A 288,358-nucleotide genomic window follows, 5' to 3' on the forward strand; every position below is an offset into this window, starting at 1 on the left:
AGAGTATGGGACAGAACATGTCAGCAGTAGTCTTGTGCTGGGAGTCTGTGCACAGGCAGATGCCCAAAGCCCCAACAAGGCCATGGCTTTGTGTCTTTGAGTGAGCTCAGCCAGACCTAGCCAAGCTTAAGAGGCGAGTAAGAATGTGGAGGCAGTGTCAGAAGAAATCCTTTCAAAGTGTGGGGCTTGGGTAGAGGGATTGGCAGAGAGTAGGAAAGAAAGGTAGACTGGTGAAATCTGGCACACTGTGTCCCCCACTATCCCTGAAGAGGAATCCATCCAAGTGGTCTCCCAAGGCAGCTAAAGGAGAAGGCCAGGGTTGCCTGGCTTCCTCACTTGGGCATACCATGGCTCTGTCAGTGAGCCAGTTAAGAAGGCAGGTACTTTAACTCTACAGAACCTTCAGGAAGAAATGTTTCTCTTGTATAAACTCAGGTGCTAACTGAACAATGGAACGAGAACCTCTCTTATGAATAGTTTCCAACGATGAGCTATCTGAGGCCATTGCATGCCTAGGAATAACATAACGGGGTGGGGTGGGGTGGGAATACAGGACAGACCACTGGTAAGTGAAAACAAATGACTAACCTGTCCCTCTTCAGTCCCATTAAAGAAGCTAATATCCCTTGAGGCCGTTTTAAATTTTTGGCAAAGCCAGATCCCTAGACTTCGAGCTTGTAGAACCCTGTTCTTCCATGTTGTTCAGAAGTCATACTTACCACGGAATGCTTGGGGGACAGCAGAGCATAACCTGCAGTAATATGTGCAAAAAGTTGGATATTGGACCAGTGATGTTACTAACTAGAAAATGCCTGAACTCTGTGTGTTTGTTGTGGAAATAAAAACTTCTGGGGATGGATCAAACATATCTGGAAGTTACTTGAAACTGGTCAGTAGCTAAATGGAATGTGACTTAGATATTCTAGCCAATACGTGTTGTACTCCAAGGTTATTTTTGTATTTTCAAGGGTGCTTCTGGGGACCTACCCGTGAGATGTAGAAACTATACTAAGAGCCAGAAGATATTCTCTGTGAACCTAGAGAGTAGAAATGATCAACCCTGCTATCTGCATGACTGCTTATTCTTAATGTTCTCGTATGCCCTGACATTTTTACTGGTTTTGGTGAAATTGAAATGTGGCCTAGAACTGACCTCCAGATGATGAACACAAGGATTTCCTGTAGAAAGTCCTGCTTCATAGCATTTGTTGGTTACCATGATATATATGTTTCCAGTGTGTGATGTCCCTGAATGTAGGATTGGAAAGAGATAATTTACAGTTGATTCTTGTGAATCAGCATATGCCAGCCAGCATGAGGGCATATAAAATGAATTCAATTTGGGTAGTTCAGATGGAGAATTAAGCAAGATTTCTTTTTTGTGAGAAACTTTGAGAAATGTTGTTTGTAAATACAAATGTTACTTGTAAAATGCTATATTTTTATGATTATTTTATCAAGCAGATAGATTACCTGTATATCTCACCAGATGTTCTAAACGCTTAGGTTTCCTTAGTGTTTGCCTAGGTAGAGACTAGGGCTCCTTTCCCCTTAGATGTGGGTGCTAAATTAGTGCTGCCCAGAGGCTCAGTGAGACCTACACACTGTGAAGCCAACTGCAGGAATTCTGGGCTGAGGATCAAGAAAAAACAGGGAGTCTTCTGTCTGTTGGAGAGGTGACACTGAAATTTAGGTTTATGCTTTGGCATGATAATATATAAACTTTTCTGATATTAATGTTACAAAGATAGTTGACTTTTTTCTCTCTACCTCTCAAACAAATAGTTTTTCTAAAAAACTGGAAAAAATGGAAGTACACTTTCTTATCAGTGCAAGGCAAGGGAACTTATTAGGATAGAAGAGAACTGGAAATGTCCATAGAATTTTATGTGCATTTAAAAATAATATGTATTTATTTGAGGGAGGGAGAGAGAAAGAGAGGGAATGAAAGAGAACTCCCAACTTCTGGTTCATTCCCCAGATGCCTTCAAGGGCTGGGCCAGGCAGGTGGGAACCGGGAACTGAACCCAAGTCATCCATGTGGGTGGCAAGAACCCAATTTCCTTGAGCCATCTCCTGCTGACTCCCAGGGACTGCATCAGCAGGAGGCTGAAGTCTGGAGCCCTAGCTGGGACTACCAGCAAGGCACTCTGCTGTGGGCATCTTAATCATTAGGCTAAAACCTACTCTCTCCATGGACATTTTGTTAAGAAAGGCTTGCATCTGTTCTGTGGTGATTTGTGTCATGTATTTTTGCTATCATCTTGCTAACTCCTGGTCAGAGTGTTTTAGCCCTATTTTTAGCTCTATACTGTTGTCTCTTAAAGTATTCAACGATAAAAAGAACCAGTGCTCTTGGAGAGGATAGATGATTTCATGTCTGAGGGTGGGGGGCAGGGCAAGACAATCATTAGAATTTGAATTCTAGATGCTGAAAGAAAACAAAGCTGCTTGAGAACACAAGGGAGTCATGAATACTAATATGAAAGAGATATGACAGACTTGTGCAAAACCACACTGCCTATAGGAAGTGATAGACTTAGAAAGTCCATATATATATTGATTCCTCTAAATTACGTGAGATCTGTTTTTGAGTGTTATGTCACCAATAGTTTGAAAATTCAGGTGATTATTCTTTCTATAAAGACCTCAGAGGGGGTATTGCAAGAGCCTTTCACAACTCCAAAGGTTTCTGCAAAATGTGGTTTATTTGTTGGAAAAGGAAGCCAGAACATTGGAGCAAATCAGTATTTCTGGTGACACTGGGGGTGGCTTATCTGAGAGTTGATTCTCTTCTCCCAGTAGCAAAGGACCAACTTTCCTGCATCATTCCAGAGGTACTCACAGTGTATGTTGTCCCGAAGCTGTGCTGACTTTATCACCCACCAGCACACATTTCACATAATATCATTTTTTTTTTTTTTTTGCTGGCTATTTATCTGGCAGTGATTCACTCTCTGCAGGGGTTCTGTATCCTTATTCTATACTATTTTGTGATTGTGGGAACCTCAGTGGGTAAAGCAGAACCAGCTTTTAAACCCCAGCAGTAGGGCTTGCTGTAACTTACCACAAAGGGAAACTCGACAGAAGTCAGAAAATGTTCAGTGGATGAAAACCTAAAGCGTGGGCAAGACCAGACACAACATGCACAGGCAAAGGGAAAGTATCTGAGATAGTTAAAAGAGGAGGGAAATAAGGGGTAGAATGTGCCACAGAACATGACTTTTAAGCATGAATCCCCTCTTTAGGAGATTTTAAAGTGAAGGAGGAATAGAAAGCAAGAGAAGAAATGGGACGTGAATGATAAAGTGAAAGTCTGGCCTTTGATAAAGGTTTGAGGAAAAGCATGTTCATACCCAAACCTCACAAAGTACAAGGATCAAGTGAAAAAGCAGGTCAGTAGAACACCAGTCAACAGTTAGTGTCTGAAAGAACTAAATGGATAAGACAAGTGAAGTGGCTGGCATTCTGCCCCATTGGTTCTTGCAGCAAAATCTGCTCTTTGCAAGATCCATATATTAAAGACATACTGTAGATTTATTTTTCTTTGAAGGGCAGAGCTAAAGAGAGGAGGAGGAGAGAGAGGGAGACAGAAAGAAGAGGAGGAGGAGAGAAGAGAGAAAATGAGAGAGAGAGATCCAGATCTTCCATCTGCTCCTTTACCTGCTCCCAATGGCTGTAGCTGAGCTGATCCAAAGCCAGCAGTGTCTGTGGGGTCTCCCAAGTGGCTAAGGAGGCCTAAGCCTTGGACCCTCCACCACTGCCTTCCCAGGCCATAAACAGCGAGCTGAATCAGAAGTGGAGCAGCCAGGACTCGAACTGGTGCCCATATGGGATGGCAGCATCTAAGGCAGAGGCTTAGCGTGTTATACCAACCTGCCAGCCCTGAAAAGGCAAGCTTTAATGGCAATCCGTGGATAATGCTAGTTTGTCCATATCACTGTGAACACGTAGAAAAATCTTGAAGGTATTTTGAGAAGTTCAAATTCCTCCCTTCACAGATTGGGCTTTGAAGTCATGTAAATGTAATTTCCGTAGTCATTGAAAAAACAGTCTGTAATCAAAATAACACTCCGCCCGCGTACAGTTCATTTGGATCTGCTGGTTACTCTTCAGCTTCTTTTGATTTACTTCCTTAGACTTAAAGGATTTTATTTTGTAAATGTTGACACCACCCTGCTCTTCACCCTTGAACTGTTTGTAGTCCAACCATGCTTTCCTTCTTGGGCCAAGGCAGTGGCTGCTTTCTGGTGCTGAGGGTCTGGGTCACCTGCTAGGACTTTTGCTCTTCTAACTAAAATTCTCATCCTTAAATGTCTGCATCTCAAGATACAAGCACATGGCAGCTGTCATTTTTTTTCTCATCACGTGGTCATTCTGACTATATTCACTTGTATACCATAAAACATTTTTGCTGTAATTATTCATCAGCATGAGTTTTATGCAGAAGGTATCCCATGATTTCTCATAAGAGCAGGTGAAATTCTAGAGTCAGAGGTGTCCCTGTGCACAGACATTGTCTAAGACAGGAAAGGCTATAAAATGACTCCTTGTAGTCCCAGACCTGTAGAGCAAGCATAGATATTAGAAGAAGGCCATTGTTCCTTCCTGCCTTGGTGTTCCTATGATTGGAATAAGGACCAGCTGATTCTCTCCTTGTGATTAGGAACATTATAGATGTTGACTGAGGAATCTAGATATTCATGCTGATCCACAAAAATAGAGCAAATACAAGTCACTATGTTTTGTATAATTAGAATAAAAGCAAGATCTTTCTCATCTTTTTTAATGTTCATCATCTATTAATGTATTCTAGTCTACTGTCAGACTTGAATAAAAATTTCTTTTTTAAAGTTTTTTATGTACTTGAAATACAGAGTTAGGTATAGACAGAGACAGAGTGAGGACTTCCTTCTCCTTGTTCATTCTCCAAATGGCTGCAACAGCTGGAGCTGGGCTGGTCCAAAGCCAGGAGCTTCCTCTCGCTCTTCCCATGTGGGTTCGTTCAAGGGCTCGGGGACCTGGGTCATCTTACACTGCTTTCTCAGGTGCATCAGCAAGGAGCTGGATGTGAAATCCACAAGGAGCTGGATGTGAAGTGAAGTAGCCAGGATTCAAAACTGTGCCTATATGGGATGCCAGTGCCACAAGAAGTAGCTTTACCTGCCATGCCACACCGGCAGCCCCTTGAATAGATTTCTTGACTTGACTTTTATTAATGAAATGTGTCAAAATAATGATCAGAATTTCACATGAAGAAGTAATACATAATGTTTGAAAAACCAATGAGGACTTTGTTACTGTATAATTTCCAAAATATGTAAGTGAAGAAAGTGAGATCCAGAGAAACTGGATGGCTATGGGGTTGTAGAGTCAAGAGCAAGTTGTGATTTATATTTAGAGCAATTTCTGTTCATTTGTAAAGGGGAGTGGTAAACCTGAAAAGTGCGGATCCTTTTTGTGTCTTAAGATAAACCCAACCCTTTTTATGTGACCACATAATCGGGCTTCCACTCAAGGAGTTCTGGGAAGAGTCACCTGCAGTTCCTTAAGTGATGGGTACCTGCATCAGTTATCTCTTCTTTCTCCTGTGTATCATAAAAAAGAAATACACAAGGGAAACTACCATTTTAGAAAAATCAGACAGACATCAAAATATTAAAGCGGTCAAAAACAAACTCAGAAGCTGGTTGGGGAATGTGAGAAGGAAGGTGTTTCCTTGGCTGTGGGTTTCAAAGATGAACTTCTGTAGATAAAGGCACACTTTGGGCGATAACATACATCTCTAGTGCACGTTGCATCCTGAAGGATCTGTGAGAACAGGGTTTAGCTGGAGTAGAGAGTGTCAGGGTGTGGGAGAAGGAAGGCAGTGATAATACTTGGCAAATTGTCTCAGAAAAAATGTCCTTTCCCCACTCCCTTAAAGCCCACTGAGCAAACAAATAGAAATGCTCATTCCTGGTAAGAAGACAGGAAGATCCAACTAAATTGATGCCAAGAGAAACAAAAAGTAGCTAATCTGGCATCATTGGAAGACTATAAAAGTCAACCAAACTTACTAAATGAAAAAGAGAAACTTGCAATACAACAGGTGACCCTATTAACATTCTATCCTGAGTTTAAAAAATTCTGAAAGGAAGCTTACCAAGTAGGAATGCAGTGACCCAATGGAGGATATAACATGATGGAAATTTTCAACAAGAAACAAAAGAAAATGAAGAGCAGTAACTCAGGATGTAGTTACCTGTAACACCCTCTTTGATGCTCACGAATCTTCTAGTTAGTAAATTATGAAAAAATGGATAAGAGTTCTGACCATAGGCACAACTCCCTTAGGTATCCACAAGGAAGCAAGGACAAGTTATAAATACACCAAATCCACATCTTTCCCAAACAGCTTTTGAAGAAGAAATAAATGCAGAAAGGAGGTGGAACCACCACCTACCAAGCTAAAAGCTGGAGGACACATATCCTTAGTATTAGTGACAGAACAAAAGCCATTTGTATGCAGTTAATCAGTGGAAGAAGGATGTTCAGATTAGATAACAAAGTAACTAGTAGGACAGAAACGTGTGAAACAGAGCCTCAGCTAGCTTGAAAATTAGGGATTGGTGCTGTGATGTAGTGGGATGAGCTGGGTTTGAGTCCAGGCTGTTTCACTTCCTAACCAGCTCCCTGCTAATGCATCTGGGAGAACAGCAGAGGATGGCTCAAGTGCTTGGACCCCTGCACTCATGTGGAAGACCTGGAACAAGCTTTTGGCTCCTGATTTCGGACACTCCCAACTGCAGCTAGTATTGTGGCCATGTGGAGAAGTGAACCAGAGATGAAAGATTTTCTCCCTCTCTTATCCCCTACTTCTAAAGGCAAAGCTTCATGTACAAAATGAAAAATTAGAATTACCTAAATGAATAAAAGTGATGATAAACCCACAGCCACATTGTGGAAAATTACTCATTGTTGTACATATGATACATTGCTAATGAAGAGCGATACAAGTCTGTTTGTCACACACACATTGACACACGTTTCCTATTGGTAAAAAAGTTACCAAAATGCCAATGATGATTATGTCAGAAAAGTAGAATGATTGGTGTTTTCTTGTTTTCTGTATTTACTGAAGTTTTTTTCAATGTGAAATTACTTAAATAAACATTAAAACAGTTAAAATTACTCGGACGAAGGAGACCACAGGTTGAAGGCTGAATGTGATATTCCTTATTACTTGTCAGGGCAGAAGCATATTACAAGCACTTATCAAATTGAAGAAAAACACCAAGATAAATGACATTGTACTTGCCAGCTGGAATTCATTGCCAGTTGGCAGCTTGTTGGATTACGAAGAGAATGTGTTCAGTCAGCAGTATTTATCAAACTTACGCCAAGACTTCTCTGGAGCAGCAGTTGAAAACCAGTACTGGGCCCTGCGGTGTGGCCTAGCGGCTAAAGTCCTCGCCTTGAACGCGCCGGGATCCCATATGGGCACCGGTTCTAATCCCGGCAGCTCCACTTCCCATCCAGCTCCCTGCTTGTGGCCTGGGAAAGCAGTGGAGGACGGCCCAAAGCTTTGGGATCCTGCTCCCGTGTGGGAGACCCGGAAGAAGTTACTGGATCCTAGCTTTGAATCGGCATAGCATCGGCCGTTGTCCTCACTTGGGAAGTGAATCATTGGAAGGAAGATCTTCCTCTCTGTCCTCTCCTCCTCTCTGTATATCTGACTTGCCAATAAATAAATCTTTTTTTAAAAAAAAAAGAAAAGAAAACCAGCACTGTGGTAGACTGAGAAAGGGACTCATTAAAAGCAAAGGAACCTTGGGGCTGGCATTGTGGCATAGCAGGTTAAGTTTCTTCCTGCAATGCCAGCATCCCATATGGGTACTGGTTAGAGTTCTAGGAGCTTCACTCCCAATTCAGCTCCCTGCTAATGCACCTGGGAAGGCAGCAGAGGATGACCAAAGAGCTTGGGCCCCTGGACCCCTGTACCCCTGTGGTAGACCTGGAAGCAGTTCCTGGAGGCTGGTTTCAGCCTTGCCCATCCTAGCCATTTGCAGCCAGTTGAGGAATGAGACAGGATTCTTTCTCTGATCTCCTCTCTCCATAACTCTGCCTTTCGAATAGATTGTATTTCAATATATAAAGGAACCTAAAAGCACCTATCCTGAAGTATAAATTCTGGTCACTTATTCTCATTCATAAACAAATTTGTTCTGAGATTGGACAGTTTTAGCCACAGTAAGTGCTGTGTTTCACTATGGACAATATCTGCACTTACTAGCATATTAGAAGCTCTAGAGAGTCTGCTCTTACTGTTTTAAGATTTATTTTGTTTGAAAAGGCTAAGGAAAGATTCTCCATCTGCTGGTTCACTGCTCAAATGTCCTCTCAAGGCTGGACCTGACTGAACCAGGAGCCTGGGACTCCAGGGCTCCCACATGCGTGGCAGAGGGCTAAGCACATGGGCCATCTTCTGCTGCTTTACCAGGTGCGGTAGCAGGGAGCTGGTTCAGAAGGGAAGCAGCCATCTGTGGCCACACCACCCTGGACGCACCTGATCTCATCTGAAGTGGAGCAGCCAAGGCTTGAATGGCCACTCAGATGTACAATGCCAGTAGCATAAGCAGCAGTTTAACCTGCTCTGTCATCAATCCAGTGCTCAGATTTTACCTTTCTAAGCAAACAGGTTTCTGTAGTGTTTCACAAATTGATTTGACTGAAGAATCCTTTTTTACAAATAACTCCTCTTAATATCTAACGGAACGCATGTTGGGATATGTTGTCTCATTTCTTCCAAAGACCTGACTAGGAAAGATACAAAGCGTTGCTGAAAAAAGAAAGATCACTATTTACTTAATGTCCAACTTTTTAAATGTGGTAAACACTTCTTTATAATGTCTAAGGTAATTCTGTAAAAACAAATTGTAAATTCTCCAGGAAGCACAGGTCATTTTTCAGCTATTTTTTTTTCAAGATATTAACGTGATTTTGAAGACAGTAAAAATATATTGACCCTGGCTTATGAGTATAATCTTTTAGATAAATGTATTCTTACAAACAAAAAAACTTTTAGGAAGGAGCAGTGAGGAAATATGTAAGAATCCCCAAATACAGTTAGATTTATTTCCAGCTTGTAAAAAAAAAATCACAGAAGCATAATATTTTATAGATGAAGAGTTTTGCGAGAAACTACTCAAAGCCAGACTTCATCAGGAGGGAAACACTGTATTGTGCTTCTGGTCTTTGGGACATGCGATGTTTCCACACCCAAGGGAGGATATTCAGTCTTCTGTGTGTACGACTTACATCATTCTTTCCAAGTGTAGTCAGAGGAATAGCTGTCCAGGGTACTGAAATCTTAGCTGGCTAGCTATAGTCTATACTCCCAAGCTTGTTTGACAGTCTCTGCAGATTATATGCCAACATTATGCTACTGAACTATTTCCCATGGGCTACAGACTTTGTGCTATTTCTCATCAGTGGCAGACAATTCCCTAGGTGGTGCCAAAATTCGGTAGTTTTAGAACAAACAAGCCGAGTGGTTGATCTCAGCACCATTGCTTTCACCAGTGAGGTGGTGTGTGCTTAGCTCCTCTGGGACTCAGTGTCCTCATCTGTATAATAAGAAATAGCACCTGCTGAAAAGGATGGTTTAAAGATCTAGAAGTAATGAAAACGAAATATTTAGTGCAGGTACTGAGATTTGGTAGGTGTGCAACCAATGGTAACCAGGTGGTAAGAATGACTAATTACACATTCATGTACTTATAACCAAGTGCTTACAAAGCGCCTGCTCTGTGGAAGGGCTTTTGAGAGTGGAGATACCTGAGATATACCTTTTGACATCCAGGTAGTTTCATTTTTAGAAAAGATTTATTTATTTTTGTTGGAAAGTCAGACATACAGAGAGGAGGAGAGACAGAGAGGAAGATCTTCCATCCCTTGATTCACTCCCCAAGTGACCACAGTGGCTGGAGCTGAGTTGATCCAAAGCCAGGATCCAGGAGCCTCCTCCAGATCTTCCATGTGAGCACAGGGTCTTTGGGCTGTCCTTCACTGCTTTCCCGGGCCACAAGCAGGGAGCTGGATGGGAAATGGGGGCACCAGGATACAAACTAGCACTCACATGGGATCCTGTGTGTGCAAGGTGAGGACCCCAGACACTAGGCTACCATCCCAGGCCAAGGCAGTTTTATTTTTAGTTGGGAAATGTAATTGAACTGTTTCACCCAGACTACTGAGGTCCAAATTGTCTGTTTCTTAGTGGTGGATTTAAGTCAGTGTTCATTCAATGAGGAAAGTCGTTCGTTCTTAACAGAAATCTCACCTCTAAGACTGGGGTTTCCTATGTACTACTCTAGTCTGCTGAATAAAATCAGCCAGAAGAGAGTCATCGAATAGCAACTTTTGAGTTTAAAACCACTTATAGGCTCTGCAGTCAGAGAAATACCTGGAGATAGCATATTGCTGGGTGAAGGCAGAAAATGGCTCAGAGTAATTCTGAAATTGTACTAGAAAAGGTACAATACAAGAAGCCAGTTTCTATTTGGGAGTCAGGTTATGAATCTGTGTTTTTCCTTCAGTATGTTTGCTCCATATTTCCAGAATTGCTATGGGGAATCTAATCAAAGGTGACAGTAAAAGTGAAATGTGTTAGGAGTGTAGTTGATCTTTGAATACATTTCAAGATTTTATATGATCCTTATACTCTAATTTTAAAAATCCGTGATCACGGATCTCCACCTTCTTGTGCTGTTTAAAATCAGGATGAATCGACAGTTAATTCCTGAAAGCAGACTGAGGCTGTGAGGAGGACTGCCTTCTCATCACTGGCTGGATAACAGCAGGTGCCAAATAGGTTTTTAATTTTCATGTTTATGTTTAAGGGAACTAAAATGTCTGAGTTAGGATTCTCCAGAGGATAGAAATGGCAGCAACAAGATATACTGTGTATAATTTTTATTAAAGGAATATGTTCATATGATCTTGAACTTTGAGAAGTCTGAAGAGCTATAGCTGACAAGCTGTGATCCCAGGAGAGCCATGATGTGGTTCCACCTAAGTCTGCAGGCCCAGGGACCAGAAGGCCTCCCCTCTAGTCTAGGAGCTGGCAGGCTTGAAGTCCTCAACAAATTACTATTTTCATACAAGTCCAAAGACAGCAAATGTCCCAGCTCAGGACAGGCAGGTGGGAGGATGTTCCTCTTCTTTTTAGGATCTACAGCCTTTTTATTCTATTTAAGACACTTCAGCTTCTGTAGGAGGTCCACCCACATAAGAGGGGAGGGTAAAACCTGCTTCACTCGATGAACACACACAGAAGTTAGTCTCATCTAGTCTGACCACACAGAAATATCCAGCACGACATGGAACCAAATGTCTGACCCACTTAAACTGGCACATAGAATGAGCTGTTACATCAAGGGAGATTTGTTTCTGCTTGGGCTGACTGATTTTTCAGAAGTGAGAATGTGATGGTTTTCTAGTGTCTGTAGACTGGGATGGAAGTGGTTTAGTGGCCAAGACAAATATTGACTCATAAACAATGATGAGGGTTTAAAAATAGCCTTTCTTAGTTCCAAATAAACAAGGAATTTCATTTTCCAAAGGATTTGCTATCTGGAAGAAACAACCATTAGAGGGAGCTCTAGTTACAGTTTAAGAACACTTAACCTCTGTTCAGATAATGTCAACTAGGAACTCCAAGTTCCATAGTTTAGTAGAGACAGAGAATATATATGTATTTAAAAACAGGAAAAAAATCCCTAAATATCCCTTCATATCATGATTTTATGTATCTGACCTGAGCCTAGACTTGTAGAACATACAAGCCAATGAAAACAGACAAAGCTGGCAGAAGGAGAATGACCTGTGTTTCAGCCACTCCACGGAACATTGGTGCACCCTCAGTTCAGTTGCCTCCTCTCTCCCCAAGTCCATTCTTGTGTTGTGCACTGAAGAGGATGGAATTTTGTGTCTATCACATTGATGTCTGAGGACATTTCCTAGGGAACTGGAGAATTCTAAGAGGAATTACAGATTTTGTTTTTAAAATAAGGTGTTTCCAAGAGACAACCATCTTTAAAATAATTCTCAAGAATCATCTTGGGATTCTTATATTCTCAAAAAGTGATGCTCTTTAAAGGACCATCTTTATTTTTTTAAAAAAAGGTTTATTTATTTCCATTGGAAAGGCAGATGTACAGAGAGGAGGAGAGACAGAGAGAAAGATCTTCCATCAGATGATTCACTCCCCAAGTGACCGCAACAGCCAGTACTATGTCAATCCGAAGCCAGGAGTCAGGAACTTCTTTCTGGGTCTCCCATGCAGGTGCAGGGCCCCAATGCTCTGAGCCGTCCTCCACTGCTTTCCCAGGCCACAAGCAGGGAGCTGGATGGGAAGTGGAGCTGGCAGGATTAGAACCGGTGGCCATATGGGATCCCAGCACATCCAAGGCGAGGACCTTTAGCTACTGCACTATCACGACAGACCCTAAAGGACCATCTTTTAAAAATGATTTGTTTATTTATTTGGAAGGCAGAATTAAAGAGAAAGAGGAGGAGAGATGCAGGAAGATATCTTCTGTCTGCTGGCTCACTCCCCAAATGACCACACTGGCCGGGATCACGCCAGACCAAAGCCAAGAGCCTGGAATTTCTCCAGGGTTTTCCATGTTTTCCATATTTGGTCCATCCTCTGCTGTTTTCCCATGTGCATTATCAGGGAGCTGTACCAGAAGCTGAGTAGCTTGGACTCAAACCGGTGCTCATTTGGGATGCTGCACTACAGATGGTGGCTTTACCCACTATGCCATAGCGCAAGCCCTGAAAGGACTATTCCCAAAACATGCTCAGTTGTGTGATTGATACACTGAAATTTGACTTGTGCCCTGAGGTTTCAGAGCTATGTTGGCATTTGTGTTGGCAATTATGTTGGTACCCAGTGATCCCTGTCTTGAAGTGACAGCATTGAACTTTTCATGAGTCTCGAAATCTTCTGGCTGACGTTAGTTGGTGCTGTCAAAATGACAACAGTTGACTTAAAATTACCATTGTGCTTGTATTATAAAGATCAAATTTTCTCTTCAGTGGGAATAAAGTGAGATTGAAAGTGCTGTCTTGGACTAATGCTTTAGAGTCAGGTCATTTTGCAAAGTGCGATTCTGATTTGACATAATGAAAATTAATGCAGAAGAGGAATGTCTTTGCTACTTTCATTTCTCGGGCTCATGAATAGAAAACGGAGCAATGATACCCAACCAGTATATCCATGCAAATAAGAGTGGCTTGACAAGAGAGGGCCTGGATATACCACTTGCATTGAGGAGTTCGGCATGCTTGGGAAAGAGAAAAGAAGTAGGAGAATTAGCACACAAGTTTGAGTCAAAAGACCTGGAGCACAGCAAGCAGAAATAGCGTCATGGAAACCAGGACTTGCAGGCAGATCCTCCAACTCTGAAGAACTCAGTAGCATTGGCTGTAAAGGCTTGAATACTTCTTCATTGTCTTGGACCACACAATTCCATTGATTGGTTCATGACAATAATGGGTCATTGTTAAACAAAAATGTAAAAAACAAAAAACACAACAGCAACAGCAAAAACCCGAAAAAACTTAACAGTGACTCAACTGTGCTCAGAAATAAAATAGGCCATCAACTCATCAAGCCCAAACCATATTTGTATGTCTTTCTATTATTAAGTCAACATCAGTGTTTAAGCTTGAATAGTAACAGTTCTGCCCATTACACTTGTTCATTTGAATCAAAGCAGTCATGGAGTTTTGCTTCTGAATTATTATCCTGAAAATGCATCCTAAAGGCTCGGGGCTGGGCTGTATTATATATCAGGTCTGTACACTCACCCCTGGCCTCTTGGGGTTCACTGACACTCTGTTTTGTGTGACCTCTGCGAGTCAATGCTCCCTGGTGTCAGTCCTCTTCCTGCTCCCCTGTAGTCCTAACACCTGCCAGATAGGCGGAAACAGTGGGGTCAGCAGGAAGGTTCTGCCAGGTGGCACATCCATTCACAGATCACTGAGAATCGACAGTGCCATACCAACTCTGCACTCTGGTGGTTCGTGCCAACAAACATGATCCCTAGATGAGGGCCAGATAGATGAAGCTCTGCAGAGCTCCTTGTGCTGGCTGGCTTTAACTCAACAGTCTTGAGTCCCAGAAAGATGTTCAGAGGACGATATGCTGAGAAGGGTTAAGCCAGTGTTGGACATGGAGAAGAGCTTGGCACCCTCATTCTCATAATTGAAAAGCAAAGGACAAGAGTGAGGAGTCATAGTTTACTGAGATTTCCCATGGGAGTACAGATTTCATTTTTAGAAGCAGAGGGGTTCAGCCTTCTTTTCCCTGCCTTATTCCCCACTCTTAGTCTCTGAGACAACTTCTCATTAAAGTTTTTCCACATTGTACAAAATGGAGCCTATTGTGCATCTACTAGATTCTAGATCTGCTGGCCTTCAGGTCTGAGGGCTACCTGGACTTATCTTGGGTGGAACCTGTAGGATGTCAATATTGTTGCGGTTCACTGAACCAGAAATGAGTTCATTGCCAGCTCAGTGCATGCTCAGTCCTGTCCCATAGCCTTTGTCTCTCTAGACAAAATGTGCCCATTTAGCTCTAGAGGGCAGACTGGACTGTGAAATCTGCCCTGTTCCTGCACTGCCTGTCTGGGACCTGCCCCTCTTTCTCTGCTCCTGGTCAAGTCAAACAGAGGAGCAGGACGGGCAGTTCTTTGTCTGGGTTCACCTCCTGAGCTCTTGATGAATGCTCTTCCCGCCTTGTTGCTGATGGAGTTCCAGCTGCCTGTGGAGTTCAGACCACAGCTCACTGTATGCCGCTGGGGAGTCGGTCCCTGCAGCACCACGCCGTTGTGTCCACTGCTTTCCTGTGTCTGTAAGTCTCCAGGGAGCCCGTCTGCTGTTGTTCTGTCCTCTCCTATTTCCTGGAATGTGCCTCTCTGCTTCACACTGGCTAATGTTTCTGTCTGTTTTTACATATCCTTACCCTATTCCGCCATCATGATTCTCCAAAATTATTTTTCTAATTATTTACTTTCACTTTATTTGAGTGAAGTGAGAGAAACAGGCATCTTTTGATTGCTGGTTCAGTCCTCAAATACCTGCTACCTATAGCAGGGATGGGCAAGCCAAAAGTCAGGAGACAAGAACTCAATCCAGTACTCCTACTTGGTTGGCAGGATTCCCAAGGGCTTGAGTCATCTCCTGCTGTCTCCCTGTGTGCACTGTAGCAGGAAGTTAGGTTAGAAGTTGAGTAGCCGGAATTTGAACAAGGATTTCCATGTACAACGCAGACATCCCAAATGGTGCCTTAACAGCTGTGCCAAAACCCATTCCAAGGATTTTTTGTTCACAGCAGTAGAAGGAAAATTAACTGCTCTGACAATACAGTAATAGAAACTGAGGAATTGCCCTGACCGCTTTGGGAGTAGATTTAGGGTGTCTAGGACAAGAAGTGCTGAGACCAAGAACATCTTGGCTTGCAGGAGGCTGGCGTGTGTTAGGCCAGGGAGAAAGACATCTCCCTGGTGGTGGTGGTAATGGGGGAATTTGAGGGAAAAGTGAAAAAATGTCAGTGTGTTTTTGGTATTTCCTGTTACCTGTTTTAAAATCATGCTTCATTTTCCCCAGCTAACCACTAAAAGTTTGCCATGCCCAATATTGTGATACTTTCATTTTGGCAAATGAAGGAAAAGAGGCTATTCCAAAGCAAAGAAGGTGGGAAGGCTGGGCACAGGTAAAAGCACTGGAATTTGATGCAGCAGGCTCTTGTGATAGGAGGAAGCCGAAAGGAGGGCTCCTCCTTGCTCTGACTCTTGACCCACCACAATCGCAGAAGCTTCAGTAACATGGTACAGACCTGTTATATGCCAGGTTAATGATGCTCTAGAGGATAGGGAGGGGAGACTTGGAAGGCAATGACTGTTTTCTTGTTTGGTCCTTACAGGCAAAACACCTAGATGCCTGGAAGGAATGAGGTGAGTTGTGAGTTAAGGATGGGAGTGCCATGGGCAAGAATAGCCAGCTTCTTGTCGCAGGGAGAGCTGGATTCCAGTCAGATGCTGGGAATGAGGGAGAGAGCACATATCCCCAGTACCCTCCCCAACACAGCCAGCACAACACACAGGAAAAGCTACGTCTGGAAAAAACACTGTTGGGCCTGGGATCAACTCTCACATTCTGTTTGCTAACAGTGACTAACTCCAGTGTGTAAAACACTGGGCTTTTATATAAGCACAACATAAACCTGCCATCATTTTATAACCTCTCAATGCATTTTACATAATGCAAGTCAACTCAAACAGCTGTGACCTCACCAGGTCGAGCATCTTATTCTTTGGGAGTTTCTGGGATCCAACTGGAAGCCCTATATGAGATGACTCAATGCTTTCTAAAAAAGTTTTATTTTTATCTCAAAAGCAGAGTTACAGAGAGAAGGTGAAACAGATCTTCCATCTGCCCTTCCACTCACCAAATGACCACAATAGCTAGATTTGAGCTGACCTGAAGCCAGAGGTCAGGAGCTTTTCCAGGTTTTCCACATGGGTGCAGGAATTGACCACAGGGCCTCTTCTGCCCCTTGTGCTGTGCCCCACAGGTCAGCGTGATCAGATGCCTGGAGCTCTTGTCTTCCTGCAAGAAAGAATTCAGCCGTGAGACAGAGAGGTAAGCATGCACATATTTAATGGAGAGAAACAATGAAGAGGAAATGCATGATGGATGAGGTGTATGTCTCAGTAAAGAAGTGAGAGTCCAAATGCCATTGCTGTTTTGTGTGTTGATTTTCTAACCTGCAACTTTGCCAGACTCTCTTGTGAGTTCCAGTAGTTCTTACAGAAATCCTTTGGTTCCCAAATGCCTTTTGCAAACAGGGATATTTCAGCTTTCTCCTGCACTGGTTTGTATCCCTTTGATTTTTTTTTTTTTCATCTAATGGTTCTGGCTAAAACTTCTGGTAGCATATTGTGTGTGAAAGTTTTGAAAACGGGAATTCTTGTCTGATTCTGTACCTTAGTGGAAACACTTCTGGTTTTCCCCCGTGAACGTGGTGCCGGTGTGGGTTTGTCATATATCAAGGCTTGTACTTTTGTATTCCTCCTTGTGCAAGTAAGAAACTGGTGGGTTTCAGGAACTTGTCTGGGATAATGTAGTTATCGACGTAGATAATGCAGTTAGGGACAAAGAAAATTTGAACCCAAAGATTCAAGACTCAGGAGTTGTCTAAGATTTGTACTCTGAGTTTATTTGCTTAAGACATTGCGTTTGAAGGTGCCGTCCCACCATCACCAAATTGTGTGTTTTAAGGGAAGTATCAAAGAAGGGCATTCCAAGTCCCTCCTGCATTTTGATGCCCGTGAGATTACCCGGCTTGGCAGATGGGGACGCAGTATTGGGGGTTTCAAATGCCAGCATGGTCCAGGACACAGTTTCTGCCTGTAGTTGTCCACTGTGCCCTGTTCAGTTAGTGTGGCCTGGTGTAAGGAGGAAGCCGGGACAGGTGCCTCACAGGCACAGCACAATTAATCCCCAGCAATGGGGGCTCTGGTGGGGAAGGAAGGTTGTGTGGAACTCCTGGCTGGACTGGCCTGCCTCAGGTCATCAGCTGCAGTTCCTTATCAAGAACTGTGTTCTTGTGCACACTGCAAGGTAATATAAAAACAACAATAAAACAGCTGTCTTCCCTATCCCTGTGCTCGAAGAACAATCAAGTCACGCACCACAGGGTAGGGGTCTTCCTGATCCAAGTTCAGCTGGCCTTGCCTGCTCTTTTGGGTTTCCTTCAGATTTCCCGCACTGGTTTGATGTTTGATTGTTGGTTTGCTTTGGCCAAGTCTAGCTCAAGGCAGGAGAACCTCTGAGGTTTTCAGGAACCAGCAGCAGGACTCTTTCTGCTAAAATATTAGAGCATGCTACTGAAATAGCTTTTATTTCCAGGAGCAATGATTGTACAGAATTTCATTGCTCAATCAACCACACTCAACTAGTACTTATCTGAATCCTGGTATTAACTAGAAAGAAATGAAAGACAGGGCATCTCAGGAAAATTAAAATGAGGGTTTGATTCATGTTGCTGGAATTTGGGTACATTGTATTCCAGCTGAACAGTTTGCACTGAGAGACCAGCAAAGGTGGAAGCTGCAATCAAAAGTTTCAGTGTTGTGAAATGGATGCAAAGGAAAAGGTTAAGAGGAAGATTCAAAGCTAGCCAGAAGAGGAGAGAAATAGTTGCTCTGAGGCTTGACTGAACTCATCAGAGACCATACCCACACAAGCAAATGTTCTGATTGACCAACGATATATAATCCCCACCCCTTACACCTGGTAGGTTGGATCCCACCCTCCATCATCAGCTGGGAGCAGGAACATGGGATAGATATTGTGTGCACTGGCAACTTTGTTCCCAGCAGCAAATGCTATTGTCTGTCCCCAAGAAGGACATTCTCCCAGGTCTGTGATGAGAGGTGCATATTTGGTTCACCTTCATTCTGTTGTTGCACTAAAAACAGGACAAGGTGAGAATTCTGGGGACAAGGTGTTGATGACCTGGAATCGGCAAGATCCAGCTCAACGAGCAGTCAGAGTCCAGGTATTCTTTTACTCTCACCCAAGGAGAGAGCATCTGAAAGACAGCAGAAAGCATAGAATTCAAAGACTTCTCAGGATGAGCTTCCTATTCCCCTTCCCTAACCCATTGCCAATGTTCTGTGGCCCAGGTAATGGATCTGTGCCTATTGTTCTGCTTAATACAGTTCTGCAGTTCTCCTAGTGACAGGATGAATCTTTCACATACTCAGGTGTTTTCCATATCTGGCCTCTGCTTATCTCTGCAGCCTGAACTATCCCCTTACCTTACCCTGCATTTCTCCCCCTCACCATACTGGACTGGAGTTTTACTCATGCTATCCCCTAACTCTAACTTGCACTGCTCATTCCATTCATCTCCTATCCTCAGTCTTGAATGGGGCGCTGCCTCTACTCTCAAGACATTTGTAGGCTCAGAGAAGCAAAGCTCTGTGTGAGAGGGGTAGGAACTGCATGTCACTCTTCCTTATTCATTTTGGGTCAGTGTCTTAGGCTTAATTGCTCCCAGATCCATTTGAAAAATGAAAATAGACTTGGCTTCTTGCATGATGGCAAATCCAGTTAAAAATTGGGCAAAGGGGACCAGTACATTGGCTCAACTGGCTCATCTTCCATCTCCAAACACAGCATCCTACATGGGTGCACAGTGCTTATCATAATCTGTTTAGAGGTCAAAGGAAACCTTAGACACAGAAAAAACTACCAAAATTTAGATCTCCTATTGCGACTTCTTTGTTAGAAATACCATTTGCAAGAATGATCTCATAAAGCAGGGTGCCTCACTTTTCAGCAGTGTGAAAAAACATTTTCTCCTGGATCTTACTAAGATTTATTTGCCATTTGGTATAAAGATCTGTGGATATCAAGGCCAAATGCTGGAATCCCATTGATTTGTACCAAGAAAGAAGAGAAAAAGAGCTTAGAAGCTTAAAATTGATCCTCTGCAAAGAAGGTAGACTAGGGTTATTAAAAATATCTGTGAGTTATGAAATATTTTCCATCTATAATATTAGACTGATGCCTCTAGGCTAGATGCTATTTTATCTTGGTCATTTCTGGGTATTTTTCTATTCCTCTCTAGAATGGATAATAGTTACTGCTAATAGTTACTGATTTGGTTCAACCACTTTCTTACTGTATGCTGCTCTGTGGGAGATGAAAAGTGCTAGGAAGTCTAATGGGGAAATGGATTTAGCATCAGCCAGACCTGACTTTAAATTATGACTCAGTCATTGGGTACATTATGTAACATCTTCTGTGAGATGTTACAGGATTTTTAGAAATAGTGGTGTTTTTTTGGGTAGCGGGCTTCACTTTTCACTTGGCAAAATGCTTACATGTGCACACACACACACACGTACAGTGTCTGTGACTGTGTGAGCCCGTTTTCTGTACCAAAGAATGGATCTGGGACAGCAGCTTTGCCACTGCCAGAACGTGCCATCTTTTGCAGACCTGGCCCAATTCCAGGCTTAAGCCACATGCCAAAACTTCTTTCTGGGCCATATTTGGCCTACAGGTCTATTTTACTTAATCTGTTCAGAACTGTTTTAGAAACCGGTTATGCCAAGCTGTAAAATGTGCCTGGTTCCACTAGGATGGAGTTTCTAGCTGGAAAAATTAGAAGGAAATAGTAAAATCGGACTACTAGTTCTGTGGATTTGTGCAGTGTGGGTTAATTTCAGCCTGTTCTTCTTACTGAGTTTATCTGCCAACCATTTTACTTTGTGACTTTGAGTCAGACCGTTGGAGGGGGTTGCCCTGTGTCGGGGAAGCTGTCATTCCCAAATAGTTATTTCCCCAGCTGCACTTGAGAAGCTGGAATGGCGGTGAGCCTCTGCGTTTGTGCTGTGTGACGCTGTGGGGGTGTGGTTATAGTGCAGGCCCGTCAAGGTGGGTTCATTGCCAGCCAGGCTGTAGCAGAGACAATATTTTGGGCATCAGGCTGAGAGGGAAGGCTCCCTTGGACTCAACTTCAGAGAGTCCTATGTTCTCTCCAAAAAAGAAAAAAGAAAGGCCAAGGTCATAATGCAGGGAAGCTTTTTTTTTTTTTTTTTTTTACAGGTTATAAGGTGCTATTTTTAAAAAAATTCTTTATTTTTATTGGGAAGGCAGATATAACTGATGTTTCTCTTGGACATCAGTGCTCTAGAAGGTGGGAGAATATTCCTCTCCTGGTTGAGTCACCTCTCAGTCTCTGTTACGCCCACCTGTGATGTGCTCAGAATCCACAAGGGTCCACCCTTCTCTCTGTCAAGTCCCTGGGACTTTCCTAACCTGAGCACCCCTCCCGCTCTCCTTCCATCTGTCATCACAGGGCATTCTCTGCAAAGTGACCGTGCCTTCCCCCTCTTTCTTGGAAAGGGGCTGCCAGATCCATAATCTGCTTCACGGGAGACTTGACTGAGATATGTCAAAAATCTTCACATGAATTCTTGTTGATATGTTATGGTTGTACTTTGAAGAATTTTTTTTTTAAGATTTTATTTTTTTATTGGAAAGTCAGATATACAGAGAGGAGGAGAGACAGAGAGGAAGATCTTCCGTCCAATGATTCACTCCGCAAGTGAGCACAGTGGCCGATCCGAAGCCAGGATCCAAGAACCTCTTCCGGGTATCCCACACGGGTGCAGGCTCCCAAAGCTTTTGGGCTGTCCTGCACTGCTTTACCAGGCCACAAGCAGGGAGCTGGATGGGAAGTGGAGCTGCTGGGATTAGAACCGGCGCCCATATGGGAATCCAGCACGTTCAATGTGAGGACTTTAGTCACTAGGCCACACCGCAGGGCCCGAAGAATGGTTTTTTTTGTTTTTTTTTTTTTTTAATTGTGGTGTTGTCTCTGCCTCTTGACTTGAGTCTACCTAAGATCCCATCCTACCCATGCATGCAAAAGAGCTCCATGTGGAGTCCATTGAGTACTTTTCAGTGCGTTTAATGTATCCTATCATGGATTCTCATAGAGGTAGAAATTTTGTGAAATTAATTTTATAGCTCCAAATTATAAATACTCACAAGGACTCAGTAAGGGTTAAGGACAGAATTGGACCACAATTCTTTCCTCTCTTTTCCAGCCCCAGTTCTTCATAGAAAATGAGAAAATAAATGGAAAATGTATTATGCTGTCATATAAAGGCTCTGATCAGTTTCTCTTCAATCCAGTTTCCATAATGTTGCTAGGGGAACCCTTTGAAAACACAGACTTGCTGGTGTTTATTCCAGAAGCAAACCAAGAATACCTCCAATGGTCCCCAGATTTAGTACCAGTTCTGTTAATACGCACACTTGAACATCAATATGTCCTTCCAGCCTCATTCCTCTCCTTCCCAGCCCGTGATCTTCCCTTCCCCTCTACCGCTGGTACTTGTACAAATGCCACAGCTCAGAGCTTCCTGGGTCTTTCTGTTACTCTCTTCCATTTCTTTCCATCACCTTTACATCCCCCAGGCATGTCATCTCCAGACTGACCCGTTTTGCCCAGAGCAAATGCCATCGTTACTGGGAGCTTTCTCCAACTTTCTGTGACAGAATGCATATTTCCTTTGGATTTTCAGAATCCTTGTAATGGTGTGCTACATGATTATGACTATTATCATATTAAGACAACTCTTGCAGGTCATTCTTTAGACTGCAGACTTTTTGAGGAATGACCCGTCATCTCTTTCTGTGTGTGCTGATGCCTGGTGGATGATCCCATCCCTTCTCATCTACATGTTTCTCAAATCTGCCTGTTGAGCCTGTCTTTATCCCCCAAGTACAGACTCACCTGTCAAAGACTTCAGCCTCCTTGTGGTCAAACTTGAGCTCACCACCTGCCCACCCCTACCTCCTCTCCATCTCTGTTTGGCATCACTGTCAACCCAGTTGCTCAATCCAGAGCGTGAGAACTATTCTAGACTGCAGCCTCTCTTTAACCAACAATACCCTCCTTCATCTAGTCATTTATATCTGTTCACTTCCACTTCCAGAGTATCAGTGCAGCCTGTGCACTTTATTCCTATTGCTGTCCCCTCAGGACATCGTCACCTCTTTCTTGTACTGAAGATTCATGTCCTTTGGCATCACTTTATCTTCAGACTTTCCTGTTGCACCTGAAAAAGTAACTTGAATGTGGCAAGCTCTCAGTGAATGTCTGTTGAGTGAATAATCAACGCCTGTACGTAGATGAATTTAGGTCTGGCTCAGGCATTTTCGGAAGAACCTCATCTGAATATGCCAGCTCTCTTCTTGATCAAAGGACTCATAAAATGACATTAAGGCAATATACTAAAATGAATTACATTTTGGATAGGATTGTTAACATAGGTAACCTCCAGGAGCTTTCTAGCATTTATGGAATCCCAAGTTCCACTATGAGAGATGAGATCCATTTGGGCAGCTGAATATATTTCTGTGCAGATTTAGAAAGGCCAATTGATTTTTCCCAAGGTTACTGATGCAGAAGGAGCAGAGGCGGAGCTCAGACAAAGGATACAGACTTCGTATAATGTACTCAGTGCTTTCTTCTGTGTCCTCGTGCTCAGTGAAACAGGTATGACTCCAGCAGGAAGTTTACTCCTTGGAGTGTAGCCCTGGCAAGGGAATACCGCCAGTCTCCTAACTTCTGAATTCCTGCTGACATCTCATTCTCAAAGTCAGGGAAAACCTGGGGTAAGAGTGGATGAAAGAAAGCCTGAACTTGAAGGCTTGTTGCTCTTTCTCGTCTTTCTGATATCGGGCACCATAAGCTGCCTGCCTCAGCTTGTTGCTGAAGATGTTAGGGAGTGAAGTTGTCTTCTTTGCACCATTCTTTGTGTTTTGGAAGCCAAAACTGCTAGAAATGCAGAAACACAGTTGAAGAGATTTACTTGATCAGGGCAGGAATTGCAGAATTCTGAGTAATCATAGGAAGTGAGATGGAGAGTTGCTGTAGTCAGCTCAGAAGCCAGGAGATGGGCCCAGAACGGGAGAGAAGCACATCCCAGATGGCCCGGCAGGTGGCTTGGGCTCTGCAGGCAGCCCACAGCTTCCCTGGCTGACCCAGTGGGCTGGTGCTGACGGGGGCAGGAAGACTTTACTCGTGCGGTGCCTTCATTCATTTTCTGCTGTTGAAATGGAGTAACTGAGATTATTGACTAAAAAAAAAAAAAAAACACCAGAGATTATTTCTCACAGTTCTGGAAGTTGCCAAGTCCAGGAATGGGGGATGTTCTTGTTGTATCATAACATGTTCTGTATGATTTTGTCTGTGTCTCATACATGCTCTCTGGCCATAACAGTGACATCACACAGCCAGAGAGCATATATGAGCACAGACAATATCAGATGGAACCCATCCATTTATCAGCATAAACTAATCCATGATAACTAACTTGCTGTCTCAATAATAGCCTTACTGCATTCATGGAGTGTAAGGTATGCCTTCATGAACCAATCACCTGCCGAAGGTCCCACCTCTTAATATTGTTGCAGTGACGGTTAAATTATACCATGAGTTTTGGTGACTATTCAAGCCACAGGACATGGTTTTCGGCTGAGTCTTGCTGAGTTTGTGTGCAGGATTTTGTTCTCCTGCAGCACGGGCCCTTGCAGCTTGGCACCACAGTGTAGCTAAGCAGATAAGACATGGAGGTAAATAACAAGATGCAAAATGCAAAGGCATAGAGGTCACAGAAGGGACTTTTGATAAGGTCCCAGGGTGTTCAGACATGAGGAAACCTGGATTGGCTCCGTGCGGCAGGAGGGACGTTGTGATGTGTTAGCTTACGTATTTAGGTTAGGTTTGGTGTTGTATCACCACAGGGGAAGTTCAGACAGGAATGCTGAAAGAGTCAGGTCATTACTAACAGCTGAAACGAGGAGTTTGGTGTGCCTTGCAGGGTCCACAGGAAGGGGGAGGTGTGTGTCAGCTAACAGGTGGGAAATAAGAAAGAGAGGAGGAGGACTTTTGGACTGAAGGCTTTTGATTTGTTTCTAAGATGTATTTTATTTCTATTTGAAAGGCAGAGTTACAGAGAGAAAGAGAGAGAGATGAGAGAGCAATCAGTCTTCTGTCCCCTCATTTGCTTTCAAATGCCTGCAATGGCTGGAGCTGAGCTGACCTGAAGCCAGGAGCCAGAGCTTCTTCTGGGTCTCCCATGTGGGTGCAGGGGCCAAAAAATTTGAGCCACCTTTCGCTGCTTTCCCAGATCGTAAGAAGAGAGCTGGGTCTGATGTGGAGCAACCAGGCCCAATGTGATGGCTCAGTTGTCTAATCTGCCACCTGCAATTGCCAGTATCCTGTATGAGTGCTAGTTTGTGTTCCAGCTGCTCAACTTCCCATTCAGCTTTCTGTTTATGTCCTGCAAAAGCATCAGAGGATGGCTTAAATCCTTGGGCTCCTGTACCCATGAGGGTGCAGCTCTTTCCTCTAGCTTTGGACTGAGTCGACTTTGGAGGCTGTGGCCATTTGGGAATGACCTAGTGGATGGAAGATCTCTTCTGCTGTCTCTCATTTTCTCTCTAAATCTGCCTTTCAAGTACAAATAAATGTTAAAAAAAAATACATGATGAAAAAAACCTACAGAACTGAAGCTGGAAATGAACAAATCCACAGTCAGCAACATCAACACTCCTCTTTAACTGTTCCATAAAAGCAGTGTACAAAAATTCAGAGGATACAGAAGAGCTGAGCAATACTATCAACACACTAAATCCAACTCACGTTTATGGAGCGTTCTACCCCACAGCTGCAGAACGCACGTTCTGTAGGAGTGCGTTGGAGCGATTAGTAGGACAGATCGTATACTGAGTCAAACTACACTTTAGAATATTGAAGAGGATTGAAAAAAGGTGCAAAGTGGGCCCTCTTTTTAATAATAGAATTATAGCAGAAACCAATAATAGATAATAGGAAGAAACGTCACCAGCGTATGTATAAATCATGGATAGAAGGGATATTGGAACATATTTGAAAGTGAATGGAAAGGAAATACAGCATGTCAAAATTTGGGGATAGTAAGAGAGACAAAACTTAGAGGAAAATTTATAGCATGAAACATAGCACTAGGAAATTAAAAAAAAAAAAAAGGTTCCAAATCAACAATCTAAGATTCTAGCTTAAGAAACTAGAAAAAAAGCAAAATGAAGTCAAAACAAGATGAAGGAAGAAATGAGAACTCAAAAGCCAAAAATCAATAAAATTTAAAACTGCAAAATAGTAGAGAAAAGTCAATGAAATAAAAAGGTGAAAACGCTAATAAAATTGATGAGCCTCTAGTAAACTTAGATCAGGCCCTATCAAAGCTTCTACAGCCATGTCCATGATTATAAAGGAATATTATGAAGAAATTATGTGCCTAATTATTCGACAGTTTGGATAAGAACAAATACCTCTATCCAAAATCACAAATAATCAAAATTTATCCGAAAGAAAGAAGCAGTTCCCAACTCATTGTATCAGACCCAGAATTATTCCCATATCCACAGCAGAAAAAGCAGTATGACAACAATGACAAAGTACAGTGCATGAGAGTGAGGCCGTTGGTTCTTGAAAGTGGATCAACACATTTAATGGAGTCTAAATACCAATTCTAGGATTTCTACAGAGGAAACCAAGTTGATTCTAAAGCTTAGGCAGAAAGGCAAAGGAACTCAAACAGATGAACTAATTTTACCAGTAAAGTTGAAGGAATTGTGCTGCTGTCTTGTAGAGCTGCTTTGCTAGAAAGCCACAGTTACCAAAACTGCGTATTGACAAAGCAATCGACAGAGATCAATAAGGCAGAGTAGAAAGCCTAGAAATATACCCACACAGATTTGGCCAATTGATTTTTTGACAAAAGTGCAAAGACAGATCAAAGGAATCATGTTAATCTTTTCAACAAACAGCACTGGAAAGATTGCACATCCACATGCGCAATAATGAGCCTTGGCGTAAACCCTCACACTTATTAGAAAAGAGCCTAAATATAACAGAATCCTAACTGTGAGATAGTATGGCCATTTGGGAAGGTAGACAGGTAGGTGGAGCACCCCACCCCTCTATGGCTTTGCCTTTTAAGTAAAAACAACAACAAAAACATTTTTTTATGACCTGGGGCTAAGCAAAAAAAAAAAAAAAAACTTTGACATATTACTGAAAGCATGACCCACTGAAACATGGATAAATCAGACCTCGTTGATCTAAAGCAAGTGTTAACTGTGAAAGACATGGAACAAAAATAAGATACTTGAAAGGATGTGGTGTCTTCGTATCACTCCTATCTTTCCAGTGTGAGTAAAAAGTTATATGGTAACTTTGGAAAATAAATTTGAAATGCCATAACTTTAAATATTTCTTTATCATATGACCCAACAATTTCATGCCTAGGTATTTGCTCAGAAGAAATGGAAATATGTCACGCTAAGACGGCTTGGGCAAAAAAAAGCTCATAGCAATTTTGCTTATAATAAAATCTTAAATATATATTATATATCATACATTATACATAATTCATATAATTATAAATTAACAAGTAATATAAATTATATATAATGAATTAGTAATAAAATAATATAACATATATATATTTATCACATTCACATTCAATAGTGTTGGTTATGGAATTCTAAGTTGACAATTTTTTCTTAAAATTTTTAGAAAGATTTATTTTATTTTTATTGAAAAGTCAGATATACAGAGAGGATGAGAGACAGAGATGAAGATCTTCTGTCCTGATTAACTCCTCATGTGGCTGTAATAGCCAGAGTTGAGCCAATCCGAAGCAGGAGCCCGGAACCTCCTCCGAGTCTCCCATGTGGATGCAGGGTCCCAAAGCTTTGGGCCATCCTTGACTGCTTTCCCAGGCCACAAGCAGGGAGCTGGACGAGAAGCAGGGCTGCCGGGGTCTGGGGTACGAACCGACGCCCATATGCAAGACAAGGACTTCAGCCACTAGGCTACCGCGCCGGGCGCTTTTCTAAAAATTTTTTTTTTCTTTAAGCAGGAACGTCATCTGGTACTCCTATGAGATGCTCCACAGGTAGAGGGTTAACCCACTACACCATGGCACCAGCCCTGCTGTTTTTTACTTATTGTTTTTCCCCACAACACAAAAGACATCTGAGGTATTTGAGCAAGTCTGCTAGAGGTTCCATTTGGAATTTTATAATCCTGTGCCCAAGAAATAGCGGCAGAGGAGGAAGGAGCTGGGTGTAGAGGAGAGACACTGCCAGGATCGTTGTGTGTTGGTGTGTGGGTGGGCAGGTGTAGTTGACAGTGGGATATTCCTAAGGATTTCTGTCTTCACATGAGCACGTCTGTGAGTGAGTCACGTTACAGACAGTGGCGCCTGTACCGCCTGCAGCGAGGTGTCCTCGTAGCGTAAGAAAGATGCTCACGTTAAAGAGGAAGTAAGCGCGCGTATACGTCACTGGGATGACCTTGGCTAGCGCCCTGGCTATAGCCACCTGCTTTTATTCTCCTTCCATTAAATGCTGAGTGGGTTGTGGCCTCTAGCCCAGCTGGCACGACTGCTGCTTGCAGAGAATGTTGCAGTGAGGGAGAGAGGCGCACTCGCTCCTGTGAACACTGGTCAAATAGATCTTGGCTGAGATCCCTGCCCGTTACAGGATTTCTGCCTTGGGTGCCCAAGGCATTCTTTGACCAAGGTCTGTTTTGTACTGACAGTACGTTCTGCCTCTAGCAGAAGCAGGAAAAAAAAAAATGAAACCAGGCTCAACAGGCCTCACAGATAACCATGTGCTTGCCTCTGGTACATGTGCCAGGGAAGCACCAAATTCATATCCAGCTTGAACATGTTCACTAGCTTGGAAAACTTGATTAGAAATGTAGAGATAGTTAGCCACAGATAGGTCTCCCAGCACCCATGATGATGAGTTTCTGGCTTCTAGAGGGAACCCTGAGGTCCCAGGCCTGGGGAGAGATCCCGCATGAACATACTTGAGTTCAATTACAGGCTTCGCTTTGTCTCTGTGTTCCTATTTTTGCAGACCTGGGATGCAACAGTAATGGCTCAGGTGCAGTCACTTGCTCATACCATCCATACGGAAAACCTATATTGTGTCCCTGGCCAGGGTTTCGGCCTTCGTCCAGCTGCAGCCGTTGTAGTCATTTGCAGAGTGAACTAGCAAATGGGAGCTTTCTCTCTTCCTCCCTTGCAAATCAATAAGTAAAAATAATAATAAAAGAATCCTTGCATGACTTTCTACCTATGTGACATGAATAAATTTGTTAGTCTGTTCCAACTGGTTTTGGGTGGAGCTCACATGGCCTGTCAGAGAAGGTGGGCATCTTCTGAGTTAAGCAATCACGTGTACTACCTTTGTTTATATTGGCCTGGTTAAAATTGATTCATTTAAGAACTTACGATACTATTTTGAACAGTATCATCATTTTATCTCATGGTGAAACCAAGAGGGCTGGACCTGACTGCGAGACAATGGCATGCCTTGACCACGCCTCAAGCTCACAGTGCCCAGTATAATCCTGTCTGGATGTTGACACTTTGTAGTGCTCTGTTGAGTTGTGTGAGCCTTGGGGACATGTGGTTTGTGTTTTTAGAAGTTGCGAGCACACTGGGAATCAAGGATGACCTTTATGCTGTCATCCTGCTGCATCCTTCCTTTGTCTTAGCATTGCTGGTCTTTGGTTTTGTTTAGCCAGGCTTTTTGTTTTCAGAATTATGCTGGGCTTGTTGAAATCCAAAAAGTTGCAGTGTTTGACCACAAAGAACAGGGACAACTGAGAGAGCGAGCGTGTGAGAGGTCCGGGGGTGGAGGGGTTGTGGGAAGCAGGGAGAAGCCATTTCACTTACATAATGTCATCTAACTTAACAGATAGCATCTTTAGGTCACAGCAGGAGCATTTTGTAAAGGATTTGTGGCGTAAGGAGGCCTGGGCAGGTGTGATGGACTCCTTGGAGATTTGGAAAGTTTCTATGTACCGTTGCTTCCCATTCTACCAGGCGGAGCTATTGGCACAAGGCAGTCTGATAGCTTTAGCAAGAATCGCTTGAGTTTGCTAAATGCTCTCAGTTCTCGATCAGGCTTAATCCTCCGCTTGTTTATTCCAAGCTTTTCCTGCAGTTTGCTTGCCTTGGAGCTAATCAAGCCTTAATTGGCAACGGAAATGCTACGTCTTGCCTGAGTCACAGGATGCTAACAAACCGGGATAGATTAGTGTTCAGCTTGCCGGGAGCTCAGGCTTCTCCTGCTAATGAGGCCAGTGCAGGCTAGAACGCTGCAGCTGATTTGAAGAAATGATCCCTGTCACGGCCTGTGGTCCACAGGGTAAGGATACTTGCTCTTGTATTTGTGGTAGCATCAAGCTCCTAAGTGTCTGTTTGAAATTCTTCATCACATCTTTAAAAAAAAATCGTGCCTGGAAGTAATCATGGTCATAACAAATACATCCCATGTCATGTCATGCAGAATATAAAGAAACATTCAAGAATACAAGTCCACAGATTCATCCTGCTTGTACTCTAGGATGTTAATAAGATGTGACAGGTAGAGTAGATTCAGTTTGTTCCTAAGCCCCCAGACTCATTTTAAAGCACGTTTTGCTCCAGTGATGGTAAACCTTTTGGCTTCGTAAGGGATTACAGGATGAGCTGAACTTCATTTGTCTTCCGTGCATGCTGCCCCAGATTGGCCAGAGATGAAGAAAGAGGAGAAGGCTATGACAACTATGTGGAAGAGACTGGTGGTACTCTAACATCCATTTACTTGCTGCTAAGGAGAGGAAATCTTTCAGCTGAGCATCTGCTTTTCCTCCTCATCTTTGCTTTGTCTTGCTATGTTTGTGATTAGATCCTGGCTGATGAGATACAAAATGTCCTGCGGTGGCATCCTGGAATCTTCTTCGGGAGGATTCTAGCATGTGCACTGGCAGTTTTTCTTCATCTTCAATCCTGATGGTACACTTGCACAAATAGGCATACGCTCTGTGTACCACCTGCCAATGCAGCATGGAGCCTGTCTCTCTACCCCTTGAACTTGGTCTTGGCATGCCTTGTGTTCTGGGGACATGGGACATGAGCAGGACTTAAAGATTGGTCTAGCCCTTTTTTGCTACATGTGCTCTGAAAGTGGAGGAAAACTTGAGTTACTCTTCTTGGAGGTGGGAGGCCACAAAGAAAGATTCCAGCCATGCCAGCCTGGTCTAAGATGTGTGGGTCCATTGCAGACCACTTAGCACAGTCAAGCTGGCCCAAGCAACAAAAACTGCCTGGTTAAATTTTTTGAAAATATCAGCAGGAAAATATAAATCATATTGCCTCAATCAGATTAGATGCTGCAAAAGAGAAAGATTGTGAATGGAAAATAAGATGGTAGATAATATTAAGCCTGAAACAGAGAAAACAGGTGTAAAACACAGAAGAGGGAGTAAGGCTCATTGGAGATATGAGAGAAGTTTCAGTGGGAGTCTCAGAAAACATGACAGAAGCAGAATTTGAAAAGATGTGACTGAGAATTTGTGAAAACTGATGACTAATCGTTCACAGATCCAAGTAGTTCTATGATTGCCAACACAATGGTACAAAGAAAACAGTGTATTGGATGGGTGGGTGAGCTGTGGTTTGGGTATTGCATGCTTCCCAGAGGCCCAGGTGTTGGCAATGGGGTGCCCAGGGTGGAGATGTTAGAGACGTCGGAGTCTTTGGTGGTGAGGTGGGTGTCTGGAGACATCCTTAGGTCATTGGCAGTGAGGTGTTTGCCTATGGAAGGTAGTTCTTGTGTGACTTCCGGAGCCCTCAGAGGATGGTTGTTATTAAGGGCTGAATGTGACTCACCCCTTCTCCCCCTGTCTCCCATCTGGTCCTTTCTCTGCATGTGCTCTGTCCAGCCACCACCATGGGGCCTTTGTCAAAGTTGGCTTCCTGTCATTTGCTTATTCAACCTCCCAAACTGAGTGACACAGACCTGTGCTTGTTACAAAATTAGTTGCCTCAGGCCTGTCTGTAGTGTAGCAAAACTGACTAAATACAGACTGCTAGAAGGGAATACTGTACCCTGGGTGGGGTCTGCAAGATCAGCTGTTACTCGAAAGCTCCAGAGACAGACACGCCCAACAAGGTGCTGGTTGACTTGCTTCTGGGTCTGGCTCGCTTTCTGATGGCCACCTTCTGTCTGTGTCCTCATGTGTTGGGGAACAGAGGAGATGGAGGAAGCAGATGAGCAGAGAGCAAGCTGTCTGGTCTCTTTTAATGAGAACTGATCCCATCATGGCCTGATTTATCTCCATTACTTCCCAAAGGACCCATCAGCCAATCTCATCATATGGGCGTTTCAAAATGCCAGTTTGGAGGGCAGGATATACAAATTACAGAGCCCACATCACAGAGCAAACTTGTTGAAAACCAAATGAAAACAGAACATCTTAAAATCAGCCAGAAAAGAAAGACACAGTGCATTCCAAAGAAGTGCAGTGAGGCTGATACCAGGCCTGTCAACAGCATCAGATGTACAAGAACACAGTGGCATGTTTCCTTAGTGTTCTAATGGAATACCTGTCCATGCAGAATTATATACTCGGTGATGATATTCTTCAAAAATATAGGTAGGGGCCCAGTATGGAAGCCTAGCAGCTAAAGTCCTCACCTTGTTTATACAGAGAAGAGGGAGAGAGAGAGGAAGATCTTCTGTTCCTTGATTCTCTCTCCCAAGTGTCTGCAATGGCAGGAGCTGCACTGAACCAAAGCCAGGAGCCAGAAGCTTCCTCTGGGTCTCCTGTGTGGGTGCAGGGACCCAAGGCTTTGGCCTGTGCTTGACTGCTTACTCAGGTCCCAAGCAAGGAGTTGAATAGGAAGCAGGGCTGCTGGGATTAGAACTGGCATCCATATGGGATCCCGGTGTATTCAAGGCGAGAGCTTTAGCTGCTCGGCCACTACACGGGGCTCAATAAAATAAATCTTAGAAAGTAGGTGTGGGCATTTGGCTTAGTAATTAAGATGTTAGTTGGGATCATCTGCATCCCATAGCGGAGCGCATGGATTTGGATCCCAAGTCTAGCTCCCAGTTCTAACTTCCTGCTGCACTCTCCTGGGAGCTGCCAGTGGATGGCAGCTCAAGGCATTCAGTCCCTGGTACCCATGTGGTTCCCAGCGTTTGGACCAAGCCCTGGCCCAGTCTTGGCCATCACAAGCATTTGGAAGATAAGCCAGTGTATGGGAGATCTCTGTCTCTGTGTCTGAAATGAAAACTTTTTTTTTTTTGTCAAACCAAATGTAGAAAACTTGTTGCTCACAAGCTCACAGTACAATTAGTCATAAATAGAGGCTTGGTGGCAGGAAGAAAATGATCCCAGAAGGAAACGCCAAAATACAATGAGATGAAAATCATCAGAAAGGGGAAATAAGTATGCTCGCCTGACTGAATCTCAACTGTGCAAAAGCAAATAGTGTGGTGAGAACAGGAACATCTTTGGAATTAAAAATGCACAGAAACAATACACAACAGTTGTACGTGGAGTTCAACTGCTGTCATTGTCTACCATTGTTGGCGAAATAGGAAAAGCAATTACTTGAGAAGTAAGTCCAGAATGAACATTGAAGTCCCCAGCACATCGTTAAGGTCATAAAAATGAAAATTTGTAACTAATAAGCTAAAGGAAGGAAAAGGAAGATAAAAAGATTTACTCACACAGAAGGCACGAAGTAATGAAATTTGGAAGTAGTTCATTTTTTAAAGAACTGGTATGATTTATAGATTTATTTCATATTTAAAGGCAAAAACATCAAGTGACTTATATAAAAGAATCAGACTCGGTAAAAATAAGAAACCAACTGTATGTTGTTTACAAGAGATTCACTTCATTTAAGGACACAGAAATATTGGAAGGAAAAAGATGGGGACAGGAGTGGGTAGAGATACACCATGCAAATACCAACCACCAAAGCCCAGATGGTTCCACTGCTAAGTTCTCCTAAACTTCACAGGAAGAAATAGCATTGATATTTCACAGATATTTCTTCCCTGAGAATAGAAAAAGAAAAAAAAAAGAAGCAATACTTCACCTTCTAACCATTGATTAAGGCAGCTTGATGCTGATACAAAAATCTGTCCCGGGCCCAGCACGGTGGCGCAAGTGGTTAAAGGTCCTCGCCTTGCACGCCCGGGATCCCATATGGGCGCCGGTTCTAATCCCGGCAGCCCCGCTTCCCTTCCAGCTCCCTGCCTGTGGCCCGGGAAAGCAGTCGAGGACAGCCCAAAGCTTTGGGACCCTGCACCCGAGTGGGAGACCCAGAGGAGGCTCCTGGCTTCGGATCGGCATAGTATCGGTCCCGTTGTGCTCACTTGGGGAGTGAATCATCGGACGGAAGATCTTCCTCTCTGTCTCTCCTCTCTGTATATCCGCCTTTCCAATAAAAAAAATAATAAAAAATAAAATCTTTAAAAAAAAAATCTGTCCCCAAGAGAGGAAAGTTGGAGGCTACTATCTCAAAAATCCTATACCAAACTGATAACCCAGATCCTCTAAGATAGATGAAATAATAATTATAAACGGAATACCTTCCAGAAAAACTCACCACTTATTTAAAATTCAAAAACACAAACAATTGAACACTAGCAGTATAAACAAAAATAGATTATCTTAACTGGAAGAAAGTGCTTGTCTATCTCCTTTCCAATCCAGTGTGCATCTGCCCCATTCCTGAGTGGGAAGTGTGTTATTACCCTAAACATGGATGACTTCAGGAAGTTTGCATTCAGCACTGATATTAAAATTGTAGACCTTCTCCTTAAAAATGTCACCAGCCTGCTGCCTGGACCACGGATGATCATTATCTTTGCCAACATCAGCAGTGAGTGGATATGTACGTTTGAAGATCATGCTACAGCCAGACAGCCTCATGACTGACTTAATGAGAAGCTCCACAACTACCAACCAACTCTGACCCACCGAGGCAGAGGAAGTGTACTGCTGGGTAGCTTACTGGAACCACATGCTAAGAAGTGTGGTGTGTGTTTGCTTTTGAATCGGCCAGATCTGGGTTTAAATGGGATCTTGCTCCTCATCTGCGTGAAGAAGGACAAGCTAGTTTAACCTCTGAGCTTACGTTTCTATAACTTTCGGATGAGGAATATTTGTATCTAAGTTTGTATCTTAAGTGCTTTGTGTAGCTACTGAAGCACGGCAGGTGCCATGTACACCTGACCAGAGGTTGGCACTCTGATCTAAGAGGTATCACTGATGGTGGGTAGGATGAGGGTGGTAAGAGTGCATTTGAAAAAAAATGAATCAGAACTGGAGGAGAAAGTGTAGGAATACTGTGTAAAACTTCATAAAAATGTACAAGTATTACATGGTAATCAAAAACATTTTAAAATTCCCATACTGTGGTCTACAGTCAGCTGGGGAGAACCCTCCTTGGGGTGGAGCTAGCGAATGGGGGACTGACTTGCTGCATCCCTCTTTGTGCTCAGAACACCTGCCCATTGACTAGTGCCCCCTTTGGGAGTCATACAGAGAAAGAGGCTCCTCCAGGACCCTTACAGCCTCACAGGGTGCTCCACACCCCACTCCCCCGCCAGAGCTCCTGGTCTGGAGAGAGGACAAGGGTGGCAGCTCTGCAAGCCCCTGGGACAGAGGACAGGGGAAAGCAAAGGAAGACATGCAGTGGTGGCCCGATCCTGTGCTGTCCTTCCCTTGCTGGGATAGAGAGTAAGAAATCCTGGGAGGAGAGAGCCTCTTTCTCAGTCTGTGAGAATCTACAGAAGGATTTTGGGGGCAGGGCGGTGGGAGTGTGTTCTCAGCAGGTGGGCTGCCCTAGGTTCCTTCTCCCTTCCCCAGGGGAGCCAGTCCATGAGTCCCATGGGCTGCTTCCAGATCTGGTGCACCTGTGTCAGTTGGGGTCGATTTTCTGTTTATGAAGACATCACAGCTTGTGATCATTTCTCTCTGGAGACCCACCAGAGAGCTTTGAGGTTCCTGGCCAAGGAGCAGGGACCAGGGAAACCCCAGCTGGCAAAGCAGAGCAGCATCTCAGACTTGTTTCAAGTTAGCACACAGGGTTCAGGCTTGTGCATAAATCTCTCTTTTATGACCCATTTATTTTGGATTCACGTGTTCTTCTGTCTGCTCCTGATTCTTCATTGCTTGCTCAAATGTTTTCTCAGCTCAGATCCTGCAGCGCTGAGAAGTCCATCTCCTATCTGAAGATCCCAACATTTGGCTTACTTAAAAATCAGAGGATGGCTCCATCATGCAATGTCAGTAGAGATGAAAAATATGCAACATGTAGCCATTGATAGTTTAAAACAATTCATAGAACAATGTAAATTTTTAGACTTTGAAAGTATTTTTCCCTAAGGTTACTATTAAATATCTCTGTATGTGGGAAATTATTCAATTCAACAAAAATGAAGACCCAATTTCCTTCTAGGTTCTGTTCTTAGGGCTAAGAAGAGAGTGGGGAGCGAGTTAGATGACTTTCCTCATCTAAAGGATCTTACAGTGTAGAGGGGAAGGTAGAAAATAAATGATGGCCATGCCCACCTATCTGTTTCTCTCTTTCTGCCTGTAGTTATAAATACAGGTGAGCATTTCATATATACATGCAGTCACACATGTGCAAACACATGCACATGTTTGCATACACAGAGTGATGTAGATATTTAATATAGAGGGATAAAATTCTAGATTGGTCCCAGGTAATAGGCACTTGTCCCATGTAGCTATTTCAATCTACATTTGAATTCCTTAAATTGTTTTTTGGCACTCAATTCCTCAGTCGTTAGCCATTTCAGTTGCTCGATAGCCATATGTGTTTGGGGTTACCACGCTGGACTGTAGATGTGAAATGTTACTGTCATCACAAAATTCTATTGAACAGCAATACATAGCACTGTCTTAGCTGTCTGAATGGCTCATTTTGTGTTCATCTCATTTTGAGCCTCTCTGTATTAGGGTCCTCACACACATATGCACACACATATGGGTTCTTCAGAAAGCTCATGGAGAATGGAACTTAAAAATTAAGTTCATGTTGGTATAAAAAGCTTCAAATTTCATATGTAGTTTTTTTATACTATGCATTTTCATGACACTTTTGAAAATCTCCTGTGTATGCAAAGATTTTTTTTTTTTTTAAAGATTTATTTTTATTATTTTTTATTGGAAAGGCGGATATACAGAGAGGAGAGACAGAGAGGAAGATCTTCCATCCGATGATTCACTCCCCAAGTGAGCGCAACGGGCCGATGCTATGCCGATCCGAAGCCAGGAGCCTCCTCCAGGTCTCCCACGCGGGTGCAGGCCCCCAAAGCTTTGGGCTGTCCTCGACTGCTTTCCCGGGCCACAGGCAGGGAGCTGGAAGGGAAGCGGGGCTGCCGGGATTAGAACTGGCGCCCATATGGGATCCTGGGCGTGCTAGGCGAGGACTTAACCACTTGCGCCACCGCGCCGGGCCCGTATGCAAAGATTTATAGGAAGAATAGGCTCACTGACATGACTTTGGAGGCTGACATGTCCCAGGATCCCAGAGTGAGCTAGCAAGCTAGAGACACAGGAGAGTTAAGAGTAGGTGTTCTTCCAGTCTGGGTCTGAAGACCTGAGGTGCAGGAGAACCTGTGGCGTGGTTCTACTCCTGACCTGGCAGGCTGGAGGGCCAGCAAGGGCTAATATTTTAGTTTGAAAGCAGAAAAAAAAGCCAACCAGCTTTGCCCTGCTTATGGGATGTCAGGCAGGAAGAGTTTATTGTCATTCAGGAGAGACCAACCTCCTTATCCGTTTCAGGCCTTTAACAGATTGCAAGAGTTCTGTTCCCAGTAAGAGGGGTGATCGGCCTTGGTTGTTCTACTCTCCAGATGTTGAGCCCATCCAAAAAGATGCTCACAGGAACACCCAGAAGTTTTGAGCAAGTATCTGGATATTGCCTAGCCTGATCAACTTGTCACATGAACTCAATTATTGCACCAACTTTGATTCATACTAACAGTGACTGTGCCATTCTGTTTCCATGTCTCCCCACACAGAACAAGTCTGTCTAGTAAAAAAATCTCACCTCTGATTTCATCCCCAAGGTGGTAAATTCTGAAGTCAGAAGGAAGAGCTAGCTTCAGCTTGGATCTAAGGAAATCTTAAGAGCATTTTCTTAGGACAATATGGAATTGGATGATCTAAAAAGAGTTTCAATTTATGACAACAGGGTACAGAATAAAATCCCAGCCCTGGTGTTTGCTAGTTTCAGCTCATGGAGCAAATAACTTAATATCTCTGATTCTTAGTTTACTCATTGGTCCAACAGGATGGCAACGTTTCCCCCATTGTTGTTCAGAAAAAAATACAGAAGAGTTTTAGAAAGGTGTGGGCCATTCCAACTCCTCTGTAATGTGATGCTGAAATGGGGCGCATCTCAAGGTAAGCCGGCAGAGTGTGTGAGGCATCCTCTCTGCGTCTTGATTTAACCCCAGTGCACCTGTTGCACGATAGACACTACAAAATATTGAATGACAAATATGTACCTGAATTTTGGGCTCAACTAATTATCTGCATTTACAAAGCAGTTACACACTGCACCTCCCTGTATCTAACACAATGCTGTGTTCACATGTGAAGCTTCTCTGGGAAGATAAACCATTTCTTGACATTTACATGGAATGTTTCTGACTGGATGTGTGGATTTTTTTTTTTTTCTACTTCAAGCAGTTCTCTCTTAGCTGAGTGTCTTATCATTGAACTCAATTTTGACACTAGCTGAAGGCAGCCTCAGATCCCATGAATTAAGGGCTGGTTTCTCATGAGTGTCCCCTTTTCAGATGCCAGTCATGGCTGAACTTGCAGTACTTCTGACCAACCAGCTGTAAATTGAGGAATTTCCAAGACTCTATCCTCAGGCTCAATAAAATGATAAGAGTGGCTCACAGAACTCAGGGAAGCATTGCACTCTCATTTACTGGTTGGTGTGAAGGTGCAACTTGGGAGCAGCTGATGGTAGAGCTGCTTAGAGCAGGGTATGGGACATGGGGTGTAGAGTCCTCCTGCCTTTGCTGGATGGCCCCATCGCCACATAGTCAGCAAGCTTGTTATTCGGGAGCTTTCCAAAAGTTTTGTCTCCAGGCTTCCTCACCTCTTCCCAGATGCAGTATGTGGGACTGAAAGTTACAACCCCTTTGGGACACAGCATGATGGCTAAATTCCAAGTTGCTGTCTGGGTATTAACTTGGGTATGATCCAAAGGGGCTTCTTGTGGATAATAGGGGGCACCTCATTCATTCAGGAAACTCTGAGTGTTTTAGGGAAAACTTGTGTGTCAGGAATCTGGGACAAACACCAAGTATGTGACATATCACAACACAGCTTTAGTGAACTGCTTTTTTTTTTTTTATGGATTATCCAAATTTGTAGAACAAAGAAGAGCATATTCGTTAGCTGTGGAAATCTACAAAATTGACTATTTCATAAACACGAAACTATGAGATACTGCTTTTGTGTGTGTGTCATTCTTCTTAGTGAGTAAAAGATTAAAATCACATCAAATAGGCTTTTGTTATTTTCACCCCATCCAGTCCCAATTTCAGGTTAGTAAATCACGTATTATTGCAATCATTGCATGTCATTTGGGTACAGAGAGTACTTCAATTTAACTAAAACAAAAATGACACATCGGTCTCATTTACTCCGTCCGGTATCCCCTGTTAAGTGGTTTCTGACTTTCTGTTTTTCAGCTTTGTGTGACCTTTCTGTGTAACAAACTGTTCATCAGCCAATTTCAGGGAATTTTGTTGGTGACAGTGAAAGCTGTGACTCTGTGAAGAGTCGTTCCCATTATATTCACAAGAGGAGAAAACACTGAGTCACCAGCGCTTTATGATTCACTGGCTCGGCAGGACGGGGTTGGTTGGGCCTTGACAAATGATAACTGTGACACAGCAGCCCTGGTTGAACAGGGGGGCAGGTCAACCAACAGCACCAGGGAAAGAGGCTCTGTTGATTAGGGAGACAATGGGACTTAACACAGAACTGCCTGGGAAAACAGCAGGACTTTTACCAGGATGGCAGAAGTCTGAGGAGTTGAGTGAATGAACGGGGTTGTACAGAGATGGTGAAAGCATGGATGAGTCAGAAGTGGGCTTGTTTGTGAACTCTGGAAATCAAAGTGGCTGTACCTTTGGTATCGTAACAACTGTCCCTTCCTGCAAGGGGTTCCTAGTAAGAAAGGCAACATTGATTCCTAAGAGAATGTAAGGCAAGAAATGCGACTGAGTCCAAACAACTAGAAGGGAAAGGAAATACCTGGTAATTACTTCCTGTGTGAGGTACTGCATGTCGTTCTCCTCTTTAACATTCCTGGGAATTGAGTCATAATGAAAGATTTTAAACAATACACAGAGAATGCAAGTCACAAGAAATTATGCATGAATTAAAATTTTTATTGTGGCAAATGAACAGATCTAATAATTTCATTTGTTTACAGACTTTTAGAAACATCCTGTGAGTGTTGGGTGGGAAGGGACAGAATAAAATCACTGTTTAATGATTGTTCCTGGGAGATCTCCCTGCACCTGTCCAAACGGGAGCCCTGTTTTGAATCAGAAAACAGTTCTTGTTATTTCCCACATGCAGCTAGAGGGAGTACAAATGGACTGTTTTCCTGGAGCAAAATTCAGCAATATTGCCCAGATTTTTCCTTTGCTGTCTGCAGAATGTGGCTGTGCGTAAAATACAGAAAGGATCTCTTTCATGATGCTATTGGTAATTTAGAAAAAAAAAATAAATGGTCGTTGCAAATTAGAATAAAAAAATTTAGAGGAGTAATTGTCCAAGCACTGTATTAAATATAATGAAATACTAATTTTTTTTTTAAAGAATTCGTTATTTTGAGAGGCAGTGTTACAGAGAGAGCGGGTGTGGGTGGGAGTGTGGATAGGGATCTTCCATCTGCTGGTTCCAAATGCAGAGGCCCGAGCACTTGGGCCATCTTCTGCTGCTTGACTAGGTGCATTAGCAGGGAGCTGGATTGGAAGCAGAGCAGCCAGAAATTGATCTGGCACTCATATAGGATAAGGTTGATGCCAACTTGATTTTATAAATTTCATTAATTACTTGATTTGGGGGACTAGCAACCTGGAGAGCAATCTTGTTATTTATGAAATTTAGTAAGATTAATCTTGAGTATGATCACTATGGGTTAATTTTCAATATTTAAAGGTCAAATTTCTTTTGCATTTAAAAATGTTTTTCTAAACAAATTTATTTAATTTTTTTATGTTATTTACATAGTTGAGAAGGATGTATTCCTGTGTGGACCACTGATTAGTGTGGGAGAACTGAGGCATAGGGGAAAGTGGGTGGGACAAATGGTTCCAGTTTTTTTTTCTTTTTTCCTTCTGTATCTGGTAAAAGGGAGGAGAGAAGGGGAGCGGGCCATTCCCAGCAGCCTAACCACATCAACCGGGATGTCATTTGATGATGCTTTAGAGACCCCACTGTGGGGAATAGTGTCCTGAGGATGTTGCTTGAATGGTTTTGATAGTTCTGAGGTGTTGGTCAAGTCTGCCTTAGTGAATCCCCAGGCCCAGACACTTGCTACAGAACTTGAGCAGGAGAGTGATCCAGCTTGCTCTGTTTCCATCCTCTGATGAGGCACTCAAGTCTTCTGCTGGCCTAAAGGAGCTGGCTTTCATGCCCCCCATGTGCATCTGCGTATACTGTCAACTGTGCCCACATGAACAACTGAGGAGGCTCAATCCTGATACATGCACTCTAAGATCAGACCATATATCTTGTGATTGTTCCCTGTGGCTGGAATTTGAGTCTAGGGATCTAGTTGGGGAGTTGCCCAAGAAACCTTGCCTGGGGTGATCTCAGACTTGATTCTTGTATGTAACACATGTATTCCAATAGGTGCTGCAGCCCGCCTGGCTTGCTCCCAGCCCTGGATCTCACAGGTGCCTGCAGGTATGGTGGCCTTGCTTGGCATGGTCTACGCTCAGTCCCTGACCTTTGCATGTGCCTCTGGTTGCTCTGGCCTAGCCCTGCCAGCCCTGGCTCCTGCAAGTGTCAGGAGGTGACTTCTGTGGTCAGCCTGGTCATTGGTTTGATTTGATGACCTGTATGTTTATGAAGGATGAATGGAGAAACATTCTAATTTCGATGGCTGCCATCACCCCACAAAACCATGGAAGCTCCATTCATTTGACTTTTGAGGACATGAGAATTTTTCAGAGAAGCCCAAGTACTTATCAGGTCCAGAATAGGGTTTGTCCAGCAGAAAACTGGGCATGTAGAATATTAGATTTAGGAGCACATTTTTTTTACATCTCTTCTTCCTTCCTGGGTCAGCCCTGAAAGACAGTGGAACCTCACCAGGAAGTGTTGGGAAGACCCCCCTCATCCCCGCAAACGGCTCTTTATAAAGGCTGGCTCTTCAGAATCACTCTTTGTAGTTCAGTGCCAGATTTGCTAACCACCCCCTGCCCCGAGCGCCAGTTCCTCCTCCCTCTTACCTCTTAATTGACTTCCCCAGCTTCTGTCTGTAATAACAAATCTCAGATCCTCTTCTGTGTGTCTGGCTTGATGCTCTTCATGCAAAAATCATCACACTTCTCTAATCTTGGGGCTTTTCACTATTAAATATAACGCTTTCACCGTTCCCTTCCTGCCAAGATGCTTTCAAAGCCATGCTCTTCTCATCAGAGCTAAGCGGGCCAGGCATTTCCAGTTGTTTTATTTTTCACCATGTAACACTCAGGCCAACAGAGGTGATGTGATTCCTTCAATATCTTTGAGAAATCTAGGTTTCTCCTTTAGGTTTTTTTCATTCTTAATTATCTGTTGCCCACTAGATGTCCCTCAATCTATAATAATGTGGATTAAATTAACTCCCACTGCCTTTTCCATCAATGACAATAGCAAGGTGCTTGTGGCTGTTAGGGATTGTAGTTGTTTAATTATGGGGTTGGTTCCTTTGTATCATCTGCTGGAGTAGATCCCGACCCTGTCCAGGCTCTGAAGATGTGTGTGCGCTGTGACCTAGTGAAGAGAAATTCCTGACGCATTTGGATCACCAGATCATATGAGAAGGGGTGCCAATCTTGCCACTCCAAGCATGATGAAATCTCTCCAGAATTCACTGGTTGACATAGTCTACCTTAGAGTCTCCATTTGCCCAGATATTAACTTCCAACACTTGGCTGGGGTAGTTGATCAATTTGTTCTGTCCTCTGTTATGGTACCTGGTATCCTCTGTAGGTTCCAATGTACTGCCATACCTTCCATGTGCATCTGGATATGCTGTCCTCTGTTCTGTCTAAGCCACAGAGAAGGCCCAGCTCTGACACATGCACTCCATTGTCAGGCCGTGGAACCTCCAATTTTCTGCATGGTTGGGGTTCTAAGACCAGCGATTCAGTTGGGGGAATCACAAAAGAAACATCATCTGAGTGATCCCAGACCTGATTCTTGTGTGCTTGCCACTACAGGGACCAGCACAGTCCATCGCCCCAATGAGCCTATGCTCAAGTGCACTGATTCTAAGAAAGTCCCTTTTAGTCTTCACACCTGGGCACACAGAGCTGTGTAATTTTCTTTTTTTTTTTTGAAAATATTTGTTTATTTTACTTGAAAGAGTTACAGAGAGACAAAAGGAGAGGCAGAAAGAGATTTTCCATCTGGTGGCTCACTTGCCAAATGACCACAATGACCAGAGCTGGGTCAGTCTGAAGCCAGGAGCTTCTTTTATGTCTCCCACATGGATACAGGAGCCCAAGGATTTAGAGCTGCTTTCCCAGGCCATTAGCAAGGAACTAGACAGGAAATGTAGGATACAGGATTTAAACCAGTTCTATGGGATGCTACAGGCAGAGGATTAGCCTGCTACACATTGCACTGCCCCCAGCTGTATAGTTTTCTGTGCTTATGCCTTCCCCAGCACTTGTCCTGCCTCTTGCAGGGAAATCCTGCAGTGAGCTGTCTTACTCCAGTCGATTTGCCTGAGAGTGACAGTAAATTGTGATCCAGTGAAAAGAACATTGATTGATCAGTAGATAATTAGGTGAGTTAATGAAAAGCTATTCATGTAAGACAAATTGAGCTTCAGCTAGTAGACTCAGAGCTAGGCTGGTGGCCAACATTTTTGCCTTTGTTGATAGTGATGTTTGACCAGATAGAAGGCACCTGACCAATGTGAATACTTGGGATTGAAAACAAAACATCTTATTTTTCATCTCAGAACTCTGTGTCTTCAGAGCAGGATGATTCCTGGGGAGGCTCAATCTGGCAGCTCCTTAAATCCCATTTTTTAAATAGATGGCAGTAATGCGCCTTATTTATTTTTAGCTTAGACTATTCTCTGGCAAAATCAACTGCTTATGATAAAAAGGATGGAGCTGTCTTTGTTTTCCCTTTCTCCGCTCCTGTCTGAACAGTAAACGCTGTGATTTTTCAGTTTCTCTCTTTAATCTCACTGCCCATCATCCACATACATGCCAGCTCCCTAAACTGATTACTTGATGACAACTGTCCACTTTGGACCAGTCTCTCTTCATCACTCGCGAGAAAGGTCCCATGGTCTCTTAACCTAATCTTTGAAATAGTCTTCCTAAAGCTTGACCACTTCTTTGCCTCACCCACTCCATTCTCTACATCTTGAACAAAATCTATCTCAAATCAGAAATGCCATGTGGTGCCACTCATACTCTAGGCTCCTTGGCACCTGAAGAATGAAGATTAGAGGCTGGTTTTGTGATGCAGTAGACCAAGCTGTTGCTTACAACATCAGTGTGAGCATAGCATAAAAGAGTGCCAATTCAATTCCTGGACAGCCCGCTTCTGATCCAGCTGTCTACTAATGTGTCTGGGAAGGCAGAGTAGGTGGCCTATGTATTTTGGCCTTGCCAACTGCATGGGAGATCTTGTTGCAGTTCCTGACTCTTGGCTTCCATCTGGACCAAACCTGGCTTTTGTGGCCACTTAGGGAATCAATCGGCAGATGAAAAGTTCCTCTGTCTCTCCCTCTCTTTCTCTGTGCCTTACAAATAAATACATAAATAAACCTTAAAACAGAATAAACATCAAATGAAAATGTATAACAACCAACAATGCTACAGTTAGGACCAGCCTTTTCTCCAGTTGAATCTTCGTTTGCTGGCATGAACCAGGGCAGGTCTCTAACCGCAATGCCCTCTCCTCGTCTCTAGGAGTTTGCTCAGATGCTGCCTCCACTGGGGATATTCTTCTCTGACTTCTTACTGATGCTCTTCCAAGCCACTGAGGTGCCGCTTCATGCAGAACCATTCCGTCAGAGAAGGCACCACCAGACACTGTAATTGATTATTCTTGGGTGCTTTCATCCTAAGACTGTAAAAGTGTTAGGGGCAAGTGCACAGGACAGGTCAAATACATGTATGTTTAAGGGAGGCGTGGAAATTCAGTAGTTGTTACTTTTAATCCTAGAAGGCTGCATTATCTGGACTCCCCAGTTGAGGACAATAAGAAAATTTGAATAAAGGGAAAAAAATCTTGCAGTGACAGGACTAACAATGACTGGACCAACATCTGGGGAACACTATAATTCCAGAAAGGAGCCCAACTCATTTTATGAGGTTGATAGATACCAAAATCTGATGCAGGCACTGTAAGAAAACTCAGAGAACTTCCTATTTGAATCCAGATGCAAACACCTTTTGTTTAGCATATCAGCAAACTAAATTCAACACTATTTAAAGTGGTAGTATTCATTGACCAATTTGTTTTATTCCAGGAATGCATGACTAACTTAATGTCAGAAAATGCAACAATGAAATCCTCCACACTAATAAATGAAAGCGGAAGTCATATGACCATTATAATAGATATGGGGGCATTTTAATAAAATTTAGCATTCATCCTTATAAAGCACTTTGACAATCAAAAAGACAAATTCCCAAATCCGACAAAATATATCTATAGGGCACTTTCAGAAAAATAAAAATCCCTTTGAAAATCAAATAATAAAAAGTTTCTCACTGAAATGAGAAGCAATGTGTACTAGTCTATTTTTCATGATCATAATGAAATAACTAAGGTATGATAATTTAATGAAGAGGTTTATGTAGCTCATTATTGAGGAGGCTGTTACCCAAACAGCGTAGCACTGGTTCTGACAAGGCTGCGTGCAGGAGGACATGTGGGAGGAAGTCCCACTGGGAAGCACGGAGGCAGACAGGTCCTGGGGTGTGGCTTGGGCCTTGACATCTTCTGGGAGACCCAGGGACCCTTCCAAGGGCAGTGTCCCTAGTGACTTAAGGACCTTCCCCTCTCTAATTTTTTCATTAAGCTCCACATCCCTACTCCAACAGCCCTGCTCCCAACACCAGAACCTTTGGACACACCACACCAGCTCATAGCTGGAGACAAGGATGCCCACTGTCATTGCTCTTACTCAATCCTAGTTTCCAGGCCTTCATCAACAGGCCAAGGAAAGCTATGTTAATGGAAAGTGGTCAACAAAAACTGGTTTCATTCATGGTTAGCATAACTTACAAAAGAATGTCTAAGACACTAAGGATACAAATCCATGTCAGTTTTCTGTTGCTGTTTAACACCTTGTCATATACTTTAATGCTTCAAGGCCCTGACCTGTGCTTACTATGTTCTAATGTCCTTGGGTTACAAGCACAGCTGGGCCTCCTGTCAGGGCTGTCTGCCTCCAAGGACCTTCTGGTTTCCTCCGGGCTTTCTTCCATGCTTATGTAACAGAATCAATTTCTTTGCTGCTGGGGAAGCAAATGGCTGATTGCTTCTCCTTTGAGGCAAACAAGAGACTTTAAAATCCTCCCCTGTTCAGACCTATCCAGGATTATCTTCTGTTGTGATTAATTTAAGGTTAATTAATTAGGGACATATGCAAAATCCCTTCACAATAACACAAGGATAAGTATTTGACTGAATGACTTAGGGATGATTTCAACCCATACAATCCGACAGAGGAAAAACCCATCAGTTTGATGCAGATTATTGAATGAGCATTAGTAAGCAAAAGCCAGCTGCGTATCTGTTTCAGAAACCACTCATCATGATACAGAACATAAAGGCATACTCATCAGTCTATCAAAAAGTGAACAAAACATCTATGCAGAAAACAACATATATTGTTGACATAAATGAAGAGCTAAATACATGGGCTGGGAGATTCAAATATTGTAAAATTCTCTTTTCTTAAACTTAGTCTGTCAGTGTAATGCAAGCTAATAAAAACTATAATTTTTGTTAAGCAGCAAGATGATTCTAAAATTCATAATGGAAATATGAAATAAACAGGGTCATCTGAAAAAAGAAATAAGTTGGAAAATGTAAGGGAGTGAAATGAAAAGATTAATTGCACATTAATATTCATCTTATATATGCTTAGTTAATGTTATAAGTGCTAATTTTTAGAGCGATTCCAACTTTTCTTTATTTCCTAAATGAAAGAAATGTCAATTTTCAATTTTGCTCAGAGAAGCTTTCTCTAAGCTTGTCCTAGTCCCACATACCTGGAAAGGCAACGTAGGAAAGGAACTCAGATCAGGTGTCTGGTTCTACTCTCCTGGAGGGTGTGCTGTTTGTTCCTGGTCTCCCCTGCTCTGACCCAGGGCCTTGCGGAGCTGCTGCCCTTGTTCCCACAGGAGTCCCTGCCCTCTGGCTTGGTGGTGGTGGGGGGGGGGGTGGCGGGGGAGAACCCTGTGAGGCTGTGAGGTCCTGGAGCAGCCTCTTTGTGTCATCCCAGAGGGGGCACTAGTGGGCAGGTGTTCCAAACACACAGAGGGAGGCAGTAAGTCAGCTCCGCCCACCCTTTCCACACCCCAACTCTCCTCCCCTACTCCTCCACCCCTCACCCCAGGGCGGGCTCTCTCCAGTTGTCTGCTTACCACAGGGGGCATCTCTGGGCTGTGTCTTAGCCACAGGAACTGTGCAGGTGGCAGCTAAGGATCTGGTTTCCCATGCATACCCCCAGGAGAGCTCCACCTGCCCTCCCCAGCCAGCTGAGTGGGAAAGAGGTGTCAGGAGGCTGAAGAGAAGGGAAGCACAGCTCCAGTGCTTCCTTCAAGGCTCAAGCAGACACAGTGCGCTGCACCTGAATAGGGCTTGAGAGGAGCAGGGCCGGAGCTTCTTCATCTGCCCACAGAGCCTGCAGGGTGTTGCTGGTAAATGGGAGGAAAAATCAATATGACAGAGTGCCAGTGTGAAGGTGGCTGCTGGGCAGTCTTGGAAAGGACCTTCCAAGGAGGACATGTGAGGTTTTAGTGAACAAAATGAAGAATTTCGGGTGGGGGGAGGTTTTGTCTTCCCTAGTTTTGCTACTAGTTCATACTTCCAACAGTGGATTGGGGTTCATTTTTCTTCATATTTATCCTTTTTTGGTGTTTGGGTGATGGGCATTGTGACTGGGATCAGGTGAAGCCTCGTTGTGGTTTTTATTTGCATTTCCCTGATGACTGATCCTAAGCGTTTTTCCCTGTGTCTGAACCATTTCTAATTCATCCTTTGAAAAATGCCTATTCATATCTTTTGTGCATGTGTTAACTGGTTGGTTTGCTTTGTTGCTCTTGAATTCTTGAACTCTGTATAGATCCTGAGTATTAATCCTTTGTCAGTTGCCTAGTTTGCAAATATTTTCTGCCTTTCTGTCAATTGTTTCTTCATGTTGTTGATGGTTTCCTTTGCAGTGCAGAAGCTTCTTAGTTTGGGATAATTCCATTAGGCTATTTTTGTCTTTATTGGTTGTGATTCTAGGGTCTTTTCCAAGAAATCTGCCATTTCCAACGGTTTCAGGTTGTAGATTTGGAGTCTTGATCCATTTTGAGTTGGTCTTTGCATAAGGTGCATCACAGTGGATACAACTGGAAACCTTTGTGCTTGGTGCAGTCAGTCGGTCGTGAGCAGCATAGTTGCTCTGCTTTGCAGCAGTTAATACAGAACGCAGAAATGTGTAGCGTGCGAGGCTCACTTTGCGGATGTGATCCTTGCTTTCCGCCCTTGTTTACACTCCAGTGCAACTGTGATCTTCCTACATTTTACTTGTTGAACATTATGATTGGTAGCGAATTAAGCCTGTGAATATGGAGTAGATTAAAATTATGTCTATTAAAACTGATGAAGAGAGGGGAAGGCAGTGGGGTGAAGGGAGTAAGGGTAGTGTGACTGTCTCATCAGGATTGTGGAATGCGTAAAATCTGTTTCCTATATCAATAAAGATAGTAATGAATATAAAAACATATTCTCAAGATACATAAATAAGTATTCACAGTCATGAAAGAGAAGTACACAAATCCATCATTGTAACGGTAGCATTTTAGATATGATTCTAAATGACTGGTAGAATAGATACAGGGTGGATATAGAATATTGTACTGAATTTGTTTAATATTTAAATTTTTCATCTACTTGCAAGAATGAAGAGGGAGAGAAATAAGTATCTTCCCTTTCCTGATTTGCTTCCCAAATGCTGACGATATCTGGGGCTGGGCCATGCTGAAATCGAGTGCCCAAGCCTGCGTCCTTGTCTGTCAGATAGGTGGCAGGGGCCCAGCGCTTGAGCCATCAGCTGGTGCCTACTGGGATGCTCTAGTAGGAATCTGGATCAGCAAAGGAATGACTTCAGCTTGAACCAGCACTCTGATGTGAAATGCAGGCATCCCAAGCAACAACTCAACTCACTGTGCTCACTCCTGTATATAGAATACTTTAACAACAGGATTAATAAACTTGATCTGACTCACAGAGGATAGTATACAAACAATAGAAGCACATTTATTAGATTTAAGTGACAAAGGCATTTATGAAAATCATAGGCCATACCATAAAATAAGCTTTCAAAGTTTTAAAGGATTCAAGTCATATGAAATGCAGTTAACTAGAAATCTGTAACGTTAATAACAACCCCAGAAAATTCTCATCTGCTTATTCATTAGGAAAGTATGAACAGTCCATGAGTCAAAGAGGAAATGGCAGTGGAAAAGTTTAAAAGGCATAATTTAAAGCAAGTATTATGAGAATACCAAATCAATAATTGAAGTCTTCAGCTAGAATGAAACCTGAATAAAAGTTTATAGCATTAAATGAATATACAAGTATTCTAAGAATTGCAGTGAACTTATTATAAAATAAGAAAGGCTGATAAAGAACTTAGGAGAGACAAAAATCTTAAACAAATCAGAAAGGAAACATGATAAAGATAAGAGAAATTAAGAAATAAAATAGAAGAAAACTCATGATATAGGAAATCTAACTCAATATAGGAAATCTTTAAGATAAAAAATTATTTTGAGGCGATAATAAATGTTAGGAATAAAAGAGGAAAATTATCATGGACATTAAGTGAAAATCAAGAACAACTTTATTTTTATTTATTTTTAAAACATTATTTGAGGGCACTGCACAGTGGCCTAATGGCTAAAGTTTTCACTTTGCACGTGCCGGGATCCCATATGGGTACCGGTTCTAATCCCAGTGGTCCTGCTTCCCATCCAGCTCCCTGCTTGTGCTCTGGGAAAGCAGTTGAGGATGGCCCAAAGCCTTGGAACTGTATACCTGCATGGGAGATCTGGAGGAAACTTCTGGTTCCTGGCTTCAGATTGGCGCAGCACTGGGCATGGCAGCCACTTAGTGAATCATTGGACGAAAGATCTTCCTCTCTGCCTCTCCTCCTCTCAGTATATCTGACATTCCAATAAAAATAAAACATCTTTTAAAAATTATTTGAAAGGCAGACAGGAATGATAGAAGCTCTTTTATCCCCTGGTTCATTCTCCAGGTGGCCATAGTGGCTGAACTAAGCTGATTTGAAGCTGGGAGCCAAGGATTCTTCCAGGTCTTGCCAATGAGTGCAGGGACCTATGAACTTGGGCCATTCTCTACTGCTTTTCCAGGCCACAAGCAGGGAGTTGGATGTGAAGTGGAGCAACCAGGACGTGAACAGGTACCCATATGGATGCTGATGCCACAGGTTGGTGGATTAGCTTACTGTGCCATGTGCCAGCTCCTCAACTTTATTAAAGAAAAAAGATTTTGGGTTTGGCACTGCAGCCTTGTGGCTAAAGTCTTTACCTTGTACCCTCCGAGATCCCATATGGGCACCGGTTTATACCCCGTCTGCCCCACTTCCCTTCCTGCTTGTGAGAAGGCAGTAGAGAATGGCCCAAGGCCTTGGGATCCTGCCCCCACAAGGGAGATCTGGACGAAGCTTCTCTGGATCCTGGCTTTGGATCAGCTCATGTCCAGCTGTTGTGGCCACTTGGGGAGTGAACCTTCTTCCTGTAAATCTGACTTTCCAATAAAAATAAAAGATCTTTCAAAAACAAGGTTTTATTTTATTTATTTGAAAGTTCATTACAAAGAAAAAGAGAGAGAAATCCTTCATCTACTGGTTCACTCTAAATGGTTACAGTGACTAAGGCATGGCCAGGGGATGGCAGGGAGTCCTGAATACCATCCAAGGTCCTTTTGTGGGTGGTAGGCACCTGAGTATACTGGACAAGTGCACAGCCTTTCCAAATGCATTAGCAGGAAGCTGTTCTGGAAGCAGAGCACATGGGCTTGAACTGGCACACATATGAGATGCTGGCATTGCAGGTGGAAGCTAAGGCCGTTGTACCACAGCACCAGCCCCTTAAAGACAACTTAATACCAATAAATTTAAGTATATATGTGGAATCAACCAATTCCCAGGGGAAAATCAACAAGAAAACTGATCCAAAGAGAAATAGAAATTCTGAATAGATTCACGTATGATAGAAACAAATATCCAAGTAAAAATCTTTTCAAAAAGAATATCTAAATGGTCCACTGGTATATTCTACTAAATTTCTTTTAAAATTTTTATTTATTTTTATTGAGAGAAAGAGATAGAAAAATAGCTACTGTCCATTGGTTCACTCTCCAAATAGGCACAGTGACTGGAGCTGGACTGATCCAAAGCCAGGAACTTCTAGATTTCCCACGTGGGTGCAAAGTCCCAAGTACAGGGACCATTCCCCACTGCTTTCACAGGCCTATTAGCAGTGAGCTAGATTGGAAGTGGAGCAGCCAGGACTCCAGCTGGCACACACATGGAATTCTGGCTTTCCAGATGGCAGCTTTACCCACTGTGCCCCTATTCTACTGAATTCCTTCCTTTCCTTATTTTTTTTTTTAAATTTCAGTATACTTTAATGATGGCTGAAAGCAAGGCTTAAAGGAAAAATAGGGAACAAAATAGAAACCTTCACAGACAAAGTGCCACCTAAAGTAGGGTGCTAGACCAGGGCTGTGGAGCGGGAAAGGGACCTCTTCAACAGGAGCACCAGCAAATGCAAATATTTGGAGAGCAGAAACATGAACAAGTGGGGCGATGAGAAGCATTCAGTACTGCTGTGGTGTGGGGTGAATGGGCATTTGTTAGGTGACGTGACAGGAAGATGGATGGCGTGAGATCATTGTGTTTTATATGTAATTATGCTGTGTAGTCATAGGATTGTCTGCAGTGCAATGACATGAGTTATATTTGAAAACAAGTGGTATAGATTTGATCTATTGAATTTTGAAATGTCTTCTAGAATGCAAGAAAAGAGAAAGTTTTTATTTCTTTCCGATTTAATTTTTGTTTGAGATGTAGAGTTACAGCTATGAGAGAAAAATCTTCCTTCTGTTGGTTCACTCCTCAAATGGCTGTAATAGCCCAGGCTGGACCAGGCTGAAGCCAGGAGCCAGGAGCTTCTTTCATGTCTCCCACATGGGTTTAAGGCTCTTGGGCAATTCTCCAGTGCTCTCCCAGTGCATTCATAGGAAGGTGGATCAGAAGTAGATGTGGGATGCTGGCATCACCGGCCCCAGAGAAAATGCTTTCTAATTCATTTTATAATGCCAATATAACCAGAGCGCAACACCTGACATTTATTAACAGAAAAAATAAAAATCTCACAAAAGAAAACATTAGCAAAATTTAACACAGAATCAAGCAATATGAGTATAGAACAATTAATCAAAGCATTAACAAAGTCAGCAAACCAAATTGAGCAGTATATGGAAAGCAGATTAGAATGTGTAAGCATAGTATTTATTCAGGAGTTTAAGGTGTTGTGTGCTCAGGCACTGTGGTTACAGCAGGTGACATCATTGCTTGGGACACCCCCATTCATGGAAAAGAGCACTTGGCTTCTCTCGTGTGTTTTTAATAGACCTAGAATATGATACAGCTAATTTGGATAATGTCATCAAAATAGTAAAAGTCCTTTGGTGCATTTCTTTTTAAATTTTATTTATTTATTTTTAATTAAAAAGTCAGATATACAGAGATGATTCACCCCCAAGTGGCTGCAATGGCTGGAGCTACACCAATCTGAAGCCAGGAGCCTGAAGCCTCTCAGGTCTCTGACGAGGGTGCAGAGTCCCAAGGCTTTGTGCCATTATCCACTGCTTTCCCAGGCCACAAGCAGGGAGCTGGATGGGAAGTAGGGCCACAGGGATTAGAACTGGTACCCATATGGGATCCTGGCGTACAAGGTGAGGGCTTTAGCCACTGGGCTACTGCACCAGGCCCCCTTAGGTTCATTTATGAAGAAAGATACATACCACATGGCTGTTAATTGTAGTTAAAATTATGAATTTTCAAAAATTGAAAAATTCAAATTATGACTTTTTAAAAGAATTACTTATTTTTATTGTAAAAGCATAATAACAAAGAGGGTACTTACATGCACTGTTTTATACCCCAAGTGGCTGCAGTGGCCAGAGCTGGGCTGACCCAAAGCCAGGAGCCTCCTCTGGGCTCTTTCTTTGGGTGCAGCTGCCCAAGCACTTGGGTCCTCTTTTGCTGCTTTTCCAGGTACATTAGCAAGGACCTGGATTCGAAGTGGATGCCAACATGTAGATAGAGGCTTAGCCTACTATGCCATGATGCTGGTTCCTCAAATTATAGCTTTCCCTGCCAATCTCAAATATGGAATACATAAAGGCATTTAGTATCATTAATCATTAGGGAAATGCAGATGAAAACCTAAATGAAGCACAGTTAAACATATATTAGAGTGATTAAATTTTTAAAAATTGAGAGCACCAAATGGTGCTGAATGCAAAATGGTACAATCACTATGGAAACAGATTTAAGCTTATTGTAAAGTCAAGCATACATGTTTCACATGACCCCTGAGACATGCAAATATGTTCACAGAACCACCTGCATATGCATGATTAGAGCAGCTTTATTTGTGAGCTCCTGGACTGAAATCAACCCACATGCCCTTGAGCTGTTGTTGAATGGATACACATGCTGGTGCACCCATACACACACATTGGAATGCTATTCAGAAATAAAAGGAAACACACACACATACACCAGTGGTTTCCAGCTGCAGGAGTATGGGGAAGAGCACAAGAAAATGTTTTAATATTAAAATTACTCTATGTATTAATGGTAGTGATGGCTACATTTGTCATGTACTTGTCTAAACTCCTAAAGCTGTGGACTATTAAAGAGGTTCAAGTTTTCTATATATAAATCTTATCTTAATAAAAAAGCTTAAACATTAAGTTTTAAAACCTGATGAACATCCTAAATTAATATGAAGTATCTTTGCTCTCTCTTATAGAAATGTATTTATTTTTATTGAAAAGGCAGATTTACAGAGAGTAGGAGAGAGATAAAGATCTTTCATGTGAGCATTCACTCCCCAAATGGCTGCAAGAGCTGGAGCTGATCTGAAGCCAGGAGCTTCTTCTGGGTCTCTCACATAGGTGCAAGGTCCCAAGGTTTGCCTTACAAAACTGGCAAACATTCTAATTTAATATGAAGTACTTTACAAAATGTTCAAGGCTATAGAAGCATAAAACCTGCTTGTGATACATGAAATAATCAAGTCTTATATTACGTACTGGACATATTGATAGTGTGAACACAACTGTTATATTTAAATCCTCAGAGATTAAGGAAAAAAGAAAGAAGAAAAACGTCCTGAGTAGGCACGTAAGATTGGGAGCATGCATATTTTGGTTTTATTCTTCTTTTCAAATTACAACTCATAAGTGGATATAATTTTTATGAGGATGTTGACATATATATCATATTATGAAGAAGAATATATAGGGATCAGAATACTTTCCAAATGTAAAAGCAAAAAAGTAATTTCCTAATGTAAAAGAAACAAATGTAAAACAAAAAGAACTTGTTCAGAATATAAGTGCATTGCTTTATTTAAGGCATTCATTTTGCAAATCTGTCATTGGTCTTTGTGGCTTAAGTTTCCCTGAAGAATGACAGAAATATGTTTGACATTTTTGCTCCTCATCTTGATGCAAAATAAACAGTTCAGTAAGGGTGATGGAGCAGGTGAGTTTGTGAGAACGAGAGTGTTCATTTTTCACTTCTAGACTTCCATTCACATTTTCCATCAAAAGCTATCTGCCTTTCACTTTTCTCCTCCCAGGGAACAGAGTACGGCTCGCTTATTACTAAGCAACAGCTCAGTATGAGCCACCCTCTCTCCCTGAGCAAATCTTGGGCAGTCTGTAATAACTAGCTCCCTCAGCTCAGCTGTCTCCATAGCACCAGCCAGCTGGCCCCTTCCTTGTTTTCACAGAGCCCGAGACAACATCTGGGTGTTCCAATTCCCGCATCTAATATCACAGAAGCCCACGGTGTACCTGCAGTGCCTAGGGGATGGGATGAAGAGATGGTTTGAACCAAACAAGAAACCAGAATAACAGAAGGATTTTTTTCTTAACGACTCATTTGTTTTTTGCCAGTATATATTCTGGAACCCAGAGGACCAGACCCCCTAAAACTATTCTAGCATTAATAAACTGTCAGAAAGTACTAAGGTGATAGACTCAGGTCACCTTAAGTTGAATCCTACTTCTGCCTATAATTAATGCTACCAAAGTGGTTTTTTTTTTTTTAATTTTTTTATTCCCAACATTCTGAGCAAAGGCTCAGCTTCAGAAGTTATGAGGATTAAATGGAGTAAGAAAAAATGTCCTGAAATAGTAACAAGCACTTAATAGAATGTAGCAAGGGAAACTGTGAGGCACCCTACCCTATTCCACCAACAGAACAGGTTGTGTGTGTGTGTGGTGTGTAAGAGAAAGAGAAAGAGAATGAGAACATATGAATATACCACAAGAAGTCATTAGAAAGAGTTGTTTGAGATGGTGTAATTATATGTAATTAGAGGTAGAAACTGAAACACAAACTGTAAGAAGGATGCTTGTAGATTCCAGGGGTAAAAGTTATGAAGAAAGAAAAGTAGTTGACTCATTTTTAATGGGTCAGCTGGAACTAATTATAGAGTCATGGTATATTCTAGTTGAAACTTGTTTTCAAATTGATTGTGTACTGTTTTCTCATTTTCGAGGGGGAGGGGAAAACAACAACCTTAAAACTAAATCAAATCGGGCCCGCCGGCGTGGCCTAGCGGCTAAGGTCCTCAGCTTGAATGCGCCGGGATCCCATATGGGCGCTGGTTCTAATCCCGGCAGCTCCACTTCCCATCCAGCTCCCTGCTTGTGGCCTGGGAAAGCAGTTGAGGACGGCCCAAAGCCTTGGGACCCTGTACCAGTGTGGGATACCTGGAAGAAGTTCCTGGCTCCTGGCTTCGGATTGACATAGTACTGGCTGTTGCGCTCACTTGGGGAGTGAATCATTGGATGGAAGATCTTCCTCTCTGTCTCTCCTCCTACCTGTATATCTGACTTTCCAATAAATAAATAAATCTTAAAAAAAAAACTAAATCAAATCAAACAAAAACTTAAGTCCAGGGAAGGAAAGGATTTTGTCAACAGCATGTAAGTAGAACTGAAGTCGGGACATTTCCAATTCCCCATTTCTGGAAGTCAAGCTCTCCCTGACCAACTCTTGTTCAGAAAATGCTTGTGTCAGTAGACCTTGTGCTAGGTGGGCATTGGGCAAAGCAAAGTGTGGATCCTTCTCCCAGTGCTTAGAGCAGCAAAATGGAGAGGTTATCCTAGGAGATGGCATACCCACAACGCCAACCCATGAAGCACACACACACTCGTGTCACATACACAGGTACACAAGGATGTTTGCACAACTGGCTGCAGTCTGTCCCTGTTCATCGTACATGGCTCTGTGAAAGAGGCGTCTGGTTTGCTCAGGACAAAGAATCTGGATCTTCAGGAGATCTGTAGTGATGATGCTTGGTGGAAACTAAAGACATTTTGTGAGGGTTAGCAAGGACCCAGAAGGTTTCATCTGGACACTTGAGTCTAGGAATTCGTTTGCAATCCCTTCTTCACTTTCCAATTTTTGATTAAGTTGTCCTAACATCTGAAGTCATCACCAGTGTGGAACAACAGCTAAGGCAGTGCACATGTTCAAGGATTCACAATTTCAAGTTCCCAGTTAGATACCCAGGACTCTATGAGCTTTTTCTCAGGACTTTGAGTCCTCAAAGAACACATCTTGGTGCCTGGCACCAATTTTTAAAAACTTGTTGTCCATGTAAAGAGAACAGGTTTCAGTGGTACAAATTTAAGATGACGTCTGTGCTCCCCTCGTTCCCACTGAATTGGAGACACTGGCTGTGTGTGTCACATTGGGTGTTAGATGTCTTGATTCTAAAAGGATGGAATTCAGAAGGAGTAGTTACCTTTACCCTGAGATTCTGGACTTTGAGCTTTGTGGTTACAATGGAGATGTTGTTATACTTGCAGATGGGACACAAGGATGTTTTCTCTGACAGGAGAACCAAGATATTTGATAGAGTGCTAGACTGGTGGTGGTGAATCCTAAGGCTTCACTAAAACCCTCTCATTTTTCTCCAGACCACAGAGTGAAACTACATTTCCCAGATTCCCTTGCAGTTGGATAAGGTCACATGACTAATTCTGACCAATAGAGGATGAGCAGAAGATCCATGTGTCAGAGCTGACTGGGGAGGGATCTAAGGATCTGCAAGGGGGTGGGGTTACACTGGAGAAAGAACCTAGATTAGGACTATCTAAATCCCTGAAGTACACAAATAAGAAATAATGCATTGCATTTTACTACCAAGATTGGGTTATCTATCCTACCTACCATCATTCTGTTAAGATGCATGTGTTTCTATATTATAAACCTGATACGTTGCAGAAATATAGTACTGAGATGTTATTGCCATGCTTAGATTGAAACAGAGAATGCAAAGCTGGAACTCTAATCCAGCCACTCAATGCAGAACCAGATTTCTAAGTTCTAAGAGGAGGGCACACACTTAGAAGCTGCTGCTTTTGAATGACTCCCCCATAGCATGTTGGGTTTGGTTCATCAGCTCTCTGGATTTTGAGACCTAGGTAGGGATTAAGGATTGAAAACCTCCCCTTCCCTTACTGTCTCTTTGAGTAGTACAGGGAAGTGCTAATGATGCCAGTCAACTCACATTGTGCCCAGGAGAGGAGAAAATTCTGGGTTGTAGAACTGAGTTCAGTTCTGAAGCCTGTGAGAGTCTGGAAAAGAGATGCCCTTGTTTGTAGTGTTAGGATGCCTTCCCACCACACAGCCTTTGGATATTAGATTTGCCATCTGTACCATGTTGGTCGCCAAGGTTACAATACTGTCCATGGACAGAAAATCAAATAGCTGCTTGAAACTTGCAGGTAAAGGTGCTAGTTGGCACAACATGTGCCCCTTCCAGTATACAAAAGCAAAAGGATAGCTGTAGGAAAAGTAAGTGCTTTAGATTCACCTTTTGAGGACAAGTTGGGAAAATAATCTAGGTAGAAGCTTCACAAATCAACTGAATGATAAGTGAGCTCCTTGATAAGATAGCAGAAAATATTCTCCCTTTTCAGCTCAAGTATCACCCACCCAGCTTTAAAAATGGATCAGATCCACTTGTCTGAAGAATAGGAAACTGCGAGAGTAATGAGGCATTGGAAGAAATATATTCCTCAGCTCTTATGGGTGATTTCATTAATAGTGTGGCCTCCTGTTGTGTTGGGAGTCAGACAGATTCAAGGACAATGGAGTGAGGTTTTTGTTGGCTGGAATCTGCATCCACATTTGATAAGACAGAGTGCCCCACCAGTTGGACCGAGAGGTAAGACACTTCATAAACCTCTCAAAGAAAGGGGACAAGAACTACCAATGAAGCTGCACTTATTGATGTTTGTTCTTGTGCTTTTGATGGGAGTTGATGGCCGGAATAGCATTGCTACAGTACTGCTTCCCACATTGCCAGAATCTAGGCTTCTAATTCTTCTTAGCAATTTCCAAAAATATCCTTCAAGAATTTTGACAAGGGCCCAGCATGATAGTGTAGCGGCTAAAGTCCTCACCTTGAATGCGCCGGGATCCCATATGGGTACTGGTTCTAATCCCAGCAGCCCCAATTCCCATCCAGCTCCCTGCCTGTGGCCTGGGAAAGCAGTCAAGGATGTCCCAAAACCTTGGGACCCTGCACCTGTGTGGGAGACCCGGAAGAAGCTCCTGGCTCCTGGCTTCAGATTGGCTCAACTCTGGCTGTTGCAGCCACTTGGAGAGTGAACCAGTGGACAGAAGATCTTCCTCTCTATCTCTCCTCCTCTCTGTATATCTGACTTTCCAATAAAAATAAATAATTCTTTAAAAAATTTTTGGGCAAAATAAAGATATTTCCAAATAAAAGAAAGCTACAAAAATTTGCCACCCACAAGGATATTTTTGGTGCATATAAACGTCTTAAAATTTTATGTTAACACAGTTTTTTCCCATCTCCATTCAGCATTTTAAAGTTGTTTTTTCCCCCCAAGTAGCCTCTATAGTTTTAAAAGAGAAGTATGTAATGGTTCAAATCACTCTCCTCTCTCATAGTCTAGCATTTTCCTTTAGTTTCTCTCCAGAATTTTCCTTTATCTCTGATTTCCTTTATCTGTAATTTCCTTGGCATGCTTTTCTTTTTAATTTATCCTGCTTAGAATTTCTTTGAGATTCTTGAATCTTGACATTGATGTCTTCCATCCAATTTGGGACATTTTAGCCACCGTGGGCAGATTCACCTGTTGGGAAGCTACTTCTTTATCTTAAAGATAGACTTTTTAAAATCTGGTGGGTCGGAAGCCAATGACTGGCACTGCCCCCTGGGGTAAACCATCTGTGTGGCATGAGTAAGGTTGATTTCCCTGGCCCTGAGTCCAGAGGGGCCAGGAGGACCAGTTAGGACTCTGAATGGGTGGTGACAGGCATGTTTGTCAGCAGACACAAAGGATGTGCTTCAAGATGAAGGAGATTGCCCTGGGTTTGGGGGTTCTCGTAGAACCTGAGGACATTCACATGTTTCCCCTTCCTGACTTGGGGTACACAGTGGCCTTGAGAGCTTGCAGGGGTCCTGGACACATGCTAGTGGGTGGCTCTGATGGCAGAAACATTAAGCTCACCTCTTTTCCTCAGAAGCCTTTAGTAGAACAGATAGAGTATCAACACTTGGTATCTAGCCCCATCTCAATCGCACCCCTGGCACTCTTTCTCTCTTTCTATTGACTTTATGAGCCAAGCCCAACTAACTATGAGAAGTTATCAGACTGTGAGTTTAGACACAAAAATCTCTGTGAGTAGAGGATCTTGACTGCCTGAAGTAAAAAAAGAAATAACAATATAAATGCTAATGACTGATCAGGTATTAAGTTATCACACCATACTACATAAGTTCAATGATCATGTCAATAAAAAATACAAAGGAATCAAAAAGAAACAGCATTCACACCCAACAGATGAGCTAACTATTTCAAAATGAGAACACCTGGTTTCCCCTTACTGATTTCCCCTTTCAGTGCTTACTGAAAATGCAACAAACCAAGCAAGTTCCTAGTATTTAATTGGACTACCTGTCACAGAGTCATAGCTTTTCCTCTGCACATTAATCACATCGATAGAAAAAAAAAATCACTGGTGTGTGACTCTGAGTCCTCCAGTGTGATTCAACAATAATGAATGTTAGTAAGCAGGATCAGGTTAATTTTCTGCTTTGGAAAAATTGGGAAGTTTGACCCGGATTCCACATTGAATTGTGTGAATTTTTTTAATCCACTCTATATTCACAGATTTAATTAACCATGGATTGTGATATTCATCAAATAAACAGTAGGAAGATCCAGTTCCATAGGAGTATAAACAAGGGCTAAAAATGACAGTCATATCTCAAAATGAGCACTTCATGCCCACATATTTTTGTATTCTGTATTAACTGCCATGTATCTTAGGAAAACTATGATCTTTGTCTTTTTGAGTCTGGCTTATTTCACTAATCTTGATGGTTTCCAGTTGCATCTTCTTTGATGAAAAAAAAAGAGGATTTTACTTTTTCTTTTTAAATAGCTGAGCAGTATTCCACAGTGTATATAAGCCACAGATTCTTTATCTGATCATCAATTGATGGACATCTGAATTGATTCCACATCTTAGCTATTGTGAATTGAGCTTCAGTAAACATGCCTGTTCAGGCAACTCTCTCATATGCTGACTTCATTTCGTTTGGGTGATTTTCCAGAGGGAGCATGGCGAGTTGTGCAGTAGGTCTATTTTCAGAACTCTGCAGAATCTGCATACTGTCTTCTGCAAAGATTGCGTTAGTTTAAATTCCCACCAGCAGTGGATAAGGACACCTTTACCCCCCACATCCTCACCAGTGTTCATCAGGTTTTTGATTTTGGGATGAGAGCCGTGCCTAACAGAGGTGAAGTGTAATTTCACTGTGGTATTTATTTGCTTCTCCCTGATGACTAGTGATTCCAAGCATGTTTTCCCGAGTCTGTTGATAATTTGTAATACATCCTTTAAAAATTACCTGTTTATGTCTTTCACTTATTTCTTGCATTGCTTTATTTTGTTGTTCATGAGTTTCTTGAGCTCTTTATAGATCCTGGGTATTAATCTTTTTTCAGTTGTATGTTTTGTAAATAATTTCATTTTTAAATTTTTTTTATAATGATTACATGGTTGATCAGGGTGAGAAGGAATCAAGGTTTAGGGAAAACTGGGTGAACTCATTGTTTCCAATTTTGCTATTTCTTCTTGTTTTTCTAGGGGCAAGGGGAGAGACAAAGGGGGAAGCCACACATGACTTTCCAAACATCCCAGTGCCCAGGGATGAAGAACTGCCACCTTATATCAACCCAGAGTCTCAATGTGAACATATTCTAAGGGTTCTGTCCAAGTGACTTAGATAATTCTGGAATGCTGTCGATTTCACCGATCCAAGGATAATGTCAGCCTCCCAATGTCCATTGGCTGATATAGTAAGCCTCAAGTCTCCATTCACTGAGATTTTTTGCTGTCATCATTTGACTGGGGTTGTTGTCCAGTTTGTTCTGTTCTGCTTCTACTATGATACCAAATCAGGTGCCATATTCTCCTTTTACAACAGGGCCTGTGTCCACTGCTCTGCCTTTTTCACTAAGTAGAATGTGTTCTTGCAGGTGAGCCCCAGCGGATCTCCTTCCTCAGGGCTCATGGACCCAATACCCACCTAGAAGGCAGGCTCAGGACCTGGGCCGAACAACTCAAGTCCCACCAGTTACCCCGTCTCTGAGGCTCACAAACCTAACCCCCACCATGCAGGTGGGCCCTAGGACCTGAGTCAAGCTACCAGAGCCCTGTCAGATCCCCCAACCTGGGGACTCAGGAACATGGCCCCCAACTGGGCCCAGGCTGGCATGACTGGCCTCATCTCAGCATCCATAATCTTACTGCATAGCCTGGCCAGGTCTAGCCTGCCCCCTATTAATGGTCCCTGTTGATACCTCTAAATTGCTAGAGACACTGGAGTAAAACTGACATACATTTGAGAGAAAAAAAATTATAGCTCCAGCCAGAGAAGCCATGAGGGGCCTAAGAGTTTCCCCGCTTGGCACCAGGAGAGGGGACACAGGGCTGGGAAAGAGCTGAGAAGATGAGGGAGACATCGCAACCTATTTTGGCTTCTTTCTCTTCCCAGCTATTCAGAGTAACTTCTACCAGCCAGGCACGGTTGTAGCATTTTCCTCCAACCCTCATAGCAAATCTGTTGGGGCAAAATGATTCTTGTGCAACTGGGTCAGAGATGAGACAACCTTCCCCAGTTCACACAGCTGGAGCCAAATAGGGTGAGATCTGAACTGAACCTGGTCTTGCACTGCTGACCTTAAGTGGGCCACCTGCATGGGCCTGTCCCTGGTGCACAGCTGCTTGGGCTCCTCTCCAGCCCTCAGGGAAGACTCAGTGCAGCGTGAGGCTCTCAGCCTGCCGCCCAGCTCTCCCGCTCCAGCTCAGTCTTTTTAAGAACCTCAAATCTTGCTGCCTTCCAGCAGCTCTTTTGGACCACCCCTAATCATGCTGGGACCTAAACGCACCATCACCGTTGGACTGCTGCATGCCATTGTGTGCTGATTTCCTACATGTAGCTTCCTCGCTAGTGGAGAGACAGATCTGCTTTCGCTCCTTACTGTCATCCTGATGTTGAGACAGTGCCTGGCATAGAGCAACCCTTGGCACGTATTTGCTGGATGAATGCAGGAATGGTTTGAGTGTGAGAATCAGCCATGGGGATTGTTGCTGCAGACCCTTTTGCAGATTAGCTGAGTGCAGTGTGCTTCAAGACTGTAGCTGTGTGTCTCTGTCGTACAGAAATGGAGGCTACAGAAGCATCAGGGTGCGATTTTGATTAAATGCTTTTTAGAAAGTGGAATATATTGTTAGTTTTTCTTCCTACTTATCCTAGTCTGAGGACTGTGTGATATTGATGATGAATCTTTTGAAGACAGAAAAATGAATCATTCCTTATTAAAATTGAATTGCTAATGTGAAATACGGACAGTTTTAGTATTGAACATAGTTCTTGGGAAGTAAGGCCGTTTATAGGAAAGCTGCGTACTCTTTATACAGTCTCCTTCTCCAGCAGTGACTCAGTTCCAGAAAAGTAAGACATTTGTGTTCTAAAAAGCCCATACTCCCTGCTAACCAAATCACCTGTAAACATCTTAAGTTTCAATATTTAAAAGAATATGTTGGAAACGTATTCATCTGATAAAGGAATTGTGTCTAGAACATACAAAGAAAATGCAGCTCAGTAATAAAACAAACAAATAACCCACTTAAAAAATGAGCAACTATTTGAGCCTCTCAGGGTGCACATTAGCAGGAATGCTGGATGGGAAGTAAAGGAACCAGGACTCCAACCTGCACTTTGATATAAGAGGTTGGCATGGTATACTGAGTACAGCCCAGAGCCTTGGGACCCTGCACCTGCGTGGGAGACCCAGAGGAGGTTCCACGCTCCTGACTTCAGATCGGCACAGCTCTGGCTGTTGCAGCAGCTTGGGGACCCTGCTCTCCGTATATCCGACTTTTCAATAAAAACAAATTTTAAAATCTAAAAAAAAAAAAAAAGTTTATGCAGTCCGAATCCCCTAGCTTGAGCCTCCTGACTTCCCTGACTTCCCGTGCTCATCTCAGAGCCTCGGTGACAGGAACAGAGCATTCAGGAGGCTCGTCATATACCTTCACTGGAGCAGGAGGGCCTGGTGAGTCACCTGTCTGCTCCCTCCCCCTCGTTGCCGCCAAAGCTCGGTGGGTTCTTCCCCCAGCTTAGTATAGAAATAAAAAGCCAGGAATCGGTTGCAGACAGAGAAGTTTTATGTGTGAAATGACCAGGTGAACGTGGAGAGAGGGAAAGAGAAAGCAACTCACGGGAGGGCTCTAGGAGATGGGGTGTCTCTTGAAAGGAGAGACATCAAAGGTTTCTCGAAAAGTTCTTGGGATTTTAAAGGTTCCCTGATCCCTTCTTCTCTGTGCGGGAACCTGCAGGGAAGACGTGTCCCACTGATGATCTCTCAAGCAGTTAGGAAATGGCTGGGCAGTTCTTGTAACACCTGCTCAAAGATGTGGTTTTGACTGTCTCTTGATTTTGGTTAAATTTTGTTGGAATTTAAGTTATATGGCTACTGGATCTAAAGACCATCAGTGTTCCTGCATTAAAGAGAGATGAGATCCATGGAATGTCATTTTCTAGAATCCAGGTTTATTCTGCTATAAAACACCTCCCCATCCTCAGCTGTCAACGCTGTCCAGAAAGCAAATCTGCCTTCTGCCAGGACATCATTGGGCTGCCTTGGGCGGGAGAGCCGATCTGCTGGTGGATTCTACCATTCAAACTCTAAATGAGTCCTCATAATTTTTTTCAGATTCTCACCTGCACAGACATAGCCTACCTCCCTTAGAGGTAACTCACACCTTTAATTTTTATATTTTGTGGCTTCTGTGGTCATGACTCACTTGTTTCTTATTGCATTTAGCATTTCTGAAACCATGGTTAAGCTTTATCTAGTTAGCTAAGTCATTTACCAGGCAGCTGTTTCACTTTCAACCTTTCGAAATCCATGAAAATTTGTATAATCTCCAGTTTAGACTAATCTCTCATTCTCCTTGTCCTTATGGATTGATGACCTTCTTATTCTTTAATTCTCACTTTAGTGAGGTTTGTAAAAGGTAGATAAAAATGCTTGGATTCAGCCACCCGGTAGTATTTCTGGTTCAGCCTTTCCAGCATTTTGTCAACGTATTAGTTGACCTTTCTCTGCAGACTTCTTGCTCACGTTTGCAATGATTCTTCAGAGAGCCTGAGGTGGATTACAGAAAAATATGATTTTAATTATTCCTACTGTCAATCAGAAAACCAGAGAAGTTTCTGTATGTGGAGAGGTCCACTAATTCCTACCGTCATCCTTCCAGGTCTACCCCAGCATCTTTCCTGATTTTTCAGAAAAGAAAATGCGAGATGGATATTGTCCTATTTGCCAACGCTAGGAATGAAACTTTTAATTGCTTCTCCCCAAATCCATCAAGGTGTGGGCTTCCGCCATTGTGCATTTTCTTATTTTCAAAGCTAACCTGTGAAAGACTGCCTTTGTTAATTTGTGTTGTGAGCCTTGTTGACCTTGTCCTTGGAATTTAGAGAGCTTGTTCAGAAATAGTAATGTCCTGTTCCTTCTTGGTGGTCATCAGAAACCACAAAGGAATTGAAAATTGTCCCCTGCTGGCTATGTGTGAATCCAAAACCCTGGCTGTAATTATGCTTCCAACATGGCTAATTTCTAGTTCTGGACTGTGAGCCAACAGATGGCCAATAGGGGGCACAAGAAAATTTCAGGAGAGATTTTTGGCTAAAGCTTAGAGGAGAATGATTTCTCTTAGCTGTGAAATGAACCAAAAAGTTCTTTGAGGAAGATTGTATGGAGAAAATTTCATCTTTAGATGTATGAATCAAAAGAGATTTTCAACAAAATTAAAATATTTTTTGTACTCCAGGTACCATTAGCAGAAATTTAAGTTTATTATCCATTTTTTAAACTATCCATATGCCCATCCTTTAATTATTTTAAAGGACAATTATGTTTGGGAACATAAGTTAAAGATTTTCATTGTTTCTCCAGTAAGTAATTCAAATCTCTCTTTCATGAACTAACATTAATGATGATTATATCAAATTTGAGTTTCTCTTTTCCCATGTGAGGCTCTGTTTACTTCCTAAAATGTAGCAAAGAAACTATCAGGCAAGCAAAAAAATATATATATGTGTGTGTGTGTGTGTGTATGTAAAATCACACCCATTCATCAATTCTACTCCGTTGTTGTGAATCAAAATTGTATCAAAGAAATGGAGTGATCTGGACATGGCTGTACCTTGATGTACCTTGATGTCATATTGACAGTTTCTCGTTACATGTTTTTCCAGATCAAGGAGTCTTAGTATATGACAAATGGCCAGGAAGTCCTCTGATAAGAAGGGTTGTACCAGGTTGGATCCCAAGCCAGTGCTCACCTTGGTGTAGTTTTTTGATGGGAAATATGGGCACCTACCATTCCTGATCAGTGTTTCTTACTAAGTCTACCATTGAAAAAAAAAGTTCACTTATTTTCTTAAATTTAAGTAGATACACAGGCTTCAGCCAGCATGCCTAGAATACTCAAAAATGACCTGAGGGAACAGTCATGGGCAGATGTTGAATGGGAAGAGTGTTACCGGTGGAGTAGGCGCAGTTGTTAAAGCTGAGGGCCTGTTTCCAGAAGACTAGTATGGTATGAAGTCAAAACAATAGATGTCCTCTATGGACATGCTCCTTTTATAGGATGGAATTAATTCCAGCTTGGGGATGCAGGGTTATTTTAGTTATGAGCTGTATGGGGGAAAGACTTTGGCTTTTTCTTCCCTGACTCAACAAAAACTGCTAAAAAACTTTTGAGACTGGATACTGTTTAAAACAATATAAAGAAATTTTTTGGAATCATCCCAGGTAGTGCATAATATAAGAAGCAAAAAATCATCAAATATTCCTGATTCCAGCAAGTCACAAGATGAATCTTATTTCACACAAATGAAACTCAGCATAACTATCAGTGAAAGCCATACTTCTCCTGATCCCCACCCCCCAAAAAATCTCATTTCCAATATCCTCAAGCTCTCATCTTTGACATAATAAAGGCTAATGGCAACAGAATACGAGCTTGTTAATTGTTGTTAATCTATATGAAGAAAGATTATCTATATAGAAACACAGTTTAAAAGTATCTGATTTTAGCACCTTTAAATTATCAGCAATAAACAGCAGATCCTGCATCTGGCAGGGGAAACATTTTCAAGTATGAAGTTGAATTTAATTCCTGCAGACGGCACAAGCCCTAAATATAAAACTTTGAGGGAGGTTGATTTTCCTTAAAGGAATTGGCTTTTACTTTGTTTTTATGAAAAGATTCCATCCTTTAATTAACAAGATGAGGAGGAATTTTAAAACATTTAAATTTCACATTCTAAGTTAAGATGATTTAATTTATATTTCCAAAGATGAGAAATAGATTTTACTTCTTGAAGAATGTTGTATAATACTAACTCATAAAAAAAAATTAGTGATGCTTGCTAATACCTTTAGACAAAAAGCTCTGTGAATTTGCTCGTATCTGTGTTCCTTGGTGTGACTGCCACCCAGGTCAAGATGTAGAATAGATCTGGGATGACAGAAGACCATGTGTCCCTATTTACTCAACTACTACCGCTCCTCAGAGGGCCCATGGTGACCATGCTTCCAACTTTCTTGACTGATTTTCAAAAAAATGGAGTATGGTGTTTTATCCATTTGGCTGCTTTTGCTCAGTGTTGTTTCTCTGAGACTTGTGTTGGTTCATGCAGCAGTGGTTCATTTGCTGCAATTTAGAAACATGTCACAGTTTAAAGATGTATCTGTGGTCTTTTGGCACAAGTATGCATCACTTCTCTGTCCTGTCCCTAGATGTGGAATCGCTCCTTCACTGGGTAAGCAGGAGTTTAATTCTGCTAGGTGACACTACCCAGTTATCCAGCACGATTCACCAATAACTCTGCAGCAAGAGATGAGAATTCCAGTTGCTCTACCTTTTCTGAAAGCTCTTAGTTACAGTCAGTGTCATTAATTTTATTCACTCTGGTAATTCTGAGAACATCTGGCTCCTGGTTTTGCTTTGAATTTCTCTGAATTCCACTGATGTTATGCTTATTCTCACATGCTTGATATTATTAGTGAAATGGAAGAAGTCACTACACTGACATTAAAAATATGTTATTGTTCCTTGCCTGTGACTGGAGTTTAAAGAAATAGTATGAGGAAGCAGAATAAAAATTGTCTTTGATAATCATGAGGCTCTTGAAATAAAGGAAGACACGGTATCCCAGAGGAAATGTGTCCTTAGCCTATACTACATAGAATTCCAGAGAAGGAATCCCAGGAAGCAACCCAGGAACACTCTTACCTTTTACTTCTTTTTTTTTTTTTTTGACAAATGCTAAATTGTGTGCAGTAGAGTAAGACTCCACAAGTTCTGGAAGAAAAGACAAATTCCTTGAGATGGGCTTGTTGTGAAGCTGATACAGGGAGTTTGTGACCCAGGGAAGCTTTTCGTTCTGACCAGCTTGAACAAAGCAACCTCACTGTGATTATTGTTCTATGGATATCAGCAAATTTTGCATTTTAAATGTATGTGTTTTGTTAATTATTTGAGGGCCCTTCAAAGAAGTTCTAAAAAAAACTATGCCTGGGTTTAAACATTTATTTTTTAATTTAAAAAAAGATTTATGATACAGTTCCATAGGCTCAGGGGTTTCCCTCCCCCTTTTCAACCTCCCTCTCCTACCTCACCGATTTTCCATATATTATTACAATAGCACAGCCTTTCAACAACATTCACAAGTCCATCATTCTGCTATTTAAGTGTATCCTGATAGGTTTGTATAGATACAGCTTTGATAGATTGTAGGTATAGATGATGGTAGGAAGTCCAGCCTCTTCCTTTTACTGTCAACATATATTTAAGTTTCATAGGGAGTCCATCTTTTTTTTCCAGAATAGAGATGCATGTTGCAGTGTGTCTTCACTTCTCACTATGCTAGTTTACATTATACAGTTCCTCTAGATGAGTATTTGTATGTACATATTTACATCTATATACATACGCATATACATACGTAAAATACAAACACTCTCGCTCTCTGTCTCTCTCTCTGCCTCTGTCTCTCTCTGTGTATCAGCAAGATCTGGATTTGAGATGACTTGGAGAAGTGTCTTTGGGTTGAGTTTGACCTGGACTGTTAGTCCCCTTCTACAGTCCAGCTAATGACAATGTTGATACCGTGATTCAATTCCAACTTCCACATTGGTTTGAATCTATTAGAGGAAGGAGATGTGACTAAACAAATAATGGATTGCATTAGCGTGGTGCTGCTGTTGCAGTAGCATTCTTCATGGGAGTAAATAAATGAGTTGCTATATTCCCATCAGGAGAAAGGATCTTTCTATAAATAAGATTGAAAGGAAAGAAGAAAAAAAAACAGTTGAAATTTCTGCCATATTACAAAACTAAGTAGAGATTTGCCCTTCATCTAAAATTTTGATCTGACATTAAAAACCATTGCACCTTTAAACCAACAAGTTCAAAAAAAGGTTAAGCAATCTTTTAAGCTTTGAATGTCAAAGCCACTTGATAGTATGTTATTAAATTTTAATATGTGGAATATTTTTTGTCATCTGATTCCTAAATTATCTCAGACTGTTTTAAAAGGAAAGCACTATTAATATAGCATTTAAATAGCATTAATATAGCATTAATATATTAATTAAATTAATATAGCATTTAAATGGTTAAATCATTTATTAGCTGTGCCTGACAGGACGCAACAGCAAGAATATATAAGGAACATAAACAAATCAATAATGAGAAAACAAACAATTCAATTAAAATGGGCAGCACATATAAACAGTCATTTCTCAAAAGAAGACATGAAAGTGACCAACCTGTTCATGAAGAATTACTCAGCATTAGTAATCATCTGGGGAAATGTAAATCAAATTTACAGCAGTGTATCACTTCACACTAGTTAGAATGGTTGTTATCAGAAAACAGATTATTGCAAGTGCTGGAAAGGGTATGGAGAAGATGGGACCCTTGCACATTGTTGGTGGAAGTGCAAAGTACCACAGCTATGGTGGCAAACAGTGTGGAGATTCCTCAGAAAACTAAAAAATGGAGCTGCCAATTGCTCCAGCAGCCTGTTACTGGATATGTGCCCAAGGGAAATGAAAGCCCTGTGTGGAAGTGGCACTGCACTTCCATGTTTATCACAGCACTGTTCACACTAGCCAAGAAAATTGGCACAACCTAAGGGCCCATCCATTGATGAGAAGATAAAGAAGACAAGGCATGAAGACACAGTTTAAAAGAAAGGATGAAAGGTTGCCATTTTCAACATGGGTGGAACTTAAGATCACTATGTAAGTGAGATCAGCTGAGCACAAAAAGCCAGGCATCACAGGAACTCACAGATGGAGCGTAAAAGAAAAATATCATCTCAAAGAATTTATAGTATCGTGGTGGTTACAGGAAGCTGGGGGAGACAATAGGAACAGAAAAGATGATTGATGCAACTAAGTTAAAATTAGGTAGGAGAAAGAAGTTTTGGGGCTCTATAGCATGGTAGTCATAGATAAGGTTACCATGCTGTGTATTTCTCTAGTTATACAGTAAGATGGAAGATAAGTGTGTTTCCACTACATAGAAACATTAAGTCTGCGATACAAATTACTGCCATGAGGAAAGACTAGAGGCTGGGTTCTCATGGAAAACGAACACAGAAGCATCAACACACTGGTTACACCACACATTAAAAAATAAAAGGCTTTGAGAATCTTGAATCATCAGATACATCTGAGACGATTTCATTCTTTTTATGGTTGTGTAGAATTCCATAGTGCATATATGCCACCTTTTCTTTATCTAGTCATCATTTGATGGACATCTGGGTTGATTCCATATCTTAAGTGTTATGACTTGAGCTGCTATAAACACAAGGAAAAACATAACTTTTATATACTGATTTCATTTCGTGGAGGTAAATTCGCAGGAGAGGGATGGCTGGATTATTTGTTAGATCTATTTTTAGATTTCAGAAGAATCTCCATATTGTCCTCCATTGTGGTTGCAGTACTCTACATTCCACCATCGTTGTATTAGGGTAACATTTTTCCACATCCTCATCAGCACTGGTTATTTTTCGCTTTCTGGATAATGGGTATTCCCACTGTGGTCAGCTGAAACCTCCCTATGGTTTTTATTTGCTTTTCCCTGATGACTAGGGATCCTGAACAGGGGTTTTTCCCCCCAAGTGCCTGTTGACAGTATGTATTTCATCTTTTGAAAATTACCTGTTTATGTCCTTTGCCCATATCTTAACTGGATTGTTTTATTGATGTTGAGTTTCTTGAACTTAGTATGCATCCTGGATATTATTCTTTCACCAGATGCATAGTTTGCAAATATTTTGTCCCACTCTGTCAGTTGCGTCTTTACTTTGTTGAATGTTTCCTTATTGTAGAAGCTTCCTAGTCTGATGCAATCCCATTTGTTAGTTTTTGCTTTTATTCTCTTCCAGGAAATCCTTGCCTATGTCAATGTCTTGGCGTGTCCCTTATGTTTCTCTCTATTAATCTGATGGTATCCGGTCATAGACTTAAATCCTTGATCCACTGTGAGTTGGTTTTTATAGAAGGTGTAAAGTAGGGATGTGTTTCATACTTCTGCATGAGGAGATCCAACTTTCCCAGCACCATTTGTTGAAGAAACTGTCCTTTCTCCAGGGGCTGAGTTCAGCTTGTTTGTTAAAGGTTGGTTGGTTATAGATGTGTGCATTAGTTTATAGGATTTCTATTGTGTTCCATTGGCCTATATGTCTGTTTTGTTCCAGTTTCAGGCTGTTTTGGTTATAACTGCCCCGTAGTGTATGTTGAAATGTGGTATTGTGGTGCCTCTGGCTTTGTCTTTGCTTTATCTACTCAGGGTCTCTTATGTTTTCACAGGAGTTTAAACATGGTATTTTCTAGATCTCAGCAGGTATTTTGATTGGAATCATGCTGAATCTGTAAATTGTTCTGAGTACTATAGAGATTTTGATGATATTGAGTCTCCTAAGCCATGAGTGTGGATAATTCTTTTACTGTGGCTTCTATTTCTCCAATGCTTATAATTTATGTTGTAGAGTTCTTTCATTCTACAGTTAAATTTGCCAAGATATTTAACTTTTTTAGAGTTGTTTTAAATGGGATTGATGCTACAAGTTCTTTCTCAGTCATAACATTGTATATACAAAGGCTATTAATTTTTCTGTGTTGATCTTACATCCAATAACTTTGCCAAAGTTTCTAGTGCAGTCTACAGGTCTCTAAGTGGAATATATGTAGAATCATGTCATCTGTAAACAGGGGGACAACTTGAATTCTTCCTCTTGCAATGTACCCCTTTGATTCTTTTTTCTTGCCTAATGGTTATGGTTAAAAATAAAATTTCTAGAACTACTTTGAATATCATTGGTGAAAGTGGGCATCCTTGTTTGGTTCTGAAACAGTGGAAATCCTTCCTCTATTTCCCCATGAGATATGATACTGGCTACAGATTTATCATATATTGCCTTGGTTGTGTTGAGCAATGTTCCTTCTATACCATCTCCATAAGCATGTACAGCTGTGGGTCCTGCTTTGGTCGCTCACTGCGTGTGGTAAACAGCTTTTCTGTATCTAGCAGGGAACAATACTCCCTGTTACATAAGAGACCTGTACATGTACATGAGAAACCTGGTAGAGAAGGTGAGATTTAGGTAAATACCTGAAGATGGTTTGGTACTAAGTCTGGAAGATCGCACTTAGCAAAACTTAATGCCTTATAGTCATTTGCGATCTTGGTATCTTTTCCCACTGGATTATAACTTCTACACAGGCATGGATCAAACATTTAAACAACTTTTCATATGTGGAAGAAATTGTTTATGCACTGGGAACTTATTAAACACTAAGTAAATGTGAAACGGATTGCCACTATTCTTTACAACCTCAACTGAAGTGAACCCTTTCAGCTCAAGCCCCTTCCAAATGTGACTGTAATCGTCTTTTAAAAATAATAGCATACTAATGAAAATCACACACACACGACTAGAATGCCAGTGAAATTACTGTAGCCAAGAAGAATGAGGCACAGGTTTGGAATGTGAAGATAGAATGTGGAGTGTTGGAGACTCCAGCAGCTTTACCACCTGTTCCCTCCAACATTATTCCCATGGGCTGTGACCATGGATGATCAGCTAGCTTAGCATAAAGATACTTTTGAAAAACTTTCAAGTTCTGTTTTACTTTTCTGTACTTTCCTTACCTTTCACAAGCAATGTTCATGTAATAGAAACTGTTCAATAATTTTTAAGTAGTGTTTAGCTGTGTGCTTTGGCTCAGGGGTAGCAGTCTGCACAGGGAGTCCAGGAAGGTGTGACGCAGAGTGCCTGCTCAGCTACTCATCTGTTCTCTTCTGTTTCCTGCTGGAAATAGTATCTCAAGGTTAAATAAGGCTGAAGCACCCAGTGTGTCCCTGCTCTGGTAGCACTGCCATACAGTTGTATCCTCCACTTTTTATTTTCAGTTGCTAGAAAATTGATGTGTCTATCCTCACTGTGACAATGATAAGAAAATTAATAATGCTGACCATTTTTGCTCCTAAACTAGAAGTTTATTTAATTAACTGGTTTCCAGGAACACCGAAAAACTATTTTGATGTCCTGTGACATCCGTAATATGGACAGCAATATCTAATAGCCTCAGAAGCCAAAAGCTAAATGAGACTCCATTTGAGATCAGCCCAGACCACAATGACGGCACTGTAATTTTGATCTAAAGACTAATTTGGCTTGATATGTAGTTGCGAGTGTGGCGGGGGTGGGGGAGCGGGGTTGATGACTCAGCATTTGAAACCAAAGCAGTTCCAGGAAAAATGAGAATAAGATAATCCTAGCCAATGTGCTCTGAACAGATTTTTTTCTTCTTTAATTTTTAAGAAGATTTGTTTATTTTTTATTGGAAAGTCAGATTTACAGAAAGAAGGACAGACAGAAAGAAAGGTCTTCCTTCTGTTGGTTCACTCCCCAAGTAGCTACAATGGCCATAGCTGAATTGATCTGAAGCCAGGAGCCAGGAGCTTCTTCTAGGTCTCCCACATGGGCGCAGGGTCCTAAGGCTTTGGGCTGTCCTCTACTGCTGTCCCAAGCCACAAGCAGGGAGCTGGATGGGAAGTGAAGCCACCATCAGTGCCCATATGGGCTCCTGGTGCATGCAAGGTGAGGACTTTAGCCACTAGGCTATTATATCTTTCTTCCTTTCTTCATTTAAAGAACATCAATGAAATGATGGGTATTTCCAGATTCCAAGGAATCTCCCTGGCCACTAAAGAACAAAGGGAGGGCCCGGTGTGATAACCTAGTGGCTGCATCCTTGCGTTGTTTCTGCTGGTATCCCATATAGGCACTGGTTCATATCCCAGCTCTCTGCTTCCTATCCAGCTCCCTGCTAGTGGCCTGGGAAAGCAATCAAGGATGGCCCAAAGCCTTGGGACCCTGCACACACATAGGAGACCCAGAAGAAGTTTCTGGCTTCTAGCTTTGGATTGGCTCAGCTGCAGCTGTTGCAGCCACTTGGGGAATAAATCAGGAAATGGAGGATCTTTCTGTGTCTCCTCTCTGTATATCTCTCTGTTTATGTCCAATAAAAAATAAAATGTATATGGAAAAAAAAAGAACAAACGGAAAAGGAAATGGATTAAGCCTTCTTTAGGAAATCAGGAGAAGATTGCTGTGTGTGGGATCCTGTGTGCGAGGCGCACCAGATCAGAAGCTTGCATTATCATGAAATTGATAAGGAGAGCAACCATGCTGAGATTGCCTTGGACACATGGGAAAAGATTGTGACGTAAAGGCATCCTGGCTCAGGGAGACCCCCAGTAAGTAGTCTGGTAGCATTTTTAATCTCTGAGCAAATCTGTGTCTGATCCGAGTCCCACTTCAGCAGAATGTGTTTCACAAGCTTTCGTCACCCACAGACTCCAAGGGGTTCTGCTCAAATATACGGATAATGTTTACTATTTGGATGATGGGCTATTTTCTGTTATTTAGGCTGTGCTTGTCCACTGCTCCTAATAATTTTTGAAATATTAGCAAAGAGGAAGGTTGTTCCTGCAGTGTTCTGTGAAAATCATTAACCATCATCTCTGTATTCACTTCTACTTTAGAGTAATATCCAATTTATCTATTTTTTGAAAAAGGTTTGTATGTTTTATTTATTGGAAAGGTAGATCTAAAGAGCTGGTTCACTCCCCAAATGGCCACACTGGTTGGAGCTGAGCTGATCTGAAGCCAGGAGCTTCTCCTGGGTCTCCAACATGAGCGCAGGGTCCCAAGGCTTTAGGCAATCTTCTATGGATTTTCCAGCTCACAAACAGGGAGCTGGATGGGATGCAGAGCATCCAGGACATGAATCAGCACCCATATGGGTTGCCAGCGCTTGAAGGTTTAGGATTACACATTTGACCCATCACACCAGTCCCCATTTTATCTACTTTTTAATGTCACACAGTTCTGCCTACATCCAGGTCCTTGGATCACTCCTTTTTTCTCCCTAGAAGGCAAGCTCAGTTCCCTTAGTAGAGTCCCAGAGGTAGCCGTTGTTAAGTGAAATAAGCTGAGTTATGTCACTTCCAATAAGTAACAGTTAGGATCATTGAGGATTGCATTTGGTGTTCATTCTTGGGGAAAGAAAGCCATCTGTTGGGCTGACGTCAGTACTAGGATTGCCTATCCCAGATTTTCCTCAGGAGACAATAGAGCCATTCCCAGTTCCTGAGAATGATGCTCACGGCTTCCAGCTCTTCCCTTCCCTGCAGTATTGCTTTTGGCCACTAGGACCTTCTTCTGAAACTACCTACAAAGTGAAGTCCCTGGGAGTTATGTCCCTTTCCTGGCCACCAATGGAGTACTGTGTGGTTACGCTGCTTTAGCTGGGGACACTGGAGAAGACTGAGCAAGAGGACACAGGAAGTAGCAAAGTGACTGTTTCTTCCATGGAGGCCACCTTCCATAGCTGATATAGAATGTCTCGCCTGTGATCAGTCTGCTACCACCATGAGTGAAGTATGACGTGGACAGCCTTGGCCACCTCCACAGTGCACCTTGTGGAGCAGGAGACAGGATCCAGGAGCTGGAAATTAGACAGCCAAGGTCAAGAAGGATGCCACTGTTCTATCCAATTAGACAGGCAATGAGGAGATCATGAGACTATTGCAAAGTCTAGATAAAGTTAGAGGTAAAAGCGTATGATTCTGAACAGATGCATTTTCATGACATCTTCTTGTTCCTAAACATGCTTGATTAGGGAAAAGAAAGGGATTGAAGAAATTAGCAGTAGACTCTATTAGAGGAGTCACAACTGTGGGACTCCTGGTGTTTTGTATCAGAGAGTCCCTTTCTGTGGGATATTTCCTGCATTATGTAGAATATTTAGCAACATTCCTGGCCTCTACTTACCCTTCTTTACCCCACCGCTGCCATTATGACACTCAAAAGTGTCTCCACCTCCCATGGAGAATCACTGTAGTGCTTCATCTTAGAACCCCACAGCACTGGAGATCAGCCTGTGATAACCACTCTCCCATGTCTGAGGATGGAGAATGCCTGAACACAAACAAGTGAAGACAAAAGCAAAGTCAGCCTGAGCCTTGGTCAGAATCTGGCATGTGACCATTTGGTGGGATCGCTTGTGCCTGCGTTCTCACTGTGGTAGGAGTGGCTCCAGATAGGGCTGGTGAAAAAAGAAATGTGGACAAAATTCTGGGGAGCAAAAGTAAAGTAGCTACCATCACTCTCTTGGGGCCGATGCAGATAGAGGCGGGGCCACATCCTTAGATCACCCACTTGACCGTGGAAGGGCAGGGGTGCAGCTGCCACCTCTCTGGACAGTCGTGCTTAGGTAGAACGGGATGTACTCACTGATCAGATTTCCCTGCAGGTGTGACTTGCTGCCAGAGCAGTACTGTGGGATTTGTGCTCTGAATTCCTGACTCCCACTCCCTTCCCCAGTTTACTTCTCTAACTCCCTCTAAATTAAACCCAACCCCTTATTTCAGGACACTCACAGGAGCTGAGTAACTGAACTTTGATAAGATGACTCCATGTCTTAGCCTTCCTAAGTCACTGTTGTCTGAGCCACTGTTAGTCACAGTCATCCTGAAGGAGGACACTTGGGACATGAATCATCAGTCAGCTCAGAGACTGGAAGAAACAGAACAGAGTCAACTTCCTTCCTAATTTAATAGATACTAACACATTTATCTCTGCTCCAAGAGCATGCCAGTTTCACAAGCTCAGTTTGTTTTGCCTGCACTAGAGGCCTGTGGACCAGAAGAAAGCATTTCTAACAAGGCCCCAGATGAGCGGCTGTTGCTTGTCTGAGAGCCTCATCTTCAAGAACCATGGATTTGGAACAATTTTGAAGATGGTGTGACTATTATTCCCATTTTACATGTGAGTACATTGAGGCTTGATGATCCAGCTGGAACTTGCTCTCAAGTCTCATGTCCTTCAAATCCATTTACTTCATCTTGTAATTTGTGCTAATCATGCCTGACTTTACCAAATGTTCCCTGAGAAGCAGCTACAGCTGGTCTCCAGCATGGTGTGAAAGTCTGCCTGGTGGGCTGTGTGAAGTCAATTCCAAAACTCTTGCCTAACTGGCAAGAAGTAAGATGCCTTCATGATTACAGAGCTCATTTAGCTTCATTAATCAAGACAACATTAATTGCTCCAATCTTCTTAATGAAAGACCACTGATGCAGACAAAAACACTTCATCCAAGACAACTTTGAGTGCTTCCCGCCAGGGCCGGTGCTCAGAGTGAAAGCTCTTGCAGAATGGATGCTGCTTTCTCTGCTGGCTGCCTCAGTAGCCAGGATGGCCCAGGGAAGGCAAAAATCCCTCTTCCAGGAGATGCCTGGGACTGGGCAGGTGTCGTGGTGGAGGAGGACTTTGGCCTTTGTAGAGTCCAGGGCGATGATGATCTCTCAGGTTTGATGGAAGTTCTTTGTGGGAAGATCAAAAGTTAAAGCATAACATCATTATATGCAATTTTAACTTGACCTGTCCATTTTAAAAAATTGACAAAGAAGTGAAGCCTAGAGGGCATCATTAACAAATAAATTACAAGTTTAAAGTTCTCCAGCATTTAAAAAAAAAAAAACTGGAGTGGACATGAATTTGGAGACCTCAAATATCCAAATGGTTGCACATTCAGCTTCAGTTAATTTTTCATTTCATTTCCAAGATAAACTGAGAGTCTCATGATTCTTAAAGGGAGGCCAGACTTCTCTTTACCTCCTCTCCTTATCACCTCTCTCTGCAGTCTCCCCCCCCCCCCCCCCCGCCTGCTGTTGTCATATAGAAGGAAGGCAGGTATGGAGCATGGAGCTGACACAAAACAGGGCAGCATTAGTTCCAGGGTGAGCCACATTCCTCCCAGCTTCTCTCTGTGCTCAAGCATCTTTAATGGATACCCAAACTACCATCAAGCCCAGGGCCAACTTAGGAAACTGTAATGGCCCATCTCCAAAAGCACCATCTGAAGTAGATTGCCATGATAACAACGCTAAGAGGGCCCTAGTTTCCTATGAGAGCCAGGAAAGCAAGCAGGATGAGGAGAGAAGCCAGGCAGAGGGGAAGTTCAGCTGAAGTCCCAAGTCCAACTTCCACCTGACCTTGTGGAAAGCTCTGGAGCATGAGTCACCTCACAGAGTTGCTCCTTCCTTGAAGTAGGGGGATCTGGCTTCTGCACCTTGCACCAGCCAGGACTGACTGTAGATCATTGATGGATAGAAGCAAGGTGTCGGAGGCGCTTCCAAGAGCTGTGCAGTCCTTCCATCACTTGGCTAATGCCTGCCATTACAGGACCTTGGCAACTCATGTGACTAGGCAGTAAGTAAGTGTAACTGGGAAATAGTTAATGTTTTCCTTCTGGGGTCTTTTCCCAGGGCTGCCCAAATGCTTTTGTTGGCTTTTGCTTTCCTCGTTTTCTCTGCCTCTTCTGACTCCTTAGGAATCAACAGATTTATTGTAGGTGTCTCCATATTGAGACCCAGAGTTCCACGACAGTTGGGACTGTGGCCAGAGAGCACATGAAAAATCCATCTGAGAATGCTACTGTTATGATCGTAGCGTCCCTGTCTCCTCTTCGCTCACACCTGTCTGCCCATTCTCCTGTGCGCTACTGTCAGTGAAAAAAGACAGCAATCACAATCCTAAATGTCTGATCTCTAAGGTTTGGGAAGTGATTCCATGCTGTTGTACAGATATGAAATAAAGACAGATGGTTCTCTTCAAATTGTTGGAAATGCACAGAAGGTTTAGTTATTCTTGAACTCTTTTGGGTCCAAAGAAGACCCACTTCACAACTCTTTAAAGCACAAGTCAACACCCTGCACAGAAATAAGCAAGAGTACATGATCAGTCTCTGCGGTATGAACTGGTACATTCAGAGACAGAATACTGCCTGGTTGAAGTTGTTATAAGGAATAAAAGAATAATTTGGGAATAAAAGTTCAACTCACAAAGGTGGTAACTCATAAGTCAGTGACATTGCTGTGATCTTCATGAATTGGATTTGTAAAGTGTGTTCCAAAAGAACATCCTTCAGATAGCCTAAAACTCCTTTACGTTAAATAGCCATGCTAAGTTATGTTTGTAATGCAAAATTCACAAGCAACAATAAAAAAAATACCACCTGCACAAAATGATGCAACTATTGTTTTAAAGTGAGGGTTGCATAAAGGTGGCAGATTGAATGTATGGCTTTGCCTCAGATTCCTAAAGATATATGATTGATGAAACTGGGTGATGTGCCTGATTCTAGCACCATTTTCATAATCCGGCAGGTAGTTTGCCTGGGCCAAATTAAACATCTCCTTGACCTTTCTCCAGACAGTTACCATAGCATCCTCCAGAGTACTGCACCAGAAAGAAAACTGTCTGCATCCAAGTTGAGACCAAGGCTTCTTTGATTGGTCCATATCCCTTACGTTCTTTCTGGTTGTAGGCGATGGATATATGGCATGAAGTGAAGTTTGGGAATATTTATAGAGAGAATTCCTAAAGGATATAATGGGGGTGAGGAATTCTAAACAAGCCATGGAATTAATGTCAGCAGTGTGACCAAAGATGGTTATTCTAGAGTCTGCTCCAGAACTAGAAATGAAAGAAAAAGCCCACCGAGCCTGGTCATGTCTCTGGCTTAGGCCAATGGCAGGGTGGCATTTTCCTGGGAATGTGGAAAAGATTGAGTCAGGGACTGTGTTCTTGGTAGAAGTTGACAACTGAAACCTTAACAGTTTAATGAAACACGATTCATGTGGCTGATTCTGCCTCCAGCTTTTTATGATGAGTTCACTTCTGTGTGTTACTACTTCATGTTTTCCAAGAAAGACCTTCCTTCCATATCCTTAGGACATAAGAATTTCACTAATTTACATGCTTTTCACTTATTTTAAAATAGGTTCCTATAGGTGTTGTTTTCCATGTGAGAAAAATCAAAACCATCTGGTGGCCACATCTTTTTTTTCTTTTTTCAGTCTAATTTTAAGTTCTTTTCTCAACTTCTATTTTAAACTTAAGCTATAGTTTACATACAATAAAGCTCACAAATATTAAATGGACAGTTTGAATTTTTAATAAAAGATTTCTTTCTTTTTATTGCAAAGTCAGATTGACAGGGAGAAGGAGAGTCAAAGATCTTCCATCTGCTGGTTCACTCCCCAGTGGCTGCAATAGCTGGAGCTGTGCTGGTCTCAAATCATGAGCCAGAAGCTTCTTCCAGGTCTTCCACATGGGTGCAGGATCCCAAGGCTTTGGGCCGTATTCTGCTGCTTTCCCAGGCCACCGTCAGGGAGCTGGAAGGGAAGTGGAGCAGCTGGGACACGAACCAGCACACATATGGGATCCTGGCACATGCAAGTTGAGGATTTAGCTACTAGGCTATTGTTTGATGAGTTTTGACATGTGTTTGCATGCTCATCGACTCAGCAAGCTCGCTCGTGCCTCTCCCATTCTTGCTTTGTAATATTAAATGAAAAGCAGGTCAGACACAAGACTGAGGCTCGTCCTTGTTTCTCTCCATTCCTTTTCATAAGCTGAGTGTTACTTCTCTGCGTGAGAACTCTTGTCCCGTTCAGGATAAGTATTCCTTGAACAGACAAACTAGGCAAAGAAGTGTTGTGTCCGAGGAAGTAACTTCCTGTGCTACAACGGAGGTGGGTGTCAACGCCAGGGATTTAATACTTGTGGCCATCAAAAGTCATTAAAGATGATGAAATGTTAAGTTTTGACACAGTACCTGAGAAATTTGCCACAACCAAAAATGTAATTGCAGTAATTTTTATTTTTTAATTTTATAGTATCTTTTAATATTTTTATTCTTAATATAAAAATCCTCTCGTTACTGGGGCTGAAATGCCATTTGTTTAGTGGAGAGAGGCATAAACATTCTACTTAGAGTTGAATGAACAGGTTGCTGTACATTTTTGAAATCTTTGTTTTATTATATTTTAATTTTTAATCAATTTTAACAGGTTTCATGTGATTTACAGATACAATTGTAAGAGCATAATATTTCCTTCCTTCCTCCCACCGTTCTTCTTTCTCCCTTTCTTTCCTTTTAAAATTTTTTGAGATAACATTTTAAGTTTACATTACAGTAAAAAAGGCTTAATACTTCGCCAAATAATTAAAAAGAAAACCACTAGTGTGAGCCTAGATAAATGGCTATAAACAATAATTGAGTAGAAAATGACCAATTTACCCTTTTACAGCACATTTTTAAATAATCATAGAACATTAAAACTCCTCCATTTTCCAGATTATTTCTGTGATTTGTGCCATCTTAAATAAGTTTGCTTATATGTAAAATGAAGTATTGACACATGTGCACCTTCCTGGGAATAGGTTTAAAATACAGTTTTTCTAACTGCTGAACGTTTTTTTAAAAGGAGGAAGCCATGCAATACCTTCAGTTACAGTGATTTTGGTGATAATGTCAACTCTTCAATACATTAAATTATAAAGATTTTGAAGACAGTATGCATCTCAGCTGAGAAGCCTAAAGTAAGAATAAACAGAAGGAGTGTGGGCTGGTAAGGAAGCAAATAATCTTGGAGAATATTTTCAATTCTCAAAAAATAAATCTGAAGAAGTAAGCTTTGCCACAACAGGAACTATTAGAGCTCTTTTTTTTTTTCAGACTTATTTATTTTTATCGGAAAAGCAGATATACAGACAGGAGGAGACAGAGAGGACAAGCTTCCATCCACTGAGTCACTCCCCAAGTAGCCTTTTCCGGATCTCCCACACAGGTGCAAGTTCCCAAGGGTTTGGGCTTTCCTCAACTGCTTTCCCAGGCCACAAGCAGGGAGCTAAATGGGAAGCAGGACCATTGGGCCATGAACTGGTGCCCATATGGAGCCCGGTGTGTGCAAGGCGAGAACTTTAGCCACTAGGCTACCAGACTCTTCCAAATGCCCATCATATCAGCGCATTAGAACACAGATGGAATGTACTTCCTGGGAAGCAGTTCTGGTTCCCAAGATTGACACAGTAATTTCACTTTTGCCTACTAATTCCAACTTGAGATTGATAAAGTAATGATAAACAAAGCAGAAATGATTAGAAGATTCAAAGTATGAGAACGTTAGTCTATTTTTTTAGTTCCTCCACTTGACCTTCAGAACCAAGAAATAGTTCTTAATTTATTAAGTCCTCATGTTCCCATTTTAACATGAAAACAATAATAATCTGACAAGAAGATACAGTTAAAGCAAGTAAAGCAAGTGAAAGAAGGAAAGGACCATAGATAATACATTTTAATAAGAGAAATCATAAAATAAGATGACATAAATATTACATGCTTGTTTCTGTAAAAGGATACAGGGAAAGAATAAACTAAAAAAATACTAATAGAGGGCCCGGCGCCGTGGCGCAGTGGTTAAGGTCCTCGCCTTGCACGCCCAGGATCCCATATGGGCGCTAGTTCTATCCCGGCAGCCCCGCTTCCCTTCCAGCTCCCTGCCTGTGGCCTGGGAAAGCAGTTGAGGATGGCCCAAAGCTTTGGGACCCTGCACCCACGTGGGAGACCCGGAAGAGGCTCCTGGCTTCAGATTGGCATAGCATCGGCCGTAGCGCTCACTTGGGGAGTGAATCATCGGACGGAAGATCTTCCTCTCTGTCTCTCCTCTCTGTATATCCGCCTTTCCAATAAAAAAAATAATAATAAAAATAAATCTTAAAAAAAAATACTAATAGAATTGATTACCTACAGGATGTGGGTAGATACAGGGCGGAAGTGTTGGTGACAGTGAGTAGGTGGCATGAGACAACATGGTTTTGATTAGTCGATTTTACGTAGCTCCAATATAAACCAGAAAAAAACAAAACAAAAAAACAAGGAATCCACATGAGGACAAATGTATCTAACTGGATTTTAAAGGAATAATAGAAGTAATGACACGAATGAACAGTGTTCATCTAAGTAACTTCCAACACAGTTTTTTGACTGAGTACCCTTGGAACAGGCTAGAAAAGAGCAGTAAGCGAATGTTGACCTCTAGTTTGTAAGGAGTTTGTCCATTCTCGCCCTCCCCCAACATCAGTGTGTGTTCGAAATCCTACAAGTGTATTCTGAATTTGAGCAAACAAGTATGGAGGATGCAAGAGCTAAAATGAAATTCATGGTATTGGATTGGAATTGAAAGCATCAGTATGAAGGCATGATGTCAAATATAAGCAGTAATAGAAAGATGTGTGCTGACATGTGTATCATGCATTTCCTAGCTTTGCACACTGGGAGTGTGGAAGACACGACCCAGCCATTGCCATGAGCACCCCCAGGGTCTAGCTCTTAGTTTCTAAATGCCACTTTAAATAGCAGAAACTAAAGCTCCTTAAGAATTGGTTGATTGCACAGTTGGATTCAAGGTGAACCCTGCACATTTTGTTAGGCCAGAAAGGAACAAAGTGCTCAAAGACTGATAGAGCCATACTGAAGGTCTTAAAAGCGAACTTAAAGAAGCAAATAGGGGACAACATGAATATTAAGTAGAATAATAAAGGGGGCCAGCTGGCAAAAGTAGTGTTGAAATAGGTATGTGTGTAGACAGTCTTTTAAGGTGATTTTCTTTGTAGCCCATTTCAATTGTGGTTTGGCTCAGAACATTTTCCAGCAATTTAATTAGTAATTTCAGCAGAGTGTCTGATAAATGATCAGAAATTCACCTTCGTTTAGGGGAGCTGATGTGCAGGAGTAAGTGTGATGCTTTAACGTTAGCACCAAAGCTGCTAATTTTGCATCATGCCAACAATGAATTAAATCACACTGAATTAGAATAAAATTCTTGAATCCACAGTGAGACACTAAAATGGAGGCATGGAGAGGAAAAAAATCCTCCTTTTTACATCAAAATACTGTCTCATAGGTGTAGAAAGTAGAATGGGAGGGTGGGCTGTTGTTTCACAACTACTGTGTAATAGCCGATTCACACAGGAATTTCTCAGTGGGGAATAATTCTATATGTGGGAAACAAGATATTTACCTGGATTGAAATTATTTCCTGTCCTCCTGCAAAGAGAAAAATTAGCTCCACAGTGGTAGATAAGATAAAATTCTTTTGCTTTTGAAACTTCTATATCGTGGAGTAGGACTTTGTGCATCTATGAAGTCACTGGTTAACACACCTTGCACCCCATATTGAAGTGCTTGGTTCAAGTCTTGAATCCACTTCTGAATCAAGTTTCCTGCTAATAAATGCCCTGGGAAGGAACACAGCCTGATTGCATTTGATACGGAAGAAATGAGGATGTGAGATACAATTACAAGAGTGCTCCAAGAAGTTCATGGGTGGATGGCGTAAAAGATGAGTTTCTTTTGGTGCAAATATTTTTGAAATGCATAGTTGTTGCATCATACTTATGTGTGAACTTTGTGAGGGCATTTTTAATCATTCTGAACAGGTTAAGCTCTTCGGTAGATGATAAAACTTTGTGCTTAGATAGTCAAGAAAACAGCATGAAAACTTTTAAACAGTAAGAGAATTTAATAAGATACAAACAGTATCAGCATAAAATCCAATCATTTTCTGTACATCAGACTTTGGCCAGGTTCAACACTAACTATCGGAGGAATTTGGAGAGAGAAGCACCCTATAGTTCAAAAAGGAGCGTGTACTTGGAAACAGATGCAGAGAGAGACATTTCTTTGATTCATATTTGAATTGGAAGATTCTGAAAAATTAGAAAAATGAAAACAAAAACAAAGTTAACTCCAGATATGCAAGAAATACAAGGAATGCTGGTAATGAGGATTTAAGGACATGGAGTATTAAACAGTTTTGATGGTGATATAAGTTGATGCAACTTTTTAAAAAGGCAATCGGGACATCTATGAAGATACTAACTTAAGAAACTCAATAAACAATCAGGAACACTGTCTAGAGGAATTTTAAGATGTTTTAAGATGTTTTCATTTTACTTGAAAGTCAAGGGGCTGGAGCTGTGACTTAATAGATTAAAACTCCCCTTGCAAGTGCCAGGATCCCATATGGGCATCAATTAGTGTCCCAGCTGCTCCACTCCCCATCTAGCTCCCTGCTTGTGGCCTGGGAAAACAGCAGAGGATGGCTAAAGCTTTGAGACCCTGCACCTGCATGGGAGACCCGGAGGAAGCTCCTGGCTTTAGATCAGCTCAGTTCCAGCCACTGCGGCCATTTGGGGAGTGAACCAGCAAATAGAAGATCTTTCTGTCTCTTTTTCTCTCTGGAAACTTGACTTTCTAATAAAAATAAATGTTTAAAAAAAAAAAAAGAAAATCAAATTTACAGAGAGAGAAAGGAGAGAATGCTCTTCCATGTGCTGTATCACTCCCCAAATGGCTGCAAGAGTTACACTGAGCCTGTTGAAAGCTGGGAGCTAGGAGCATCTCTCCAGGTTTCCCATGTGGAATGCAAGCACCTGGTCCACCCTCTGCTGCCTTCCCAGAATGTTAGCAGGGAGCTGAGGCAGAAGTGGAGCAGCCAAGACTCAAACTGGCACCCATATAGGATGCCAGCACCGCAAACGGAAGATTAGCTTCTATGTCACCATGCCAACTACTCATTATCTTCTTTTAAACATTATTATTCCCTAGAATTTCATAAATATAAACAATGTGTTTATATAATATAAATAATGTGTTTATTCTCTGATAGTTTATGTTGCCAAAATTTAAATGTTTTGAGATGCTTAGTGCAAAGAAACCCACTTTTTTTTAAGGTATTTGTTTCTTGTCTCTTGTCTCCAACAATCTTGAAACACAAAGAGTATGTATCATTATTTTCATCTTAAATGAAATCAGGATGTTCTGAATGACTAATGCTAGAAGAACGCTAATGTTTTTGGCGTGTATGAAGTCCTGGGGGGAAGGATGTGTTCATTGTTTTGCTTGTCTGTGTCTCCACTGTTTTGAGTACAAGTGTGTCTGGGTGTTTTAAAGATAGTCTGGTTCTTCGCAGCGTAAGCATTGCCTGACTTCTCTCTTCCCTTTCTGGTCCCCTGTCTCTCCATGACAGCTGCGGTGGCGTATGAATATATTTGCTCTGGCCAAATGGCAACATTAATTTACTTTAGCAGATAGATGTCAAAATCTATTAGGGATAAAGGAGGAAGGATGTGTTCACGCCCTCTCTGCAGACTCTATCCAGGCCAATCTGGGTTTAAAATATTCTGTCCTCTCTACCTTCAGAAAAAACAGTTTTTGTCAGATCATGTGTCTCACTTAGGGGTTCAAAGAATGTGGCCATTAAAACCATCCCAGGGAGCAATAAAATGGACCCATTTTCTGATATTTGCTGCCACATAAACCAACTTCAAGACATCCTGTGCAGTGAAAGAAGCCAAATGCAAAAGGCTACGTGTTCTGTGATTCTGTTTACATGCACTGTCCACCAGTGAAAAATCTGCCCAGACAGAAAATAGTTCAGTGCTAACTTGCCAGAGGCCGGAGGATGGGGAAAGGGTTTGTCTGCGAGAGGGTAGCATGGGTATTTTGGGGAAGATTCCATGCCTGGGCTGTGGTGCTGTTTGGACAATTATAAATTTGTTAAAAGATCACTACACAATTAAAATTGGCGACTGCTTTGATATGTAAATAGCAATTCCATAAAGGTGTTAAAACGTTGCTGCATTCTTATAAAGGCAAGATTGTAAGACTGTGCTAGATTCATGCAACACGGATCTGTGTGGTCCTCGCTGTCTCATTGAGTGTATTAAACACTCAATCAGAAAGCTCAAGAAGCCTCTTAGAAACAAGAACACAGGTGCACCCAGCTCTGCATGCCGAGGTTCTGTTATCCTAGCATCAGAAGACGGGAGCAGTTTGAAAGGCAGCTTCCCTAGTGAACCAAGCATCGACTGGCAGCAGTATTCACTGTTAAGTATGTTTACGTAAAGGAAGAATCTTTTTTCCAAAAGTTCACATAAAATACATATTATGAAAAAACTCTACATTGGTTCCAGAACTTTTTTTTTAAAGATTTATTTTTATTATTATTTTTTTATTGGAAAGGCGGATATACAGAGAGGAGAGACAGAGAGGAAGATGTTCCGTCCGATGATTCACTCCCCAAGTGAGCGCAACGGCCGATACTATGCCGATCTGAAGCCAGGAGCCTCTTCCGGGTCTCCCACGTGGGTGCAGGGTCCCAAAGCTTTGGGCCATTCTCAACTGCTTTCCCAGGCCACAGGCAGGGAGCTGGAAGGGAAGCTGGCTGCTGGGATAGAACCAGCGCCCACATGGGATCCTGGGCAAGGCGAGGACCTTAACCACTTGCGCCACTGCGCCGGGCCCGGTTCCAGAACTTTTATACAAAAATAAATTGATCCTTTGATTCCATTTTTCCATGAACTTCTTAACTATAGATACTGTATTAACATATGTACACATTTTTCTTCACAAGAAGATACGTGTTTTCTGTAGGCAATGAATATTATCAAGATGATAACTTATAGCATTGTATTTTACAAAAAAGAAATAATTGAAAGAGAAAGAAATCCTTCTGTTATCATGTGATTGTTACAAATCCTTTGTCATGAAAGTGTTTTGACATAGAGTAATTGGGAAAGCATACACAGTTCAATGGGAAAATCTTGTACATTTGTTTTGGATTAAGTTAGCATGTGATGGCCAAATACAGTGAAAAATGTGTCCTTGTGGTATTTTCCTGCTGGAAAAGGAACAAAAAAAATGATAGGTTTTGGAAGATTAAGGGTCTGAAACGGGGAGACTCAATGTCTCTTTGTTCTGATAACTGGTTGATTGGTGGAGGGGGAGCTGGAAGGTAACATGGGGGACTGTGGGTCGTGTTGAGCTCATTGACCATTAAGAACTTGTGGGAGTTTCATTTTGCTTGATTTTCTTTGCCTCTTGTTTCTGTTTGGAATTAAGATGTTTGAAAGATTGCCTACTAGAGTAGTTGAAATACCACAATCACAAACATGATCTAAAATTCTTTTAGAACAAAGTCCTGATTTTATGCTGTGATCACTTGAATAGTAAATATTCACCGAGAGAGAGAAAGTGAAAATATTCTTAGTTCCTTTTGATTTACTTAAGAGAAACATTAGAAGCTTTCCCATATTAGGTTGAAATACCTTAGTTTTTGATATTTATAATTTGATCATTACAGTGCATCCCGAATCAAGGCTAATCAAACACAAACTCTCAACAGAGCCATTTGGTTAGCTATTTAAACAGGACTGAATTTAAGCGGCATATAGTGATAACAAACAAACATAATTGAGGAAGAAAAATGAAAATCTTGGAAACTTTAGAATGACGTGTGTGTGAGAAGGCTGGTGGCAATGCTATTTCATTGTATGAAAGTTGTGGATAGTGAAATAGTTGAGTAGCAATGATAAGAAGACGAAGATGCTTTTTAGGATCCTGGGACTGGAACCCACAAAAGGGCAGCTGCTCAATTTGCTTTAAACTTATTAAGACCAAATTAGCTGCTTTTTTTTTTTTTTTAAAGAAAAACAGATGCTTGGCAGGGTGATTCTTTGTTTAGGCTTGCATTCACTTTTGTTGGGTATGATGTGTTACCCATGCAGATGGACATTTCAATTGGAAGACAGCACGGCGGGTATTGTTCTTCTGTTAGCTGGGTTTCCTGGGGGCTCTGTCTATTTCTCCTCCCATGTCCTATTTCCCCCTAAGATTAGAGCGCGGGGAACAGGGCATTTGCTTGCCTGCAGCTGGGACACTGCCTATTCCACACCTGGTTTCTCAACCGTTCCCTGTTTCCTTACCCTGGATCTACACTTTAGGTCCAGGATCTACAGTTTATCCTTCTTAAAAGAGACAGAGCAGGTAACCTTTGTGTGCATCCTAGGTCCTTCTTGTGGCACTGCTCAGACCTCCTTCTCAGAGGGGAATCTCCCAGCCAGGAGTACTGTAAGGAGTTAGATGAACTGATAGGTAGTAGGGACTTGAACCAGGACATGAACCAACACCCAAATGGAGGCTGCCTACTGTCTTCAAATATGAAGTTTTTCACATGCTGAAAATCTACCTGTTTCGGGAAACCTTTGTTGTATTAAACAAATATACCCAAGCATTCATTAAAAGGATGTATTAAATAACTATCAATTTACATCACCTAGAGATAGTAGAAAAATGAGAAAAAAAATAGTTTCCACTTAGTAGAAAATCCTAAATGTTTAAAATACTTCACTCATCAAATCATGGAGTGAATCTCTAGATTTAAATTGTCCTTATTGTTTTTTAAATGCAAACAGTAACTTCAAAAACAGCATCATGGGCTAATAAAAAATGCATGAGTATTTTATTTACCAGAAAATCCTTGTTGATACGTAGCTAGGAATCTGGCCAAATCACTTAAAATGCATTTTATCCATGTCTGCAGAAACTACAGAGGAAAATAACACGAGAGCTACTTTTCTGGTGTCATCCACAGCATCTCACTGTGACTTTTCTATTTAGCCTGTGTAATGACAGCGTCTCCTGCCCTGCGGTGAGGTCGTTGGCCCTGAAAATGTGCAAGGTTGTTCACAGTGTAAACTGCGATGGAAGTCTGTTGTGGGTGTCCTGTTCTCGTCTCACAGGTATTTCTGGGGTGTGCTGAGCACACAGAACTTGTCTTTGCAGTCCATAGGTCTCTAGTCAGGGGAACCCTCCCACGACAAGATCCACATCCCAAATTGCTGAATCCTAACTGGGATAGGAGCAAGTATGGGGAGGGAACACGCATATTCTAGATGGAGACGGGACATAGTTATTGTGATCTGATGATGTACTTGCACACATAATTATAATTTTTTCCTTCCTTGCATTGTAGACTTTCACACCATCTGATTTTTCCAGCCCCTCTCATAGGCACACGGTGTCTCTTTTCCCAGCCCCGCCCCCCTCTTTTTTTAAATATCTGGGCTGCTTTCCGGGTTTGCGGCTGAGCTGGTATTAATTTTACAGCCAACGTAGGGATTCAGTACTTCCCAAAGACTCTGAAACACACAGAATTCAGGGAGCCTGTTTTTCCTTTTCGATCACTGTCAGTATTCAATGTACACAGAAGCCTCTTAATAGCTTGGTTTGTAAGTGTTACACACAAGCATTTTGGGGGGGTGAGTCATTCAGTAAATATCTGTCGAGCCCTTTCTGAGTGCTAGGCTCTCTACAGCACACTTAGAGTAGTGGATAATGCAGATTCAGGCCGCACACAGCTTACATTCTAAGTAGGGGGAAGCAAACAGAAAATAGTAAGCAAAGGAGACAACCTGAAGGTGTGATAAAGGGTGGACAAGCGCTGTGGAGTGAAGGAACTGTGGGGCAGGGCGTGGGGAAGCAGGAGTGCAGGGATGGGTTTCAGCCTCACCTCTCTTTTTCTTTGTTAACATGTGGCCTTGTCACATCCTTGGGCACCTTCTTCGTTAGCCTCGGGGAATAAGCTCATGACAACAAAGGCAGCCCACAGGACTTGGGAATTGTTCCGAAGGAGACACGCACTCACATGCAGTGCCCCGGAAAAATTTCCGGATTTGAGTGATCGTTTGGTTAATCCTCAGTCGGCTGCAGCCTGAGCTGCCACAAATCTCAGCTGGTTTGGGATTTCAGAAGCATGACCACCAGACGTGCTGATGGAGATTATTAGCCAAGTCTTGCCTTTATCACAGAGACCTTGATTTTTACACTAAGAGATGCAGTAAGAAGAGTAAGTCACAGGTCAAGACTTGCTAAGTCATCATAATCCACACACTTGTAAAATAATACTGTTATCAGACTCTCTCGGGAGCATTGATGTTCCTCATTGGACATCCCAGTCAGCAAATGACAAGGTTTTACCCTAATTTTTGCGCCACTGTTCCAAGATAGAATCACCTTTGCTAAATAAAGGAGAAAAGCTTTTTAAGAGCCATCATTTAGTAGGGGACAAAGAGCTGCATGATAAAATATTCATTATTCTAAAAAATACTGTATTTACCAGAAACACTGTATTATTTCCTCTATATTTCTGTTCCTGTTTCATCCATTATGCTGTGCTACTTCAATCAAGATGTGCATCCTCTCACGTGTCTCTTATTTTTCATTTAATCACTGCTGAGAATCACAGTCTCAGGGTTTCCCTTCACTGAGGTCTGTCCTGTTTTCACGTGGCGCAAGAAAAGCAAATCCAGTCATGTTTGGTTTTTGTCTGCTGCCTCAGGATCGGGGCTGCACCTTTGTGGTTTGGATTCAGAGTCTTGTCTAGCTATCTGGAAGCCCTTGCTCGTGTAGACTGCAGCAGATGCGAGGGTTGGGAACCCACGATTGCAGCTCTCCTTGGTTCCAGGCATGTTTTCCACCACTGTTCCTGGGAAGCTGCCCTCTGCAGGGCTACCAGCCAAATCTTCAGGTTCTGGCTGCCTCCCATGCTTCCTGTGCCAACTGTGCTGTGCCCATGCACAGACTCAGCCTTCTGATTTCTCAAAGCAACTTGAATCTAGTGGCCTCCTTGCCCCTCCCCGCACCAGACACTTGTTAGGTCTGGACCACCCGGTCCAGTTGTGTAGTTGTGTGTTAGACACAGGTGTTTGGCTGGAAAGACAAGTGAAAGCTTAAGTTCAACCAAGTCCAGGTCCTGGGGTCAAGCCCACTGTTTTCTGGTACATCTACCTCCAGGGGGAGATAGCATGGTTTCAAAGACAGTTTCTAGTAGGGGGCTTATGCTTATTTTAGTAGGGGTGTTATGCTGCTTCATGCCATTCTTCCTAATTTTTAATATAAGTGAAATATTAGGAACTTCTGTCTCACATACAAATTGATTCGTCCCCACAGATTGTCAGTTTTCAGATCTGATGGGTATGACCTCAGCATAGCTGCAAGGTTTGTTTGATGAGAACTCCCCTTCCCCTTGGACTCCAGGTCCAAGAGCCTGACAGTGAGTGCCTGCTCTTGTTTTTTCAAGGAACTGTGTCTCAGCTTAGGCTGTCCTGCCTGGGTTACTCTCATTAGGCAAGTGCCCCCGTGCCCTGGAGCTGTGACTATTGGCAGTTCACAGCTCTCAGTGGCCCCCTTCTCTGGGAAATTGTTTCTGGGAACAGGATCTGTTTTGTCCAAAAGAATCTCTACTGCAGACTGTGAAGACAATGATTGGCTAACACAGATCTGCAAAAGGCGGGCCCTTCTTCCTTCAAGCTTTGGTCCATTCTGTGGTGAGACACATGCTCTTGGGAATACCATGAGATCATCCAAGGCTCCCTGCCAGCTGAAACCACATCTCTGAGAACAGGGATTGAGACAGACAGATCTTCCATCCACATGTTCACTCCCCAATTGACTGTAGTGGTCAAAGCTAGGCTGGTCTGAATGTGGGGGAGCCAGGACCCTCTGCTGAGTCTCTCCCATATTGGGTGCAGGGACCCAAGGACTTGAGGCATCCTACCCTGCTTTTCCATGCCTTTAATTGGGTGCTGGATCAGAAGTGGAGCAGCTGGCACATGCACGGTGCCCACTGTGTGTTTCATCCTCGGTGTGTTTGTGAAGGGTGAAGTTGAGCATTGCTGATCATATCCCTTGTTCATCTTGCCTTGACTGCTTTGTCAGCTGATGGCATTTCTTCAAATCCTTAGGGCATTTGTGGCATTGTTCCTTGGCCTCTTGTGCCACTGTGCCCTTGCTCTTAACCTTTAAGTTGTTTAACAAGGTTTGGGGAGTGTGGTGTAGGGATAATTTTGATGTCCTTCCATAAATTGTGTTGTTTTCCTGGGCTTGTGCCTCCTTTTCCGGATACTCAGGGGATTGGTGCCTCCTAAGTCATAGCTGACCCTTTCAGAGAATTACTTCAGCCAAACAGATGCTGCTGTCCTGTGGGGCAAGTGAGTGTTGTGGGGCAGCAGGTTGGATGACTTTTGGGATGCTCACAACCTTTGTCAGAGTACCTGCTTTGAGTCCCGATTACTCCATGCTTCAGATCCAGCTTCCTGCTAACATGCCTGGGAGACAAAGGATGATCCTCTAGGCATGTGGGCTCCTGCCTCCATGTGGGAAACTTGGATGGGGGGGTGTTATGATCCAACAAGTGGAAGACGTCTCTCTGCTTTTTGAGTAATACATCTTTAAAAAAATAAATAAAAACTAGACCAAGAAAAACCACCTCGCCTAGGAGGATACATTCCCACACCCGGTCTCCTGCCCCAGGAGTAGCAGGCAGCCCAGGACTATCTGACCTGGGGCTCCAAACACCAACCCCTTGAGGTAGGGCAGCTTTGCCACACAGTTCCAGCTTAGACTCAGGATGGGATGACCCCAACTTGGCCCACCTTCCTGCTTCCTATAATGCTCCCCTCCCCTTCTCTCTCCTCCGAGTACCTCTTCAGTAAGTCACCTGCTCCGGGATTCCTATTGCAGGCTCTGCTTCCCAAGAAACTAACCTAAAACATGCCCTGAATGATCAAAATGCATTGAACTCAGAGAAGCATCCCACATACAAGCAGTGGGAATCATTTCTTTGTGTGTGGAAAGTTCTGTAGTACACACTTGCAAAGACACAGGGCATGATATATTTTGGAGCAACTCTAAACATTTGTCTAATTTTTTCGTTGTGTGAAAAAATTTAGATATTCCAGGGATTTCTGACTTAATTACAGAGCCTCATTAAAAAACAGAAGAAGATTTACATGCATAAACCATGACAGTGTGTCATGCTAAGGTTATATAAGGCCTAATTCTGCCCTCATTCTGCAGAATAATGGAGAAAGAAGTGTCTGGTTTGCAGAGATGTTATCTAGGGTTTATATTGTAGCAGGAAAGCTGCCTTTGCCAGAGGACATCGGAAGTCACAGGTTAGCTGTGCAGTCAGAACTGTGGGGCTTTTCTGTGTCTTAGGGACAAAAAGTGCTTAGGGATGTCATCTCCAGTAATGACCATATGACACTTGTCACAATGTTGTTAGGTGTTTGCGTGCATGACAAGCTTTCTGCGTGTGCTTTGAGGTCAGTTCCTGACATCTTTCTTCACCATTGAAAACCTTGTTCATTATTGGTCGAACCCAGTAGTTTGAACCCAATATTATAAGATGTACAGTACACCATGGCACTATGATGCCATTATACCTCTACCGGTTTAGTGGAGAAATGTATTCATGTACTCACTAACTTAAAAGTTTGTTGTTACGAAATGCTGATGGGTTACAGGGAGGTGCTGTACAAATCTTCACCCAGACTACCCCCATGATAACATGTTTGTTTAACATCAAACTCAGGGAAGGTGACATTAGTAAAGGCCACAGTGTTTATTCAGATTTCAACAGCTTCGCAGGCACGCATTGGTGTGTGCATATGGTTCATGCAGTTTCATCATGTGTGCCTTCATGTACCCATGTCCATCATCAAGACATAGAACTATACTGTTGACCGGGCCTTTCAGGCTACTCTTAGCAGCCACACCTACTCCTACTCATTTCTAACACCTGTCAATAGCTAACCTGTTCTGCATCTCGGTAATTTTGTTATTCCAAGAATGTTGTATAATGGAATCAGACAGCATGTAATCTTCTTAGGGTGGCTTTAAAAAAAAACAACCCCAAATCAAAGTGCCCTTAAGATCCACTCACGTTGTTGCATTACCAATAGCTCATTCCTCTATAAGGTGAGGAACATTCTATGGCACGAATATACTTCATTTCCTTAACTATTTACCGATTGAAGGGCATTTACGTAATTTTCTACCTTTGTGCACTACAAATAAAGATTCTGTGAATAATCTTGAATCAGCTTGAATGGATGTTTTTATTTCTCTGGGATAAAATCTAATGATACAATTGCTGAGTGACATGTCAAGTCTGATTTTAAATTATTTTCAAGAGTGGTTGCATAATCTGACATTTCTATCAGCCATGTGTAAGTGACACAGTTATTTGTACACTATTTTTTTCCTTACCCGTCTAGAGAGGTGTGTAGTGACATCTCATTACAGTTCTAATTTGCATCTCCCTAATGGCCAATTATGTAGAACATCTTTTCATGTGCATAGTTGCCAGTTGTACAAATAAGAGTACTTCAAAAACCAAATGGAAAACTTGGTAGATAAGTTTATTTTGATGCAAAAAAGATTTGAAAGCCACATGTAAATTTTTCATAGCACTCATTTTCTGTTAACTTTTTGAAAAGCTCTCATTCCCTTTGGTGATATCTCTGTTAGTGTTCCTAGTGCTTTTATTTTTTAACTATTAACTGTTAAGAGTTCTTTAGTGTACGTCTTTTGCCTGCTATGTGATTTGAAAATACACAAAGCATATATTTTGAACATGTAAGATAAGCATATGACTTAAGATTCTTAATAGTGTCTTTCGCAGAACAAGCATTTTAAATAAGACCCAACTTATCAATTATTTTTGCTTACTTTTCATTCAACAAATAACAATTGAATATCTAAAGTTTATTAAGCTCATGATCTAGATACCCTGAAAAATTCAAGATATGACACAGCCCTAACTTCAAGATATTTCTAGTCCAGTTGGTAGGATGGGAGATCTGCTCGAAGAACAAATAGTACACAGCAAGTACTAGGTAGCTCGAACTTAGCAGAGACATATTTCTGATGACAGGAAGTAGTGATTACAGATTTTATTTTCACAGTGCTATGCTTGAACATGTCCCAAAGGGAGTGGACATCTGGCACGGTGGCAAGGATGCTGCTTGGAACACCTGTACTCCATACTGGAGTGACTCGAGTCACTGTTCAGAGTTGGATTTCAGCTTCTATTCCTCCATACCCTGGGAGTCAACAGGTGATGACACCTGCCAGGAATCTTCAGCCCACTGTGCTGACACGAGGTCAGTGTGCAACCCTAACCTTATTGGGAGCTTGTGGTTGAAAACAAAGGAGACAACATGGAGGAGAGAGGTCCTGCCAACTGGCTCAACAAAGGGAGCTGAGCCAGGGGGAGTGGCATGGCAGCACCCGCCCAGCAACAGCAAACTGTGGTCTGCACCTGGGCCTGTCTCTCCCCCTTGGACCTGGCCTCTTGCACACAACATAAGGTGTTGCTTACCACTGCCACTCCTAGGAAGGTCACACATCAGTCACATGGGGCTACTCGGGGCGCAAGCACAGACACTCGAAGAGGTCTCTGGAGGTTAGGGTGTGGATGCTCCTTGTTCCTGATTGCTTTAGAGTTGGATAGAGCGACTTGAGTCAGAGATGAAGCCATGTCAGGTGGAGAGGAGCTTGATAGTGACTTCTGTCTCTATCATATCTCGGTGATGGCTCAGGGAGTCGGGCCCTTGCCACCAGTGTGGGAAAGTAGATTGAGTTGCTGATTCCTCCTTCACCTGGTTTGGTCCCAACTGTTGTGGGCATTAAGGGAGTGAACCAGCACATGGAAGATCTCTCTCTGCCAATCTATTGTTGATTCTAATTTATATATACTAAACTAACTTAGCTATACTGTTATATCAATTAATTACTCCCCCCCTTTTTTTTCAGTATTAGGGCATCTAGGATTCAACTTCAGTGACCAGCCTGGAAGTGGGGAGCTTAGATTGGCACCTGGTCTTGTGACTAACTTAATTCCACTCCAATTTCTCATGAGACCTGTCCTTTTCCTGCAAGATAAATTCATGAGTCTTCTGACTTTGAAATGCACCATCTAATTCCCATCTGAAGAGAAGACATGATAGAGTGTTTTGGGCACAAACTGTCAAAAGCTCTTTTTGGTAAAGGGAGACTCTATTAACGTACTCCTGCAGTCACGTTCATGCCGGAAACAAAGCCACACCCTGGTGGTGAGTCGTGAGGAGTGAGAAGGGATGGAAGATGGATATTGTGGGGATCCGTCACAATGGGGAAATTAAGGAGGTGTGCATCTTAGGGCTGCTCTCTGCCAGGTAACCAGATTGTAACCCAAATCACCTTAAAATGTCACATCTTTCACAGTGAATATTAACAGCAATCAGTCTAACCTAAAGGAACACAAATAAGGAACGGGCTATTTTTTCATTCCTCTGTCTCCATGTTTCCATGTTTCTTGTCTTATTGGTGATCTTGTTTGAATCACTAACTTATTATGCCTTTTTCAGTCTTTTATAGTGTTTCTGACTTAAGTGAGATGTTAGGATCTTGATTTTGAGTCCTCTTAGGGGTGGGCTTCGGTATCAAGTCAACTTTGAAAATATCTATATAATGCTAATCAAACTTTGAACCCACACCCCAGGCTTATCACATTTGGAGCCCTTGTCAGGCCCATGCTGGGGAAAAAAAAAAAAACAATCCTTTGACATTCCACGTTCAACCATTTACTCTGTTGGCCTTGGACCCAGCTGCAGAAGTTGAGGTCATTGCCTAGATCTGGCCATTAATGGATGTAAGTGTCTCCAGGTGACTTGCTATTGACCAATCAGGAGGCACCTGTAACACAGTGTTTGTCAATTACATTTCAGCTGATATATTCCAACCACTGTCTATCTCACCGTCAGAAGAGCCCAGTCCTTAGACTGAGCTCTGGGGCTGGCCATGTGACTGAAGCAAGATGTTCCCTTGGGAGACTTCACATGCACTCCTCATTCGCAGACCCTGATCTCTGGAGAGAAGAGAGTGCTGGAGAGGTCAAAGAGGCCATGTGGAGCCGGTCAACTTGACAATGAACTCCACCTGGGAGAGCAGAGAGGGAGTCTGGAGGCAGGAGTTGGTGGGGAGGGGGAGCTGTCATTCTACCCGATCACAGAAACCCACGGGTGCCTCGAGTCAGACCTTCCCCCTGAACTTGGCATGTAACTGAACCTGTGTGTTTGTTTTTATGCCTAAGACTATTAGAGCTTGGGTTTTGTTATATACAACCCTGAGTCCATGTGATTTCATTAATACGTTACATCTTAGTGGAACAGCATAGAGACGGTAGGAAAGAAGGGAGGCAGGGAGGAAGGCAGGCAGGAGAGGGAGATGGGAGTGCCAGCCCTGTGAGGATACCTCGTGACTGTTTAGGAACCCTTCTCTTTATTACAATTTGCACGTCTGACAGTATGTTCTTTCACAAAGGTTGATTTTTTTCCTGTCCAGAAGCAGATGGGTTATCTTTTCCCAAATCTTAGACTAGTTCTCCCTCTCCCAGAGTCATTGGCAGCCTCTCATTAGGATTGATTGACTGAACTCCGCTCACCTTGAGGGAAAAACTGTTTGAAAATTTCATTTCCAAAGAGTGTTTTCAAAGCGTGCTTCCCTGGGAGAAGTGAGTCTCTCCTTTGAGAGGCTGTTGATCTGATGAAACTAAACCGAGAAATGAGTAAAGGATATGAACATACACTGGGCCCTTAAAACGATGGGAAAATGTCTGTCTCACTTTGAAGATAAATGCAAGTTCAGCTCCTGGGGCCATTATTATTATTATTATTATTATTGTTTTCCAAAAAAGCCAAGAGTATTGGGCAGAGTTTATGCAGCTGAGTTCATGATCCTGCTTAGAGGACTCAGCACCACGCAGAAGGAGCTGTGGCTGCCCTGAACAGCTGCCCGTTCAGTGGCCACCACCCAAGCAGAAAGAGTGAGAAAAAGGCTGGCACACAAGTCGGTAGGAGACAGCCCCTCTTGCTAACTGGGTACCCACGTTTTAGGCATTGCTGGTGCATGAATGACAAATCAAGCTTGCTTCAAGAAAAGCCAACTTTTTACTACTTTGATCAGTTTCTGGGTACTAAAATCCCTGTAAGGGAGGAGACGGAAGTTGCCCTCTCTTTCAAATTGGCTGCTGAGCGTTCGCTGCTGCAGCGCCCAGAGCTACTGCGCACCCTGACGCGGAGAGCACCGCACCGACCCTCTGCCGGCTGCGGGATCTGACAGCGCCTGCTCTTGCCCACCCTGCAACCGGAGCGGCCCACGTGTTCCCACAGCTGACACTCCGGCGCCCGGGCAAATCGGGAGCCTTGGCCTGGAGGGGATCCATTGCAGTGTCCGGCGATTCCTCCAGTGCCAGAACTCCCGGCAGGAACACGAAGGCGCTCCGCAGCAGCAGCAGGCTTTGCAGTCCTATATCCAGCGTAGGCCTTCATTGCCCCTCGAAGGTGCGGCTGCTGGTGGGGGGCGGGGAGGGCTGGGTTGTGGTGGGCTTTGGGAGACTTGAGCGCGCTTTATTCAGCCTGGCTAGCTGCCTCTGGCAAAGGTAAATCAGGCTATGAACGTTGATCAATGGTCTCTAGAAGCGGTCAATTCACTAATCCAGATCAATAACCAGGGGTTCTGCGGAAGAGAAGCTTCCGCACAACTCCAGGCAGGCGCGGATTCGCGTGGAGGGTCCGGATGCCCAGGGTCCAGAGCTAAGGGGGGCCGGAACAACCTCAGAAGGGACCCCCAGTCCGCGGTTCTCAGCTCCGCACTGCGCCGCGGGGCCCCGCCCCGGGAGCGCGCAGCCCGGGCCCCGCCTCCCGCGGATGCGCCCCGCCTCTCCCGGCGCGTGCCGCCCGCGCGCCCCGGGAGCCCTGGACCAGCCGTCCGGGTCGGCGCCCGGGGTCCCGGCGCAGGCGCGATCCCGGAGCCGGGCGCGCCGCACGCGCCCCCGCCCCCGGGCGCCTCTGATTGGCGGGCGGTCGAGGCCAGCAGGTGTCGGCGGCCGCCTCGGCCGGGCTGCCTGCGGCGCCGCGCCTCCCTCGCCGCCGCTGCTGGCTCCCGCTGCGGTTGCGGTTCTGGCAGCCGAGTCCCCGTGGCGCTGCAGGCCAGTCTGGGCGTGCAGACCGACCCGCACCCCGCTCTCATCGCCTCCCGACTCGCGCGCCGCGCTGCGGCAGGTTCCCTGGGCAGTCCGAGGCAGTTTCCCGAGCGTGGCCGCCATCCATGACCCTGGCTACGGACCTGCTCCCAGCTGGCCACCCCGCGTGAGTACCGCTCCCCCTCTACCCTGCTGGCAGCTCTGTGCCGCTCCTGCGCGTAACTTGCGGGGTGGGAATGCGAAGGGTCTTCCGCGTTCCCAGTTCTGCTCCTGGGCCCCCAGCCTTCTCCCACCGACACAGCCCGTCCGCCTATGCTGAGGGGAGTGGGGGGCACTTGAACTTGCTCGGGGCTCCTGGCGGAGTCGAGTCGGGGCCGCCCTTTTCTCTTTTGCTGCCAGGGCGGGTGCTCGCTTCTGCGTTTCCCATCGGCGCTGGCCACGTAGCGCTCGGGCTGCGGTTCGCCGCGCACGCCCCTGCCGCGGGCGCACCCGCGCGATGCCCGAAAGCCTCCGGGCAGCGCCCGCAGCCACCCGGCGCAGAGGACTAGACTCTGCAGACTCTCGCTTTCTTGGCAAGTGGGGCGAACCCGGGACTCGCTGAAGGTCATCGCTGGTGCGCAGAGTTAGAACCGGGATTGGTGGTGGCGGACACCTGGCCTTCGTCCTTTCCTGCTCCCCCAAAATACCGAACTTGGAGAGGTGGGAAGCCGATCTCTAGGGGACTGTACGGAGGGTTGTGGGGAACCGCGAGAGAGCTTCCCGAGGAGCGTGGGGAGGACGGTTCCCCGCACCTGCGGCGTTTGGGGCACCGCCCCACCCCCCACCCCGCCGCGTTTTGCTTCACTTCATTTGCTGGCGTCTCAGCCAGGTGCGGGCATTTGGCAGCGCCTGTTCTTACTCCTGCGTCTCTCCCCTCCCCTTCTAAGATAGCCCTGGCCCCGAGGAGAAGTACCACAGACAATCCTAAGCGCACACTCCAGTTTGGGTCCCAGGGACTTCCTAGGAGAAGCGGGGATGGTGCTGTGCTGTTGTGGCCAGCCGAGACTCCCACCTGCTCCTGGAAAATGTCTCCAGCCGGGTTCCATCTCTGCCCGCGCCGCCCGCGCCGCCCCCACCTCTAGTTCGTTTGGTGGGCTTCCCCGGGCTGGCAGGGGAGGGCTGTCAGTCTCGGGCGTAAATATTGTAGGGTGGGGGCTTTTGACTTAGGGGGGGACTTCCGGGACAATCTGTGGTTGCGGGGTTCTCTACCCCGTGGACAGGAGGAGGGGAGAGAGGGTGGTTCCTCTGTCCCACCGTAGCCAACCTCCAATACCGAAACTGCTCAGAGTTGTATGACGACGGATAAGTGTCTTTGAGCATTAACTTTATCGGGCATAAGATGGGAACAGCCCCCGCCTTTTGAGGTTCAGGGGATGTGAAAGATGTGAGCGTGCACTTGGGTGGGGGGTTACAAAGTAGAAGGAAATTGGCCAAGGGATCTGTGGCCGTGGGTGGACATGGAGGTGGTTTGGAGGCTCTTTCTGCGGCATCTGGAACCCTATTTTTGCAGATTGAGAAAGCCTCTTTGCGGGGCAATGTAGTTTTAGCTAAGAACATAAATGGCTTCCTGCTGGTGTTCCTGGCCTGACTGTGGGCAGCTGTGTCTGCGAATGACTCACTGTTTCATCCGTGGGCTCAGTCCGAGCACCAGGCCTGTCTGTGGGGCTGCGGGGTAAGCGGAGGCAGAGAGGCAGACAGGGTCCACTTGGGGGCCTCCAGGGTAGTCTGCCTCTCCCGGATGGTGGTGTTTTCCTTGTGATTTGAGCTTTTGTTTCCTCTGTGTGATGAAGGAGGAAGGGCTCCAGGGCTTGTTCTCTTGAGCAAATGAAGTGTTAGCCAGGCTCAGGGACTTAAAGCAGCAAGAGGCTGGGTGCTGTCTGCGCCCTCCCTGCCCCGAGGGACACAGGGAAAGGTCATCTGTAGCTGTGGTGTTTGCCGTCATCGATTCACACGGGCTGGCTGAAGACGTCTTCTAGAAAACAGGACATCTGCCCGTGTTGGCTTTCCGGCCTCTTGTCTCAAAGGCAAGGGAGGGAGAGATGCTTGAGCCGACCTTGGTGAACAGGCATTGGGATCCAGTGCACTGATCAAACAGGCTGGATTCCAAATGCACACTCGTGGCTTCTCACTAAAGCACACACAGTTGGGTGACCGAAGCTGGCTTTACAAACCTGAGTGTCCCTGTGCCCTTCACAGGTGCTGTCCCTTCTCGGGCTAATCAGCTCTCCTCGTTTTCTCAGGCAAGCCTCGTTACTGCTAATATTCTCTATTAGTCTCAATCGGGACTTCTTGATGGTTTCTAAAACTAAAGGTGGTTCCCATACCGGGGACAGAAGATGGGAAGGAGGACTTTGATCTGCACACCAGGTTGGGGAATGAAGTGATTGTTCCTGGCACAGGCAATGCCGCTTCTTTGATCCTTGTGTCCCAAGTGATGCACTGAAGCCAATTGACTTTCTCATTGCATGCATTTAAATCGTTTGGATATGGAATCATGCTATAGTCACATAGAAATGAAGGCAAAAAGGAATGCATTCTTGGTTGGGACATTACAAAAGGGAAATGGCGTAAGTCCCTTCCATGCTTAAAAATTGGTCAAACTTTGATAACAATTTCAGGGGAATAATTTATGAACTGTTTGTGCTGTTGCCACACGGTGGCGCCACATTGAATGGAAAACTGGTGGAAAAAACAAAATCAAAACCCTCAACTCTCCCACAGCCTTAGAAGGCGGTCCCAGGAGTCACGGTCTGCAGAAATGATTCCCAAAGACCGTTTTTGCAGTATGTGAAAGGAAGGTCCCCTCCGGGGCTCCCACTTACTGAATCCAAGGATAGTGGTTGATCGTAGTGCTGAAGTGTGGCGCTGAGGTGGCATGCCCCGGGAGCTGTTGAGCATTGGATGCTTCCGTGTCTGCGAGCCAGCGTGAGGGGGTGAGGAGCACGTCTTAGCTGAAGTTGTCCAGCGGAGACTTGCCTATTTCCCTCATCCTCCCTGGCATCCAGGGAAACTATATGCGGCAGTCACTTGATACCAAGTTTGGGATTGTTGGAAATAAACCTTGTATACAAGGCATGAAACCTCGACAGTGAGCGAGAAGAAATTGAATTAGAGTCCATGGAACCTTTAACGCTAGCATTGAGTGTGTATCCATCAGAGCTTGTACTTTTTTTTTTTTTTTTAAGTTACAGAGAGAGGAGAGACAGGGTGAGAGATCTTCCATCTGCTGGTTCACTCCACAAATGGCTGCAACAGCCAGAGCTGAGCTGATCTGAAGCCAGGGGTTTGTTTTGGATCTCCCAGCTGGGTGCAGGAGCCCAACCACTTGAGCCATCCTCTGCTGCTTTCCCAGGCACATTAGCAGGGAGCTGGGTCAGAAGTGGAGCAGCTGGGACCCAAATCAGAACCCATATCGGATGCCAGCACTCCAGGCACAGCCTTAGGCTACTATGGCACAACACCCTTCCCTCAGTTTGTAGTCTTATTCTGTCATGTCATGGAGGCCAATCTTGGGTAGTTTTAGATTTTTTTTTTTTTTTGCAGGTGTTGGTAATACATGTCAGTGATAGTGCATCCTGATAATTTGTTTTAATGTACTATTTGGTTTTTTGGGGGTGGGGTGGGACAGGGGATATTCCTGAGCTTAAACATTTACCGTGGTTGATGGGCAATGACGTGTGTCTATTTGTTGGTTTGATTAGAAGACTCTGGAGAGAACGTCCTCGATAAGATCTCCTGGAATGTCCACACAAGTGTGTCCAGGGGACACGGTCCTCAGATGGGGAGAGCCTGCCGGGCTTTGCAGGCTGTGCTGTGTGGGGAGGGCCCTGTGTCCGCACATCGTCACCTGCGCCTGATGCTGGCCAGATATTTTAGTTTTGGTGAAGCATGAATGTATTTCACTGCTGTTCCACTTTGCATTTCCATGGAGGTGATCTTTTTTTTAAGATTGATTTCTTTTCATTGGAAAGGCAGATATACAGAGAGGAAGATCTTCCGTCTGATGATTCACTCCCCAAGCGGCCACGACGGTCGGAGCTGCGCCAGTCTGAAGCCAGGAGCTAGGAGCCTCTTCCATGTCTCCCACACAGGTGCAGGGTCCCAAGGCTTTGGGCCATCCTCAACTGCTTTCTCAGGCAACAGGCAGGGAGCTGAATGGGAGGTGGAGCTGCTGGGATTAGAACCGGTGTCCATATGGGATCCTTTTGCGCTCAAGGCGAGGACTGTAGCTGCTAGGCCGCCATATGCAGGACCCTGGAGATGATCTTTTTGATACATGCTGATGTTCAGGCTTTGTTTTCTCTCTTTTTGCTGGGAAAGTTCTGCTTTTCGTCACAAAGATTCTATATGATATTTACGTTTTCATATTGTGTGAGGCAGCGAGCTGTATTCCGTGCTGGGAGCCATAACCCTTTCCCATTTAATGAAGAGTTTACTGAGCTCTCAGTGCATTGCTGTATGTGTCTTAGGAGAGGTCTTAAAGAAATCTCCTGGGACATGTAGATTGTCAAAAAGTATGCACAGGTTTCCAGAAGTTTTTGCATCAAAATAAATGTATCTCTTCCAGTTTTCATGAACTTTAAGTACTGTGGTCCAGCAGTTTCTGCGTGGTTCTAGATCAGCTTCTTGATTGTGTCTATTGCATCTTGTTCGTCATTCTTTGATTCCTCAGCTAATATTTAATTACTATAAACATAACAAATCCTCCCTTATATTTTTCTTAAGGTTATTTCGGTGGTTATTGAGGGTTTTTGCTTTGTTTTGGTTTGGTTTTGCTGTTGTGAATTTTTAATGAACAGCTTTATTGAGTTATAGTCACATACAACTCATTCATTTTAATTCCTTTTTTTTTTTTTCATTAAATTCGCAGGATTTGCCAGAAGACATTTAAGAAGAGCATAATTTTAGAACGTTTTAGCCTGCCATAGCAGGAAGGCTGTACCCATTAACAGTCTACGTGTTGTCTGTCTCCCATCCCAGTCTACTCCCAGCACTGTGCAACCACTAGTCCAGTTTCTGTCTGTGTCCTCACTGTGAATTCGCGCTGGAATTTCTCATCAGTGAAATCGTCTAGTTGTCCCATCTGATGTTTTGCATCCGGCTTCTTTCACTTAGCATGATGTTGTCAAGGTTTTATCTGTATTGGAATGTCAGTGTTTCCGGCCTCTTTTATTGGTATATCCCATTTCTTGTTTCTGCCACGTTCTACGTATCCATTGATGAGTTGCTTACAGATTTTTTTCCTGCCCTTTTAGATGGGGATCTTTCTTCTTCCAATTAGTTTTCAGAAAGTTGGTTATTACTACTGTGTAGGAGTGAGGCTGGCTTTTGTATCAGTTTTCTATCTCACCTCTTTGTTGGTGCGTCAGTTTTCTGGATATTCCCTTGAAAGCCACACACACCATGAAAGGTGGTGATTTTGTTTCCTCTAAGTTTAGATCTGCTTGGTCTTCTGGCGTCCTGCTGAGTTGTCAGGTTGCTAGAGGACCTCCAAGTCTGGTGGCTGGTGAAACGCTTTCCAGTACTCCCCAACAATATGACGGTTTAGTTTCAGGTTTGGGGGTAACCATTCTCTAACTTTTTTTTTTAAGAAAACATGTTAAATTTCATACTTCTGGGCATTCCAGTGATACTTGTGTTCATTTTTAAAATTTTGCTTGTGTCAGTTTCCCCAGCTCCTACCTGTGTCCCCTGTAGTCTGTTAATGTTGAGTTAGCATTAGATGTAATATCCATCCATTTTGAGTTTTCCTTCCAAAGTTTATATTAAGAGAACATTATGTGTATTTCCAACTGTAACATTCTATTTTAGTATTGTAGTATTTTTTTTTTTTCAAATTACACTGACACCACCCCTCACTCAGCCTGACCTCTAGTTTTAGAAGAAGCTTTTCTTTTCTCCCACTGATGAGTCCAAAGCTCGAAGGAGAGTCAGGCTGGCTGGAGCGGCACTTGAAAGCATTTACCGGCTGTTTACGTTTTCTGTCTTAACCTCACACCAACAGGTGCTGGCCCAGGTAGGGGTCATTTTCTAAATGCATCTGTTTCTCCCTGACTGTATAGGCTTTTGTTGAATGTCATAGTAATTTTCTTCATGTAGAAGAAAATCACAAATCCTTGCAGAAAAATGGAGGACTGTGTGAGGTTTGCTAAAGCTGCTCAGTTGTCTGCAGGAAGTGCCTGGCTTGCTGTGGGACCAGTGAGTTACAGGCAACCTTAACTTTGGTGGGGACGGAGAGAGACTGTGCCAAATGCTCCAGAAGAGAATGACTTCCGTGACAACACGAGGAGGGGTCTCCTGATGCCTGCCCACCGATGATTTAGCACCAAATTATGTTCTTTGAGCTTGTCAACAATGCCACCTGCTCACTAAAGGACGTTGAATTCTGTTTTCTAGTGAAATTATACCCCACATGTTAAGATTTGCTTCTATCTAGGGTAATGCTTTCCAGAACACATGTGGTTTAAATTCTCCTAGTGCTTCAATTTAAGAAGTCAGCGAAAGGTTGGGCTGATCTATCTACTCCATTTAATCCAAGCATTGAACCTTTGGATACATTTCAAGATGTGTCATGAATTTCATCCCCCTAATAATCTGTTAATTTCTATGCCATCGTTTACTCAACAAAGCCATTCTTTTAAGACGTTAGACATGCTCCATCTTTGTATACATCATCATTATGCTGTCAGAATTGGCATACTTTTCCTTCAGCTTCTGATACATATTTCCAAATAGCCCTCCAGGAAAGTTAATACATTGATTTTGTCACCAGCAGTGTGTGAGTCTGCCAGATCCCCAGGCCGTGCTCTGGGTAAATGTGATTATTCATCAACATTGCCAACTTCTTTCACAAGGGAAAGATTGCAGAGTATCAGACTTTCTGTTTCTCTTTCTTATTTATTTGGAACTTGGCTGTGGGGGTTGGGGAGGTGGAATGGAGAGAGGGCTGTGTTACCTGCTCATTTATCCCGCACATGCCCCACAATTGGGCTGATCCAGGCTGGCCCCCGGAGCCTGGAGCTCCATCTGGGTGTCCCCCTATGGGCAGCAGGGACCTAAGTGCTGCCCCAGCGCCATCTGGTGTCTCCAGGGCGCATTAGCAGGAAGCTGTCTCAGAAGCAGAGAGCCAGCTTGCCACCATCTCCTCTTTGGACACTGTGCAGATTTCGATGGAGCAGCTCCTAGATAACGCTGTGTCTAATGGGAAGGGGATTCCTGCGTCACTGACCAGCACAGCACGGTGAGGTGCTGAGAGATGGACATGACTGTGGGCTTTCTGGATGGCTTTGCTAGGGGAAACCTCACCCACTTCAAACTTCCTGAGAGTGAATCCTGCATTTCTGCAGGGAGGACAAAACCCCCTGTGTGCTTAAAAGCTTGCAGAAACCGTCTTTGGTGTTTCCTTTACTCAGCACTCTCCAGGTGAATGGGTTAAAGTGTCTGGATGTATCTGTGTATCATCAGCAGGGGCAAGTGAAATACTTGGTGGTACGGTGTAGTATGGCCGTTTTCCAGTGAAAGGATGCTGAGTGAGACAGATGCTGAGCTTTAACTGGCGAGCATAAATCTGTACTTGGGGCCACCAGTGCTATCTCATGATGAGGGTGCCCGTGAAAGCAGGTGCCTGTGGCCTTGGGATCCAGTGTGGCTGCTGGCTTAAGTCCTTAAATAATCTTCCGGCATTTCATTTCCGTGGCTCTGCTGACTGTGTCCTGCTGTGGGCATCCGTGTGTGTGTGTGTGTGTGTGTGTGTGTGTGTGTGTGTGTGTGTGTGTGTGTGTGTGTGCTGTGACTGATTTTATTGCAATCATTAAGGATTTTGACTTGCTACAATGGCATGTAGCCTTAGTGTTTGAAACTAATATGTTTTAGAGCTAATTAGAAGGAAAAGAATCCACAAATACCAGAGGTAGAGTTTTAATCGACTTTTCCAGAGAATTTCAGGAATGTGCCCTTGGATTTTTCAGCTTTGTGGCCCAGATCTTGTGCTCTGACACCTGAATTCTACCAAGAGCTTCTCAAGTTTCCTCAAGGTTCCTCTGAGCTGCCAGGTTTGAATCCTACCTCGGGCGAGTGCTGGGCACCTTGTGCCAGCACCTTCCCCTGCTGCCATCCACTTTCTACCCGAGTTCCTCTCCCCTTAGGCTGCTACCATCAATGAACACAGTGCTGACATATCCTCCTCCACCTCCTATCAGTAATGGCCCACGTGGAACAAGGGCAAGAATCCAAAGACCAGACACCATGTTTGGCAAGTCTGGGAGCTGATGAGTTCGATTGCACCCAAACTGGAAAGGGTGCCAGAAGAAGCAAGGCCGACTGGTGGTGCATGGGAAAGGCATAAAGGTAGAGTCTGCAGCTACGGCACCTGCTTGGGTGTTCCTCTCAGGTCTTTTGTAGGTGGCTGTGGGATGAGGAAGCCTGCAGGCATGTGAGTGTGCCCTGTCCCTGACTCAGAGCCCTCCCTCTTCCTCCTGAATGCTTTCTGGGCTCCTCCTCCTCTGTTTTCATCACGGTTTCCTGGCTTTATTGCATTTTCTCTCGCTGGTATTTACTTGGTTAACTTCTTGATGGATAGCTTCACTTATTTCCCATCTGTGCATGGAGGACCACACATTTCTCTTGGAATATTGTTTGCCATCGTTGGCATGCCACAAACTTTGATGTGCAATGCTCTGGTTTAGTGTTCACTTTTAAGTTTGAAGAGTGCTTCCTATGATTTTTTTTCTTTGACTTACAGCTGACCCACAAGTTCCTTTTCTAGAATTGGGTGGTTGGTTTCTGCTTTATTGAACAGTGATTGACAAGTGTGGTCTCCATGATTCTAGTTCTTTGGTACTTTGATACTTCATCAGCCTCCACATGTGAGAGAAGACATATATTTGAATTTTTGTGTCTGGCACATTTCAGAGTATTGTGGTCTTCAGTTCCTGTCATGTTGCTGCAAATGTCAGAATTTTGTCTTTTTCATCATTCAACTGTGATTCGTTGTGAATACATATACATCAACACCACATTTTCTTTATGCAATCATCAGTTGGTGGACATCTTGGCCTACCGTAAATATTAGAGTACAGGTGCCTTATCTATGCTGATTTGTTTTTCTTGGGATGTATTACAAGAAGTTGGATGGCTGGGTTATATGGTGGATCCATTTTTAGTGTTTTTCTTAAAGATTTTTATTGGAAAGGCAGATATACAGAGAGGAGGAGAGACAGAAATATCTTCCATCCGATGATTCACTCCCCAAACTGCCACAATAGCTAGAGCTGAGCCAATCTAGGCAGGAGCCGGGACCTTCCTCTGGGTGTCTCATGTGAGTGCAGGCTCCCAAGGCTCTGGGCCGTCTTTGGCTGCTTTCCCAGCTGGATGGGTAGCTGGACCTTCAGGATCAGAACTGTTGTCATAGAAGCCTGTTTGCCCACCATTCTAGACCTCACTCGCAACCCTCCCGCCCTGCAGCCCCAGGACCTAGCCCATGGTCCCTCCACCTGTACCCATGAATTCCTCAGGCTCCAAAGGAGATCAGTTTTCCTCTCTGATCTTTCTAGAAATGTGTTCTCCCCATCCTCCCTGCAACCAGCATTTTTCTTTTTTAGTTTAGGTATCAATCTATTTTTTTTCCTGTGAAAACACTGCATTTATTTATTGCTTGTAATGCCCTAGTGTGAAAACGATTAATGCCATACTTCACGTTATTTTTTTCCGTACACATCTGAAAAGGCTGGTGTGTATTTTTCAGTCATGGCATTTTTTTTTTCAGTCGAGGTTCTAATTACTAGTAATTACAGAATTGTCTGATGTGTATTAGACTTCTTTAAATATACAGTTGAAAAAGTACATCTGCATACCAAAGTTCTACGTGTATTGATGGTTTTCTAATAGTTGGATGAATGCATTTTACAGTTTTGACGAATTCAGAAGTCTGATTGAGCTGCACTAACGATGCTACATCTACTCAGCTGCCCCTGGTGGCAGGTGGCTGCCGTGAGTTAGTGCCTGTGGGACCATCCCCTGGGGTTATTAAGATTTGCAAGTTTTTGAGTCCCTTGGGTCTATGAGGAAAAGGTAAACCTGGAATCCAGAAATTGCAACTGAGTTAAAGGGAAAAGTGAGTTTCTTTGCGCAGCGACTGGCACTCCGCGGGTCAGAAGGAAGTCTAGAGAAATGCTAGGGCGTCGGAAACATGAGCAGTTCTCCGAGTGTGAGCTCTTGGTGGTCCTTCCACGCACCCCCCACCTCACTTGTATTCTGTCTCTGATTGGGGGTGTGTGGCCGTGGTTCATTTCCTGGCTTTTGGAAATAGGCTTTAGTGTCACCTTGCTGAATTTGGAAGAATCCTGGGTCACAGCCCAGAACGTGGTAGAGATGCCTGGCATGACTTTCCCTGCGGCGGTTCTGCTCCAGCTTCCTGGAAGAACTCCGATAATTCCCCTGCTGGTGGGCGTGGACACCTCGTGTTTCCCTTGTTGCTGATACATACATGGGAAGTTCACCGATTCGTCTGACCCCATAGGCACAGAGGCAGGGCTCTTCGTCCCTCCACTTTCTGTATTCTTTATTCTGAAGCAAGCCTCAGAAATACACTTTAGGCTTGGGAGGACAGCCCCCACCCCAGTCGGTAATGCTTACATCAGATGAATCTTATAAAGCTGAAAATTTTCCAGAAAATGCCCCCCGCCCGTTTGTAGCGAAGAGAATTTGGAGCACATAGCACTCATTTCCCAAGTAAGGAATAACTGAAAATCTAGTTAACAGAATGTGGGTTTTTATGAAGTCTTTAATACCAGGCATGAGAGTGGAAGTAGAGCAGATTTTATGGTAAAGCAGTGTCCCCAGCAGGCTTGCACACGGGCTGTCGGCGGTACAGATGGTGGCGTCTGTGTCAGCTTTGCCCATGCAGGTGGTTTCCTTGTTTACCTGCCGCTTTCAGACACATGCCTGAGAGTGCATCTCGGGAGCCATCGTGAGCTTAAACTAAGCCTCAGTGCTTATTGTCTCTGAGAATCTAGCCGAAGGGGGAAAATCCTTACTGTGGAAAGCCTTTGAGGCTCAAAGGTGTTTATCCCAGTCCTCTGGGGAAAGGCACACATTGCAATAGGCCCAGGTGAACAGTGGTAGGCTGTAGGGCATTAACTATATCCACTTGCTAGGATATGATGCAGCCAGGAGGAGTGCCACTTGAATGGGACTGTCCTTACGTGGAAAAGTGTGCATCCTGCTATGTGTCAGCGGGCAGTGACAACAAGACCTGTACTAGGTGACACCCCAGTGAACCAGTGTGTTATTAGCAGGAGTTATGTTTAATGTTGTTAGGCTGAGTACATTTCTTTAATAGCTTAGCCTGTCTTTCTCATTTTCCTAAATGGGAATTTTCAGGAGAACAAAAAAAAAAATCCATTAAAAAAATCTAAAAGGAAAAACTTGAGAGGATGATGGGACTTTGGAGGAGCAAAGACCCATTGTTGGTTTCTGGGGAGTACCTGGGCAGGAGGAGTTGGGGGTGAGGTTGTTCACACAACTGTGTGAAGGAACTGAGACTCCGGAAGAAAGAGGCTGTGAATGGATGGGATAGGAAAGGGCTAGAAGAGGTAAAGTGTTGGCAGTTGAGTCTCCTTGTGTCTGAAAAAACTCGGAACCAGAGCTGCCCAGGCTGTTTGCCTGACGTAGCTTCCTATGGCAGCAGGTGTGTTGGGTTTTGAATCCATGGGGAAAGATGCTAGCACATTCCATTGGTGACATGCCTGTATTTGTTTTGAGGGTGTGATGTCTGGTGTCATAGGGCTGTGTGCAAAGGTGAGTTGCCCAGTCTTGGGTGGTCTGTCTCTGCTGAAAGCTGCAGCTGTTGTGGTTCAACGATGCTTACAAGTTTTACAGTCTTATCTGTAGAATTCTCCAACACACTTTTCATCAATCTTGAAGTAGATAGCCTTAATTCTAGCATGTGCCCCTGAACTTCTTGCTGATGGAAGATGGTTTTCTGAACCATCTTTCAAGCATGGCTGGTTTTCTGAACCCCATAGTGGATCAGGATAATGTTAAAGATCGTTAAGCAGTTTCCCTCCCACCACAGTTCTGGATGGGAGATCATTGCCTAGCTGCCCAAAGCAGGTACACATTGCTCTTTGTTATTTACCTAATGGGATGCTGTCTAGGATTAATCTCTTTATCATGTTTTTGCTCTAATATGTGCTTCAATGTAACCCTACTGTGAAAGATGTAGATGAGGGCTTCATTGTAAGCTTTTATATTTGAAACCTTATATATTTTCCTTTTTAAAATATCCACTATAGGCTAACCTAAGTGTTTATTTCAACTTTCACTGTAATAAAGATACCAAAAAAAAAAAGGTGAAAAAGAAACTTATTTATCACTTATGGACCTTGGGGTCAGTGAAGAAAAAAAAAAAACACAGCATAGAAAAGATTGGAAAGATGTTGTGATTTTTAAAAACCACTTCAATAAAAAAACACTTCATTTCAGAATTGTTTTATAACATTATGAAATGTAACTTTACAAAGAGTTACCTCATTTTTATTAATGTTTCCTGTTCGTATCTTTGTCACACTTAACAATCCCTACCCTCCCTTATGCTTTTATTCAGATGACCTTTCCCCTCACAACTCCCCAAGCCTAAATGAATCAACATTTTGTGTTCAGAATTTTTAACTTGTAGCTTCCATATTTAAAGGAAAACATGGGATATTCTGCTTTTCTGTGTCCTGCTTATTTCGCTTAAAACTGTATCCTCTAGTCGCATCCAATTTGTTGCAGCTGACAGGATTCCATCCTTTTCTGTAGCTGAGTAGTATTCCGTTACATATGCGCACCACGTTTTCTTTATCCACTCACCTGAGGATAGACACCTTTACAGATGCCATGGCTTTAACACTGTGCTGCTGTAAATGTGATGGAACAGACGCCTCTGACATAGTTCATGTCAGCCGTGCACCCTGTAGTGGAACTGCTGGGTCATCAGAGGTGGTAGCTCATTATATTTCTGATTTGCATTTCCCTGGTGGCTGTTGGTGGTAACCATTTTTATTTCATATGTGAAATCTGGGCCAGAGACAGAGAAATAGGGGAACCAAAACCTATCATTCTAAGTTTTGCCAGGTGATGTAATATGTTGGTGAGACTAGTGAATTCTACATCTAAACTTACTTGTCTGTAGAATGAGTCGCTTGGTTAACTGCAGAGTGGTGGGGTAGTGTGGTGGTGGTGGTGGTGTGGCGGTGGAGATGGAGACCATGACAATGAATTAGGTGTGGTCAAGTGGTACAGGAGCACTGTAGGAAGAGAAGGCTAGTCCAGGGGTCTCTTCTGGTGAGAAGCTGCTGTGCCTGTGGCAGAGGGGTACAGTGCAGTCACTGTCCCCCATTACTGGCTGGTTCACTCCCCTTCCTTTCCACGTCACCCCTCCCTTCTGCTCACCCCTTGGCACCGGTAGTTTCAGTCTCCCTAGTGGGAAGTGGTTTGTCCTTGATAGTGGATTTGTCAGGCGTGGACAGGGAAATCCGTGAAGTTGTACTCATGTCTAGTTGTGTTGTTTGGGCCATGCTAAGGATTCTGCTACATACGCATTTTGTGCTTAAGCTAATTGAGTAATCTCTGAGGAGGAAGCTGTCCAACCTTCACAAGCATCATCTTGTCCATCTGGTCACAAAGCTTTCTCAGTAGAGGGTGCCCTTGACCTTCCACACTGGTGTGCAAGTGTCATCACACCATCCATGCCCCTTCTGAAAGTCCCTTCCCTGCACTTGTTTATCAGACCTCCTTGTCTATGTTCTTCCAATCCTGTTGTGTGGTTTGAGCAAGAGAAACTTCCAATGAGGATACAGACTTGAGGGAAAAGAGAGCATTGGGCGAGGGTGGTGTAGGAGTCAGAATCACTTGCCTATGCAACTTACTGCTTCCACAAAGGTTTTCCTGGTCTTGTGTAGCAATTCTGTGGGACGGTGGATGTGCACAGAGCACACCCAGCTCATGAAGGCAGCTTACTTCCTCTGTTCACGCAGTCGCCGAATGTCCCACATTCAGATGTTGAGTACCAGGCCTGGTGGTGAGCACGTGCTGTTTCCTCAAAGGAAAATAATTCTTTGTAGTTCTGACTCTGCTCTGACTTTCCAGGTCCTTTGTGGTGCTTCTCCTGCAGCTTCTGCAGGTCCTGTGGGACATCTCTGCTTGTTATGAACACTTCTAGTCATTGGGTCTTGGTTCACACATAACCCCAGGGACAGGAAAGCTTGTGTCGCTGTGTGGACTGGCTACAGCATCTTGACTTGCTCATCTTGAAGCTTTCCTCAAAACTGGATGCCCTACAGCCAGAGAACTGTGTGTCACCAAAAGATAGGGGAGCCCATTGACTTGAAGCCTGTTTTTCAATGAGTCAAAATGGTGATGATCACAATAATAAAAGCAGCTGCCCTCCATTGTCTAGGACAATTATTCATAAAGACAGTTGGCTAAATACACTTTAGTGGTTGTTACTAGAGGGTGCCAGTGGTGTTTACCCTTGGCATGCTTGGTATGGGAGTTTACTGTTTATACGCACACTTCATTTCTTTAAGATTGCAAAGATAGCTCTCAAGAGAGGGTTGCTGATAAAGGCTGATTTTGAGGCCAGCCTGTTTCCTTTCCTCTCTCTGGATTCCTGATGTGCCATATAATGGTTTTTTGGCCATGCTCTGTCATTGGCATCTTCAAGCCTCATTAGATGGCTGTACTGATGGGGTCCACTAGATCTTGGACTGTGAGCCGCCTCCTTTTATAAGTAGCTTCCCCCAAGTATTTTATTATAGTGGCAAAAAGTTGACCTGTAGAAACAGTAAGAGGTTCTGTTATTTTTAGAATAGTCTCTCTCCTTCCCCACCATTTCCATAAAGTCCTGCTTACTGTGAATTCCTTTATATTTCTCAGAACCATTTTTTTTAAGGTTTGAAAACAAAAATTGCAGTGATGGGAAGAAACATAATGTGTTTATGATAGTGATAAAAAAAAAAAACCCTTGGTAGCTGTCTCCAGCAGGAATGTAGCAGCCAGCAAGACCAGCACAGCCTTCCTCACATTCCCAGGAGGAGGCTCTGATGGTCACTGTGGGTCAGGGCATATGATCTGTGCCCAGTGGTGTAGCCATGTCTGCTCTGGGCCTACACCTATGCATGGACAGGGGAAGTTTTTCAGAGAGGAAACCAGTTCTTGGCAGAACACTCTGGAAAGTGAAGGAGAGAATATCAGTGGGGCATCAGTCCCACCACCATTTGCTCCAAAGGACAGCCACATATCTCTAGACACTTGCGAGTTTTTAAAAAATTTCCTCCTTGGTCAAGTTCTTTCCCCACCTACTAGAAAGTACCCTAGATGAGGGATTTACAATATTTGGATTCCTCTGTAGGAACAGACATTTTTTTTTAGCGTTGTAGCAGTGGCTGAAGAGGGTTGTCCCATCACTATATATTCTTCATTACTGTTGGGACTTTGCATGGGAGCACTTGGTCCTTTTGCTTTTTTTCTCTATAAATTAGGTACGTTAGGATGCACACAGAGAAAACAAATGGAGAAAAAAACGTACTGTGGGTGTATTAAGATCCCCTTCAAGTACTTGTCAGTCATTGGTTCTGCTATCCTAGGTGCCATAATAGAAAATCACTTCCCTACACATTGTTTTCCACGGAGAACTACCTAGCGTGTGTGTTCAGTGTCACAATTTGTTTCTTTTGCAAGGTTTGTGTCCTGCAGATGTGTCTGTGCTTCCTCCTCTTGGGTATTTTAGCTGGGAATAGCGTGGACAGTCCAACCTGTTTTGGCCTGGTGACTGTAAAGTTGTACTCGCTTTCCTTTTTAAATCCTCAGCTGCTGCTTTTGTCTCACTAAAACAGTTTGATCCATTTGGCCATCATATTTGAAAAGCTCCTAGAGTTTGCTGCTCCTCAGTTTGACTTAGAGTAGAATTTCCCATTGGTTGCTTCTTTGAATAGAAAGAGGTACCTGTTAGCAAGGCAGGAGGTTTGTGCAGACAAACTCATTTGTGAGATCTGGGGTAAAACACCATCAAGCTGATGATTTAGTGACAGGCGTCTCAGACTCTGAGCAGCTAATAGGCCAGTGTAAGCCCCAAGAGGGCGATCCAGCTGGAAACATTTCTCCAATTTATGACACCTCAGAGCCTCTTTATTCTCAGGCTGCTTTTGTGAACAGTAACTTGAGAGATGCACTGTTGGGAAGTGGTGATGTAATTAAATGTGGAAGTCCTGTTAGTTTCCTCATCAGTCAGTTCTCTAATAGGTACCCTCTGTTGCCATCTTGGTTGAATACAAGCTCAAGCAATCAAGGGATGGGAGCACCGGGGTGAAGGCTGGTGTCCTGAGCCTGCGGGGTGGCTTGGGGCATCTGCATCCCGTTCCTGGGCTGGTGCTCACTGGCTCCTAAACGAGAGGGTCTGCCCGTGTCTGACTCAGGTGCCGACACTCCTTCAGCTCTGTGTGATGGTGTTTTCTGCAGAACACAGATAAGCTAATTGTGTTTTATAATATCCAAATTCTCTTATTTTGTATCTTGTCGTTTGAGAACGACTTTCTGCCTCCACGAAAGCCCGCTCTCCTCGGAGAGTCCTGATGACTGCTTTTCAGATTCTGGGTGGTCAGAGCTGCCCTTCCACTAACTGAGCCTCTTGGAATCTTATTAGAATTCTCAAACCAAAAGCCAGCGACGTGCAGTTCGAGGAACAACTAGGTCAGCTTCTGAGAAACTGCCAGGTGTGTTAGCACTTTCCAAAGGCTGTAGGAAGGAGAAGCCAGGCTGCATTTTCACTTTGTTCTCTAGTCTGTTCCTTCTTGCTCATCAGGACATTTAAAGATGGATTGGGGAGCACTTCCTCTACTTTTTTGGCCTAAGGATAGTCTTAGTGGACCGGCAGGTGCACTAGTTCTCCCCCAACCCCACTCCCAATGTTCCTTGGGCAAGTTGGCCCAAAGATTTATTTCTGACAGAGTATTAGTAGAGTGAAAAGATTTCTTCATTTAAAAAATTGTAATTCCTGTTGTGATTTTCCGGTTACATCTTGAGATGAGTTTGTGTCATATGGAAATGTCTTTCTATTTTTTTCTGCTGCTGAGACCACAATGAAAATGGATCACATTTATTATAATTTATCGTGCAAAAGAATTTAATAACTTTTAGTTTTAACTTCATCATCATATGATTGAACCTTTCAGGGACAGAGTATATATCAGTCATTTTTAAATTTGTAATTTATTTGTAATTTATTTTGCCTGTAATGTCCAGAGCGGAAGGCTTCAATCCTTAGACACTTAGAATTTTTTAATATCAGCCTTTTGGTGCTTTATGAAGCTTTATGTTTTGGTTCATTTTGCTGGAAAGGATTTTTTTCATAAGAGTTGGGTTGATAAAACTGACAGATGCTCATTTTTTCTTTCTCCCTGCAGCCTTGTGGAAGGGATGTGCAAATATTTGCTGAGTATGGATGCCGAGAAAAGCCCTATCTTGTATAAACATTGTGTTTAACTCGGTTTTAATTGCAGTAGGTGGTTTTTGTCCCTCTAGGCCTTTCTATCTGAGATGTAATCTGTGGTGCCTCCTTTTATTTCCCAGCTCTGGGTTCATCATCGCTGTCCCTGTTTGATACCCGACCATGGGGCGGAAGCTGGACCTGTCCGGTTTGACGGAAGACGAGACGGAGCATGTTCTCCAGGTGGTGCAGAGGGACTTCAATCTGCGCAAGAAAGAGGAAGAACGACTCAGGTGAGCTGCCCCTCAGGCCCAGGAGGGCACAGTGCCTTGGGTCCTGGAAGTACTGCCTGCAGCTGGCCCTGAGGTCACCTAGCAAACACTCGTATTTCTGACAATGCCCTGCCATTTGTCTGCCAGCTGAAGTCCTGGCAGCGTAGCATCAGCTCAGCGTCCTGGCTGTGCACACTCCCGGTTAAGCATTTTGTTGGCGCTCTCTTGGCAGTTCCGAGCTGTGGCATGGGTGGAGTTTGCGGTGAAAGTGGCTGTTGGGAGCTTGTCTCTGATGTGTCCTCTTGACAGGCCGTTTGCTTATTGTTACTGCTTCGTTATTTGGTAGCTGAATTATTTGGTTATTTTGTTAAAAAAAATTACAAAAGGCATGAAGGTTAATAGTTTTTTTGAGAAGTAGACAGATACAGGTATATATCTAGAAGTAGGCATATATATGTGTGTATATAAATGTGTGTATATATATCATCTTCTATTAGAAATCTCAGTTACTATGCTACAAGAAAGGAGATCTGAGAATTGGGAAAACTAAGGTCAGTTTGGGATGTCAGTCACCTGACATAATGCTAGCCTCCTTGCCTTGTAGGAAAAGAAAGGAGGGTATTAGCGTAGCAGTTGAAATGCTGTCTGGGAGATCTGCATCTCATATCCGCGTGTTAGCTCCACTCCGTTTCATCTTCCTGCTTAGCCACACCCCACCCTGGGAGGCAGCAGGTGGTGGCTCCAGTGATTGCATGCCTGCTGCCCACTTGGGAGATCTTGTAGGAACTCGTGGTTCCTGGCTTAGGCCTAGCACCCCACCTCCACAGATGTTGTGGGCAATTGATGTATTAACCAGTGGATGGGAGCTCTCTGCCTCTGCATGGGTCTGCTTTGCCAAGATGTTTGAATAAAATGTGTGTGTAAAAGCAGAAGCAGGCTCCCAGAGAGGTAGCTCTCTGATTCCCCTGCAGCTGGTGTTTGCTCATGGAACGCTGCAGGGAAGCCAAAGGGCAGACGTGAGCTCACGTGTTGGCTCAGGTGTATTGAAACCGGATGCACTTCCCTCTCTCGTAGACCCATCATGCCTTGGGGTTCCATGGATCAGTTCGCAGCACTGTCTTCTCGCCTCCGCACCGAGTCTCCAGCTGTAGTCCTCCCAGTTCCTCTGTTGACCTGAGCGCTGCATTCAGGGCTGGTCCAGAGCCTCTGTGTCACTTGGACATCTCGGGTCACTCTCTCATTGCTTTGAATCCTAGTCATTGAAGCAGCTCCTGCCTTTATGACCATTGCTACCCCTGTGCCACATAACCCACAACGGATGTGGTGAGCAGCCTCCACCACACCTTGACTGGGGGGCACACGTCCCATTCCTGAGATGGCATTTTGGTACCTCCATCTGCCTGCGTTATTTGCCCTCAGGGCTCTCACCACCATCTGTTCGCTGTGAATATATTTTATCTTCCACCTTCTCCTATTGAGCAGGACTGTCCAATAGAAATACAGTACGGACCATACACCTTGAGAGCAGGGAAAAGGGTACACTGTTTCCAGAAATGATTTTTTTTATTGGAAAGAGCAGCAGACACACACAGAGATCTTCCATTGGCAGGTTTAGTGCCAAATGCCTGAAGTAGTTGGGCTGGGCCCGGTTGAAATCTGGATCTGGGAACTTGCGTCCAGGTCTCCCATGTGGATGGCAGGGATCCAAGTCCTTGAGCTGTTCTGTACTGTTTCCTAAGGCATACAATAGCAAGGTGCTACATCAGAAGTGGAGTTCTCCTTTTACGCCATACAATTGCAAAGTTATTGGCCTTGCTTTGCTGTCATTCTAAGAAAGGCACTGGGTGTTTGCTTAGCCTGTCACTTGGAACCCAGTCAGTACAGTAGCTTGCTTGCTGTACAGTAAAGGAGCATGTGGGGATGAGGGCCGCTCCCCACACGTGCACCCCATGCTCAGGGCATGATGTGGTGGCAGACAGATCTGGTCAAAGGTCTGTACGCCGCGGCTGGTTGCCAATCCTTGCAGGTCTTTAAGATCAAAACAATTCCAGGAAAGGCTGGGTCCTTGCTGCACATTAACCCTGCCCTGTCTGCAGCAAGGTTCTCATTGCTGCAAACTCAGCCCTGGTGTTCAGTTCCCCTCTGTTGATGGAGCCTCCCATGGGAGACCTGCTCTTGTCAGGATCTGTTGTCTGCGGGTCCAGGTGAAGAGGCATGGCATTAGCCACTGAGCAGAGCTTCTTGACACTCTGCTTTTGGGGGGTGGTCTCTTTAAGACATTGAGTCTGAGCCATACAAAACAGACTGAGCGTCTAAGCAGGCTTCACGAGGCCAAGAAATTCATTAGTGCAAAACACGGTCTTTTCCACCTCTGTCTGTGGCATTTGTGCATGGCCCAGGAATGAGATTCGTCATCCGTGATGTAGGAAGTTCATCCGTCCCTTCCTTCTCTCTGTGACACGACTCTAGGAAAGCCTTAGGAAGTTGGGGGTGGAAGAACCAGGCATCTTGCCTGATTGAAGTCTGATGACTGGGAGCCTTGTTCAACTGGGGGACAGCAGGAGTGTGGGAGCTTCAGGGGTTGCTGTGGACTCTCAAGAGCTCTGGGCCTGGCACCAGGCACCCGTGGACAGCAGTTGGTGGGGCATGTTTTTTGATCCCACTGCTCCTGGCAGAAGTAGCTGAAGAGGCCCTGACTAGAGAGGCGATGCCATGGACGGCTTCACTGACCATAGCCAGAAGAGCCAAGACCGACGCGACTGTTGCAGCGAGCACTGTGGGAGCAGTTAGGCCTTGTTTCCCATGGGATTCAGACATAGCAGGCCTGGCAGTGCAGAGGTCCCCTGTGAGGTGAGGGTCGTGACCTCGGGTTGTACATTGTCCCCACTCCTGAGGCCCTCGTAGACTGTCTGCTCGGGTGCTGTTACATTCAATTTGATGTTCCCACTCGAAGACCCTACTCCATCCTCTCCATCTGCTTCCTGTACACCTGCAGACAAACTTTTTTATATTAAAAAAATGCATTTGTGGGCCCGATGCGGTGGCCTAACAGCTAAAGTCCTCACCTTGCATTCACCAGGATTCCACATGGGCGCTGGTTCTAATCCCGGCGGCCCTGCTTCGCATCCAGCTCCCTGCTTGTGGTCTGGGAAGCAGCCGAGGACGGCCCAAAGCCTTGCGACCTTGTACCCACATGGGAGACCTGGAAGAAGTTCCTGGCTTTGGATTGGCGTAGCTCCGGCCATGGAGGCCGCTTGAGGAGTGAATCATTGAAAGGAAGATCTTCCTCTCTGTCTCTTCTCCCCTATGTAACATCTAACTTTGCAATAAAAATAAATACATCTTTAAAAAGTATATGTGTGAAAGGAAGAGAGATGGAGGTATACATGCATCGTTCATCTGCTGGTTCACTCCCCCAAGGCCGGAACAGCTAGGGCCGCGAAGGCTGAAGCCAAAAGCTTGGAACAAAACGTAGGTGCCTCACATGGGTGGAAGAGAACCGAGGGGTTGAGCCCTCGCCTGCTGCCTCCCGGGGTGTGGCTCAGCAGGAAGCTGGAGTTGAAACAGAGGCAGGATTTGAACCCAGGCATACTTCTAGCCCAAGGCACTTTACAAGCTTAACCGTGATGCCAAAGACTAGCTCCTAGACAGACTTAATTTTAAGAACTTTAAAAATTTTTATTGGAAAGATATTTTAAGAGAGGAGAGACAGAGAAACATCTTCCATCTGCTGCTTCACTCCCCAAGTGACTGCAACAACCAGAGCTGAGCTGATCCGAAGCCAGGAGCCAGGAGCCAGGAGCCAGGAGCTTCTTCCGGGTCTCTCACATGGGTGCAGGGTCCCAAGGCTTTGGACCATCCTCTAGTGCTTTCCCAGGCCACAAGCAGGGAGCTGGGATTAGAGCCAGTGCCCATATGGGATCCCGGGTGTGTGCAAAGCAAGGACTTTAGCTGCTAGGCCACTGCACCAGGCCCTGTTTTATGTTTTCAGATGTGGCTTCTGGAAAGTTGTGAGTGATACAGGTATCTCCTGTGACCTGTGGATTGCACATGTTTGTGTGGGGTGCAGGTTCAAGCGCTTGGAATTTCTAGAGCAAAAAGATAAGCGCTGTTTCAGTTTTGTTGTGGGCTAGTCCTTTTTTAATATGTGATTTGTAAGATCCAGGTAACAGCCTTTTATGTAAATATCCAAATAGCTGCACACTGCGTTGGACAAGTGAAGGTGCCTTAGGACCATGCCTGATGACTTCGGATTAAAGGGAGACAGCGCCTGCATAGCGCCTTCCAGATGAGAGCTTGCACATCTGGGGACCACAGGAGCCTTTCCCTGCTCCTCTGCCGCTAACAGTTGGTGCAGCACATCATTGGTTGTAATGTAGAAAAGGGGAACCAGGGAGAAATGAAACTGACGCATAAAAAAAATTAGAATCCATGCATATGAACTCATGGGCAAAGGATTCCAAACATTATCTCCACCATTTTCCTAGAGCTTTCCAAAATGCTCTGCTCTGGGGGGCACATATTGTGGTACAAGTTGAGCCACTGTGTGGGATGTTCAGATCCTGTATCGCAGTGCCTCATTTACCTCTTGGCTGCTCTGCTTCCTGTCCATCTTGATCCTGTGCATCCTGGGAAGTACCAATAAGTCCAAATGCTTGGGCTCCTGCCACTGCTGCGAGACCTGTTCTCTCTCTCTTTCTACCCCTCCACTTGAAGTAAATGAAAAATGAATAAATACATATTGAAAAGGAACATATGAGGCTTAGGTTAAACAAAAATTGTAAAGTATCCTCACATGGATGCTGTAGTTACTTTTCAGCCACTACTTTGAAGATTCCAAAGGCCACCTTCTTGGCATAACCCTGGAATCTCTCATGCCAACTTCTTGTACGTTCCTTTCCTGAGGCGCTCTTCCTGACATGACTGACTTTTCCATGGAGAATGTCACAGGTTGCATTCCTGGGTCTTGATAAAGCTTTTGTGGCTCTAATTCTTGGCCTGCCCTTCCTGCCTTCTTGTTCCAGGAAGCGTTTCCTTGGCATGATGTGTGTGTAGAATTCAGGACTTAAAATGGAGTGGAGACAGTGGTCTCCCCATCTCTGTCCACATTTCAAGCTGACACCTGCCAACCTGTCTGACTCTGTGGGTGCCGTAGGATGGGTGCTTTGTCCCGGGTGCAGTGATTTCCACCCCTGGATGCAGAGTCCCTTGCTGCTTTGAAAACCCCAGCAGAGCCAGCCTAAGGAGTTCCCATCCTCTGAGGGTCTCCGGCCACTCCTGACCCAACACACAGCCTCGTCTTGTATGTCTCTGCTTCCCTGTTTACGGTGGGGCCTGAGGCTTGAAGCTCCTTCTACCGTCAGTTCTTGGGGCAGATCTCAGGCTGGAAAGGGTATGAGCTGACTGGATTGCATCTGGGTTTCCAGAAGTGGTGACATGCCCGTGGCTTGGCAGGGTCTGTGGTTGTGACGGCTTCTGGAGTTATGTGATTACTGTCACTCTTTGGTTTTCTTAGCAGGTACCTGGGAACGAAGTTACTGGTTCATGTAGTACTGCTTTTTAACCTTGTGAGAAATGGCGTGCTGTTTTCTAAAAGTCCCGTACAGTGTTATGTTCTCAGCAGCAATGCATGAGGGTTTCAGCTTCTTCACGTCCCCTTTGGTGCTTGTTCTGATCTGTGTTTTTGAGTACGCAGTGTAGCTACAGCCTGGCAGATGTGAACTGCTATCTCACTGCGATTTTGATTCCCGTCGCTCGATGGCTAATGATCCTGACATCTTTTCCTGTGCTTGTTGACCATGTTGGCTTTCGGAAAGTGTTCAGTTATTTTGCTCATTTTGATGTGGGTGGTATGTCTTGATTACTCAATTGTAAGAATTATTTTTATATTCTGATGGCAATTCCCTTAACAAATATTTACAACTGTTTGCTTCCAGCTTGTGGGTTGTTTTCACTGCATTGTGTCCTTTGAAGCACCGAAGTCTTCAGTTCTCTGAAGCACAGTGCCTCTGTTGCCTGCTCCTGTCTGGCTTAAGTGAAAGCTTCTGTGCAGCGACTGGGGTCGCTCTATGCTCAGCCACTTGTGCAGGAGAGTCCCACTGCTGGTTTCTTCCTGACGTTTAACTTCCTCCCTGGAACATTATCACTCAGGCTGTGTCTGTGTGTGAACGCATAGACTCCGTGCCACCTGCTGCAGGTTCTGTGAATGTGCTTGTGTTAGGGTTATGGAGGAGATAGCAATAAATTGGGGCTGGAGAGACCGAGAAGCAAGGTGCTGGGGCTGAGGAGTGGTCACTGCCATTGTTAAGATCTTGGAGACACCGGAGCATGAGGCAGGTGGCAGTTCTGTAAATCATAGACAGATATCTTCAGGGAAGAGCAAGTCATGAACGAACCTACCGGTCGAGCCCAGCAGTGACGAGGAAGGCAGGAACCAAACAGGTGGGAAGCAGTGGGGGAAGCTGGAGGCCAGGCATCCCCACGGAGAGCTTGGTTCATGGAAAATTCTTTTCTCCCCAAAAAAAGTCAAGAGAATCATCACGAAGAACCGCAGGTGCACATCTGATCATTTTTCCGTGAGAAATAACACCTGATGCTCCATGTAGCAACGTTACTGATTTGCAGGACTTCACTGTGATGCAAAAGCAAACATTGCATTATGTGAGTGTTGTTCAGTAATGTATGCTTCTTTTCAGTATTTGAATATTTGCTACTGGCCCAGATTCCTTTTATCTGTACTATTAAGCTGAGTATTTTGTGAAGCATATTTTTAGATATTTGTACTATGAAAGATCTTCAGAAAGTTCATGGACAATGTGTATTTTAAAAAGTGAGCGTTAATTTCAAATTTTTTTTTGCACCAAAATAAACTTAGCTTTCCCTTCTAGTTTGTATAAACCCCTGGAGTTCCCTTGCAATGAAGAAAGAATGATGATGTTAGAATTTCTTTAGAATTCCCAAGATCTTTGATTTTTTTCTGAATCCTGTAGATGAATATCTGTGGGTAATTTGGAAACATTAACTCTGACTATAGTTCCTTTAGAAGAGGACCTAGATCCACAGTGTCACCAGTGCAGCCTGACGGGGGAACCCTCTGCTATTCATGAAGCTGGAGGAGGGAAACAGGAAAGCCACTCCAGGTCAACTCCATGGCTAAGATAAGTGAGGGTAACCTGAGATTCCCAGGGTCTCCAAGAAGTAAAGATGTGATCACAGGGATGGCCAGTTTTAGAATTATGGTACCTCCTTGGGGGTGCTCACATCGGCCTGTGTTGAGTACTCAGGTCAAGGTGAACTCGAGAACACTGTGCAGGAAGAGCCAGAAGACAGTTATGTGGCTGCAGCAAGCATGACTCCGCTTGTACTGTAAGGCCCAGGGACTCCCCAGCGGAGAGCCCGTGGTCTGGGTTCCCGCAGCCTGGCGGCAGAGATTTGTACTACACAGGTCCACCGACACCTGCACCTCTTGTTTTCAGAGATGGGCAGCAAGCTGAAAAACTATATTAATTAACATAACCTAGAAATTAAAGATTTAAGTCACATAGGTCATGGATATACACTATATGTAGGTAAAAGCCTATTTTGTCATTTATTACCCTAAAACATGCACAAACATATTCTAAAATGTTAAGCTTATCAGAGCTTACATGAACACTTAGAGACTGTACCTGGGACTGGCATGGTGCAGCTGCAGGTTAAGACTCAGCTTGCAATGCTGACATGACCACTTCAGCGCATGCCAGAGTTTAGGTTGCTCTGCTTCGGAGCCAGCTCCTTGTTACCCTGCTTGGGAGAGTGATAGATGATGACCCAGGGACTTGGACTCCTGCTGCCCACATGGCCTCTGCTTTGGCCTGGATCAGTCCTGGCCATTGTAGGCATTTAGGGGATGAATGAATGAAGGGAGATCTTTGTCCCTCCCTCTTTATTGTTAGGCTGCCTGTCAAATCAATCCGTAATGCAAACCATCAATATTTAAAAAAAAAGACTGCATGTGGTTGCCATTTGAAGTGGAGAAAATAGTAACAGATGTGAAACTGCAGCACTCAGTAATAATTGTGTGCAGTTACCTGTGGGAATATGGCACTGTTGTGATGACTTCATAGGGATCTTGCATTACCCTTGCAGGGAATCCCACGTTATGCGCAGGTGTTCATCTGAGGGTTGGCACTGCTAGCCTCCACGTTCAAGAGTCAGTTGTTTTGCTGGCTATTTTATGATGCTTGTATTTTCTTGTTGTACTTTCCTGTGTTTGCAAAACTTTTCTTTTTTGATGAACATAAGCTTGTGTTTAAGTGAACAAGTGGTCTCAGGTAACAGTTGAAAATTGGAAGATCTTTGTAAGGCAGTTAAGGATAGCGCAAAGGAAAAGGTAGAGTTTTAGAGAGAGAGTGCTGGTCTGTTTTCCAAAGAAAACACTTGGCTGCAGTTTGCAAACCACAGTACTTTGTTTTTAAGTGGATGATATGGCAGAAGAATTGGGAGTGTTGTGCTAGGTCTTTTGCCAACAGGGAGAACACATTCCTGACTTTGTTCTCGTTCAATGGTATGATTTGTTTTTTTTCAGATTGTGGATTTAATAGCTCCTGTTTCTTAACGGAGAAAATTAACTATTATATTTCTTAATGGAACACAGTTTCCTCTTAGTACTCAACTAGGTCACTCTGCTTGGATGGATGGTGAGATTGTTTTCATTCTTTGCACTTCATACTCAGCCAAGCAAGGGAATAATTTTGTTTTAAAAAAAGAAACCTATGAAGGAAAATAAGCCCAATTAGGTTGATTAAAATGTTTCTTTGTAATGATTTTCATGATTATAAACACAACAATATAGAAAAGTACGGAAAGACCATGAACTCTCAAAGAGATTGAAATGGAATGTGATCTCATACCATGGAAATAACCTCTATTAAAACATTGATAAAGTACCTGCTTAGATATCTGTTTTATTTTTACTATTTATTTCAATGGATATTTCTTGGCCTTATGAGGTTCGTTGCTGTACATGTGGAGGCGGGAAGGGTTATTTGTGAACTGGGCAGATAACATCATACTAATTCATCTGTCCCTGGTGGCTGGGACCTCTGTATGTCAGTGGGACGGATATGTAAGAGGGAGGGGCAGGGGTGGAAGGTAAAACAGAAAAGTATCTTGACAGTTTAGTGGAAGAGTTGCCATAGTAGGGGAAATTTAGTATTTCCAAAAAGCATGTGTAAGTGGATTTATAGTAGACAGATTTCTTTTTAAAAATAGGAATTAATAATGTATTAGGTAGAATTTATGAAATTAGTTACACTCTTGCAATATATCATGTAACACATCAAGTATGAATGCATCTGTTTCAAAAACAACTTCAATTTTATTGGAAAGGCAGAAAGAAAGAGGAGATGGAGATGGAGATGGTTCATTCCTCATTTGTCGCTCATCAGTTGCCCACACTAGCCAGGACTGAGCCAAGCTGAGGTCAGCAGCCAGGAATCAGGAACTCAACCTGCTTCTCTCATGTGTGTGACAGACTCAGGTACTTGAGCCTTCAGCTGCTGCCTGCCAGGGTAACATTAGCAGGAAGCTGGATTGGAAGCAGAGCACAACTTGAAGCAGGCGTCCCAGTATGGAATGAAGGCATCCCATGCCTTGTCTTCAACCCTGTGCCAGCCACTCTCCCTGTGCAAATGCATCTCCAACTGTTTAATGATGCTGGACACTTGGGTTATTTAAGATTTTTTAAATAACATCCTCCTATATTGTTAAGTACTACCATCATCTTTAATCTTTATTTTTCTTCATGTTTATTTGTAAAAGTAGAATTACTAGTTGCATGCATGGAATATGGTTTTTCCAGGCTGCTGAAACACTCCATCGAGTGGGCTTCCACTGGGCCATGAGAGTGACCGTGTGCTTGCTAGCTGTGAGACGTTCTGTGTTTGAGCTTCCTGAAACTTGCACTCACAAAACCTTATGGACAGCATCCAAGTGAACACACCCTGAACAGGGGTTCTTTGTAACAAAGGGTGTTTGGCTAAGGCTCTGTGTTATCATTGAACAAGCAAACAGAGCTGAGTTCCCTGTGCGCCACAGCAATGTTGGCAGCCCTGTGGACTTAGTACTTCTTCCTGCATTCAGAGGAGGAAATGCGTGTTGAATACAGGGCAGACTGAACAAGAGAGGGACAAGTCCCTGGAGTTTCCTTTGATCGCGTTATGTGCAAGGCATGGAAAGGAAGAAGGGATCACCACTGTCCTGCTAAGAAACAATAAGCTCTTGAGACTTTGTTCCAGAATCAAAATGTTCTTAGGTGAACCTGGCTGAAATCCCAGGAGTTAGCATAACTGAGTTGGGCCAGACACATCCAATGTCTGGATTTTAGGAAAATGGGAATTGGCTAGTTTTCTTTGTAGCGTATGTTTTGTTTTTTTATTTTGCTTTAAGGTTTTTTTTTTTTTTTTTTGACGGCAGACTGACAGAGATGGCGAAAGAGTGAGTGAGTGAGAGAGAGACTGACTTTCCATCTGTTGATTCACTCCCCCAGTGGCTGCAATAGCCCAACTTGAACCAGGAGCAGCATTTCTCCACCAGAAAGTCCATCCAAGTCTTCCACATGGTGTTGTATCTCTACCTGGTGCTGGAATCGTGGTAACTGCTCTCCTGACTCCTTACGTTCTCATTGTCCTATGAGATTGGAACATTCTGCTGAAGTTATTGTTCCATAAACTTTCCTGCCATTATTCATCAAAAACTTTATTTGGTGCCTAGGCAGTGTAGGAAAGTGCCTGATGGGATTCCTTTTATTGGACGTTGATTCCTAGGACCAGGACTCCAGCATCTTTCTGCTGCTATTGTGTTGCGGTTTGCATCTTGATGAGATACATGCAAACATCCTTGGACTCCAGACCCTGAATGCTTGACTGCGTTCTCTATTTGTGAAGGTTTTTTTTTTTTTTTTTTGTACCAGAGAAAGTAGGGGAATAGCAGGGGGAAAGAATCAGCACACGTGTGTGTGTTGTAGCAGTCACATGGTCTAGGGAAAAGTGAATGGAGGCAGGATCGTTTGTGAGCATAAGTAATGAGGACTGACTTTTCATACTCCCATCTCTCAAAAATAAAGAAATTGATATCAGGAATTGGAATAGTACTTGGAACTATTAAAAATCATGCCACAGCAGACCTTTGCATTACTGGCTGAGGGGAGTAGACAGCATTAACTCCTCTTTGGAATGTGGTGGCCATTAACTGTCAGAATTGTCAGAACATGTTGCCCATAACTTGGTGATTGCATCTGCAAAAATTATTCTGCAGATAAACTATAGACTGTTGAAATAGCACATTTAAGGTTATAGTTGTAATCTTGTTCAAAATGGAGACCAACAAGATATTTGGGGAAGTGAAGCCTGGTATATGCAGGTAACAGGATGCCATGTTGTTAAAAAAAAAAAATGAGGACTTCTATACTGATATACAAAGATCTCCAAGTTTACGGTAAATGCAATACAAACTACAGGACAGTGGAATCATCCAGTGTATCTTAAAATGCAGGTAGAGGGAGAGAAAGAGAGGCAAGGGGGACGCATATCTGGAGTTATATAAAATATCGGGTGGGGGGTGCCCAGCTTTGTGGTGTACCAGCTAACACCGCAGCCGTTGATGCTGGTATCCCACATGGACACTGGTTCATGTCCTGACTTCTCTACTTCTGATCCACCTCCATGCCTCATGTCCTGGGAAAGGCAGTGGGAGATGAGCCACGTGTTTGGGCCCCTACCACTCTGGTGGAAGATACGGATCAGGCTCCTGGATTTGGCCTGACCATGCTCTGACCACTGTTGCCATGTGAAAGTGAACCAGCGGATGGAATTTTTGTCTCCGTCTCTTGCCCTTCCCCTTCCTGTTTGTCTCTTTCCTTCCGCTCCCACCTTCTCTATTCCTCTGTACCTTTTTCCAATAGATAAGCCTTTTGAACAATATCTCTGGAAGGAGATATGAAAACACATAGCCCGTCAGTGGGGAGAAGAATTGGATAGCTGAGGGACAAAATTCGGAAATGGCTTTTGTTGTAAAGTGTTATGTACTTGGTAAATTTGAGACATTTCACTTTAAAAATGTTAACAAAACATTTCTAAGTGGAGCATGAGAAACATTTCTGATGTGTGCTAATGTTGGGCGGATACTAGGGTTCATCACAAGTTTATTTCCTTTGCACGTTAAGATAATGAATGCAGCTGTGGGTACTCCTGGACACTATTGTGTACCAGTTTCCGCTTTGATTTCCAGGCTGGGCCCCCAGAGAAACGTGCATTTTTACATTTGCTGTTACTGTAGGACTCTGAATATATTAAATACATACAGGTAACATGTTGATAATACATTGGCACTTCTTTAAAAAAAATTTTTTTTATTGGAAAGGCAGATTGACAGAGAGGAGGAGTGAGAGAAAGATCTTTCATCTGCTGGTTCACTCCTTAGTTGGCCACAACAGCCAGAGCTGAGCTGATCCAAAGCTAGGAGCCAGGAGCGTCTTCCAGGTCTCCCATGTAGGTGCAGGGTTCCAAGACTTTGGCCATCCTCGACTGCTTTCCCATGCTAGATGGGAAGTGGAGCAGCTGGGAAACAAACGGGCACCCAAATGGAGTCCCAGTGCGTGCCAGGTGAGGACTTTCAACAACTAGGCTACTGTGCCAGGTCCAATATATTGACACTTCTGTAAGTTTCATAAATTAGGCCTGAGGAAGGACAGTCCAGAAAAATTAAGCCGCAGGCTTAAGGCACATCATTAGGAAACTGTGGCTGGCTGTTTCTATTTTTTAAGTTACCTATGTAGATCAGTTATCAGCATGAATATAGCTGAATTACAAATGCCTTTCTCTGCTTTAAATAATAAGGGCTTCATCACCAAGCCAGAAAGAGTTGAGGAAATGCCTTCTACTCCTTAGCCCAGAGGACTGCTAAGTTCAGGAACTTGAAATTACTCAGTTGCTCAGCCAACTAGAAATAGAATCAAAAGAAATCCTCTGATGAAAGAAAATGGAATGTAAACAAGTAAGCAATGAAACACTTAATTCTGAGTTATTGTTAAATAATTACTGTTAAGATAGTACAACTTAATGGAATGTCAAAGGCAATTACAGAGAAAGTATGAGTCGTTAACCACATATAAAGGGTACAACCCTTTTACTCCATCGAGGAGAAGAGGAGGAGGGAGAATTTCGTAGCTGTATCTTCAGATAGTATTTTGTTCTTCATGGCCATTGAAAAACTAGTGGCTTAAAAATATGTAAGCGACCGCTAAACATGTAAGTGACCACACTTAATGTCTGAATCACCGGAGAAATGGAGAACAAAGAAATCTTTGATTTCATGGTTAGAGAACGAGAGAGCAGCCAAGAGAGCAAACCAGTTGGCAGGAAAGGGTTAAAAACCTGTCTCCACCACAATGAATTTGTTAAATTCGCTCATCAAAATCAATTAATTAATTAATTAATATCTTCAAATTTAATTAAAAAGAATTTATTACTAGTAGAGACCCAGCTAGACAGACTGTTGACAGACTATTTTGCTGTTGAGAAAAGCAAAATAGAGAGATGAGTGCTGTTCTTACATGACAGCCCTAAGATTCTGCCCAGGCAGCCCCAAGGCCGGGGGCCCATCCAGCTCCCTGCCGGTGGCCTGGGCAGGCAGTGGAGGACAGCCCAAAGCCTTGGGGCCCTGTACCCACGTGGGAGACCCAGAAGAAGCTACTGACTTGAGATGGCCACAGCTCTGGCCGTTGAGGCCACTTGGGGAGTAAATCATCAGATGGAAGCTCTTCACCTGTCTCTCCTCTTCTCTGTATTTCTGACTTTCCAATAAAAATGTATTTTTAAAAATCCGTCCATCTTTGAAGAGGAACAGTATCCTATGAAGACAGATCAGTGGCCACGGTTAAACTAGTGTGACTGACTTGCACACTGCAGCAATGCTAGTGGTGCCACCGGTGTTTGTTGAGTGTTTGGCCCAGTTGCAGCACACAGGAGTTGGGTATTCTGGATCACCACGTTCTGGTTTAGTTGTGACTAGTTGCTCATGGGAATCCAGGCGGTGACAGGTATTGCCTCAAATGGGAGTTTACCTAAGTCAGCGCTGGTGTCACACAGGTTGTAGAGTGGATTCTCCCAGGACAAACCACCACCTTGCCCCGGGATGGGGGTGAGGTGCAGGCAGGAGCCTCGTGCTGGGAAGTGTTCGCTTTGATGGCTGCTGCTCTTTTAATATCAGCAGAGTGCAGCGGCGCCTGGCAATCTCTCCAACACGGCGATTTCCTTTTCTCCTTCAACTCTGAGCAGGCAAACATTTCCCTAGTGACTGTGTGAATCCAAAAATGTTTATCTGACAGCCCCATGCAAGTTAAATTCTGGAAAGAAATCTAGCCTTTAAAAACTTCTCCGTGGAAAGTTGTGTCCCCGTTTGAAATCAAGTCGCATGATGCCCACACGTGTTGTTTTCCATACCCCATTACCACCCTTCGCTGCAGCAGCAAGGGAAGCGACAGCTGATGGTGGCAGAGATGGCAAGTGTCCTCTCCTGAGAGCTGAGGGACCCACACTCTTCATCCTGCTGGTGGTGATGGATTTCAGCTGGTTCACCCTTAGATGACTTTCTGATGTATCCTCAGTTGAACAGGAAAATGTAAGGCAAGGGGGGAATAAGCATAGAGAAAGAGGTGAAGTGATACTGCTTTGAAATGAACTGTATCTACCTTGTTTGCGGGGATGGGGGGGAACCCACTCTCCTCTGCCAGACAGGAAAGTGTTGAGCTGCTTGGTTGAGGTCAAGGTTAAGGCTTTGGCTTTGAAGAGTAAGACTGGCCACGCTGTCCTTGTTCCCTTGCTCCACTCTAGAAGAGCCTGGATTTGGATTTTGGATGAACACCTTGGTTTATCTAGTTAGGGTATCTGAGTCCTTCTCCTTTGTGTCTGTCTGTGGGTTAAGCTACCTCGTAAGGCAGATCGTCTTACTCTGCCGCAGGATACCTGTTTCTCACGGTGGCAGTTGGCCACATGCCTTGCATTCGGGCCATTAGGTTAGAAAGATGGGAATGGAAGGAAATTAAAAGCAAATATCACAGACAGGCTCCGGGAATAAGGATGTTCAGTATCCGCTAACGTAGACAGACCTGCAGGGTTAAAATGATTTCTATATTAATATATTGCCAAAAGAACCCACTTTTATGAGGCTAGTTAGGAACAGGATAGCATAGACAGTCATTTAGACCGTTGATACACAATCCCCTAATTCATCTGCGTTCAAATGGCAGAACAATCATTCCTCTAGCTATGTGATCCTGACCCAAAAACTTAATTCTTCAGAGCCTCAGTTTACCCTATCTGTAAGATGGTCATAAAAGTGACACCTATCCCAGGGTTGTAATGAAGCTCAGGTAAAGTTTATGGATGGAAGTTGTGTTGTTTGCATTTTCATTCCGTGAGTAGTCAAGTGGCTGCTAGGGGTGGAGGAGGACAGGAGATCCCAGAGCCTGTGGAACTGTATCACAACATAAAAATTATAGAAAAGGAAGGATACTCCTTGTCCATCTGCTGAAAAATAATTTGGAGGTGGGATAAGATCCAGATGCACTAATGGCCACGTGCTCCTCGGGCAGCCGCATTTGCTCAGTCAGAGGGGGTTGGGAAGGTAAGGGTCTCTATCGGGTCTTCTGCTGTGGAAATTCACATTCATGAATGGGCGTGTTTTGACTTGTCCAGTGACACACATCTGCTCTGAGAAGGGCTTTGATGTCTTGCAAAAAGAGGGATCTCAAAGGGCTGTGGTGCGGGTACCCTTGCAGAAGGCTAAGTCTGGAGTTTGCCCCCTCCTGGGTCTTCAAGTCCTTAGACGAGGGAGCAAAGATAACCCCTCACCTTTTAGATTCTGTGTTTTGTGTGGACTGAGGCTTAGAACCACTGTGAAGGAAGATGGAAGAAAAGTCTGCCAGCCCAATTTTTTTTTTTTTTTGCCAAAATGCTGGGTATCGAAGCCAAGTATTACTTGACTTGTGTGTAGTTTCTGTATTAGTGTGGTAGAATTGTTGATTTTATAAAGTTATCGGGCCTCACTATGACAGGACGTAGGCATAAGAAAGAAGAAGTAAATTAATTCAGTTATGAATAAATAATTGAGTAAACTGAGATATGAGGGGGACTTTGTGTGTCTGCATGTTGTAAAACGTAGATGGAAGAGGCACATGGCCTGTTACAAAGGGCTTGAGTCCAGTGGTAGGACCTTCCAGGGGATCAGGGCCAGGTCACGTTGCGTCTCCGTGTCAGTCTCTCCATCTGTGAAATGGGCAGCATCTCCTTGCCCTAATGCCTTTTGGTTTAAAAAGGACTGGTAGGAGCTACCTGCCATTCATTTCTGTGTGTTCTTTCACCAGAAGACACTGGATGGTGTGAGGAACGAGCTCTGAACAGCTTGTCAGCAGGGTGTTCACAGTGCCGGAACAGGAGAAGTAGGGAGAATGTTTTGCTGTGTTTTCAGTCGAGCCTGTCTTGCCATTCGTCCACCCACTCATTTGCTCATGACTCACTCCTTCAGCCCGTTTTTTGCTGAAGATTTTGCAATGTGAAAGGTGTTATTGATGGAAAAGTCCATTTAAGAGGTGACGTTGTCACTGCTGACTTCATAGGTAAAGAAAGGCAGGAGTGGGAATTTGTCACTGTCTTGTGTATGAGTGTTTTAAAAAGCACGTGGCTACTTCAAAAAAAATCAGAGTTCCAGAAGTTTGAATGTTCTGCACGCATCCAAAGTTGGCATATATGAACATGTTTGTTTATATGTCTTTATCAAAAGCAATATTTTCCCCTGTGATTTGGCTCAGATGTGCATGGCTTGTTGCTTATTTTTACCGATTCATCATATTAGACAGAAACCTGAGTCTTCAGTGATAAAGTGTTGAGTTTAAGAAGCGTGCAGAAGGATGACACGGCTAATCAGTGGCATCCCTAGTCTTATCACTCAGCACTAAAGCGGTTGGTCTTCCATTCCTTGCGTGTTCTGCGTGCGTCTCCTCATGGGACGCTGTACGCGATAATGAATGACCTGATTGTTTCCGTTTCTTTTTTAGCTTTGCATTCTTTTTTCATGTTTTGGTGCTTAACTTTTCACACAGGAGTGTCACCTGGTGCCTTGGATATGGAAAAGTGTCCTCCATTTTTTTTTGTTTTGCCCTGATTAGGTTTTATGAACTAGAACAGGCAGTTGGATTTTTTGTTTCTGTTCACGGAAGAAATAAAAGTTCTCTTAAACTATTTCCAAAGTAATTCAAGCAGTAAAAAGTTTTATATGCCAATTTTGCAGGTAAGACTTTGCCAATGTGAATTTCAAAGCGAGAGGCAGTGGGACTTTTATTAAGATATGATTCAATGGTACAGGGCCTTGGTTCCCCTCTTAGAAAACTGGCAGCAGGTTGAGATTTTTATCTCTAGACAGATTTACCCCATAATCTGGTTGTAGTGCCAATCATGGAATCCTTGCCCTCGGGTCAGGCTGTGAGTAAGCCTCCTCCCAAGACCTGAAGGAAACTGTTAAGAACACGCAAGGGACATTTGGAATTACAGGTGGGTTCTTGAAAGTTCAAAAAACAGAAAAATGGAATTAAAAATAAGTTTCCTGGGCCCAGTACAATAGCTCAATGGCTAAATCCTCCCCTTGCATCCACCAGGGTTCCATGTAGGGTCCAGAATTCATGTCCCGGCTGCTCTACTTCCCATCCAGCTCTCTGCCTGTTGCATGGGAAAGCAGAGAGGATGACCCAAAGCCTTGGGACCCTGCCCACATGGGAGACCCAGATGAAGCTCCTAGCTTCAGATTGCCTCAGCTCCGACTGTTGCAGGCACTTGGAGAGGGAATCAGTGGATGGACGGTCTGTATCTCCTCTCTGTAAATCTGACTTTCCAATAAAAATAAATCTTTAAAAAATAAGTACTTTGATATGGGACAGATTTTAATCCCTGCATAAGTTTTCATATTGCATTTTTAAAGATTTATTTATTTTTATTGGAAATTCAGATATACAGAGAGGAAGATCTTCCATCCGTTGATTCACTCCCCAAGCAGCCACAATGGCCCAGCTGCCGTTGGTGTGTGCCACAAGCCCCCAGCTGCCGTTGGTGTGTGCCACAAGCCCCCAGCTGTGCCCGAATGGATGATTTCACACACATTTCTTCACTTGTTTTCTGGTACCCATGTAATCTGCATTTTTCAAGAAAGCATTTTTATAGAAATGTTATTCCTCTTATTGTAAACCTTGTACTCCTCCTATCTATGACTCACTGCTGTGCCTTCCCTTCCCCTCCCCCCGAAAGCAATACAGCTTTATTTGTGTTTGTTTAATTAGAACAATGGATATATTTTTAAAATCTTAACCCTTTGATCTTTCTGCTAGAAATTTGCCTTGGTCAAGGTCAAGCAGCGAAACAGAAGCAGTCAGATCTACGTTAAAAGACAATGAGGAAATGGCATCCGTGACTGAGGAGACTGGGTCAGCCAGTCCAGAACGCAGGGGACCAGCTCCCAGGCGGGGCAGGCGAGAACCTGCCTGAGTGGCTGTCCATAGGCGAGCTTTGCTGAAGGCTTAGTTCTGCTCAGAGGCTTCGCAGCTAATTGGATCAGGCCTAAAGTCTTGTATTCACTGCCTTTCTTGCTCACCATTGCCTGTTGAGGGACTTGAATCTCCTGCAGAAGCACCTTCACCACCACACCCAGAATAGCTGTAAGCCCAGGAAATCGGACACAAAGAGGCTTGCATCCCAAAATGCACCTTTTCCATTTTTTTCCGGTAATGCAGACTGAGGCATAATTGTCTTTGTTTGGTACCAGGTGAAGCCAGTTGTGCCTTGGCATTGCAATGAGTGCATGTTGTGAAAGTGAAAGTTGGTGTCCCTGTTCTCAAGGTGGAAGGGAGGGATGTGAGTGGCATGATCCCTGTGGTTGTCCTGGAATTCTGTCTAATAGACAAGCCAGGAATGGAGCAGGGTCATTCCAGGAGTTGAAGTAAAGCCCATCCAAGCACGTTCTGTTGACCCCCAGCACCCAGACATTAACCTTGGTGCAGGGAGCTTTGTCAGATGACTTCAGGGAGCTTTCCTGGACTGCTCCAAGTCTACCTGATGCCAGGGCATTGTCTACAGGAGCTGGGCTTCTGCCTATGAGTTTTGGAACTCTGTGCGTATTACCAAGAAAAGCTATGATGTTGGAGGAGTGGTTTTCCAGTCATCCCTGGAAAGGGATGTGCAGATCTGATACATCAGGAACCACCACATGGTCAGTTCATTTGTTTGCTTCTGCTCCATCTTCTCCGATGGAAGCTTCCTAAAGGTACAAGCTTCACAACCTCAGACCATGTCACAGTGAATAACACAAATGCCAGTTTGAGTCCCATAAGGGAATGGTGCCTCCAAGTTAGGATCATTCAAAGTGAGGTTAACACAAAGTACCATTTACAGAGGTGTGAAAGGCCCTGGGGAAACCCTAATTGATAGAGTCACTGCCTCCCCAGTGTGGGGGTGCAGGGGCGGTGGGGGTGCAGGGGCGGTGAGGTTGCTGGGAGCCTGGAGAGAAATCAGTGGCAGAAGGCTGCCCTCATGGATGCCATGACCATGGCTTGGGACATCAGAACAGCCCCAGGAGAAAATAGACAGCTCACCCTGGGGAAGAGCCCCGTCCCCATTTTGATTACCCACTGGGGCTCTCCATCGTTGGAATCCACCAAAAGGCAGAGCTGGAAGAATGCTGATGGGAGGTCAGCAGAGACTGGAATGAGAGGGGCAGTCCAAAGAGAGTGAAACAAGAATGAAGCCCCCTTCCTCCATGAGTGACCAGTAGTTCTCCATGACCTGAATGGCCACGTGATGCCTCTGAGCTCCCTTTTCTGCCTTGAAATGGGGCAAAGTTGTGTGGCTGGCAGATGTAGGGGCAACGTATAGATAGCAAGCTACCTTTCATGTGGGATGACATTCAGTATAATACCTGCTGCTATTTTAATTTTTTATTGCCATCGTGAGTTCAGTCAGCTTACAGCAGATACGTGGCTTGCCTGACAACAAGGAAACAGGTAGGAGATTCAAGACAAATTTTTTAAATTTTGAAAACTTTTAAAAATTTTATTTGAAAAGCAGAATAGCTGAGAGAGAGAGAGAGAAGGAGTGACACGGCAAGAGGATTCTTTCATCCACTAGTACATTCCGCAAGTGGCTGCAACAACCATGGGCTGAGCTATACAGAAGCCAAGAGTCAGGAGCTTGATCCAGTCTCCCGCAGTGGCAGCAGCCCAAGTACTTGGAATATCTTCCGCTGCTTTTCCTAGATCCACAGTAGGGAAGTGAATTGGAAGTAGAGCAGCCAGGTCAGGAACTGGTGCCCATGTGCTATGTCAGTGTCACAGGCAGTGGCCTTCCGTGCTCTACCACAAAACCAAACCCCAACAGAAGCATTTTTAAACTGCATTAGAAAACAGCACCTCGTGTATATGTATATGTTTGTACGGTTATGCATGTACTTGTGTATATGCACACACTGTACCATAATCTGTCCATGAACTAGACTGAACTACCATCTGCTCTCTGGATTCCCTGTGGCCACCCGTTTCCACCTGACCCTACCTACCTGCCAGGAGTAAACAGGAAAATCAGTGAGCAGCCTCAATTTTGATTCTTTTTCTGTCCTGCCTACCTCATGGTGCAGAATGTAAAGACAGAGAAAATGACCAACAGATTTGTAAATTTGGCTATTGGGCGTTGCCCAACTTTGCAGCTATTAGCATCTGATTCCATAAAACCTGTATCCAGCAAGTAATAACACTGTGATGTCATCCGTGTGTCCATATTGGTTGTTTCTTTGCTGTGTTTAGGATTGTAAAGGAGAGTGTATAAATATGTAGAGGAGAGAAAGAATTTGTTTCTCAGTTCTCGTGAGTTCTTAGTTGGAGTGGAATAAGTTAGCAAGAGAAAAACAAGCTTATTGGTGTGTAGATTTTCTATATACCTGGGAAACGAGCGATTGTAGAGGTAGCTTTAAAGTACATCCTATGCCTCTTGAACAAAGAATAACAGATTTCTAGAGAAGTGGCAAGATAAAGGCAAAGGATTTGGCATCTCTAGGGATGGCAACTAGGTACCATTTCTGCATGACTTGAGACTTCTTTAAGTGGTTCACTGTGGTTCTCCTGGATAAAAAGGGATCTCTTTTGTCTTTGCAAATTTAGGAGGGAGAATGTGGAGGTTTCCTGGCCCTGCCTTCAGGTCGGTCACCTTCATGTCCAAGAGGCATGGTTGAGGGAAGTGCCTGCTTGGTTCCCCGATACGGTAAAGACACTGCACAGTGGAAGATGCAATGAAGAGTTCATGGAAAATGCCAAGTTATGAAAAAGCTGCATGAATTTCAGTTTGGCTTCACCGCAATGAGTGCATCTTACAATTCCATTTTCCATGAACTTTATGAACCCTCATCAAGATCATATTGGTTACCATGTACTATTTAGAAGTATGATTAGAGCCAAAATGAAACTGGAGGGTGTTAAATAACCCCTGCAAGAAGCTTCTGAAGGGATTTGTTGTCTCGGCACCAAAGGCATCTCCACCTCCAGGGTCCCAGGAACACCAGCATTAGCACACTGACCCTGAATCCCACGCTTGCTCCTTCTGACAAGCAGCCCATGCTGTCTGCTTCGGTGGAGCTCCTGGCTGTGAATTAAAGCAGGTCGGAGGTATCGCTATAGTTCATCACCTTGCTCCTATGAATGATTCATGCGTCATCGGTTGACTGCCAAGCCAGCTCAGGAACTCTAATAAATGCCTGATTCTTATTTCCTAGGGGAAAGCAGCATTGACATTTCCAACCTCCCTGAGCAATAAGATGCTCACGAACACATGACTGACAGTCGCAGGGCTTGCCTGCCCCAGGCATCGATCACTGAAAGCAGTGTTCTTGCCATCTTCATTTCTCCAAAAACGATGGCAATGCATTGCACCACAGTTGATTTTTACAATATCTTACATTCACATGAGCAAGATGTAATGACTCACAGAGGACAATCTGGGATAAATACAGATATTCATCCTGGAATCTTCTCTTTGAGTGACAATAATTAGCAACAACATTGGTTTCTTCTCCAACGCAGCAGTCTTTGGCAGTTTCGTTCTTATTTGGTGTGCGCTGAAGTGGAGGTTGTTGCTAGTTCCTCTTTCTCAGCATGCCATTATTTGCGTATTAATTTCACATTTTAATTGGGTGAAATAGCACCCTGTCAGTAGCGTGAAAGGACTTCACAGCAGCAGTGACTTAGACTAATTTTTAGCATGAAGTGAGACTGCTTGGAATCTGACTGACTTCTAAAAATCAGGCTTTTTTGTAACATACTGACTACGCTGGAGAAAATAAGCAAGTAAATGTAGCAAACCCTAAGCAGGGTGGGTGGGTGGGTGGGTGTGTGTGTGTGTGTGTGTGTGTGTGTGTGTGTGTGTGTGTTCTCTCTCTCAGCGTTTTTTGACCTAAAGGTTATGTTCTGATTGCCCTGTGGAAGAGGAGCCTTTTATACACCAAAATAAGCATCTCACCACCCTTGTGCCGGGAGCTTTCCGAAGCCACGGCGGACACTCTCGGGCCGCCTTTTCCGGGTACTTCAGGGCACAGTGGAGAGGCACAGTGGGTTTGCAGTTGCATGCAGCAGCGTGGGATCTTACTTTTCCTGGTCAGCAGTGCTGGCGTAAAGCTGCTCCACAGGGAGCATCCCAGTGGGAGACAAGAAGCTCATGAGTGGGCGGGGAGCACTGAGGTCTCCTGCAGTCCCTCTTGTAGGAGCCGTCTCCCTTGAAGCGACGTTGGGGCTGTGCAAGCTGAGTTTGAACTTGCACGCGTCCTGTCTGTCGCATGTTGTAAAACAATAAGCGAGGATGCTCTGTTCATGCAGAAAGTTACGACTCCTCGATGCCAGATGCTTGTGCGGCTGTCAACAGTCTGCCCTAAACATTTGGTACAAAGCTGGCCGTGTGCTGTTCATGAACACGACTTCTTAGGGATCTCCAACGAATCCGCACAAATCTCAGCTGTGACCACATCATGGCCTTGAGCTTAACGTTCTCATCTCTAAATGCGGATCTTGGTGACCTTGGTCAAGGTATCTCAGTGGAAGAGAAAGGGGCTTCGTATCATGTCTACCTGAATGTTAACGTACTCTGTATCAATTTGACAAACAAGTGGCCAGATCCCCGGGCTCCTTTAGGTTCTCGGTGGTGGTATTGTTCCACGTGGAGGCACCACTTGCTTATGACCCTGCTTGTGAGAGTCTAGACCAGGAAGCTGCAGGAAGAGGGGAGCCTTCCGGTGCATGTGTGTGGCTGATGGGTCCAGGGTCCTGAGTGCAACCTTGCGCTGTGCTCTGCTGAAGTCCCGGTGTTTCTAGACAATGGAGTACTGTGCAGCACTTGGCCCTTAGTTTTAATGAGCTTGTCCCTCCTAGGATTTGCAGTGTTTGCTAATTAAAAGTCAGCAGCTGGCTCGCCAGATGAACAACCTTTTATGACACAGTGCTGCTGGAGGAGGCAGGCAGTGTTTGATTTCATGGCATTTAGTAAAGTAATTTTTAAATGGCAGGTAGATTGGCAATGAATGAGGTTTTCAAAGGAACACATCCACCACTAAATACCTTGTTGCCTTTAATTAGCATCGGTGTGATTCTTTTGTGATGTGACTTAAAGCCAGCAGTGAAGGGCGACGAGGCTCCTGTGAGCTCCATCTGAGGCCTTCCGTGAATGCCAGCTGCAGAGGAAAGGAAGCTGAGCTTGGGGGTCCACGTGGCATGAGTCAGAACCACCTAAGTATCACATCGTCGTAGTGGTGACACGGGTGATGGGGCAGTTGCTCTGGAAGCTGAGCTGAGAAGGATTCAGATGCACAAAGTTGAACATACATACAGGTGTTCCCAGGTGGGAGTGCGAGTGTTCAGGCAGGCCGGCCGGGGAAGGATGCCCTGCCGGGGACGCTTAGCCTCAGGCAGAAACTCTGGGAGTGTTGAATCACGCCAGAGTTGTCCCACGTGAAGGCCAGGCCTGGCCTCCCATCTCAGATAGCAAGCTTTTCCTTTGCCACCCATGTTCAGAATGGTTGCCCCACGTGGCATTAGTTCAGAGAGCTGCAAGAAGATAAAAGGGGCTCTTAGGATTTTTGTGTAAGTTTCACACCCTAGGGGTGCTTGCTTATCTGGGCTGTAACCTTGCCTGACACGTCTATGCTGCCTTTACACATTTAGTTTTGCCTCTTTGAACTCTGCAGGTTGGAGTCTTTTGACAGTTTCTTTCAGTATCAATGGCTATTTGATTATGTGATATTTACTGTTTTTCTTCTTCTTTACCTCTCTTAGTTCTGTCTTACCACTCAATTTCCATTTAATGGCAAATTCAGAGAAGCCTGCTTTGTGAGCCTAGCATTCTGTCTCCCGCGTTGCAGGGTGTGATGGGAGACTGCACCACACAGTGTTGGGGTCTTGGAGCCCCTCTGTTGAAGATGCTGTGATCCTTCTGTTGAGGTTTTTCTGAAACACTGTCAACTTTCCAAAGAGACAATCTCTGGTGACAAACTTCTTCCAGCTGTAGGGACACATGTGACTGCTCATCCTTTCACGTGCGTGTTGGCAACAACACCTCCGTGTGTTGGTAGCACCGTGTGCTTTTATGTATGCTGAGTAGTTGATCCCTTCCATACGGGCTCTGGCCCCTCCTATTACTGATACTTTCTGATCACCGAATGGTCAGTTTTCCTACCATGGGAAATTGCAGAAAGAATCACTTGCAAGTGACCCGTGACATTATTGACAGACACTCCGAGGGCCTTGGTTGTCCTGATGAGCAATAATTGCTAATTATTGTGTTTCAAAAGCCAAGTGCCTAAGAAACAAAGAACCTAGTGCTGGCCAAGTGTCTGGGAGTTACAGGAAATATTTGTAGAGCAAATGTTGTGATTCTAACATCATCGTATATCTACTGGAAAAAGTAACCAGAAAATATTGTTCATCTCAAAAAATATTTTAAAGGGAAAGAGTTATCTGGAATCACTGTTGTGGTTGCCACCTGAATCATGGTTCTGATTACTAAAACTTATTTTCTGGCATCTCAGAAACCCTCTGCTTTATGAGGCAGGAATATATCCTGGTACATTGGCAGAAATTTCTCTCGTGTTATTTACCCAGTAATGTCAAACTCGAGAGTCACAGGATATTACAGTGACACATTTCCATATTTTTCTGTCATCTGGAATAATACAAATTTTGATACCTCTCAGGAAGAAGAGCATTTATTGTGGCAGTGTGTCCATTATAGGTTAAACCCGCAATCAATTAGAAAGCAGCCAGAAACTTCTTCAGAAACCTTGGTTGAAACTGTAGATTTGACAGGCCTTAATCCATAACCAAATACCATCGCCAGATCGAAACCTGAAGTACAGGTTTCTGATATTTGGAAAACTGGGCCTGGATGACATTTTGGCCTTCGTGTCATTTAGCAGTTCCTTTTGTTCCTGCCACCACTGGACTAGCATATGGGACACCAAATTAAATATTGGGGCAGAAAAGTAGAAAATAGTATTCCGATGGGAGAAAGAAAAATCTAAAACAAAGCAGGAGGTACTAGTGGTTTCCTTGATCAAAACTCTCCCCTTTGGGTTTCGGATCTGGGTCTGTGTCCAGACCTCTGGCTGTGTCTCCTACTCGTTACCTCTGAGTTTGAGTCCTAGGGGTTACTGATTGGAAATTTTATCATCACATATCACTAGGATAGACTAGTGTGGCCCTGTTGATTCCAGCTCCTAAGTCCTCTCCTGCTGCCCCAAGTCACCAAGACATGAAATTTTGAAGTATCTTTGTATTTAACCATTTGAAAATGAGAACATTAATTATAATTATAACACCTCCACTCCCCCGTCCCAACTTCCTTGGGAATGGAAGTGTTGAAAGGTAGAGTGGATCTCTTGCTGGTAAGATCCCTGGTGGATGTACCGAGTGCCCCTCTGCCAGTCCCCCACCTGCCGATGGCTCCTCGCCACCCACACCCCTCTGGGAAACCTCTTTGGGCTGGTGGAGTGTCTTCCCACAGACGTGTGGCTAATGCAGGAGCATCCCGGTCTGTCCTCTCCTCTTGAGGGGGGGCCAAGTCTGTGGACAGAGCATGCTCCAGAGAGCCCCGTGGGGACAGACTGATGCAGACCGCATCTCTGTGTGGGCCCTTCCCCTTTTGTAAATTTCGCCGTTTGCAGTTCCCTTCTTGGGAAGGTACAGCACAGCACATAACAATATCGAAGGCACATCCATACCATGGTATGCAGTAAATCACGGACTCAGTAATCCAAGTGCCACACAGTGTCTGTTCACAGTGTCTGGGCCTCTCTTTGCTTATCTGTAAGATAGATCACCATTTGTTGAATTATTTTGAAGACTAAATGAAATGATTAGTCATTGTAAACCAGAAAGGCTTAAAAAGCAGGCAGCAAAGGCTGGTACCCGTGATTGTTATTATGATGTTAGTCCACATGGCATGAATGAAGAGATGTTGAAGGTCCAAAATCTTGTTGGAAGCTTTCCAGACTATCTAGTTATTCATTCTGAGCGTTCCGTCATCACAGCCCAGGAGATGACACACTTTCTCTTTGTCAAGTAGACATTTTTCACTAAGTTCAGTGCTGCCCTCTAGTGGAGCATGCATAAACGTTCATTGAGGATGACACTGAGGATTCCTGGCAGCCACATGGCAAACTGTTACCATTGATCTGTCCCAAGCGTCAGTCTCAGTGAGTTCCTTGTCCTTCCAAAGACCAACCAGTGCAACCAGCTGTCCTCAGAACATGTACCTATCCCCTTAAGGCTTGAGTGTTCAAGCCAGATGAAAACGGATTTCAATGTTTCATTTCCAGAATTCAGAATGTCCACTCGTTCCCACCTTGAATAAGGAGCACTGAGTTTCAACACTGCTGTGGCCCTGTCCCCAGCTCAGAGCTGTTTTGGGGCAGAATGCTGCTGTCCATGAATTCTTTCTCTAGCAGTAGGTTCTGCTTGATTTCATTAGGCTTACTGTTGAGAATTGTACAGCCTTTATGCTCACCTCTCCTCTGTTTGTGCTAGTTCCCCGTCTTTTTCCTGTTCTCTGACACATCAGACTGCTCACTCCACAGGCTTTGCACCAGCTTTTTCCACTGCTGTGCTTTTCCTTGTGCCATCTCCAAATCTTTGCTCAAGTGTCGCTTGCTTGCTCTGCCCACCCCACTAAGGTCGGTACTCTAACACGCCAGCTCTCTATCTAACCTGTTCTCATTCTTCTTCTTACATAGTGTTTATCATTTCCTATCATGATACGCTATTTGGCTCCTCATTACGTGATGCAACAATTGTAAGGGCCCTGAAAACAGGATGTGTCGTCTCTTTCATCCTCTGATAATAGTCTGTGTGCCTAGAACAGTGCATAGCAGATAATAGGTGCTCAGTGTGTGTTGAATTCATTAACTTTTGGAATGAGTGTCATCTAGTGGAAAGAGCTCTTACTGCAGCCTGGAAATGCAACTCTCCACGGGCTCAAGAGAGACTTCATGGAAGACTGCCTGCTGCCCAGTTTTCCCATCATGACTAACCCCAGAGATACAAGAGGGAGGCTCTTTCTAGATCTGCCTGTTCACTGCCCCTTGCTAAGGACCCAGACCATCAAGCTCCTCAGCCCCGCAGAGCTGAGCCACCTCTGTTCCTGGACTTTCTCACCATCTGCTACAGTTGAGCTCTCTCTCCACCCTCTGGACCCAACTTTCATCCTCTGTTCTCTGGAGCTCACCTTCAGCGGCAGCAGCAGGGGAGCTGTGCTCTGCAGCCTTTCTCTGAGCGTTGCCGTCCTGATCTTGCTCAGAAGCAGGCCTCTTCCCATGGATATAGCTACTGTGCATGTGTTTCCCACAGTGGCATTATGGGATAATCTGCACTATCACTGAGGGCCTCTTCCGGCCCGGGACGCCAGATTCTTGAAGCACCTGCCATCTGAGTGCTCTGTGTGCCACCTTCCCTTGTCCCTTGTGGCCATTCCCCTGTGCCACCACTCTGCTCTCACCCACTCATTCTGTGACCCTCTTGACGCATCATCTGCCAAGACCCAGCCAGCATCCCGATCTCTCTACTCTTTGCCTTCCATCCATTTTCCCAGCCCTTGTCTTTATCCAGGCCATGTCATCCTCAGCACTTCCAGCCTGTAAATTCTTTCTTTAAATTAATTCTTTTTTATTTCTTCCTTTAAAATTTGTTTTTGGTAGTGTTTAACATAGTTAAGGATGCATGTCCATGGGGCCATGGATTAGAGTGGGGGAGGGTTGAGGAATAGGGAAAAGTAGATGAGATTACTGCTTTTAATCTTCTTTTTTCTTCCTGTATCTGGAGAAAGTGGGGAGAGGCCCAATCCCAACAGCCCAACTGCATCAGTCCCGTGTGGGGGACGGCTACCTGATGTCATCCCAGGGTGCCCAGTGTGGAGTTGGTTCCAAGGGTACTGCTTAAGTGGTTTCAGTAGTTCTGAGATGCTGTTGATTTCATTGCTGCAAGGTTGAGGAAATCCTTCCAAGGTTCACTGGCTGATACAGTCCATCTCAGAGTCTCCGCTTGCCCAGACACTTGCTGTCAAAGCTTGACCAAGAGCTGTCCAGTTTGTTCTGCCCTCCCTGGTACTGGACATCCTCTGCAGGCCTCAATGAACTGGTTGTCACGTCCCCCATGTGCTTCCGGACATGCTGTCTGCTGCACAATATTCAACAACCGAAGAGACCCAGTTCTGATACATGTACTCCACGGGCAGACCACAGATCCTGTGATTTTCCATATGGTTGGAATTCTGAGTCTAGTGGTCCAGTTGAGGGGTCCCTAAATAAACCTCACTAGAGATGACCCAGACTTGACTCCTCTGTGTTAGCCAGTGAGGGGTCCAGCTCAATTTGTCGCCCATATCAGCCTACACACACATACTGGTAGTTGTAGTCACCTGGTCAGTTCTGTCACCAGCCCCATCTCTCATACGAACCAGTGGATGCTGCAGCCCAGCCCAGCCCAGCCCAGACCTGCCCACCACACACTTGACCCTTACACACATCAGTGCCTGCAGCCTAGTTGGAGTGACTCCCCAAGTAACCCCCACCAGGCTTGCCCCCAGCCCTAGTTCCTGCTCATGCTGGTACATGCAGAAAATTGGTCCAGTCTGTCTTCCATCCCATTCAGCTTTCATACACATCAGTGGGCGTCAGAGCCTAGCTCAGCCTGACCAACCCCACAGCCTGACCAGCCTACACTCATGCTTGTGGGTGCCACTGCCTGTCTAGCCAGGTCCGCCCCAGCCCTAGTCCCCATGCTCACTGCTGGGAGCTTCAGCCCATCAGAGGGGTGCTCACAATTTCCCTACTAGGACCACACCCAGGCCCAAATGTCAGTGGGGTGGAGGCTGGGGGAAGACCAGTAGGCCACATTTGTCTTTGCATACTGATCGTGAACCTGTTCCTCTGATAACACTGTTCATTTATTCATGAGGACACGAGATGGCCTAGTCACCTCTCTGATGCCCCATCTCTTAATACTATTGCAGTGGTAATTCAATTTCCAGTACGTGCTTCTTGGAGAATACATTCAAAAATAGCACTCGACATTGGCCTTCAATCCTTTTCCCTCTCTCAGCCATACTCAAATGACGCTGTCCTCCCTTGGTTAAGCTTTGGCATCCTCTGTGATGTCCCCTGTACCCAAGCTACTGAATGTGGCTGGGAGAAATGTAGCTCTGTGCTGATACCTTTGCTTCAAATTTATGACTTCAAGAGTCTTGGGCCCTGAACGCCGGTGCTTCTAAACTTCTTGTCTAGTTTGTCTTTCTTCACAAATATCTATTATTCACAGCTTCTCTTCTCTCCTCCATCTGCCCCATTCCTGACAAGTCCTTACATTCATCAATGTAGTGTTGGTCTTGATACCCTGAGAAAATACAGATGACCAGAAACAAGCTACATTGTCTTACCATCACTGCACCCACAGCCATGTTTTGTCGTTTAAAGCACACAGCTGGATGTCATGCATGGGTGGCAGTGACCAGCCGGCAGACACATGCATTTCAGGGCTCTTAGGATGGGCACAGCAGGACTGCCCTCTTTGGATTATGAGGTCCTCACTCTGGGGTAACCCTTTCTACCTTTTGAAGACTGCCAGCCTTCCAGTTACACAGCTATAGCAGCATAGTGATAGTTCCCACTAGCATTCCCAACTCTTTCCCTCTCTCCCTCCCTCCTCCTGTCCCTTCCTCCCTTCTCTTTCTCTCTCCCTCCTCTCCTCAAGAGTGTAGACACGCCGACTACAAACAATAATTGGATCTCAATCAATCTCACTTCTATAGACTACATTTTTTGCACTATGTATGGAGGCAACTGGTAATCACTAGAAATAATGAAATAAGACAAGTAGACAGATCTGTGAGATCGTGGAAGCATATTTGCATATTTGGGACTAACTTATTGCACTTAGTATAATGCTTTCCAGTTGCATCCATTTTGTTCCCAGAGACGGATTCATTCTTTCTTTGTGGTTGAGTAGTATTCTATAGAGTATAGGTACCACATTTTCTTTGTCTGTCATTTTTAGTCATGTTTCTGTTCCTTTAAATTTACCTGCTAAGTGGAGTCCAGGAGGCATAGAATTTGTCAGTGTCAGATGAGATTGTAAATATAGACAAACGTTACAAATAAATGCATGCGCCTTGATTTTTATAGGTCTAACTTTTGTGATCCACAAGGAGGTTTGAGAAGCACCCTGGAAGTTGCTGCCAGGTGGTCAGCGCTCACAGATACCTTGCTAGGGGTGGGTATATCGCATTTTCCAGGAGCTGCTGCAGTTTGTGGCTTGCATGTCATCCATCCTCAAGGATGCAAGTGGTGTCCAAGTCTCCAGCAAATTTGTTTCAGGATAGTTTTAAATAAACAATCAAAAGTGTGAGGGATTAATACAGAGGGCTCATCATCCCACTCTCCTGCCGACCGTGCAGTGTTAGTATCCTTGTTCCCTGAGACTATACCCAAAGAACATACAGCTAGTGTATGAAAGAGTTATCTGCACCTGCATGTTTGCTGCAGCTCAGGTCACAACAGCCAAACTATGCAGTCAACCCAGATGTCCATCATCTGATGACTGGATAAAGGAAATGTGGCAAGAACACACACACACACACACACACACACACACACACACACATACACACTCACACACACAGAATACTACTCAGGCATAAGAGTGAAATCCTGTCTTTGCAGTAAAGTGGATGTCATCTTTTAATAGGAGACAAAGCATATAGGTGTTTCATCAATGTTGGCTATAGGACTAGTCAAAAAACTCAGGCATGAGGATACATGAATATTTGATTCATGGTGTAAAGTGGTCCTCCTGTGGCATTTAAAATTTCATTTTGAGGAAGTCATATTTAAGTAAGAGACCTCTATGACCATATCACTCTAAGACCCTAACTATAAACACAATAGTAGCCCTCCTCTGCTCCTTATGAATGTTGGGTACGCTCAGCAAGATAGAGCTCAGGTTAGGTGAACAACCTGCAGAGAGTGATGTTAAAACAGAGAGACTACAGCCAGTCCAAACCGTTCAAACTAGTGTCTGTATCTGTGTGCCGATGCACATGCATAGACAGGGCTGTAGGCATAGCAACAGCTCTAGCTAAAGCTAGCTAGCTAGGAAGATATGTATTTCTTCAGTTGTACCATGGGTTCAAATTCAGGCATTTTAAAGCTGAAGAATGTGTAAGAGTAGAAATGGAAAGAAGATATTACATAGCAATGAGGCAGGGAAATGAGAAAGAATTGATGCTTAAGGTAATGGTTTAGGACTACCTGTGAGGGTGAGATGTGAGTCCATCACCTGCAGTGGAACTTTTGGCTGACTGTGGGTGGAAATTAGTGCGCCTTTGAGCACTACACACACTCTCTCTCTCTCTCTCTCTCTCTCTCTCTTTCACACACACACACACACACACACACACACACACACACACACACACACAGCCTGTGATATGTTCTTAAGGGCTTTGCAGAGAATAGACATTTCCAAGTAAGGATTGATCCAGAGAAGGACTGCCATGTGCTTTGGGAGTCCTCAGAAATGGGGTTGGGCCCGGCGCGGTGGCGCAAGTGGTTAAGTCCTCGCCTTGCACGCCCGGGATCCCATATGGCCGCCGGTTCTAATCCCGGCAGCCCCGCTTCCCTTCCAGCTCCCTGCCCGTGGCCCGGGAAAGCAGTCGAGGACGGCCCAAAGCTTTGGGACCCTGCACCCGCGTGGGAGACCCGGAAGAGGCTCCTGGCTTCGGATCGGCATAGTATTGGCCCGTTGCGCTCACTTGGGGAGTGAATCATCGGATGGAAGATCTTCCTCTCTGTCTCTCCTCTCTGTATATCCGCCTTTCCAATGAAAAAATAATAAAAATAAATCTTTAAAAAAAAAAAAAAAAAAAGAAATGGGGTTGACTCTGTTGACAGTAGGTTCTTACTGGTTCAGAGCAACTGAAGGGCTGGATGCTGGAGTTATGATATTTTTCAGTTCCACGTATTGGACATCTAATAGACTGAAAAGGACATAGCTTTGATCACGGCTCTGGGTGAAGCAAGGTGGGTTGAGGAGAGGGCAGTAAATAGTCTGGCTTCTCTTAATACGTATTTTCTCCCTTAGCTTAGTTTTTTTTTTTTTTGAAGAGTTTTTACTTTTGTGGCTAACTTTTATCAAATTACATCTCAGGTCTTTTGGTATTCCAGACACACGTGAGGATGCTTTAGTAGCCAGCTCAAATTTATGTGCTTTTTACTGGGATCACTATATTCTCGCTTCTGTTTCTGAAGAGCTCACACTGACCTCTAGCCGTGTGGGTTAAGGCATCCCGCTCTTCTCATACCCGAACAGGCCATGAGAGCTGTGGGCATAAGCAGTTTGCTCAGGAGCTGAGAGCAAGCACAAACCCTGGGAACTCAGCCTAGGTCTCCCTCATGGATGGCAGGAACCCAACTACAGGAACTGTGTCCTGCCTGGAATTAAGAGGGAAGCTGGGACTTGAGTGCAGGTGTTTCAAGATGGGATGTGGGCATCCCAAGGGATATCTTGCCCATGGCCCCAAGCACCTGTCCTGTATTTTCATATTTTACGGGTCCTCCTTTCTGGAGGTTAGAGTAGAGGGAGCTGTGACTCTACATTTGAAAGAGACTGTCACAATGGAGATTGGGGAAAGGAGCTGAGTGGGCCTAGACCGTGACAGCAAAGATGGAGATGAACAGAGAGAGTATGTTTGGGAGGCAGGAAGTGTCAGACCCGGGTTGACTAGGACAGCTCAGAAGGGCTAAGAGGAAGAAAGCTACTGTTCCTGACTTGCACCTTCAGGCAAGTGGCGGGGCTGGTTACCGAGCCTGGCTGCCCCAAGGGGAAGCTGTGTGTGTTGACTGCTCACAGAGTCAGAATCTGCCAATTCCGAGGTTGTGAGACGACCTTTGGGTTTCCACGTGAGCATCCTGTGATTGAGCACCTCACCCGTTATGGGAGCACCTTTGTTCAGTAGTAGTCAGGCTGCCCTGTAGCTGTGAAAATCAATAGTTACTCCACAACATTCCGTATTTGCACTCATGGTGTACGCTAGTTAAGACCAGAAGCTAGCTGTGAAGCAGAACGGGAAGCTGCTGCCGTTGGGGTCCCCTTACGTGGTTAAACTGAAGGGTCAGGGTGTTGAGGGCCCATGTCTTAGCTTTGCAAGTGTATGGTGACCTCAGTAGGCTCTCTAGGGAGATATCTTCACAGTGGAGAAGGAGCTAATGTTGGCTTCATTTCCCATGTTACTTGGAAACAGTCTGTATTTTGGTCACAATTCTATATGCACAAATGTGTCCAACCATCAAGAAAGCAGCTTCCAGTAGACCTGATCGGTTGTCAGGGGCCAGCCTCGTTGCAACAGTGACACCCAGGAGCTTCACTGGCTGTCACTTTCCTATGAGCTGACAGGGGAACAGGTGGTCCTATGAGTTTATATTAATTTACAAAGATAGTGTGTCAGTTGGGAAATTATGGGGGAAGAGTGGAGAAGAAAGCTCAACTGCTTGGATGCACCCAGCCTTAGCTCAGGCAGCCTTAGCCCAGCCAACATTGGCCCGTCGTTGGTTCTGCCCCCTCCCCTCCTGGGCTCTGTGTTGAGGTGGAAGTTGTGCACCTGCAGTTCTGCTGCTGGCAGTGTGCATCCAGCAGGTTGTGGTGAGTTCTCCAGATAAACAGGAACCTATGGGATGTATGAGTGCATGGACGCAGTTGTTTTATTTTAAGATACTGGATCACACGATGGTTAAACCTGGTCAAGTCCCCAAATCTGCAGGTTGGCTGGAGGGCTGAAGACCCAGGCACGATTTTTTAGTCCGAAGAGTCTGGTGGCAGAATCCCATGCTTGTTCAGGAAGGGTGGTCACTTGGTTGCAGCCTCACATGGATTAGGTGAGACCCACACATATTAGAGGAATTGGATTGGCAGGGTGACGTCTACTGGTTTAAATGCTCATCTTTTCTAAAAAGTACCTCAACAACAGCATCCCAACCTGTTGAACCAAACATCTGGTCCTGCAGCCCAGCCAGATCAACACATCCAATTAAACATCACACAGCTTCTCTAGAAATGGCTTTTTAGACTCCCCCGGCTCTTCCTGGCTCAGTTCAGTAGCTCCAGCTGCTCCCTAGTCCTCAGAAAGGACCCCAAGGCCCTGTTTTCAGCTCTGCAATTCTTGCCTGCCCATCCTCCCTACTCCTGCCACCATGGCTATATGTCTTTTTTATTGTGATTATTTCTGAACGTTTGTGAGCTAAGAATGTCACATGGTACAGGAAGCATTTCCATCCATGTTTATTTAATAAAGAGCCACATAAATGATGTAGGACCCATTTGTGTGAGCAAGAGAAGAAATTTCAACTATGAATGTGTTCAGTATGAATTTTAAAGCAGTGGATAACTTTAGATGTTGGCTTCAGGATGAGTATTTTCACCAAGTTTTCAAAGACTAACATGTTTGTCTAATCCTAACCCCTGGGTGGCTGTTAGATGAAGGCTGACTTTCTTTATCAAATGGTCAAGTTCTCTGGCTTAGCCAGGCCTTGAGTCACCATGGAGGTCCCAGTTTGCTCTCCAGGGAAGAGGAGTGTGATGCGAGGAAGTGAGTCGACCTTCTGCATTGTCTTCCTGGGATTCCAATAACAAGAACCAGTTCAGACTCAGAGAAGCAAGAAGGGAAAGACAGAGCTAAGAGAGGGTGGTTCTTCAATGACCTAGTTATGAAGAGCAAGACCTTTCAGGACTCCTGATATCGCAACTCTCTGAGGTCTGACAGGTGCAAAGCCAGAAGGCACATCTCTGCTCCAGCTGAGGGTGACATTCATAAGGGCAGCAAGTCCAGAGCAATTGGATTTCTCTGTAGTGGGTCTAGCCTCTTCTGTGCTGATAGCCTTATGTCTAGATGGGACCAACACAACATGAGGGATGCGGACAAGCCGTGATGAGCCCATGTGGGTGCTTTGTTGCTTAAAGCATATCTTGCCTGCCTTGCCCATGGATGGAGTTGTGTGACAGGGACCCTCTCAAGGAAACCAAGGCAAGCAGCCATGCAGAAAGCAGAAAGGCAAGGCAACACGGAGTGAGATTTCTAGCAGAGTTGGCTTTTTGACGGGTGGGTAGGTGCCCGGAGCTGCATGGACCAGATGCAGAGACTGGCAGATCCCACTGTTGCTAAGGCCCTGTGCTGGGCAGCCTTGGCACCATGGAGAGGAAAGGATGACTGCTAAATTCTGCAGTGGAGGCCCAGGCCTTGCTAAGCAGCCCCATGAGAGACACTCAAATGGACTCGAAGGGGATGCATAGCTTCTGAATGCACAGGGCTGCTACCTGCTTTCAGAAAGCCTGTGTCACTGGAAATGCTGTGTCCTTTATTTCTCAATGGTTCCATTAGGTCATCACTCTGCTGTACTCAATGCAAATGCAATGATGAAAGCATTGAGTTTTATCCTATGTCCATGATACACAGATTTTACAAATGTGTCCTTCCTTTCTACTTCACCCATCCACCTCACAAAATATACATAACTGGCATCATAATGCAGACAGGGAAACTGAGGTCAGAGAGATGAAGCATCCTTCCAGGTCTTTCTGATGCCTCCACCTGTGCTGTCCTTGCAACATTTTCCCCCATGAAAATGATCTTCTCTTCCAAGGGAGGGTGAGCCTTGGGAGAGGAAGCTGAGAGGACTTGGTGAGAGCTGAGAGGATGCTTGGCTAACCAGACAAAGGCAAGCAATGTTGGGGAGCCATAGATACAAACAAGAAAGAGCCACTGGACATGGGACCACCCTGGATGTTCTGCAACAGAGCCATGGGACTTCTGGGAATTCGGCTAGGCACCGAGGTCAAAGGGAAAGGGTGATCACTTGAGGAGTTAGGGCCATCAGGGTATCATAGAAAACTGGCCTCTGAGATGCACAGCCAAGACTACAGCAGAGCTTTCACTGGCTGCAAGTGCCAGGAGGGCAGGAACCCCAGCCACACTGGATACTGTGGTAGCAGGGAGCTGTAAAGGGAACAGTAGCAATGACCATTTCCAAACCCCATATGCTGTGCAAGGAAGGTCTCTGACAGACCCACCCAACTCCAGAGCAGAACAGAGCAGCTGGCCAGGAGCAAGGCCGGTGAGGCAGATGGGAGGACAAATGTTGCAGAGCAGCCTGCTTTTCACTCACCTCAGGCCTTCCATACTCTGTTGGGTTCAGCTTATTTTTTCCCCATCTTACTGTGTTTTGCACTGGTTCTCCATCCAGCTGACATACCTTCCTGCTGCCTCTGCCCAATAGGATGTCAGCAGGTTTTGAGAATTCATGGTTCTGACTCTGGACTGCTTGGGCCATCTGATCCATATAGCCTCTTAAGGTCAGATTATAGCTGAAGAGGGCAGGCTGAGTTCCAGCCATCACCAACAAACTGAGAAAGGGTAGGAAAAGTGAAAGACGAGAAAGATGCTCCTCCTGGCAGAGTGAGCTTCCTCCGGGCTCCCTGTGTCCCACACCTCACTTCCACTTTAGTCTCATCAAGCAGTACTTAGTCATATTGGCTACACCTAACTGCAAGAGATGCTGCAAAACATGGGCTTTATTGTGGGAAGCAAAAATTCAAGGTTGTGTCATTATGGAAGAAGAGAAGAATTAGTATCTCCCCTTCGCTCCTTCTGTGTCTGTCCGCACAGACCTAGGTTCACTCTCCATTATGCTTTTGGTTTGTCTTCTTGGTTTAGTATCTTTGGCTGCCTGGGTATGGAAGAAAAGCAGTGTGCGTGTAACCTAACTTAGTACCCATGTCCTGGCCAGTCTTTGAGCCCATTCCTCTTCTCCAGGGCACTGTTATTTCCCACTGTATTTCCGCAAGTCCCTCCTGTGGACCCACACATCTGTCACGTTGTGATGAAGCTCACAGGAGGCAGGGCACTCCAGCTGCTGACGGCAGATGCAGGGTCTTTTCTGAGTCCTTTCTCACTCTCACTGTTTAATGATCCACTCCTTGTGGATGCAATTAGAAGCAGGAAATAGAGATCCTGGAACTGCGAAAAAAAAAAAAAATCTCTGCTTCTGCTTTGTAATTCCTGTAGGCAAAATGTAAGTAAATACACCAAGTGAAAAACTCAGAAGCTACAGGCTCAAGATAATGTGTTAGGAATTTTCAAAATTATAGCCTTGGGTCCCCCAGTTCCATTACTTTAGGAGGATCCATTAAGAAAGTAAATAAAACTTCAAGCAAATTCTCAATAGGTTTAAAAAAAGTATGGGTTAAAAAAAAAGTATGGGTTTTCTTAAATTGATTTTTGCATCCAAATGTGTATTTATGTATTCAATCAATTCAACAATAAAATGAGCCGTTTTAATAATCATAATCAAAGGGTTGGTTGAGCCATTACAGATGTCAGCCAACAAACAAGAAGACCAGTGCTGGTCACATTTCCTTAGCAACAGATGATGACAAGGCTAGACTGTGGTCAGAAGTATATCCATGGGATCTCAATAGAATATTTTGCAATGGGAGTTTGGAGAAGGAAGGTGTGGGTTGTTCCATTGAGCCTATATTCAGTCTCAGTGGGATGGGCTGGGAGAGAACAGCTCACTCTCGTGGCATTCTCTGGATGCTGAAATCTAGGGGAATATTTATAAGGAGCTGTTGTAACACTAAGAGAAAACTCTAGCTGGGGTCCACACCATTGGCTCTCTTGGTTCAGGCCTTCAGGCTGGAACTGGATGACACCACCCATACCCGTGGGCCTCTCAGTTACAGACCACTAGTCATGGCATTTCTCAGCTTCCGTAAGTGCCTGAGCCCAGTTCTCATCATAACACACACAGACCCTCCAGTGAGCTGCGTTTCTCTACAGAGCCACGTTACGGCTGTGTCATAACTCCGCTCCAACCGCTTCCATGTTCCTCTGCATGTTGTCTGCACTGACCTGCCTTCCTGCAGGTTAGCTGCTCGCTGCAGCCTCCCTGTCTCTCATTTCCAGCCTGTGTGCTTCTCCCTGGTGAGCTGGCCCATTTCCCCTCCTCAAACCTTCTTCTACTGTGTGCCATTGATAGTGAGGTCTGGGTGCATCCAGGAACACATAGAGCTGGCTCATGATGTTCTGTGACAATTCACAAACCATGGCCTGTGGCCTGCTGGAGGAGAAGAGAGCCTGGGGCTTTGGTGAGGAAGCTTGGACTCCAATGCAGCCTTCCCCACTCATGAGCCATTTAAGACTGAACTGGTCTCCTGACCTCTCTGTACCTTGGCTGCCTGTTCTGACAGGTGCAGAAATGAGAGTTGCCTGCATATCATTGCTGTGCAACTAAACAGCCTCTGCATTCCTGAAGACTCTTTGTACCTGGGAGGCAAGTGGACACATATGAGACCTAGTGAAGGGCAGGTGTTATGGTATAGCCTGGAAAGCTGCCACCTACAATGCTGGCATTCCATGTGGGTGCCAGTTCAAGTCCTGGCTGCTCTGCTTCCGATCCAGCTCCTTGGCTGGGAAAAGCATGGAAGATGAGCCAAGTGTTTGGCCCACACCACTGGAAAACCTAGAAGAAGCTCTGGCTCCTGGCCATCTAGGGAATGAACCAACAGGTAGAAAATATTCTTTCATTAATGCTATCTAATAAAGCTTTCAAGTAAGTAAATAATTCTTACAAAAGAAAAAAACCAGTGAGCCACTTGTTAGTTTAAAGCATTAAGAGATGCTTCAGTTCTTTCTTTGCCCTATCTGGTCCATAGTCTAAGCACATCTCCTGTTGTGTTTGAATATGGTGCCAGAAGCCCTGAATCTACTAATGTCCCGTAAGCATGACATTTATTCATAACCATAACCTCATTTTCCTTAGGAGGAGAGAACAGCTCACTCTCGTGGCATTCTCTGGATGCTGAAATCTAGGGGAATATTTATAAGGAGCTGTTGTACGAATTGTGACACGCTCAAAGATTTGTACTTAATTAAACATGTCTTTTGGCATTTTTACCCTTATAAGCGAAGTCGGAAGTGATTGGGTAAACATTTTCCCAATTCCCAGGAATGAAATGGCATCTTAAAAGGCTCCTTCAGTATAATGTATTTGAATTTTCTTCCTGTGCTAAACAAAGCATGAAAGAGTAATAAACATTTTTAACATGAAGTAGATTTTACAATCTACCCAAAATATGGCCTCATAGTTCCTGGAGCCCTACCTTGCATGTTTTGTCTTTCTCTACAAGCATCCAGGTCTTCAGCGAAATGTCTCCAGGGTCTCAGAAACCGATTAGTTGCTCACATTAGCATCTGGAGATTAACATTGAGCAGTTGGAGGAAGCTGACATTTCATTACTTGCACCCTTTGAGTTTTGCAACTCAAGTGTTACCTTGGGTCCGAGACCAAAGGCTGTGTATTCACAGCCGGCAGGGCTGTATATTCATTAAGTAAAATGGTTTATTTTTCAAAGATGTGCTTCGTTTTATGTAACAACTTCTTTTTTTTATTGTTAGTAACATTGTATTATGTGATACAGTTTTATAGATGCTTGGATTTCCCCCGCTCCTCCCACAACCCTCCCCCCATGGTGGATTCCTCCACCTTGTTGCATAACCACAGTTCAAGTTCAGTTGAGATTCCTTCATTGCAAGCACATACCCAGCATTGAGTCCAGCATCTTATTGTCTTGATAAGTTTAACAGCTTCTTGGGGAGACCTTCCCTGGTCTGAAGGCAAAGCTAACAGAGTAAAATCCCGGTCAATTAAAAGCCCCAACAAAACATCAGCAGCAATATACAGTGTTATGGGATTGATTGACATAGTATTGAGTAAACAATATGTTAAAAATAATGCAAGTTCAATTTTTCGAAACACATGTGTTGAGACAGTATCAATGACAGGATCAAAAAAAAATACAGGTTAAATTAAGGCAAACATGTGGTATCTAACCTTTTGGGATTTGCTCATTTCCCTTAGCATTATAGTTTCTATGTAGTCTCTGAACTCAAAGCAACAAATGGTTCATGCCTTTTCGTAGAAAATATACGTCTAAAATATAACACAAAAAAGTAACTGAGGGTTTGTTTCTGGACATAATGCCAAGCAGTTGTTCTTTCTCTGGGAAGATCCCTCTGTGGTTGCTTGGCTTGGGGAGCGCCTGGGCAGGGTGCTTTGGGGTGACAGCCCCTAGCCTGATGTGTGTTTGCTCTTCTGGTTTCCCAGTGAGATGAAGCAGAAGTTGGATGAGGAAGGCAGCAAGTGCAGCATCCTCTCAAAGCACCAGAAGTTTGTGGAGCACTGCTGTATGCGCTGCTGCTCACCCTTCACCTTCCTCGTCAACACCAAACGCCGGTGTGGGGACTGCAAGTTCAATGTCTGCAAGAGCTGCTGCTCCTACCAGAAGCATGAGAAAGTCTGGGTCTGCTGCGTCTGCCAGCAAGCCAGGTGAGTGGCCAGGCATACTCTCTGAATCTCCACGGATGGCGTCAACCAGGTAAGACCAGCAGTGAGCGACTGATGCTTTGGTTCGGAGCATGGAAGATTCAACTGGGCACTATTGCACAGAAGAGACGATTGAGGTGACGTAGGGGGTAAAGGTATCTGTTGGCCTTCACACAGAAGAAGACAAGAGGGAGCACGAGGGGCTGCCAGCTGGGTAGAGAAAGGAGAGCCATGGGTGGTCTTAGAACTGAAGATCGTTTTTGAAATTTCTCATCTGGTCTCTTCCTTGCGTTCATTTTGCAGATGTGTCGGGTGCTGTTTTCAGTTGAGGTGTTTATCAGAAAAGATGCATGATTTAATTTTAGCTTTTTAAAAGTTTTGCTTAGTCTTGTTTTATAGCCTAGCATATGATCTATTCTGGAGGATGTTCCAGGCACTGATGAAAAGAAGGTGCAGCTGTGGGATGAAGCATTTTATAGATACCAGTTAGACCCATTGGGTTGATAATATAGATTGTGTTGTTTCCTTGTTGATTTTTTTATCCTAGTTGATCTGTTTGCCGATGGAAGCAGGCTGTTGAAGTTTCACATTATTGTTGTATTGGAGCATATGTGTCGCTTTAGATCCACTAGTATTTGTTTTTAAAAGCTGAAATGAGCATATGTGTATAACTAAACATGCATTTACTGTAGTCACATCTTCCTGTTGATTTGGTCCCTTAATCATGACATTCTGACCTCTTTGTCTCTCTTAACAGTCTGTCTTGACATCTGTTTTGTCTGCTATTAAGGCAGTTACTCTTGTGTTATTTTTGACATTCCATTTCATTAAATGTCTTTTCCATCCTTTCATTCTGAGTTTGTATCTTCATTGGTGAGGTGTTTCTTAGAGGCAGCATATAGATGGATCTGTTTTTTAATCTGATCTGTTCAACCAGTCTGTATCTTTTCATTGGAAATTTTAGATCATTTATATTTAAGGTTGCTATTTATAAGTAATGACTTGGTTGTTCCATTTTCCCATAATTTTGCCAATTGTTTGTTTTGTACCTCCTTTATAGTATTAATAGATTTTCTTCCTTCACATTCTTTTCTGAGTTGGTTATCTTCCTCTGTATTTGTAACACATACAGAGACCATTGTATTTTATGAAACAGTCTGATTCCAAAAATATAGATACCCTAAGTATCTCTGTCTTCCTTCTCTCTCCTTACCTCTTTCCTCCCCTGCTGTGTTTACCCATTTAGATCTTAAACACAAGTACTGGCATTTCCCACATAAATTAGTTAATGGAGTGAGCCACTAAATGTCCTTTGGGTCTCCTAGGTATCCATCCAAGTAGTCCAGAGGTGCTATCAATAAGCGGAACAGGCTGTGATGTGATTGATTGTCATGGCTTTGTACCTGGACAGTAGGGCAAGCGTCATGTCTACTGTGGAAACGTCCCATGCTATATTCTCCCCTAGCCACTAGGGCGAATGCTGCCGGGATAGGAGGCTGTCTACTTCAGCTCCACACCAGGCTGTGGTGTAGAAAAGGAGGCTTTGTGAGCTGAACGACTGTGGAACAGAATCATGTTCAGTAGCAGCCACATTCCTGGAGTGCATTCAGCTTAAAAGGAAGGATCCAGAAAGTGTCAGAGGTCCTACAGGGATTCAATGAAAGAGGAAGTCTTCCCAAATGGGACTAAAATCAAGAGGATTCATGGGGGCCATTCTTTAGCCAGGGATGTAGTAAACAGCAAAAGTAGGTATCTCAAATAGAAATCTGCCCGATGTTTTGCAAAATGTCTGTTCAGTTAGAGAATTAGTTTACAAGGCATTGTCCAGCCTTCCCCTTGGCATAGGGTGGTGTAGTGTTAGGTCATGGTGGTATGGGCATTTTGTGCTGTCATCCGCTTCATTCCCCTCTGTCCTTCATTCAACTTGAAGCTCCCTCCTTGATTAGAAATTACTTGCTTTGAGCTGTTCTTCCAGTATATTCATCTTGAAAAAAAAATGGATTTGTAAAACTTTGTGTGTTCCCCGAAGGATACATCCACAAGGGAAATCTCAGTGACGTAGCTGATCACAGCTGAGTGGAGAAACTTGCACAAAGGACCACGTTCCTCTTAATATTCAATTCAAAAACTGCCAGTCCTAGTGTTCCTTTGTTTCATTTGTGAAAGCTTCTTGGTATTTATTTTAGGTGAATATTACCATTTCATGGTCCTTTCTGTCCTGTATTCATAGCACTGGTTCTTTATCAATTCATTTGCTTTGTATTTTTGCATTAAAAATACATTTCTTTTGTCAGTGTTAGTTTAAATTTCCAACTGTGAGAGACTTGAAAGTGTCAAATGAATTTATTATAGAATAAATGATGGATTATTTATCTTAGAGTTGTATAACAAGTGGGATACAACTAAATTGTTTCCTTTGTCATTTTAAAATCATGTAAGCCTATCTTCTTGAAATCCATTGTATTCTTAAATAGCAGAATGTTTGGACATGTGACTATTGCTGAAGCACTGTACCATTGTAATAATATGGGGTATAAAAGGGTGGGAAATAGAATGAGAAAGGGGAGGTAGAAGAATAATCCTTTTACCTACAAAACCGTGTCTTTAAAAATAATAACAGCAAAAAAAAAAAAAACTTAAAGAAATCCTAAAAGAAGAAAAAAACAAAATTAAATGTACAACTGCATTTAAACATTATAAATTATATATACATATATATATATAGAGAGAGAGAGAGGGAGGGAGAGAGGAATGCAGAATGTCTCTAAAATCAATAACCCATAGAAATCAGCCATTATCATTTGGGGGTAAATTGCTTCAAGAATGGTACTGCACTTTATGTTGGAACCAAATTGGCTTTCTAGCTCTGTGCTTTATAGTAAAAATGGTTCTCTCTGATTTTTGTCATTTGTATGATTACCTTTAACACAGACCAGTTTGGTTGAATGTTTTCAGGGAATAAGAAAAAAGAATAATCCTTGGATGTGACATCAAGACAAATCTCATTATACCTATGTCACTTGCTTGGGCTTTTCTAAGAAAACGTGGCTTCATTTCCCCCTTATCCCACAGAATGGATTGTCTTTGATTTCTGTCTGATCACTTGTGACTTAGTATTCACAGAGCCCACGTAATTCGCGTGGTGGGGTGCTATCCTTAGGCACGCACTGCAGTGTGGGCTTTGCAGACACCCCAGCCTGTTTGTAATCCCCCTGAAGAATATGCAGGGCTGAGTGGTGATCTCCAGCAGCCAGGGACACTCACAAGCTAAAGCTCAACGGGAAAGTGTTCAGTCTCTCAAGAAATCAAAACAATGGAGATTCATGTTTCAATTTGATTTTTGGTATTAAATTGAGTGATTTTTGTAAGCAAATCTTTTACTCAGTAAAGCTAGATTAGAAAAAGCACTACCGTTGCTGATAAAGTCTAAATGGACATAAACTTATGCCAGCATATATCAGAACTACTTAGCACATCTTAACACTTAGTCCAGTAATTTCACTTTTGAAAACTTACAGCTCATGACAAAGCAGAATGTTTAAAAAAATGTAAAGTAAAATGGGCTGTGCTGAATTAGTTATAAATACAAGGTAGAAGTAAATTAGGACATTCAACTTGACACAATATCATGAGGCTGTAAAACAACATGCATATTTTATTAGCTTGGGTAAACTTGTGCCTTACAATGAAAAATTAAAACTCTGAAGTTAAAAAAGGCATGTAATATAACCACTGTATAAGAAGAAAACCACAAGGCTGAAAGGCAAGATCATTGCTGTTAAAAGTGAACATTTTTGGAGACGTAGGCTTGTATTATTTTTTCTTAATTTTTGGTTTAGTTTCCAAGTTTTCCAAATTTTGCACATTTTTATAACCAGACATTTTAAAAAGCATAATGAAATAGGCTGCTTTCCGGGAGGAATATGCACCCAAAAGCAGTGGGAAGAAGTTGCTGATGGTTTAAATTCTTTTGGTGTGAGTTTTCACGAATCTGGTATGCTATGAAGATTAAAACGGATCTTGAATTGGGCAAAAATGCTGAACATGATAAGTTTCTTTAGAGTTTGAGAAAATAAAGGACCCGAATCCTGAGGACATAGATGGTCTAGAAATAAAAGAATGGAATAAGATATCCATGTAAATGGAAACCCAAAAAAAATGCAATTAAATGTTGGCAGTAGGCCTCACTACAGATATTTCTCAAATCAATAGCCAACAATCTCATGGAAAAATTCAATAGAATGAGTCATCAGGGACATGCAAATCAAAATCAGCATGAGATATCCTCTCGCTTCCATGTGACAGACTGTTAATAAGACATAACCAATTCTGACAAGAATGCAGAGCAAAAGGAGCCCTTGCAGCCTGTTGGCAGGAATGTAAATCGGCAGAGCTGCAGTGGGAAATGGTGCAGAACTTCCTCAAAAAAAAAAAAAAAATGAGAACTAGAAATGTTGTGCGATCCAGCGGTCTTCCTGGGCGTACACCCAAGGGAAAGGAAGGCATGCTGTCAGGGAGACATCTGCCCTGGCGTGGGTATTGCAGCACTATTCACAACAACCAAGCATTAGAAACAGCGTGTCTGTCATTTGATGAATGATTAAGGGAAGATGGCTCCCCACCACACACATGTGGAATACCACCCAGCCACAGTAAAGCATGAATGCTCACCCATTTGTGATAACCTCCATCTAAACGGAGACGCAGGAAGACAATTCTCCAATCCCATGCTTCCTGGTTCAGGTTGACATCTCTGTTCCTTGAGTTCAAGATTCATGTCTTGTGTTACCAACCTCATAGCAGTAACTCTTGCCCTTGTTGGTGAAAAACAATGAAATGAGCTTGTGTTGATATGGGAGAAGGATCTTCACCCTGTGGCATCATTTGTCACCTTGTTAGAAACAGCAGAGTGCAGGGAGGGTGACAGAGGGACTGTATCTCCAGGAAGGGCACTCCTGGCACAGCCTGGTCCTTAGTGAATGATATTTAGGGAGTGAGGAGAGTGCCTGCATTCCCTGTGCTGAGCCACAGGAACCCCCACTGTGTGTGTGTTGTTGGGCTGCCAGAACAAACCAGTGGCCTAAGGCGACAGGATGTGTCTCCATTTCTGGAGGGGAGCTGCTGGGATCCCAGATGAAGGCATGCGCTTGCTTCCTCTGACCTCGCAGGGACCTCCATCTGCTGTTTGCTTGCAGTGGTTTCTGAAGCTGTCAGTGGAACTTGGTAGATGTTGATGTTGGTCTTTCAAAGTTGACCCTATCTGGGTGTCAGTCTGGGATTGGCATCCAAGGGAGTCCCTCCCATGGCAGATACAACCCACAGTGACAGACATGTAGGAAAAAAGTTGCTACGTGGGGCTGTGATGAGACACCAGCAGTTCCAAAGCACAAGGGACATGCACTGGGTCCCAGAGAGAAATTTCTGGATCTCCTGTTTTGCATCATGACACCTCAGAGGAGCCTGTGGCTGTGGTCTCAGTGATGGCTGGCCCTTGTTGCATCTGGAAGATGGGATTTGTTCTTTCTTGTTGGGCTTCTCACAACTGGAGCACACGGAAGCTGAATCCATGTGGAATTGAAGCATCAGGGCCGACCCTTCACTTCCAGGACCTGCATTGATTGTGTCAGGTGCAACAGAGCCAAGAAGGATGCGCGAGTGATGCCTAAGCTGACCTGGGCGCTCAGGGACATCCCTCTCATTCCTAGGAGGAAGAGGCCTCACCCTGGGGGAGGAAGACCCTGCATTTCCTGCACAGCCTCCCCAGGGTTGCATGGCAGGAGAATGGTGCGTAGGGCCCCAGGAATGCCCATTGTTGCTGAGGAGGAAGGAGGAGATTGTCAGGCCATTGCTGTGAGCTCCCTTTCCCAAGCCTGGATTTTGTCTTGTCAAAATGTGGGAGCTTCTGTACTGGGGCTTCTGATATACAGAGCTACACACGTTCCCGATCCCTGAAAGCCACCCCCGTATGTTCAACAGGACTCTCCCCAAACTGCAAATTTTTTCCTTTTATTTTTGCAGCAGCATCTTCACTCCTGTCCACAAAGGATGTCAGCAACATTTTGGCTTGAGGCAAGAATGAGCTGGTTGATGTGTTGGCTTTAACACTTTGAGGGTTTTCAACTATGAATTGAGACTCCTGACATACATGGAAACCTGTGATTCCTGTTAAGACTGTACCTCTGGTTCAAATGTATATCAGATTCCTAATTCATATGTTCTGGTTGAATTTTTCAAAAAAGTGAATGAATTGAAGTCCTAAAATGGACTCAGTGGAATCTTACAGCAGAGGGGTTGTACATCCCAAATGACTTGTAGTTAATGCAGTCTGATGGTTGGGTGAGGCTGCAGGTTCTGTTTCACTGCAAACAGGTGTTCAAAAATACAAATTGCTGTCGAAGGTACTTTTAGCATGTCACATCTCCACCTTCTTTGTGCTTAATATTCCTGCTGGAGTCTCCATGCTTCAGTATGGGAAGAAATAGATTCTGTGTTCAAAATGGGCTCCCAGTGATAAGTCAGTATTGGTGTATCTCATTGGCTAGTCCAGGGGTGTAAAGCAGCAGGTGCCATGAGTGTTTTGCACGGATAACCCTTCTCCGATGCAGGTGATAATTCACCTGTTGTATGACTGCATCATTTCAACTGGAGTGTAAAACAAAGCCGAGAGTCTTTTTTGTAATGGTTTTGGTACCACATTTAAAATACATTTTAGAAACTGATGCTCAGTTAACACTGCTGAATTCAAGAGGATCTGCTTTTCTTTTTCTTTTTTCCTTTTTCTTTTTTTCACATGAGGGTACTTCCAACATTCGCAGAAAGTGTAATTCAAAGATGAGCTTGTTTTAGTGTTAAAATCTTTGAAGTCCAGGAATATAAGGGCTCTTCAGAAAGCTCATAGCAGGCACTAACATTGCAGCCGCTGACGCCACAGTGGATGCTATCAGAGCACCGCTGTGAGTCCTGGCCTCTGCTTTCAATCTAGCTCACTGCTGACGTGCAGCATGCCCCACTCAGCTGTTTAGGTCCCTACCAGCCCAAAGGGGAGACCAGGGTGGAGCTCCTGGCTTGTGTTTCCCCTGCCTGGCCCAGCCCTGCCCTTTGCAGCCATCTGCAGGAGTGAAGCAGTGGAGGGAAGAGCTCTCTCCTGTGTCTGTTAATGCTGTCTTTCAAATAAATGAAACAAATCTTTAAAAAAAAAATATTATGAAAAAGCTGGTGTGAGGTTTTTTTGTTTTTGTTTTGGGTTTTTTTTTTTAACCAAAATAGGCTTCTCTCTCTTTTTGTAAAGATTTATTTTATTTTTATCACGAAGTTGAAGCCTATTTTGGTGCAAAAAAAAAAAAAAAAAAACTCACACCAGCTTTTAGAGGTAGATCTTCTGACCACACAGCCTGTGCTGTACCGATCTGAAGCCAGGAGCAAAGAGCTCTTCCAGGTCTCCCACGCGGGTACAAGGTCCCAAGGCTTTAGACCATGCTCAACTGCTTTCCCAGGCCACAAGCAGGGAGCTGGATGGGAAGTGGAGCTGCTGGGATTAGAACTGGCGCCCATATGGGATCCTGGCGCATTCAAGGCAAGGACTTTAGCTGCTAGGCCAGTGCGCTGGGCCCAAGGCTTCTCTTTTAATTCTCTTTTTTCCCTGAACTCTCACAAGAGCTCTCGTGCATGGATAAGCCTCCCACAGTTCTTCGGATACTGGTGGGTACAGCATCATTGGACTCGCCATCTCTCCTCGCCCGCCAAGCCTCCCTGATTAGCACATGTGCAGTGGGTAGTTTCTGCTGCAGCAGGCGGGTTTTTTGCCAAGAGCTGGCTCGTGCCTCCTGGAGAGGAGACGACTATTTCAGGAGGTGCTGCCAACCGTCTCTTGTGCTGCCAAAGATGTGGGGGTGCTGGGATTTCAGCCTGTGAAAACACAATTTGGAATTGCTGTGGAGAGAGGAGCATGATAGGCTCAGAGTCCTCAAAAACATACTCGCCTAAAACTGTTCATTTCACCAGTTGCCTTCGTTCCCAGCCATGCCAGCTGAAAGACCCACCAACCCTGGACAAGAGGCCACGCCCTATGAATAGAGTAGGACGGGGAAGAGCTTGCCGTGAACACCCAGGAACAGGCAATGGATGCTGGCCGAATGTGCTTCCCTGGGACTTAGGTGCCACTAGGGAGTGGGGAGATGATGCCTTAGAGACTCCACAGCGGGATAGAGTGTTCCAAGGATTTGAGTGGTTTTGATAGTTCTGAGTAGTTGTTGGTTTCTTTGCTCCAGGGTTCAGAAAATCTTCCCAAGGTCTATGGGTTGACGTAGTCCGCCTTAGTGCACCTATGGGCCCAAGAGCACGAGGCAAGGCTTGGCCCGGTAACAGTAGAATTTTGATCCTAGATCTGGTGTGCCAAAATGCTCAAAATGGTTAAAGACTTGACTGTGCCTCCAAAAAAGAAAACCAAGAATCTAACCCAACAAACAAAAGGAGACATGGGACTCTGCACAGTGTTTTCTGAGGTTTTCAGGAATGTCTTTGTCATCACAGAGCTTTTATGCATTAGTGTAGAGGGAAATGTCTGACTTGGTAGGATGTTTCTGACTCATTATATTATAATGGCCTTGACCATGTATTGTTTATACAAAAGTGCATTTGCTTCCCTAAAAGCCATTTCCTGTAAATTCCAATGTTCTTCTCCGATTGCATGGAAGCAGCTTCAGAGCATGATGTGTGTGGGTGTGAGAGCCTGCCAGTCTGTTTCAATGATAGAAGGTCAAGGGAAGTCTCTTCCTATGCCACGTGCGCATGTACAAATAATACAAAAACACTTCTCTCAGTTCCATTAGTTTTGACCTTGGGGAAGTCTCCCTCAAGGGTTTATTCGTAAGTACCTTGTGTAATGCTACTGGATAGCTGAAGATACTGTGTGAATGTTTGTATGCAAAACTTCGTCTAGAAAAATCTCAACATGTTCAGTTTTATTTCCGATCAGGCTTTGTTTCTGCTTGGTGAGCTTTGAGAGACTGGGCACAACCTTCCACCCCCACCCCGCCTGCCATCTTTCTCCTGGTGACCGGGAGTCCTGTGACACTAAGCACAGGTACTTACACAGCCAGTGAAGGGCTGTGCAGACAACCTGCTCTGAGATTTGCGGGGTGTACTTGGAAGGGCAGTGGGACTCCCCAGACCTGGAGCAGGGAGTAAGAAAGGCTGAAATAGCAGGGGAGTGTGCACTTAAGTTTGACAAATGGCCACACGTTACGAGGTGTGAAACTGGAGCCCTGGAAAGCAGCTCTGACTGTGGTTCAGCCAGATTGGGTCTTAGGACCGGTCTGGCTGGGAGCTGCTTACTTGCCCGAGGGTGTGCCAGACCAGTGTCTGCCTTAGGAAGGACGGCCTAACTGGCCTGGCCCAGGCACTCTCCTGTGTTGGCTGCTCCTTTGCAGCCCTGGAGCCTTGATTTCACTCCAGCTTAGACCCAGTGGCCCTGCTCGTCCACTCACCCTCTGCTTATATTTCAAGTGACAGAGTCTACACAGGAACTGGAGTCTCCAGGCCTGGACAGCTGCTCTCAAGAGCGCCTCACTGTGGTCAAAAATAGCGGCAGTCCAGGTGTGGAATGTGGCAGTCCCTCTCTGAACGTCCAGTGTGCCGTTTTTGCAGGTCTTGCTTCTGGTTTCAGTGTCCCTGCCCACACCCTCTCTCTGCCCTGTGCAGTAAGGAAAACTGCACCAGGATGCAGTCAAGCCGAGTGTCCAAGAAGAAGGCAATGTTCTGCATGAATGTGGAGGCCGTGGGTTGGACTCCACACTGCAAAACCCTCATCATCTGAATGACCAAAGAGCAGCTTTAACGTTTTTATTTTGATTTTGTTCTGTCTTGTTTTGGAGGCAGTGTGAGAGAACCGGAGCAGGTACACTCATGCTCCATCCATCCATTGATTTACGCCCACAAAATCTAGATTGGCTAGGGCTAGTCGGCCAGGCCTAAGCCAGGCGCTCAATGCGGGTCTCCCACTGAACCCACGTGCTCGAGCCTCTGCTGCCTGCGAGGGTCCACGTTGGCAGGAAGCTGGAGTCAGGAGCCAAAGGCATGACCCAGGCACCAACACTGACGTGGATCTCTGCAATCTTTAGCCACTCAGCCAGACACCTGCCCACAAAGGCCATGTGTCAGCTGTGGAAATGGGAACAGCCAGCCCAGGGCAGAATGTGTATGTGGCCTCTTTTACAGGACTACATGGGCAGATGTGTGGACCAGCCCCAGGTGATGCTGCTGAGAGCAGCCGAGGAAGTAGGGTCCAGTCCAGCAGCTCTCCTGCCCACAGCTCCCCAGTCTTAGAGCAGTGGGGCTATGAGCATGGACCAGAAGGCAACTTTTTTTTATTTTAATGGCTGAAACCTTCTTTACCAGGCAAAAGGACAACGGTAAGAAAACTATGGGACTCAGCGATGTATCTTGGCGTGGTGCCTGCTGCCTGGCACACCCCTGGTCTGCTGTGTGGGCGAAGAAAGCACTGCAGCCAGCGAGCTCGCTGCCTGCCTTCTGCATGTGCTTGCCTCCAGAGGAGCAGGCCTGGCCAGCCACCCAGGCGAGGGGGAGGGGTGTGACTTGCCTGTTGCCATGGTGCTTGAACGCTGTCAGAGCCAAGGCCTTGAATCACTATCTTTGCAAGAGAAACCCACCACAATAAAAAGGAAGAAGAGGAAAGCTTATGGGCATGGGAAATCACTGCTCTGAATAACATCATAGATCCTCAAGCATTTGCTTTACATTGTTGCTGTCTTTACTCCAGGCGCGCCAAAGTGACCCCATAAGGCAGATGTCATTCATCCATTGTACAGACATAGATACCAAGGAAAGAAGGGCGGGGTCCTTTGTCTAAGATCTTACATCGAGCAGATAGAAGCCCTTAGGCACCGTGGCTCCAGAGTTGGCACCTGTACCTTCTTTAACAAGGTGCAGGATAGGGGTAGGGAGGTTGTTTAGTTGAATCCTAGTTGGTGATTTCAGTTTTGGTGAAACAAAGCTAAGTCTCCTCTTCCATGCAGTTTATCCAAGGATCCTGTTGGGAAATATTTTTGACTCTATACAGATGGAGCCAGTTTTTCTGTTCTGATCCCTGGCATTCAGCATGCTGGATGAGGCTGAAAGAAAAGGCCCTCATCTATTTGGGACGTTTGGCCAGACTCTGTTGTGTATGCTGATGCCACTGGTTCCCATCCCTAAAAGGGTGTGTCCTCCCAGCATGGCCCTGGAGCTATACACCAGCTGAGAGTCTGTGTGTAGAAATCTACAGAAGTGAACGCAGTAACACCCACATGGAGAGCCCTTCCGTTCACACAGTACCCAGATGGGGCATGTGTGACCTTCCACTGACAACCTGGAGTGGAAGATGAGCTCTGTGACTTAGAGAGCAAAGCATTGCCGCAGGAATCTCCTGGAAGAGTCTAGGAAAATTCTGGATCTTCTACTCCAGTCTGTCAAGTGGTGTACACACCCCACTCCTTGTCAAGGCAGCATCGTTTGAACCAACAGATGAACGAAGTCAACTGGCAAGTTGAACACCCTCTGTTTCATCTTAGCAGTCACTTCCCCAGGGTTTCCATCTGTTTTTCAAGGTAAAAAAAAAAAAAAGAGCAGCAGCCTTTTTGAACAGATTTATATTTGAGTAGATGTACACGGACTCCATGTTTTATTTGCTAAGTGTGAATGTCCCTGAAGTTCATAGTGAATGGTCATTGATTCCTACACAGAGTGAAGCATGAACCTTTTGGAAGTTTTTGTTTGTATCCTGCAAGTGTGACGAGAACATATTTCTTTAAGGAAATTTTGAGAGTTGAAATTGCAGAGAGTGGGGGAGAAGGGGAGCCAGGGACCTTCCATCCTAGGTTTACTCCTCAGAGCTGGGCGGGTCTGAAGCCAGGAAGCAAGAGTCTCACGCATTCAGGTCCCTGCATTCGGTGCAGGGTTCTGAGGACTTGGGCCATCCTGCGCTGCTTTAGGCGGCGGCCATAAGCAGGGAGCTGGATCAAAAGTGGAGCCTGAACCCAAGCTGGTACCCATATGAGACTCTGATGCCACAGGCAGGGGCTTAGCTTACTCTGCTATGGCACCAACCCCAAGAATACGTTTCTGATGCTGTATGTTTCAGAAAAGTTAAGAACGGAATTTTTATGTGGGTGTTTTATCTATGAGAAGAGGAACCCATTGGTGGATAACATGATTAACAGTGGACCAAATACGATTCTTTCATTCCCCCATCCCTTCTGTTATCTAAGTCCTGTATCAACAGTATGTGCCCTGGGGCAGCGTGGCCTGTGTCTTCCTGAATATTCTACGTCCTGCACATAAACACACGGAAGGAGCCTAGTACGGTGATGTGGCATGCAAAGCTTCCTGCCACCCTCTTCACTACCAAGGGACATGCATATTCTTCAGTCACAGCTGGGACCTTTAATGAGAAACTTCTGCAGTTGTTTCTGATCCAACATCCTGTTCCTTCGCTTCTCTGTTGTGCACGTGCGTGCTTGTGTGTGGAACGACTTTGCAGTATCTGGGAGTATTTTTGCTACTTCTGCAGTCATTTGCGAAAGTGGAAAGGGAAGAACTGCTTGGGGGGCATCTGTTGAGGGAGTGTGTGTGTGTGTGTGTGTGTGAGAGAGAGAGAGAGAGAGAGAGAGAATGGAAACTTCAAGTGAAGACATTGTGCTTGGGTCAGCACCAGAATGAAATCTTTCTGTGAAAACTCCATACTGGTTTTAGACAGAGCAGAGCCCGATCCAGCTGGGAACTGTCGTTGGGAATGGCTCTGGGCCCTTCGGTAGCTTTTCTTGCAGGACTTTCTGATGAGCTCCTGAATGGGCCCGCCTGCGTGGAAGGGATGGATGTGGCAGGAGATGCGTTTTTAGCCAGTGCCTGGGATTACAGCAAGCAGTTTTCATCCTCTTCTGAGATGGCCATCACCTGTGTTTATTAGTGAGAATTCTTTGCCAACGTTTTGTGATTTGATGCTGCACCACAAGCATGATTCTTCTAAATGTTTTTCAGTAAACTTTTTTTAAACTGGAGTGGGTGCGGGGGCGATAGCCGTCATGCCCGTGAGGATGGTGAGCGTGTGTCTGTCACGGGCCGGTGAGCAGGCAGGTCCCACCCATCTCTAGTTAACACCTGCTCACCTTCTGGTGCTTTTCTCGGCCTCGCAGGGCAGTGTACCCCTTTGCATTGTCTCCCCAGTGACAAATTCCTGAGCTGTCACCTCCAGTCCTTCCGTGCTCTCTCTCTCTGCTCTCTTGCTGTCATCTAAAGTGCATTGACCAAAGCAAACCCCAGGTGTGTGAGCTCCAAGAAAGCACCCAGTGAAACCCCAGGCTAGGTTTTTCCATATTGCAGGATCTTGAATTTGCAAGGAAAAAAAAATCCAGAACATGTAAAAAGTTGTGTGTTGTTTTCCTCCACTAAGTGGGTCTGAGCTGGGGCGGCTTTCAGTGAGCACGCACGCCTGCCCCTCCCTGCCACACATGTGGACGAGTTTTCCTCGGCCTGGCTGTGGGTAGGATGTGGATCTGTCCGTTCTCCCGGAGCCTGTGATGCTCGCAGGCTGTGGCTCTGCGCTGTTCGCACACTCGCTCTGCTCCAGGCTCTGCGTGTCTTCCTCGGAAGCATTCCCGGCTGACACTCTGCTACATGGGCTTTTTCTGGCTGCGTGGTACACGAAGAGACTATAGGGCTCCATCCTCCTACAGCCTGGCAATTCATTCTTTATTGAGGGTAGGACAACTTGGGCAGGAGAACTCGGCTGGAAGGAAATCCACTGGCTCTGGTAATTATGACAATTAAGTGTTGACTGCCCCCCCCCTTTTTGCAGTTGATTGTAACTGGTTATAGCCTATAATCCTTGACCGTAACAGGCTGCTTGACTGTGGTCGTGGGTGTTAGCTGGTGGAAGTGACTTCTTTGGGTCCTAGTGAGTGTATACATGCTTAGTGTTTTGCCTGAACATCTGTGCAAATATTAAGACATGAACTAGCACGGGCGTTGTGTACCCCTGGCTCTATTTCACAAGTATGTTGGGAGCAGGCAGTGTTTCTCTGTTTATCGGTTGTGTTAGAAAAGCAGGGAGAAATTTCTTTTGCCAAAGATAAAGCAGAAGCAGGAGGTGGGGATTATTGCCAACCTGCCGTCTCTACCCTGGGGCTTGATTCCTGTGGAGAAAAGCAGAGTCCCCTGGGAGCTGAAAGAGCCGGATCTCATCCAGGCTCACCCCCTGCAGCAGTGAATGTTGCAGGACGTGTAGTTACTTAGCCTGGAATTTTCATGGGGCAGCCACAACAGGAGGCTGTATCCCAGTCACCCAGAAGAGACAGACTGCTCAGCATCCTGAAATCCAGGCTCCTCGCATCTGGTTCTTGGTTATTTCTTTTCGTCTAAGACATGAAAGTGTATAAGTTACCAACACCACACCCTCTTGGTGTTCTTTAAGAAAAGTAAACCCTTACCCCACTGCCTGCCCCCCACAAGGACCACCATCTTCAGCTCTGACCCCAATATCACTGTGTTGCGCTCTGCTTCCAGATAGGGTTTTTGAGTTGTAAGTCGATTTTATCTTCTCCCCTGCTTACACGCAGGTCTTCTCCTGCCATCCTCCTAGGGTTTTTGTAACATACTTGGCGCTCCGTCAGGTTTCCGTGTCTCATCATGTCCAGAGAAAGCAGCTTTTAGGTGCTGCTGGGGAGTCGTTCAAAGTCGTTCTGATATTTAATCCTCTGTGAGTATTCCGCCCCCCCCCCCCGTACTTTTTGAAAATTTAGAGGTGCTGCTGTTTGGTGTGTGTGTTCAAGAATGTCACCACTGTGCTTTCACTTGGGTTTCTTTCTCTATGTCTGGTCTCTGAACTGATACACTTTGGAAGCATGGATTTTATTTTTCTTTTTTAGACTCTGAAAATTTTCTTGAATTCTTTCTTGGATTATTTTCTTCCTTCCATTGTCTTTGTGCCTTCTGGATGGCCGATATTGGACCTCCCAGATACATGACCTGCTTTTCATTTTTCTCTGTGCTCTGTGATGTTTTCTGGAAGAGAGCTTCTGCTTGATGTCCCACCCTGTCTGGCGAGTTTTGGTTTTTTCCATTGTTGTTTTCATTTGCTTGAGTTGTGTTATTTTTATTTCCCTGATCCTTTTTAGCATGCCTCATACATGTAATATGTTATCTTACCCATAGACTTTGAAATATTCTCCTGGGTGTTTCCATGCTGTTTCTCTTGGAACCAGGAACTTTGCTCAAACATCCATGGATGCTCATATTTTTCAGAGTGAACTGTGTAGTGGAGACTAGCATCCTGGGAATTAAAGATACATTGCAGTATGCAGCTCTACTCCGAAAAGAAGGAGGTCGTCCCAATGAAATTGTTGAACATACCTTGACAATTTGATACTAAATTCTTTTCCATTACCTCTACCTACAATGTCATGAAACTTGGAATAACAATTTGAAAGATACTTCTTTTAAAAAAGGAATTTACAAAATGGAAAAGCAGATTCACTCAGGTGACAAGGGTAGCTGTGAAAGCCTGCTTTCCTTGCAGTCGCCTGCTGGGTGGGAACGGCAGCCCTCGTGCTTGCTCACCAGCCGGTATTCCATTGCAAACCACCCAGAGGCGGACTCGGGGTGGTAGTGTTAAACTGATGCTGCCTGTGGATTTACAGGTGAATACTTCAGGGACATCCTGGGAAACGGAACTAAACAGGGAAAGGAGGGGAATATCATGACATTCTTCTAATTGTATCTGCAAATGACACTGAATCTGTTAAAAGCTGATTAAAGTGAAAAGCATCTGAAAATTTTTTAAGAATTTTTTAAAATTTGAAAGGCAGAGTTACAGAAAAAGAGAGAGGTTTTCCATCGCTGGTTCTGTCCCCAACTCTCCACAATGGCCAGAGCTTTTTCCTGGTCCCCCGGTGGGTGCAAGGGCCCAAAACATTTTTCATGAACTTGTGAATGACAGCATCGTTCTGCAGTGGAGCTCTACAGTATCTGCACGCTGTTGTTGCCGCTGTTCTATAGTTCTGCCCTAGGGGTTTATGCATAGTCTGTGGAGTTGAAGTTTGTAATGGGAAAAAAAAAACCAACTTTCATTCTCTCTGACCTCCCTCACTTGCAGTCACTTTTAAGCCCTTTCACTTATTTCAGTGATAAAAATGTCCTTTGTGTCTCCTTGAAGTGCACCCCTCCAAGTGTTGCTTGTAAATGGCTCAGTATTCAGCATTGTCTGCTCCTTCCCATTGGGCAGAGTGGAGCCTCGTCTCCAGCTGCCCTCCCCACCCTCCCCGCACCTCCCGGGACACCTGTGCTGTCCTTCAGAGCCCACGTTGTCACTCTGCATAAATGCTGTTCCCAAACTGTGCTTTGTCTTTCCACTGTCTGAAGTTAAAAAAAAAATTGTGAAATGCGACATGCATAGCCAAGAATGTCTGAAGTTAATTTTCACAGCTTAAACCTACGCCAAGGAGAGTATGCAGGTTTCAGAAAGCCATCTCATCCACAGTCACATCGCCAGGGCTCCTCACTCGCTCAGCCTCCGCGTCCATCTATTTTCTGATCGTGTTAGCACATTTATAGGTTTCCCTGAGCAACAACATCAGCTAGACAGGGTCAAGGTTAGGAAACGCGTGGTTTAGACTCTGAAATTCCCTCTTGTGGCTCAAGGAGCTCACAGACACTGCAGATGACCACACTGGGCAACGACAATGCTCCTGCTTTGTGGCTGTGCTGACACCTGTGGCCAGCTCAGCTGTGCATGAAAGTGCAAGACAGCTGGAGACTCCCCAAGCAGATGGACTGGGTGTTTCCTCCGGGGCAGAAGTTATGAAGAGGAATTCAATGGGGTGAGTGTTGGGAGTGGATCTGATGCACAAGTGGTTTAAATATTCATGCTTCTGTGTTAATGTCTACCTGTGTGGAGAGAATTTTGCTTAAACAAGATCATCTTAGCGGAGATCTGTTGAGTTTCCTTTATGGCTGAGGTGGGATTCGTGTTTTAACTAAAACAGTTCAGGGTGAAAATGTCCTGCCTGCTATACATTCCTCCGTGTGTATATGTTAGTACCAAGCCAACGGAATTTGCTTCCTCTCTGTTCTTACCTACATTGGTCCAAAAATACGTGATCAGGAGAGGGTGACAAGGCTTGGAAAACCCCATGGAAGTAGATTTATGAGCCACTTTGTCTAACAGGTTTTGTCTCACACGTGTACCTGCACGCCAATGATACCTTTACTTCGAGTTGGTCCTTGTAACAATGGGGAGCAGCTGTGGTAATATTTCATGGTTATTATCATTTATCTTTTCTTTGGTTCTTATTTGTTCTTCCTTATTCTTTGTGCTTGCTTGGAGCTCTCCAGCCTTTTCTTTCATTTCTAATCTCCATGATATATTTTTTTTTTTGGACTTTTCTCTTGGCAATAGCATATCATTGGGTTTTGATTTTTTAATTTTTCAAGCCTTTGTCTGCTAAATACTGGCTAACTGTTGCCATATCTCATAACAACAGATCTGTTTGTTCTTCCTTTTCTGTGCTCTACCAACCTCCTGTGCTACTATTGCCACCCATGGTATCAGGCTTTTCTAAACTGAATGGCTCCATTGGCTCCATTCACGAATCCTGCAAGTCGTCACTGAAGGCCTGCTGGGCACTAGGCACCAGATGCCAGGCTGTGGATGCCAGACAGACAGTCCCTGACCTAGAACCAGGGTCACCCTGGTAGGGCTAATCGCTTCAGCATTTCACCCTGCTGCTACTGTCATTGTCAGTGTCTGAGTAATTTGTGATCAGGGGCTCCGCAGCTGTTCTTTGCTCAGCCCCACAGATCATTTTGCTGCCATAAGTAGCGTGTGAAAAAAAAAAAAAAAAAGGACGTTACTTCATGACAAAAGAAGTACCTTGATAAGAATAAGAGGACAGGAAGGGTACCTTTCTCCCCCTTCACTATTTAAAATTATCTAAACTTATCTAGAGTAGTAAAAACCGAGCTAAAATAGACCTGAGGGTCTCATGTTCCCACCCTGTTTGCAGAAGGACCTGAAATGAACAAAGTCCAAGGTCACTCAGCTTCAGAAGCAGGAAGTGGCGGGGACCTTGCCTCCCACTGCCCTCCTACCCTGTCCTGCCCCATCCCATCCCATTCCTGGTCCCCCTACTCTGCATGATGCTTGTGGCTGTGGAATGTATCTGGCTATTTTCTAACAGAGTAGGTCCATCTTGTCCCTGGAGACAGCATGTGCCTGGTGACAACCTGTCCACAACATGATTAGCAAGAGGAAAAAATGGTACAAAGATTCTGAATTGCAGAATGTCGGTAAGGAATCTGCCTGTAATACTCACTGCCCCCCCAACATTGGCTCACTAGGGTGACAGTCCTCCTGGGTCTCCAGCCATACCTGCTGCGTGGTCCCTGAGTGGGAGATGTGAGCCTAACCATCTACCTGTTTGCACCAGCTTGAGAGGGAACACCTCGAACCTACAGGATTAAGGACTGTGGCATCTCGACTCATGACAGGTGGCAAAGCGTGTGCGTGGGGCAAGGAACAGAATGGAACACCCTGAGTGGACCCTGCGGGTTCTTATTCAACCAGAGATGGCATGCAGCTGTACCCAGAAAATTTGAGCTGGTGGGCTTGGAGGAATTCAAGAGTTTCTCGAAAGTTCATCTCAGGCTATTGCTCTTCGGCTGTGAAACCGTCTCTCTGGGAGCCAGACCACACAGCGTTTCGGGCCACAGCCCTGCTCTAGTGTCATAAACGCAGAGCGCACGGAGGCCACACGTGTATGCACGTGCTGTGTCCTTGTCTGTCCTGTCGGGCTCGCCGGTCACGCCAGGTAGCCCTGCTACTAGTGCAGGAAAAATTAGCCTGTGCAGCTGCCAACTGGATGAACAATGATGAGTTAGCGCAGGACTATTAAGGGGTTAACCAATAGGGATTGAAATTCTCGCAGTACTCTAAAATCGCCATTCAACTCTCCAACTCCACCTCTAGGAGCCAACCTTGCAGGTGCACGTATCCCGATGCAGAGAGCAAGGTGGAAAGGCCACAGCCCTGGGGTAGGGACCAGTCAGGACACAGCCCAGTTGACCGGCAGCACGCGGACAAATTAGACATGCATGAGGTGCTCACAGAGTCAGCAGCTGTGTGCCCTGAAACAGGAATGAGGGACTATTTTCTGATGCGCAGTGATCCCCTGGTTATGAAAACAGCATCTGCAGAGCAGCGTGACGGGGGCGCTGCTGCTGCCGCGCAAAGAACAACCTGTGGATAGTTTTTAGGAGTTCCTTACGTCTGTGCAAAGTGCACAAGAGGCCAGTAGTATTGTTGCCTGCTGCAGATGGGGGCCAGAACAGTGAGCTTGAATAGCAGGAGAGTTAAACTTTAAATCTTGCAAGTTATTGCATTCTTTAAAAAATAAGAAAGAGGATCCTGATATCCCCACTCTGCAGCTGTTTTGTCATCACCAGTTAACCTGCCTCTCCTAGCTCTGTCTCGAGGGTAGGACTTCACTCAATGGCAAGTGCATCCTATGTCTTCAATCCTAGGCAAGTATTATTAAAAGCGTTTTCACTGTGAGCTCACTTCTTGGAGCTGGAGTCCAGAAGTGGCTAATAATAGCCATCATCAAACCACCTGCTTGGTCCCGCCGTCACCTAAGAATTTAATTTCAAGGGAGAACACCCCGTCCATCTCATATAGCTTAACATTGCCAATAGTGAAACATGAATGCCAGCAGAGAGGAAATTGCACATCTTTTTTAATAGGAAGGTAAGGATGTTATCAGAGCCAAGCAGACACAGTAATGAGATAGTATCCCACACACCCCTTCTCTGTCCCTGACAGTGTGGCCGGGGGAAGTTGTGGTCATTCATATTCTGAGGATGAGGAGCAGGGAAGATACAGAGTGATACGTGGATGGTTTCAAGGCCATGCATTGAGGGATGTGATGGGGGCAAGAAGCTGACTGTTCTTTGCTATCCTGGTGCCCAGGTCAGACAAATTAGCACAGGAAGGATGCAGGGTTTGCCTCTGGATCGTCTCAGCCTGGGGTCCAAGGATCTGCAGCTTGAGCAAAAGCAGCCGCTCTCCAAAGAGACAGCCAAACTCCCCTCTCCTGCACTCCCTTCAAGTGGATTCTGACAAGTAGAAGAAGACCTAGACAAGTTTGTAAAAAGGGAGGCAGAACAGAAGCTGTATGGAAATGATGTTTATTCCAGCTTCCACACAACTATGGGTGAAAGAAGCCATCCATTTTCCAGGCCCCACGCTTGACTGCTGCCTGATCAGTGAGGATCAGACTCACTCAATTGTCAACAGAGGACGGGGTCCAGGCGAAGGGTGGCACCGAGAGCCGTGGAACTCCCCCGAGAGATGGAGAGTTCAGGGCAAGGTCAGTGCCAGAGGCTTCTAGATGACAGAGGAGCCTGGGCTGCGCAGAGAAAGCTGTTCAGGTCCCGCCAGGGCCGGGGTCGCTGTGGAGACAGCCCAGCTCAGAGCCAGCTCGCACACAGGCCTTCAGAAGTGTTGCTGATGAACCATGCCATCTGTCAATTTTATAATTGACTTATTCATACCTTGTTTCTTCACATTTTTAGGCTTTTTCAGTCTTATCAATATAATAATTGCACATATCTAGCACATATTCAGCATGATCATGTAATCCATGTATACAGTGTGTGATGATCACAGTTGGATAATTGACTGGCAATAGTGGAGCATATCTTTTCATATCTTTGAGAAGTATGTATTCAGGTCACTCACCCTTTTGAACTGAGTTCTTTTGTTGAGTGTTCCTTTGGGGAAATAACTATTCAGATCTTTTACCCATTTCTAATCGACTTCTTTCTGTGTGAAGTTGCTTGAATTTCTTCTGTATTCTAGGAATGAATGCCTTGTTGGATGGCTAGTTTGCAAATATTTACTCCCATTCTGTAGGTTGTCTGTTAACTCTGTTCGTTGATTCCTTGCTCTGCAGGAGCCATTCGCTGTAGTATAACCCTTTGTCCCGTTTTTGCCTTTATTGCCTGTCCTTTGGGGATCATATCCCCCCAAATTCTTTTCCAAGATCAGTTTTTGAAATGTCCCCCTATGTTTCCTTCTAGTAATTTCATACTTTCTGATCTTACACTTTAGCCTTTGAAGCGTCTTGGGCTGATTCTTGTACACGGCAGAAGATGAGGCCCTAGTGTGTGTCTGCTGCTTGTGAGTGTCTGGTTGCCCCAGCATCATTTGTTTAAGAAGCTTCCTTTCTCCGGGTGTCTTTAGCATCTCTCTCCAAGATGAGTTGGCTGTAGATGCTTGCACGTTATACCTGTGTTCCCTATTCCATTGCATTTTCTGTGTGCCAGTTTTTATACCAGTGCCGTGTTGGCTTGGCTAAAGCAGCTGTGCAGTATGTTTCAGGGACAAGCATGGTGATGCCCCGGCTTTGTTGTTGCTCAGGATTTTCTTAGGATCTCGTGTTTCTGCATGAATGTCAGGATTGCTTTCTCTGTTTCTGTGAAGAGAGCCCTGGGTATCTTTATTGCATTGATTCTGTAAGTCACTTGAGCAGTATTAATTCTTCTAGGCTGTGACCGTAGGCATCCAGCCTAATTCCTGTGTTCTTTTTCTTTTCCTTGATCAATGTTTTGAAATTTTCCTTGTAGGTGGAATTTGCTTCCTTGATTAAATTTATTCCTAGGTATCTGATTTTTTTTAATAGCTAATGTGAACAAGATTTCTTTCTCAGCAAGTTTGTTATTGGTGTATGAAGACATTATTGATTTTTTTTTTTTGTCGGTTTTGTAAGCTGTGGCTCTACTGAATTTGCTTGTCGGAACTTCTGGTTTTTAGTTTTTGGTGGCGTCTTGAGGCTTTCTTAAATATCAAATCACATTATCTTCCAAGACAGATAAATAGTTTTGTTTTTTACAGTGTTCAGTGGGCTATGTCTTCCCCGGGCCCTTCCTCGTGTGCTTCTCCGGGAGTGCTCCGATGTGCTCCCTGGCCAGCAACATCACATCGCCTTCATGGGAGGAGCTGCCCAAATGCTCATTCCTGGCCAGACCCCACCCGAATCAGAGTCAGGGGGCAGGAGGGCACCGGGGTTTTTACAAGCCCTCCAGGAAACCTCAAATGCAGGAAATACAAAAGGTTAAGAAACACTTTAACCCCAAAGTCTAGCATTTTGAGTAAGATGAAACACAAGAATCACACCCATTTTTTTGCCAAGTCCATTTTCCATAAACTTTTTGGAGCACCCAGTTATCCTCAAGGCCATGTTGAGTTGGCCTTGGATTTTATTCCCTACTGTCCTGCATTGTCACCTACAAAGTCTGCTTCAGCTTCATTATTAATTTAGTTTGTTTCAGACTGAATGGTGAACCTTCAGTGTGAAATATATCATGACTTGAGCGCGTAGCAGTAAGATCTGAAATTTCTCATATGTGATCCTTGCACCTGAATTTGGGGATTCAGTATGGATTATTCTGCTCTTAAACCTTTTTGTCATCCTGTGCAGTTACTTTTCTTTAGAAAGCAAAAAGGCAAATCGGCTGCCCTGTTGATCTACTGAATAGATTGCGATCAACATTTAAAAGAAAAAAAAACATGCCTCCTCTGAAAGCACGTTGTTTAAGTTACTCATCCCGGGCTTTCCAAGCTTCGGTGCACGTGAGAATCTTCCTAAAATGCACACTCAGACTCAGCAGGTGCAGGAGTGAGTGTGCACACTCAGATCCAGCAGGTGCAGGGGTGAGTGTGGGCAGCTGCGATGGTACTTTTTTGTTAGGTTCCGGGTGGTACCCGTGCTGCTGCTTGGAGGAACCCTGGGAACTGTAAGGTCTGCAGACACTCAGCAGTAGCAAGTTGACCTTGCACAAGCCCCTGCCATGTTGGGGTGGAGCTTCCAGAGCCCATGCTGCACCTTCAGCAGCCAGGCTCTGTGCCCTGCCTGGTGCCAGCAGCTCCTGCCTTCCCAGCACCGTGTTGTTTCAGTTGGATGAGCCAGAACTTGAATGTGATAGTAAATTCAGTGTGGGTTCTGGAGCTGGGCTACGTGTTCCAAGTTTGTGTTCTAAGGAACTGCATCACATTTACAAATGTATTCATGTTATGGAAAAAGAAGGCTAGAAAACTGTTTACCCAACAAGTGCCTGGAAGTGATTATAATTCACAGTGTGAAAACAAATGAGATATTGCAGGGAAGCCATTAACTAACTTCACATCTTTCTTCTGATTCTTTGATCTGTGGGGCATTCTGTTGGCTTACACACTGGAGCAAAAGCCCCAGTTCACAGTCAGAACACCATGGGGCTTCTCTCATTCCTCTCTCCTCTCTTTCTCCCCTCTCTCTCCCTCCTTTCTCTCTCCTTTCTCCCTCCCTCTCTCTCTGCCTCTCCTTCTCATCTTTCTCTCCGGGGTGTACATTATTGTGTTCATAATCACAGATATGACAACCAAAGCTATTCTTCAAATGAAAAGTTCTGTAGAAAATTATTCTTATAGGACATCAAAAGAAAAAAATCTTATCAGTGTTTTGTGCCGTCTACTGTAGCACTAACTAGGAAGCTGCTTCTCCCTGGTGCTCAAGGATGATGGAAGAAGAGCAGCAGACTTTTGCTGTCTCCCTTGGGTTCTATATTGTCCCAAACTGGATTAAAGATGCTCTTAATGCTTAAGGACGTCCTTCAAAGCCTGCTGTTAAACAGATGCATCAGTTGAGCCATGCTACATAATAAGCGACCATCTAACGTAGTATCCTTGAATAGCAGGCATTATTAACTTGCTCTTGGAACTCAGCAGATGGTTGTGCTGGTCTCACCTAGGGTCACTGTGGTGCCATCAGTCAGCTTGCAGAGGTTGGCCAGAACAAGAGGGACCAGGGAGCCGTGTGTCCCTCGGCACACAGCAGGCTCAGGGGCCTTCCTCCCACACTGATGGGTTGCAGCCCAGGAGGAACCTGCCCTGCTTCGGAGCTCATAGGAGCAGCTCTTGTACCACTGTCCGTGGTCCTGAGCCCAGCCCAGAGTCACGGGGCGGGCAAACTCCACATCCCACTGCCAAGAGCTGCAGAGCTGGGTGGTACGATTGGCTGTTGGCTGGCTATAACTTGGTGTTATCTGGTTCTGTCCATGGCCCAGGATCCTGAGGACCCAGTCGCTGGAATGGTTCTACAACAATGTCAAAAGCCGCTTCAAGCGCTTCGGCAGCGCCAAAGTCCTGAAGAACCTGTACAGGAAGCACCGGCTGGAGAGCGGCACTTGCTTCGACCTGCTGGGTACTTTACTGCCAGGAGAGGTGTTGGTGGGCTGCTGGCTGGCTGGCATGTGTGTGTGTGTGTGCGTGTGTGTGTGGTCGGGAGTGGGGGAGGAGAGCACACTTAACCTGATACCAAAGACCTGCTAGGGGAGCAGGAGAACTGATACCAGAAACTCGGTTCTTTAAGTTTTGACTCTCTTGGTTCCAGTGTCCCTGCCGAGCCCCAGTCCTCACATTAGGGGCACAGAAGACCAGAGCATTTCTGCAAGTGTCAAATATTTTAGTTCTGGATCCTTATAAAAGTGGCAGGTTGTTGGTCTGCTCCAATGATGAAAATGTTAGAACATCATTAGGGAGAGAAGAAGTCTGTACACAGAGGGTGCCTCTCTGCTGTCCTTAACTCCTGAGCCCCACATTCTGTTCACCCCGGGTCCAGCGCTGGACGGAATGGGGGCGTGGGGGAGTGTCTGCTCCCCAGCACTCGGCCTGAGGGGTGCATTCCAGAACAGAACCTGCTCACTCACATCTCTTCCTTCTGCTTCCTTGGGTTGGTGGGGTTCCCCCCCTTTAAAAACAAATTTGCCAAATTGAGATCTCACACGCGTCCTCTACCTGTTGAGGGGGAGAAAAAGCAAATGTGTGGACGCTCCTGCAGAATGGAAAGTGGTGCTGATTTCCGGCCCTTGCTCCCTAAAGTCCCGCGGGCAGAGAAGGAAAATCGCAAGCACTGCGAGGGGAGGGGGGCCGCTTCGAAATGCACACGTGTCCTTTTCAAAGGAGGCAGCTGGGATGGGAAGGATCAGCCCACAGTGAGGCTGGTGTAGGTGCTGGGCCCACTGGGAACTCACCGCTTCTTTCATCTGAGCCTCAGGCACGGCATGTCTCGGGCGGGCAGCGTTCAGGCACTGCCTGGCAGGCTGCTGCTGCTCCAGCTAGCTGCACTGTCTGTGCAGGTGGCACCTTCTTTATCTGCCAGGGATCCGTACCCAACACGTCCTAGCTTCTCAGTTCTGCACTGGCTCGACTGTAAACTCCTTATTCAAATCCACTGCTTTAATACCATCAGGATCTCTGTGGAAACTAAGGTGGAGACAGGCAGATGGGGGTGTGTTGGTGAGATGTTCCCCAAACCAAGATCTGTAATCATGACACAGTAATAGACTTTGACATGCACACCGTGAACCACCACCTGCCTCTCCCAGCCCAGCCTTGCTCCTCTCCTGCAGCCCGGGTCAGGTGCCAGATGAAAAAGACCCATTTGCTTTTGTCAGATGGATCCAAGATTTGGCCATTTCTTCAATAATCAGCTTTGAATACCGACTGTGTACCGTCCTGGCTACAAGTTGAGGCTGAGAAGGCAGGCATTTCAAAACCATCGTTCCAGGGAAAAAGTCTCATTCCATAGGTAGCCACATTTATAAATAATATAATCTCCAGTGGTAGCAAGGGCTCACAAGGCCTTGGCTGACAGACCCTGAAAAGAAACATGACCTGAAATGTCGAAGTAGCCATTGTTAACAAATACTTCAGCTTGAAACCAAGAGAAGCAAGAAGTGCTTTCATTTAGTATTGGATAAGATGGACGGGAGCACCGGCCTGTTGTTACTCTGTGTCTGTTTTCCACCTGATTCTTGGAAAGGTCCCTCGCCTCTCTGATAAGGGATTTGATGGACGCACGTCCTCTTTGCACAGTGCGGAGTTCCATGAACTCGCCATGACTCAGAGTTCCCCGGCTGCTGAGTCACTGCGCTCTCTAACAATGGCTTCCCGTCCTTGCAGAAAATCACAGGACCCTAAGGGGCCCGGCTGCTCCCACCTCTGCATTTAAGGGGAACTGGAGGGAGGGCCATGGCTCTGACCTCGCTGACTGAGGGTTCCGAGAGGAAGGAGCTGGTCCTTTGGCCAGCTTGGCCCTGTGGTAAGCTCACAGGCGTTTTCACGTCATGTTCTCTCCGCCAGCTCCTTGCAGCCACCACCTGTTCTTTGCAGACAAGCTCAGCTTTCTCTTGCCATCGCAGACAGGCTGTGCCAGACTGGGATTCTTCACCTTTACTGTGGGCTGGGGGCGGGGTGGGCATGGTGCAGACCACCTCTGTTCTGGCTGCTCTCCTCTTGTTCTTTGCCTCTAATCCCTATCCCCTTCCAGGAAGGGCCTCAGGATCACCCCCACCTGCCCCTCCAGCTTCTCACACTGGGGTCCTTCCTGTTGATTTGTAAGCACACCCTCCTGTACCTCTATTGTTGCTCCGCCACTCTGGTCCAGTGTCAACTGCAGAGTGCAGGCTGCGCTTGGAACTTCCGTGTCCTGACTTCTGTCCTCCTCCTCCGCCCTGCCCCTCCCTCAGCTCGCTCTACACAGTAGCCACCACATGCCTGTGGAGACACAGGTCCGACCCCTCCTTGAAACCCCTCCTTGCCTCTTTCTCCAGTCTGTGGCTAAAGCCTGTTCTTCCGTTGCCAGTCCCTGTGGAGGTGACTTGCTCTGCCCTGTTCTCCAAGAGCTCCTGGACTGGTTCCTCACCGACTAGGTCCATCTTCCCTGCAGAACACCATGAGCCATCTCATGTTGTTCCTGTTTTTTTCTGGAAGCTGGGAGATCAGAAAACTTGCCCAGGATCACCCAGTCAGCGATTTGCCCGTGGAGGAATTGCTCTCACGTCTAGTTAACTGTCTTTGGCTTCTCTGTTACCTCCCAAAGAAGGTAGTGCATCATCAGGCCCTGGGGTTGCTGTGTGAGAACGCCTGAGATGGCATAATTAATAGCAGCTATTAATTAGTCTTGTAATTATTAACAGTAATTAATAAGTGATAGGAGTCCTCAAGGCTGGAAGTCCAAGAGCATGGCCGTGGGCATCCTGCCGTGCCTCCCATGGCAGAAGGTGGACAGACAGACAGCACGCACGGGGGCCACTCTCACAATACCTCACCCACCCCAGAGACAACAGTCATTCATTCATTCAGGAGGGCGGCGCTCTCAAGACTTCACACATTCTCACATGGTTGCCTAGAGAATGAGCCCTGGACATGAGTTAGGGAGGGAGGGGGTAACACGAGAGTCCTAGCAAAAGGAAGGGAAAGGAAGTTGGAGAATACAGACGACGTCAGCAGGAGTCCTTGTGAGAGGAGATGAGCCTGTGCGGGATGGTAGCGTGATTGTGGGGCTGTCAGGACCCCCAGCCGCGTGGGACACGCCCATCTGCCAGTGCTCCCGAGTTCATCCAAGGCACTTGAGCCTCCCTCCCTGTCACTCCTCTCACTCTCAATCTAGGAGGAGGGTTTTTTGAGTCCAACCTGGAGAATGAAGGAAGCATCTCAGGAAGCGACTCCACGTTCTACAGGCAGTCTGAAGGTAAGATTGCCGAAGAGGCGTACAGAGGAGTGCAAATCCCTGCCGACCCCACCAGCTGCCCCTTAGCCCCGAGTGCGCCGTGCCCCTTCCTTGATCTCATTGTCACGGCCATATATGTGACTCTACCAGCGCATCAGTAGAGGCCATCGCAGAGCCCAGCCCAAAGGAGGTACTCTGGTGGTGCAGGTTTGATAGAATGAAAATTTATTAAACTCCTTGTGAAGAAAAAAATACATGTATAATTATAGATACAGATGTACAGTGTCTTGAGAGAAAGATGGGCAATGTGCTGTCCAGTTCTTGGAAGCATGTAGCATGAGGGCCGCCAGATTTTCTAAACTCTTTTCGCAGAAGCCTTGTCAAACCATGCAGTCACCCCAGAGGGCACAGAGCTCTGCACTGGGGTCACCCCATACTTCTCCCTTGGGGCCGGTGTCGCCCACCCGGGGCATGCTCTTGGTTCAAGAGCGCTTAGACCTCCCCTGGGATTTATTTATTTATTATTTTTAAAGAAATCTGCTTGTCTGCCAATTTATATCTAAGAAGCTTGGATTATTTTTTTAATCGGGCAATACCCTGTCTTGTTCCACAAAAGAATTTTCAACAGCTTATGGGAGATTTGCTTGTGTCAAATAATGCAAAACCAGGAGATAAAAAATGGAAGCAGATGATGGGCAAAGTGATTGGGGCACTGTATGGCATGACTGGCATGTCGGGGTGCCTCGGTTCAAGACCCAGCTCCGCTTCCCACCGGCTTCCTGCTGGTGCGCACCCTGGGAGATGGCAGGTGATGGTTCAGTCCTGGGGTTTCTGCCACTGGAGTTCCAGGCTCCTGGTTTTGGTCTGGCCCAGGTCTGGCTGTTGTGGGCATTCAGGGAGTGACTCAGCAGATAGAAGATGTGTGTGTGTGTGTGTGTACAGGAAGTTACAGGTGGGAAGCGGTGAGGCAGACACCCGGCCAGGGAGACCTGCTTTCCTGTGCCCGATGTGATTTGGGCTTCAGTGTCACAGTTCTCAGGCTAAGTGTGGGATAGGAGCGATTCTCCTGTGTGAGAAGCAAAACTCAGGAACCTCGAGGAATGGAGACTCTGGTCCAGAAAAAAGAAATAACGTGTTACCTGGAAAAGTTCTCCATGGGGCTACCTCCTCCCGTTGCTAGCCAAATATGGCAAAGCATGTTCACCAAAATGTGAAAACCGTATATTAGGGGGGAAAGTCATGTTATGTTGTGTTCATCTGACTTTTGTGCTCAAAACCAAGGCCTTTGGGGATAGCGCCCTAATTGCCAGTCGTAGCCTCTTGGGCGAGGTATTTGACCAGTCTGGTTCTAAGCCACTGCCTCTCTAAGGGCACCTGGGCCTATGGGTGCTGTAGGGAGATCTTGCACACAGTCATGGGACCCTCGGCCTGGGGCCCACATGTCGCCTAGGCCTGTGAGCTTGTCATGGATGTCACTGGCTTACAGTCCAGAAGATTCGCCCATGGGTCTTACATTTGCTTTTGCCGTTATCACAGCCAAGGGTCCTCAGGCCACTTAATAACTCTTCTCCCTGTAGTCACAAGGAAGCGTGATTTACACGTGCAAAAAAATCTTTATCTGAAAATTAGATAAAGAAGTCATTCCTGTTACAAGAGCCTTTTGCTTCCCTGAAGCCCCCACCTGAGCCTGGACTTGTGTTCAGTGTTGGGAACTTGACCGCGTCTGGCTGTGCATGACCTCTGGAGAGGGCAAACCCCGGATCTAGGGATGGACATCCAGCCACTGGGCTGCCTTGGTCAGGCCTTGAGGTCCCCGGGAACTGGAGACCGGTGGTCTGAGGTGACAGGACTCCGGGAGGGACAGTAGCCCTCCAAGATTCCCAGGTCACTGTGGAGCCCAGAGTTTGAATGGCAGGTAGGGGCGGGTGGGAAAGTGGAGGCCTGTGTGCCCTCCTGAGCCATCTGGTTCCCACCCCGGAGCTGCGAAACGACTGCAGCCGAGGTGCTTCGAGCGGACTGGCCAGCGTGGGTCTCGTTTCCCCCGTGGACCACACTTTGCCCTGTGTTTCCGGTCTAGGACACAGCATGATGGACACCTTGGCAGTAGCACTAAGAGTAGCTGAAGAAGCCATCGAGGAAGCCATCTGCAAGGCCGAGTCCTACGGGGACAGCCTGGTAGGGTCCCTGTCTCCCTCCCCTGTGGGAGGAGGTGGTGGGCAGGGTCCTGGCTGCTGCGGCAGTGCCCACCTCCCGCTGCTCCCCGCAGTGCAGCTCTTTCCGTCCCTCTGCAGGACAAACAGAACGAGGCCAGTTACCTGCGGGACCACAAGGAGGAGCTGACGGAGGAGCTGGCAAGCACCATCCTGCAGAAGGTGGGCGCTCCCTGGCTGCCCAGCTGCTTTGTATCCACGGGAAGTTGGCAACTCCGAGGGCCTGGTATAGACGGATCCATGAGATCCGTGTTATCTGCCACACAGAGTGGCACCATTGAGTCAGTGCAGAGGGCACCCTAGTGGCTCTTGGCATCTTCCCCCTCTGCGGGCCTGCTCCCTGCCACCACCACCTCCCACTACGAGAGTGCTCAGCCAGGGACTGGCTCCACCATTCGTGGGTTGCATGGCCTTACCTGGTCACCTGGTTTCTCAGAGCCCACTTCCTCGTCTGGAAAACGAGGTGAACATGATCCGCTTAGAAACATCCTGAGGAGCAGGGCAGGTCAAGCCAGTGTGATGCACAAGGTGGAACCTGGCGTGGCAGGCACATGATACAGTTCGCTGTGAACTCACTTAAGAATTGTACTCCACACTCCTTGTCTGTAGGCTCAGCAGCCCCCGCTTAACCAGCTACACGTTAGAAATATTTGAGCGGCTGACATTATGTTACAGAGGGTCAGGCTGCTGCCTGCAATGCCAGCATCTCACATTGGAGCAACAGTTCAAGTCTCAGCTATTCTGTTTCCAACCAAACTCCCTTCTTTTGTGGCTAGACAGCTGGCGGAAGATGGCCCAAGTGCTTGGGCACCTGTCACCCACAAGAGAGACCTGGGAGGAGTTGAAGGTTCTGGCCTAATCCTAAGCAAAACCTGGATGTTGTGGCTTTTTAGGGGTGTGGACCACTGCATGGAAGACAGCTCTCTCTTGCTCTCTCTCCATCTCTGTGTATGTCACTTTGCCCATCAAATACATCTCTTTTTTAAAAAAAGATTTAGGCTTTGGGTCGTCCTCACACCCACAGTTTTCTCAGTCAGTGTTGCTGAGTGGTACAGTTTACTACTTGGTTGCATGGCATGGGTGCCATGATGAGTGTAGTAAGTCACCTAGGGAGCATAAAGGGCATCGAATGCTGTGCCCCAAGGGACGAGTCTGTTTGCCAGCTGCAACCAGCCAGGGCTGCCCCATGCAACTCGCCAGAAGACAGTGCAGTGGTAGATGGCCGTTCCGTGCAAGCCAGGTTCTTCCCAAAGGTCCTGGTAGCTTGTCCTGAGACCCCATCCAGGAACGCATCCTCTGCTTTGCTCCCCGTCTCCAGATCATACGAAAACAGAAGAGCAAAAGTGAGCCGCCGATGGAGGAGGAGCCCGAGGGGCCGCAGACCCCCCTCAGCAGCCCGAAGGCGGTGGACGGTGACATCGTGGCTGCCCCGGGAGCCCGCCGGGCCCCCGCCACTCTCTGGGTGAGTCCCCAGCAGAGGCAGCCAGCCCTGCGAGGATGTCCTGGGGGCAGGGTGTGCCTCAAGCTGACTGATGCCTACTGAATCCTAAGAGACAGAAGGAGAGAGAGAGGCGGTGGGAAAGATGCAGATGGGCCACGTGAGAGAGAGGAGAGACAAAGCAGGTGGCGGTGGCGGGGGTGGGGAGTGAGTTTCTGCTAAGATCCTGCTGGTTTCACCGAGACATCAGGCAACTCCTGAAGAACGAGGAGGCAAGGTCCCTCGTCACAGGACGGGCCTAGCATGCAGTGTTGCTGGACCCAGGGCTCCCACACCTGCTGCCGGCCTTTGCCCCTGCCCCGTCCCCCTGCAGTGTGACTCAGGCCAGTGCCCCCTGACTGCATCATTCCAGCTTCTGCCATGAACTGTAGAGTGGGTACAAAGGGAAGAAAAGCAGAGGCCGTGGGTGCGTATAGAGGCCTCAGCCAGGGTAATGAAAAAAATAAATTACCATGCCACCCATCCTGTCACTGCCCCAAAGCGGTGAAGTTTGAACTAGTTGTTGAGTAAAAGCATTGCTGCGGCGTCACCTTGTGGACAATGTGTGCATTGCACCGACTTGGCAGAACCTGGCCTGCCTCCGCCAGCTCTGCTGCTTCCCGCTGGTTTGGGGAGTGGTCCTGACCTCCTCCATGGAGAACCCCGCTTTCCCGTTTGTGAGTGCAGCCAGCAGTGGGCTCCTCTTTTTTTCTCTTGCTCCCCACTTTTGTTTAAGAAATTATTGGGAGGAAAAAAATAAAAAGGCACATCTATGCCACTGCCAAATCACATGGGTGTACCTGGTGCTTTCAACAAGACGTTCTGGTCACCGTGTGTTTGCGGGTTCCTGGGCTCCCCCCCAGCCCGCAGCAACTGGAGTGCCGAGGTTTGGAACGGCGTCTGTGTCCACCTGATTCAGAATAGCCCTGTGTGGTCACCAAATAAATTGTATCCGCATCTGCCGTCTTGCTTTGTTATTCTCAAACACCTATCTAAGCTACCCCTTCCTTAGTTTCCTGTGAATGAAAGGCAAGGGGAATTTTCCAGACGTTAAGGAATTAAATCAGTTGTCATAGCAAGGGGTAGTGTCAAGAGGCCTGGCAAATTCCTGTTCAGTTGCAGACTTTCCCGTGGACCTAAAGACAGGCCCCCCAAAGAGCTCTCTCGGCAGGAGGAAAGCTGATGCTGCGAGCGCATTTCCCACTGAGAAAGGAGTGACGCTGTTGGCACAGACATCAGCCAGCAGGGGGCGGCCGACTGCTCAGGGAGTCTGGGTTACTGTGCACTGTGTGGAGAGCTGACGCCAGCAGGCGTGTGTTCTTCAGGCTAAAGGGGGAGGATGTGCCTCGGGGGACACTGCCTGATGCTCTCTTGCCTCTTGTTCCACAGCGGTCCCATTCTGCCTACTCCATCACCGGGGAGGATGCCCCGAAGACCCCGTCCCTGGAGGCGGCGTCAAGGCACCGGGGGGCCCGCGGCCAACACCCGAGGGATGAGTCTGTGCTGCCCAGCTGGAAGAGCGTGGACCGGCTGGATGAAAGAAGTAACGGTTTTAAGCTGTGTCAGGTTGGGTCTGCGGGCCGTCTGGGCGCTGTGCCAGGGCCGCTGGGGTGTCGTGTGTTCTCTGTGCCCACCCCGGGGCAGCCGAGCCACCAAGTCACAAGGGTTCCACGAGTGTGATGTGGTTGCACTCCCCTCGCTGCTGGGTCCCTGACTCCCCATGTTCTTTATTGAAACCCATGGGCAGAGTTGGGGAGTTCCTGGCACAGCTGCCTGTGGTCTTGGTGGTTGGGGGAACCGAGAATGAATCGCGCATAGGTCAAGGGTGCCGAAGCAGCCTGTGAGGCACTCAGTGGTTCCCAGCATTCTAGGGTTTAGTTTGAAGGATGGGGCTTTGGAAGCCGAGCTGACTAGTTAGGGCGACACAGGCCGCAGTACCAAGTCTACCAGATGTTCCAGTGGCCAAGTGCGTTAGCTCTCCTCGCCTCCCAGCACTGTGCACAGCTGTTGGTCCATCCGATTGTAGACATGCCAGTGATCTTAGTGAGGAGCCAGGGCTTCCCAGCAGGCTCCACACACCCTCACGTGACCTGCGCAGCCTGTACCTGACCCTCCCCCCGCAAAGAAGAAATGGATCTTATGCTCAGTTCAGAATCTGTGTCTCTCAAAGGATGGCGCTTTATAAAACCACGTCTGTTTTCTAGATGATGTTTAGCTCCTGGCTTGCAGCTCTTCATGCCAGCCCCAGAGGACTGGAGGACTGTGTGATGTGTTTAGCAGGAAATGACTCACAGGGGCGCACAGTGTGCAGAGAGCTGCAGGACAGAGGAGGCCCCAGGACTGTTCCTAACAGTTGCATTTACACTGCGGGGAAAGGGTGTGTTGAGGAGTCTGTGGGCGCGCTGTTAGGGGTCCGCCCTGAGGACGTGTGCCTGGAGGGATGCCTCCCCTTTCCATTTTGACAAATGCTGACAGCAGATTATGGATTCTCTGCCTCCACGTCCCCATTTTCCCTTCACGTACCTGCTGTCTACAGAGCGTGTACTCGATGGGGCAAACACAAGTCAGGGTTGAAAGGGCTGGGTTGCTCGCTGTAAGCTGTCTGCACAGTGATGCAAGAGCAGAATTGCACATTCGTGGGCTGTTGGGAATCCTGCGGTCCCTGAGGGCTGTTCCCAGCGGACTCAGAGCCAGTGACCCTGGACCAAGTATGATGCTGAACCGGGTGGAAACCAGCGTCTCCTCAGGACAGGCTGGCAGCGGGCCCTGCTTGTTTCTGCCGAGCCTGGCGGGGCAGAGGGGTGCCCAGTGCCTAGCTTTCCCTGAAGGAAGCGGCCCCGGGACAGAGTGAGGGACTTCACTCTGAGACCTTGTGCCGGAGCCAAGGCTCTCCTATGAGCCTGGCGGGGTCCGTGCCTCGAAGGCAGCGCCAGGACACGCCTGCAGAGCAGCGACGTTAGAAGTGGTAGAAAATCTGTGTGTTTCCAATAGCACGGAGAGTGGTCCCACTCTCACAGAGCTGTGGCCAGGGGAGCATCGAGGCTGGAAGCTGACATCACATACATGTTGGAGAGCTGGCCCCTTCAAAGGCTGGGTGGGCAGAGGCCTTGGCCCCCTCCGGGCAGCTGAGGCTACGGGGGCTGCTCAGGTTCCCAGTCATCACAGTGTTTTTTCTGTTTGCCTTCAGTAACAATGAAGCCACTCTTCGCACTGCAGCGCCCCCCGCCGTACTCCTCAGTGCACAGTCACCCAGGATGCCCTGGGCAGTGTGTCCGAAACCATGGCCACAGTCTGAGATGGCCCCAGCTAACCTGGCAGGAGCTCTGCCCTGCCCGTGGCCTAGTGCCAGGGAAAAGACAACACACCCCCACCCTTCCAGTCCTGACACTCTGAGACCTCCCACAGGGAACTCAGCCCTGCCTGCCTTCATTCCCATGTCCATTTTTTTTTTTCTTTCCAGAATGGAGGCCATGGCTCGGGCTCTCAGTAGGCCTGTTTGCCCATCTCACAGGGCTACCCTGTGCCAGCACACTCATGCTGACCAGCAGCAGGGGCCAGGGCACGTGGGGAGATCAGTCCCGTGACCCAAGACCACAGAGCCGTAGCCGGGGCTGCCAAGGACTGTCCCCTCCCTGTCCACTTCCCGAACAGCCCTAGGGCAGGAGTGGGGGCAGTTTTGAGGGCCAAAGTGGCCACTGCCCCTGGCAGCATGGACCTAGGAGTTAGTCTGAGAGCTCCTCTCCACCATCTGGGAGACCTCCAGGACTTCTTGGGGAATCTTGCAATCTGGTTGCCCTCCTGCTATTCCTGGAGTAGCTGTCCTCCAACTCCTCCACGAGCCAGGCCTGGGGAGGTGACAGGGGCAGGCCCTCCACTGCCCCACGGTGATGACAGCGGCCCCTCTGCCTCCTCTCCCTTCCCACAGACCTGGCCGCGGTTCTACAGAGCCCCGATGGGAACTGGGTGGCCTTGAAGGATGGCACACTGCCCCCGACCCGCCTTCTGGTCAAGCCCAAGAGTGGGACCTTCCAGGCCCTAGAGGAGGCCTCCAGCGTGGCATCCGCCTATGACGAGATGGGCTCCGACAGTGAGGAAGATTTTGACTGGAGTGAAGCCCTGAGCAAGCTGTGCCCACAGCCCCAGGGCCGGCCCAGGCACCCCCAGCCTCAGCCCACGCAGGCTCAGAGTGTGGCCGGCCCATCAGCTGCCTCCCCGTCCTGTGTGATGTCCCCTCACCCTGAGACCATGTGCTCAGACTCCGAGACCTCCTCGGCAAGCTCCTACCGGGAGCCTGGGCGCCGGGCCCGGCTGGCCTGGCTGCAGAGGAAGGGGCCCAGGAACCCCAAGGCTGAGAAGCTGCGGCTCCAGGGAGAGCTGGACGTGAACTTCAACCCCCAGGTGGCCAGTGGGGAGACCTCAGACAGCAGCGAGCCGGAGGAGGCCCCCCAGGCCACAGATCGGTGGGCCAGGAGGTGGAGGAGGGTCCGTGTGAGCTCAGAGGATCTAAGCAGAGAGCTGGCTTCCCCCAGCGCCCACGCCCAGGACCTGCACGCACGCCAGGTACGTATGCGCGCACGCACACACACACACACACACACACACACACACACCCTGTGCAGGGGACACGTCCTCCTCTTGCTGGTGTGAGGAGCTGAGTGTTACACACGTGAGGGTCCATCCCCCGCCACCCCTCCCCAGGACCCTCCAGGTTCGTATCAGGTCGCGCTAATGGTCCATTGTGGGTTCTCTGTTTCACATTTCTTTCTAGAATACACCTTGTTAGGAAGCAGTTCTAGGAGACTCACAGGGGCCACGTGGCCATTGTAGCCTGTTCTGAGGCATTCTCTCTCTCTGGATGGGCAGACAGAGCCAGCTGACAGTGCAAGTCCTCACCCACGCTTATCCCAGGCCTCCAGTCCCACCCAACATGCAGCTTGGCCCAGTTTGACCCCTCCGAGTAGCCCCTGAACACATGATGTCCTCAACCCCCAACCCACGATGCTTGTGAAAGTCAATTGGCAGTTCATGCACTGATCAATTTCTTGGCCCTCTGTTCTGTTTTCTTGATCTTTGTGGTTAGTTTTGTGCCAATTCCATGCTGTTTTAATTACGGTGTATTTGTAGTGTGCTTTGAAGCTATGTATCATGATGTCTCCAACTGGGTTTTTCTTTCTTAGGACTCTGACTATTCTGGATTTTTTGCAATTCCAATATGAATTGCACAGTTTTCTTCTGATTGTACAAATCATGGCACTGGCATTTTGGTAGGGGTTTTCTTTCAACTTTCTGACAACCCCCTTGTATATGTTGGCTCTTCTATCTTTCCTGTCATCCTCTGTTTTGGTCTCCTCACTGTCTTTTCCTCAGCCTTCAAGGAAACCTTCTCAAGTTTGTCCTTCACATGCTTCATGGGATTTTCTGATATTAACTCTGCTGTTACTGTCTTCAAATGCAGGTCTCATTCTGCCGCTGGGTTTCCTGTCGCCCTATACCGCCCTGTCCTGATGTCCGTCTGAGTGCCTGTCCCTTACAGCTTGTTATACCTTGTCGTTGAACCCGTCCCCTCCCGCCAGTGAGCATGCAGAGCCACTCGTACACATTGTGTCCTGATTGCGAGCAAGGTTCACCTCCTCCCGTCAGGCTGTTCTCGCTGTCTGCAGTGTTCTAGGGCTCCATGGTGACTCGCTGCTCAGTGAGAACGACCCCTTTCCCACTTCGCTGTTCACCAGTGTCAGGCACGTGTGAGTCACATGCAGGCTGCTACCTAACGATCAGAGAGATTTTCCCTATTCTTACAGCCTGGTTGTGTATCTTCCCAGAACAGATGGGCAAGAACCCAGCCTCGGTACTCAGCCTGCGTGCAGTGAATGGGTTAGGGCTACAGAACAGCAAACGCCACTGTACACTTGTCGTGGGTTCTGTAGTCCCTGATCCCAGGGCTCAGGACAACACCTGCCAAGGTGCAGCTTGGCACCGTGGGTAGTTCCTCCCTCTCCCCTTGAATATGTTCTTAGGTGGGTGTGTTCTACAGCAGGGAAGCCCTAACGGGAGCTGCGAGTAGAGCTTATCCTTGTATGCTTAAGAAGCCCTGCGACCACAGTGGAAGGCTCAGCCATGTGTTTACATGTTTTACGTAATGGTGGGCATCTCTTTTACCTGTATAAACCAAGACTTTTTTTTTTCTTATAAACCAAGATTTGAGGTGGAGAGACTGCTAGGGGGCTGGAGGTGGGCAGTGTGTCAACAGGTATGACTGCCAGGTGGGGGTGCGGGTGGATGGATTTGCATCCATTCTCGGTGCATCTCCATGAACCTTGTACTTCCCATCTACCTGCTGGCAACAGACTAACTTCCGTTGCCTTTCAGTCCTGAGCGTTTTCATCTTTTTCTGTGTATCCCCAGATGGCCTTGGTGGGACGGGGGAGGCTGGATCAGAGGTGTTTGCCAGATGCGTGTCCAAGTGGGAACGGGCTGCTGCTGTGTCGTTGCCGGACGCCTCAGGATTGCAGGAGGCTGCTATTTCCATTTCAGCCAGGGTGTCATTTTTGGCCATGCTCATTAGCAATACTTGTCTTCTCCCAGTAAATGTATCTCCCAAATAGCGTTTTTAGATCCTACTTTACTCTTAAAAACAATGTATATGTGTTCTGAATCGGGCCATTTTGAGAAGCCACCAACTCCTTATAATTAATCATCTCTAATTGTTCCTCTACTTAGCGTGTTTATAGCTTGCTCCAGAAATAAGTTAAATTAGTTTACAGAAATGTAAACAAGGGAAAATGAAAATGCATTTATGAGAAAAGTAGGACAAAGGGCGAGGCAGGGCAGCAGGGAGAAGGTAGAACCGAGAGTAAAGTTAGTCCACAGGACGCTTGCAGTGAAGTCCCAGCTGAGAGCTGCTGACAACAGAACTTTGTTTCGTGAGTCTTGCCTGTTTGTGAGTTCAGGGACCTGCTGCGAAGCGCCGGCAAGACCACGAGTGTCGTCAGAAAGCATACACCCAGACACCCAGCAGGTGCAGCCGCCTTTGAAGCTGCGCAAGACCGTGCGGTCTGCTCAAAGTCATGTTCAAGTTTCCTCCAGGTCACAGACCAAACGGTGACCATCCCCCTGCCCCTTCATCCCTCCCCCAGTGCTTCTCAGTTCTTTTAAGCATGGAGCCATTCTTGAAATTAAGAGAGAGAAAACAGTGGGAACTCTGGCTTGAAGTAGAACTACTGTGGGACGTAACTGCCCCACGTGCCCTGCCCCTCACACCCACGCTCGGCCATGGCAGCCTGAGCAAGGATACATGGCAACCGCCCTGGAACCGTGTGCAGCAGCTGGGGCCAACATCCGCCGGCCAGGGAAGGGTCTTAGCGGCTGACTGTTGTTCCTCCTGGAGCAGGTGCATTGCCAGGTGCGCCCTGCTAGCTCAGCTGGTGGCAGAGCACATGTCCAGAGGATGAAGCACCCGCTGAATGACAGGACCCTTCGAGAAAGCTAGAGTCTTCTCCCTAGGGAGAAAAAAAAAAAAAAGCATGCAGAACCACAACAAAGCTGCTCATTCGTGGAGTTCGAGAATCCGAGGAACCTCTCTGTACAGAATATTTTATATTAACTCTTGGGAAGTGTAGCATTCTGAGGTTTTCTGGGTTTTTAAATATTTTTTGTTGTGATTGTGTGAGCGAGATGGAGAAAGAGCAAGCTGCCATCTGCTGGTTCATTTCTCCAAGTACCCACACTGCCCAGGCTGAGCCAGCGCCAAAGCTGGACACCAGTCACTCAGTCCCAGCCCACGTGAGTGGGAGGACGACCAGCGGAGCCCTCATGGCTGCCTCCTGGAGGCTGCCTGATGGGCAGGCCACTAGTCAGACGCACAGCCAGGACTTGAACCCAGGCACTCTGTGGCTACAGCCCAGCACTGCGTAAGATTGATTTTAAAAGATTCACTTATTTTTATTTGAAAGGCAGACTTAAAGAGAAAAGGATCTTCCATCGACTGGTTCACTCCCCAAACACCTGCAGTGACCGAAGCGAGCTAAGCCAATAAACCAGGAACCAGGAGCCTCTTCCGGGTCTCCCACATGGGTGCAGGTCCCAAGGCTTTAGGCCATTCTTGGCTCCTTTCGCAGGCCACAAGTAGGGAGCTGGATGGAAGTGCTTCAGCCAGGGCATGAACCAACATCCATATGGGGTGTCGGCACTCGCAAGCTGAGGATTAGCCAATAGAACCACCTTACCTACCTAGTGTAAGATTGTTAACCAGGAGTGCCTTGGTATTAAAGACTGTCCACTGTGGGCCCGGTGTGGTAGCCTAGCAGCTAAAGTCCTCGCCTTGAACCTGCCAGGATCCCATATAGGTGCCAATTCTAATACTGGCAGCCCTGCTTCCCATCCAGCTCCCTGCTTGTGGCCTACGAGAGCAGTCAAGGACAGCCCAAAGCCTTGGGACCCTGCACCCACATGTGAGACCCAGAAAAGGCTTCTGGCTTTGAATTGGCTCAGCTCCAGCCATTGCAGCCACTTGGGGAGTGAATCATCGGACGGAAGATCTTCCTCTCTCTCTCCTCTCTGTATATCTGACTTTCCAATAAAAATAAAATAAGTCTTAAAAAACATGTGCGCCACCTCCAAATCTTTGTCCAGAACACTACTTTATCCTTTCATCCTTATAGCTGGAACACTTTGCATCTGTTCAGCCGTCACTTCCCACTGGCCACTGAGAGCCCTTCCCCAATCCCTGGCCGTGCCAGTTGTGGGCTGACACACACACACACACACACACACACTGTTCACAATTTGCTCAACACACTAGCAGCACCAGCTTTGTGTGTGTGTATGTGTAAACCAATGGGATGAATCCAAAAGTTTTTGTGAGTCCAGCGAATTCACTTGCTGGAACCCCCTTAATGAAGTGTGAAAATGCATGGGTGTGACTTGTGCAGTAAATGCCACAAGTTCATCCAGAGAGAAGGACCAGGTAGGGAGCTCTCCCTTTGCTGAGCCATGGGGGCTCCTAGCAGCAGGAGGGTCCTCCTCTCACGGCTCTGCCTTTCCCGCCAGGTGTCAGGTGACGTATCGGAGACAGACGGCAGCGTGGAGGGTCAGCACTCCTGGACCGGCCCGGACTCCGCCACAGAGCAGACACTCAGGAACAGGCTGTACGAGTTGGCCATGAAAATGAGTGAAAAAGAGACTTCTTCCGGGGAGGACCAGGAGTCTGAGACCCAGAAGGAAAGTGTGTCCTCCGAAGAGAACAGCCGCAGCGTCCAGGAGGAGCTCAAGAAGGTAGGGACCGCAGGAGCACTGCAGGGCCTGGGATCAGCTGGGGCGTGGCCGAGAGGCTGGGTTCCCAGGAGCTTTCTAAAATGTCACACGTGTGAATGTGGCAGAGCCCAGGAACCCTTCTTGATTAGCATGGAGCAGGGTACTATCCAGAAAACAGCACCATGTGGCCTCGGAAATTTCCCTAGTCTGTAAATCCGTGCCTTGGGCATTCTTGTTTGTGCAAGATGGCGTCGTTTCCTACCCCAGCCTCCCTCTGGACAACTTTGCCCATGGATTGAACCTACGCCAGCAGTCGCTGTCTTACCCCACAGTGAGGCTTTGTTCCATGGTAGGCAAGCTTTGTGTCAAAGGCTCCTTTGGGCTTGTTTGTCTCTACAGGTTTCTGATTCGGATTGGTCGGTTGGCTGGTTGAATGGTTGGTCAGTTGCAGCCTTTGAATGCGTTTCTGATCAGAGTTCTTATGGAATCCCAGGGTTGCAAACAGATAAAGCATTGCTGCTCTCAAGCATCCCAAGCCCCAACCACCTGACCTTCCATCCCACACTCCTCCACTCCTGTTCCTGTCCCTGCCACTGAGCCCCCAGCAGAGAGGGATCCATGCTCTTCCACTGCCCAGGTGTGCCCATGGGTTCCCTGCTCAGCTCCTCCCAGGGCATCTGTCCTAGCTTTGGCCGCTGTCCTGTCAGGACATCCCTGCCTACTCCAAGGGGAGAGAAGAAACAGGCATGTGCTGAGCATCTGATGTGTGCCTGGTGCTTGGCGTGTGTTCCTGAGCTTCTTCAAGCGCCTTTTTTGCAAAAGCTGTAGACTGTGTTTGCCGATGAGGGGAAGCGAGGTTGGGTCAGGAAGGCACTCGCTCAGCGCTCAAGGGTGGCGAGTTTCAGAGCTGGGCTGCCCCTCGGACCTGCTTGTTCCCAGGCACAGCCTCCCTCCTGTTTGGGAGCTGTCTGTCGTGTGGCGCAGGCAGTTTTTTCACCTGCTAATCTCTAGGTTTCTTTGCATCCAAACAACATTCAGATGATCTTTGGAGTGAGGCTTCTGTCTGAGAAAACCGTTCTAGGTCGATGTGAATGATAGGGAAGTTAACACGTGGCTGGGGACCTGTGCCTGCGGGTGAATGAGTTGCCCCTGCCTTTCATTTGGTTAGTGGCTGAGCTGGGATACCTGGGGGAGCCTGGCCAGAGCGTGACTGCCTCGGAGCAAGTAGGGACAGAGTCCCTCCCTCCTGCGCATCCTCCATGGCCGTTGCGTCCTCACTGGTGAATCTTGCCCCAGGCCCATCTGTGGGTTTGGAGAGTGGAGCTTGGTCTCCGTGGGCAGCTCCTGCCTAGGATGCGGACACTCTACTGTCACCTCCTTGATGGTCACTGCACTGACCTATGTCACTTGAAGGTACCACAGCGTCGTCACATTTCCAGGCCAGAGCTGGCAGCCAGATGGTGACGAGGATGGCATTGTGTCTCTCAGGGACTCTGCGTTCTCCAGCCTGGCTGCCAGCTCACCCTGGCACTGGTGGCCTGCCAGGACCTGCTGAGTCCTGCCTCCTATCCCTCCTCAGCCTGGAGGGACTGGCATCCTGGAGGTACGCCCACCCACCCATCCAAGCTGATCACCCTTGGGCAGCATGTAAGCAGGATGCCAAGGGGTTGCTGGGCAGACACCTTGGGAACTTGGCCATGTCCGCATCTTGGCCCTGCCCTCACTAAGCAAGGAAACAAGAGTCGGCTGTATTCAGACTCCCCAAGTGGATCAGCTACTCCTCAGTGTGGCCTCTCAGCCTGCTGTGAACCAGTGAACAAAATATTCAGATATCACTCTTTGCCTGCAAAAATCCATGTGGCTGACAAAAAAAAAAAAAAAAAAGATGATTTGTTTTCTCCATCTGTCCTGGGCCAGTCAGATTAAAGGAAAACAAATACAGCTTTATACATCAAATGGTCCTTAAAAACAAGTGTAGTGATGTGTTTTAGGATTAGGCTGGATTTGAACTGCACCCTTAGCCACTCTGTGGACTTGGCCTTACTCCCTGCCTCTGCTTTGAATATCAGTGTGATTTCTTTTTTTATATATTTTATTATTATTATTTTATGATACAGTTCCATAGGCTCCTGGTATTTCCCTTATCCTAGCCCCAATTCCCCTCCCCCTAGTTCCTCTATATCATTACTATAGTTCTTCATACACAGTCATATGCCCATCATTGCAGGCATGGACAATGGCAGAGAGTTCAGCATCCTATTGTCAAGATACAGTAAACAGTTTCATTGGGAGTCCATCTTTGTCTGGAAGCAGAAACGCATACTACATTGTATCCTCACATCTCGATATGTTAGTCTCTATTTCACAGCTACTGTACATCCCCTCAAATGAAAAGTCATAATACAAAATCAACAACAGAAAAATAGAAACTTACAGTGCCATAAAGTCCTTTGCAGGGGAGTTTTCAGTAATATTCATTGTGCCTTTGTCTCTTCTTTTGCTCTTGGTCATTGTACTTCTGGTTAGCAGAGTCTTCTTGGGGCAGGTTTCTAAGCTGTGTCACCCACAGGTTTACAATTTGATTTTACTTATTGAAGTTGGTACACAACTCTTTGCTTGCAGCCACTTGTGCTACTCCCTCCAGCAAGTTCCAGATCTGGGTTCTTATGTTAGATTTCCACACAGAACTCCACAGCCCCAGCCTCTGGCTCACCACTGTCCACCTCCTGTGATACCGTGCTGAGGCTGCACTGTTGTCTCTGCAACCTTTCTCCCACTTCTGGTTGGAGCAGGTCCCAGGGTTAGGGAGACACCAGGTGTTCTATATAGCTAGGTCGTTGGTGGTGCCAATCTTGCTGGAACCTGTTGGACATTAGGTCTGGGTGCTACATGGACCTATTTTGACCCATACGATGCTGAACTCAGTATTATTTTCCTGTGGGACCAGTGCAATCTACAGAACTGGGTGAGTTTTTGCGAGCTCAGCACATGTGCAGTTCCCTGTTGCCCCTGCAGTCCTAAAGTTTTTGCCACAGTGTACAAAATGGCGCCTGATGTACCACTACTAGAGTTCTTGATGTGCTGGCCATCAGGTCTGAGGGCTACCCACACCTGTCTTGGGTGGAACCTGTAGAATGCCACGTTGCTGCAGTTCACTGAGTCAGAAATGAGTTCACTCCCAACTGAGCGTATGCTCAGTCCTTTCCCTTGCTTTTGTCTCCTTAAGCAAAATGGCACCCAGTTCAGCTCTAGAGGACTGACTGGGTTGTGAAATCTACCCTGTTCTCGCACTGTCCGTCTGGGATCTGCTGCTCTGTCTCTGCTCCTGGTCAAATCAAACAGACCAGCAGGATGAGCAGTTGTTTGTCTGGGTTCACCTTCCAAGCTCCCAGTAAAAGTCCCTTCCCACCTGGTTGCTGGTGGAGTCCAGATCGCTGTTAGCTGAAGGCAGCTGGAGTATCCGTCACTGCAACACCACACTGTTGTGTCTGGCTTTCCTGTGTCTGTCAGTCTCCAGGTACCCCTCTGCTGCTGTTCTGTCCTCTCCTATTTCCTGGAATGTGTCCTCTCTCTTCATCCTGATTAAATGTTTCTCTGTTCGTTTAAACATGTCCTTACCCTATTCCGCCATCTTGAGTCTCCTCTCCAGTGTGATTTCTGATTCTGCCCACCTCCCAGCCTGTCGGTCTGTCCCCATGTCCTCGCAAGATCAGGCATGCTCCAACCACAGTGTGTTCCTTCATGCCATGTAGAATCTGTAACCGCATGAAATCCACCAAAACCTTGCGAGTTCCCACCTTCAGGGTCCTAGTAACTGTGGCTTTCCGCCAGGGTCTTGGCCACTGTGGTGGCACAGGGCAGGTTTCATTCACTTCTGTGCTGCCGTTTCATCCCCCCAGCGGCACGCTTGGTTTGTGGCAAGGAGCCTGCCTAGTTGGGTAGAGGAAAGATGACCAGAACCCCAAGGAAGGCATTCCTCCAAGCCTCTAGAAAAAGCAGGTGTTCCCTGCAAGGCAAGGAGGAAAGACATTACTCGCAACCCCAGCAGGAGACCTGAAAGTCAGGGCACTGCTTGCCAGCTGGTCCCTCACAGAAGCTGGAAAGTGAGATAGCCTAGGGGAGCGGAAAAGTGAGGGGAGAGGAGCAAGGGGGTGAGACAGACGCTGGGTGTCACAAGCTCAGCGGAATCAGCAGGTCTGTGCTACTCAGAAAAAACACTTCCACCGGGAACGACCATGAAAACAAAAGAAGCTCATACGTGCATGCGCACAGATCGGTACTTCCAAAGTTCATGGGAAATGCCGTCAACCTGTAGCTTTATTTGGGTGCAAGAAAAATTCAAACCCATGCATGTTTTTTTCCATAATCTGCATTTTTTACGTTTAAAGACCCTCCAGGGTACATACATACCCCAGTCTCTCCTCTACATGCAGAGGTCTAAACCTTACACACAGTGCTATCAAACCGAATTTTGCTATATTAAGAGAATCAGTCGTAATTAGTGTGTGTGATTCTGAGACTAGAAAATGAAGAACAGGAAATCTCATTTTTGGAGTAAATAACTTTGTGGGTTTTTGTTGTTGTTGTCATTAAGATTTTCCTTATTAATTGGAAATAGAGGGATCTTCCGTCAGCTGATTTACTCCCCAAATGGCCACAAACGCCAGGGCCAGGTTAGACTGAAGCCAGGAGTTAGGAACTTCTGGGTTTTTTGCATGGGTGGCAGAGGCCCGAACACTTGGGCCATGACCTGCTGTTTTTCTCCTGCCATCCTCAGGGAGCTTGATCAGAAGTGGAGCAACTGGGACACAAATTGATGCCCCTATGAGATGCCAGTGTCACAGGCAGTGACTTTACCCACTGGGTCATAATGCCAGTACCAGAAGTGCTGTTTTGTTTGCTTTGTTTTGTTTGTAAAGATTTATTTATTTTTATTGAAAAGGAAGATGTACAAGAGAGAAGGAGATAAGAGAGAAAAATCTTCCATCCGCTAATCCATTCCCCAAATGGCTGCAGTGGCTGGAAGTGAGTCCTTCCAAAGCCAGGAGCCAGGACCCTCCTCCTGGTAACACACACGGATTCAGGGTCCTAAGGCTTTGGAGCATCCTCTGCTGTTTGCCCAGGTCACCGCCCGTATGGGATGTCAGTGCTTGGAGGTGGAGAATGAGCCAATTGAGTCATTGCACCAGTCCGGGTTTTTTTGTTTGTTCTTTGGAGTTTTGCTTGTTTTTAGCACATGGTGATCTCAAGTGATGGCAGAAGGTCTTGGAGACATTAAAAAAGAACACCTCTGAGTAGATGGGAAGGATAATTTGCTCGTGTGATGGAAAGGTACGCAGTTCAGTGCACCACAGTGGAGCTTAGAGTGCGTTTCCTTCTGGCGAGAACTTGCTTTAAACAGTGTGGGCATCGCAGTGTTTTAGTATTGATGAAAGAAAATACATGACAGGTGATTTTTTAAAATGATGTTTACATAGCTGATCAGTGTGGGAAGGGTTAAGGGAAAGTGGGTGTGATCACTGTTTCCAAATCTCCTGTTTCTTCCTGTTTCTGGGGGAAGCAGGAAGATGAGAAGCCTTACCCAGCCTCCCAACCGCCGCTCTACCCAGGGACGGGCACCGGCCAGCTGCCATGGTCCCAGGGTGCTCCCAGGGTTCTGCTCAAGTGGTTTCGATAGTTCTGAGATGGCTGTCAATCTCGCTGATCCATGGATGAGGAAACCCTTCCACGTGACAGATGAACTTGTAAATGTTTTTGCATAAATGTGTGTTTTTTCATCAAAATAGCATGTACATATGTATATGTATTTGAAAAAAATGTGGCTTTAACATGTGGTTAAACTCTAGGTGAACATTTTGTGATTACTTTGAAAATAGTGTCTGTTTCTGAAGAAGCAAATGAACAAAACTGTTCAAGGGGCATAGCGTCTGAGTGGATGGTGGGGGAACTGGCCAAGTGATCGGAGAACTACTTCTCAGTAAGAAGCTGCTTGATCTTTGACAGTAAAGTCCATGAAATATTCATGGCACCAGTAATAACCATACCATTTAAAATGTTCTTGAGCACTGAAAAAAATGTGAAAAGCATTCAGTTTATTTTATCTAATTAAGACCTTGACTTGAGTGTTTCTCTCTCTCTCTCTCTCTCTCTCTCTCTCTCTCTCTCTTGCTCTCTCTCATACACACACACACACACAAATCAGATATACCAAACCTTTTACATATAAACTCACTGCTGAATAAACATTGAAAAATGACAGCATCTTAGCCAATGAGTCACGACTACATGTTAAAATAACATTTTACAATGGCCAAGTGAAGTTTATCGTCTAGGAAAATAATATCAATGTAACACTTTTATTAATAACACTTTTATTATATTTACAGGTTAAAGGGTAAAACAATTATTTCATGAAACATTCAGCTTGACATTCAGTAGAAATTCAATAATACTGAATGAAAAATAGATTCCAAAACAATAGCTGACCAAGCTGAGCCACCAGTTACGGCAGTTAAGACAAAAACTCAACTGCAATGACCAGGAGACCTCTTTATGAATTTGATGAATATTGTAAATTCTCTTCCATGTATCTAAAGCTTGAAATTCACCCTTAGTCATGGGAAAAATTATCAAAATATGTTGTGTCACTAAGAAATAAGAGCTATCAATATTGGTCAGTGGAAAACAACATTATGATGCTGTATTACTGGCTGTAGGCTTTTGAGTTAAAATGAAAAAAAGAAGTAAAGCATTATTGCAGATAATAATGAGTTTGGCAAGGTAAACTCTCCAAAAATAATAGTTACACTGTTACTATTTTGGAAGAGTTTAGTTTGTCAAGGATCTTCTAGCAGTAATAATTCCTCAAAAATTCTAAAGGAAAAAAATCCCAATTGTAACAGCAACAAAAGTAATTGCAGTTGGCATGTAACTCAACAGTGCCACTCCTAAGAATTAGCCAAACAAAAATTAAGTCTTTGGACACATACACAAATCCCAAAGATGGATTAGAAACGTCTCTAACAGCTCTGTTCATAATCACAAAAACGAAAAAGGACTTAAATATTTGCCTCTGGTGAATGGATACACTGGTACATCCATACAGTGCAATCCCACTGGGCAATAAAAGGGAATGTAGACACAATGAGATGGGTCAGTCTTCAAAGCACTGTGTTGAGTCCGAGGTCACGTGTTGTCACTTACACAGCATTTCAGAAAGGGCAAAGCTCTAGGGACAAAGCAGGTGAAAGGTTAACAGGATGCTCTTAGTGGGATGGAAGTAATGTGTCACAATTTTGGATACGTAACTGGTTAAAACTTACACGACAATCTACCTTTCAAATGCAGATGTTACTGTGTATGACACACATACACAGCTGATGCAATTGATTAACTTTGCTAAGGAGCACAAAGGTAAATTGAACAAGTGTAGAGACATGCAGTGTTTGAGTGGGAAAATCTTATCCTTTTATAGATGTCGGCTTCCCCTAAATTAATACATTCATTTGGGAGAATTCCAGTCATCTTATTTAAGAGATTTTTTTTTGGAGACTTGATGAAAATTTTTGAAGTTTCACCTAGAAGAATAAGTGCATAAAATATAGCCAGGCAAATGCAAAAGACTGTAGGTATAGCCAAGAAAATGTCAGCCATAGCAATAGTAATGGTGGGAACGCTGGAATAAGCAAACAGATGAATGAAACAGTAGAAAATACAAAAGCAGATAAAAATATAATGTGTGGCATGGTGACAACATAATTAAGTGAAGAAAGAAGTAGCAAACACATTCCATTATATAATAACCTGTGTAGCACAGCCAGAATTTAGTAAGTATGTCTGATCATTTGAGCAGAAGCCAAGATCCATGCCTCCTACTGTATATAAGCATAAATTCTCAAGGGTAGGAGTTTAAATTGCTACATGGTAGAAGCCGTGCGATTGCTAGGATAAGTTATAGATTACTGACTTCTAACAGTAATTATAATTAAGACATGAGAGGCTAGTCCTTATAATTAGGAAAAGAACAGCTAGAAGTCTTACAAGTTGAAATAAATGGTTGCATAAAAATTAATTACCTAGGTTCATAAAAAACACCCGTACAATTCAAGCAGAACAACATTAAGAAAGATTGCCTAAATATATAATAGGTAAAGAATGAATATCATCCTAATACTAATAAAGAACAACATATAGAAACGGGCAAGTTACAAGAAGAAGGGGAAATGGAAATGGCCCAGAAGCCTGGGAAAGAATATTCAACTTGAGTCATTTTATAATTTTAGTTAACATAGCACCTAGCTCAGAAGTTGGCATATGGTTTGGCACATTCATCTTTTTCCATTCATCCAATTTGTACTGAACTGTCTCAGTGTGCCCAGCACTGTTAAAACACTGGGCAGTCAGCCATAAACAAGGAGAAATTTCTTATTGGCTCAATCACCAGGAACACAAATTTACAAATAAAGGCAGAGCAGGCATTTAGCCTGGCATGAAGATGCCTAGATCCCACATTGGCATGTTTGAGTTGGATGCTTTCTGTCAGTGCAGGCCAGTGGTGGCTCCTGTTATCAAGTTCCTGCCTTCCCGTTCCAGCCCCAGCCCGCGCAAGCGTTTAGAGTAAACCAGTGGGCAGGAGGGGTGTGTGTGGGGTGTGTGGGGGTGTGTGTGTGTGTGTGTGTGTGTGTGTGTGTGTGTGTGTGTGTGTGGCTTAAATTGAAATAGTGATGATAAGAATCCTGAGATTTGTACTTTACCTGAGAACTAGGATGATGGCGACGGTCATCTGTGTTACTCAGGTTATAAGAAAGCAGGCATCCTACTAGATTGAAAATAAGGGGGTGCACATTCTGGCACGTTGATAACTTGGTAAACCAAAGCAATGTAAGTGATCCAAATGTCCTTTGATCCAGAAGTTGTATTTTTAATGATTGATCCTAAGGAAAAACTGGGCCAACAGCCAAGAGTATATTATGGTGCAATTTGTCAAGCTGTTTTTTTGTTTTGGTTTGGTTTTTTTGTAGGGAAATGTGGAGAACAACCTTAAACCACTCTGCAGTAAGGGATTCTTGAAGATGGGGCAGAGGGGAGGAGGGATTCCAGGTAGCAGACAGAGGGTGGGCGTTGGACCAGCGAAGATCCACAGGTTCAGATACAAGAAAGTCGGCAAAGGTGATAGCAGAAAGTTGAGGCTTTGTGTCGTGTTTGCTTTGGGAAGTGAGGAAATGCTAATATTGCGCACTCCCCCTGCCTCCTTAGGAACTAGAGGCCAAGTTTATGTTCTGAAAGCAAGGGGACAGCAGAATTGCAGTTTCAGGATTGTGGCGAGGGTTAAAATAGTGATTGCATGGAATGTGAAGAGAACAAGGTGTGGGGAAGATGATAAAGGTCCCCGCTACACACGCACCAGGCAGATCCATTGTCTGAAACATGAAGAGCCTATAAAAGAATTTAGAACCCTTGAATGCAACTAAGTACAAAATGAAATCTATTCTGTTCCAAGAAGAGGTCTGTTTGTAGCAGGTCTATTCGTAACTCCACATCACTGAGCGTGATCAGTGCAGGTGAAGGGGGCCGGGGTTTACATTAGAACTCCATTTCACAGATTTCTACATGAGACCTCAATTTTCTGTTAGCCAAAAGTAACATAAGAATCTCAAACCAGATGGGGGAGGGATAAAATAGAAACATCCCATCCACAGTAAGAGCAAAAAATGTCAAGTTAAAACTTAACAAGAAAACTGAAGATCTCCCAACAGTCTGCTGGAAGCAAAGATGGTGTAAAGATGAATTCTTCCAAAATCAGGTTAGAAGTTTAATGTAATTCAAGTCGGATGCCAAGCCAGACATTTTTAACTTTTCAGAGTCTGAAAATTAAAATCGTCTAATAGAATAAACAATCAGAAATAGTCCTGAAATATTTAGAAAAAAGATTAGAGAGGAAGTTAAAATCCTGTACGATACATCTAAACAGTTCCTCTCTAATCTTGTTTTATTATGAGGAGGAGAAGGGGAGAAATTCATTGGTTTTTCATGCCGGTGAAGGAAGCACTTCCTGCTTTTCAAGCCATACAAATGATACAGGGATGGGCGCCGGTTCTAGTCCCGGCAGCCCCGCTTCCCTTCCAGCTCCCTGCCTGTGGCCTGGGAAAGCAGTCGAGGACGGCCCAAAGCTTTGGGAACCTGCACCCGCGTGGGAGACCAGGAAGCGGCTCCTGGCTTCGGATCGGCATAGTATCGGCCTGTTGCGGCTCACTTGGGGAGTGAATCATAGGACGGAAGACCTTCCTCTCTGTCTCTCCTCTCTGTATATCTGCCTTTCCAATGAAAAAAATAATAATAATAATAATAACAAATGATACAGGGGACAAGGAAGGAGAATCCAGCTGATTTTTTTTGTTATGCATATATAATGAGTAGATTTCACATTTTTCATCAGATTTAGAAGTAGAGGGGCTCCTCTCTCACCCCCCATCTCAAATTATTGAGATGGCACACTTATTAGCTTCACCATGACAACATTCCAGTAAATAAAGATGTCATGACTAGTGAATATAGGAAAAAGAAAAAATGGAAATCCCACTGTTACAGAGGAGCGTAGGCATAGGGTGTCAGTAGTAGTTCATTCCCAATACGCGCATCTCACTTTCAGAGATTACTTGGTTTTTCTTTTTCTCTCTGTTACTTGTCACAGATCAAAGAGAATATATTGCATTTTGGGGGACCGGCTTATTCCACTAAGCATAATAGTCTCCATCTAGACCCATTTTATTGTAAAAGATTTAATTCTCTTTATGGCATAGTGTATCTACCACAGCTTTTTATCCCAGTCATCATTTTGTGGGCATCTGGGTTGGGTTTCATATTTTAACTATTGTGAATTCTGCCACTGTAAACAATAAGTTACAGGTAGTCCTTTCACACGCAGATCTCATGTTGTTTGGTTGTATCCCAGGAAGGGGATGGCTGAGTCATAAGGCAGATCTCCTTGCAGGTGTCTGAGAGATCTCCATGCAGTCTTCCATAATGTTCAACTAGTTTACATTCCCAAGAGTGGATTAGGGTACCTTTTCCCCCACATTCTCACCAGCATTTATTGGTTTTTTATTTCTGTGTGATAGCCATTCTCACTGTGGTTTTTAATTAACATTTCTCTGATAGCTAGAGAACCTGAGCATTTTTTGTGTGTCTGTTATTAAATTTAGACGTATTAGACAAATATGCATTTGTACAGATTAGCTATTTGAGTTTCATCTTGTGAAAAACTCCCTTTTCATGTCCCTTGCCTATTGCTTAATTGATTTGTTTGCTTTGCTGTTGTTGAGTTTCTGGAGTTCTCTGTAAATTCTGGATATTAGTCATCTGTCTGTTGTATAGTTTGTAAATATTTTCTCCCGTTTTGTTGGACTGCCTATTCATTTTATTAGCAGTTTCCTTGGCAGTGTAGAAGCATCTTCATTTCATGTAATTCTATTTCTTTTTGTTTTAATTGCCTGTGCTTTGGGAATCTTTTCCAAGAAATCTTTGTCTACATATATATCTTGCAGAGCATCGCTAACATTTTCCTCCAGTAGTTTGATGGTATCAGATCATAGAATAAGATCTGAGATCTCCATGCATGGTTAAAAAAAAAAAAGATCTCTGATCAGTTCGTATTTTCTTGGGGGTTTCTGCATCTGTTTTCATCAGGGATATTGTCCCGTAGCTCTTGTTCTCTGTTGTGTCTTTTTCTGGTTTAGGAATTAAGATGATGTTGGCCTCATAGGAGGGGTGGAAAGAGGACTGCCTCCCTTTGTACTGTTTTAAGTAGATTGTGAGGAGTGAGAGTTATTTCTTCTTGAAAGGCCTGGTAGAATTCAGTGAAGCTGTCAGTCCTGTGCCTTTCTTTGTGGGAGCGTCTGTATTACAGATTCAGTGTCTATCCTAGTCATTTGTCTATTTTGACTTGGTTTAGATGGATTGTGTGTGTCCAGAAATCTATCCATTTCATCTAGAGTTTCCAGTTTATTGGCTCATAGCTGTTTGTTAATGATTCTTTGTGTATCTGTGGTGTCTGTTGTAATATTTTCCCTTTTCATCTTTGGTTTTATTGATTTGGGTCTTCTAACCACCCCCCCAAACACGTGTGCATGCACACACACACACACACACACACACACACACACACACCTACATACTTTTTATAATTTTTTAGGTTATTTGTCCAGTGATGCATCAATTTGGTTTTTTTTTTTTTTTTTTTCACTAATACTGCTCTTCACTGATCTTATGTATCAGGGCTTTTTTATTTGAATTTCGTTTATTCTCAAATTTTAATTGTTTCTTTCTGTTAACTTTGGGTTTGGTTTACTGTTGTCCTGGGTCCTTGAGCTGCACTGATAGAGCATTTATCTGATGCCTTTCAGATTTCTTATTATGGGCACTTACTGCCACTCAGCCACACAACATAGCCAGGGTAGCAGAAAGAGACTCCCGGGGGGGGGGGGGGTTTGCTTACTGTATCCCATAAGTTTTGATATGCTGTGCTGTCATCTTCCTATATTCCTATTAATTTTTTAAAAATTTACTTGTTTTTATTGGAAAGGCAGATTTACAGAGAGAAGAGACAGAAAGATCTTCTGTCCATTAGTTCCTTCCCCAATAGCTGAAACAGCCAGAGCTAAGCTGATCCAAAGGCAGGAGCCAGGAGCTTCCTTCAGGTCTCCTTTGTGGGTTCAGGATCCCAAGGTTTTGGGCCATACTCTACTGCTTTCCCAGGCCACAAGCAGAGAGCAGTATGGGGGAAGTAGAGCAGCTGGGACATGAACCAGCAGCCTTTGGGATTCCGGCATGTGCAAGGCCAGGACTTTAGCCACTAGGCTATCACACTGGCCCATTTCTATGAATTTCTTCATTTCCGTTTACATTTCTTCTGTGATCCAACATTCATTCAGTAATGTGTGGGTTTTTTTTTTTCACTCATCATGTATCTATATTTTCTAGAGTTTTATTGAGTTGTTGGTTTCTAGATTCATTAACTAGTGGTCTGAAAAGATGAATGCTGTAAATTCAAATCTTTTGAATTTGCTGTGGATTGATTTATAGTTTATCATATGGTCTGTCCTAACAAAAGTTGCATGAACTGATGAAAAGAATGTGTGTTCTGTCTCTTTAGGGTGATATGTTCTAAATACAGGTTAGATCCATGGTATCAATAAGCTCTATTATTTCCTTGTTGAGTTTGTTTGATTTTTTCCATTAATAATAGTGTTAAAAACCCCTCGATATTACCATATTGGAGTCTGTCTCCCTTTAGTGCTGTTGACAGCTGTTTTAAATAGCCAGGTGTCCTAGCATTGGGTACATAAACATTTACTATAATCACTTGTTGAATTTATCCTTCAATTATTAGATGGAGGCAGAAATTCCGGAGTTTTGTTTCATCATCATTTAATATTTATTTAAAAAAAAAAATGACCTGAGCTGTTAGGAAATCCATGAAGCACTAGGGATAAGAGAGAAAAACTTTTGGTCTCTTGGAACTTAACTTCTATTGAAGATAACAGCTAAGGAGGAAATGTCAAATTGTGATAAAGACGAGAGAGAAACTGAAGCAAGCAGCAATGGGGAGGATGAAGATAGACTACTAGTGGGGACCTCTCTGACCAAGCATCTTTTGAACTGAGACCCTAAGGACAAGCAAAGGAAAGTCAGGCAGAGAGCTCAAGGGTGAGACCCTAAGATGAAAATGACCCTGACAAGCAACAAACTAATGATTGGGGCAAGGGGAATATAGTGGGAGAGAAGAGGAGAGTCGAGGCTAGAGGCTCGCAGGGCTGGGTGGCCCTCCAAGAACTTGGGTGTTTGCTCTGATGGGATAGGAAGTAACTGAAAAAGTTTAAGGGACACTTGACATTTATCAAAACCAGCTGGGCTGCCATGAGCAGGCCCCTTTCTGAGCAAATGTGGGTGTTGACATCACACGACATTGGACTTGTTCAGAGCTGAGCCCTGTTGGTGCCCTGGTTCATGCCAACCCTAGAGAAATTTTTCCAGTAGATTTCAGTGCAGACTGCCTGAGAAGCAGCCAGTAGGAAGATCAATGACCCTGATCACCTCTTGGGACAGTAAGGACATTCCTGCCCGGTTCACACCAGCCAGGACAGGTTTGGTTAAAGGAGATGGCTCCGTTCCCCTCCTCTGCAACCCTTACCAGGCCTGATGTGTCTTTGCGCAAGTGGCATGCATCAAACAACAGTGCATACCACCAAGGAAGGGCAAAAACATGACCTCAGGGGAAGCCACAAAACCTTGGGTTTAATTCCAGAACTTAAATGCCAGTAGGAGACTTTTCACTTCACGTTTTAATCACCACTAAAAAAAGTCAAAGCTCTTTTTTCTTTTTTGAATGGCCTTGGCTACCAAGTGCTGTGTGATTTCTAATCTTGATCCTTCTTAAAAGCCAGTTCTCCTCCACTTCGGTTACGTGTAATTGACTGGTCGGTTACATATGCTAATTTATCAAGTGCATGTTCCAATTTCTTGCCACGGTTCTGCACCACCCTCTTTCATCAAATCACTCTTCAGGGACAGGCGTCTGTTTGTGGAGAATGTATTTGACGGGTTTTAGAGGCATTGCTGGAGTGCCTTATGTCTCGTGAAGACCGAAACACATTCACGTGGAATTTTTCTAGCAGGTTTCTGTCAACTATTTAGGAGGACATATGGAGTTTCTTTTCTTAACTTTAAAGGAGGGAAAAAAATACATAAAATCAGGGCATTTAAACCAACTTCCTTGCTTGCTCGCTCTGGTAGCTTGATGGAAGCATTTCACAAAGCCCAGACGAGTGTCTGCAACATGAGGCAGAAAAGCAGCCAGCAGACTGTGAAGTCTGCATCCCACTGGGAACAGATTTCCTTACGAAGCACATTCTTTTGCAGCCTCGTTGTCATGGGAAACTCAGTCCTAGGTGGGCCTGACAGGTATGGACGAGGACCTCACACTGGGTTGTGGCCTCGCCAGCTGGCTGAGTTTATGTATCACAGCAGTGAGCTGTCTGAGCTCCCGTCTCTTGCCAATCTGTTGTCCACCTGTCATGATTCCCTGAACTTCTGGTTCTTCATGCCATTCTGGGTCCTTTGAGTTCAGGCAGCTGTTCCGGTAAGCAGGTGGTAGGTGTGGTGTGACAAGGGGAGAAGTGGCATGGATTTGGAGAGCAAAGTCTCTGAGCCAAAAACCCCAGTCCTGCCGCCTCTTCATTGACCCAGGGCATCCTCATCTCTGATGACGGAACTGGTGAGCATGACAGGTTGTTGTGAGGTTGGAATGAAATGAAATCAGGTGACACTTGGAGTAGGATTACCTACATTCATGGCAAGCCGACTTCCTTCCATTCAATATTATTCCCTCCTAAATGCATCTCTCAGGGTGTCACAGGATTCAAGCCAATACTTCACCACTTAACCTCTCTGATTCCCTCTCCAGTGAAGTGGAAGGCTGTTGAAAACCTCCTCTGGCAAGACAAAACCTGAGTGGATTCCAATGAGGGGAACAAATAAAATTAAGCCGTGATTTGAGTTGGAGCAGTACCTTAGGAGGGTGGATCCTACCAAAGGCATTACCATGCCAGATTTCCCTGGAACATTCTACTCGTGAAGCAGAGCAGGCCTCTGTCATTTTTGACTCCCCATTTTCAACCCCTACAATGGGATAAACAAAAAAAAGTATTCATGTTAGAAACCCTGAATGCCGGAGCAGTGTTGATCTCCATCTGATGGCCTGATGTCGCAGGTGCTCATGAACTTGGATGTGACCGTTATTTGCGGCTGAACTGCCCCTTAGCGCTGGATTGGTAGCAACTTTGAGCCACAAACACAAAAAGCTGTGAGAGAACAGTGTCAGTTAGAAATAGGTTCAGCCGCAGATTACAGAAAGCCTGGCCAACAGTGGCTCCAGCAGATGGTTTTTCTCCTCTAACAAGATGTCCAGAGGCAAGCAGGGGGCCTCCCAGAGTTCAGCAATGATCCATTGCTCGCTGGGCCCTGGCTCTTTCTATGTTGCTGTTCTCTCTTACTTGGCTGATACCCATCTTCACTCTCTTTGGTTCGTACACCAAACTTCTACATTCAAGGACGAAACAAGAGTGGCAGGGCGTGCGGTAGTGGGTGTCGGATACATGTGTTCTCCCGATTAAGAAACCAGAAGCTTTCCTTCAGACCTCTTTCCGAGGCTTTCCTTTCAGGCTCTCTGGTTTGACCCATGTGGCATGGCTACCCACAGCTGCAAGGGAAACTGCGCAGATTCTATCTGCTCATTCCCTTGGCACACTGGTGTGTGTGTGTGTGTGTGTGTATGTGTGTGTATGTACGGAATCCATCTCATGATGATGTAGAATGCCCGTGTCATTGTTAATGTGTTGTTCTTGTCTTCTGTCCCCTTCTGTTATTGGACCAAACAGAAGTATTCTGCTGTCTCTCTCTGCAACATCTCCACAGAAGTCCTGAGAGTCATCAATGCCACGGAAGAGTTGATAGCAGAGTCTGCAGGGCCCTGGGAGTCCCCGCCAGCCCCTCCCGACGGAGACAAGGGCACGTTTCCTCTTGGGACAGACCAAGTGAGACTGGATGAGCAGCTGACCTCACTGGAAGAAAACGTAAGAGGGTGTGGGTGTGCCCTGGCACGGTGACTGTGTGCACAGCCACACTATTGAAGTTGAAGCTCATCACAGTGAGTGCAAAGACAGACACACACACACACACTCTCTCCCATGACCACCCTAGTGAGTATGCCCTTAGGAAGGGTTCTAGGGTGCATTCCATAGAAGCAAATGGAACCCTGCAGTGAGGATTTGCATACAAATCACTGATTAAGGCCCCCAGAAGAAGAAAGTAAAGAGAGGCAGCCTGTGGAGGCATAGCCAGTCTCACAGGGAGCTAGCCCTGTGTTATCAGGTGCATCTCAGAGTTGACCAGAGTTGGGCAGAGTGCTACCAGTGCAGCTGGAGGAATGAAGCAGTTGCCCAGAGAACTCAGGTTCGTACAGCCAGGCCTGCCCCATTCCCCTCACTCAAGATACTAAGCACAGTCACCTACCTGTGTTTCCAAGGAAACACTCAGGCTTCCATTGCCACTGGCGGCAGGAAGCCCACTACTGCCTCCCTCGCGAGACCTCCATGCTCCACCCTGAAACTCTCTAAAGACTCAGGAACTGCCCGAGTCCCTGCTGCATTACCCTGTGGCCACACGGAGACCCAGACTCGGCCATCACTCCCCGACCCTATTCTGATCTTTCTCTCACCTATACTCCAACAAGGAGACCAGGGATAGTAGACCTGGCTAATCGAAAGAAGAAAACCTAACTTTGGGGGCATAGTTAAAATGATCTTTCTTCTTTGAAACTATGTAGCACAACGCTTGGGACAAGATAAATACCCAAATAGGTTAGATCTTCTTAGTAGTTGAGCCATGTCATCATCTAACTCCTAACGCAGTCCTGTTCAATTACATTAAAGAATGTGTTACTAAAAGTGGTTCCAACCTTGAGACAACACTTCTAGCTTGCTCTCATCCTGGGGTGAGGATGCATTTGCCATTTGCAAGAAGGAAAAAAAAAGAAACCCTTGAGAGAAAAAGGAAACAAAATTAGCCCTGGTGGTGATTCTGCCTCTGCCGAAACAGATCTGTTTTCACTGAAGTCCAGGTATGGTGGCCTGGAAGTCCCTCTTACCCTAGTCCCTCTGTTTTGTTTTAACCTGTTACCCCTTCTGACCCACATGGCTGGGCCCACCACCTGTGCCAGCTCTCCAGCTGTCTAAAGGAGGCCTTGCCTAAGAGCCAGGGCCACAGGGAAGCAGATGGGATCCACCGGGTGTCTGCAGAGGGGGAAGGTAAGAACGGCAGGCGGTCAGGGTGGAATGCGACAGATGCCAACATTTCAGCAAGGTCAAATGGCATCAGCCAGATTCTCTGGTTCCCTGTCAGAATGTGTCCTTGTGTAAAAGCAGCATCAAATTAATATGGGTTGGGGGGCAGTGCTTACTCAAATTCAGCTGCATGTAGTTTATACTGCAAAAAAGTAAGGGTGCTGTAATGTTCACCCTTTAAGTAAGGAAGAAAAACAACCCCTCTGGACTCCGAGAGTGTGGGCAGCCAGGGGTGCTGGAGCGACTGCTGTGTGTGGAGCTCAGAGCGGCTCTCAGTGCGCCCTGCGGAGGAGGGAGCAGAAAGGGACAGCTGCGCCTGACGCCCTGCGCTGTTCCGTCCTCCTGACTTGGAAGGGAAGAAAAGATGCAATAGATTCTTCAAAACTTAATTTTCATTGACACATAAAAACTGTGTGTGCTACGGGGTACCAAGTAATGTTTCAGTGCATGTAAGTACATTGTTCAATGCCCGGCGAGGGATAAAACATCTGTCGCCTCAAACACCTGTCATTTCTTCGTGACAAAAACATCCAAAACTGTTTCTTCTGCCTTCCTTTATTTTTGGAAAAATACACAGGACCTTTTTTTTTTTTTTTTTTGGTCTGTAGTCATCCACTATGCAGTAGAACCCCAGAACTTATTTCTCCTTTCTATAATTATTTTTTAATTAATCTTTCCATCATCCTTTCCTCCCCTCCACTTTCCCCAGTCTTCAGTAACCACGTTTCTACCATTAACTTCCACGAGCTGCACTTTTTTTCAGTCTTCACCTATTAAGTGAGATTATGTAGTGTCTTCTTTGTGTGTCTGGCTTATTTCATTTAACATAATGACTTCTAGTTGTTCTATCCATGGTGGCACAAGTGACAGGATAACATCGTATTTTGTGGCTAATATTCTGTGGTGTGCAAAATATGGCACATTCGATCTTTGGCGTCGCTTGAGGAACGCTTAGCTGGTTTCCATTTCTGGGCTATTTTGAATAGTAAGTCATAAACAAGGGAGTGCAGATGTCTCCTCGACAAAGTGACTTCGTTTCTCCAGGGATGCGGTAGTGGGATGACGAGAGCAGGCAGTTATTTTCCTCAGGGTTTTGTTTGTAATTGAGGAACCTGCAGACTGTTTTCCGTACCAGCTGCGTGTGTTGACATTTCGGGCTGATGGGGAACAAGGGTTTCTTTTTCCGCACTACCTTCCCTGCACCTGTTGTTTTGGGTGAGGAGGAGGAAGGTGTTTCAGCGACGCTTTGAGTGGAATGTGCCTGATGATCGGTGACGCTGAGCACTTTTATCACGTGCCTGTCGACGTTGTGCCCTCCTCTGAGATGCGTCTGCTTAGCCCCATGCCCACATTCTGATTGGATTATTTCGTCTTTGGCTGTTGAGTACCTTGTGTGTTCTGGGTAGTCATCCCTTGTTAGATTATAATTTTCAAATATAAAAAAATCTACAATTTCAGTAACACTCTGATGATAATCTTCCAGGACTCCAGACCAAGAAAAAGAGAGATTTAGAAAAGAGCCATTCAGGGCATACAGAATGAGTTGGCACGGACTTGCCCACAAAGCTAATATAAAATCCAGGCGGTGACTTCATCTTTCCAGATCCCCAAAGTAAACTTTGCTTTTGGGGCACTCTCATGGGATGCTGTTCCCAAAAAACCAGGAACTATTATCACAGGTATTTTTTTAAAGTTTTATTTGTAAGGTGATTTACAGAGATAAAAAAGAGAGAGATTTTCCTTTTTTCTGGTTCACTCCCCAAGTAACTGCAATGGTTGAAGGGGAGCAGTTCCAAATCAGGAGGCTGGAGTGTCTCCCACGTGGGTACAGGGACCCAAGCAGCCATCTCCGCTGGACAGTAAATGGAGTGGCCGGGACTCAAACCAGTGCGCATATGACACTGCAGGCAGGGGCTGAATGTGCTATGGCATGGATCTGGCTCCCAGGGGTATTTTTGATTTGTTGTTTTGACTTTAAAAGTGTTATTCTAACGAGTGATGATGTGGATGAAGCAACACTCCACTGCTGCTATGTTCTTTAGTGTGTCTAACAGTCCTTTTAGGGCCCATGATCTTGACACAGCCGTAATCCTGGAACACATGGAACTGATGAAATGCATCACCAGGAAAGGGATGGATGTTGTACCAAACTCAACATCAAGAGAGCTACATGTGGATAACCAAGGTTTAAAGTGGCAGTTCTCGGCCCCTGTGGTTACTGCAAACACTGTGTTTTGCTTTTCCTCCGAGGAGCATGTGGGAAAGGTAGCGGGGCCTTATGTATTTCCTAAGGTCCTGCCACTGCATGGCTCGTTTTTACCTTGGCTTCCTTAGCCCTGACACACACACTCCCCAGGTCAAGGTGTCAGAGCAGGCAAGAACGCAAGGCTGAATTAGGGTTTTAAGGCTGACTGCTTCCCTCTCCTGCCTCCTCTGCCCACAAAAGGTTACGAGCCAGCTTCCTCCTCTGATTTTTCAAATTCCACAGCAAAAGCAGCTGTCTCTGTGTTCCTTTGAAATCCCTGGGTTTGGACGACTCTCTTCATGCCTTTGATTAGCCAGATCACAGGGCCCTGGGCTCCTGGCTTCACTCTGCTCTCTCAGGATGGAATTCAGTCAAGGCAGGAGAGGGCCAGGTCTTAAACAAGGGATCTGGGCGCGGCTGCCTTAAATCATGGCTTTGTCATCCGTGTTGAAAAGGAGAGCTCCTCATTCCTTGGCAGCCCGTTGGCCTTCTTTGTGCTGGAGAAGCAGAGACGGTTGGAAATAGAAAATGGCAGCACGGCTCCCACCTGCTGAAAGCGGGCTTCTTCAGACCGGGGCTCTGGGAGAGAAGAGGATTCAGTTGAGAATATTCACCTGTAAAAACGCTTCTGAAGGTTTCAAAGCGTCATCAGGTAAAACAAATGGCACATTAATTTATGCAGTGGCCTGTTTCCCTAAATTGTCTCGTTGATTTACTTGACTGGGGACTGCGGGGGTAGGAATGGGAGTTTTGAATTCCCTGAGCTTGGTGATTTGGGCACCACTGTTCTGCAGCCTAGTGTTCGCTCTGGGAAATCGGCTGTGCTCTGGCCTCAAAGCAGGAAACAGGAGCCGTGTTGTGCTGATCCCAAGCACAGTGGACTTGGTTCCTTAGTTGAGCACTGTGTCTCTGGGTATTGTACGCTTCGGCTGAGAGGAGTCTTTCTGCACCTGTTAGCCTCGGGCTGCACAAGGAGAGAGAAGTTCATGCAGGGGACAGTTAACCGAGATGTCAGCCAGGTTAAGGGAGGTTGCAGGGTATAGAGAGAAGCCATGGGAGGTTATTACCACTCCCAGGCCATGGAACCAGAGCCTAGGGAGAACTGGAATCCTGAAGAGGACCCAGACTGAGAGCTTTAATCAGGACCAGGACTGCTACCAGAAACAAGGTACCCCCCGGGGGAGGCCAGGCAAATGACTACTCCTACCTTCTACCCTTGCCTTCCATCTCTTAGCTGGGGACTACCCTTGACCAACCCAACCCAGCCAGGCAGGGGTCAGAGCAGGCCGGAGAAGGGTTCATAGGATCAGCGGAAAACTAGCCTGCCATGTGCAGTGAGCAGAGCCACCTTGTAGATTGTGGCAGGGCTCTGAGCAGAAGGGATGAGTCAGCTTCCTCTCCTTCCCGCCCCCATCTGAGGACAGGCCTCACTTTGATCTTGGCTGAATGTCAGAGGCAACCTGTGGCAACCCTGTAATCCTGTTAGAGAACTAGTCCCTTTAGCTTTGCCTGGAGTGGCCCATGTAGGACAGAACATCCCTGCCCCATTGATCACGGGACTGAGTGGGGATGCTGACCTTCCCTATGAAGGTCCCTGGGTGACCCCTTCAGCAGCAGAGAAGATGTGGCACCAGGGAACCTGTGGAGGGAGGTGGTGATGGCTCCTTGGGGGTTCTAGAAAATAGAACCTGTTCTTCTCTTGCTTCAGTCCCCAGAAGTGTAGTTCGTGGAAGCCAAGTTCCCAAAGCTGTGCTCAGGTCAGCGACATCTGGGACTTGTGTGCACTCTCTCTTGGCAAGCTGCAATGCCTGTTAGCACACTGCTGCCTCTCAGAGTCCTGCAGCCAGGGAGGCTCCCTACCGCTCTTTCTCCTAGGAGGTCTGACCCCCCCAGGGCCTTTCCTGAATGCTCTCCATCTCTTGAGTGTCTCTGAGACAGGCTTGCTGAAGCAGGAGGCAATCCATAGGAGATACTAAGCACCAGTAAGAAAAGGACTCACAGTTCCTCCATAAAGTGGATCACAACTAAGCAGGGGCAATTTCAGCTGATTGGTTTTTTAAATTGTTTACTTCTGATAAGGCAAGAATAATACGGTCATCATAACTTTTGGTTACTTCAGCCAGCAGCAGAGCAAATATAATCCAGTGATCACCATGGTAACTAGTACCTTTATGTTTTCAAAGCATGAAATGTAAAATGTCAAAGTATTCCAACCAAGACTAAGCACTTTTGTGTTGCTGTAACAAAATACCAAAGGGCAGGGGGCACTTCAGAAAGAGAGGAGGTCTGGTAGCTGGGAGAGCCAAGCAGCACAGTGCCAGTGTCCTGGCAGGGACTCCCTGGCAGGGAGTGGACAGGCTCCACCACTCTCCAGCTGCCAGACCTGGGCAAGCCAGGGATCCTTCCTAGGATAAAAAGACTGCCCCCCTCTGCTCATTCCTAGTAATAATCCCGACACTTCAGTGGTTGCCACAAACATTAAACAGACGTCAGGGAAACCTTAGTGGGTCCCGGGTTCAGCCATGGCGTTGACACCAGCACCATCTCCCTCCCCCGCTGGCCTCCAGGAGCTGTCACTGTGGCCGGGGGGCTCCTGCTCAGCTGGTGACAGCACCAAGCCACTGGATCTGTCCACCTCCCTGTTGCCAAACAAATGCAGACTTTAGGAGAACACGGAGGCAAGATGAACATTCTGACCTTCCTGGGGCTTGGAGCTCTTTCATGTTGCTCTCTCCTGGCAGAAAAAGCAGGCAGCGGCAGCAGGTGACTAATGGGAAGATGCAGGTGGCAGCTGCGGTGACACAGTCCTCAGGCGTAGTGAGGCTGTGTGTCTTTCTGGTAAAACCAAGATTCTAAGATCAAGGTTGTGTCGAGTTCTATTTCACCACTGCCATAATTAAATAGTTCATTTAATTTTGCTCCAAATTTTCTGATATATGAATTAGTTTATACTCAACACGATCTTAGTAAAATAAAATTTACCTTTTAAGTAGGTAAGTGTAAGCAACAGGTAATGAACTCTGAACTAAACCTCCTCCTCCTCTCTCCTGCTTCCTTCCCCCTTACATTTTTTTCTGCTCCTAAGAAAAATATTTCAACATCAACATTGTTAAGAGATACATTTTTTTCTAGGAATTTCTCCACTCAAATCTTTGACATTCTTATGGACAAATCAGAACCATTTCTTCTTTTTAAAAACAGCGATTAAATGGCCACATTAACTTGGGAAGGTCTTTTAGGCACAGGATTTCTCTGATTGAGCGTTTGGTAAAGTAGCAGCAAACCAAAGCCAGCCGAGACACAGCCCTTGCCGGCAGACACTGTCACACGACCCCTGCGTGACTGGACAGTCGCTGGACACGACGTCCGTTGTGTCTGTCACTGCGGGGCGCCCCCTGCCTTTGCCCCACTTTAGAACGTTCTATCAAATGGCAGTGTGGATGCAGGTGAGTGAGTGAGGCTGAGGAACTGGCTGGGTAGGAGTATCTCGGCGTCCTCTGCCTCATCTACAGCCAGTGTCACTGCGGGCCGGAGATGGCCACCACCTCTGTGCACAGGCCCCTGGCGTGTCTATCTCAGAACACTTGTTTGTGATGAGTTTCCCCTTGTGCATTCAAATGGATTCAGTGGGAAATCAAGAAAGGCAGTGCCCACCCTCCAGCTCACTGCCCGGATGCCCACCTGGGCTGGGGCCAGGCCAAGCTTCAACTCACCCCATGTCTCACATCATGGCTGGTTCTATCCGGATACTGCTCAGGACGCTCCCGTCCTGTTCACTGGGGCCCGTGTGCCTTGCTCCGAGCTCACCTCGTGATTTTACTTTCAGAAGAAACTCCGTGGGAAACTTGTCTTCTTTCCCTCACCTTGCATGAATCCTTTAATCTGGTTTGTGAAGTTTCAGCAGCAAAAAAAAAAAAAAAGGTCCTAATTGACAGATGAATTTGACATGCTCTCTCAAAGTCATATTCTTGTGTTAGAAATAGTATTCTGCAAATTCCCAGTTCATTTTAATTCCCTTAACCTATTTCAGACAAACAAGGGGGTGATTCATGAGATAATTATAAATTGAACAAATGAAGTTAATGTCACCTCTTGGATGCTTTATACACTTTTTTTTTTTTGATTACTAAATCCCAAAAGTTTTGTTAGGGTTAAAACACAAAAATCATGGGTTTCTCTGTCTTCTTGGTTAGTTTTTACGCGTCACTGGTCAGTGCCTAGCTAGTGCTATGTGTTTTGTGCTGCTTTATCAAAAGTGGTTTATAAAATTGCTTAACTGCAGGATACCTGGGCAACAGATGAGCACAGGATGGGTGGCAAGCCCTTATGCTGCCATTTAAGTGAGAATGTTTAATGTTTACAAATGGGGACTCTCACCTTCCCCCGAGGTTGAACTGAGTTTTCTTAAATCTCCTTAATTGCTGGGTTCCCTCCACAGGGCCCCAAACCTCAAACTGCGCTCTCTCTGCAGGTGTACCTGGCAGCTGGCACCGTGTACGGGCTGGAGGGCCAGCTGAGCGAGCTGGAAGACGCCGCCCGCTGCATCCACAGTGGCACCGAGGAGACGGAACTGGCAGATCTGGAGGACCAGGTGGCCACGGCTGCAGCCCAGGTGCACCAGGCCGAGCTCCAGGTAAGGACTCTGCCTCCGGAGGACACCTGCGGGGCTGCGGAGGCTCATCTTCTAAAGAGTTGTCTCCAAGTCACTGTTCTATTAGACCCTGTTGTCTCCAATGTGTTTGCCCAGAGTACAGCCCTCCGAGATGCAAGACTCCACTAAATCGCTTTTTTCTCCTTAAGCATAGCCCTCTTCCCTCCCAGATTATAGCCTTGACAGTGTATCGGGCTGCCCCAGAAAACCTTATGCTGGCATACCGTATCTGACCCAGAGGTAAGTCCCTGTGTTGGACAGGTCCCCAGGACACCAACACTACCCTCCTCTGTCCCTTTTTATGTAGCTGAACACCTATCAGGCTAAAAGCATCATGAGTTCTAACAGCAATCCAGGTGAACGTAGTAACTCCAGTGCCTCCGGCAGTACCCAGCAGACTGGCACCCAGGAGAAAGGAGTGAATTCAAGTGGAAGCACAGGTTTCTCAGAGCGGGATTTTGCATGAAGAACAGACAGGATTTTCACATGCTGTTTCAGAGTGGGTCATCATGGCTTGTACAACTTTGCAAAGATGCCTGTTAGAGGTTTTCGTGGCCTTTGATTTTATGGATCAAAATGAGCCATAGACTAAATAATTAATTCACCAACTAAGGTATGTGCACACACACTCAGGAATTGTGACCATTTTTTCCTGTGAAAGGGCCCATTTTGTTAGTCACATCTGAGAAATGCCCACCTTTCCAACAGCAGTTCAGGACAGATCCCTGTGGCACTGCCTTAGCTGTAGACTCGGAATCCTGCACCGTGGGAAGAACGGTGCTAGCTAGGAACCGTCTCTAGATGCAGAAGACGACACTCGTTTAAAAGATCAGAATTCACTGTGGTATCATGAACTACTCGAGAAAGGAGGAGCCTCTTCCCCAGCTGTGGGTTAAGGCCAGGGATGGGGCTCCTCCGACAGATGACCCCAGGGACTGAATATTTCTTCCCAAAAGGAGGGATGAACAGAAACTTTCTGAAAATTAATTATTTCCTATAAATGTCACCCTAGATACATAATCAATTAGTTGTCAATGCTCTCTAAAGTACAATGGAATCATTTGTCTTCTGGCATTGTGAGGCAAGAGGATTCCTGAATGATTTGGCAGGCTATGATATTACTTATGGGTATTTTGGAAGGCTTAATTAGATAGCTAATTTCTGCTTGTGAATTTTTTAGGATTTAGCTAAGTCCCAAATACCATTTTCCGTGTATTTAAATGGGCCTATTATTTTAAATTCCTGCAATAGTGTTACCCATAATCCTCGGTGTCCAGCAGACCTTACTTTCCTCAGTACTGTTGCTCATGACTGGATTTACACTTTTAGCGACTACTTATGATTTCCTTTTGTAATTCTGGGAAAACTGAGGCCATATACCCGAGGTCAAATAGCTGGAAGGAGGCCTTCCTTCACATTGCATTTCATTGGCCAGGGTGCATCGCATGGTGTCCAGATAAGTGTGCTGATCTTCCCAGCAGGTGTGCACCTGAGTCCTTAATGGAGGGTGGCTGACGCTGCCTTCCGATTCGCAGATGACTCCAACAGGGACTCTCTTCATACTGCCTGTTGCTGATAGCAAACAAAGCCACTGGCCACCCCCATCAGCTGTTCTTAGGAGTTTTGCAGGCTGCCAGCAGGGTCCCTACTGAGGAAGACAATGCTGCTAGCCCACTGCATTCTCTAATGAGGTGGCATTCTAAGGACCCTGTCACCTTGGAGTTTGCCTTTGGGATGGAGTATCATTGTCCAGCACTGGGAGAGATTGCAGCATGACCCCGGGGGGTGGGGGGTGCGGAGGGGAGGGTCCTTTAACCCTTAGTATCAGGGAAAGCTGTTCTGAGTGCTTGCTCACTGTCCTGTGGATGGACATAGAGTCCCTCGCTCAGCTCTTGGTGGTGCCTACCGGGAAACAGCAGAGCAGGCCGCCTCCTTCCACCCAGTGTCTCAGTCAATGGGCACAGTCTTAGGAAGGCAAAATCCTCCCTTCATAGTTGTCCACTTGTCTTTTGTTGTTCTTTACCCTGTGGAACAAAATTTGGACAATTAATTCCTCCTTGTCCCAGAACATGACAGTCAGTAGTACATCAATTTCACAGGAGAATGTGGGCATCCAGTCCACAGGAGCACAAATGCCTGATGAGAACCCAGACTGCATGTTTTCTCAGAGGCTTGTGCAATTAGCTGGCCTAGAAACGGAAGGAATTCAACTCCTAATGTGGCATTTGGGGAGTCAGAACGGGCGGCTAGGGAGGGGCAGGGTGGCTGGGGGCTGCTGCTGGGAGGCTGTGCTGACCTCTCAGCCCTTCTCTGCACACCTCCCTCCAGCACCTGTCCATCCTCAGCGAATGAGAGGGCAGCATCAGCTGGGGGAAGCACGGGGCGGGGGCAGGCCACAGTCCGGGATGAGGCGCACACACATGAGCTTCGGGCTGTGCCCGAAGGGAGAGAGAACCTTGATCAGCAGGGAGACCATGATGCACACCTCGCCCCTCCACCCTGCCGGCGTCCCCTCTGCCAGGCTGGAGCATGGACGCAGGCATGAATGTTAAGCTCCACCCCCAATGGAGATGTTGAGTCTTCCCAGACTGTAAGTGAGGAAATGGGTGCGCAGGAAGGGAGGGGTTTCTCAAGGGCATTCGAGCTCTTCGTTTGGGAGAGCCCCTCCAACTGGGGCGCCCTATGGAGGATGCAGGCCCCATTAACAGTACTTGCCCTTCAAAACTCAGTGCAGCATTGCCTCCCTTAGAGCTTCCCAGACCTCTCCCTCTGACCCTCTGGCGAAGGCAGGTGGCCCTGGCTGCCATAAAGCTGTGGTGCAGTTACCCCCAGGGCATACCCTGAAGGGGTTGTTGACATGCTCGTCCAGAGCAACCAGGCTATAAAGTTAAACTTCTAAAGAAAGGTCTGTGTTATATCTTCTCCCTGCTGCATAATAGACAGACATTGAATAAATGAATGAGCGCACATCAAGAAGATTTGTTCTCTGTGCTTTCACAATGCCTTTGACAAAGCCTCTCACCTTCTGCTTCTCTCCCTGCTGATCTTGTTGCGTTCAGATATCCGACATCGAGAGCCGGATTTCAGCCCTGACCGTCGCGGGCTTGAACATCGCTCCCTGTGTGCACCTCACGAGACGACGGGAACAGAGGCAAAGGAGCCAGGTGTGTCTGTCCCTGCAGCCTTCTGTTGGAACACTGCAGGACCTGGAAAATATGGAAGATAAAAATCTCTTTGGCTTTGCAAAAGTGGATTGATATTTGTGCTCTGCCTGTAGGTTCACACCATAGACACATCAAGGCAGCAGAGGAGGAAGTTGCCTGCTCCGCCAGTGAAAGGTATGCCTTCATTAAAATCACTGGGCTGCCAGAGAGCTAACGCCAAGGGTTTCCTTTGAGGAACAGGGAAATTTAAGTAGGAAGACGAGATTAACAGGGAGTTCCCATGCACAACTGCCCTTGTGTGTCTGGACTCGGGTCCCCACAGGAGCAAGGGACTTCCTGGGGAAGGAAGGGACCGCAACTAGTGCATTCTGGAGGTGACTTAGTAGGGAAGGAGAGAAATGACTCAAAAAAGGTAATGAAGCCAAGACAGTAGTCTAATGAGCGGGCGAATGAAGCTCAGTTGTCCTGGGACCCCGAAAGGCCGTGTTGATGACACTCGCGACCTTCCTAGTTGGAGTATAAGCAGATGCAGTGTTTGACCCTCAAGTCCTGTCTCTCCCAGGTTCGTCATATTTCTCGGGCAGTAACTTCCAGGCCTGTGCCATGCGTGAGGCAAGAGAGTGTGGCACTGCTGTGGAATGGTGACCACCAGGGACTAGTAGACAGGACACCAGGAGGCATCTGCCACGGCACCCACTGCAGTAAGATTCCAGCACTGTTAGCCAGTGGACCTTTACAACAATTGCCCCTATGCAAGGGTCCCCTAACGGATGATGGCTCATTAGAAATCCGGATCTGTCAATCAGTAGAAAGCCAGAAGATGTGTTGGAGCTTTGGTTCCACCACGTATTCGACAAATAGAGTGCCTGATTTATATGCTATAAAACCACTGGGCAGTTAAACATAACCAGTCCCCATCCTTTGTTTCATAAATTTCCTGACTTCAGGAAGGTAACATGGTACTTCTAGCCTGTATTTCTTAATTCCAGGCCGGTTGGGAAGCACTAAATAAACACAAATATCCTTGCAACAAAACTTGAGTGTGGTCCCACTCAGTGAGCTAGAAGAAGATATTAAATAGCTGCACATCAATTTTATCCCCAATTTTCTACAACTTGGCAGGTTCTAGAGCACTTTGTATTTCAGGAACTTAGCGTATCCTGGACTGTCTCCAAGCCACTTTTCCCCAAAGAGCCACCCATGATCCCTGGACTTATTTAGTCCATGCTAAACAGAGACAGAACCAACAAATCCACAGTCAAACCCACGCCCATGATGAGGTGACAAGCTGAGAACAAAACTCTGGGTGTGCTGGCCACCTGGCCTTTCTTCCTTAACAGTCAACCCAGTTTCTGGATAACACTTACTCCCATTTGTTTCCTTATAGCCGAAAACACTGAGGCATCTTCCATGACTGCCGTGAAAACATTTAACCGCAATTTCATTCTCCAAGGCTCCTCCACGAGCAGAAGCAAGGAGATGAGAAGCACCTGCACGGATTTGGTGGTGAGTATTCTGTCCCATTGTCACCACTTCTGAAACTGCTCAAGCTCCCTCCCTAAGGCGGCCTGTCTCCCCCACCGTCCCCCCAGCAGAGCCTGGAGAAGCATCCTTCCCCCATGGTCTCACTGCTGCGTGTGGGGCTTGAGCAGGGGAATGCCATTGTTCCCTTTACTGCACAGCCCCTCATACAAATCCAATCTGATGGAAGACAAAAAGGAGATGCATGAATTATTGGGCTTTCTACTACTCTTCCTTTAGTTTCTTATTAGCCATGAATACTGTACCTGAAGAACAAAAAGTCAGCGGCAGCCCCCCACATGTGGAAGAGCCAAGAGCAGTAAATAAACTCTAGAGGTGAAGGCGAGAGGAGTCACTGATCGCTTGCTTAAAACCCAAGGCAGAATCTCAGCAAACCTCTGGGAGATTGGCCGCGCAGCGCACAGACCCTGCATGGGATGACCAGACTGAAGCAATGGCAGAATTTTTCTGTTGCCCCTCAGTCACCCATCTCCCCACTCTTCGCTGCTTCATTCTTGCCTGAGCACACAGATTTGGGGGTGATGGCAAAATGGAGGGCAATCCTAGATTACAAAGTGCTCACATAGGTAGTGTCAGACAGCAGCACTGCCCCCCACCTGCCCTTCTCTGGCCAGCCTCTAGCCCCAGCCACACAACCCCATCATCTTGTTGTCTGCTTTTAAAGAGCTGAAGAGATATTAGCACATTAAGAGGCCAGACCACCACAGGTGAGGAAGGGAACCTGCAGTGTGCATGAGAAGGTTAAAAGTAAATTACCTTGCTGGATGCCTGGAGCTGGTAGAGGGTTGAAAAAGGCTACCAGATGAGCCAGCGTGTCCACTCTGCGTAAACAAGGACAGTGGCTGCACAACCCGATGAGTTTTAAATGCCACTGAATTGTTCATTTAAAACGGCTGGTTTGATGCCATGTGGATTTGGACTGTAGTTTTTTTTTTTTTTTAACTAAGTTGGCATAAAGTAACTTTTTTTTTAAAAGCAGAAATCTTACCATTCAAGACAAGAAGTGTTCAGAGATGAGGGAGGAGGAGGAAGGGTGCTTTAATTCTAGGGCTGCGGGGAAGGCCTGGGCCTCCCCGGTTTGTGGCAGGGAGCAAGGCAATTGACTGTACGATGGTTGTGAAAAGACTGAAAATTGGTGATGCGCAGAATCCCTGAGCAGCTCAAGAGCACCAGAAATAAATCCTGCTAGAGAACCAAATCATGTAGTTGTTAAAATATACATCTTAATTAATGCTTAACTTTATACGTGACAGGTTATTTACTTTTTTCCAAGCATCAATGAACCCTTTAAAACAAACTGGCTTTAAACCAGCCCACGGAGAAAAACCTCAAAGAATCCCAAAAGGAAGAGAGCATAGAACTTAGAACTGTCACAGGGACCACAGCGTCGGTCGCTTTGGCTGCCCGGTGACATCCCTACCCCGTCTCTTCCTGCCAGGAGCCCACCCTGGAGTCCGCTGTGATGTATTAAGGCCATGGAGAACTCCACTGCCACTGACCCACTGCCTCCGGCCGAACACGACAGTGCCTTGACCCAACAGCCATCCAATACTGTATGGGCTTCCACCTCGGGGAGGGTCTGGGGGAGGGCAAAGGGCAGCCCTGATCCCCCCAGAGCAGTCCCGGCCCCCAGCACTGCAGTCACGCCCACTCTGCCTTCGGCTCCCAGGGGAATCCAGGACTGAAAAGTCAAGATTCTGGCTTCCTGCAACAGACCTCTGTGTTCCAAGGCTGCATCCTCTATCTCCTGTGCCCCACCCCCACCCTACCTGCTTGGCTGCTGTGTGATCCTTTGTTCTGGTCCGATTCAACTAGAATGCCACGTCAACCATTTGAGTGAAAGAAAATTGGTTGGTGGAGGAGAGGGAGCCTACGGGAAAGGGAGGTAGACATTGTGATCACCATCAGTGCTCATGAACTTCTTGCCAGCATTTCTGTCTTGCAAATGCTAAGTGAAAAATGCCTCTGCCGTGAGCAGAAGGACCATTCGTCCATCCGTCCCCCAGACAGCTTATTCCCATGCAGCTCCCAGCCCGGTCATTCCTGCCATGTTGCAGTCAGAGGCCCAAAACGGAAAGCCCAGCTGCTGCATCTGAAGGACACATGCCCCATGTCTCATTGTGAATGTGGGGACCCTCTGCAGACTTACTGCTCATTTCCTCACTTCAGACGAGATGGGGTGGGGAGGAGGGTGCGTGGAGAAGGCCACCATTAGCACCACCTGAGGGCACTGTCCACGTCAACCTGCCGTGAGCAAATGCATAATTACAGCGTATACACAACTGATAAAATGGTTCTCCTCCAAGATTCTTTTCCCCAGTAAATACTCTACCAAAAAAAAAAAAAAAACAAATAGCGAAATCACCTTAATGTTGGAAATGTGGCTAGGGAACAGCCTTACAACATGTATGGTAGGAAGGAGGTCAGGGTTGATGCTAACTCTATTTTGTGATATGTTTAGAACTGTCTCAGAGGCTAGTTTTGAGCATGCTGATAAAAGCCAACAGAAGAGGAATTTCACCCAGTTAACTGGCCCGGGAGACCTTTGCTTGCTCCTGGTGTGTTCTAAGTTGGAGGAGGAAGGTGACGACAAAAAGCAAGGGAATGAACAGTAGGACGGCTTTTCCGGAAGTCGTAATCTGCCCACTTAAATCCTAGTAAAAACCTGTCTACTCAGTAACTGCATTTTCCAGACTTGATAACTGACTGCCAGAGAGATTAATTTACCAAAACACAACACTTCAGTTCATTATAATGGGATACCTCATGAAAGCCCAGCTCTGTGTGTGTGTGTGTTCGTGGTTTTTATTTTTTTTTTTGGCTGCTATGCGCATTTCCAAACCTGCTTTGCTGCCAGTTTGTACGTTGTGCTCATCTCAGATGGGGTCCGTGTACCTTGCAGTAATACCCCCTGCTGATGCTGTGTAGGTGTTAGCCAACAGAAATGACTCCTCGGAAATAAGTAAATCTTTTTTGTTCTGCTGGTGTGATTCAAAGCAAAAAGAGATTTTAAAAACACAACAAAAAAAGATCTGACTTCCAAATAGAATGTTTTCCTTAAGAGGCATGAAAAGCAGCTCTTGTTGTGTTAAAATATTCAGTTTTGACAAAGAAATGTGTACTGTGTAAGCCTTGCAAAAAAAAAAAAGCCTGCTCTATGGCATTTGAATTTTTATAAAGATTTCCTTGTGCCAAATAAGTGTAAAGATTTAATTTACTATTAGAAACCATAAACATATGTTATAGCTCCAGAAAAATTATTTTGTCATCAAGTGATTTTGATCTTTAGTGTCAATATTTATATTTGGATTAATTTTTATAAATGGAGATTATTTTAATGGTTTCAGAAAATGAAGACACTAGGATACTATCTTCCATGACTTCTCAGAGTTATGCTTGCCTCCATGTTACATGACATTACTAAGAATTACTGTCAAGAGAAATGATAAAGAAAAGTCATTTATGAAAAATAAAGATTTTAAGTGTGGAGTTTGTTGTTTTTTGTTAAAAAAAAAAAATGAGGCTTGAGTGGGGGGGGAGAGGAAGAGGAGCCGCACGTCAGAAAGTGGAAGGGCCGAGTCCTGGTTGACACCCCCCTCACTCCAATTCCACCTCCAGGGCAGGTCCGCCAGCCCCAAGAACTTTCCATCAACCAGCTCCACTTGAGTGGTCAGGTGAGACCGGCAGTTCTCAGAGGGGTGCGAGGTGACTTTTACAAGGCAGCCAGAGATGGGAGAGGTTTCACAGTGTCTGCAGGAAAGGTGAGTTTGCTGCCTGGGGCACCTGCCAGCAGCTGTGCTGGGGCAGTCGCTCATCTGCCTGAGCTCCAACTCCTTGCTAACACAAGCCTCGGGAGGCAGTAGGTCAGGGTTGAGGGACCCGAGTCGCTGCCACCCACGTGAAAGGCCCAGATGCAGTTCTTGGCCTTGGGGTGACCATCTGCAGGGTGAACCAGTGGACTGAAAGATCCATCCCTATCTCCCACTTCTGTTGTTCTGCCTTCCAAATTAAATGTTGTGAAACTTATTTTCACTATAACAATGCGGAAGCTGCTGAAGCCAGACGCCCTTGCCATCTCCAAGTAAATAAAGAATCCTCCACTCCCTGAGCCTCCAGGCTTCTCACTGGCATCTCCACCAAGTCCTTTGGTGAGGAAGACGCTGCTGCTACTCCAACAATGACGACAACCAGACCCTGTGCTCTGACCTAGGAGTGAGGAGCAAGGAAGCAGCTTAGCTACCTGGGACACCCCCAGCCCTAAGGAGAAGAGTGAGAAGCAGCAAGCTCCAGTCATCCAGTTCCACTTGTCACATGGAGGGACAGACGCTGGGAGAAGCCAGGGAGCTGGGATTTATTCCCATGCCAGAGAATGGGCTATTTCAAGCTTCACTGTTGGGCAATAAGGATTGGGAAGAGAATGCTTTCTTCACCAAGAAACAAAGCCAACTGAGCCTCCCTGAGAGAGGAGTTAGAGTGGGTAGTAGGCAGTTAGGGTATTCTGGGTCCCCGAGTAAAAGAGAATTTCCCCACCATGTTTTGGATTCACCAGAGTACGTCTCTTCCAAGGGGTGCTATTAGCATATCAATTCCCCACCTGAAGTATTGGCCATCACCTCTGGTCATTGTGGGAGGGTCTCAAGCTGATATCTTTATCATTGAAAGGAGAGCAGGAAGAAGTAATACACATCTGCCTAAGGCCTGGAATGTCCCATGTCTGGCACCTCTGTGGCCTTTTGTCCCAAGGCCAGGTACCATGGAAACCAGGAATTTTCTTTGTTCATGGAGAAACATCTTTGAGGGAAACCTTTAAAAGCTGCATTCCCCACCATTGATTGGGGTTCTTCTTCTCTTCCTGCCGCTATGGCAGAGGGTTTGGCTTCTTGTCCTCCTGCCACTATGGAGGACTAGGGTCTTTTTACTTTTCCTCCTGCCACTATGGCAGGGGGTGAGGGTCTTTTCTATCTCAAAACCCCCTCCCGTCGCTAGGACGGGAGTCTTCTCTTCTCAGCCTTTCTAATAAATCTTGCTTTAAAACTAAACTGTGTCCGCATGAAAATTCTTCTTTCCTGCGAGACAAGAATTTGAGGTTGCTGCCATACTCGGAGTCAAAAATCCTGCAACATCCCCACATAACTCAGACTTCCAGAACAATCGGTGTTCCAAGTTGGCAAGCCTATGGAGGTGCAGAGGTCGGGGTAGGGGTAGGGATGAGGTACAGAGACGGCAGGGAAGCTCCACGTCCTCCCTTACCTGGTCCTGGGCAGCTCTTGCATGGTTCGGAGTTGTCTCCTTGTGAGAGAGGAGTTAGAGTGGGTAGTAGGCAGTTAGGGTATTCTGGGTCCTTGAGTAAAAGAGAATTTTCCCACCATGTCTTGAACTCACTCTCCCAGGGACAGGGGTGCTATTAGCATATCAATTCCCCACCAGAAGTATCGGCCATTACCTCCGGCCACTGTGGGAGGGTCTCAGGCCGATCTCTTTATCATTGAAAGGAGAGCAGGAAGAAGTAATACACATCTGCCCAAGGCCTGGAATGTCCTATGTCTGGCACCTCTGTGGCCTTTTGTCCCAAGGCCAGGTACCATGGAAACTAGGAATTTTCTTTGTTCATGGAGAAACATCTTTGAGGGAAACCTTTAAAAGGTGCATTCCCCACCATTAATACGGGTTTTTCTTCTTTGCCTCCTGCCACTATGGCAGAGGACTAGGGTTCTTATTTTCCTGCCACTATGGCAGAGCACTGAGGTCCTTTTCCTCCTGCCACTATGGCAGGAGGTAAGGGTCTTTTCTATCTCAAACCCCCTCCCGTCGCTAGGACGGGAGTCTTCTCTTCTCAACTTTTCTAATAAATCTTACTTTAAAACTAAACTGTGTCCGCATGAAAATTCTTCTTTCCTGCGAGACAAGAATTTGAGGTTGCTGCCATACTCGGAGTCAAAATTCCTGCAACACTTGAAGATACAAAGAATGTGTAGAGATTTCCTCAGATCTGGGAGTCCTTCGAGTGAATGATCAAATCATGTCAGTCATGGTTACTCCTGAATTTGTAGTTGGCTGGGCAGAAGTTCAGCTTGCCTGCGGGCTCCACCTGCAGCTGGCATGTCTGAGCCTGGGGTCAGACAGTAACTGTAGCATTTCCAATGACCTTCTGTCCAGTCTCCCATGGAAGGTGAACTCCTCAGCAGATCTCGGTGCTCCCCCTCCTCTCCTTCAGAAAATAACCTGTTTGCCACACCCCTCCCCCCCCCCCACTGGATAGCTAGTCTTGCAAACAACTGCACTAGAATTTATTCAAACAGTTCTCCCTTTTATCCCCCCACCGCAACACACACCCAGAACCAAGGCAAAAGCCTTAGTAACCTGCAACTTTCATGAAAGATTTATGAAACAGTTGCTAACTCTCCCCAGAATGAGATGTGAGTCTTGCATAGAACTCCCCATTCTCACCAGAAACCGAAAAGCACCATGTGTCCACACTCCTGCTGCCATGCCAAACTCTAACCTAAAAACAAACCTCGGAGCCCCAGCACTGACCCTAAAGGAAACTGGGGCCCTCAATCCAGCCTTCCCTGTAAGTTATTTCTGCATCTGAATCCCAAGACAATTCAGAAAAACATTCCCCTAATGATTCCTCTTGTTCCTAATACTCTTTCCTTTCTGGAATAGCACATAAGAAATCTTCCTTAGAGAAAAGCAAGATTCCTGCAATAACTCTGCAGTGTACTTTCCTTTATGCGCCTATGGTTTGCTAAACATCAGTAACAAACAAGCTAACATTTACATCATCAAGGCATTTGCTGTAGGGCCAAGGGGAGCAGAGCAAACAACCAAGGTAGACAATCTGAAATCCCTCCAGGCACGCAGTTCTTTGAAGAATCTCAGTATCAAAATTCCAACCATTTGCTCATGCCTTATTGCTGCTAAGAAACTGTGTGAGCTTACAGGCCAAACGCCTAGCCTGTGTGACCCATAACACTGAGGGGCCCCAATTCTTATGAATCAAGGCCCACCTAAATCTGGTTATCTCACAGGTGGTTCCAAGTAATTAAGTGGGTGCTTACCTTAGTTGCTGGAGGCATGGGCTGTCCAGGTAGGGAATGTGTGCTATTTCCCCTCAACCTGCAGACTATTGTGAACTGTCCCTTTTCAAGCGATTGTGGACTGTCCCTATAAAAACCCTATTAATATTCTGTTCTGGGCCACACTCCCAGGAAGGGATGTTGGTCCCCGTCGGCCGGCTGGCCGGTCAGCCAGCTGCCTGCTCTCAACCAAGCACCCAGGCTCGATGTGCTGAGCTTGAATAAGCCATCCTTGTGCACGTGCGTTGACTTCAGCCTCCTGGTGATTTCTGGGGAATCTCAAAATCTGGCACAACAGCTGTTATAGCCATTTGGAGAGTGAACCAGCAGCTGGAAGATCTCTCTCCCTCTAGCTTGCTCTGTAATTCTGCCTTTCAAATAAATAAAACCTTGAAAGGTTAAACAAAATGCCCTGAGAAAACCTTCAGCAGAATGCTTGGTACCTGTAAGTATTCAACAGGCAGTCAAGACTTTCTCCTTTCCTCCTGGAAAGCATTCAGATAACAGCACCATGCCTTACTTCTTACAATGCGAAACACTGTGCCACAATTTTATTACTCATGGTTGAAAGAAAGTATTATCCTGCAGATATTCACTCCCTCTACCCTTAACTCTGGAGTAAGTCCATCACCCTGCCCCAGTGAAAAGTTAGGCTGGGCTATGTGACTGGCCTCTCCCTGGGTGGAGCATTCGCCCACCCTTTACTTTGGACTTGACTATGCAACTTGCTGTTATTAGTCAACTTTTCACTAAAGCAAATGCCCCAGGGGAGCTACTTGAGTTTATAGTTTAGGATGCTCACAGTCCATGGTCAGGTGGCCCCACTGATACTGAGGGATGATAACAAGGTGGACCAGGAGGCAGAGAAACAGGGAGCATGTTCGTCCACGTCCGTGTGTTTCTCCTTCTGAAGCCACCAGGATGTGACCCTAGGCACTCCACCCCAGCAACTGAAGCCATTCTTACCTTCCAAGGGCCCCGCCTTCAGACACCATAACTTGACTAAATTTCCAACCTTATCCTAAGACTTGAAGACTAACATGTAGACCACTGGGGGACTCCCAAACTAAAATTCAAACAATAAGCACTTGCTTTAGCTAATGTTTTATGGAGTTGAACTGTCCACTTAAAATCATTCCATCCATTTTAAGAACATGCCATAGGCAACCCACTAGCCCTGAGATTTGTAGCTGAGCTCAACTGAGTCCATCCAGCATCATCAAAGCTACCTCACCAACCTGCACACACGAGCAAGATAACTCTTTGAAACACTGGGGCTTATGATTGCTCATTATGCAACATTATTGTGACAGTAGCTATACCAGCTAAAAAACCATAGTTTTACCAATTTAGATTCATTTTGTGTTGAAGATTAGTGAATTTCAAAAATAACCCAACTCACTTGTCAATGTGAAACTATTGAGCTAATTGTTTTAGACATTTCTCAACTTAAATATGAAACTTATTTAGTCAGCAGGTTTGGTGGGGGGCAGGGCAGGAGACCTTGTGTATATGTGTGGGCATTAGTATTATCTCATAAAAGGTGCTCTATGCATTGAAAATTTTTGGTAAGATACTAAAGCACAGGGGACATGTGGTGTGTTCCTGTAAAAATAACTTTTTGCATGACAGCTGCTGTGTTTTCTCCCAGGGGAAGTGCTTCCCATGCAAAATTTGCATTTTACAGAACAGTTGGTTGTGTGAGCCTTCTGTCTCTGTAACTGAGTTACAATGATGACAAAGTGCAGGTAGATGGAGCTGCATTTTAAGGCACTTTCTAACGGTTGGGAAACTTTTACTATTCATTTCATACACTGGAAACTTCAAAAGAATTACCAGGAGGACTCAGTTTGGTAGAGACAAGCACTAGCATCCAGGGGGGTGGGGAGAAGTTTCGTATCAGAAGTTGTCACGTTTGGTAGAGATGAAAGTTGGAACACAAACTTTTAGACTTTGAAGGTACAAGTTCTGATTCAACATCCTGGAGTGAGGCCCACGCCGCTAAATTTTCAACAAGCTCCTGGTTGATAGCAGTGACACACCTCACACTTAGAGCAACAAAGTCCAACAGAGTTCCTCAAGGGATTCGCTGGTTATCACAGGACTGACCCGTTCATTAATGCCTAATCTGTCTTTTTTTTTTATCTTCCTTTTCTCGCCTCGCATCCCTCCCTCAGTTTGTACCCTGAGATTGCTTCCCAAATGAAGAACTCAATTCAGAGTCTGCCATGGGGAAACTCAAAACCAAAACAAGCCCTTTGTGTGTCATATATGTGTACGTCTGTCTTCCTCGCTTGCCCAAAGCCTCCTAAAGAGATTTGTTCCCCATGTCCTACGCAGACTGCCATGGAGCAGGTGTTTGAAATGCACCTGCTTCACCCAGGCTGCCTCAGTGCATAGTCTCTTTCATGCCAATCCTGGGGTTCAGAGCGAGCAGTGCCCCTCATGCCAATCTTGTGGTTCAACATGAGCCTGCTCCCAACATTGAAGAGTGTGGGAAGAATCTCAACCAAGGCAGCACGGGCAGGTTCCACCAAACCTCTGCTTTCCCCTCATCCCTGGGACAACCTCAGATGACAATGCGTGGTTCAGGCACCTGCTCTCCAAAGTCCTCTACAAGCCTGTGTATTCTGATCCTCATGATCTCTGGGCCCCAGTGAGACATCAGCCACCTTGTCTCGGTTAGCTGTGTCACTTGCAATGCCATCACTGGGCTCCAAGTTAGCATATAATTTCTGGGGCCGGCAGTGTCTCAAACATAGCAAGTTAAGCTCCCAACTATGATGCCGGCATCCCACATCACTCCCCAGAAGGCCGCAACAGCCAGACTGGGCCAGTCACAAGCCAGGAGGCTTCTTTGGGTCTCCTGCGTGAGTGCAGCGGCCCACAGACTTTCAACATCCTGCACTATTTTCCTAGGCCGTCAGCAGAGAGTGGAATCGGAAGTGGAGCAGCAGGGACTTGAATTAGTGCCCGTAAGGGATCGTGGCACTACAGGCAAAGGCTTATCCTGCTACACCACAGTACCACGCCCTCTTACCCAACCTTTCAAATACAATGCTTTCTTTTTTTTTTTTTTTAAAGATTTATTTTTATTATTTTTTCATTGGAAAGGCGGATATACAGAGAGGAGAGACAGAGAGGAAGATCCTCCGTCCGACGATTCACTCCCCAAGTGAGCGCAACGGCCGATACTATGCCGATCCGAAGCCAGGAGCCTCCTCCGGGTCTCCCACGCGGGTGCAGGGTCCCAAAGCCTTGGGCCGTCCTCGACTGCTTTTCCCAGGCCACAGGCAGGGAGCTGGAAGGGAAGCGGGGCTGCCGGGATTAGAACCGGCGCCCATATGGGATCCCGGGCGTGCAAGGCGAGGACCTTTAACCACTTGCGCCACCGCGCCGGGCCTACAATGCTTTCTTTAAAAAATATATATATATACAAGTGTCACAGGTCATCACTCCCTCCTGCCAACCTTTGCTTTGATAAACCACAGGAAAATCAAGATGCTGTAATTGACTTCTTGGACCATAGCCCAATGTCCCAGCCTGACCCATCTTTTCTCCGAATCCCTCTCCTTCCTTCCTTTGCCATAAGAAACAAACAAACAAAACTTGATAGCCCCAAAGTCAGAGTAAAAGTTTGAAAGAGTACAGATCATTCATGAGCAAAGATGGTCCCTTGGGTCGGGAGAAATTCAAGTATTTACATGAGTGTGGAATTTTTACCTTAAGGTGCGTTTTATCAATATCAATGATATATGGACAGCTGAGAGTAGGATATGTACATAGTTCACAAATGAATATACGTATTTTGGAGGGATACTGGCAAAGGGAGACTATCAATAACAAAACCCAGCAAGCTTCTTATCACTAAAATTCCAATCTAGCCAGTCCCCACCCCTACCCTTTTTGGGGTGATCCTGGCTCCCCTGACCTGACCAAATGCTTACAGGTGGAGAGGTAACCCTGACAGCCCTAACCTATTCATGCCCCGTTATTGGGGATGTAGAGTTCTGGGGTGTGTTTGAGTTTATCTCTGCAGGGAAACATTTTCTGTTGGTCTTGTCTGTGGCACAAGTTTCCAAGGCCAACAGACAGCTCTGTGGAGTGCACTATCAGCTCTACAGACCTTGTGCAAGTTCCAACTGTCTGTACCCTGTCACAGTCAGGACAATCTGGCATGGCCTGGGTGCCTCCCAGACGGCCTCTGCACGGTTGCCAAGGACTCGGGAACAGGTGAGAGTCACCTCGTCTCTGTGGCTGATCACATGATGAAGAGCATGCTGGCTCAGCCTTGCCGTGCTACCACCGTCAAGCGTGAGGTGACTGGACAGTGAGGTGCACGGTCACCGCGCTCACTCCCAGAGCACTACGGCAATTGTGGTTAGGCTGTGGACATGGCACATGCTTTCCATCTTCAACATGCCCTGTCCTGCTTTCTAATAATGGTAGCAGTTGGCATGTTCAGAGCCTATCCTTTGTAAATTTATTTGATCTACTATTTCATTCACTTCAGAACAAACCCCTGGAAAATCAGAATAAATATTTTTAAGGCTGGTCTTCTGAAATGGAAGGCACACGAGGGCCAGCAATGTGGCATGATGGGTAAAGCCACCACCTGCAGCACTGCCATCCCATATGGGCACGGGTTTGATTTCTAGCTGCTCCCCTTCCAATCCATCTCCTTGCTAATGTGCCTTGGAAAGCAGTGGAGGGGGGCCAAGTGCCCAGGGGAGACCTGGATGAAACATTTATTTGGCTCCTGGCTGTTTGTGGCCATATGGGCAATGAATCAGTGGATGGAAGCTCGCTCATGCTCGCGCTCTCTCTCTCAAACTGATGGGTAAATTAAATCTTTTTTTTTTTAAGGCAGAGGGGCAGAACAAGCGTTCTTGGCCCTGAAAAGCACAGACTAGCCGCAGTGAATGCAGTGCACACTCTGAAAGAGCACTCCCGGCTCATCTGTAACCTGGGGCTCTGCAGAGCCACCTGGTGCAAATGGGATGCTGTCACAGGTCTGCAGTGTGGTGGGAAAGCCTGTTGTAGGCATTGTCAGAGTGGGGCTACCACCCTGCAGGGATTCCAGACACCAGCTCCTGATGAGGCCCTGTGTCCCTCCATGGGCCACAAACCATTCCAAGCTAAGACCCTGCTCAACTCTGCTTGTCCCAGGTCTTATTCAGTCCCCTGCAACACCTCCTTTTGACATGGCTAATGCCCACCCATCTTTCCAGAATGCTCAAGTCCAGTGTCACCTCCTCTGTGATGGCTGCAGATGGCCCTCCCCAGAACCACCCCCCTCCAGTCCAGGGAAATCTGGTGTGACCCAGACAATCAAACATGGCTGCATGCCGCTCACAATCTGGCTCACACCCACACTGGTCCAAGCCACTGGATCTATTTCCTGAGAAACCCCCAAGACTGTGAATGTATGCTTATGGAAGCTAACGGTTTCTCATCTTTGACCTCTCTGCCGTAACCTATGCCTTGTTTTGGCACAGGCAGAAAACTGAAACCTTACACTTCACACAGAAAACAATCGACCACTCCAAACAGCAGATGTCACAGAAGGGACATTTCTGTGGAGCCTGAGAAAGTGGCAGAGGCGTCAGAAAGTGTTTCAGTCTGTTCCTGCTGCTGACAGACATCCGAGTCTGGGACATTTGCACACAATGCAAATTTATTTCTTAAGTTCTAAAGACAGCGGAAACGCAAGGTCAAGACACAGAAGGCCGAGTGCTTGGCAGGGCTTGCTTTCTGTTTCTACACTGGTGCCTTCTGCCTGTGTCTTTGCACGGCATACAAAGTGGGGGAACATACAATGCCACTTCGAGAGTTCATGGGGAATAGAATCAAGAGGTCACTTCATTTTGGTGCAGAAATTTCTGAAGTCCACGCATAGTTCTCACGTGCCTGGATTTCAAAATTTGCATCCAAACTTATCTTCTATTTATTTGAAAAGCTGAGTGACAGAGAGGGGAAGGCAGACAGAAAGAAATCTTTCATCTATCTGGGGTTCAATCCCCAAGTGATCGCAACAGCCAGAGCTGGGCCAGGTCAAAGCCGGGCACCAGGGAGTCTATCCTGCTAATCTGCATGACTGCCGGGGACCCAAGTGCTCGCTTCCAGGAGCACGGGCAGGAGGCAGAAGTGCAATAGCCAGGGCTCAAACTGGCACCAGGAGCAGCCGGCATGGCAGAAGGTGGCAGACGCTGCAATACCAGCTCCTGAAGTACCCTCAAAGACTCCCTCAAATCCTCTTGTAAGGGCACTAATCGTATTCCTGAGGGTTTTACCATGACCCAAGCACTTTTCTGAAACCTCTGTCTCTTAATACTGCTGTCCCAGGGATTAAGGTTTCAGGTGAGCTCTGGAGAGACAAGAACATGCGAAGCATAACACAGCGTAACCGCCTAATAACTGGAAGCCCAACTTGGATGCGCCTGTTCTTTGTAAGTCCTCTCCCCACTGGGTTCTCCAGATGGTCTGTCTCCAGCTGTGCTCAGTGTCCGTCTCTCTGGCCTCCTTCCGGACAGCTGGCCCCCAGACAAACATGCGGGACACTGTGTCAGCACCCTGGCCGTATGCCCCAGCTGGATGCCTGAACTGTGCTTGCCAATGAGTGCCCTCCCAGCGTCCCAGTTCACGCAAGCAGAGAAATCTCAGTGCATCTGCTTTTTTCTGCTAACGGGGCAGGGATGTCCCCACAGCTAATTGCAGTAATGACACAGAAAGTAACGTGCTTCCTTGGAAAAGCCAGATTTGGCTTGTGTGACTGGGTAGTCAGCACAGATGCACAACTGTTTCTGAAAGAGTGTGAAGGTCTCCACTTTGCCCGTTCAAAAACGTCACATGAAATTCCCTTCCGCAGTTACCATAAAAAAATACAGTCGCGGCTCAGACAGGCGACAGCGACTGACGTGCTTTTATTTATTTTGAAATGATACCAAGAAGCAGCGACCCTGCCCTCCAAGCTCATCACCACCACTCAGAGCCCCTGCATCTGTTCAGGAGGGTTCTTAGTCAAAAGGCCTCCTCTTCCGCGCCAAAGTGTAGGGAAGGGGATGGGTGAGAGGAGGAGAGGAAGGGGAGGGGTGAGAGGAGGAGAGGAAGGGGAGGGGTGAGAGGAGGAGAGGAAGGGGAGGGGTGAGAGGAGGAGAGGAAGCGGGTGGGGAGGGATGAGAAGGAAAGGGGGAAAAGGGAGAGAAGGAAAAGAGAAGACGAGAATGCAGTACTGACTGCTCACTTGAGATTTTTGTGGTCCTCAACTTAAAAGTGAGTCTCAATAATAGCAGAAATACTGCACGTAAAAAAGCACCTTACACTAACTCAGTCATCGCAAGCTGTTACTATTTTTGCCACAGGACTACTTTTAATGTTTGGTTATCTGAGATCCAATCCTGTGATAAGAAGAAAGGAATCTTAATCTTAGGTAAGGTTTAACCAGTATTATGAATCCAATAAACACAGAAATTATTCCCAAAAACCTAAGATCCAATTCCAAGTCTTCAACATGTATACTCAGTGCCTAAAACTGATAGGATATGAAGTGCATGGTATCCATTAGGCAAAACTGCAGGAGGACCTAACGCCACAGGTTATTACCAGGGCTCAGCAGCTCTGTGATGCAAGGGTATTGTTGGCATGGAATTACATAGTATGGTGGGCAGACTATGATATGGATATACAAAATATGTTTTCAAGTAGTGGTTCAATTAAAATAATTAATAGAGTTAATAACACAGCTCATCTAAAAAAGTGGGCTTAAAAAAAAAGTTCAGGGTAAGGCTGGACCGGAAGCAGAGTGGCAGACGTAAACTGGCAATCTGATTGTGGGTCCAGTCCAATCACTTGGGCCAGCACACTTCCTCCCTGGGTGTCCGCCCGTATGAAGCTGGAGCAGGAGTCAGAGCCAGCTGTTGAGCCCAGGCAGCCTGTCGTGGTGTGCGGGCGTGCTAGCCGCTGTCTTAACCACTGCGACAAGTGCTCACTAATGAGTACGAACACTTTGCCTGTTTTTATAACTGGACTCTGTCGGGTTTTTTTTTTTTTTTTTTTTTTTGGTTATTGAGTGGTATCTATTCTCAATCCCAGAGTCTTTTACAGAATAAAATTTGTTTTCTCACTTGTCATAAATTATACTGAGTACCATTTTGTCACTCAAAATACCAATGACATTCTTTTCAAATCTAGAAAAAAAACATGTTAAGTTCATATGCAAAAACAAGAAACACTGGGGAACCAAGTGCAGTAGTCTAGTGGCCAAAGTTTGACCTTGAATGCACGGGATCCTATACGGGCGCTGGTTCTAATCCCAGCGACCCTGCTTCCCATCCAGCTCCCTTGTGGCTTGGGAAAGCAGTCAAGGATGGCCTAAAGCCTTGGAACTCTGCACCCGTGTGCATGACCTGGAAGAGGCAGCTGGCTCCTGGCTCCAGACCGGCTCAGGTCTGACCATTGCAGCTACTTAGGGAGTGAATCAATGGACAGAAGATCTTTCTCTCTGTCTTTCCTCCTCTCTGTATATCTGATTTTCCAATAAAAACAAATTCCAATTAAAAAAAAAAAAAAAACAAGGGCCCGGCGCGGTGGCGCAAGTGGTTAAAGGTCCTCGCCTTGCACGCCCGGGATCCCATATGGGCGCCGGTTCTAATCCCGGCAGCCCCGCTTCCCTTCCAGCTCCCTGCCTGTGGCCTGGGAAAGCAGTCGAGGACGGCCCAAAGCTTTGGGAACCTGCACCCACGTGGGAGACCCTGAAGAGGCTCCTGGCTTCGGATCGGCATAGTATCGGCCCGCTGCGCTCACTTGGGGAGTGAATCATCGGATGGAAGATCTTCCTCTCTGTCTCTCCTCTCTGTATATCCGCCTTTCCAATGAAAAAATAATAAAAATAAATCTTTAAAAAAAAAAAAAAAACAAGAAACACTGAGTAGCCAACGGAATCTAAAAATCAAAACAGAAAACATAATTCCAAACATGAAGACAGCCTGGTACTGGCACAAAACAGTAGAGACATGGACTAACGGGACAGTATAGAATTCCCCCGCCCTCTTTAATCCACACACCTATAACTAATCAATATTTAACAAGCTAAAATCAATCCCTGGAAAAAGAACAGCCTCTTCAAGAAATGGTTTTGGGAAAACTGGAGCTGCATGTGCCAAAGAGTGAAACAACAGCCCCACCTTAAACTGCACACGAAAATCATGTCAAAATGAACCAAAGATCTAAACCTACAAGCTGACGCCATGAGATGAGCAGAGGAGAGCATCAGGAAAGCTCTGCTACACACTGGGAGAGGCAGAGACTTCCCGGGAAGGCCCCAGGAGCACAGGCAGCAAACCCAGCATCAAAACCAAAAGGGATGACGCCAAGCTAAGGCTCCCGTGCTGCGGAGGGGGCTCCCAAGTGAAGAGCAACTCGGAGAGGGACAAAGTGCAAGCCACACAACTGAAAAGGATCAGGAGTCAGGACCGCGAGGGCTCAAGCAGCTCAACAACAAAACAATCCGGTCATAAAATGGCAAAGAACATAAATAGTTTTTTTTTCAGATCGATAAAAGTGATTTTTTACTATACAGGAACAATGTTGCATATACTTAAGATTTTTTTTTTTAAATAAATGACCTAGCAATAAAGATGAACAAATTGCTAATGACACACTCTGGAAACAAATGCAAGACAAAATATATCGTACTATCTGTTTCAATGTGTGTAGGAAAATTGCTTTCCTAGCGTACTCTTGATAGATTTAGGTTATATATAACCTCTTAGGGATTAAAAGCAAGCATTTCTTCCAGGATGAACCCTAAACATCTGGGAGATGCAAATAAAAACCACCATGAGTAATCACCTCGGCTCAGGTGGGAGGCTGTCATCCAGAAGGAAAAGGTGCCCGCATCCACCGCCGGGGGAATGGACGCTGGTACAGTCATTACGCAAGACTGTATGAAGAGACTTCCGACTTCTCAACAGAGCCGCCGTACGAGCCAGCAATCCCACCGCTGGGGACTCGCCCAGAGTGAAACCGGCACGGAAAGGACCCCGTGCTTAGAACAACTCAACTCGCAGTAGCTAAGACGTGGAGTCAACACAGATGTAATCATCGGATTCTGGATAAAGAAAATGTCTACATATACACTACGAAGTGCTACTCAGCTATAAAAAAAAAATGAAATCCAGTCTTTTGCAACATGATAGATTTAACAGGAAACCATTATGCTTAGTGAAATAAGAAAGCCCCCAGGGGACAAAGATCACATTCTCTGATGTGTGAGAGCTAATGCAGAATGGCACCCCCAAAGGGGTACAGAATGAAATGGAACTCTTGTGATTTGTTGTTTCTATTTTTAAAGATTCCTTTACTTTTACTGGGAAGACAGACAGACAGAGGGGAGGAAAGACAGAGGAGGATCTTCCTTCCGATGATTCACTCCCCAAGCGGCCGCAATGGCTGGAACTGAGCTGATCCAAAGCCAGGAGCCTCTTCTGAGTCTCCTATGCGGGTGCAGGGTCCCAAGGCTCTGCGCTGTCCTCGACTGCTTTCCCAGGCCACAGGCAGGGAGCTGGATGGGAAGTGGAGCTGCCAGGATTACAACTGGTGCCCATATTGGATCCCAGTACATTCAAGGCGAGGACTTTTAGCCACTAGGCTATTGCACTGGGCCTGGATTGTTGTTTTTGGGCTCTTATTTCAACTCTTGTGGAACTGTGGGGTTTCTTTTTATTTGTTGAATGTTATGGTTAGTAGTGTATCAAGCCTGTGATTAGAGAATGGATTGAAATCATATTTTTCAAAGATTAAAGGAAAACAAGGAAGGAGGACTGGGAAGGGAGGGGAGTGGGAGGGAAGTATGGTTACCTTCTTAGAACTGCACCTATAAAACATGGAAAACCTGTTCTCTTTACTTAAAAAATTAACCCTGGGCCCAGCAGCGTGGCCTAGCGGCTAAAGTCCTCGCCTTGAATGCCCCAGGATCCCATATGGGCACCGGTTCTAATCCCGGCAGCTCCACTTCCCATCCAGCTCCCTGCCTGTGGCCTGGGAAAGCAGTGGAGGACAGCCCAAAGCTTTGGGACCCTGCACCCTTGTGGGAGATCTGGAGGAAGCTCCTGGCTCCTGGCTTTGGATGGGTGCAGCAGTGGCTGTTGCAGTCACTTGGGGAGTGAATCATCAGACAGCAGATCTTCCTCTCTGTCTCTCCTCCTCTCTGTATCTGACTTTGCGATAAAAATTAAAAATTAAAAAAAAAAAGAAATGGGCAAGGGAAATGAGTAGGCATTATTCAAAAGGACAAATTCAAATGGTTAATAGACATACGAAAAGTGCCCAGGCTCTCTTAAGTATTAGGGAATAAAAACTACATTGTGGTTCAATCCAACTCCAGTGAGAATGGCCTATATACAAAAATAAAGCAGTAACAACTGCTGGCGAGGAAGGGAAGTGGGGCGGGGTAAGGTACCCTACTCCACTGCCGGTGGGAGTAGCTTAGTGAGGCCACCACGGAGACTCAGACAACAGAACTGATCACCCATAGGATGCAGCTGTCCCGCTTCCTGGGAGTGTACACAAATGAAGTGAAATCTGCATATGAGTAGGTGAACTGAAACTCTATATTCATAGTAGTCCAATTTATAATGGAAACACTGATGCCCATCAAAAGAGGAATGGATAAAGACACTGTGGTACGAAGACTTTATGCAATGCTACCCATTCATTAAAAAAAAGAAATAAAGAAAGAAATCCTACCATTTGCAACAAGACGGTCCCAAGTGGAGATCCTTATGCTTAGTGAAATAAGCCAGTCCCCAAAGGGCAAATGTCCTATGCTGTCTCTGATATGACAGCCTTTATGCAAAAATAAAACAGCTATAGGTAACCACATATACACACACCTCCTCATGGATGAAGCGCGTAACAGAGACTAGCACATCGGGAAGCAAAGACACGCTGCAGCTCATGTCTCCACTCCTGAATAACGAAGTCCTCAGTCAGACACTGAAGTCTGCCTGTATAGAATGATACTAGATTTTCTACCTTCATCTATACCTATAAACAGCAGAAAGTTCAACTTTTTCACTGTTACTGAGGGACTATACTACGGTGCTAACCTGCAGTAAAACGGCATGGGGAAAAATTTAAGGGGAAGGGAAGAACCCCTATGCCTTCAAAACTGCATCATGGAAAAGAAAAAAAAAAAAACAATGTAATGCATGGAAGAGCTTATAAGTCTGAGAATGCAGAGCCCAGCATGGTAGCCTAGTGGCTAAATCCTCAACTTGCACCGCCGGGATCCCCTATGGGCACAGTTCTAATCCCGGCAGCCCCGCTTTGCATTAAGCTGTGGCCTGGGAAAGCGGCTGCAGACAGCCCAAAGCCTGACCCTGACCCGCGTGGGAGATGTGGCCCCTGACTGACTCAGCTCTGGCCGTTGCGGTCACTTGGGGAGTGAGTCAGCAGACAGAAGATCTTCCTCTCTGCATATCTGACTTCCCATAAAAATAAAATAAATCTAAAAAAGAAAGTCTGAGAATACAGAATCAAAGAGAATATCCTCTTCCATTAGCTATTATTTTTATTTCAGAGCTTTGAAAAATCAAATTTTATAATTATTATTCAATATAACTCCATTAGTTAAGGCTAAAAGTCATCTGAGGAGGATGAAAAATGCCTATGTGATCAGGTTCTTCTTTTACACACTTTGATTTTTTAGCATTACTTGTGACACATTTCATTTCCTGTTTTATTTATTCTCTGCCTCACTCCAGGGTGACGGCCAGTCTACTCACATGATTAATGCATGTATATGTTAAAGGGAGCAGTTCTCAGGAGTAACATTCTCCTTCTAAATCCAGCTAGGAATTACTCTGAGGATCCTTAACAATAGACATTACGCCATAAAAAAAAGACATCCCAGACAACATCCTAGGAGACAGGTGACAATGAGCATTGCGTGCCTGGGTCCCTTCCCTCTCAGCACAGGCTGATGCCAGCCCCCCTGAAAAACGAATCAGCAAGAACACCCCTCAAGGGGCAGCGAGTGGCACGGGCTAATTAGAATGCAACACACAATTTCTCTGTGGATCTGGTATGATCCAGGGTAGACTTGGAAACCTCTGCAGCGTATAACCCCCTTGAACGTGTTACAATCAAACTGGACAAATACTGGGAAGCGGTGAATACCCTGGGAAAACGAATACCCTGGACTCCCGAGTCTACCTTTGCAGGTGGGGAGTAAGTTCCAGAAGCCTCATGATATCGAGCAGTCATCCTTCAGGAGCTGGCTCATGTAAATGGTGCGCAAGGTTCAGTGGAGGCGATCATGTGTTTTAGAGGTTGGGTCATAACCATTTTCCAATCAGTATGAAGTATCTTACAGCAACCAGAGCTGGTATGGTAATACATGCCAGCTGTTTTTCAACCCTCTAATATTTAACCAAAGCACAAAGTGTCAAACAACGAGGATTTGAGACTTCTTATTCCTGTATTTTCAGAGAGCCCAATGTAGCACCAGACCCCTTAGTGCACTGTATGCAAGCCAGACAGTGAATAACGCTAACTGTTATCAAGTCTTCTCCTTGAACTGCAGGACAGTCTGTCACTGCTGCTTGCAAGAGAGAAGTGATGAGCCCAAGATAGTGGATGGGCTGTGCCCTGCTGTGTGGCCTCTGCAGTTTAAGCAGCCATGGCGCACTGTCAGATTGTATCTTGAGTGCCCTGCTACATATCCCACAGTGAGCTGGGTCATGGCTAGGACAGGGGAAGTAACCCAAGCCACAGGCGGGAGGGCTAGGCAAGGGCCCCCCGGCTGCTCAGAGGCCTGGGCATCAAGGCAGCAGTTCAACCGCAGCATCTCTCCCCACTCAATCCTACATGCTAAAACCCATTCTGTATGTTTTTAGTTTTTCCTTTGACTCTCAGAAAGCTCTGAACTAGTGAAAATGTACGAAAGTGACCATGATGCCATCTCTAGGATCTGCATAAAGACCTACAAGCCACCCAGCAGCTGTTAGGTGCTCATCTCAGACCGGTGGTGGCAACAGCAACGATAACGACTCTCGGCCTTCTTGTTAAAGAGACGATGGGAAACGGCAGGTATTGTGAGAAACTGATGATCCCAACTCTTACAGCAACATCTATAAAATACTCTAAATTTTCTTAACATCATCTGGCAAGTCTAAATTTTTCGCTTTCCAAGAACTAAATATAAATTTTCTTATAATCGGGCCCGGCGCGGTGGCGCAAGTGGTTAAAGGTCCTCGCACGCCCGGGATCCCATATGGGCGCCGGTTCTAATCCCGGCAGCCCCGCTTCCCTTCCAGCTCCCTGCCTGTGGCCTGGGGGGGCAGTCGAGGACGGCCCAAAGCTTTGGGACCCTGCACCCACGTGGGAGACCCCGAAGAGGCTCCTGGCTTCGGATAGGCATAGCATCGGCCTGTTGCGCTCACTTGGGGAGTGAATCATCGGACGGAAGATCTTCCTCTCTGTCTCTCCTCTCTGTATATCCGCCTTTCCAATGAAAAAATAATAAAAATAAATCTTTAAAAAAAATTTTCTTATAATAACGTGGCAGCCAGTTTACATTTTAAGACCACTGGGTGAGTCAATACTGGCAATGTTTGATCTTACAACTGAATAACCCCTGACTGGACTGAAACACAAGTGCCTTGTCATAGCACCTGGAAGTCACAGCTGAGTAACACTGCAGGTGTTCAGTCAAAATAGACTGGCAAATGCTTGTACTCTTTAGGGAGGAATTTCTAGAGTGTTTCAGCGCTTGAGTAAAGTTCAACTGTGGGGGGCCTGGTGGCGTGGCCTAGCAGCTAAAGTCTTCACCTTGAACACGCCGGGATCCCATATGGGCGCCGGTCTAATCCTGGCAGCTCCACTTCCCATCCAGCTCCCTGCTTGTGGCCCGGGAAAGCAGTCGAGGACGGGCCAAAGCCTTGGGAACCTGCACCCATGTAGGAGACCTGGAAGAAGTTCCTGGCTCCTGGCTTTGGATCGGCATAGCATCGGCCGTGGGGCTCACTTGGGGAGTGAATCATCAGACGGAAGATCCTCCTCTCCGACTTTCCAATAAATAAATAAATCTTTAAAAAAAAGTTCAACGGCGGGACTATGGTTAAGATGATGATATAGAGGCCATCACTTGTTCTGTCTAGTCAAACACCACACCATGGGTTTACACCTTAAATTGTTACTAACTCTGTGATTGTGAAAACTGACCTCAGTTTCAAAAATTTTCTTTATTTTTTACTTGGAAAGGCAGATATACAGAGAGAAGGAGAAACAGAGAAAGATCTTCTTTCTGCTGGTTCACTCTCCATGTGGCCCCAATGGTCACAGCCGAACCAATCTGAAGCCAGGAGCCTCTTTGGAGTCTCCCAGGCAGGTGCAGGGCCCCAAAGCTTTGGGTCATCCTCAGCTGATTTCCCAGGCCACAAGTAGGGAGCAGGAAGAGAAATGGAGCAACCAGGACACAAACCAGTGCCCACGTGGGATCCCAGAGGATGCAAAGTGAGGATTTTGGCCACTGATTCATTACACCAAGCCTGAAAACTGACCTCAGTATATTTCAAGCAAAAAGTTTTACTGATTTCCTTACTTGGGAGTGATTTTTGGTCATTCACCAGTAACAATTTTTTCACTGGTCCAAGCTTGCATTTACTAACTAGCCAGAATTACTCAGTACTTCCTATAAAAACACTCACTGCAAAGGACATGCTTAAATTGGATGCCAAAACCCTATTTGGGAGAAAAAAAAAACCAAACATGAAATTGGGGAGCAAAGCTAAGCTCAAGTCCTGGCATGGCCACTTACTGATAATTTTTCCAAAACAAACAAACTGAAAGAATCTGTTCGCCCTCGTCCTGCCTCCACAAAAGAGACGGTAAGCATCACAAAAGTGTGTGAAAGCAAAAAAAAATCCAGTGAAAGTTCAAGGGAAATCCAAACCAGACAGCAGGAATATTTATGGGAAAAACAAAACTGCAGGACAAACATGACACTTACCAATAATAACCTTGAGTGTACACTGTTTAATTCACCAAGGGACAGACACAGACTGGCTGAATAAAGAGCCATCTATTTGTTGCCTACATAAAAAACACACCTCACCAACAAAGACACAAACTAAAACTGCAAGGATGCAAAAAGATATTCCATGTCCACAGAAAGCAAAATGAGCAAGTTGCCATTTTCTAATACAGAAAAAAAAAAAAAAGACTTTAACACACAACTAATAAAAGGGCAATATTTAATTCAACAATTCAATTCAACAATCAATTCAACAAGATGATGAGACTATAGTAAGTGCTAGGGCACCAGGCTATTTAAAACAAATGTTACTGGATCTAAAGGGAGACATAGGCTCTGGTACAGCAATAACGGGGGGGACTTAATACTATACTTTCATCAATGGACAGATCAAGTAGACAAGAAAAAAAGGAAGGAAGAAAGGGAGGGAGGGAGGAACACAGCTAACCGACACAGTTGACCAGATGGACCTAACTGATATCAATAGAATAATCAATCCTACAACTGAAGAATACATGTTCACCAGTGCATGGAACTTTTTCTAGAACAGACCATGTGCTATTTCATATGCAAATCTAGCAGAGTCAGTAAAACTGAAATCATATTTTGTATCTTTTCTCAAGAGTATGAAACTGGAAATTAACCTAAGAAACTAAATAAATATTCAGTGCATATGGAATGAACACGTTCCTGAATGCACAGTGGATCAGAGAAGAAATCTAACAGAAATTCTAAAATTCCTAGAAACAAATGAAGATGACAATACAACTCATTAAAATATATGGGCTAGAGCAAAAGCAGTGTCAAGAGGAAAGTTTATAGCAATTAATGCTAGAAGAAACTGGAGGGCCCAGCGCAGCAGCCTAATGGCTGAAGTCCTCACTTTGCACGTGCCAGGATCCCATATGGGCGCCAGTTCTAATCCCAGCAGCCCCATTTCCCATCCAGCTCCCTGCCTGTGGCCTGGGAAGGCAGTCAAGGATGGCCCAAAGCCTTGGGACCCTGCACCCATGTAGAAGACCTAGAAGTTGCTCCTGGCTCCTGGCTTCAGCTTGGCTCAGAACCGGTTGTTGTGGCCACTTGGGGAGTGAATAGCGGATAGAAGATCTCGGTCTCTCCTCTTCTCCTTATATCTGACTTTCCAATAAAAATAATCTTTTTAAAAAAAAAACTGGAAAGGCATAAAATAAATGATCTAACAGTGTATCTCAAGGACCTATAGAAACAAGTACAAACCAAATATAAAGCTTGTAAGAAATTAAAGAAAAACAAGATTGAAACAAAAAATCAGCTCTTCATTTTGCTATTAAAAAGAAAAAAGCAACATGGATGTACCACTGGCTCAACTAACCAAAATTTTAAAAGGGGGACAAGAACTAAAATTAGTAAAATACGAGATGAAAAAGGAGGTGTTACGATGGATACTACATCAGGAATCACTGGAACAGCCAGTCAGCACCAACCTGGAAAAGGCACACGCCATGGGTAGATTCCTGCATTCATAGTCTACTCAACTGAGTCATGAAAATATAGAAAACCTAAAGAGACCAACGACCCAATCAGAGACTGAATCACTAATGTGGACTGCCTTCCCAACAAAGAAGAGCCCAGGACCAGTTCACTTCACTCTTGAATTCCACCAACATTTAAAGAAGAACTAACATCAATTCTTCTCAAACTAGTCAAAATAATCCAAAGAGAGACTCCTCCCACATTCCTTCTACAGGTCCGGTCATCACTCTAATTCCAAAGCCAGGGGAAAGCGAAAGAAAGCTATAGAACACCACCCACAATGAACATGTAAGTTAAAATCCTCAACAAAATACCACTCAATTGAATGCCACAACACAACAGAAAAATCATTCACCCGGTCTAAGCACAATTTATCCCTGGAGTACAGAAATGGTTCACCATGAGCAAATCAATCACTGTGGTATATTAACAAATGAGAGAATTAAAGCCATATGATTATCTCAATAGACACACAGAACACATCTGATAAAACACAATATCCTAATGATAAAAAAAAGGCAAGTTGGGTATAGAAGGAACATACCTCAACACAATCAAGACAGTGTATGACAAACCCACGGCCAGCATCTCATTGAATGGGGAAAAAGAGGGAAGCACTTCCACAAAGACACAGGACCAGACAAGAGTACTACTTTTATCATTACTACAACACACTCCTGAAAGTTTTATCCCAAGCCACTGGGTGAGAAAATACATGAAAGGGATCCGAATTGGAAAGGAGGATGCCAAATAATTCCTGCTTGCAAATGACATGATCCTATACACAAGGGAACCAAAGGCCTCCACAGATGGATGACTGGAACGCCTACAGGAGCTTGGCAGAGTTTCAGGATAGAGACGCCAACACACAAAAATCAATAACCTTGATACCTACAAGCAACACCATGACTGCGAATTTGTAAGATAGTAATAGCTATAAAAATAATCACCTAGGGATACATTTTTTTCATTTTTTATGAATTTAAACAAAATGGATTTTGCACACTCCATAAGTACAGTTCAAGAAGACAACAGCGGCTCCCTTGGCTCGGCTTCATCCCCGCTCTTGTAACTCTCTCTTCATCAGATTCTGCTAAGATATGATGTTAGACCACTCTAAAATTTACTTAATTCGCCATAAATTATAACTTGAAACAAGTAAAAAAAATACCTTGGTATTGGCACAAGAATAGACATGTCAGCCAACGAAACAGACTATAGAGACCCCAGAAATATATCCATACACATACAACCAAATAATCTGTAACAAATGAACTAAAATCTTTCCCTGGAGAAGATGATTTCTTCAACAAATCGTGTTGGCAAAATTGGATCTCTGCACGCAGAAGCATGAAACAAGACCTCTACCCTTGCGGAATTAGAGATCTAAGATCTGAATGCATCACATTACTGGAGGAAACACAACAACCATTGCAAAATGCAGGAGTAGATAAAGATTTCTTGGATTAAGACTCCAGCAGCACAGGCAATAAAAGCAAAAATGAATGAAATTACATCAGGCTAAGAAGCTTCTGCGCAGCCAAGGAAACACTCAGCAAAGAGACAACCAACAGAATGGCTGAAAATGGTTGCAAACTACATATCTGATTAATATGCAAAATATATAAGCAGCTCAAGAAACTCAACAACAAAACAAGCAATTCAGTTAGGACATGGGCTAAGGATATGAATGGGCATTTTTCAAGGAATGAAATATGAATGGTCAACAGTCATGTGAAAAGATGCTCAGGCTTATCAGCCATTGGGGAAATGCAAATAAAAAGCCACCATGAGGGGCTGGGCGCACCAACAGGACCCTCAACCCCACTGGCCATTTTTGCTTGGTTGGACAGGGGCGCAGCCCGGCCCGGCTGCTGAAAGACAGCAGAGGCCATCTTGGCCTGAGCCCGCTGGCTGCCTGCCAAAGAGCCCCAGGGACCCAGGGGAGTGGAATTACTGCCCAGGGACATCAATGGAAAAGGCCACCATACATGTAGGTGAGGAATGAATCCTGAGGAACTCCCAACAACAGGGCCACTATACTTGCAGGTAAATGAGGGGATTGAGACCTGGTGGTTTGGAGTGGCAAGACTGGCAGTAATTCAGAACTGTTGAACTATCAAAACCTCTTGATCAGGACTTTCAGAGCATGCCCAACATCAGGAATGATGCCCAACTGGGGTGATGTTGGGTGGCTGTCCTCCCATCCCAGGGTATGGAGGCATTTAGGAGACTAGGTGTGGCTTCTCCCTTTATCTTTCCCCTCTCTCCTGATACAGGAAGGAAAAAAAGACAATGTGTGAGTAACGGTCTCACCCACATTCCTGTTTCCCTAGACCCTTATTATCCTAAGCAAGTATGTGAAATCATCAAAAATAAAATTTTCTTTAAAAAGCCACCATGAGGTTTCTATTCACTCCAATTAGAATAGATATCATCCAAAACTCAAAAAACAACAAGTGTGGTAAGGATGAAGGGGACAAGGGTCCCTAATATAGTGTTGGTGGAAACAAGATCAACACAGGAGACCATGTGAAGATTCCTCAGAAATCTGAGAATGAATCGACCACAGGACGCAGTACCCACTCTTGAGAACTCGCCCAGAGAAAAGGAAGTCAGCATAGGAATGCTGTCAGGGCCCCCTGCTACCTCACACAGGGTAATGTCATTTTCCTTTTTTTTTTTAGCTTTATTTTTATTGCAAAGTCAGATATACAGAGAAGGGGAGAGACAAAGAGGAAGATCTTTCGTTCCCTGATTCACTCCCCAAGTGACCGCAACAATCGGTGCTGTGCCAATTCAAAACCAGGAGCCAGGAACTTCTTCCAGGTCTCCCATATGGGTGCAGGGTCCCAAGGCTTTGGGCCATCTTCGACTGCTTTCCCAGGCCACAAGCAGGGAGCTGGATGGGAAGTGGGGCTCCCGGGATTAGAACCAACGCTCCTATGGGATCCTGGCGTGTTCAAGGTGAGGACATTAGCCATTAGGCCACTGCACTAGGCCCAGTTGCTTCATTCTCAATGCAGCTCCCTACCAATGTGCTTGGGAAAGCAGTGGAAGACAGCCCCATGCTTGGGCTCCTGCACCCACAAGAGACACCCAAACAAAGTTCCTGGCTCCTGGCTTCGTGCTTGCCCCACTCTAACAATTACAGCCATTTGGGGAGTGAACCAGTGGATGAAAAATCTCTGTCTCTCCCTCTCTAACTGTTCCTTCAAATAAAGAAATAGGGCCCAGGACAATGGCTCAATTGGCTAATCTTCCACCTCCAAGCACCAGTATACCAAGCGCCAGTTAATGTCTTGGCTGCTTCACTTCCCATCCAGCTCCCTGCTTGTGGCTGGGAAAACAGTTGAGGATGGCCCAAACACTTGGGACCCTGAACCCACGTGGGAGACCTGGGAGAAACTCCTGGCTCCTGGCTTCGGATTGGCTCAGCTCCAGCCATTATGGCCGCTTGAGGAGTGAACCATCAGACAGAAAACCTTCTTCTCTGTCTCTCCCCCCTCTGTATATCTGCCTTTCCCATAAAAACAAAATCTTTAAAAAAAAAAAAAAAGTCTAGGCCCAGGCTAAATCCTCCCCTTGCATCCACCAGAATCCCATATAGGCGCCAGGTCATGTCGTGGCTGCCCCACTCCCATCCAGCTTCCTGCTTGTGGCTGGGAAAGCAGCTGAGGACAGCCCAGGTCCTTGGGACCCTGCACCCACATGGAAAACCTGGGAGAAGCTCCTGGCCTCAAATTGGCTCAGCTCTGACTGTTGTAGCCATTTGTGGAATGAATCAACAGATGGGAGATTTTCCTATCTCTTCTTCTCTCTGTAAATCTACCTTTCCAATAAAAATAAGTAAGTCTTTAATAAAGCTTTTAAGAAATTCTTCGGGCCCAGTGAGGTGGCCTAATACCTGAAGTCCTCACCTTGAGTGTGCCGGGATCCCATATGGACGCCAGTTCTAATCCCCGCAGCCCACTTCCCATCCAGCTCCCTGCTTATGGCCTGGGAAAGCAGTCGAGGACAGCCCAAAGCTTTGGGACCCTGCACCCATGTGGGAGATCTGGAAGAAGTTACTGGCTCCTGGCTTCAGATCAGATCCAGCCATTGTCACCACTTGGGGAGTGAATCATTGGACGGAAGATCTTCCTCTCTGTCTCTCCTCCTCTCTGTACTTTTTTTTTTTTTTAAAGATTTATTTTTATTGTTTTTTTTTATTGGAAAGGCGGATATACAGAGAGGAGAGACAGAGAGGAAGATCTTCCGTCCGATGATTCACTCCCCAAGTGAGCCGCAACGGGCCGATACTATGCCGATCCAAAGCCAGGAGCCTCTTCTGGGTCTCCCACGCGGGTGCAGGGTCCCAAAGCTTTGGGCCGTCCTCGACTGCTCTCCCGGGCCACAGGCAGGGAGCTGGAAGGGAAACAGGGCTGCCGGGATTAGAACCGGCGCCCATATGGGATCCCGGGCGTGCAAGGCGAGGACTTAACCACTTGTGCCACCGCGCCGGGCCCACCTCTCTGTACTTTTGACTTTGCAATAAAAATTGAAATATTTTTTTTAAATGACAGGAAGAATTTTTTTAAAAAATATTCTGGGCCTGGACTAAATCCTTGCCTTGCATCCATCAGGATCCCATATGGGCGCCAGTTCACGTCCTGGCTGCCCCACTTCCCATACAGCTCTCTGCTTGTAGTTGGGAAAGCAGTAGAAGTCAGCCCAAAGCTTTGGGACCCTGTACTCATGGGGGAGACCCGGAAGAAGCACCTGGCTCCTGGCTTCAGATCATTTGCAGCCATTTGGGGACTGAATCAACAGAGGACAGATCTTCCTCTGTCTCTCCTCCTCGCTGTGTATCTGCTTTTGCAATAAAAATAAGTAAATCTGAAAAAAAATTTTTTTTTTTTGTTCTCTGTTTATAGCAGCTGAATTCACAATGGCTAAATTATGGAACCTATCCAGATGTCCATTAACTGATTGGATATCATTTGCAGGACAATAATTGATTAGATATTGTTTGTGTGAAAACTGATTGGATATCATTTGTATGAGGACACTTGATTGGATATACAAAACAAAGAGACACTTTCAGACAAGGGTGTGGAAGCAGCTGATGGGTTCTGAGAACAGACTATGCGAACTATGTAAGCTCCTCAGCGCCTCCTCCCTTACCTGGGTGACCCTCAGTCTATAAAAGCCTGCTGCCACTAATAAACGGGCTATTCAGTATTCTTGCCCGCTCTGTGCACCAAGTCCATTGCTGCAGGACAGCAAACAAACTGATAGCTGAGTAAAAAAGCTGTGGAATATACACACAATGGGATAGTATTCAGCCATAAAAAGAGAATAAAAGCTTGTCTCTCACAACAATACGGATACAAATGGAGATCACTGTGCTGCTTAAAGTAAGCCAGACCCCTGAAAGACAACTACTGCGTTCTCCCTTATTTGTAGCAACTAATATACAGAGTATTAAAAAAAAAACACATAAACAAAATTGATATTTTGAGCCATGATTATTGCTAATAGCCCCTGTCTATACTCTTGAACAGTGGTTTTTCTACTTAAAAAGAACTATTGAAATTGGTCAGAATCCTCAGGACATGCACACCATCGGGCCCCCGGGGCGGATACTGGCTGGTGGTTCCCCACCCCTGAGTACTGGGACATCTGGGAGGCTGCGCGTGCCTTCCCCCAGGGACAAGAAGAAATGGAGAATTTGGAGACAAAGGTTTCATCCTCTTTTCCCTGGCCCTCAATCCTTCCCACCCTGGTCAACCATGTAATCATCAGCAAAAGTAATTAAAAAAAAAAAAAGGAAAACATCAAGGACCTGCTGCCCACTCGTGCCTTGCGCGAACCTTCTGGATACTTTCTGTGCTCGATGCGCTGCTGTGGGTGGTGTTGCTCATTGAAGCAAGAGTGAAGAAAGAGTGAAGAAAACTGGATGTGAACAGAAGTGAATTTGTGCACGGTTAGGGGTAGTGGCAACACTTTTAAAGGCACAGCTTTTATTTTGTCCTTATTAAGGCTTTAAATCAAAGCTATTTCTAGAAAATGAACTATTTTCAGAAACTCTAGAGAGGTAAACCTTTATAGTCCATTAACTTGTACTTGTGGTTTGGACATCATTTGTCCCAAAAGTGTTACCGTGTTACAAATTTGACTGACATGATGGTCCTGGGAGGTGGGTGGGGCCTTGGGAGGTAGGCAGGTGTGGGCAGTGACAGGAGTGGGTTTGTTACCGTGACAGCAGATGTGCCCACTCCTATGAGAAAGGCAGCAGTCCCTGCCCACGTCACCCATGCGTTCTGTGGTTTTGCTCAGGCTCACCTGCCCTTTTACCACCTGCCATGTTGTGATATTCTTTTTTTTTTTTTTAAAGATTTATTTTTATTGTTTTTTTTTATTGGAAAGGCGGATATACAGAGAGGAGAGACAGAGAGGAAGATCTTCCGTCCGATGATTCACTCCCCAAGTGAGCGCAACGGGCCGATACTATGCCGATCCGAAGCCAGGAGCCTCTTCCGGGTCTCCCACGCGGGTGCAGGTTCCCAAAGCTTTGGGCCGTCCTCGACTGCTTTCCCAGGCCACAGGCAGGGAGCTGGAAGGGAAGCGGGGCTGCCGGGATTAGAACCGGCGCCCATATGGGATCCCGGGCGTGCAAGGCGAGGACCTTTAACCACTTGCGCCACCGCGCCGGGCCCCATGTTGTGATATTCTTGCAAGTCATGGTCACTGTCCTGTTAGACTCAACCACCTCCAGCATCATGAGCCACAATGAATGTCTTCTTAAAGAGAGGGGGAAAAAACTCAGATTCTTTAAGAAAATGTGCAGTGCTCAATTACCAGCCTCAATGTCACATCAGACGATTCTGCAGCACTCCTGCAGAAGACGTGCAGAGAGCCCTGCGTCCTCAGAGCCCGGTGCTTCGGTAAGCACTTCAGATGCTCTCTGACACAACCACCGCACAAGCCAGGGAAGCAGCAGCAATTACATCCCTTTCACAGAGAACCGAGACTCGGGTAACACTTACACACAGCTATAAACAACTAGGCAAGGCTAGGATGCCACATCTAATTCTTCAAGTCCCATTCCATCAATAAGGCCACGGGACCCAGGGATCCTCCAGCCATTCATGCGTCCATTTTCCCCTGGAAGTCCACAAGGAAGAGAACTTCTCAAGGGTCAGTGACAAAGGTAAGAGAAATAACACCTCTTGTAGGCCAAGCTTGTGACCGAAACTCCAACGCAGAACTCTAAGGAAAACTGGGCTGAACACCAAGTCAACAACTGCAGGCCTGTGAAACCACCTCTCTCCCCTAACCCCAGTCTAACTTACACAACCAGCTGGCTCTAAGTGCCATCCCACCCAAGGCAAGCGTGTTACTGCTCACAAAGAAAAAGATGTTTTAAGCACAGCATTCCTCTCCCTTCAAGTCACCCGCCACACGAACAGACATCCTGCTGGGAGACGCCAAGCTGGAGGCAGCTGCCGGTTCCTCCAGGGGTAGTACAGGCTTTCGGCCCTAACCCAGAAGGCTTAGAATTCCCGTAAAGCACATTTGGAACTTGTTGGCCTGATAACAGGTTCTTCACAGTGCTCCACAGGCAGAGGCTAGACCCTAGCAAATCTGAATACAGCTGAGTAGCAAGGCCGCGAATCCACGTTCCTCCCCAGATCAACAACACAGAGCTAGTTACCTCAGGGAAGCGTCCTCCACGAAGTCTTCAACCTCCCAGGTCTCCGAAATTTTCTTACTGGCTTGATTTAACAGCCAGATTTGCAGATTTGCAAGTTCCCTGAAAATAAGAGCAAAATATTCAATTGTTAGCACCTGCATGGTTTTTCACTGTCACACTCTAAGAAGATGCCACAGCTAATATGCCGTTCGTTGGCATGCTAATCACATCCACGGTTTGATTCTGCCCCCACAGAAAGCTACATGTTGCCAACTTAATCCCCCAAACCACAGCATTGGGCTGCGAGGCCTGATGGGAGTGTTCTGATCATGAAGACTCTGCATGGGATCAACACCGGCAAGCCTGGCTTCTCTCTGAGTCTGGTCCTTCTACCCCCTGTCGTGTGAGGGCCAAGCCCACCCCCCTTCACGACACCGAGGCATTTATTTATGGCACCATCTTGGTATCACAACTGCCAAGCCTACAGCACCTTGATCTTGGCCTTCCAGGCCCCTGGAGTGTGGGCTGTGTGGGTAACCAGTGTTCTGCCAGGACCCCACAAATGGATGGCCCAGGACCACCACATTACTACAGAGAATAATTCACTGCCTAGGTGCAGAGGGCCCATTCACCTACTTTCTCTCCCTTCGAGTACACAGCACATAAGATTTGGCCTACATCGACTTTCTGGTCAGTAGGTCCTACAGCATCTACAGAAACTCATGACTGTCTTAGACACACAGATAGCAACTGGGTTCTGTGCATTTGTATCATGCACTTATTAGCCACTGAGCAACAGGAAGTCCAGCCAGGAAAATGTGATTTGAAACCCTCAGCTATTTAACTCACTGGAAGTTGAAATAAGGTGCACTCTTAGGAGGAAAGGCTCCCTGGCCTGATTTTCATACAGAAGTCTCTTCAACTTCTGGAAGGCAGTACAACAGCCTGCCATAATCCAACCAGAATTTCCTACCTATTGACTCCTCACCAATCAGTCTGAAGTAAAATGCGTGCACCTGGCCTTCGAGAAGTAGAAACCCAAAAGGAGAGAGATACGTGAGAGATTTGTTGAGGGAAACACCTGAGGCAGAAAAGGAAAGAACGCGAGGTGGGACAGAGAGACGAAGAATTGGAAAGGTCTCCGACTGCAGTGTAAACCTAGCAAAGCTCAATGGGCCAACCGGAATTCCTGGAGCCATAGCTACCAGTCAGAGGAATCCCACACCTCTCTAAGAATAGGTCTGCGCTAGGATCTTCACTGGAGTCTGTCACTGGCTAGGAACAGCCAGCCAGAAATGTGGCCTCAGCAGGGTGCAATGCTGAACTGAGAGGACAGCAGCTGTGGCTGTCCTTCCACTGCACCTGCTTAGGACCGACATCCTAGAGACGCGTCACCACATTATCCACCACGGTAGGCAGCCTGTGGGTCAATGAGAACCCAGCCTCTGTTCTGGTATTACACATCTTCGTGACTAGCAGACACAAGGAACAGTTGTGTACAGCCCAGCACTGCCTGCATCGCAGGTGAGCTGGGAGAGACACAGCCCACTACATCACAGTGTCCCCTTTATGAGGGCTCCAGAAAACAGATCCCGTGGCTCGGGGCCAGGCAAAGCTATTCCTCCTCCTGCGCAACTGGTATGTTTTCATCCCTGTAGACTTACAGATTTTTTTAGCCTTTCTTCTTCATTGTCAGGAAACTAGGAGCCCACCTGAAGGCTACCTCTAGCTTTGGGGAATTTTCTTCAATTGCTCTAGTTAATTTTTCTTTCCCGATTCCTTTAGTCTATGCTATTCTCTGTGTACTGTGGTACTGCTTTCTGAAATACAACAAAACAACGACCTTAAACTAAGCAGGGTCATCGACCTTAAATTAAGCAGCTGCCTTTTAGAACTAAAGACCCTAGATGCTCAATGCTTCATTTTCTATAGAGATAGCTTTACAGTTCAAATTCTTTCACTCCAAATCGGCACTCTTTAACAGAAACAAGAACCTGAACCACATATAATTTTACATTTTCTGGAAGACACATTTTAAAAAAATGGAACAGGTAAAATGGTGACCCTGAAGTCTCTGGCGAGATGGTGCACTTTGTACTTTCAGCAGGTCGGAGCCAGCTACTGGGCAAGGGGGCAAGGGGGCAAGGGGGCAAGGGTCACTCACGGCTGGTGCTTCCCATACTGGACAGTGCAGGTCTGGACAAAGACTAAATGACCAAGGCGTCACAGGAGCCTTCCATGACCAAACTGTCTCTAGTCCCTAGTCCTGGTGGCTTTGAGCAAAGATTTCTGAGGTTTCCGATGTGAAGTTTAGGTCTAAGAAAGAATGAGTTCTCCAAACAGGGGTGAAGACTACGCAACCCAAGAGCTCTGAAGTTCCTTTGCCTGGAATACCCTTTGCTCCTTCTGGAAAAAAAACAACGTATCTCTAAAAGGGTTACATACATCTAGTAAAAGAGGAAATAGGTATTTCTTTTATTCTGCTTCATCAAAAGTACTAAAAATTAAAATTAGTCTTAGAATATTAGCATATACAATTACACTATTAAGATTACTTCAAGGCACACTTAGCAAGGTATTTTTAACTCTCTTGCAAAACCAGCTCTTTATACCTTGGTTTGTATAGAAGTATTCATCCTTTTCATCAGGACCAGGAGCTCAAAAATGGAAATTCCTGATTTAAGAATGTGATTTTTTTTGAAAGCTATAAACCACAAAAGCCTGAATTTCTGTATCTGTTACACAGAGTCGCCTATGCAGCTCATTAACAGCCTAACTAAGCCTGGCCACAGGCAAACGCTGGTTAGCACTCACTCAGCTCATCTGCCTCTTCACTATTATTCTCAAAAGGCTACTTAAACGCACAGATCCCGCAGCTGGCCCTGCAGAGCCCGGGCTTCAGGGCACACACAGTGCAGGTGGAGGTCCTGTTCCTTGATGTGGGGAAACGGTTACACCTGCACTGCTCCTCGCCTACAGCATCATGTAGCCTTTCGCTCCAGAAGAGAAGGCACCATCAGGCCAGTATTGGAAGGACCTGTTACTTTGTACCAACACAAGTCAGGGCTGTTTTGCCATGACTTTCCGCTGCTACAGACTGCTTAGCACCTTTTGGAAATTACAGCAGCTGCTCGCCTTGCCACCACAGCTAGTTAATGCAAGTGACAAGGCACACACACTGTTGTCCCGTACTGTTTATGATGTCAATAGAACGTGCTTCCTTGGCGAGCCTCTCAACTGGTATTTTACTTTACACAAAATATTTTTCTGAGAAGAGTCTGTGCATTCACAAAGGTTAAGACTGTTGAAGTTTAGTCTCTCTCTTTCTAGAAAGCCAACCAGGTGAGCCCCTGCCTGGTTGAGCTTGTCCCCAGAACTTCACGTTTGCATTCTTGTTCAGGGATTGCGAGGGAGACATGACAGTCTTGGGGTCTATCAGCTGAGTTTGCCTTCGGCTTACAGGAGAATGCGGCAAGAAGTGTGTAGAAAAAATGAGATTAAATCATAAACTTATTCTGAAATAGAAGCAGAGCCCAGCACAATGGCCTAATGGCTAAAGTCCTCACCTTGAACATGCCGGGATCCCATATTAGCTTCGGCTCTAATCCCAGCAGCTCCACTTCCCATCCAGCTCCCTGCTTGTGGCCTGGGAAAGCAGTCGAGGATGACCCAAATCCTTGGGACCCTGCACCCGTGTGGAAGACCTGGAGGAAGTTCCTGGCCCCTGACTTCAGATTGGCTCAGCTGCAGCCATTGCGGCCACTTGGGGAGTGAATCAGGGAAAGAAAGATCTTCCTGTCTCCCCTTCTGTATATCTGACTTTCCAATAGAATAAATAAACCTTAAAAAACGCGCAATTTTGAACTCCATGCGTACAAGGAGGACCTTGAGAGTTCATGGAAAATACAAACTGCTTACTACGGCAAACATGGCCCCAACCTCAGATGGTTTTCACCAAAACCAACGTACCTTTTCATTCCGTCAACTTTGGGGAGCCTCCTGCCAGTGGGCCACTCTGCTTAGATTCTGGGCTGAACCTCGAGAACAACACCAACCACCCCGAGCTCCTGGGCGTGCTTGGTCCGCCATCCAGGGCTGCGCCTAATGAAGCCGGCCCACGCTCGCCCATCAGCACCACCTGGAAGCTTCTTAAAGCTGCAGGCTCTCAGGTCCGTGCCTGGCCAGACGTAGAGCTGGGAATTTTGGCCTCACCGAGCCAGGAAACCGCAAGTCGTCCCAACTCTGCAAGACAGGCTCCCACTTCCAATCCGAGCGAGGGCCCTCCCGGCCACACTAAGGGACTTGTGTGGCTCCTCCACCGCCATTTTGCCTACAATGCGCAGGGCCTCAAGGATGACTGATTCAGGGGACGCCTCTGCCCACTGTACGAGAAGAAAGTCCAGGGTGACCCTGACAGGCCAGCTGCCCACACTCCACTTTCAAGTCCCAAGCTCTTGCCCTGGCCGGGCTGCCCTGGACTACCCTGGCTCCTCCGGGAAAACTACAAGTCCCAGCATGCCTGGCGCGGCAGGGTCACGTGGGCTGGGCGGCGGGCGCGGCTAAATAGTCCCGGCCGGCCATTTTGTGGCAGAAGCCGCAGCGCCGCCTCTTCTCTCGCGTCCTCGCCTCCGTCGCCGCCGCCTCTTCCTCCGCCTCCTCCTTGGCCTCTTCCTGCCTCCTCCCGGCTTCCGCCACCGCCGCTCTAGCCGCATCCCAGCCCCGGGGCGCAGCGTTTCCGTGCTGATTTCCGTTTTCTCGCCACTTTGCAGCCTCCTGACACGGTGATCCGGGCGGGCCCCGCAGGCATTTTATCCCCTCACCGGCCTCACACTAGTGTCGCATGTCCACTATCCAGAACCTCCAATCCTTCGGTAAGAAAACGCGCGCCCCCAGTGCTGGGGAGTTGGGGCTTTGTCTCGGTGCCCGGAAGATGGCGACGGGGCCCCATGGGCGACCCCCTCCCCGAGGACGGCGCCCACCCGGAGCCGAGCTGGGCCTGGGGACACGCGGGCTGGCCCGGAGTTGGGGGGTCCCCGGCGGGAGTCAGGGTGGGCTCTGGCCGGGAGAGATGCCCTCCTGCGGGGCGCCGTGACGGGACTCGATGGCATCGGGCATGTGTCACCGAAATGACGCACTTTGAAATGAAGCTTTTGTGCAGCTCCGAGGTCTCGTTAGGAGGTCCACGGTGCGTGCTGTCGTTGGTTTTGGGGCGCAGAGAGCAGCGGGCATGTACAGTTGGGGGGCTTTTGCTCGTTTTAGGAGTATCCGCGGACCACCCTCCCCCCCAGCCCCAGCTCCACCCGCAAAGGCACTGAAACTTTGGAATTGTCTCGATCTGGCGTGTGTTTGGAAAAGAAGAAAAAGATAAGGTTTTTTTTCTTTTCTTTTTCCCTGCTGGGATATACTGACACGTCCGTTCTGTCTTCCCTCTGCAGACCCCTTTGCTGATGCGACTAAGGGTGACGACTTACTCCCGGCAGGGACCGAGGATTACATTCATATAAGGATCCAGCAACGGAACGGCCGGAAGACGCTGACCACTGTGCAGGGCATCGCAGATGACTATGACAAAAAGAAACTTGTGAAAGCTTTCAAAAAGGTGATGGTCTTAGGGGAGGAAAGGATTAGGGGAAGGGGCAGGGTGGATGACGGGACCCGGGAAAGCCGATCGCGTGCATGGGATGAGCGAGCCCGGAGAGAATTGGGGAAGTCCAGTGCTGCGTGGTTCACGCGGAAAGCATGGCTTTTGTGAGATCCGTTTGTCTCCAGGTTGATGGTGGGAGTGCACAGTGACACCTCCCGAAGGGGTTAACCCGAGCCTTGGGAAGTGAGACCTCCCTGTAGCCTGCCAAAGCATCTCACGCTTTTCCATGCTTCTCCAGAAATTTGCTTGTAATGGTACTGTGATCGAACACCCTGAATACGGAGAGGTCATTCAGCTTCAAGGTGACCAAAGGAAAAACATTTGCCAGTTTCTCTTGGAGGTGAGTGACCTGGAACCCGAGTTCCGACGTGGTGTGGAGAGGCAACGTGCCACGCGTGCTGCGGCCGGGAAGTCGTCCGGGCCATTGACCTGTAGACGTGGTGTTTTGTGTGTCGCCCTGAGGATGGGCACACGCGGGTGTCGCGCGTGGGGTGCGGCAGCTCGGGCCGCAGGCGGCGGCCTTGCCCTGCGCTCTTGCTCCTGTGATGGCGCCTGCGGGCCCTTGGAGCGGTTCTGCTGACCCGAATCTTATCTTGCAGGTTGGCATTGTCAAGGAGGAGCAGCTGAAGGTTCATGGATTCTAAAATGAACCTAGACACGCCAAGGGTTTCTTGAATCATTCTGTTCTCCGGACCCAGTTTGGCTGCCTTGTGAGATGAGCCTCTGCAGTACACGGACTTTCCCTTTATTTAACCCCTCACAGCTCCGTCCACACGTGCATGATTACAGGGAACACGGGGCGGGTAGGCTAGTCACACATAAGAAAATTGCAGTAAGATGGTAACGAGGCCCCGTATTCATCTTTAACATGTTTCCAATGGAAAATATTTTGTTTTGAGTGTTTGTTTATTGTTCGGTTTATTACTTTTCACTTGATTAAATGTTTTGTTGTATTAAACCATGTATGTTGCAGCCTAACAATAAAAAGGAAAAAAGCGCCCCATGAATCCTTTTGTGAGGGATCATGCCGAGCTGTGCTGCCGCCTGTCTTTCCTGGGGGGCGCTCTGTCTGCTGTACAGCCGCCATAGGGGAGAGCCATTGTGTTAGGTTGAGTGTGAGCTCGGCCAGGGCTGCCGCTGCCTGCGAGCCAAGCCCAGTGCATGGGAGCGGCCTTGAGGCAGCTCACGGCGTCTTACCAACTGGCAAGCCTTAGCCTGTGCCTCAGTGTGGCTGCAGTCATCTGACAGTGCCTTTGATGGAGGTGGCCTTATCAGTGTTACCCAGCGGGAAAGGAGCGTCGGGGTGTGCAAGAAAGTGACAGTTGGGAGCAAGCAGCACAGGTGACACGCAGGCGTGGTGGTGTGGGCGGGGCACGCTGCCCAAGTCTGAGATGCCCACAGCTCATCTCGCCCTACGGATTTCTGCCTTGTGCTGGGTGGTAGATACTTGGCCCAGCTGCGCGAGGCATCCCAGTAAAATTATTCGGCCATGGCAAGGAAATCCCATCTCAAGTGTGAGCGTTCCAGTCCTGTGGCTTGGTCCTGTACCTGACAAGCCCATGGCTCCGTTTTGGTGATTCTACTGAGCTTGCCCCTGCAGCGCTTATAGCTTTGGGGACTTTGTCTGCCCATCCTGCCCCACCCTGGTGACAGACCAAACTGAGCCGTTTCTGGAAAGCATAATATGGCCAAGATTAGGAAGTCCAGGAAGGGGTTAGAAAACCCTGCTTACCTAGCGACATTGCAGACAGTGAAACAACCAAGCAGACACTGGGAGCCAGCCTCCCCTGGAAGGGCAGAGGAGGGCAGCCTCGCCAGATGCAGTGGGAAGCTGCTCCTGAGAGTGAGGTCAGCCTCGGGGAGGATGAAAAACCTTAGGCGGATCTCTGGGAAGGCCCTTGAGCAAACGCACACACCCACTCCCTAGGGTTCCTCAGAGTGCCAGACACCTGTCACCACAGGACTTCCTGTGCCCCACGCCCCCTCCTGTGGGCAAGCAGTGGAACTGTTCACACATGGCATTTGCAGATTTCCGTAGTCACATTGTTACCCAGTAAAGGATTAAGTGAGGATCTGAAATTGTGTGTGTGGGGGGGGTTAGTGGGGAGCAGAGCCACCCTGCAGAAGAGACACTTTGTATCCGGTGAGCTAGATTGTGTCTTCCAGAAGTGACAAAGATACCTAACTAATCTGGGGCCTCCCCTGTGGGTCCTGTTCATTTGCAGTTTGCCACAGAGCTCAAAGTGAAAAACTAGCGAGCTGTTGGAGCACTAGACCTGGCAGTGCCCTTGGTAAAGGGGGCCCCGCTTGGGGCACAGCTGAGAGGGCCTTTGGCAGCCGTGTTCTCTGCCTATGGGTCCCGGCCCTCTGGAGGCCTGGGAAAGCCCGCAGAAGCAGCCTGCTTGCCTGCCCGATGCCTCCAGGATGCGCTGTGCCCCGCGATCCTGGAGCAGGTGGCTCTGATCACGTGCAAGGAACATTTCCAGCCCCTGTCCTGCTGTAGGCTCCTTCAGGCCACCAGCTCGGCTCCAGCTAGAGCTAGAAGCGAGTTACAGTCCAGCAAAAGTCACTCAACTAGGTCACCCCCACACACCTGGCCCATCAGGCCCTGAGGGAGGGGGCGGGCAGTCCCCCACCAGGCCAAGAGCACCAGGGGAGGCCTGCGTGTGCTGTTATCAAAGCCAAGAGAGGCCTCCTTTGGAGTGAACACCAGACACCTGAGCAGCAGGCAGGAGCCAGGGACGTGATGCTTTTCTGGGACTCAGGCAAGGGCCACGTGAGTCAGCTAGAATCGGGAGCAAGGCTGTGAGAGTCCGGGTGGCTGGCCTTGCCAGCTGCTTCCACGTGGTCCTACAGATACCTGGCTCCCCTCAGCCTGAACCGTAGACACCTGGCAGAAGAAAAGTCACAAATCTGAGTGGAGTTGGTGGCAGGGCAGTGGGGAGGGAATGCAATGGTGGTCAACCTTGGCATTGCTTTGCGAGGGTACCTGTGTGGGTGGAGGGGCTCATGGCTTGGGCCAGCTGATAGGATTCTCCCAGTAGGACAGCAGCTCTGCCTCTGGCCCCTGCGAGCTTGTGGCATGAGACCAACTCCAAGTGCCTTTATCTCAAGAGAAGGGTTCACAGCTGAGCTGGCACCATTCATTCAAGGTACAAAGGGCAGATTTACCAAGTTGGCTGCCCCCAAACACCTAGTGGGCATCAGCCATCTCCGGCCCTGCTGGGCTTCAGGTGTGGCCCTCAGTTTTACCTGAGAAGGTTTGCAAGGGCCTCCAGGTTTGTAGTACAGTCCAGAAAGAGGCTAGCCTTGGATGCCAGGGCGGTCTTGAACTGATTCTTAGCAGGACACCCCCCATCTCCCATCCTCCTGAACCCACTGGTTAAAATGCAAACTTACAATGTGGGAATGGAGATGGAATTAGCAAGTGCCTTAGTCCGTGAAACCATAGCAGTACCAGAAAAGGATTTAGGGGGAGGTATAATCTCTTGAAATAAGTAACCCCACCCCTGACTCCAGTCCCTGATTTAAATTAAAAAAAAAACAAAAAAACAAAAAAAAAAACCTGCCAGTATTGCCATTGACTTGTGAAAAAAAGGACCCCGATTTGAGGGGTTGAAACACTAACATCAGGAATGGCACTGCTGGTGCGGCCCATGGAAAGGCGTACCCAAAGTTCACAGGGGACCAAGCTTGCTGAAATGAAATGGTGCCCAGAGAATAAAGCTGTTTAAGGAGTCGACTGGGAAAGTTTGTATTCTATCACCCCCTTGTGGCCATTTTAAAAACTTGCCGCCTGCGTGCGTGATGAAGGCTTCAGCTGGCGCAGTCCCCGCTAAAGGCAGCCTCTGACAGGTTTGATTTTATCCTCCTGCACATGTTATACGGAAGCTGCTTTGGGCTGTCACTTAGAGCAAATCCATTTGCTTTTACCTTACACAGCGTTTTTGTGGTCTTGTCGTGGGGCATATAAAACAGCCCCTCCCCCCATGCTTCCACACTGCCCACAGAAGGTATTTAAACACCGAGATGGTTGTGGTTTATGGCCCCCGGGGATGGTCACTGAGCTAGGAAACACTGTCACTTGTTGAGAAAAGAGATCTGGAGTGTGGGCACGCAGCCTCACATGGCGTTTTCCCAATGTGAACCTCTGCCCTGGACCAAGACGTAGGTTCTGCACCTTTTACTGTTATTTTTGGCTGTTGGAGGGGCAACCGTTTGGCGGGTCTCCTGAGGACTTCAGTCTGCAGAAAGCAGTAGGCAGTGTCCACAGCCCTGGACCACAAGGTAGGATGATTCTCTTATAGAACCCGGAGCAAAACGCAATCATGGGTAACAGTGGGCCGTGGGTAACACGGTGGGCCGTGGTAACAGTGGGCCGTGGGTAACAGTGGGCCGTGGGTAACACTGGGCCGTGGGTAACACTGGGTCGTGGGAAACAGTGGGCCGTGGGTAACACAGCCCTCGGCCGTCTCACCTGAACAGAGGTTACTGAGAGCAACAAAGAACCTGAAGATGGCTCCTGAGCCAATGCCATCATCGAGAGGGGCATGGTGGGGGCACCCCAGTGAGCATCTTCCCATGAGGTGTTAAGAGGTTGTTAGAAAATGTACTCTTTTTAATAATTTGTTTGAAAAGTGGAGCTAGAGTCAGAGCAAGAGGAAGAAAGTGGGAGAAAGAAGGCGCTTCCATCTGCAGTCTCATTCCCCACATTCAGCCTGGGCGAGGCTGAAGCCAGGAGCCAGGAGCCAGGATCTGTGTCTGGATCTCCCAGGGAAATGGTAGAGGCCCGAGGCTTTTGCAATTGTATTAGCAGGAAGCAGCATTGGAGAGAGAGCAACCGGGCCTCGAACTGGAACCTGTGTGGGAACTCACAAGCACAAATTCCACCTGCTGCATAGAAACATCTCCTTTGGGCCTAGCACGGTAGCCTAGTGGCTAAAGTCTTCATCTTGAACATGCCGGGATTCCATATGGGCGCTGGTTCTATTCCCGGCAGCCCTGCTTCTCATCCAGCTCCCTGCTTGTGGTCTGGGAAAGCAGTTGAGGACGGCCCAAAGCTTTGGACCCTGCACCCGGAAGAAGCTCCTGGCTTCTGGCTTCAGGTCAGCTCAGCTGCAGCCATTGCGGCCGCTTGGGGAGTGAACCAGCGGATGGGAGATGTTCCTCTCTGTCTCCCCCCTCTATGTCTGTCTTTCCAATAAACATAAAATAAATCTTTTTAAAAAACTGCTCCCCTCGGGCCCGGCGCGGTGGCGCAGTGGTTAAGGTCCTTGCCTTGCACGCCCAGGATCCCATATGGGCGCCGGTTCTATCCCGGCTGCTCCACTTCCCTTCCAGCTCCCTGCCTGTGGCCTGGGAAAGTAGTCGAGGATGGCCCAAAGCCTTGGGACCCTGCACCTGTGTGGGAGACCCGGAAGAGGTTCCTGGATCCTGGCTTCGGATCGGCATAGTATCGGCCCGTTGCGCTCACTTGGGGAGTGAATCATCGGACGGAAGATCTTCCTCTCTGTCTCTCCTCTCTGTATATCCGCCTTTCCAATGAAAAAATAATAAAAATAAATCTTTAAAAAAAAATGCTCCCCTCCTTTTAAATGTAGAGGATTTTTAAAAAGATTTATTTTATTTTTATTGGAAAGGTAGATTTACAGAGAGAAGGAGAGAAAAAAACATCTGCTATCCCCCAAGTGGCTGCAATGGCTGGAGCTAAATGGATCCGAAGTCAGGAGCCCGGAGCCTCTTCCAGGTCTGCCATGCAGGTGCAGGATCCCAAGGACTTGGGCCGGCCTCAACTGCTTTCCCAGGCCACAAGCAGGGAGCTGGAAGGGAAGTGGAGCAGCCGGGACATGAACCGGCACCTGTATGGGATCCTGTCACGTGTAAGACGAGAATTTAGCCACTAGGCTCCTGTGCCAGGCCCTAAATTTACAGTTTCTTAACAGATGCTTTGGATTTCTGCATCTTATCAAGCACCGTGTCTCATTTCCTCCTTTCTCCGGCATCAATAGCAAAGACAACGAATTTCTTTTTGAACCCCTGTGTCTGAAGTCCTGCCTCAAGGCTTGAGATGGCGGGAGCTGACGGAATTCTCTCTGTGGGTCTGTGACCCAGCACAGATTCCCTGGCCTCTCCTGCCATCCTCAGCTCGGCGCCAGCACACCTGCCCCAGGAACCAAGGCAGCCAAGAACACGGGCTTGCACTCTCCCTCCCCTTCCTGGGTGGAGGGAGCTTTGCCTTGTCCAGCCACGGCGCTTCCTGAACCACCTTCTCTCGCTCAACACACTCCTGGCACCTCTGTGAGCTCTTCTTGAGTGTACCCACCCGTGTCCTGGGCACACTCGCCTCCATCCGTTACCCCGTCTCCTGTTTCTTCCTTTCCGGCCACCCATTTTCAGCAGCAGCATTCTCTTCTACCCTCCAGTTTTCAAAGAGCATAGGAAACCTCCTGACGTCATTGCCTCGGCTAGCTCAGGCTGAGCCTGGCTGCTGTAGACGTGTCCATTCCCTCCTCCACTCCCAAACCCCTTCCCTGTTCGGCCTCGGGAGCGCTGGGCACCCCCTCCACATAATGGCTCAAGCCTAACACATCACCATCTTGGGTTTCCCCCTTGATGGCCCAAACAATCTACTCAAGTCATGCTGTTTCTACATGTTCTCCCGCTTTCTCCCAGCCCGTCTGCTGCCCACAGCCCCCCTTGTCCAAGCCCCTGCTTCAGGACTCAGCTGCTCCATTTCCCATCCACTTTCCCTGTTTGTGGACTGGGAATGCTGCAGAAGATGGCCCTGCATGCACGTGGGAGATCCAGATGAAGCTCCTGGCTCCTGGTTTCAGATCAACTCAGCTCTAGTCGTTGAGGCCATTTGGGGAGTGAACCAGCAAATGGAAGATCTTTCTCTGTCTCTCCTGTAAAATCTGCTTTCCAATAAAAATAAATAGATCTTTTTAAAAATCAAAAATTGCATCAGTTCTCTGCACAAGAATCTACGGGCCTCCGTGACACAGCAGTTTTAAACACCCCAGCAGATCCCGCACAACTGCCCTCCCGCACCTCCACCACCGCAGCCTGTCTCACGCTCCCCTGTGCTCACACCCGTTTCCCCTGCCTGAGCTGCTCTGCCCCGCCTCCTCCTCTTGCCCCAGGGAGTTAACACCGACCCCCTGCACACCTCACCCCGGCAGTCCTTAACCAATGACCGCTGGCAGCCGGGGGGCAAGAAGCCATGCAAGCACATTCTGCCGGGGCACCAGAATTCCCCAGCGTTGAGAAGCCCATCAATCAAGCAACCTTTTTTGTCCTCCTTCCCTCCCCTCTGCCAGCCGGTCCCCTCCCTCCCTGGCCCGCCCTCCTCCTTTGCCCCTCCCCCCCCCCGTTCCCCCTTCTTTTTCCTCCCCTTCCAATCCCTCCGGGCTCAGCTGCCATTCCAGCTTGCTGGGCCCCCGCAGGTGCTGGCTCACATACTGAGGTCCCTGCGCTCACCTCAGGGACCCTCACGGAGTTTTGCCTCCTCACTTTGGCCTGGTCTAACCCCCAAATTTGCAGCTATTTAGGAGCAAGCTAGTAGATGGGACTTGTCTTTACCTCCCCTCTCCAACAAAAATGACAAAAAAAAAATGTTAAACACACACATATATAGTACTTGAGGATATCAGATGTTAACTTATTTCCTTGAAGATAGATTTTTCTTTTTTAAAGATTTATTTATTTTTACTGGAAAGTCAGATATACAGAGAGGAGGAGAGACAGAGAGGAAGATCTTCTGTCCTATGATTCACTCCCCAAGTACCACAGTGGCTGGAGCTGAGCTGATCTGAAGCCAGGAGCTTCTTCCAGGTCTCCCACGTGGGTGCAGGGTCCCAAGATTTTGGGCTGTTCTCTACTGCTTTCCCAGGCCACAAGCAGGGAGCTGGATGAGAAGCAGGACTGGCGACCATATGGGATACCTGCGCATTCAAGGCAAGAAATTTAGCCACTAGGCTACCGCACCAGGCCAAAGATATATTTTTCTTGCAAACCTCTTGTTCTCCTTAGCTTTTCATTTCTCCTAATGTCCCAGGAATGGCTCTTCCTCATTGAACATTAAATCCCCACGCAGGTTTATTTTGCAGTGGGGAAATGGTGGTGTAGTACCTTTCTATGGCCAGTAGATGGTGCTGTTGCCTGGTATAAGACCAGTCTTAAACTTGCTGTATAGAGTACCTTCTCAGGTACTCCAGGCACTTGGGAAAAATCTCAATGCATCCAAACTTTGACAATGAACAGAGAACCATCCAGGGCACCTCAGAGGACCCCTAGTTCCATAGGCCCAGGGGCTTCTGGGAGGACGAGGTGCTTCTCTTGGGACAGTCACTGGGCTGGCTTAGCTTAGAAGGCAGGTGAACAATTCTTACAAGAGTTACGAAGTTTAAGATCTGGGCTGTTGCAGCAAGCTAAGCCTCCACCTGAAGTGCCAGTTCAAATCCCAGTTGCTCCACTTCTAATTCAGCTCTCTGTTCTGTTGATGGCCTGGCCTGGGAAGGCAGTGTAAGATGGCCCAAGTCCTTGGGCCCCTGGAAGAAGTCTCTGGTTCCTGGCTTCAGACTGAGCCAGGTAGAACCATTACAGCCATTCAGGGAATGAACCAGCAGGTGGAATATCCTCTCGCTCCTTCTCTAACTTTGCTTTTCAAATAAAAGGCACCCCCATATGCTTGAAACTACCTCCCTCACTCACACAGGTGACCTGTGCTCACTCCTCAGCCCCCCGTGCACCCCCGGGGGTAGGGGTTGTGAGCGACAACCACCTGGTGATGCAATTGAAAGGCAGGTCTCCCTGACCTGGGAAACCGGAGTGGGTGGGAGTTGATGTTTTTCTTCTGAGCTGGCACTGAAGGTCTGCCCACAGCACTTGGAGGAGTGAGGGATCATGGCAGTGCAGAGGTAAAGATAAGCATTAAGGCAGTTGCCTGAAAGAATTTTCCAGGATGGGGCCAAGTGTAGTAGACTAGCAGCTAAAGATTTCGCCTTGCACATGCCAGGTTCCCATATGGGAGCCGGTTCTAATCCCAGCGGCCCCGCTTCCCACCCAGCTCCCTGCTTGTGCCCTGGGAAAGGAGCTGAGGATGGTCCTTGGGACTCTGCACCTGCATGGGAGACCCGGAAGAGGCTCTTGGCTCCTGGCTTTGGATCGGCTTAGTTCTGGATATTGCAGCCACTTGCAGAGTTAATCATCAGATAGAAGATCTTCCTCTCTGTCTCTCCTCCTCTCTGTATATCTGCCTTTCCAATAAAAATAATAAATAAATCTTTAAAATCAAACAAACAAACAAAAAAGATGTTCCCAGTTTGTAAGACCAGAGGCTTTGCATTCAAACGCAGCAGCCACTGCAACCCCGCCACCATCCCTGCCTCCCAGCAGGAGGTACCCTGCAGCCAGCTCACCCCATCCCAGCCTCCCTTTCCTCCCCCAGAACTGACTTTGGCACACTCAGCTCATCCCTCCCAGCCCGCCAGCATGTGGTACACTGCAGCCAAACCACCCCCAAATAGCCTCTCTTCCTCTACCAGCACTGACTTAGGTATAACCAGCTCACCCCTCCCATCTCCTCTCCCAGCCGGCTGCACCCTGCAGCAAGCTCACCCCCTCACAGACTCCTCATGTGGCAGGCTGAAGCCAGTTCACCCACTCCCAGCCTCACAGCAGGGGACTATATCCAAATCACAACCTCCCAGCTAGCCATCAGGTGGTGCCCTGCAGACAGCTCATCCTCTTCCAGACTGCCAGCAGGTGGCACACTACAGCCAACTCACCACCTCTCAACAGGCAGTAGGCGGTGCCCTGCAGCCAGATCACCCTTCCCAGCCTCCCTTTCCTCTCCCAGCAGGTGGCACATACCCGCCAGCTCATCCCCTCTTAACCTTCCAGTGGAGGTGCACAGATAGCCAGCTCACCCTTCCCAGCCTTCCAGCACTGCACACTACAGCCAGCTCAACCCCTCCCAGGCTCCCAGCAGGTGGTACCCTGCAGCCAGCTCACCCCACCAACCTGCCAGCAAATAGCACCCTGCAGCCAGCTCATCCTCTCCCAGCTCCAGTAAGTGGTGCCCTGCACCCAACCCTCCCCCTCTCATCCTCACAGCAGGGTGAGCACTGCAGCCAGCACACCCCTTCCCAGCCTCCTTTTCCTCTACCAGGACTATCTTAGGTACAGCCAGCTCACCCTCTCCCACCCTGCCAGCAGGTGGCACCCTGCACCTCAACTCACCCCCTCCCAGCCTCCTTCTCCTCTCTCAGCATGTGGCACACTGTAGCCAGCTCACCCCCTCCCAACCTGCCAGCATGTGGTACCCTGCAGCCAGCTCCCTCCCTCCCCAGTACTGACAGCCTCACAGCCTAGGGACTCTGACCTGCGTGAAGGGTTGTCCATGAAATACTCCACTTGGCCCCAAAATGGTACTGTGGACCTTGGAGTAGAACCCCAGGGCCCCCTGCTGGGCGCTCATGGAGATGGCTTAGGGAATGTTCTCCGAACTTGCCTGCTCATTGGAATGATCTGGGATACTGTGGGGAAGGGCAGACTCCAGAGACCAGCATCTGTGGCACCTCTGAGGATGGGGAGCAGCCTGGATGTTCAGCAAGTGTTCCGAGGAGGGGGAGTTTTTAAAACCTGGCCAAGCTGGAATTTCTTGTTCCAGCTTGCAGGAAAGAACAATGTGGGGGCGCGGGGGTGAGGGGTGGGAGGGAGACTTGTCTCTCTTCTGGCATTCTTGGAAAGGGGCTGTCTGTCTGAAGTAGCAATGCTTAAGAGGGGGTGAAGGAAGCCGAGACAGGCAGTCTCGATGCTCCGGTGGACGGCAGAAGGAGAGGAGGCAGGGACGTGTCACCAGATGGGGACCACAAAGCCTCTAAGAAAGGGGGTCTTGGGTGGCCCCCACACTTCCACACAAGGGACATCCACTCCCCAGGAAGGCAGGTGTGGGGTGTCCTGCCTGGCCATGCGAAGCTGCACACACAGATATCCTAGGCTGCTGTCTGCCTCTAATTCTGCCAGCATGAGCAAATGGAGGAAAAATCTGTGAGATCATGCAGAGGGTACAGTTTGGCCCAAGGCTTTTGATTATAATTGCATCACAAATTAGTCTAAGAACACCCTCCCTCCTAGCAATTCCAATCCTGGGTATCGATGCCAAAAAGTACTCAATGGCTTCCTGCTGCTCGAGGCCTGGAACATTCTGCCATACCCAACAGGAGCCTGAATGGTTCAAGACATCAGAACTGGGGAGGATTTAGGCAGGCCTGGAGCTGGAGGCAGCCAGCTGAGCTGTGTGATCAGAACACACACTGACAATGGAAGCTGGCACAGGGGGTGGCAGTGAGGCAGGCAAGTGAACGTTAGAGCCTCTGAGGGGGCAGTCAGGAGCCTGGATGTGAGTTGAGGCATTGCTGCCACCCGGACAGGAGGGCAGCACGGTTTGATTGCTTCCAAGGAGCTGATTCTGGCTACTTTGCAACTAGATGGAGGGTGGGCAGCAAGTGCAGAGACGGGGGGACCCATGAGAGGCTCCTGGATGGGCCGGGCAGGATGGTGGTGGCAAAGAGGCTGAGAAATGGGTGGATTTGGGGCTTTACTTCAAGTGAGGGTTTCAGACTTGTGAGTCTATCTCCTTTAATGCTCTGGACTACGAAGATACTTCCAAATGTTGTGGGAAATGGAAGTGAAAGATGAATGTTGGTGGGCCCAGCATGATGGCTCAATTGGCTAACCCTCCCCTTCAAAGCTCCGGGATCCCATGGGGGTTGCCAGTTCGTGTCCCTGCTGCTACATGTCCCATCCAGCTCCCTGCTTAGGGCTTGAGAAACTAGTGGAGGATGGTCCAAAGCTTTGGGACCCTGTACCCACGCTGGAGACCCAGAAGTTCCTGGCTCCTGGATTCTGGCTGCCAATCAGCTCGGCTCCAGTCATTGTGGCCATTCGGGGAGTGAACCAGAAGATGGAAAATCTTTCTGTCTCTCCTTCTCTCTGCAAATCTTCCTTTCCAATTAAAAAAAAAATCCTTAAGAAAAAAAAAAGATTATGCATAGATCTAAAACACTTACTTGCTTTAAAATATACACCTCTTTTAAGTGTATGTCCCACAAACTTTTTGAAATGCTGCTGTGTTCTAGTACAAAACACTGGAATGTTTTGCAGAGGGTGAGGTCTTACTCTGGCAGCAGGGGCGCACTTGAGCCTCTGGGTGCAGGAGGGTCCTCCCCACGTTCCCCAGATGCAGGCGGGATTCAGGGAGCATCCTGGCAGCCCCGAGCTGGGAGTCAGGTGGCGTGAGGGAAGTGGGGAGTCTAGGAAGTAGATTTTTTAAAATTTCTGGTGACTTTTCCAGCCATTTGGTAATTGCAGTAAAAGCCAGTTGAGCAGTCCTAGCTACAAGGTTTGAATAGTTTGCTCTGTATCTAACTGAACCAGAAAATGATAGGGATGGTGGAGGTTGGGGGATGAGGTAAGGTACAGTAACTAGATGGGGGATGGAGTGAGCTCATGGATAAAGGTGATTTGGAACAGGGTTTCTCTGGGACAGAGGTCTTCCGTGGAGCTCCAGTTACAGGAAGGGGTGGGAGGAGGGGACCCTGTGGACTCCCAGGAGTCACAGTTGGGCAGTCTGCCAGCGCCCCCCACCCTGTTCATCATGGTTGCTTCCTTGTTTAACATCGCCGGCTAACTGCCTCCCTGGTCCTGCCGGCAGTTACACCTCTCCCTCTTGGCTTTAACCTTGGATGAGAGCACAGACACATGGCCCGACATCCCTCCCATCTGGCTCTGCCGGGAAGTCCAAAGCCGCAGAACTGAGTGTGACCCCTTCAGGGCGCAGAGGTGGCGAGAACTGTCCCCTCACTCCTCTCCATCCTGTGCCCACGCTCACAGCAGGTGCGTGAAAAGCAGACCCTGCCGGGTCTCTCAAAGAGGGCATCTTGGGCAGCCCAGGGAAGGGTGACCTGGAAGCCCGGCGCTCAGTCTGGTCTGGGAGAAGTCGCTCTGGCTTTGCTACCCAAGGCCACCGGCACGGGCTGCCTTGGCTGCCATACTCCTCCGTGTCTGTGTGTCCTTCTGCATTGGTAAGGAACACGCACCTAACGGCTGTGCAAGGCCATGGATCATCCCACGCACACCTGGGAGGGCCATGCGACCTCAGCCAGGAGTCCTGGCGGGAAGCTCCACCTCGAGGGAGGGTGTGGCCCGGCGACTGGCAGAAAACAGACGGATTCTCAGGAACCCGTGCTCTCCCCACCGTGCGGACGGGAGCACATTGGGATGACGTGGAGCCAGCGCCCCAGGTGACTGACTTAAGGTGGGGCAGAGCGGATGAGCAAATGCCTCCCTCCCTGGTTCCCCTCAGTCCTTCCAGAGACCCCGGCAGCCTCCTGCTTGCACATTCTCCTTTCGTTTACATTACTTCTTTTCTGAATCACCACCGCTTCCTTATCAAGTATTGTGGCACTGATTTTCAAATAAACTTCTAGTACTTACTCAAGTCCTAACACAGGACTGAGATGAAATGCTAGTCTGACCTTCAGTCAACGATGACATACAAAGGTTACCTTTACTCAAAGGGAGGGTTTCAAATGGCCACACACCAAACCCAAGGACGGGCCCACATCTACAAATATCTCTGTGCTAGAGGTCCTCCCAAAAACATCCCACGGAAGATGTATAGAATGGGGGAAACCACGGATCTGACTTGTGCCATCACCTGCTGTTTCCTAGCAACACTGAAAGGAAGACGGTGCCGAGAGGCAGGCTGGGAAGCAGACACACTATGCTCAGCACTTTCCTACAGGATACGGCGGCTTAACCCACTGCACCAAAACGCCCACCCTCGTTGTGAAAAACAGTTATTGGGCATTTTTATTTTATATGTTTAAATTATAAAATATATAATGAATACATAATGGAAATATATAATGGAAATGTTGGAAAATAATAATAATAAAGAGTAAGGAAGAAAATAAACATTTCCTCTTTTCCCACGCACAAAGAATCACTGTTAATATGTTGCTTCTCTGCCTTTTCCCTTGAAGCTCAGATTATACAGTATGTCCTGTTTTGTAATCTGATTTATTTTTAACCTTATCACATATTTCCAGGACATGTTTGCAGGCTGTTAGATAACCTTCTAATGAATGATTAGCTATGCTCACGGTGTATTTCCCATTAGAGCCACCCATGGAGAGGAAGCGGAGCAGCTGGGACATGGACTAGTCCCATATGGGACCCTGGCACTTGCAAGGTGAGGAATTAGCCACTGAGTCATCACACCTGGAAACATGTTGTTCAGTTGCTTCCTAGAACGGCTGAGTCAGTCTACACTGCAGCCATTCCTGTATGCAAATGTGTGACGTGTTCAGTGAGTCATTCTTAGTCACCATCTTCTGACATCGTCAAATTTCTTTTTTTTTTTAAAGATGTATTTTTGTTGGACATCAGATATACAGAGGGGGAGAGACAGAGAGGAAGATCTTCTGTCCGACGGTTCACTCCCCAAGGGCTGAAATGGCTGCAGCTGAGCTGATCCAAAGCCAAGAGCCCGGAGCCTCTTCTGGATGTCCCACAGAGGTGCAGGGTCCCAAGGCTTTGGGCTGTCCTCAACTGCTTTCCAAGGCCACAAGCAGGGAGATAGATGGGAAGTGGGCCAGTAGAACCAGTGCCCATATGGGATCCTGGCGCATTCAAGGCGAGGACTTTAACTACTAGGCTATCACACTGGGCCCTTTTCTTTCTTTTTTTTTTTTTAAGTTGTCACCCCCATCTATGTCAGTCACTTCTCTAGATAATTCTGGAGCTGAGCAAAGATTTCCATGTCAAGCTTGCCCCTGCTGCCCATAACTACGCATTTCAAATAAATAAACTTTTCAAAAATAAATCATGTTAAAGTGGCTAATTCAGTGGCACATAGTGTAAGCAAAAAAAAAAATAAATAAAATTGTGCAAACATCCACTCTAGCTCCAAAACAGTTCCTTTGCCCCGAGAAGGAGACCCTCTGCCCATTAGGCAGTCAGTCCCCCACACCCTTCCCTGCACCCCTTGGCCACCAGCAGCGTGTCTTCTACAGAAGGCTCTCTTCTGAATCCACTTGTCCTCTCGAAGTGCGTTCATGTGACGTGCGCCTTTCTGGGCCTGGCTTTGAGGCCTTATAGCATGTGCTATTCTTCCTTCTTTTATATAGCTCAATGATACTTCCCTAAGTAAATACACGGCGATTTGTGGGGCAGCCTGAGCCGTTCCCGGGCATTCGGGCTGCTCTTGCTTGCTCTTTTGTACTGGAACTTGTTCCGCAGGTTACACTTTGCTGTCACTTTCCTGGCTGAGGTCCCACAGTGAGTTCCTCAACTCGGTTGCTGAAGAGTACACATCACTGACTCACCCCACAAAGTCACCTGATTCCTTGAGAGGCCCTCTTTTATCTTGATGTGAGCTCATTTCTCTCATTTTCCTTCAACGCAAGCCAAAACCATTTGCACGCGGTCCACCAGACAACCGTGCGGCTCTTTGATAGCTGAGGCTTCGAAAGAGAACACTCAAATGGAATGGAGGCAAGCCATGGTGTTCCAGAAGGCGCTTCTGATTTAGCTGGGGGAAATGTGAGCCAAAGAAACATTCACCAGACTTTTCTCTGTCTTTCCACATGGTTCTACAATGTACACATTCAACCGGACAGCACAAGGAGGGGCCAGTCATTTGAGTGTATAGATAAGAGGCCAAAGAAGGAATTAGCAGAACTGATGGTCTTTACCTAGTGTGGTTTGTGTTTTTGTTATTGTTTTGTTTTTTTGTTTTTAACACTGGCTTTAAGGCAGGGCTCCTATTACAAGGACTGGCACCATGGCGTAACAGGCTAAGTCTCTGTTTGCAGTACTGGCATCCCATGTGGGCACTGTTTCAGGTCCCAGCTCCGTGCCTGTGGCCTGGGAAAGCAGCAGAGGATGGTCCAAGTCCTTGGGACCCTACACCTACATGGAAGACTCAGAAGAAGCTCCTGGCTCCCAGCTTTGGACTGGCTTGCTCTGGCTGCATGGCCATTTGGGAGAATGACAGGAGATACTCCTCTCTTTGTCTCTCCTCTCTCTGTGACTCTGCCTTTCAAATAAAAAATAAACTAAGAAAAAAATAACAATATGCAACATATATGGAATGAGGCAGACATGCCTGTGACCACTCCTCTTGCTTAACAAAGCTGCTGCCAGCTCATTCTGCATGTCCCATTGTTGGCCACACATGGGAACCCACGGGGGTTATGGCCAACATGTCAGAATTAAGAGCTTGCAGTTCATCCACTTATTTTCTTCTAATATGTATTCTGAGGGGGGCTTAACTTAGTTGGCTCCACTAGCACATCTCACCTAGGAAGAGAAATTTCACTGAAGATTGGAATAAGCTTTCAATTGTGTTTGCAGCCACTGTTGCGCCACCGTCACTCTGTAACACCTATGCCATCTCTTGCTCGCCGAGCTCCAACCGAAGGAGAAGAGGGAAGGTAAGGAAGTACTTGTACCATGGCTCGTACAACCAGGCTGCCCACAAATTGGTGACAAATGGCTAAAAGGCCGCTCGTAAGAGTGCGCCCTCTACTGGAGGGGTGAAGAAACCTCACCGTTACAGGCCTGGTACTGTGGGGCTCAGTGAACTGAGCCGTTATCACAAGTCCACTGAGCTGCTGATTCACAAACTCCCCTTCCAACGTCTGGTGTGAGAAATTGCTCAGGATTTCAAAACTGATTTGCACTTCAGAGTACAGCTGTTGGTGCTTTGCAGGAGGCAAGTGAGGCCTATCTGGCTGGCCTTTTTGTAGACACCAACCTGTGTGCCTTCCATGCCAAACATGCAACAATTATGCCAAAAGACATCCAGCTAGCAGGCCGCATACGTGGAAAACATGCTTAAGAATCCACTGTGATGGGAAACATTTCATTCTCAAAACAATTTTTTTTTCTCTTCTTCCTGTTACAGGTGGTTCTGAATATCAGATTTTTTCCCCCCGTGAGGTCAAAAGGTACCTAAGTACATGATTATAAGTGGAAAAATAGGGGATAAAAATCAGGTATTGGCATTTTTTCCATTTTTATTTGTGTGTGCATTTTTAATATAAATGCCGGGACATAAAGCATTCATTCAAGTCAAAATGTTTCAGTGGACAAACTTCAGCAGCTCAACTTTATAACAACTACAAATAAAACTGTTAAAATTTTCTGAACAATGCCAGCATTTGGATTTTTTTAAGAAAACAAAAATTTAAAAATTTCTTACTGACGGCAACTAAATGGTGTTTGTAGTATTTTTATCATACAGTAGCCTCTGTCCATTCATATGCTTTTTTGAGTTGTCCTGCATGCAAGTACATGCTTTTAATGCTGTCTGCTTTCTGTGCTGTTCCTGCAAGTTTGCTATTAAAATACATTAAACTAAAAAAAAAAAAAGATATGAAATAAAACTTTTATGACCAAATCTCAAGGACCACAGACTTTGGGACTTGTTTCGTCGGCTTCTTTGTGTTTTGATTTTTCAAGCAATTCAAATGAAATCCATCTAGACACATTCCATGTGACTCCCACTTCTTTTCTGGCAAACAGTGGAAAGCTTGGCCTTAGGATTCTGTGCAGCGTGTTCTGGTCCCAGAGGACAGGGAGGGTGTTCCGATGTGGATGGAAGATCCGCAGGCGCTGATCAAAGGTACTGAGATCCTCAGGTAAGACGCCTGAGCACAACAGCCTCCCTTGGAAGAGCATCTCTCACTGGGCAGCAAGAACCAGAAGGTTCCGTAGGTAAACTGTGTTCTCCTTGGCTGCCTGCGGTTAGACCGTTAGGGGAATGTGAGTGGATTGGAGAGGAAGATGTTTTGCAACGTACACAGAAGATGTATTGTGAGACCCGTTTGGTTTGGTCACACATGCCGGAAACCACACAAATGAAGCCTAGAAAGGTTCTTTACTGATTCATTAGACTGCAGAGGGAGAGTTACAGCTTTCTTTAGTGGTAGTTGAATCTAGGTAGTCAAACAGTAACTCAAGTTCTGTCTTCTTCAGTGTAATCTTCACTGTGAAGCCATCGCTGGGGTCAGGCTAGCCCCAGGTGGACCAAAAGGCAGGGAAGGGTGCTTCCCCAGAAAAACAGCCATGGTTTCCAGGTAACAGCCAGTGTGGTACACAGTGAGTTAAGCCTCCGCCTGCAAAGCCAACGTACTTTATTGGAGCACCATTTCAAATCCTGTCTGCTCTGTTTCCAATGCAGTTTCCTGCTAATGTGCAAGGGAGGGTGACAAAAGATGACTCACGTGTTGGCGTCCCTGTGTCAGAGATCTAGATGGAGTCCCTAACTTCTGGTTGGCTCAGTCCCAAATGCTGCAGCTATTTGGGGAGTGAACCGGTAGATGGGCAATCTCTCTCTCTCTTTCTGTCTCTCTCCCAGTGGCCCTGGACATCACGCCGCCTGATCGCATGTCTCTTGCTGTCAACTGAATGGTCCCATTCCCAACTCACGTATCACAATCCCAATCCCAGCGTGCCGGCATTAGGAGCCAGGAGCTCAGTGGGATGAGAGTAGTGTGGCTGAGACAGAGACTCAGGAGAATACCCCTCCCATCCTGAGGGGACACTCAGACACCCCAATCCATGAGGCAGGAAGAAGGTTCCTCAGCAGAGAGGAAAACTGCTCACATTTTGGGCTAAGACTTCCCAGTCTTTGTAACTGTGAGCAACAAATTGCTCTTGTTTGTAAACAAACTGGTTTACACCATTTTGTTAAAGCAGCTCAAATGCAAGCACCACTTCTCGAATCTGCTGTGCGCCGGACACTGCTGAGAGTTGCCCTGAAGAGTGACTTTGTGCTCTCATAGAATTTGCATTTTAAGGGCAATGTGTTCTGTGTGGGATTCCCAAAAGACTAGCTGCTGCCTTCCTCATGAATACCCACACAGCGGCTGGGGAGGGGAAAACCAGGGCCAGGCTGCACCCAGGCTGAGCCTGAGCCGAGGATCAGCCATAGAGGGTTGACAGAGGACAAGCTCCTAGAAGAGAAGGGCGTGGCAAAGGCTGAAGGGGGAGGAGCTAAGCAAGGAAGTGGTCTCTGGTGGGGTCAGCTCAGGCTAGTCTCACTGAAGGCTCAGCAGCAGCATGAAGGTACCACAGGTGGCTTCCAGCCTGGGCGGGGAGGCTGAGTCTTTTGGGCCCACGTGTCAGACACATTCATTACAGGCTGCTGTAGGTGAGCGAGCCCCTCTCCTGCCAGAGCCATCCTCTGGAGCAGCCAGCTGGGCCTGAGAAGGCAGTGGGTGGAGTGCCAACAGTGTCATTCTAGCCAGGATATCATTGGGTAAATGCGCCTTTCCGTAAAGAGTCAGGATAACAGATTCCATAGCAGCAGTTTGTTTTTTTTTTAATTGCTAAGTGATATAGCCAGAGATCACAATAATAATAATACCACAGGGAGATGACTTTAAACTTTCCTAGGGCCTTTGGTAGCTGTTTTCAGCCCAAAATAATAAAAATGATAATGATGGATTAAAGCCAGGTTGCACACTGAGTCCTTCTCAACGACACCTGGGGTTTTTTCAGAAACATTAAGGGAATGAGATTGAATACTGTAAATTATGCTTGGCAGCTGGAAAATGCCACTCCCACCAGGAAATCTGTGCTTGCTACAAATGGATGCACTCTCTGATGAAGTCAGGACAATTACAGCCATGAATCATTTGTAACTGAAACCTTGTAACTGAATAAAATGGGAGCTGAAAACTGCAAATGGGGTTTGTCAGTAATGGACACAAGATTGCCTCTATTGGAACTTTCACTGCAGACAATGAAGGGATCTGGTCAAAGTCTTATGCCTTCTGCTATTTTAAGATGGCTTTGCCTGTTGGAAATTGCAGCTTTATCAACTGTAACAACGCCACAGGCGTAAAGAAGAGCTGGAGTCCTCAGTGACGCAGGAAGGGAAGAATTGAAGTCTGGTGGGGGAGCTCAGCATGAGCAGGTCACCTGAGCTGGAGTTTGTAAGCCTGCAGCCACAGTGAGAAATGCCTGGTTGGGTGTTGTGTTAATAAGATGGGAAGAAGATCCCTCCACAGGACACACATAGCTTATAATCAACACCAACATGACTTTTGTCATTTTATGTGCTTTGGTTTGGGTGTTTCCTTGCAAACACTCAGCCATCTACCCACGGAGCCTCTGCCCAAGTCTGCATTGTGCCTCTTAAACTTTCAGCTTCCAAAAATTGTGACCCACACAAACCTGTTTCCTTCTCAAGTACCTTGACTCACGCATTTCCGTAGAGTAAAGTTGACAGACACACCATCATATTCATTAACATGACCTGGGCATAGCCGGAGGCACCTATCCTGAAAAATATCCTTAAAATTCACAACACCCCAGCCCTGCTTGAAAGACACAGCCTAGGAAACATCAACAAAACAGCAAACACCATCCTAGGGAACATGGATAGTTTCTTCCCAAAGTCTCTCCTGACTCCTCATCTCAAAATCCTTAATATATTATTTCCATTGTCAGTTCCACATCATCTTGATCCTCATCCAGTCTTAACTGAGGAGCTCACTGAAAGGTCTGCTTTAAAGGAAACTTATCCTCAGTTAAACCCAGCTTTGCTCCTTGAAGACGCAGCTGAGTCCCCAGCCCAGCACAGTCTTTCTTACTGCAGTGAACAGTGACCACAGTGTGGGCTAAGCAGTGGGCTGCCTTGGTGGGATGTAGGGATATTGTACTTGGCAATGTCTAATAGATGTAGCTTTCCTCAAGAATAAATCTTAATATTTGCTTTTCCTCCATCCTCTACTTCTTGTCCTCGGGCTATTGTAGGAGCCTTCACTTGTTTTCTAGCACTCTATATTCCCTTAAGAAAATAAGGGATATCAATAAATCTTAAAAACAAATGGGAAAATTATATATAAATTTTTATATTCCTAATGTGAAAACTGTGACATATGTAAAACAAAAACAAGATAGGTAGGCCCAACACGGTAGCCTAGTGGCTTAAAATCCTTAGCTTGCACACATCAGAATCCCATATGGGCGCCGGTTCATATCCCGGCTGCTTCACTTCCCTTCTAGCTCCCTGCTTGTGGCCTGGGAAAGCAGTAGAGGATGGCCCAAAGCCTAGGGACCCTGTGCCTGCACGGGAGACCTAGAAGAAACTCTTAGCTCCTGGCTCCTGCCTTTGGATCAGCTCAGCTCCAGCCGATGAGACCACTGGGAATGAATCAGTGGATGTAACATCTTTTTCTCTTCTCTCCTTCTTATTTATTTTATTTATTTATTTCTTATTTATTTCTCTCTTCTTATTTATTTTAAAATAAATAAATCTTAAAAATGAGACAGGCAAGACAAATTCATAAACTTTGAAAAAGGTAAAAATGGATACAAATACTCAATAATGCAGATTGCTCAACAATGCCTGTAAAATGGTGCCTCCCCCAAACAGCAGCACCCCTTCCCGGTGACTTCCTTCCCACACTCA

General features: G+C 45.9%; 2 protein-coding genes and 1 long non-coding RNA gene across 3 annotated transcripts; 2 read left to right on the forward strand and 1 right to left on the reverse strand.

The window, feature by feature from the left end:
* The first annotated feature begins 37,887 nt into the window (after positions 1-37,887).
* LOC121165607 (myosin VIIA and Rab interacting protein) lies at positions 37,888-230,384 on the forward strand. Its single transcript, XM_040994283.1, has 17 exons — positions 37,888-37,930; positions 117,732-117,881; positions 158,667-158,888; positions 183,033-183,169; positions 186,419-186,499; positions 188,556-188,653; positions 188,770-188,850; positions 190,007-190,150; positions 191,555-191,708; positions 194,091-194,725; positions 199,211-199,435; positions 215,848-216,042; positions 224,028-224,189; positions 227,267-227,371; positions 227,485-227,545; positions 228,759-228,877; positions 230,352-230,384. The coding sequence occupies exons 2-17, from the start codon at positions 117,772-117,774 to the stop codon at positions 230,382-230,384; spliced, it is 2,562 nt and encodes an 853-aa protein (XP_040850217.1). The 5' UTR covers positions 37,888-37,930; positions 117,732-117,771.
* Positions 226,001-230,949, reverse strand: LOC121165608. The gene is made up of 3 exons (XR_005885298.1): positions 230,683-230,949; positions 227,230-227,413; positions 226,001-226,231 (listed from the first exon to the last, which is right to left on the reverse strand). It is a non-coding gene; the product is annotated as an uncharacterized LOC121165608 (long non-coding RNA).
* A 34,843-nt stretch (positions 230,950-265,792) lies between these two features.
* On the forward strand, positions 265,793-267,849 carry EIF1B (eukaryotic translation initiation factor 1B). The gene is made up of 4 exons (XM_040994935.1): positions 265,793-266,089; positions 266,654-266,817; positions 267,101-267,202; positions 267,462-267,849. The coding sequence occupies exons 1-4, from the start codon at positions 266,059-266,061 to the stop codon at positions 267,504-267,506; spliced, it is 342 nt and encodes a 113-aa protein (XP_040850869.1). The 5' UTR covers positions 265,793-266,058; the 3' UTR covers positions 267,507-267,849.
* The last annotated feature ends 20,509 nt before the right edge of the window (positions 267,850-288,358 follow it).

This window comes from Ochotona curzoniae, unplaced genomic scaffold, assembly GCF_017591425.1.
Source record: "Ochotona curzoniae isolate NIBS_2020 unplaced genomic scaffold, NIBS_Ocur_1.0 contig_908, whole genome shotgun sequence".
NCBI lineage: Eukaryota > Metazoa > Chordata > Mammalia > Lagomorpha > Ochotonidae > Ochotona > Ochotona curzoniae.

What these genes read in the sequence shown, in the direction of transcription:
- LOC121165607 (XM_040994283.1), top strand. Translation starts at nt 117,772, where the DNA reads ATGGGGCGGAAGCTGGACCTGTCCGGTTTGACGGAAGACGAGACGGAG. An exon ending in AGTCCTACGGGGACAGCCTG is followed by an intron (nt 188,654 to 188,769) that starts GTAGGGTCCCTG and finishes GTCCCTCTGCAG; the next exon opens with GACAAACAGAACGAGGCCAG. An exon ending in GGGCCCCCGCCACTCTCTGG is followed by an intron (nt 190,151 to 191,554) that starts GTGAGTCCCCAG and finishes CTTGTTCCACAG; the next exon opens with CGGTCCCATTCTGCCTACTC.
- EIF1B (XM_040994935.1), top strand. Translation starts at nt 266,059, where the DNA reads ATGTCCACTATCCAGAACCTCCAATCCTTCG. An exon ending in TTGTGAAAGCTTTCAAAAAG is followed by an intron (nt 266,818 to 267,100) that starts GTGATGGTCTTA and finishes ATGCTTCTCCAG; the next exon opens with AAATTTGCTTGTAATGGTAC. An exon ending in TTTGCCAGTTTCTCTTGGAG is followed by an intron (nt 267,203 to 267,461) that starts GTGAGTGACCTG and finishes CTTATCTTGCAG; the next exon opens with GTTGGCATTGTCAAGGAGGA.